Source organism: Prunus persica, chromosome G4 (assembly GCF_000346465.2).
Source record: "Prunus persica cultivar Lovell chromosome G4, Prunus_persica_NCBIv2, whole genome shotgun sequence".
Classification (NCBI taxonomy): Eukaryota; Viridiplantae; Streptophyta; class Magnoliopsida; order Rosales; family Rosaceae; genus Prunus; species Prunus persica.
The window spans coordinates 1,788,458-2,060,619 of record NC_034012.1 but is presented as its reverse complement, the minus strand read 5'-3'; the positions used below and the strand labels follow the sequence as shown (position 1 = coordinate 2,060,619).

General features: G+C 37.8%; 43 protein-coding genes, 3 long non-coding RNA genes and 1 pseudogene across 68 annotated transcripts; 28 read left to right on the top strand and 19 right to left on the bottom strand.

The window, feature by feature from the left end:
• On the bottom strand, window positions 73-2,561 carry LOC109949033 (EH domain-containing protein 2-like). 6 transcript variants are annotated; one of them, XR_002271531.1, is made up of 7 exons: window positions 2,288-2,561; window positions 1,896-1,955; window positions 1,739-1,793; window positions 1,505-1,560; window positions 1,374-1,418; window positions 1,241-1,296; window positions 73-816 (listed from the first exon to the last, which is right to left on the bottom strand). XR_002271531.1 is itself a non-coding variant. In XM_020563261.1 (6 exons), exons 1-5 carry the CDS (start codon window positions 2,360-2,362, stop codon window positions 1,377-1,379), a joined length of 288 nt encoding a protein of 95 aa, XP_020418850.1. In that variant the 5' UTR covers window positions 2,363-2,561; the 3' UTR covers window positions 73-1,296; window positions 1,374-1,376. The 6 variants fall into 6 exon arrangements, 2 of the variants coding, with proteins under 2 accessions (XP_020418850.1, XP_020418849.1); XM_020563261.1 differs by having other exon boundaries at window positions 73-1,296; XR_002271529.1 differs by having other exon boundaries at window positions 73-187; window positions 320-1,560.
• On the bottom strand, window positions 18,772-20,084 carry LOC109948897. Of its 2 annotated transcripts, none has more exons than XM_020562741.1 (3): window positions 19,709-20,084; window positions 19,359-19,517; window positions 18,772-19,103 (listed from the first exon to the last, which is right to left on the bottom strand). In XM_020562741.1, exons 1-3 carry the CDS (start codon window positions 19,836-19,838, stop codon window positions 18,829-18,831), a joined length of 564 nt encoding a protein of 187 aa, XP_020418330.1. In that variant the 5' UTR covers window positions 19,839-20,084; the 3' UTR covers window positions 18,772-18,828. The 2 variants fall into 2 exon arrangements, with proteins under 2 accessions (XP_020418330.1, XP_020418331.1); XM_020562742.1 differs by having other exon boundaries at window positions 18,772-19,042.
• Window positions 26,120-27,590, bottom strand: LOC109948915. Its single transcript, XR_002271358.1, has 2 exons — window positions 26,627-27,590; window positions 26,120-26,527 (listed from the first exon to the last, which is right to left on the bottom strand). It is a non-coding gene; the product is annotated as an uncharacterized LOC109948915 (long non-coding RNA).
• LOC18778355 (uncharacterized protein At4g19900) lies at window positions 38,067-39,936 on the top strand. Its single transcript, XM_007213983.2, has one exon. It carries the CDS (start codon window positions 38,294-38,296, stop codon window positions 39,695-39,697), a length of 1,404 nt encoding a protein of 467 aa, XP_007214045.1. The 5' UTR covers window positions 38,067-38,293; the 3' UTR covers window positions 39,698-39,936.
• On the bottom strand, window positions 41,556-45,748 carry LOC18778666 (probable polyol transporter 4). Its single transcript, XM_007211495.2, has 3 exons — window positions 44,812-45,748; window positions 42,618-43,988; window positions 41,556-42,149 (listed from the first exon to the last, which is right to left on the bottom strand). The coding sequence occupies exons 1-2, from the start codon at window positions 45,029-45,031 to the stop codon at window positions 42,625-42,627; spliced, it is 1,584 nt and encodes a 527-aa protein (XP_007211557.1). The 5' UTR covers window positions 45,032-45,748; the 3' UTR covers window positions 41,556-42,149; window positions 42,618-42,624.
• On the top strand, window positions 47,591-53,642 carry LOC18780256 (splicing factor 3B subunit 2). Its single transcript, XM_007211822.2, has 18 exons — window positions 47,591-47,892; window positions 48,725-48,844; window positions 48,948-49,070; window positions 49,156-49,218; window positions 49,325-49,432; window positions 49,929-50,006; window positions 50,607-50,699; window positions 50,825-50,911; window positions 51,277-51,378; window positions 51,468-51,587; window positions 51,695-51,757; window positions 52,023-52,159; window positions 52,383-52,464; window positions 52,550-52,608; window positions 52,702-52,747; window positions 52,972-53,063; window positions 53,148-53,217; window positions 53,322-53,642. Exons 1-18 carry the CDS (start codon window positions 47,671-47,673, stop codon window positions 53,391-53,393), a joined length of 1,737 nt encoding a protein of 578 aa, XP_007211884.2. The 5' UTR covers window positions 47,591-47,670; the 3' UTR covers window positions 53,394-53,642.
• Window positions 57,008-59,174, top strand: LOC18778897 (dof zinc finger protein DOF1.4). The gene has a single exon (XM_007213446.2). It carries the CDS (start codon window positions 57,548-57,550, stop codon window positions 58,382-58,384), a length of 837 nt encoding a protein of 278 aa, XP_007213508.1. The 5' UTR covers window positions 57,008-57,547; the 3' UTR covers window positions 58,385-59,174.
• Window positions 59,383-61,488, bottom strand: LOC18781028. The gene is made up of 3 exons (XM_007212072.2): window positions 61,151-61,488; window positions 59,978-60,177; window positions 59,383-59,852 (listed from the first exon to the last, which is right to left on the bottom strand). Exons 1-3 carry the CDS (start codon window positions 61,238-61,240, stop codon window positions 59,597-59,599), a joined length of 546 nt encoding a protein of 181 aa, XP_007212134.1. The 5' UTR covers window positions 61,241-61,488; the 3' UTR covers window positions 59,383-59,596.
• Window positions 64,240-65,591, top strand: LOC18781027. 2 transcript variants are annotated; one of them, XR_002271390.1, is made up of 5 exons: window positions 64,240-64,501; window positions 64,685-64,796; window positions 65,019-65,079; window positions 65,160-65,251; window positions 65,373-65,591. It is a non-coding gene; the product is annotated as an uncharacterized LOC18781027 (long non-coding RNA). The 2 variants fall into 2 exon arrangements; XR_002271391.1 differs by lacking the exon at window positions 64,685-64,796.
• LOC18781095 (monothiol glutaredoxin-S17) lies at window positions 66,608-68,155 on the bottom strand. The gene is made up of 2 exons (XM_007214234.2): window positions 67,888-68,155; window positions 66,608-67,230 (listed from the first exon to the last, which is right to left on the bottom strand). Exons 1-2 carry the CDS (start codon window positions 67,966-67,968, stop codon window positions 66,781-66,783), a joined length of 531 nt encoding a protein of 176 aa, XP_007214296.1. The 5' UTR covers window positions 67,969-68,155; the 3' UTR covers window positions 66,608-66,780.
• On the top strand, window positions 75,473-76,701 carry LOC18778750 (polyphenol oxidase, chloroplastic). Its single transcript, XM_020561913.1, has one exon. The coding sequence runs from the start codon at window positions 75,507-75,509 to the stop codon at window positions 76,188-76,190; it is 684 nt and encodes a 227-aa protein (XP_020417502.1). The 5' UTR covers window positions 75,473-75,506; the 3' UTR covers window positions 76,191-76,701.
• LOC18781387 (polyphenol oxidase, chloroplastic) lies at window positions 76,580-77,706 on the top strand. The gene has a single exon (XM_007211912.2). It carries the CDS (start codon window positions 76,862-76,864, stop codon window positions 77,558-77,560), a length of 699 nt encoding a protein of 232 aa, XP_007211974.1. The 5' UTR covers window positions 76,580-76,861; the 3' UTR covers window positions 77,561-77,706.
• On the top strand, window positions 80,971-83,317 carry LOC18781410 (polyphenol oxidase, chloroplastic). The gene is made up of 2 exons (XM_007214598.2): window positions 80,971-81,772; window positions 82,014-83,317. The coding sequence occupies exons 1-2, from the start codon at window positions 81,028-81,030 to the stop codon at window positions 83,057-83,059; spliced, it is 1,791 nt and encodes a 596-aa protein (XP_007214660.1). The 5' UTR covers window positions 80,971-81,027; the 3' UTR covers window positions 83,060-83,317.
• On the bottom strand, window positions 85,978-88,321 carry LOC18778192 (annotated as a pseudogene).
• On the top strand, window positions 91,533-93,812 carry LOC18781299 (polyphenol oxidase, chloroplastic). The gene has a single exon (XM_007211327.2). The coding sequence runs from the start codon at window positions 91,623-91,625 to the stop codon at window positions 93,537-93,539; it is 1,917 nt and encodes a 638-aa protein (XP_007211389.2). The 5' UTR covers window positions 91,533-91,622; the 3' UTR covers window positions 93,540-93,812.
• Window positions 96,289-99,088, top strand: LOC18778665 (polyphenol oxidase, chloroplastic). The gene has a single exon (XM_007214508.2). The coding sequence runs from the start codon at window positions 96,661-96,663 to the stop codon at window positions 98,518-98,520; it is 1,860 nt and encodes a 619-aa protein (XP_007214570.1). The 5' UTR covers window positions 96,289-96,660; the 3' UTR covers window positions 98,521-99,088.
• On the top strand, window positions 99,191-102,037 carry LOC18778195 (polyphenol oxidase, chloroplastic). Its single transcript, XM_020561543.1, has one exon. The coding sequence runs from the start codon at window positions 99,968-99,970 to the stop codon at window positions 101,693-101,695; it is 1,728 nt and encodes a 575-aa protein (XP_020417132.1). The 5' UTR covers window positions 99,191-99,967; the 3' UTR covers window positions 101,696-102,037.
• LOC18781346 (polyphenol oxidase, chloroplastic) lies at window positions 104,628-106,820 on the top strand. The gene has a single exon (XM_007211330.2). The coding sequence runs from the start codon at window positions 104,877-104,879 to the stop codon at window positions 106,644-106,646; it is 1,770 nt and encodes a 589-aa protein (XP_007211392.1). The 5' UTR covers window positions 104,628-104,876; the 3' UTR covers window positions 106,647-106,820.
• LOC18779784 (uncharacterized protein At4g04980) lies at window positions 108,317-112,295 on the bottom strand. The gene is made up of 8 exons (XM_007214555.2): window positions 112,167-112,295; window positions 111,985-112,080; window positions 111,769-111,895; window positions 110,099-111,644; window positions 109,830-109,995; window positions 109,583-109,747; window positions 109,353-109,505; window positions 108,317-109,258 (listed from the first exon to the last, which is right to left on the bottom strand). The coding sequence occupies exons 1-8, from the start codon at window positions 112,293-112,295 to the stop codon at window positions 109,058-109,060; spliced, it is 2,583 nt and encodes an 860-aa protein (XP_007214617.1). The 3' UTR covers window positions 108,317-109,057.
• LOC18779248 lies at window positions 114,573-119,204 on the bottom strand. The gene is made up of 8 exons (XM_020563040.1): window positions 118,691-119,204; window positions 118,409-118,585; window positions 118,178-118,275; window positions 117,703-117,752; window positions 117,553-117,605; window positions 117,296-117,448; window positions 115,262-117,014; window positions 114,573-115,136 (listed from the first exon to the last, which is right to left on the bottom strand). The coding sequence occupies exons 1-8, from the start codon at window positions 118,747-118,749 to the stop codon at window positions 114,960-114,962; spliced, it is 2,520 nt and encodes an 839-aa protein (XP_020418629.1). The 5' UTR covers window positions 118,750-119,204; the 3' UTR covers window positions 114,573-114,959.
• Window positions 122,748-123,661, top strand: LOC18778235 (disease resistance-like protein CSA1). Its single transcript, XM_007212436.2, has 2 exons — window positions 122,748-123,226; window positions 123,328-123,661. Exons 1-2 carry the CDS (start codon window positions 122,748-122,750, stop codon window positions 123,443-123,445), a joined length of 597 nt encoding a protein of 198 aa, XP_007212498.1. The 3' UTR covers window positions 123,446-123,661.
• LOC18778255 (alpha-galactosidase) lies at window positions 126,053-129,370 on the top strand. The gene is made up of 12 exons (XM_007211370.2): window positions 126,053-126,466; window positions 126,583-126,641; window positions 126,929-126,985; window positions 127,097-127,235; window positions 127,323-127,398; window positions 127,494-127,618; window positions 127,747-127,830; window positions 127,960-128,024; window positions 128,210-128,292; window positions 128,386-128,526; window positions 128,675-128,815; window positions 128,989-129,370. The coding sequence occupies exons 1-12, from the start codon at window positions 126,315-126,317 to the stop codon at window positions 129,076-129,078; spliced, it is 1,212 nt and encodes a 403-aa protein (XP_007211432.2). The 5' UTR covers window positions 126,053-126,314; the 3' UTR covers window positions 129,079-129,370.
• On the top strand, window positions 131,417-133,609 carry LOC18778845 (NAC transcription factor 25). The gene is made up of 3 exons (XM_007211391.2): window positions 131,417-132,183; window positions 132,267-132,571; window positions 132,655-133,609. The coding sequence occupies exons 1-3, from the start codon at window positions 131,997-131,999 to the stop codon at window positions 133,282-133,284; spliced, it is 1,122 nt and encodes a 373-aa protein (XP_007211453.1). The 5' UTR covers window positions 131,417-131,996; the 3' UTR covers window positions 133,285-133,609.
• Window positions 135,345-138,936, bottom strand: LOC18778330 (serine carboxypeptidase-like 31). Its single transcript, XM_007212018.2, has 10 exons — window positions 138,482-138,936; window positions 137,730-137,837; window positions 137,443-137,538; window positions 137,157-137,249; window positions 136,979-137,061; window positions 136,586-136,873; window positions 136,362-136,492; window positions 136,137-136,232; window positions 135,923-136,028; window positions 135,345-135,795 (listed from the first exon to the last, which is right to left on the bottom strand). The coding sequence occupies exons 1-10, from the start codon at window positions 138,771-138,773 to the stop codon at window positions 135,646-135,648; spliced, it is 1,443 nt and encodes a 480-aa protein (XP_007212080.1). The 5' UTR covers window positions 138,774-138,936; the 3' UTR covers window positions 135,345-135,645.
• LOC18780439 (caffeoylshikimate esterase) lies at window positions 144,397-145,882 on the top strand. The gene has a single exon (XM_007211469.2). It carries the CDS (start codon window positions 144,654-144,656, stop codon window positions 145,671-145,673), a length of 1,020 nt encoding a protein of 339 aa, XP_007211531.1. The 5' UTR covers window positions 144,397-144,653; the 3' UTR covers window positions 145,674-145,882.
• Window positions 146,149-154,993, bottom strand: LOC18778709 (helicase-like transcription factor CHR28). The gene is made up of 12 exons (XM_020563233.1): window positions 154,298-154,993; window positions 153,771-153,843; window positions 153,186-153,575; window positions 151,793-153,030; window positions 151,286-151,357; window positions 150,646-150,723; window positions 149,642-150,551; window positions 149,101-149,231; window positions 148,666-148,887; window positions 147,665-148,282; window positions 147,346-147,555; window positions 146,149-146,689 (listed from the first exon to the last, which is right to left on the bottom strand). Exons 1-12 carry the CDS (start codon window positions 154,430-154,432, stop codon window positions 146,585-146,587), a joined length of 4,182 nt encoding a protein of 1,393 aa, XP_020418822.1. The 5' UTR covers window positions 154,433-154,993; the 3' UTR covers window positions 146,149-146,584.
• Window positions 156,535-160,193, top strand: LOC18779292 (glucose-induced degradation protein 8 homolog). 5 transcript variants are annotated; one of them, XM_007211867.2, is made up of 7 exons: window positions 156,535-156,712; window positions 156,911-157,021; window positions 157,264-157,423; window positions 157,525-157,631; window positions 158,771-158,902; window positions 159,194-159,350; window positions 159,833-160,193. In XM_007211867.2, the coding sequence occupies exons 2-7, from the start codon at window positions 156,971-156,973 to the stop codon at window positions 159,952-159,954; spliced, it is 729 nt and encodes a 242-aa protein (XP_007211929.1). In that variant the 5' UTR covers window positions 156,535-156,712; window positions 156,911-156,970; the 3' UTR covers window positions 159,955-160,193. The 5 variants fall into 5 exon arrangements, with proteins under 5 accessions (XP_007211929.1, XP_020418270.1, XP_020418269.1 ...); XM_020562681.1 differs by having other exon boundaries at window positions 156,577-156,712; window positions 157,528-157,631; window positions 159,833-160,184; XM_020562680.1 differs by having other exon boundaries at window positions 156,577-156,712; window positions 156,824-157,021; window positions 157,528-157,631; window positions 159,833-160,184.
• On the bottom strand, window positions 160,035-161,690 carry LOC109948884. Its single transcript, XR_002271337.1, has 2 exons — window positions 161,270-161,690; window positions 160,035-161,182 (listed from the first exon to the last, which is right to left on the bottom strand). It is a non-coding gene; the product is annotated as an uncharacterized LOC109948884 (long non-coding RNA).
• Window positions 164,585-165,848, top strand: LOC18778920 (kelch-like protein 8). The gene has a single exon (XM_020561392.1). The coding sequence runs from the start codon at window positions 164,687-164,689 to the stop codon at window positions 165,815-165,817; it is 1,131 nt and encodes a 376-aa protein (XP_020416981.1). The 5' UTR covers window positions 164,585-164,686; the 3' UTR covers window positions 165,818-165,848.
• On the top strand, window positions 169,683-173,283 carry LOC18781018. Its single transcript, XM_007214296.2, has 2 exons — window positions 169,683-170,230; window positions 172,662-173,283. The coding sequence occupies exons 1-2, from the start codon at window positions 169,940-169,942 to the stop codon at window positions 172,866-172,868; spliced, it is 498 nt and encodes a 165-aa protein (XP_007214358.2). The 5' UTR covers window positions 169,683-169,939; the 3' UTR covers window positions 172,869-173,283.
• Window positions 174,476-176,229, bottom strand: LOC18780101. Its single transcript, XM_007214225.2, has one exon. The coding sequence runs from the start codon at window positions 175,784-175,786 to the stop codon at window positions 174,839-174,841; it is 948 nt and encodes a 315-aa protein (XP_007214287.1). The 5' UTR covers window positions 175,787-176,229; the 3' UTR covers window positions 174,476-174,838.
• On the top strand, window positions 179,499-185,718 carry LOC18780398 (protein STRUBBELIG-RECEPTOR FAMILY 3). The gene is made up of 16 exons (XM_007213291.2): window positions 179,499-180,026; window positions 180,253-180,382; window positions 180,460-180,531; window positions 181,014-181,079; window positions 181,183-181,254; window positions 181,359-181,430; window positions 181,511-181,582; window positions 181,717-181,782; window positions 181,913-181,978; window positions 182,649-183,013; window positions 183,094-183,494; window positions 183,754-184,025; window positions 184,258-184,387; window positions 184,557-184,693; window positions 184,817-184,973; window positions 185,241-185,718. The coding sequence occupies exons 1-16, from the start codon at window positions 179,927-179,929 to the stop codon at window positions 185,301-185,303; spliced, it is 2,241 nt and encodes a 746-aa protein (XP_007213353.2). The 5' UTR covers window positions 179,499-179,926; the 3' UTR covers window positions 185,304-185,718.
• On the top strand, window positions 187,307-195,363 carry LOC18778846 (katanin p80 WD40 repeat-containing subunit B1 homolog). 3 transcript variants are annotated; one of them, XM_020561754.1, is made up of 19 exons: window positions 187,307-187,324; window positions 187,466-187,634; window positions 188,172-188,302; window positions 188,543-188,660; window positions 188,987-189,213; window positions 189,299-189,401; window positions 189,779-189,849; window positions 190,184-190,258; window positions 190,335-190,478; window positions 190,606-190,783; window positions 191,377-191,883; window positions 192,563-192,619; window positions 192,710-193,032; window positions 193,265-193,393; window positions 193,778-193,852; window positions 193,977-194,089; window positions 194,549-194,665; window positions 194,746-194,814; window positions 194,919-195,363. In XM_020561754.1, the coding sequence occupies exons 2-19, from the start codon at window positions 187,610-187,612 to the stop codon at window positions 194,977-194,979; spliced, it is 2,523 nt and encodes an 840-aa protein (XP_020417343.1). In that variant the 5' UTR covers window positions 187,307-187,324; window positions 187,466-187,609; the 3' UTR covers window positions 194,980-195,363. The 3 variants fall into 3 exon arrangements, with proteins under 3 accessions (XP_020417343.1, XP_020417344.1, XP_007213652.1); XM_020561755.1 differs by having other exon boundaries at window positions 187,307-187,634; window positions 192,716-193,032; XM_007213590.2 differs by having other exon boundaries at window positions 187,308-187,634; window positions 193,268-193,393.
• Window positions 195,555-199,284, top strand: LOC18778731. Of its 2 annotated transcripts, none has more exons than XM_020561756.1 (5): window positions 195,555-196,402; window positions 197,004-197,053; window positions 197,260-197,337; window positions 197,603-198,224; window positions 198,539-199,284. In XM_020561756.1, exons 1-5 carry the CDS (start codon window positions 196,250-196,252, stop codon window positions 199,073-199,075), a joined length of 1,440 nt encoding a protein of 479 aa, XP_020417345.1. In that variant the 5' UTR covers window positions 195,555-196,249; the 3' UTR covers window positions 199,076-199,284. The 2 variants fall into 2 exon arrangements, with proteins under 2 accessions (XP_020417345.1, XP_007212081.1); XM_007212019.2 differs by having other exon boundaries at window positions 195,559-196,402; window positions 198,536-199,284.
• LOC18778543 lies at window positions 203,097-209,044 on the top strand. The gene is made up of 16 exons (XM_007211892.2): window positions 203,097-203,669; window positions 204,301-204,402; window positions 204,545-204,661; window positions 204,971-205,006; window positions 205,238-205,348; window positions 205,550-205,633; window positions 205,709-205,827; window positions 206,091-206,192; window positions 206,367-206,483; window positions 206,575-206,640; window positions 207,203-207,269; window positions 207,548-207,601; window positions 207,818-207,913; window positions 208,198-208,224; window positions 208,343-208,378; window positions 208,517-209,044. The coding sequence occupies exons 2-16, from the start codon at window positions 204,343-204,345 to the stop codon at window positions 208,661-208,663; spliced, it is 1,239 nt and encodes a 412-aa protein (XP_007211954.1). The 5' UTR covers window positions 203,097-203,669; window positions 204,301-204,342; the 3' UTR covers window positions 208,664-209,044.
• On the top strand, window positions 209,830-214,674 carry LOC18778947 (secretory carrier-associated membrane protein 3). Its single transcript, XM_007211697.2, has 12 exons — window positions 209,830-210,216; window positions 211,224-211,340; window positions 211,431-211,493; window positions 212,189-212,222; window positions 212,382-212,504; window positions 212,971-213,033; window positions 213,139-213,232; window positions 213,633-213,678; window positions 213,760-213,827; window positions 213,935-213,983; window positions 214,112-214,177; window positions 214,302-214,674. Exons 1-12 carry the CDS (start codon window positions 210,157-210,159, stop codon window positions 214,386-214,388), a joined length of 870 nt encoding a protein of 289 aa, XP_007211759.1. The 5' UTR covers window positions 209,830-210,156; the 3' UTR covers window positions 214,389-214,674.
• Window positions 214,953-216,010, bottom strand: LOC18780621 (glycine-rich cell wall structural protein 2). The gene has a single exon (XM_020561890.1). It carries the CDS (start codon window positions 215,761-215,763, stop codon window positions 215,266-215,268), a length of 498 nt encoding a protein of 165 aa, XP_020417479.1. The 5' UTR covers window positions 215,764-216,010; the 3' UTR covers window positions 214,953-215,265.
• On the bottom strand, window positions 218,364-221,941 carry LOC18779129 (PAP-specific phosphatase HAL2-like). 2 transcript variants are annotated; one of them, XM_007213823.2, is made up of 3 exons: window positions 221,296-221,941; window positions 219,173-219,860; window positions 218,364-218,957 (listed from the first exon to the last, which is right to left on the bottom strand). In XM_007213823.2, the coding sequence occupies exons 1-3, from the start codon at window positions 221,690-221,692 to the stop codon at window positions 218,654-218,656; spliced, it is 1,389 nt and encodes a 462-aa protein (XP_007213885.2). In that variant the 5' UTR covers window positions 221,693-221,941; the 3' UTR covers window positions 218,364-218,653. The 2 variants fall into 2 exon arrangements, with proteins under 2 accessions (XP_007213885.2, XP_020417673.1); XM_020562084.1 differs by lacking the exon at window positions 221,296-221,941 and adding an exon at window positions 220,543-221,274.
• On the bottom strand, window positions 228,112-232,751 carry LOC18778444 (internal alternative NAD(P)H-ubiquinone oxidoreductase A1, mitochondrial). Its single transcript, XM_007212317.2, has 9 exons — window positions 232,028-232,751; window positions 230,498-231,179; window positions 230,064-230,277; window positions 229,771-229,931; window positions 229,607-229,672; window positions 229,361-229,524; window positions 229,160-229,274; window positions 228,881-229,060; window positions 228,112-228,792 (listed from the first exon to the last, which is right to left on the bottom strand). Exons 2-9 carry the CDS (start codon window positions 231,092-231,094, stop codon window positions 228,637-228,639), a joined length of 1,653 nt encoding a protein of 550 aa, XP_007212379.1. The 5' UTR covers window positions 231,095-231,179; window positions 232,028-232,751; the 3' UTR covers window positions 228,112-228,636.
• Window positions 232,839-235,488, bottom strand: LOC18778495 (endonuclease 1). The gene is made up of 9 exons (XM_007211593.2): window positions 235,323-235,488; window positions 234,763-234,943; window positions 234,556-234,663; window positions 234,370-234,425; window positions 234,169-234,252; window positions 233,841-233,936; window positions 233,652-233,716; window positions 233,410-233,483; window positions 232,839-233,239 (listed from the first exon to the last, which is right to left on the bottom strand). Exons 1-9 carry the CDS (start codon window positions 235,455-235,457, stop codon window positions 233,100-233,102), a joined length of 939 nt encoding a protein of 312 aa, XP_007211655.1. The 5' UTR covers window positions 235,458-235,488; the 3' UTR covers window positions 232,839-233,099.
• On the bottom strand, window positions 232,844-238,621 carry LOC18778381 (endonuclease 4). Its single transcript, XM_007211647.2, has 17 exons — window positions 238,356-238,621; window positions 237,793-237,967; window positions 237,476-237,586; window positions 237,329-237,384; window positions 237,043-237,126; window positions 236,692-236,784; window positions 236,499-236,566; window positions 236,346-236,419; window positions 235,323-235,986; window positions 234,763-234,943; window positions 234,556-234,663; window positions 234,370-234,425; window positions 234,169-234,252; window positions 233,841-233,936; window positions 233,652-233,716; window positions 233,410-233,483; window positions 232,844-233,239 (listed from the first exon to the last, which is right to left on the bottom strand). Exons 1-9 carry the CDS (start codon window positions 238,467-238,469, stop codon window positions 235,868-235,870), a joined length of 894 nt encoding a protein of 297 aa, XP_007211709.1. The 5' UTR covers window positions 238,470-238,621; the 3' UTR covers window positions 232,844-233,239; window positions 233,410-233,483; window positions 233,652-233,716; window positions 233,841-233,936; window positions 234,169-234,252; window positions 234,370-234,425; window positions 234,556-234,663; window positions 234,763-234,943; window positions 235,323-235,867.
• Window positions 238,676-241,214, top strand: LOC18781350 (quinone oxidoreductase PIG3). Its single transcript, XM_007211522.2, has 6 exons — window positions 238,676-239,052; window positions 239,598-239,777; window positions 240,107-240,188; window positions 240,269-240,376; window positions 240,484-240,642; window positions 240,832-241,214. The coding sequence occupies exons 1-6, from the start codon at window positions 238,798-238,800 to the stop codon at window positions 241,026-241,028; spliced, it is 981 nt and encodes a 326-aa protein (XP_007211584.1). The 5' UTR covers window positions 238,676-238,797; the 3' UTR covers window positions 241,029-241,214.
• On the bottom strand, window positions 241,129-247,018 carry LOC18779390 (beta-galactosidase 8). The gene is made up of 19 exons (XM_007214559.2): window positions 246,666-247,018; window positions 246,452-246,547; window positions 246,189-246,301; window positions 246,001-246,067; window positions 245,740-245,832; window positions 245,234-245,377; window positions 244,945-245,033; window positions 244,737-244,842; window positions 244,528-244,615; window positions 244,279-244,397; window positions 243,975-244,139; window positions 243,536-243,735; window positions 243,272-243,378; window positions 243,042-243,151; window positions 242,812-242,919; window positions 242,539-242,649; window positions 242,245-242,462; window positions 241,808-242,135; window positions 241,129-241,649 (listed from the first exon to the last, which is right to left on the bottom strand). Exons 1-19 carry the CDS (start codon window positions 246,843-246,845, stop codon window positions 241,539-241,541), a joined length of 2,553 nt encoding a protein of 850 aa, XP_007214621.2. The 5' UTR covers window positions 246,846-247,018; the 3' UTR covers window positions 241,129-241,538.
• LOC18778504 (probable disease resistance protein At4g27220) lies at window positions 248,955-258,327 on the top strand. 6 transcript variants are annotated; one of them, XM_020561487.1, is made up of 7 exons: window positions 248,955-249,518; window positions 249,677-249,861; window positions 249,956-250,021; window positions 254,216-254,286; window positions 254,587-257,539; window positions 257,866-257,900; window positions 257,992-258,327. In XM_020561487.1, the coding sequence occupies exons 4-7, from the start codon at window positions 254,280-254,282 to the stop codon at window positions 258,084-258,086; spliced, it is 3,090 nt and encodes a 1,029-aa protein (XP_020417076.1). In that variant the 5' UTR covers window positions 248,955-249,518; window positions 249,677-249,861; window positions 249,956-250,021; window positions 254,216-254,279; the 3' UTR covers window positions 258,087-258,327. The 6 variants fall into 6 exon arrangements, with proteins under 6 accessions (XP_020417076.1, XP_020417079.1, XP_020417078.1 ...); XM_020561490.1 differs by adding an exon at window positions 253,950-254,055 and having other exon boundaries at window positions 248,955-249,861; window positions 249,963-250,021; XM_020561489.1 differs by adding an exon at window positions 253,950-254,055 and having other exon boundaries at window positions 248,955-249,861.
• On the top strand, window positions 260,077-262,773 carry LOC109948470. 2 transcript variants are annotated; one of them, XM_020561494.1, is made up of 5 exons: window positions 260,077-260,867; window positions 261,410-261,492; window positions 261,572-261,604; window positions 262,568-262,602; window positions 262,699-262,773. In XM_020561494.1, the coding sequence occupies exons 1-5, from the start codon at window positions 260,578-260,580 to the stop codon at window positions 262,705-262,707; spliced, it is 450 nt and encodes a 149-aa protein (XP_020417083.1). In that variant the 5' UTR covers window positions 260,077-260,577; the 3' UTR covers window positions 262,708-262,773. The 2 variants fall into 2 exon arrangements, with proteins under 2 accessions (XP_020417083.1, XP_020417082.1); XM_020561493.1 differs by lacking the exons at window positions 262,568-262,602; window positions 262,699-262,773 and having other exon boundaries at window positions 261,410-262,094.
• LOC18778729 (transmembrane protein 184C) lies at window positions 263,995-266,695 on the top strand. The gene is made up of 5 exons (XM_007211656.2): window positions 263,995-264,208; window positions 264,776-265,073; window positions 265,167-265,289; window positions 265,462-265,752; window positions 266,272-266,695. The coding sequence occupies exons 2-5, from the start codon at window positions 264,810-264,812 to the stop codon at window positions 266,479-266,481; spliced, it is 888 nt and encodes a 295-aa protein (XP_007211718.1). The 5' UTR covers window positions 263,995-264,208; window positions 264,776-264,809; the 3' UTR covers window positions 266,482-266,695.
• Window positions 267,421-271,486, top strand: LOC18779878 (probable ADP-ribosylation factor GTPase-activating protein AGD5). Of its 2 annotated transcripts, none has more exons than XM_020563158.1 (11): window positions 267,421-267,770; window positions 268,758-268,816; window positions 269,021-269,111; window positions 269,306-269,360; window positions 269,471-269,561; window positions 269,666-269,861; window positions 270,005-270,227; window positions 270,381-270,547; window positions 270,678-270,911; window positions 270,999-271,057; window positions 271,175-271,486. In XM_020563158.1, exons 1-11 carry the CDS (start codon window positions 267,720-267,722, stop codon window positions 271,332-271,334), a joined length of 1,386 nt encoding a protein of 461 aa, XP_020418747.1. In that variant the 5' UTR covers window positions 267,421-267,719; the 3' UTR covers window positions 271,335-271,486. The 2 variants fall into 2 exon arrangements, with proteins under 2 accessions (XP_020418747.1, XP_020418746.1); XM_020563157.1 differs by having other exon boundaries at window positions 270,378-270,547.

Here is a 272,162-nt window from a genome sequence, read left to right as displayed (position 1 = left end):
CCCCCTGGACCGTATCGTCCTGTTACCTCCCATTTTTTGTTTGGCTTTGTATATGGGCCTCCAAATTTTGAGAACACTCAAATTTTGACAGAAATGAGCCTCCAAAACTTGCTAGACCACTGAAAAGAAGGTCTGCATTCACAGCTATGGTATTTCCAGGTATGCTCCTTCTTGCATCAGGTCCGGACTAAGTACAAAAATTTGAGTAAGGTTTAGAATTACAAAGACTATGTGACACACAATAAGCCTCAGACTACAAAGAAACAATGATAAACTACATTAGTTTTTAGAAAGGAAGCATGGTTATAAGAAACTATACCATCACAACCACAAATCTGTCATTTGCAGGTTCTAGTCCAATATGAGCTACTGTTCAAAGTAAATGTAAGCCGTATGGTATGGTTGTCCATTAATCATTTGAAAATAAAATAAAAGAGAAAACTTAACCAACCTGGATAGCTACATTTAGCAAATGTTTAACGAATGTAGTTTTTCCGGTCAAATACTGACCCAAGAACAAGACCATCGGCTTAGCATCAAAATCGCCATCGGTCTGCAAAGGAATAAATCAGCCATTATTTAGCAAATGTTCTACCTAAACAAAACAATATGCTAAGAAGGCAGTTAGAAGGATAATAAGGTGAACTAACTAAATCATATATATCCTACTAAATACATGAAAACATATGGGAATACACTCACCAATGATGGAGATACAAAATCATTGAAATTATATGTAAGTTCCAGTGGCCTTAGTGTTTTTCCGTACAATATCTTCAAACCATCAACTATAGATGTGACGCCATCAAGTGGTAGCTGAAGAAACCAACTTGAACAAGTCAGGCAGTAAGGAAAAGAAGACATACCTTTATAAATATGTAAAAACAAGTTGATATGTAGATTAAAAGAAAATTTTGTCCAAAGAAAAAACACCTTTACCAAAGATTTGGGAGCAAAACAATGAACACATGTTACCAAATTTCAGTGTTAGATGTCTACAACAAATACAATGTCATATCCATGAATTAGAACACAGGGAAACTAACTACTTCTAACTGAATAAGCAGAGAAACTGGTTAGGGAGATGATTCAACTGAATAAAAAAGGTATTAATGAGTACAAAGTTACTATCTATATATGGCAATAAAAAGATTTTGGAAAGATGAAACTGCAGCAGTTTAAAAGTGAATCAATCAAAATAAAACATAATCTCCAATGGACAAAGGACATCTGATCTTACTTTCTTCGTTCGTTTTGAACCAAACCACTGCGTACAAGGTTCGGAGTGAATGCTTGCTGCCTCATTACCACCAAACAAACTTAGTAAAGGATCATTACAAATATATTCGCAAAAGTTAGATGGATTTTCTAACCATTTATTTTACTTCAAGTCCTTTTGTCGCTGAACTCATGATTTCCTGTTGATAGAGAATCGAGCAAATAATAAGTGAAATTCATAGTGTATGCCACATAGGCACGAAGTAGGAAAAAGGAAAATACTCACGGCTGTCAGAGCATCCAAACCTTCCATAACTGGAGGTTTAATGTTTTCCCAATCAACTGCAATTAAATAAGAATAAGGCTTAAAGACTTCTGAAAGAATAACATTCTTGGCAGCCTCAAGGAAAGGCTTTGAAATAACAATGAATGAGACCTGGTCAAATTGTATATATTGTATGCTTCTGAATTTATGAAAAACAGAAAAGGAAGTATTAATTAACAAATATCTTCCACTTGCCTTCAGTTTTGAGGATGTCTGGGGTTAGTTCATGTTCTTGTGCAAAGGAAATCAACTATCCAATTCGAACACAGATGAAGGTAAGATTCTATTACAATAAACATATCAGCACCAAAAAAAGAAAAAAAAGAAAAAGGAAAGAATATCCTAAAATCACCTTCACTGCAAAAACGAAAGCTAAGAAGCCCTGCCGCTTTTCATCAGCAATGGCCCAAACCTAAAAATAGAAAATGAGTTTTAGCTAGACTTCTTGAATATGCTGGAACGAAGATAATAACATTTTAGACTAAAAGAAGAAGAAAAATAAGCTACGAAATAAATAAATAAATAAATAAAATTAAGAACAGAGTCTAAGATACGAAATACAAGACACACAAAAACAAACACGTTACATTAGCTTCTAAAAACTACCGATCTAAGGATAAAACCAAATACTCTTTACTTGCCAAGTCGAGTATAACAGTTTAGGCTAGAAAACAAACAAAATCATAAACTAAAAGCACCGAAATGGAAAATAACTATCAGCGCCTAAAATGAAACTTAAAAAACCTGCTTGAGTTCTTGTCGAGAAAGCTGCGAAGAACTTAGTCGCTTCGTGACCTGTAATGCGACCATCTCCGTCATGATCAACCAGGTTGAACCATTGATTCCCGGTAGATCTCTTTAGGGCACAGAGCCGTTTCCACTTGAGAGCGAACTCAGAATATGAGTTGAGAGCGGTGTGTCGGTGAGGTGAAGGCTCTCTCTCTCATCTTATAATGTCACGTGTATTGCTTGTGACATGACTTGACAAGACAAGCTGAGTATGATGTCTGTTAACGCTTCCTGCCCTCCCCAAAATTATATGAGCCAAAAGATCTTGTCCACGTGTGAGATTAATTCGCACTTTACTTTATGCGCCGGTAACATTCTAAAATGCCATGGTATTTTAATCCCTTAATTCTATTGAAAAGCCAAAAAGTACGTAACATATTTTGTATGGATTATTTTATCCCGGAAATAAAGTATAAGCTAAAGAATTGGATGGCCCTCAAGTCGTATCAAGCTATACTAGTTTTTTTGAAGAAAAATTAGGGAAACTGAGTACAGTCGTACGGGCTATACCCTCTTTTTTAAGTATATATTATTTTTATTCAGTAATACGTGAATTTTATGTGTTTTACTTACATTTTTGTAAAAAATACGTGTATTAAACATGAGAAACACGTGTGTACATATATATATATATATATATAAAGACCCGCCCAAGGCCTAAGCCCACTTGTCCGAGAGGCCCGTGGCCTAAGCCCATGTGTCAAAGAGGCCCAACGGCTATACATTTTTTAAAAACAAATTAAAAAATAGTATAGCCAGATGACTACACTATATATATATATATATGTATATAAAAAGCAGACCCGCCCAAGGCAAAGCCCACGTACCAAAGAGGCCATGGCCTAAGCCCACGTGTCAAAGAGGCCCAACGGCGATACTTTTACAAAAAAAAAAATTCAAAAAATAGTATAGCCGTGCGGCGATACTATATATATATATGTACATAAAAAAAAGACCCGCCCAAGGATAAGCCCACGTACTAAAGAGGCCCATGGCCTAAGCCCACGTGTCGAAGAGGCACAACGGCTATACTTTTACAAAAAAAATTCAAAAAATCGTATAGCCGCGCGGCTATACTATTTTATACATATATATATACAAAAAGACCAGCCCAAGGACTCAGCCCACGTGTCAGAGAGGCCCATGGCCTAAGCCCGCAAGTCAAAGAGGCCCAACGGCTATACTTTTTTAACAAAAAATTCAAAAAATAGTATAGCCGCGTGGCTATACTAATTTATGTGTGTATAAATATACATATAGATATAAAGACCCGCCCAAGGCCTAAGCCCACGTGTCCGAGAGGGCCGTGGCCTAAGCCCAAGTGTCAAAGACGCCAAACGACTATACCCTTTTTAAAAACAAATAAAAAAATAGTATAGCCATGCGGCTAGACTATATATATATATATGTATATAAAAAAAAAGACCCGCCCAAGGCTAAGCCCACGTACCAAAGAGGCCCATGGCCTAAGCCCATGTGGCTATACTCGTTTTTTTTGAAGAACAAATGGGGAAAACAGAGTACAGCCGTACAGCTGTACCCTTTTTTTTTCTTTTTTCTTGTTTATATATTATTTTTATTCAGTAATACGTGAATTTTGTGTGCCTTTCTTAAATTTTTGTAAAAAATACGTGTATTAAACATGAGAATTCTGTGCGTATGCGTATAATACATTATTAAACGTGAAAGTGCTAAAATCTTTCTGCGGATAATAACTTTGAAAAAGCAAAAAAGCAAAGTGATTAAAAAAGGCTAAGATATCACTTGATTACGTATAGTAAATTAAAGAAGTAGGCCAAAGAACAAAAGTAAAGAAACAAATTTTATAATTTTAAAATATTAAAAATAAAAAAAACAAATATTATAATTTTAAAATAAAAAAAAATAAAAAGTAAATTTAGGTTTTACTCATAAAAAAACTTTCACTTTTGGAAAAAGCCAAAGCTTTTTGAAAAAAGACGGAATAACCTCTCAACTTTCAAACCAAAGACATGCAAATGTAAAGGATTTCTTAGGAAATCAAAAAATAAATAAGGGCAATTTTGTCCATTTTTGCTTCTTTTAAAAATTTTCTCTCTCCTTTGGGCTTTTCCAAAAAAGAGTATAGCCGTGCGGCTATACTATGTATATCTTTCGAAAAAAGAAGGCTGCCAGCCCCGAGGTACCACGTGTCAAAAGGGCAAAGACTATTTAAAAAAAAATAAGGATACACGAGTACAGCCACACTGCTATACCATGTGTCAAAAGGGCAAAGACTATTTTATGTATATATATATAAAAAAAAAACCAGCCCAGGGCCTAAGCCCACTTGTCAGAGGGCCCATGGCCTAAGCCCACGTGTCAAAGAGGCCCAACGGCTATACTTTTTTAACAAAAAATTCAAACAATCGTATAGCCGCGCGGCTATACTATTTTATGTGTGTATAAATATATATATATGGATATAAAGATCTGCCCAAGGCCTAAGCCCACGTGTCCGAGAGGCCCGTGGCCTAAGCTCAAGTGTCAAAGAGGCCCAACGGCTATACCCTTTTTAAAAACAAATATAAAAAATAGTATGGCCGGGCGGCTATACTATATATATATATATGTGTATGTATATAAAAAAAGACCCGCCCAAAGCTAAGCCCACGTACCAAAGAGGGCCATGGCCGAAGCCCACGTGTCCGAGGGGCCCATGGCCAAAGCCCACGTGTCAAAGAGGCCCAACGGCTATACTATTTTTTTTCATTCAAATAAATAGTATAGCCGTGTGGCTATACTATTATATATAAAAGGGTCGGCCCATGACCTAAGCCCACGTGTCATAGAGGCCTAAGCCCACGTGTCAAAGAGGTAAAGCCACACCATTTTTTAAATGCAAAAAAGGAGTATAGCCGAGCGGCTATACTATTATATATATAAAAAGGCCGGCCCATTGCCTAAGCCCAAGTGTCAAAGAGGCCTATGCCCACGTGTCAAAAAGGTCAAGCCATACTATTTTTTAAATGCAGAAAAGGAGTATAGCCGATCGGCTATACAATTTTTTTAAAAATCAAATAAATAGTATAGCCGCGCGGCTATACTATTATATATAAAATGGCCGGCCCATGGCCTAAGCCCCCGTGTCAAAGAGGCCTAAGCCCACGTGTCAAAGAGGTAAAGCCATACTATTTTTAAATGCAAAAAAGGAGTATAGCCGAATGGCGATACTATTTTTCTAAAATTCAAATAAATAGTGTAGGCGTGCGGCTCTATAATTATATATATAAAAAGGCCGGCCCATTGCCGAAGCCCACATGTCAAAAAGGTAAAGCCATACTATTTTTTAAATGTAAAAAAGGAGTATAGCGGATCGGCTATACTATTTTTTTAATTCAAATAAATAGTATAGCCATGCGGCTATACTATTATATATATATATAAGGCTATACTATTATATATATATATAAAAGGGCCGGCGCATGCCCTAAGCCCACGTGTCAAAGAGGCCTAAGCCCACGTGTAAAAGAGGTAAAGCCATACCGTTTTTTAAATGCAAAAAGGAGTATAGCCGAACGGCTATATTATTTTTCTAAAATTCAAATAAATAGTGTAGCCGTGTGGCTATACTATTATATATATATAAAAGCCGGCCCATTGCCGAAGCCCACGTGTCAAAGAGGTAAAGCCATACTTTTTTTTAAATGCAAAAAAAAGAGTATAGCCGAACGGCTATACAATTTTTTTTAAATTCAAATAAATAGTATAGCCGTGCGGCCATACTATTACATATATTAAAAGGCCGGCCCATGGCCTAAGCCCACGTGTCAAAGAGGTAAACCCGTAATATTTTTTAAATACAAAAAATGCGTATAGCCGCGCGGCGATACTATTTTTCTAAAATTCAAATAAATAGTGTAGCCGAGCGGCTATACTATTATGTATATAAAAAGGCCGGCCCATGGCCGAAGCCCACGTGCCAAAGTGGCCGAAGCCCACGTGTCAAAGTGCTAAAGCCATATTATTTTTTAAATGCAAAAAAGGAGTATAGCCGCACGGCTATACTATTTTTGTAGAATTCAAATAAATACTGTAGCCGTTCGCCTATACTATTATATATGTAAAAAAGCCGGGCCATTGCCGAAGCCCACGTGTCAAAGAGGTAAAGCCATACTTTTTTTTAAATGCAAAAAGCGAGTATACCCGAACGGCTATACTATTTGTTTTAAAATTCAAATAAATAGTATAGCCGGGCGGCTATACGATCATATATATATATATATATATAAAAAGGCCTGCCTATGGCCTAAGCCCACGTGTGAAAGACATAAAGCCATACTATTTTTTAACTGCAAAAAAGGAGTGTAGCCGACCGGCTATACTATTTTTTAAAATTCAAATAAATAGTATAGCCGTGCGGCGATACTATTATATAAAAAGGCCAGCCCATGGCCTAAGCCCACGTTTCAAAGAGGCCTAAGCCCACGTGTCAAATAGGTAAAGCCATACTATTTTTTTAATGCAAAAAAAGCGTATAGCCGCACGGCTATACTATTTTTCTAAAATTCAAATAAATAGTGTAGCAGCGCGGCTATACTATTATATATGTAAAAAAGCTGGCCGATTGCCGAAGCCCACGTGTCAAAGAGGTAAAGCCATACTTTTTTTTAAATGCAAAAAATGCGTATAGCCGAAGGGCTATACTATTTGTTTTTAAATTCAAATAAATAGTATAGCCGAGCGGCTATACCGTTATATATATATATATATATATATTTATATATATATACGAAAATAATGCATATAAGAAATTAGTCAAAATAGATAACTTAAAATAGCAACTTTTATTATACTCACAAAGGTTGCAACTGCAAACTTCAACACAACTAGACTATTTACAAGGGTGATTTCTCCAAAGGTGTTTCAGAGAGAATCTTTAAAACTGAAAAAATATGCAGCTGGTAAAACCAATTCTGTTGGTCCTCAACCAGTTCTGCTTACAACTGAGGCCGAAGCCTGAATTTAAAGACAACTTTCAACTATGGTTTACAAAAGCAACTATGGTAAAAGGCAACTATGGTTGGACAGCTGTAGAGGCACGGATGTTCAACCTGATTCAACTTTAGCAACTGTAGAGGTAACTTTGACTCCTGCAGATGCTTTCGGCTACTTTCAGTGGATTGTCAAAAAGCGGACAGTGCTTTGTCTGCTGCTTTTCGGTGATCTGACTAAAGTAAAAGCAGAGATGCTTTGTCTGCTGCTTTCACGTGGTTTGGCATCTTCTTTTGACAGAGTGGTCTGTCGGCAACTACTTTTGGCAACTTCTTTTGACGAGGCATGCTTGTCGGCAACTTGGGCAATTATGGAGAGGATTCCCCTAGATCGTAGGCATCGTAGGGATCCTGGCTGTCATCATACCAAGGTTTTGTCTTGGTAGGACTCTGCATAGGCTGGCAACTAGACGATGAGGGAGAATCATTGTCCTCATCATCATCCATCTGAGAGGCCTGGATGATCAACTGGCGTGCAATTTCCTGGAGCTCAGCTTTAGACTTTCCTTCAACTGATAAGGATGATCTGACTGAGCCTGTAGGAGATACTGGGCGAGGAACTGGCTCCCGGGGGAGGTCACTGTAAACGTACTTGGCAATTCTGTCAACTTCAAACTTGTCCCACCATTTGACTGAGAATTGGCGGGCAAATACACGGGTGTCCTTGGTGATGGCATAGGACCATTTGAGGATCCAAGGTACCTTGTATCTGGCAATGAACAGCAACTGTTTGGGAAAAAATAAATCAACTAAGGAGAACTTGGTTCTTTTTGTATAATGGCGGATTAACTCAAGAACTGATACTGGTAGAATTTCATCAACTGGACCGTATTTTTCCCACCAGTGAAGAAACCAGTAGGGGAATGGGCTTTTAAACTTATTATCAAAATTAATAAACCAGGAATGACTAAAATCTTCAGATTGGTGAAGAAAGATAGTATACCAGGCTTCAATATAATCCGAATAATTATATTGTAATTTTGACTTAAGCATTTTCAACTCATAGGGATGGCTACTGAAAGATTGTTGACTGACAATTTGATGAATATAAAGGGAATGATAAAGAATGGTTTCAGGATGATCCCGATCCTTTATCGGCTTAATTTCAACTGATTGTGTCTCAAGCAATATATCTCTATAGTACTTGAGGGACTTATAAGGACTCTGGGGCATATAATGAAATCCAGGAGGGAAATAGTGTTTGGCAATTTCTACTGGATTTGCATGAATATCATATGCAGACTCAATAACAAATAAATGGGAATTACTCTTGGGCAAATAAGGAGACGATTTTTTGTGGACAACTGATGGCCCTGCAGGGATCTCGACTGCAAAAGGGTCATAACTGGAAATTAAGGTGGATTGATAACTGGGGCGAATTTGGCCAACTGTGGATCCTAAAGAGGAAAATCTGTTTGCAACTGAGATTGGAGTGGCAACTGATAATGGGGGGTGACCCGGATATGGAACTATTTGCTTGGGCAACTCTGGCTTAGGTTGACTCATGGAGGAAGGAAGGACTCTGAACGACTGGGATGACTGAGTTGATTTGGGCGACTTGGGCAACTTGGGTTGACTGGCTACTGCTTTTTGTTTGTCTTTCTTGGGAGCCATTGTGCATCCTGCAAGATTTCTCGAGTGAGAAAATCAGGAACAGAATTCTCACTGCCTTTCAAATATTCAATTTCAAAATCAAATATACTTAATATACTTTGCCATCGTGCAAAAATCTGTTTAGATGCAATGTTTTGAACATCTTTTTCTAAAACATGTTTTGCAGACTTACAATCAACTCTGATTAAAAACTTTTGATTAAGCAAATCATCTTGAAATTTACTAATGCATAATACAATAGCTAAAATTTCTTTTTTAATAGTACTGTAATTATGCTGCGACTGAGTCCAGGTTCCAGAATGGAATCGAACAATTTGTTCTGGAGAACTAGGACTGACTTTTTGCTTAAGAATGCCACCATAACCTATGTCAGAGGCATCGGTTTCAACTATTTTGAATGAATCAACTGAAGGAATACCAAGACAGGGGAGTGTCTTGACATGGGACTTAATTTGTTTAACAACTTCAGTGTGAGTAGACGACCAGGGAGGAGGGTTACTCTGCAACCTATCAAATAGGGGCTTACACTGTTTTCTCAGATTCTGATAGAAGTCAGAGATATAATTTAGGGAACCTAAAAACCTCTGGAGTTGACTCTTATCAAGAATTTGATCGGGGAACTTATCAGCAAACTGGATAACTCGATCAATTGGGGAAATTTGCGACTGACAAATATTGAAACCAAGAAAACGAATATTGGTTTGAAACAACTTGATCTTCTTGGCAGAAACAACTAAACCATTTTGTTTGACAACTTGAAGGAACTTATTCAAATGTTTCCAATGTTGTTCTAATGACTCAGAAAAGATCAGAACATCATCAATATAAACAATCGAAAACTGGCTGTAAGGATTGAATATATCATTCATGATATTCTGGAATTCACTAGGAGCATTTTTCAAACCGAAGGGCATTACATTCCATTCATAATGACCAAAGGGAGTGACAAATGCAGTCTTATATCTATCTGACTCATCTATTTGGATTTGCCAGAAACCACTTTTCAAATCGAACTTAGAATAGACAACTGCTTTTTCTAATCGATTAATGAGATCTCTTTTATTAGGTATAGGATACCTAATCCATTCTAGGACCGCATTAAGGGGCTTATAATTGATAACTAATCTGGGAACTCCTCTTTCTAGTTCAGCATTTTTCTGGACATAAAAAGCAGGACAGGACCAAGGGGACTTACTCTTACGAATTATTTTCTTATGGAGTAACTCTTCAATTTCTTTTTTACAGAACTCCATCATTTCCTGACTCATTTGAATTGGCCTGGCTTTAGTGGGGATATTTTTCTCACTAAAGGTTTTGATGTAGGGAAGACGGACAACATGCTGCTTCCTATATCAAAAAGCTGTGGGCAACTCAGAACAAATTTCTTCTTTTAATCTTTGTTCAAATTTTTGAATTTGCAACTGTAAGGACTGACTGGCAAGTTGTTGTTCAACTCTCTTAAACTTAATTTCTTCCTTAAGGAAATTCAACTGGTTAGTTTTCTGGACAACCTGAAGGGACCTAGAGACAGACTGTTTTTGTAAGGCTTTCAGATTATGCAACTCTGGTTTAGACAGAAAACTAAACTTGACTTTCTCTCCTAGCTGGGTAGAGATAACACCATCGTATTCTACCTGGAAGGGATAAAGCAGACTTATGAAAGGTAATCCTAAGATAACCTCATCAGTGATATTTTTAACTAGGACAAACGAAGTTTTAAAACAAACTTTGTTTTGGCAAATATGGGCTTTAGGCAACTCATAATTCAACTGGAGAGATTTTCCTGAAGCGGTGCTTAGGGTTTCTCTAGACTTCTGGTAATACTTAGTAGGAATTAGACCTTCCTGAATACAGTTAAGGTCGGCTCCTGAATCAAATAAGGCAACTGTGGTAAATTCAAAATCTTTGACAACTATTGTGACTTTCGAATACCATTTTCGGAAATTGACTTGTTTGATTAGGTTGACAACTGGGGTTTCTTCGTCAGAAGCAACAGGGCTGTCTGACTGGCTATCAGGCACTAAAGGCATTTTGCCTTTTTGAAGACTTGTTAAATCTTGCCTGATCGTATGGTTTTCAACCTGCAACTGGTTACTAATCTGTTTTAACTCGGCTAATTCTTGTTTGACTAATTTGACTTCTAACTGGAGGTCTTGTAAGGTAACTTCTTTCTTTTTCTGGGTAAACTTTTCTATAGTAGTGGCTAAACTGACTGGCTGCGGTTTAGGACTACTAGGGCTTTCTTGACTGATGACTTTTCGCAATTTTTTCAAATAATCGGACTTTAACTCAGGGTTTTCTACTCGGCTTATCAGGTCGATTAATAACTCTTCTTGTTCTTCCTGTTTTGTAAGAACAAAAATAGATTTTAATCTATTACAACACTTATCAGTACATCCGAATTGGATATCAGGGGAACTAGGCTGGGAATCTGAAGCTTGTTCAGAATCATACCCAGAACTGGCAACTAAGGTTTCGGGGCTGCTAGATTCAGAGTCTCGCAACTCTAAAACTTGAATCAACTTTTCTCTTTCAGCTTCTGAGATCTGCAACTGCTTAATGGCATCTTTAACTTTACACTCAGAGGCATAATGACCAAATTTTTGACATTTAAAACATTTAACTTTGGACTTATCAGTTTTGGGTCGACTTTTCTGGGCTTTTCTGGGGGCTTTAGACCAATTTTTTCTTTTAAAACTTTTCTTTTTCTTATAAAACTCATTGTCACTTTTAACTGTAAAATGTTTTCTTTTAGAGGAAAACCGGCGTTTCCTAAGGTGACTTGGCTTAGACTTATTTCTTCTGGAGGGTGGAATACTACTGAGACCGTATTGTTCACAGAAGTTTCCTAACTCATATTTGGCTGATTTCCTATCGGACTGTATTTGTTTTCCGATTTTGTAATCAACACACATTTTCATACCGACTTGATTAATTGTGCTTATAATATTACCATAAGTTAAACTATCCCAATCAATATGACCTAATTCATTACTGAGGGTAGTTCTGATCTTATGGGCAAATAGGTTTGGCAGACCATTAACAAATTTTTCTTTCCAGAATGGCTGATTACTATCGTCTCTAAGCATTACCCTAGAGATGAAGACATCCTTGTACCATCTGAAATCGGACAACTTTGGGCATCTAAGATTACTCAACTGATCATGGATCCTAGCAGTTTGATTACTAGGGGTTCCTATGAAGTGGTCGATTATGGTGTAAAACAGAGTGTTGACACCGTCTTCTATACCTTGACCTATTCGTTCGTCAAAGATAGGGTGACCGTCATCATTTAGTTTTACAGCAAAGGTTATTCGGCTTTTAGACTCAGGACTCAGGTGTTTATCCCACCAACTTCTGAGAGTACCGGTGAAACCAGTGACTAACAGAGGGACAATTTCAGACTGTCTGAAACTGTGATTGGTGATATAACTATTGGCAACCATAGACATATGTTGTAACTTATTGAGGATCTCTTGCTCAGAGAGACCATCAATATTCCATTCATACAATTTGTCGGAAGAAACAGAGAACTGGGTCTGCAGGTTTCTTTCTTCAAATTGAATGTCAGGAGGTGTTGGTCTGGGATACCAATTTTTGGTCAGACTACTGGGGCTGACAAACTTTTCTAATTTCTTAACTTTGGGTTCAACTTGGATTTCTAAAGTTTGAAAGGCTTTTTCAATTTTAGAAATATTGCTTACTTCTGAAGACTCAGACTCAGAGGTATTTTCTACTGCAAAGGCATCTAGTGTTTTAAGACCAGATTTCTCAGTTTTTTCAACTTTGGCAGGGGTCAACTGGGCTAACATGTCTTCTATTTTCTTCATTGTAGGGGTGGTCTTAAGGGTCGGGCTGGACCTAAGATCCTGGAACTGGACAATTGGTTTTTCAATTTTCTTTTTAGACTCTACGTCTGTAGAACCTAACTTATCAATTTTAGTTTCTATTGTATCCAACTGTTTTCCTATAACGATTAGACTCTGGTTTGTATAATTATTTTGCTCAAGAATTCTTCTATTACTGTCACTACTTTCAAATGTTTTGAAAGGAGTAGCAGGAATAAGAGTATCTTTATGCTCAATAATTATGGTTTCTACTGGAGGATGGCTGGACTCAACGACAGACTTATCTGCCATTTTCCATTTTTGCTGAGTTAAGGTTTTTAACTCATCATTTGACATATAACGGCTTTCTACAAAATCAAGGTAGAAAATTTCAACTTGGGCTGACCGCATGTAATCTTTCCATTCACTAAAGATTTCTAAGCGGCGGCTACTATCAGGGAAGGCTTGGTGATAACTATCTCGTCTAGACAGGTTCTCAGGGGCTTTGAGATGTTTGTTTAGACGTGACCAATCAATTTTAAATTTTCTATTAAGTGTTCTTAACTGGTTTTCAACTATAAAGTCAGACTGGGTAGGTGACTCAGGGGATTCTGACTTTTCTTCTACTGGAACCGTGCCGTAGCAGGGTTGGGTTACCTGAGAGGATCTTCTCAGGGACTCAAGCTTTAAATCTATCATGGTTTTTTCTAACTCTAGGTCTCGTTCTAGAGTTGAGGATGAGGCAGTAAAGGAGTGCCTAGCTGGGGCATGCCTTTGTGACTGACCTGGGGTTGGTAACTGATGTAATTGGACATTAGACTTACGTAGCGGCTGGCCATCGAACCTAATCTTAACCGTGCCATCTAGGTACTGCTGGATGTAGTCTAAATTGTTTAGACTACGTTGGATTGGAGCTGGTTGGCTCTCGGTAACTAAGGTCCAATCTGTTGGAAGGGCAACTTCTGACCATTTAATGGTCTGGGGAACTTGAATATGGGCGTCTGAGGTGTGACTCTGGATCAGGACTGTCTGATCCTTTGGGCTTTTGTTTAAGGCCTGGAAGTTCATATTGGTTCCTGTGACCTTATAATAAATTCTGTAAACTAATGCTAAAGGTTGGGTTCCTGGGAGGACATTATAACCTTCAGTCTTAATATTGAGAGTTAGGGTTCTCAATATATGTGGATCACTAAGGCTTACAGTGAAGTCTGGGTAACAATCAAAATGAACTGGACCATTACACAAACTGGACTCAATGACTCCTAAGGTACTGTCACTGAACGCGGTGAACCGGGCATCGCGTAAACAGAGCAGTATGGAGGCTTTTAATCCTAACCTGGTTAGGGGCTTAACGGCAACTTGAACAAGACCAATATGCAGGAAATTGTTTCCATCAGTCTTGTGCTTTTTGATTGACTCAAGATTAAGCAACTGGCAAGTTTCGTGTTCTTTACTAAGAGCGTAAACTTGTTCAACTGTTTTGACATGGGTGGTACTATTGAAACTGGAGGGCAACCAATGTTTCTTATAGATTTTTTGACTGGGGACTTTAGGGATATTCCAGTCTCTAAAATCTAATTGTTCTTTGCAACTAGAATCATATTCAAATTGTTCTTCATTTACTATCTCAGGGAGTCGACTTATACTGGTCTTAGAACTGCTTGACTTACAGGAACTTGACCTAAGAAAACGACTCATGGCTACTCAAGTGTTTGACTCAAACGGACTGAGGAAGAAGATAAACAGGGACTTCCCGGACTTACTCCTTAGACTCTAAGAAACCTACTAACTCCACTCAATTTTCTGTCTCCTGCCCAGCACAAACGCCCTACCCTCGGGACTTACAGATCTAGCAAAAAGGACTCACGGGTCAGACCTTAGAGTGAAATCAACAGACAACTCAAAGAATAAAAAGGAAGGAAAGGAAGAAGATGAAAACCTTCTACTCAGATGCTTAAACCAGCCACTTGGGCGGGAATGAGTAGCAGACTTAGACAAAGACCGTAACTCTTACGGCTCTGATACCAAAAAGGGGGGGACACAGAGAGATAGCGAGAAAGAAGATGAATATGAAATATGCAGCAACTGGGCTAACATGTCTTCTATTTTCTTCATTGTAGGGGTGGTCTTAAGGGTCGGGCTGGACCTAAGATCCTGGAACTGGACAATTGGTTTTTCAATTTTCTTTTTAGACTCTACGTCTGTAGAACCTAACTTATCAATTTTAGTTTCTATTGTATCCAACTGTTTTCCTATAACGATTAGACTCTGGTTTGTATAATTATTTTGTATATATATATATATATATATATGAAGGCCGGCCCATTACCTAAGCCCACGTGTCAAATAGGCCTAGGCCCACGTGTTAAAGAGGTAAAGCCATACTATTTTTTGAAATGCAAAAAAAAAGAGGATAGCCGTGCGGCTATACTATTATACATATAAAAATGCCGGCCCATGGCCTAAGCCCACGTGTCAAAGAGAAAAGCCATACTATTTTTTAAATGCAAAAAAGGCGTGTAGCCGAACGGCTATACTATTTTTTTAAAATTCAAATAAATAGTGTAGCCGTGCGGCTATACGATTATGTATATAAAAAGGACGGCCCATTGCCGTGCGGCTATACTATTATATATATAAAAAGGCCGGCCCATGGCCTAATCCCACGTGTCCATTCGGCCTAAGCCCACGTGTCAAGGAGGTAAAGCCGTACTTTTTTTTAAATGCAAAAAATGAGTATCGCCGCATGGCTATACTATTTTTCTAAAATTCAAATAAATAATATAGCCGTGCGGCTATACTATTATATATATATATATATATAAAGGCCTGCCTATGGCCTAAGCCCACGTGTGAAAGAGGTAAAGCCATACTATTTTTTAACTGCAAAAAAGGAGTGTAGCCGACCGGCTATACTATTTTTTAAAATTCAAATAAATCGTATAGCCGTGCGGCTATACTATTATATAAAAAGGCCGGCCCATGGCCTAAGCCCACGTGTCAAAGAGGCCTAAGCCCACGTGTCAAAGAGCTAAAGCCATACTATTTTTTAAATGCAAAAAAGGAGTATAGCCGCACGGCTATACTATTTTTCTAAAATTCAAATAAATATTGTAGCCGTGCGGCTATACTATTATGCATATAAAAAGGCCGGCCCATTGCCGAAGCCCACGTGTCAAAGTGCTAAAGCCATACTATTTTTTAAATGCAAAAAAGGCGTATAGCCGCACGGCTATACTATTTTTTTTAAATTCAAAAAATAAGTATAGCCTGGCGGCTATACTATTATATATATAAAAAGGCCGGCCCATGGCCTAAGGCCACGTGTCCATGAGGCCTAAGCCCACGTGTCAAGGAGGTAAAGCCGTACTTTTTTTTAAATGCAAAGAAGGAGTAGAGCCGCACGGCTATACTATTTTTCTAATATTCAAAAAATGAATATAGCCTGTTATATATATAAAAAGGCCGGCCCATGGCCTAAGCCCACGTGTCAAAGAGGCCTAAGCCCACGTGTCAAAGAGCTAAAGCCATACTATTTTTTAAATGCAAAAAAAGGAGTATAGCCGCACGGCCATACTATTTTTTTAAATTCAAATAAATAGTGTAGCCGTGCGGCTATACTATTATATATTTAAAAAAGCCGGCCCATTGCCGAAGCCCACGTGTCAAAGAGGTAAAGCCATACTTTTTTTTAAATGCAAAAAACGAGTATAGCCGAACGGCTATACTATTTGTTTTTAAATTTAAATAAATAGTATTCCCGTGCGGCTATACTATTATATATATATATATATATATATATAAAGGCCTGCCTATGGCCTAAGCCCACGTGTCAAATAGGTAAAGCCATACTATTTTTTAAATGCAAAAAAGGCGTATAGCCGAACGGCTATACTATTTTTCTAAAATTCAAATAAATAGTGTAGTCGTGCGGCTATACTATTATATATATAAAAAGGCCGGCCCATTGCCGAAGCCCACGTGTCAAAGAGGTCAAGCCATACTATTTTTTAAATGCAAAAAAAAGGAGTATAGCCGACTGGCTATACTATTTTTTTTTAAAATTCAGAAAAATAGTATAGCGTATTATATATATAAAAAGCCCGGCCCATGGCCTAAGCCCACGTGTCAAAGAGGCCTAAGCCCACGTGGGCCGTGCGGCTATACTATATATATATATATATATATATATAAAAGACCAGCCCAAGGCTAAGCCCACGTACCAAAGAGGCCCATGGCCTAAGCCCACGTGTCAAAGAGGCCCAACGGCTGTACTTTTAAATTCAAAAAATAGTATAGCCGCGCGGCTATACTATTTTATACATATATATAAAAAGACCCGCCCAAGGACTCCGCCCACGTGTCAGAGAGGCCCATGGCCTAAGCCCACAGGTCAGAGGCCCAACGGCTATACTTATCAGCAACTAGCTTTTTTTCCTACACACTTTTGGTTTCGGATTTCTATGGATAGGAAGCATGCTTTTTTATACTCTGCACACAGAACATGACACTGTCTACTGTCATCTTATGCATGTAGCCCTTTAGTTTCGCTCCATTTTCCAGTAACAAGTAAAATTTAAGAGCATCATATCAAAACTGCAGAACAGGCCTTGCAATTATTAGCTAATATAACCCATCGACTCTGTTAAGCATTGTTGTTCTATTTGACAGGCATCATTTCCAACTATGAAGAAGAGAAGGAATGGCTCTGCACACGATATGAACAACTGAGTAAGCAATAAAACTCCTTTACTCCTCCTTACAGTGAAATTTTCGGATGGGTTGATGTCATGTCTGGAAAGAAAGAAAGGAGTCTGATATCTGAGTATGAGAAAGCTTGTACTGATAAAATTGCTAAACTGGAAGAGTCATTGAAAAAGAAGAAGTACCTCTCTCTCTCTCTCTCTCTCTCTCTCGCTCTTCCTTTAAAATAAAAAGAAGAAGAAGCTTGTACTGATATCTCCATGTATATGCAAACATGTCTCAACACCACATTTTCTGTTTATAAACTCAAGATGACAGAACTTTCAGCTTTCTGAGAAAGACTCTTGGCTCATTTCTGGAGAGTGACGAGGACATCCCGGCTGATAATTGAATGAACATTCAACTGTTTGAGCTCAAGTCTCCAGTTACTCTTTCCTCTAAAAGACGTTACGTTTATTAATTCTTGCAATATGATATGGTACATGTTTCCGCAATAGGTGTAAAGTTGAATTTCATACAGTACCACATTATTACATGCTGCATGTGCAAAATGTTAAAATAGTCACAAATTTTCCTCTGTACAATTTCTTATGGGGCTTATTTAATTGGGTGATTTTCTTTCGTTTCTTTATTGCTTTAACTTGCATCATTGACAATGGATTATATAAGTTTAGTTGATGACAGAAAAAGTTAGAAACCATGAATTACGCATTTGAACTCAATTCTAAATTCCTCTTCTCAATTCCTTATCTAATTTATTTATGAATTTAAAGCAACCCTGGCACATTCATACCCAGTTTCGCATGAGAGGGTGGGAAGCAGTAACATTGATTACATTCCTGGCAATTATACCCAACTACTTAAGAGAGGTCGTCGAAGCCACGATTCATATGCATAAATGACACTGCCATCTCACTTGGCTCCACCTTCCTTTTCCTATGTGTACAATTTTATTTACAATTATATATCATGTGCTGCAAATTGCAATTCATTTGCGATAAAAACAAAACCCAATGTAAACAAAAGCATGACATTGATAGCAAACGACATAAAAGACTTTTTTTTTCTTTTATTGTACATATGCAGTCAATCTCATTCAACATTGGGATACATGGCCTCATGTAGGAGTTGGATTAAATATTGCAGGAGATTTAGTCATGGAGTGAGTTGCTCTACATGTCTACGAAGATTGCAATTATTTTCAAAATTTTAAAATAAAAATTCTAAAAATTTGTTAAATTGAAATTAACATATAATCTTTACTTTAAATTTTAGAGTACCATTAACCCTCCGTTCTCTACTACTATTTAAATTGAAAGAACAAGAACTAGTATAAGGGTCACAAGGAACATAAGTGGGGAGTCGGCTCGCGGTTCGGACACATATAAGTCATGTGTTCACCATAATTCCTACAATGTATACAATACATGGTCATTGCAAATCCATCGCTTCCGCCACATCTGGAACAACGTGAGTCTCTAAAGTGGCACCCACAACAATGACAAATTACCACACACCTCTTGCCAACAATTGCGTTCTCTGGGACATGATACCTGTAATGGCATAATTGCGTAAAGTGATCACCCATCTTTAAACAATACCCACATTCATGACCTGTGTGCAATATGTTAATTCATTGTTAAATACAATAAAAGCAATAAAAATAATCATTTTTTATACATTACTTTTTTTAAACAATGAATGAACGAAGATGATAAAACTAAAAAATCTATATTGTGAGCACATTACATAGAATAACAACAAATACGTAGATGTTATGTCATAAGAGATTTTTTTTATAAAAAAATATATGTAAATATAGGCACATTTTTATATTTTTTTTCTTTGTCCCTAAAATCAAAAGCTTACTAATAAGTTTTTCAGTCTTGGAATCATCAGTCTTTGAATCGTCAGTCTCGGATTTGTCAGTCTCGGATTCGTCAGTCTCGGATTCGTCAGTATCGCGTGCGTTAGTCTCGAAATCATCAGTATCAGAATCATCAGCCTCCGATTCATCAGCCTCGCTCCCTATTTCCATGCAATTACATTGTTAAATACAAACAGAAAAAATAATTGGCTGACGGTATTTCATCGATCCCATGATGGGTTATTGGCTGACGGTATTTCATCGATCCCATGATGGGTTATTGGCTGACGGTATACAAACACCAAAACAACTGCCGGAGAAATCATATCTTTAAAAGGAAAAGCATACATACCGGTTATTGGTGTATCGCAGTTGATGGGGACCATAGCTGGAGATAAAAGGTCCTTTCCGCCGCCGTCCTTATAGAGCACCTCCGACTGGGAATCTAATTTCAGGCACTCCAAAGATGAGACGTTGTCCATGGCTGTGTAGATCTTGGTGTTCGGCTTTGCGGTTGTGAGAGAAAAAAGGACGGGCGGTTTGGGTTTAGGGTGAACTGTGAGAGAATGAAGAGGGGCGTTTCTTACTTACATGTTATATAGGCGGTTTGGCATGATTGAATAACCGAGCCTATTATGACCATATTAATGAATATTATTTTTTCCATTTCAGCGTTGATTAAATAATAAATTATCATTAAAAACTACTAGACCCCAATGCACGCATCTGTAATAAGCATGGCATTTATTTCTAGTTTTGATTTGGTTTCGGATTTTTGTTTTCTCAACTAAAGCAGGAATACTCTTCGGTGATTTTGGGTCTCAAATAAAGGAAGGTAATTAATGTGGTTTTTTCCTTTGTTTTAAGTTTCCTTTTATTTTCAAGTTTGCGCTAACAATGGTCATTCATGCCTAGTTGACAGCTTTTCTGTGTACGATTTTATTTGACTGGTCTGTTAACTATTGTATTTAAACTCCTTATTTTTCGAGCATAAGATAATATACATGTGCTACAAATTGCAATTCATTTAAACAAAACACCATGTAGACAGACAAAATCATACGATGCAATGCATGGCTGTGGAATTTGTGGCAGACGACATAAAAGCACATTCTTTTTTCTTTTTCTTTTTCTTTTATCGTGTGCATTCCCATCTCCAACCATAGAAAGATAGGGCTGCATATAAGAGTCGTATAAAAAGAAGAAGCAGCTTGTACTGATATCTCCATGTATATGCAAACATGTCTCAACACCACATTTTCTGTTTATAAACTCAGGATGCCAGAACTTTTTTTATACCTGCGCATTTCCGACATCGGCAGCAACACCTTAGAGTCCAACTTCAAGGGTTTGGTTGCTGATGGTGTTTTCTGTTGACTTGTTCTTTATTGGATTCCTTATTGGATCCACTTTGCCTCTCCACTTTAGTTACTTTAGTTTGTCTCCCTCCACTTTAGTTTGTCTCCCTCCAATTGTGGCGTAAATCAAGGAGTCAATCTCCTTATATATATTGTTGTACAATTGTAATTAAGAATTAACCTTTTTTAGAAATCAAAGAAAAGCATTCTTTCTTTTTGGTATCAGAGCTAGCATTCTCTGATTGTTTTTTTTTTTTCTCTTCTGCCGTGTTCTTGATCAATTGCAGCGAGCAATTGTGAAGTTGTTGCTGCCCCTGTTTTGTTAGTCTGTCCGTATTGTTCCAGAATCCCATCAACGCTGCAGGTTTTAGGCTATACCGACAGCAAGAGAGATGGCTGAAGAAAAGGGAGCTGGTTCTCAGATTGTTCCAGCGGCCGCTCCAATTATGGTGCAGTCAGAGAATTCAAGCTTTAATATTGGTATGGTTTTGGATGAAAAGAACTATGATTTATGGGCTCCTCTCATTCAAATCCATATTGCTGGAAGGAAGAAGATGGGATATCTTCGTGGGTCTATCAAGGCACCTAACGAAGATGATCCTAAATATGATGATTGGTTCTCTGAAGATCAAAAAATTAAGAGTTGGCTTTTGTCTTCAATAAAGCCTGAGATTATGAAACGGTACATTAGGCTGTCTACATCGAAGGAGATTTGGGACTCCCTTAAGGCAGCATACTTCGATGAGAATGACGAGGCTAGAATTTATTCGTTGAATCAGAAGGCATCACGTCTTCGTCAGAATGGCCGACCTTTGGCTACCTATTTTGGGGAGCTAACTGAGATTTTCCAAGAATTGGATCACTTTAATAAAGTATCCATGGAGTGTGAAAATGACATCAAGGTGTTTCAAAAATCCACTGAGAGACAACGAGTCTATGTGTTTCTTGGTGGTCTCGATGATGGGTTTGATCAGGTGCGTGGAGAAGTGCTACGGAAGGATCCCCCACTTGGCCTTCAGGCTTCTTATGCATATGTTCGTCGTGAAGCCGATCGGAAGGAAGCAATGAAGACGGAGGTTGACAAGAGTGAACCCGCTGCCATGGCAGCAAAGGCCCGTGGATCACCTTATAGGCCTAACCGAGAAGGGTCACAAAACCGGCCAGGACAAACTCGGACTAGCCAGCCAAGCCGAGATCGTCCTCAAGGTAAGTGCCCACACTGTGGCATGAAGGGCAGCAGTCCACGTGTCATGGTGATCAGCTCACGACATCTGGCGACGGGCAGCAACCCGTGTGCTCTGGTCATCAGTCTACTGAGCAGGTCCCTGAGGAGCAGCAAACATTGCAGGAGGAGGAAGAACATCCTTTTCCTTCTGATGTTATATCCGATCCAAGTATAAACTCATCTTATCTTAATTCTCATAACCAATCGTCTTCTACACCGGATGCAACTCCACTCCGTCGCCTTCTAGAGCGTATTAATCGAGGTATTCCCAAACCCACTTACGAGGCAGATCCTAAGTGTAAACACAAGTATTCCTTGAGTGAGCCAAATTCCGATTCAAGAGTGAGATACCCACTAAACAATTATGTGTCTACCTGTCACCTGTCAGAATCAAATAAGTCATTTGTATATCAATTATCTACTGTATCTATTCCTAACAGTGTGCAGGAGGCCTTAGCAGATTCCCGCTGGAAAGATGCAATGAACGAAGAATTAAGATCGTTGAAGAAGAATGCTACCTGGGAAATAACAGACTTGCCAGCCGGAAAGAAGTCCGTGGGATGCAAATGGGTTTATACGGTCAAATACAAAGCAGATGGAACGGTAGATCGCTTTAAGGCAAGATTGGTGGCAAAGGGGTATACACAGAAATATGGCATCGACTACACTGATACCTTCGCACCAGTGGCAAAGATTAATACAGTTCGTGTTCTACTTTCCTTAGCAGCAAATCTAGATTGGTCTTTGCAACAGTTCGATGTGAAAAATGCATTCCTCCATGGAGATCTAACTGAGGAGATTTACATGGACCTTCCACCAGGGCAGAGTGATCCGGACATACGGAAACAAAAGGTATGTAGGCTCAAGAAATCATTGTATGGATTGAAGCAGTCTCCAAGAGCCTGGTTTGGTAGATTTACCAAATCCATGAGAGCATTCGGGTATATGCAAAGTAATTGGGATCACACGTTATTCCTGAAACGCAGGAATGAAAAGGTTACAGCTCTCATCGTATATATGGATGATATGGTGGTTACTGGTAATGATCCTGTTGAGCAAGCAGCCTTGAAAAATTATTTGTCCACAGAATTTGAAATGAAAGATCTTGGTTCTTTGAAATATTTTCTTGGGATTGAGGTGTCGAGGTGCAAGTCTGGGATATTTCTATCACAAAGGAAGTATGTTCTTGACTTGTTGAAAGAAACTGGCATGACAGCGTGCAAGCCAGTGTCTACTCCGTTGGCCGAAGGGATGAAGTTGGGTATTGATCAGAACCAAGGATCGATTGATAAAGGGAGGTATCAAAGGTTAGTGGGAAGATTGATGTACTTGGCTCACACTAGGCCGGATCTTGCTCATGCCTTAAGTGTAATTAGTCAATATATGCACAATCCGGGAGAACAACACATGAGTGCAGTTATGAGAATATTGAGTTACTTGAAAGGAAGCCCTGGTAAAGGAATTTTATTTCGAAGAAATGGGCATTTCAGAATTGAGTGCTATACGGATGCTGACTGGGCCGGATCAACGGATGATAGGCGCTCGACATCCGGGTATTTTACCTTTGTTGGGGGAAATCTAGTAACATGGAGAAGTAAGAAGCAGAATGTTGTATCAAGGACAAGCGCAGAAGCCGAATTTAGAGGCATGGCACTCGGTATTTGTGAACTCTTGTGGCTTAAGTTTCTATTACAAGATGTGGGGGTCAAATGTGGTCAGCCGATGAAGTTATTTTGTGATAATAAAGCTGCTCGTGATATTGCTCATAATCCAGTGCAACATGATAGGACCAAGCATGTAGAGGTTGACAGGTTCTTTATTAAGGAGAAGCTAGATAGCAAAGTAATTGAGGTTCCTCCCATAGGAACGGACGATCAAGTAGCAGATATTCTCACTAAGGCGGTTTTGAGTAACAAGTTCTCCAGGTTTCTAGACAAGTTGGGCATGTGCAACATCCATGCACCAACTTGAGGGGGAGTGTTGACTTGTTCTTTATTGGATTCCTTATTGGATCCACTTTGCCTCTCCACTTTAGTTACTTTAGTTTGTCTCCCTCCACTTTAGTTTGTCTCCCTCCAATTGTGGCGTAAATCAAGGAGTCAATCTCCTTATATATATTGTTGTACAATTGTAATTAAGAATTAACCTTTTTTAGAAATCAAAGAAAAGCATTTTAAACAATTCACTGCCCACTGAAACAGGCCGATATATATGGGCTTTGAAACTCTGGAATTAATTCCCATTTGCTTTATATTGATTTGATACATATGGCTTCTTTTCTTAGAGTTATCATCATGCAAGATTCTTCTTAAGCCCATTCAAAGCCAAATTCACCTCGTCCAAATGCTCCATCATCTCCCCAAATTCCTGTGCCTCCTCCATCAAAGTTGACGTGGCGAGAATTTACTGCGGCCTCCAGTTCTCGACCAACTCCTTCCGAGAAAGGGCGCACCCTCCGAGAAAGCCTATATAAGAACCACCTACCCATCTCTTTTCTCTCACAAATTGACCTTAAATCCCAAGCGGCAAATTTCAATTTACCCTAAATAGCAAGCGGCATTTTTCTCTTTCGCGCACTCACAGCCTTGGACGACGGCCTTGTGTCTCCACTTATGCAAATCCACCAGCCAAAGCCAATCAGAATGTTTCTATGTTTTCGTTTAATTTAAGGGTTTGTGACAAAGATTATGTGCAATTTTGATTACATGCCTCAGATTTTGTGTATGATAAATTCCATTTTTACAATGAAAAATACTTACGTTTGGTTCTAGTAGAATTTCATCTCGTACAATATTCTACTTCTAATTGACCTTGGAATTACTTTCGAGAAAAACTATTTTTGAGTCCTAATTTAGAGGAATTACTTTGTATTTCTCAACAAAATATTCGTGTTGCACCTTTCTCTTTTATTTTTGGAAAATATTTGCAGATGGTGGCAAAGGTTTGATAATTGATCAAATTAAGCTATAATTGATTTGGATTGTTGATAGACAAATTGTTAACTGCAAACAGGTAGCAAGGTTGAAATACACACACACATATATATATATACATGTATATGTGTATGTACGTGTATATATGTACATTAATATATAATATAATATATTACATATATACATGTATGCTATTATTATAATATTAATATGTATGTGTATAAGGGTATATTATAATAATAATATACGTGTATACAGAGAGCTTCCATTGAGGGATCCCTCAAATAACTTATTTGAGGGACACTCCTTGTAGGGCCCACTCCGGATTGTATTCCACTAATCCAAACCGTCTATTTTGTAGTACACATTCAAAGATCATCTCTACAAAAAATCACTTGAATCCGATATCATTTGGCCATTCTATTGAGTTATTGAAATTTTAGTACTTTCTTGAAGCACCGTGTTCATTGATTTTGTAGGACACAATTGGATGTCGAAACGGTTTCCGATTTGTCTAATTTTTTGTAAGGATTATCTATGAATGAAGACCTAAAAAATAGATGGTTTGGATCATTGGAAAAAAAAATTGTAAGGTACCCTAAAATGCGTCCCTCAAATAAAATTATTTGAGGGATCCCTCAATAGAAGGGGACTGTATATATCTATTTGTATATATATATTATATGTATATATGTGTTTATATATATATATACGTGTATATATGTATATTATAGTATATGTGTATGTAATAATAATAATAATAATAATAGTAATATATGTTATTAGTATTACAATATAATATATGCATCTTATACATTGATAAACATAGGACTAGTTAGTCCTCCCTTTCTACATGGGCTTAGTAGTCCCCTCCTAAAGAGGTGTTTTTGGTGGGCCCCGTATTAGCAATCTCATCTAAGATTAGAATTAAATGAAACAAACATGGTACTAAATTTAGTCCAAGCCAGTCCAAGCCCAGCCTGTGTACCAAACAACTCCTTTGGGTTTAAAGGCCGAACAAACTTCAATATTTGTCAAATACTTACAATAAGGCAGTGCCATCATACGCATTATTCCATATTTTCGGTTTGTAATTGATCTATGTTTGAGTTTAAGACCCTCATTTGGCTCATGAGCTGCTAGTCCTCTACTGATAGTAGAGGAGGTTCTGGAGATGGCAATAAAAAAATGTAGCGTCCACACACATTGATCATAAACGATTAAAACTTGGAAGGAACTGTGGAATAATGTAATAGAAGTGCTGACATTTAAAAAAGAGTAAAAGAAACGTTGCAAAAAATGCTAATCACATAAAGTTATCATATTTTCATAAAGCTATTGTTAGGATTGTCTTTCATTACGAAAGAATTCCCCAGATTTCATGACCTACGGAAGGAAAAATTATGCCAAAGAGAAAACAAAAAGAGGAAGAGGAATATGGAATATGGAATGCCAAACTAAAGGTTCCTTCTTCCCTTAACCCTTTCAATGCAGAATCCACTACAAAGGATGAAAAAAAAACTACCCGGAAGGATCCAAGAAAAGTACATTTTCCTCTGGTCTTAGTTCTTGCTGATATTCAACTGATGTCTCAGAGTCCGCAGCAGAGATAAAATTCCCATCAGAGTCCGTGTAAGCAATATATGCTATTGAACCTGCAAAGCAAGCATTAGAAACATGTATTGGCAAAAATTACTTCATTATACAGAAACAACTTTAAATGGAGAACAGCATGTTCAGCATCACCAACATACACATCAACTGGGTCAGTGCTAGGATACAAACTCGTTTTCAAAGGCGTTGAATGTTGATTGTTGAAGCTATCGAATTTCTTCATTCGGGGTTTGTCAATGCGTTTCGTGCAAGGCAAATTTTTACGCTCTGCCTGGTTTGGCCATATTCCTTATGTTTCCTCTTTTCTTTTTTAGCCAAACCTTTTGTTTTCCCTTTTTTTTTGTGGCCAAACCTTTTGTTTCCCCTTTTTTTTTTGGCCAAACCTTTTGTTTCCTGTTTAGCTCCTTGTGTTTTTTTCCCGTCTTAGTGGATAAGATTTTTTTCCTTCCCTAAACAGAACGTCTCTCTTATAAAAGGATGACTGCTGGTATTAATTGTATGTTCATCTTTCTTTTTCAACAACAAATTTGTGATTGTAGCGGGTTGAACTTTTGTTCGTTTGCGACCATTACCACTACTTTTTTTTTTTTTTTTATAATAATAAATTTTATGTCGTACGTACTATTTTTTTTGTTGGTTAAATGTATCATACCTACTTATACTATCCACTTAATTTTATTTTATTTTTCTTATTTTTAGCAGACACAAAAAATTCTTATCTTTTAATTACTTAATCATAAAATATGCCCACACGTATATTCTATATGATCAACTTACTTCGAGGTTTCTGCTTGTAATTTCCCTTTTCCGTATCAAAAAAAGTTTTCTACTTGCACAGTGAAGTTCGAGCTCTACCGTGGATTCTATTTGAGGAATTTGGTGCGTCTCCTATTTTGTTTGGTATGCCAAGAAGGAAGTTGGTAGAAGTTTTATGCAACGTGTAGCATCTTGGGCATGCACTCCTCTAAATAACTGCAAGAATGCTAGACTAGTCCGATAATTAGCGTGTGCGTGTAACATCATATCATTTGGAATTAACTTTATGCACATATTGTTCTTAAGTTAAAGTTTATTTTAGACTTTTCTTTTGCACCACACTGTTTCTTCTTTGCTGCTATGAGGCGCTTTTGCTTATGATTTACATGGGGAGCCACAATTTCTCATCTAAATTATTGTTGAAGCAGGACTAGTAAATATCTCCCAGAACTGTCCCCTGTGGTATTTTTTCCAATATAATGAAACACACAATGAGATCAAACAAACATTCAGGCTCACGAATCCATATCGGAATATTGCAACTGTAAATCACTCATCAAGGTAGTCCCTCCCTTGTGCGTATTGAGCTTAATGCCACTCGTCCCCTGGAAAAAGAAAAAAATAATAAACACAGATGTAAAGTGCATAAAGCTAATTTGAGTAACTTCTTACTCTTTGTTTGGGTCCAAAAGTATAGTTGTTATTAGGTATATGATCCGCATATTTTATTTTTCCGATATAGGTCCACTGACTCTCATTTATTAATTCTCTATACCCATTTTACCCTTGAGTTAAATAAGGGAAACAAATTTAATGTTCTCCAGGTTATGCATTTTGTACATTTGATATAACGAAATAATAAAGTTAGGGGTTGATGTTCAAAGGGAAGTCACCGTCAAAGCAAATAGGGCTACTTAGATTCAGACATACATGGAGTTCGCCCCAATCACAAAGCCCATGGTCTATTAGGGAGCCATTTTCTTTTTGCTATGCAGCCATGGTATCGACTTTTTTTATATATGTTTTGGTTAATCACATCGATCTTCTTTCAAGTCATGACGCAAATTTTTACTCTCTGCGTGGTTTGGCCATATAGAGCAGTTAATGACGCCAAAAACCTAAGAAAATATAGGTAAATGGGTTTTGAGGGGTGGGTTAGGTCGAAGGGGGAGTGTTTTGACAATTTTAACCCTGCACGTGACCTCACGTGATTGGATTTGATGACCTTTGTGGATGGAATGTGACTGCAGGACCATTTTGATGGGTGCGATGTAATATAAGAGACTAATAATGTCAAAAAAAAAAACATAAAAGACCAAAGGTTATAAAATGGCAAACCTCAGGGACCATTTGTGATAAAAAGCCTTTAGAAAATGATCACTATGGATTAGCTCATTAACAGTTTCATCAGCAATGACCAAAATGCCAAATGATCCCAACGTACACTCTCATTCACACTCTTATGTTTCCAATTTCAAAGTCCCAAATATGTCCACATTTTCAGTCAAACAAAAAGGAACTATTAGCAAGTAGGAAAATATGATTATGTAACAACAAATATCATTTTTAAGGCTTTTTGGTCTTCTGGGCATCACTTACCAAGCCCCAAGCAATTAAATGCTCTCTTTCCTTTTGGCTTTTTTTCTTCATTAACAGTTTCATCAGCAATGACCAAAATGCCAAATGATCCCAACGTACACTCTCATTCACACTCTTATGTTTCCAATTTCAAAGTCCCAAATATGTCCACATTTTCAGTCAAACAAAAAGGAACTATTAGCAAGTAGGAAAATATGATTATGTAACAACAAATATCATTTTTAAGGCTTTTTGGTCTTCTGGGCATCACTTACCAAGCCCCAAGCAATTAAATGCTCTCTTTCCTTTTGGCTTTTTTTCTTCATCAACTCTTTCTCACTCCTCATTCACCCCTTTACACCAAAAAGCCAGTAAAAACAGTGAGAGTCGGTTTTCATTTCAGAGGAGATGAGGCAAGACCAAAACCAGTTACACGGCCCTTTTTTGGCGAGGCATGCTCTGCCCTCAACAACTACTCCTTGGCCCCTCTGTGTACTACCAGGTTACCATCTTTTTATCCTTTTCCTTTTCTTCCCCTGTTTTTGATTCTTCCGCTTCTGCAACTCAACTGTTTGATTGATCTTTTCTTGTTGTTTTGAAATGGGTACAGAAAATGTCATTGAAGTAGGCGGTTTCTATCAAGTGGACCAGTACAAGTTGCTTCCATCTATCACCCCTACACAGCTCGAGGGGGCTCGGGTCGTCATGGTGCACCTTCACAAATAGTCTTGTTTTCTGGTTTGGGTTTTCATTTTGTTTCACTTTTGTTGCATACGCAGGTGAGTGAGATAGATCGACACACAGTGTGTGTGGCGTGCCCAAGCATTCATACTTTGCACGCTCACATTACTGAACAAGGCTATCAATTTGGGAATCTGATTCCCGCACTTGATGCAAGGTATGTGATGACTCCACAAGTGGCTGCAAAGGTGTTTTTCGGGAGAATCCCAACCAAGGAAATTGCAGATCGGAGCAACATTTGGAGCTACGCAGCCACAAATTACCAGACAAGTGTTGTGCCCAATAGCGACATTTGGACAACGTCCAAAAAGGGCCCATGCTACTCGATGCTAAAGTTCACGAGGATGGTGCAATGGGGCTCTAGCACTGATAAGGAAGAAGTAAAGCAAAAACAGGAGAGAAGGGGATAGAGGTAATAGTGCTAGATGATGATGATGATGATGATGATGATATTGAAGAAGAAAACGAAGAAGATTTGAACCTTATGAGGAGTAGGAAGAAGAGGAAGCTCGATGATCCCGTTGTAAGGGCCAAATGGCTTGCAGAGAGGTAAGGACTCTGTTTTTGAATTAATTGGTTATATTAATTAGTGTTGATATCATATGCTAATTAGTGTTAATTAGTGACATAGCATGTATTAGTCATTCTGAACTCTTATTTTAGTGACCTTGTGTACAAGTTGCAGTATAGTATTAGTAAGGTTGAAACTTGAAAGTCTAATAAGATAGTTCCCTGATTTGTGTTGTGATGAAGGTACAAGTTAGAAAATGAGAAGGTGGAAAAGCTGTCAATTGAAGTTACAAAGCTGAAGAGAGATGCGGCGGCTGCAATCACCACTATACTAAAAAACAAGGACAGAAATGAAGCTGGCGTTGAAGACCCTTGTTGCACCCCACCACCTCCAGGTGATAATCCCACTCATCAAGACCCCGCTTGTGCGAGAGAACTTAGGTCCCGTTTGGTTCATAGGAAAGGAGGCTTGGGAATGGGAATTCAATTGCTTTCCTAGGTTTGGTAAGTCTAGGCATGGGAAATGGTTGCCTGGGACATGGGAAAGTAGGGGGAAAAGTGAAGCTCTCCTCTCAACTTGGGTTTTGTTTTCCCCTATCACGGGAAAGTTTGGGAAAATGAGCCAACATTCAATGCACAATTTTCATGACTATTTTGTCCCCATGAACGATTTAAAATTACAATGTATCATTAAATGCATTCTTTTTTTTATTTGATTTAATATGGGTATAATTGAAAATTATACAAATTTTGTTTTCCATTCCTACTGAAAACAAACATGGGAAATAAAACAAAGTGAAATCTCTGATTACTTTCCCGACAGTACTAAACGTGGGAAATGAATATTTCATTTCCCGTTTCTTGGGAAATGACATGGGAAGTGATTTCCCTTCAAATCCATTCCGTGAACCAAACGAGGCCTTAAAGAAGTCAAGGAAGAACTGGACAAACTATGGAGGTGATCAAATCAATAATCCTTTATGTTTTCTTTTTTAATTTCTCTTTTAATTTAGCAACCACAAAAAGTGATCAAACCACTTATTCTTCATTTATTTTTCATGTCCTCTATTCAAACCACTTATCCTAAGCAGCAGCAGCAGGATATGGAGGAGATCCTCACCTTGCTAAAATATGAAAACTATGAGAGAGTATTTGTTTGTGGGAATTTTCTGTGTATTCTTCTCATTGTAGGAGGTCATATTTATAATACAACGAAACCTGAATGGGCAAGTAAATAATAAATTCCTAAATCTATTTACAGTAGGAAATCAGGAATTAAAGTAAATCAATTACAATTATAATAGGAATTCTTGGTGTGTAAGGAAAGTAAGTCAATATCCACAAGTCACGCCAACACTCCCCCTCACGTTGGTGCATAGATGTCGCCAATGCCCAACTGATCCAGTGAATTGTGGAATGCTTTACTGGAAATCGCCTTTGTCAAAATATCCGCCAATTGATCCTCGGATTTCACAAAAGGAAACTGAAACACTTTAGCCTCAAGCTTCTGTTTGATGAAGTGTCGATCTACCTCAACATGTTTAGTACGATCATGCTGAACCGGATTCTGTGCAATGGCTATAGCAGCCTTGTTGTCACAAAAGAGATTCATTGTGGATGTAGGTTTATACCCGAGTTCAATAAGCAACTTTCTTAACCAAAGAAGTTCACAAATCCCTTTAGTCATGCCTCTGAACTCGGCTTCTGCACTGGATAAAGCTACTACATTTTGTTTCTTGCTCCTCCATGTCACCAAATTACCTCCCACGAATGTGAAGTAACCCGATGTGGATTTTCTATCTGTTACATTACCTGCCCAATCTGCATCTGAATAACCATCAATATTTAGATGACCATGCTTTGAGAACATAAGTCCTTTTCCAGGTGCAGACTTCAAATATCTAAGTATCCGAAGAACTGCATTCATGTGGTCTTCACTTGGAGAGTGCATAAATTGACTGACAACGCTCACCGCATAAGCAATGTCTGGTCGAGTATGTGACAAATAGATCAATCTTCCCACTAACCTTTGGTATCTTTCTTTGTTAGTTGGAACTTGATCCGGATATTCTCCAAGATGATGATTCTGAACAATAGGAGTGTCCGCAGGTTTACAATCTAGCATTCCTGTGTCTGTCAACAAGTCTAAGACATATTTCCTTTGAGAGAGAAATATGCCTTGCTGCGATCGAGCCACCTCAATTCCCAAGAAATACTTGAGTCCACCTAGATCCTTCATCTCAAACTCCGTAGCCAGATAGTCTTGTAGCTGTGATATTTCCTGTTTATCATTCCCAGTAATAATCATATCATCAACATAGATTATTAATGCTGTTACCTTCCCTTTTTGATGTTTCAAGAACAGAGTATGATCTGAGTTGCACTGTTTGAAACCATTGTTCTTCATTGCCATGGTGAACCGTCCAAACCATGCACGTGGTGACTGTTTCAATCCATACAATGCTTTTCGTAACCTGCAAACTGTTCCAGTCTGAGTAGTATTATATCCAGGAGGAATATCCATGTACACCTCCTCTGTGAGTTCACCATGTAGAAAAGCATTCTTTACATCAAACTGGTGTAGTGGCCAATCCAAATTAGCTGCAAGGGACAATAAGACTCTGACGGTGTTTAACTTTGCAACTGGTGCAAAAGTTTCTTCATAGTCTATACCATAGGTCTGTGTGTACCCTTTTGCCACAAGTCTTGCCTTGTATCGCTCGATAGATCCATCTGCATTGTGTTTTATAGTAAACACCCATCTACATCCGATAGTCTTTTTTCCTCGTGGTATAGTCTCTAATGTCCAAGTCTGATTTTTCTCAAGAGCTTTCATCTCCTCTTTTATAGCTTGGACCCACTTAGGATCTTTCAATGCTTCAGAGACCTTGGTTGGAATATGGATAGCAGACAACTGATGCACAAAAGCCTTGAGTGGTTCAGACAGCTTCTCAGTGGATACATGATTTGCAATTGGATACTTGGATGTCTTGCCAATATCCGGTGAATAACGGTTTGGTGGCTTCCCACGATTTTGCCTGAAAGGTAATTGATATCCAATAGTTTTATCATCTAAATGCACAAGTCTAGTAGGAGTAGTTACCTCAAGGATATTCTCAGGAGATTGGTCTGTTGGTACTGTTGAGTTAGAAGGGGGGTTTTCATCTTGTTGTTCTGTATTGTCTGTAGGTGTGGGACTCGGATCAGAAATATCTTCGCATGGATCAGGTGGGTCAGGCAATTGATCACTATGAATGGGCGATTGGTCACTTTTCAACAGAGAGTAATCTCGTGCTCCAGACTCGGGATGATCAATCATTTCTGTACATGGGAGAATTTCTTTGTTTGCCAAGTTGCTCCAATTCTGTTCTTCACTTCGTATCTCCCCCTGAAGCGCAGAATTGGATGATGGGTCATGAAAGAACAGCTCAGATTCCAGAAAAGTCACATCCAAAGTGACATAGGTTCGTTGGGTAGGAGGGTGATAACAGCGGTAACCTTTCTGATGAGTGGCATAACCCACAAAAACACAACGAAGCGCACAGGGATCAAGTTTGCTACGTTGATTTTTGTGGAGATGAACGAAAGCCACGCATCCAAAGATTCGGGGTGTGAGTACCAAAACAGAGGGTAGATGTCTGTGTTGCGCAAGCACCTGTAAAGGAGTTTTAAAGGTCAATACACCAGAAGGCATGCGGTTGATCAGGTGAACTGCAGTGACAATAGCATCATCCCAGTGATGGCGAGGAACATGAGCGCCAATCAGAAGTGCTCGGGCGGTTTCAAGAAGATGTCGATTCTTTCGTTCAGCAACACCATTTTGTTGCGGTGTCTGAGGACAAGTCGTCTCATGGATAATTCCATGTTGTTGGAAGTAAGTTTGAAAGTCATGATTGACAAATTCTCCACCATTGTCGGAGCGAAGAATCTGGATTTGAGCATTAAATTGAGTTTTCATCTGTTTGTGGAAGGACTGAAAACGGGAAAACACCTCGTTTTTATTCTTCAGCAAATAAAGCCATGTCATCCGTGTACAATCATCGATGAATGTGACAAACCATCGAACACCAGAAGGAGCAGTGATAGGCGAAGGTCCCCAGACATCAGAGTGAATTAATGTAAATGGAGTAGTACACTTGTTCGTACTCAACGGGTAGGGCACACGGTGACTCTTGGCCAAAATACAAGTATCACATGTGAAGTCAGAGTCTTTGAAACCTGAGAATAAATCTGGTATAAGATGCTTCATATAACTAAAAGACGGATGTCCCAATCGACGATGCCACAACCAAATTTGCTTTTGTTTGCTATCAAAGGAATGTGTCACACTGTTAGCCACGCCGGGACTGAAGTCATCGACATAATATAGCCCCCCTCTCTTAGTACCACGACCAAGAATCTCCTTAGTGTGAATATCCTGAAGCAAACAAAAACTCGGGTAAATGAGTACACAACAATTCAATTGTTCAGTAAGCTGACTAACTGACAACAATTTAGTGGATAAAGATGGAACAAGTAAAGTATTAGACAGTGTGAGAGAGGATGAGAGTGCAACAGTGCCAGCCCCTGTCACAGGATAAGTAACACCATTGGCATTTGCAATACATGTTCGTCGAGGTTGTGTAGTATTCAAAAAATCATCAGGATCAAACGTCATATGATCAGTTGCACCAGAATCAATTATCCAGCTCTTGGAATCAATCTTATCGGAAGTATGGAATCCATAACCAGTACCATTACTGGTCATATTGCATTGTCCTCGATCTGTAAGAGTAGCCCACCAATCGGGGTAGCCATGCGATGTAAAACAAGTCTCACAAGTGTGTCTCGGATCACCACAATATGCGCAATTTGGTCCATGTGTCGGGGTCGTTAGTCTAGAAGTCATAAGCTGTGCAGCGGAAGAAGCATAGGATACAGGTTGAGTAGGAATTTGGATCGGAATCTGAGCATGAGTCGGGGCCGGAGTCGGAGTCGAAATCGGAATCGGGGTCTGAATCATAGACAAATTCGAGGTTGGGGTCATCATCGAAGTAGGGGTCGTGGTCGTCTTCGGAGTCGGGGTCAGGGTCGTCGTCGTCATAGTCGGGGTCGGGGTCGGGGTCGTCAAAAGAAGATCCTGATTCTGGATCGGGGTCTGAATCATAGACAAATTCGGGGTTGGGGTCATCATCGGAGTGCGGGTCGGGGTCGTCTTCGGAGTCGGGGTCGGGGTCGTCTGGGCACTCAACTCAACGATGGTTGGTTGAGAATGAGAGAAGGAGTCGGTGGTGCTACCTCCATGAGGGTTGAAAAAATCATCAACCCTCATAGCGGCGGCGGAGTTTTGAAACTAGAGTCAGCAATTCCAAGATCGCCGCTCTGATACCATGCTAAAATATGAAAACTATGAGAGAGTATTTGTTTGTGGGAATTTTCTGTGTATTCTTCTCATTGTAGGAGGTCATATTTATAATACAACGAAACCTGAATGGGCAAGTAAATAATAAATTCCTAAATCTATTTACAGTAGGAAATCAGGAATTAAAGTAAATCAATTACAATTATAATAGGAATTCTTGGTGTGTAAGGAAAGTAAGTCAATATCCACAAGTCACGCCAACACACCTCAGTGCAACTCTCTATCTATCTATCTAAAATATATCATTAGGAACTTAACCAAGGTGTATTGGGGTTTATTTACATTGGCTTCTCTTGGTCTTAACCAAGCTATATTAGGAACGAACTTAACCAAGCTATATCAATTTAAGTTGCTGAATTTTGGTCATGCTGGTTGTTGGTTCAATTGGGGCTTTGTTTTCTGTCTTTAGCCAAACTTCGGCCAAAAGCAAGTTGGGCCCAGCGACCTTACAAAATAAACTTGGTAGTTTATTTTATCTTCTTGTAGCAATCTAAACAAACAAATTTAAATATATCTGCAAAATTTAAGAGAAAGAATGAAGTTGGAATAGCAACAGATGCCAAAGATTTGTAGTTATAGTAACCTATTACAATACATTGGAAATCAAAATACGGTAAATAAAATTAGATGCGTTTTTTTAGCAATTTGCATTAGAAATCATAATTACAATTCCACTCTCTCTTTTCGTCATTTTTGGGTGGATGAATTGAGTATGTTTGTACCTCAAAGTTCAAACGCTGCCATGCAAAATTGCAACTTGGATGAATTCAGTATGTTTCTATTCATACCAGATTCACCTTCCAACCGTAGTAGGCCTGGGGTTCAGAACTTCACCAAGAGTTAGTTGAACTTATACACAGGGCCGGCCCTGACTTTTGGGTGGTCCTAGGCTAGAAATGAAAATGTGGCCCATTTATCTTTCATTCTCCTGAATATAATAAACTAACATGGAAAAAAATTATACAATTAAGTATAATTTGGATAAATAAATACGACTCCAGTATTGACCATATAAACGTTGCCCCAATCTGAAAATAAACAAGAATGAGGATACAAATATTTTTGCACTCTTTCATATTTTCCCACTAAATAATCTACTAACAAGAATTTTTGGATAAATAAAAGATTTTCTAGTCCCTACTGACTTTCTTTCATTAATTGCTACTTTTAGCAATTAAAAACTTGAATACATGCAATTGATGTTCATATATTACATCATTTTCATTTGGACTTCTCAGAAACACTTATAATCATATTTGGGGCCTTTAAATGCCAAACTATTGAAATTATTCTCCTCTAAAATTATATTCTTCAACTTCGTACATATATATATAATTTGGGGCCCTACAAATGCGAGGCGCATGGCCATCGCCCTCCTTGCCCACCCTCAGGGGCCGGCACTGCTTGTACAGCACCCAAAATTGTTTCCGACACGTCATAAAATAATATGCCACGTGTACTATCAGGATCTCTCGTGAGGGAATCATGGGTTATCATTGTTGAGCTAAAGAGTAGCCATGGCACCATGTCTCCATAATCTGAAGATTAGAAAGTTGGTTTTCACATGGTACGTAAAAATTACAATCCATTCAATTGAACTAGAAGAAAATAAAACCCCAATTAAAATGAGTTGAGTTGTTAAAAGGGGATTTTTGGACTTTTGATTGCAACTTGGAAGCACATTTGGCTGGCTCATCCGAGCTCAATTTGGCCTGGCTCGCTGACTGCTTTATTATTTATAAGAATTTATGTTCATTTTAATAAGAGACATTAAAAATTAGAAACTAATTTTCTCACTTATGTTTTACTTACACTCTCTTGCTGAAAATTGTATGACCATGACTTAACGTCTATTATAGCTATACAACATAAAAAATTTCTTTGACCATCATTATTTATAAAATAGGATTGTAAGTAAAATGGTACCGTACGAATACAAAATTTGTTTATAATGAATTAAAATAAAAACAAAACAAAAAATTATTTTGAGTGTATGCTTTGGAGCAAATAGATATATAAGAGTTACAAGATATTCTAAAACATAGAAAATACATCTATGTTATATATCTTGGAATAGATATATAAGATATTCCAAGATATATAAGAGTTACAAGATATTATATACATCTTGGACCTAGAAACCGTCTATACCTGAGGAGTAGTAGCCCATATCAAATTTTGGCTAAACTAAACCGTTTTAAACTTACTTTAGCTACACCACAAGAGTACGCAAAAAAACAAATAATTGAGGTAAAGTAATTTTTATATTTTAATATCAATCTTAAAATACCTGAAGAATTCAAATTCATTTCACATTGGTCATAGTCAACCATTAATTAAACGGTTGTCACTTTCTTTATTATTATTTTTCACAAATCTCTTTTATTGCATGCTTTTAACAAAGCGTGTTACATTCTCAAATGTGGTAAGTATTTTGATTTTTCATTATCCTTAGCAATCTTTTTATTCAAGACCAAAGACAAAAAAATAGAAGCCTCGGATATACGCGCTAAAAGCGAGCCAACTGGCGCGGTGGAGCCAAGCCTAAGACTTTACTCTCTCTCTCCACACACAGAAAAGTGGTGGGAACTTTCACTGCCTGGTATATATTTTTGGTTCCCAATGCTCAAAACACAAACATTTCACTTCAATCTTTTGCCGCTTCCACCATTAAAATGCTCTTCAACTTTCCCTGCAACTCTCAGCTGCTTCCTCTCTCTTGTCAGTTGTATCTACCGTCACAAAACCAGAGCCAATTGAACTCTCTCAGTAAAAGCTAGCACAAACCAGACAACCAGCTAACCAACCAACCAACCAAACCATGTTTGATGATGAAAGTCCCAAACTTCCTAACCCACTCATTGTCTTTATCAACCAATTGCAATACTTAAAAAGATCGATACTTTCCGTTCTTCTTAGCTTGCCCACTTCTCTTCTTGCTCTGCTTCTCCTTCTCCTTTTGGCCTACAATGGCTTCTATGTCTTCTGTATTTACCTTCCTCTTTCCAAGCCCTCGCCGGACCCTGCCATTTTCTCCCCGGGAAATCTCGCCGGGGATTCTGTAAGTAATTGGGTTCCTGCGCATGTTTCTTCTTCTTCTTCAAGTTCAAAAATTTCTTCTTCTGTGATGTATGTGGTGAAGGAAGAAAATGCGCCTATGTTCTTAAAGACCCATTTGCCTCCTCTGCACAACCCAAGAAATTCAATGGTACCCATCCCAAAATTTTCACTCCAAAGGCCAAGGCGGATCAGAAAACACAAGCGCAAGCTCAAAAGCTTACCCCCTGAACCAAAACTCTCTCTGTTTTCAACAAGAATGAGAGACTTCTTTGCTGGTAACTCCTCTTCTTGTAAAGTCAGGTTCTTTATGACTTGGATTTCGTTCAAGACTTTTGGAAACAGGGAATTGCTGGCTGTGGAGAGCTTGTTCAAGTTCCATCCAAATGCTTGTTTGGCCATAGTCTCAAATTCGCTGGATTCAGAGAAAGGAAGTCAAATTTTGAGGCCATTCTCGGAAATGGATTTCAGGGTAATGGCAATTTCTCCAGACTTTGATTACTTATTCAAGAACACTCCAGCAGAAGCTTGGTATAGTGAGCTAAGGACAGGGAAAGTGAATCCTGGTGGAGTTTCTTTGGGTCAAAATCTCTCTAATTTGCTTAGGCTTGCTTTGTTGTATAAGTTTGGTGGTATTTATTTAGACACAGATGTTATAGTGCTAAAGAGTTTGTCAAAGTTGAGAAATGTGATTGGAGCTCAGGCAATTGATGCCCAAACTGGGAATTGGAGCAGACTGAATAATGCTGTGTTGGTATTTGATAAGAACCATCCATTGATCTTCAAGTTTATCCAAGAATTTGCTCTCACATTTGATGGGAACAAGTGGGGTCACAATGGCCCTTACTTGGTTTCAAGGGTGGTTTCAAGAGTGAGAGAAAATCCAAAAAACCCAGGTTTTAATTTCACTGTCTTAACACCCTCAGCGTTCTATCCGTTTAACTGGAGCCGAATTCGGAGTCTCTTTCGGGGTCCTAAAGATGAGCTTCATTCAAAATGGTTACTTGCAAAGCTGAGGCATATTTGTTCTCAAAGCTTTGCACTGCATTTGTGGAACAGCCAGAGTAGACGGCTGAATGTTGAGAAGGGAAGCATTATTGATCATCTAATGTCAGAATTTTCAATCTTTCCCAATTCTTCAGCTTCAAGCTCTGTCAAGATAGAATAAGGTTGATAAATTGTGCATGTGTTACTTTGTCTTGTTCATTGTTTTAGAGGTTGGTTGTTTTTGTATGTAAGATATGTTTCAACTGCCAACTCAGTTCGTTCAGATATTGTGGTGGTGAATGCCTTAGGAGGAATAAAAGAAATAATAACAGAAAAAATCGAAAATCAAAATGATTTTTTCTTGTATATTTATCGTTGGTTCTCATGATGAAGAAATTTATCTTGGCCCTTTTAATTTTCTGCACTTGTACTATCTTATGGAGATCAGAAAATGCAAAGAAGTTTATAGCATTTGAAGATTTCATTTCCTGCTCTTTTCTGAGGAGGCTTTCTGCCATACTGCATTAGGTGTAGGGAATCTTTCATGAACTTAAAATGTCAAAGCTATAGAAGTAGTTTTGGATTGTCTAATTGGTTTTAAGCAAATTATGGGGAACAAAAAGCTTATTATAATATATAACCTTTGAATCTCCATTCTGATTACATTATTGTGAAAGCGATGTATAAGCTTCCAATCAATATGGGCACCTACTTCCTGGCCTGATGATGCACGTCACTATATGCTTCCCTTTTATATTCTCTTATTAGTCCTAACATTAGATGCCAAAATTGTAACCCTTAATCCATAATTTATTATGGCCTCTGAGGGTTTCAATTTTGAAAGTAAAGACTTTTCTTGTCAGTGCTTTTGTTTGATGGGTTCAAAATCATCAAAGTAGAAGGTTGACGCAGATTGAATTGGGTTCTATCGGGTTTCGTGTGACTTGTAATGTGATCAAGTAAGGATGTTATCTGCCATGTGTGTTTGAGGAGGTTAAGCACTAGCAAATTGTGGTGATCTATCCGAATTCGAGTACGCATGTTTAGGTGAGACACATACTTCTTGCTAATTGTCCAGAGCAACAAGGGCAGAAGACATGCCGCTTATCATGCTTATCTGCCATGTGTTTTAAGATATCAGAAAGAAAAAAATAACAAGAAGAAATAAATAAATAAATTGAGTGAAAGATGGACTTAAACAAGTCATTGACTTATTGTTTTTCTTCTAAGTGTTCAAGTGATCTTAACATAAAATTTTATTCAAATATATTTCAGAACATGCTGAAGTTGCTAACATCAGATCTCAAGCATTAATGGGTTCCAATCTCTGTATCATGGAGTGTGAATCACTACATCTTCTTTGCAGATAGTTTTCTGTACTTTACAGAGTGGCCACATGGTTATAGTTACAGGCCATATTTATGATCCACCTTCGCCCTACATGCACAATTAGTTCTCTCTTTGTGTAAAGACGGTTCTTTCTTGCGGCAATGGGCTTGTTGCTCAAGTGGTTAAGAACATCTGCATTCTAGGTCATAGATTCGATTCCCCCCTCCCCCAATATCACTTTGTACCAAAAAAAAAGAAGACGATTCTTGTGAATGTCTACGTAGATTCTAATTCTTGATTGAATATGCTTGACCTAAAAGGAGGGATTATTTTGGGACCAGTTTCTACTCAAGGACAAGATTCACACTGGAAGTTGTATATGTTTAAGCATCTAAGTATAACCTTTATGGGATTGTCCTTGTCTTTATGTTGAACGTGTTGGTCTACACCACATGTGGCCTTAAATATGTTCTTTCACTTTCACTATGTTTCCGCTCATCAAATAAATGTTGATATCCTCCTAAAAGAACATATTGATTCAGGGATTACTGCTAAAATTAAGGTAGACACAATAATACTGTCAAGCTTATTCAATCAAACAGCAGGAACACTAAGCAATGCACATATTTCAATTTCTCTGAGATGCTTCTAACATCACACAGATATAAGGCTTTTAGGTAATAGAAGATAATATATTGCACATCCCGGAAGACATAAAGATCAACTATCACAAAGATATCAATGCCCTTTCGGCCAAGAGTTTGGAAATGCCAAAATCAGATACATGATGAACCACTGAGGTTGAATAACCATGATGCAGATATTCCAACGCTAATGCAACATCTAGCAGTATGTTTAGTCTTTGCAGTAGATCCAAAAAATAGTTGGGAGAATACAACAAATTCTCAAGGCACCCACGAAGCATGCCCTCCAGTATATCTCAAGGCTTTGAAATCAAAATTGGAACAACTTGTAATGATTTTGATGAGAGTTGTGTGGCAGATGTTGCTCAATGTTTCATATTCACAATCAGAAGTCTTTGGATGTTGGAAAGTGTTCCTTTGTTCACAGAACTGAAATCTCCTCCGCCTAGCAACCTACGTGATAAGGTATTGTATTTGCTGGATTTGATGTGTCATGCACATATTCTATTTCATTGAACTATATTATCTAACAACCATAACTGGATTCAAAGTACCCTTTGAAGAGTTGAACAGAAACAAGAAAAAAAACTCTCACATCAGCTGCATTCTGATAGGAAAAATTGAGTGGAACAAGGTTACAACAAGGCCTTTGACTAAACCCTGGTACAAATGGCAAATGAAAACAAATTAACAGTCCATAGATTATTCAGCAACAAATGAAAACCACCAAGAACCATAGGAACCACACATCTAGATTTAGAGCTGCTTAATAAAATGTATATAGTTGTAGAGAACCAGAAACACAATCCTTATTGTTTCAATTAACTCAACTCCATCTGATTTCTATCTTAAGAGCCTTCATGGTGAAGAACATGGAAGCTCTAAATAAGTTCAAGTACATGGGGGCCAAGAACAAGATGACAGAATCTTGACCTCTTTTGGTTCTGTTATAATATGTGCAAATGCAATCGGTACACTTCGCAGACAAATCAGTATAATAATACTCAAACAATTTGGTGAAAAATAAGTATACTAGGACAAAATATGTGTAACCCGCAACCTGCCCAATATGGCTTTGGGCTTGCAGGCTCTACTGTTGGAAGTTTGTGGTTTAGCAATCAAGCATACCTCCCACTCATGCTTTCTGCACTAGACGCTCTGCATCTCCCATTTCAACCTCACCGCTTTGCCATTCTCCTTTATCTTGGAAAAGCATTTCAATTTCTTCTAAAGACTTTCCTTTTGTTTCTGGAACACATGTATGGACAAAAGCAACAGAGAGAGCTGAAATCACTGAAAAAATAAAGAAGGTTCCTGCTACTGTTATTGCTCGAGACACGGAGAGGAAGGACATGGTAATCACACCACTACTAACCCTACTACCAACAGCCCCCAGGGCGGATGCTTGAGCTCGAAGTTTAAGAGGGAAGACTTCAGATGACAAGACCCAACAAATTGGGCCAATTCCTACTGAAAAGAAAGCTACATTTCCACAAACAGTTAATATTGCCAATCCAATTCCCAGTTTTCCATTTCCTGGAAGAGCTAGAGCAAGGCTCAGACCAAATAAACAAGTGGTCATTCCTATTGTGCTCACATAAAGCAAAGGCTTTCTGCCCACTCTATCAATGAGAAAGATGGCTACCAAGATGAACACAGTTTTGGTAAACCCAACAACAACAGTTGCAGCAAGAAGTTGAGTGTTGCCTTTGATCCCAGCATTTTTGAAAATTGTTGGACTATAATACACAGTTGCATCAATACCGGTAATCTGTTGGAAACATTGGATTCCACAACCAGTAATCAGCATTCGACGAACTGCAGGATTAGGATTCAAAATTTCGTTCCATATAGCTTTTGCTTCATACTTTTCAGCATTAGCCATCCCTGCAGCTAATTGTATTTCAGCCAATCTTTCCTCCACATCACTTTCACTCTCATTTGTCTTGGTCAGTACTATTTTTGCTTCTTCAATCCTATTCTGCATCACCAACCACCTTGGAGATTCCGGGATCACAAAAAGAGAAAATCCAAGAAAGACTGAAGGTATGATTCCCACACCAAGCATGACCCTCCAGCTCATATGGACTGGAAGTCCCGAAAAAGCATAGTTTGATATGTATCCAAGAAGGATACCTAGATTTACAAAAATCTCAGGAAAAGATGTAAGAGAGCCTCTGGCTATTGCAGGAGAAATCTCAGCAATGTAAACAGGTGCGATCATGACCCCGAACCCTATCCCCACTCCGGCAAAGAGTCTACCAATCATCAGCACTTCAAAAGAAGGAGCAAGAGCCATTATGAGAGCACCAGTCTGAAAGACAAAGGATGCAAATGCAATTGTCCACTTTCTACCAATGGCATCTGATGTTTTTCCACCTGCTAAACTACCCAATAGGGAGATTATGCTCAAAATTCCAACAAGAAGTTCTTGTTGTACGTCTGTGATTTTTAGATCCTCTTGGATGAACAAAATTGCTCCACTCATAACACCCACATCTGCATGGTGATAAATACACATTATAAACCACGCAGTTGTACAGTAGTACTAAACCCACATTACCAGCTAAGTAAAGGGACATAAATTAGAAAGGTTAAGATTGACTTCAAGAATCCTCTTAAATAAAAACCAAAATCACAATGGATTAGGCCCAGAGAAAAAGCAAAAACAATGGAACAACATATTCTCGAAAGGCGATGACTTTCATTGTCAAAGCAGATTCTTTACTTCATTGTGCTAGTTTCAATTGCTCAAAGCATTTAAAAAAGAATATTGCAAGATGACACTTTTAACTTCAGAGGTGAAATTTGTCACCCTATATTTCTGGAACTTAACCCAAAACATGATATTTCTGTTCACTTGGGTTATCTCAATATGTAAACTAAAATGACTCTTGATCTGCATCCAATTGCGTCCACTTAGATGATCCAACTGTCTTCACGGGCTTGTAACATTTTAATCCAACAAGACAACAAGTGTCTTTTAACAATTAAGTTGAAAACATTCGTAGAAAATTTTACATCTTGCAGAAAAAAGTTCACTAAAACACCAAGTTAAACGTGCACTATATTTGTGCTATATCTATTGTTTATATAAAATGCCAGACAACTGAAGAAGTTGATGGAGTCTGACACATAACTCCAGTTGATTGAGTCTTCACAAAACAAATAGATCGAAAATAAACATATTAAAATAAAGAAAATACATTGAAAACAAAAAAAGAAAAGCAAAATTGAATAAAACCAAAATAGTATATCAAGAATTAAGCAGATCAAGCTGAAAACATATAGATCATGTTGAAGATCAGGTTCAAGTACCAACCGTATCCAAGAAGCACGGAATTGAGAGAGGCGAAGATGGCGCAGGCAAAGACATATTTCCTGGTATTTCGGTTTTTCTTTGTCAATGGAATATCTTCCTCTGTGTCTACAACCTCGGACTCCATTCTCTTGTATTTGGTCTTGCTCCCAAGTGGAAATTCAGAACCAGATACTCCATTCTCAGTAGCATTCTTATTTTCCTCTCCACCCACCAACCCCATCACCTCTTCTCCTTCTCTCTCTAGATATATAGATGTGTCTGTGTGTACAATGTATATAATATATGGGACTCTCTCTCTCTATCTCTATCTCTCTCCTCCTCCTCCTCCTCTGTGCCGTTCCTGTGTGTTGTTATGAGGAGGAAGAGAAAGCGAGGACCTTTATTACGTGGGCAACTGTTGTTTTGAGCTCTTAAGCTGAGACAACTCAATTTTCCAGAGAAGAACAGAGGATTTTCTATGTGTTTTCTCACAGATCTGAAACAGAGGAGGAAGCAGAAACTGAGAAACAGAGGAGGATGTTTTGTTTGGGTAAGAACTAGAATAGAATCCAGCACATATGGTGAGTGAAAGAAAGAAAGAGGTTTTGTACGGACCGACCCGCGTTTCTTACACACATCACGGACATTTTCTCATGTTTATTTTTTTTTTTGTGCGTCTCTTTCCCTTTATTCTCAAGCAAAATAAGGATTCTGCACATTTAAGAAAGGGTTGCTTTTTTTTTTTCTTCTTTAAAATAAATAAAATTTGCATTTTAAAACAAATTTTAAATAAATTGACATTTATATAACTATTTTTCGTTCGGGAATTTATAAAACTATTTATAGACTCTATTTAATTTATTTAGATTTATAAAACTATTGTTTGATCATTTGTCGGCGAGACTTATGGAGGTGGGACAATTAAAAGTCTAAAAATTATCACAGCACATCGTCAAAGCTTTGTTAAAAAAAAGTCATAAAATCAAATTGCATGGACCAGTCAAATTTTATAAAATAAAAAATAAAAAATTTATCTTATTGAAGAGGAAGACAAACCCCTTCAAATCAAGGATAACAATGTCATGTATGGCTCATCTAATTTGGAAGGCAATCTTCTTCAATTCTATCCTTTTTAGAAATCTAACATGAGTACAAAATTTTTAAATTTCTGTTATGTACAAAAGTATGCACATGCATTAATTATTAAAATTCAAAATGACATTGTTTTAGAATGCTGTTATTTTCACCCTTGTCTTATTTTTCTACTGACTTCATCTTTCCACCCACCATGTAAATTTGAAAACACACAATGCTATCTTTCACCCTCCATAGTTCCATATCTTTATATGCATTTTATGGTAAATTAAATTAAAATAAAGTAAAAAATAATACCCAATGTCATCATAGAGATTGACTCAACTTCATATAATTAAAAGATCTCTTTTTTATTTATTTAAATGATCCAACCATGTGGACTAATATGGAAGAATCAATTTCACTTCCTTGTTGTAACCCATCAGAAACCAAAAATTGGTAGCCCAATTTCAAAATGCGATCAAGTTCTCAAGAAGGTTCCAAAAGGGTGGAGTTGCGCTGCGTCATAGGTAGGGAGAGAGATGAGCTGTAATGGGAGGAAGGCAGAAGGATTGCGGAGATGGTGATTTGGGGCTGGGGTAAGTCGGGATGGGAGGTGAGGGAGGGAGAAATACACACATCATAGAATATAATTTAGGTTTTAGCCACAAAAAAATATTTACTTTTGGAAAAAGCCAAAGTTTTTTCAAAAAAGACAAAAAAAACTCTCAACTTTCAAACTAAAGACATGCAAATGTAAAGAATTCCTTAGGAAATCCAAAAATAAATAAGGGTAATTTAGTCCATTTTGGCTTCTTATAAAAAATTTCTCTCTCCTTTGGCCTTTTTCAAAGTCTCCCGTTTGGCCTTTTCCAAAGTCTCCCAACAATGTTTTTAATCATTTGAACTATAAGTCTCTTTCTCGAATAGTATTCTAGATTATTTTTTAAAATTAAATTTATTACAATTAAATTTTAATTTTAAAAAATAATCGAGAATACTATTCGAGAAAGAGACTTATAGTTCAAATGATTAAAAACATTGCCCATTTGACATTGCTTATTTGGGGTGATAAGTGATTTTTTTAAAATTGTTTGAAAGTCCAGCCCGTTTGGTAAACTATGAGAAAATCATTTATTGTTAAAAATTATTGTGAGAGAAAGCTATAAGGGAAAACAGCTAATGAGGTGCTTTCATTTTCTGATTATCCAGGAATTAGGTTCGAAGAGGGGCTGAGTTTAATGATTATGCAGGAATCATTTTCTGATTATGCGGAAATCAGTACTAATAACACTTTTAACGAAAAGTTTACCAAACATCAAACTGCTTTCTCTCACAGCAAATCTGATCACGATTATTTTCATAGCACAACAATACCAAACTGCCCCTTAATCTTTTTAAGTCTTGTATTTGATTTCCCTGTCTTTCAATATCACTTATATTAGAACAAAAAAATACATAATTTTTTGTTGGCGAGGAAACAAAAACCATAATTATGATCCACATCCACATCCACATCATATTATGGTAGGATTGCTAGCTGGTGGGACATGGGTTGGATGTCGCTTCGTAGTTGAGCAAACATTGGGCCTAAAGTCCAAAGTCCAGCGCAATGGGCCTTGATCCGTCCCAACTTTTGCTATAGCCTCTCACGTGATGAGTCACGTGCCAGTTCGTGCACCTATAAAAACCAACCCCATTATCCACCCCCCAATTAATTCTCCCTTTTACACACACAGACGGACACTGCGCTGCGGGAGCCTCTTTCTATTTGTTTTCGTTGAGAGCTCAAGACCGATCCTAAACATGACTGCGGAGGTTCTCTCGCAGCCAAACGGCGTCGTCGCGAACGGCGACCTGAATCCAGTCTCTAACAACGCGACCGCCGCCAAGAATTCGAAGGAGAGCGAACGACGTCGGCGCAGGAGAAAGCAGAAGAAGAACAACAAAGCCTCTCAGGCGCCGGAGGCCAGCGCCGGCGACGAGAGCGACGAGGGTGATGCCAAGGAGAGCAAAGTCCCTCAACAGGTTCATTGCTTCTCTTTCTGTCTGGTTATTTTGTAAAATGTTTAGTTAATTGTTATTGGTTGCTGATTTCTAGGGTTTTGATGGTCTAATTTCGATGTCATTATGTTTCGTAGTTAGTAGATCAGTGGGATTAGGGTTTTGGGTTCAATTTCTATTGCTTAATTAGCGTAGGGTTTGGACACTGCGCTCTGTGCGCTTACTTAGAAACTGCTATGGAAATCACGAAAACAAAAAGCAATGTTAAGGGTTTAATATGCCCATCCATTAATTGCAGAATTTGGTCGAACCATATTCTTGCTCTGTCTCTCTCTCTAGTTTTCTTTATTTTGGATGTACTGTACACCTCTTGATTAAATTTCACAAAAAGAATTCTTACCTGGATTGGAATTTATCTTGATATTTAGTCCTTTGGCTGTAACTTCTTACCTTGTAATGAGTATATCGTGTGCAGCTTAGGAGTAGCCGTTTTCTATTGCATCTTCACCCTGTGTATTATCTATATTCTATATGGTGAAGAAAGTGGAATTCCAAACTTTTATTTTGTTTCTTTCTTTCTTGTTGTAGGTAGTAGTGTTAATCAATTTGCTCTTGTACACGGCGGTGGTAATTTTTGCAAAATCATTTTGAAAATTGTTGAACTACTTTTCTTCTAGTGTATTTTTTTAATCTTGAAAAACTTTTTATGTTTTTATTTAGAGATTTATTCTTCTAATTTTTCTTTCCCAGTAGCATGTGAACGACTGAATAAAGCTTTCTAATGGTGTTGAAATAATCTTCTGATTCTGTTGTATCATCTTATCATGTGTATTAATGTAAGTTCTGAACTGTGTAGATTGTTGAGAAAGTTGAAATTGAATATGTTCCAGAGAAAGCAGCGTTAAATGATGGCATGGATGAGGAATTCAGAAAAATTTTCGAAAAATTCACTTTCCAGGACTCTGCAGGTGCTGAGGTAAAAAGGGAATTTAAAATAAATAAATAAATAAAAGACGTTAGTGTGCTTAATTTATTTTGAAAGGATATCGCACAATGCATTAATCGTTTTATCCATCCAGGAGGATAAGAAGGATGAGTTGCAAGATGGAGCCCCGCAAAAGAAGGCCGACTCAGATGCGGATGAGGACGAGCAGGATAATCAACAAAAAGAGAGAGGAGGCATTTCAAACAAAAAGAAAAAGGTTGTTGATATTGTTATTGTTAACGTTATTTATTAGCAGCATTATTTTTGTTGAGGCTAAGACAATTTTTTTTGTTATCTTTCAGCTTCAACGGCGAATGAAGATTGCAGAATTGAAACAGATCTGTGCTAGGCCCGATGTTGTTGAGGTGTTGATGCTGTGTTTTATTTGTTTAAGTTACTGTTATCTGTTGTTCTTGTTGTTGTCCATTTATTAAGGTTTGAAATTAAGATTGGTTGGCTACATATTCTCAGGTGTGGGATGCAACTGCAGCTGATCCTAAGCTGCTGGTGTTTTTGAAATCATATCGTAATACTGTACCTGTGCCAAGGCATTGGTGTCAGAAAAGGAAATTTCTGCAGGTTAGTGATCCCCCTAATGTTAAAACTATTGATTAAAATGTGTATGCATGATTAATGGGTATGACTAACATGTTGGGATTAGGGAATAGAGTGCGGGAAGATCACGTCGATGAGGTTTCTCTTATATGTATACATGTGGTTCTTGCAGGGGAGCGGCTGTGACAACCTTGGAGCCTGGACTTGTAGGTGTTTGGAAAATGGCACCTTGAATGATTTATCTTTATATGTATCTGCTAGTGGGGGTGGGGATCTAGGCATAATTTAGTACTATTATTGTGGATATTTGCAGTACCTTTGCATGATGGATTTTGGGATTTCATTCACTTTAAAGGCGCTGATATATCTGCTTTGAATTTTCAGATGCCTTCCCATAATGCTTAGTCATCAGGCCCAATACGTCTCTAATTTTAAAATTTAACACTGATGGTTTGGATGTGGAAAACTATAGTGGTGATTCAAAGTGATTACTTGTATCTCATGTGGATTGATTTTGCAGGGTAAACGTGGTATCGAGAAACAACCATTTCAGCTCCCTGATTTCATTGCTGCAACGGGAATTGAGAAAATTAGACAGGTAAATTGGTCATGAGATAATTATGTTTAGAGTATTCTTCTCTGTGGCTCCAACTTGCATCTAAATTCTAATAGTGAACATGAATAGGCTGTAAATTGTCTCGATAAGGTTTAAGTTTGACTGGTTTAAGTCTGACTTGTGTTGTTCAGCTCATTTGAGCTTGGACCATAAAAGAAATGAGCGGAGTTCAAAGAAAATATTAGGTTAATTAAACAAGCCAAGCTTAACCTTTTGTACTGTGCTTGAAAATTTGTGAGGAGCTTGGATTTTTATGCGACAGCATGAGTTTGTTTCAAGCTCTACTTCTTCATTAAAGTTTGGCTCATAAATGTTAAATTTTTTAACCTTATAAGTGATTTTTATTTATTTTTGGTTCCTGAAGCTGAATTAAATTATAACTTTGAAACTTACATCTACTCTAATCTCACCAGCGATGTATTTACTTGGAATTTGTCTTGTCAGTGCTTAATTTCCTATGTAGTTATGAATGCATATGCATATTTTCTTGGGTTTGCAGAATATAATTATGGTTTTATCTGCCTTGTCATTTTGATTGTCTAACAGTGTTGCCGGTTCATCACTATTTGGTGTCTTTTGCAGGCGTACATTGAAAAAGAAGATAGTAAGAAATTGAAGCAAAAACAACGAGAACGTATGCAGCCAAAGATGGGGAAAATGGATATTGATTATCAGGTTTCCATTTATTACAATTTCCATCCAGTCTTTGTATTCATGTTTAAATGCTGTAATTGAGAGGACGTGCATTTGCAGTGATCATATGTTGTCTTACTGATGAGACTGTGGTTCCTGTTTGTTAGGTTCTCCATGACGCGTTTTTCAAGTACCAGACTAAGCCAAAGTTAACAACTCTTGGTGATCTGTACCACGAAGGGAAGGAGTTTGAGGTATTATTCCTGCATCTCCATACACAACTTAATGTTCTTTGTCAAGTGAATATTTTCTTTGGTAGCTTATTCGTGACAGCATATATGCTTTTTATTATCTATTCGTGCATTTGTATTGAATTATTCAGTTGTGTTGCTAGGTGCAGTACTCATGCCTAGCTAAATAAATGAGTAGTTCATTTTGTCTGTGCAGTTGGTTTTCCTTTCTTGACTAGAGGAGGATTTAATTACTCTGTATTGAATTCTGTAGGATTCAGGCAGTAATCTGTTGTATTCTCTATGCTTCATGACAAACTAATTATGGCACAAGTCTTTGAAGGTTTAACTTAATTTGTATTAATTTTATTTCCCTGTTTTCTGTTCAGGTGAAACTGAGGGAGATGAAGCCAGGCATGCTTTCACATGAACTAAAAGAAGCTCTTGGTATGCCAGATGGTGCTCCTCCCCCATGGCTCATCAATATGCAGGTGAATCTGCAAAGATGTGTTTGGTTTATAACTCTATAGTGTATGCAAACGTTTATTAATGTTGGGAATTGTTGAATTTTTTCTTCCAGAGATATGGTCCTCCACCATCATATCCACATCTGAAAATCCCCGGGCTGAATGCGCCTATCCCCCCTGGAGCTAGCTTTGGTTACCATGCTGGTGGCTGGGGAAAGCCTCCTGTTGATGAAGTGAGTTTTTAACTGCTTGTTATTTTTGTGTTCTGTTTTGTTTTAATTCAAACTACTTTGTATAGCTATTGGTTTTGTAACTATTTAACTTGTCTTTTGTTGTTTAGTATGGGCAACCGTTGTATGGAGATGTTTTTGGTGTTCAGCAACAAGATCAGCCTAATTATGAGGTACAGCTTGTGATTTGGATCACTATGCTTTGTCTTGAAATTTCTATTTTCACACGGCCTTTAGATGCCAAGAGTGTCAAGGTGGGCATTAGGTGTTCATAAGACGTCAACTGCTTTTACTAATGCTAACTTTCTTTACTTCGCTGCTAGGTGGACTTCATTAATATATGGAATATAATTCTGATTGGCTTAGATATTTTTACTGAATTGTCATTCGACCATAATCTCTTCTGATTATATTACAATGACATCTTCTAAAATTCAGGAAGAGCCTGTTGATAAGACAAAGCATTGGGGTGATTTGGAGGAGGAGGAAGAGGAGGAAGAAGAAGAGGAAGAGGAAGAACAACTTGAGGAAGAAGATTTACAGGATGGTATTGAATCTGTAGATAGCCTTTCAAGGTATCATGTTTCTTTGGTTTCCCTTCTTTATTTTTGTTTTAATATGCTTTGTGCAGTTGCATATATCTTCGTTGTTTCCGGATTTAGTTTCGTTAATACGCTGATTTTATTAAGCACAAAAACCAGTTTCTTCTTTTTGGTTTTTCTGCCAGTGAAGATTGCAACGAAAATAGATGTAATATCAGAGTTGTTCTTTTTACTAAAATTTTCACCTCCTCCTCAGTACTCCCACTGGTGTTGAGACACCTGATGTCATTGACCTCCGTAAGCAGCAGAGAAAGGAACCTGAAAGGCCTCTATACCAAGTAAGCTCAGTGATTGGAGACTTCTGCCTAGCATGTGTTGATTGTTATTATTATTATTCTAATTCTTCTGATTTATTTTGTATAGGTACTTGAAGAAAAAGAAGAAAAAATTGCTCCAGGGACACTGCTTGGAACAACACACACGTATGCATTATGCTTTAAATAGTCCCGGTTTATTCTTTGCTTTTCCATTTGTATTTGTTTTAAACATTCTTTTCATATGTTTTCTGTGTACAGGTATGTCGTTGGTAGTGGCACCCAAGACAAAGCAGGGGCCAAAAGGGTAAGAAACTCTCTATCTAGAGGGTGTAAAATAGGGGATTATTTGATTGGGAAATGCATGTGCTTGAGGTGCTACTTCTGTCAGAAAATGGCAAATATGTTAATTAAGCTCTATAAGAAAGCTAGTGACGTGTATTAGTACCTTGTATAATTTGTATTTGCCACCAATATTTTTATTTAATTATCTTTCTTATGTATTGATTCATTTGTCGCTTCTATCTTTAGGTTGATCTGCTTAGAGGTCAGAAAGCAGATAAAGTGGATGTCACTTTACAACCTGAAGAATTGGAACTTATGGAGAATGTTTTGCCTGCAAAGTAAGTTAAAAAAACATGAGAATGTTGATTCTTTTTTCCCATTACCTTAGCAGCAGTGAATTTGACATATTTTGTATTTCTCAGGTATGAAGAAGCAAGGGAGGAGGAGAAGCTGCGAAGTCAGCGGGAAGATTTCAGTGACATGGTTGCGGAGGTAAACCTTGAACTAGTGTAGAGATATAGGAATTCAAGAAATAAATAAGTGCTTGTATTCGGTTGCTTGTTTTGACAAATTCTAATGAGATGTTTTTGGTGCAGAATGAGAAGAAGAGGAAACGCAAGATGCAGGAAAAGGAAGGGAAAAACAAGAAGAAGGATTTCAAGTTCTAGGAGGAGAGAGCCGAGCTCATCAAGTTTTGCTGGAAGCCACCCTGATGTTGAGATATTTTACAAGATTTTGGTGCCAGTGTGTGTTGAGACTTAGTTGTACTTCTGTGATTGTATTTAGATATGATATATCTTCACCCCAGTTCACTGTATGAACTGCATAATATATAATTAACCGCCTTTTGTTCCCCTTTGGCCTTGTCTTAATTTATATATTCATGAGTAGTATCAAGGACACCTTTTGTTCTTTTACTTGCAGACCTTGTCCTGGAAAAACCTTTTGGGCATCCATGATCCTTGATGGTTGCGCGCATGCCTCAGCGTGGGCCCACATCTATACGACTAATGCTATAATATTGAGAGAGAGAGAGAGAGAGAGAGAGAGAGAGAGAGAGAGAGAGGTGACATAAAATATAGGCATGGGCCCACATCTAATTCAAGAAAGTCATTTGTGGACGGGAAGAGTACGACATATTCCAGGAACCGATCTATCTCATTAAAGGATTTTGTGGACAGGGCACAGACCTCAGACCGATCGATTAAACCAATTATTGTAGAGTTTCCGGGGGAAGTATTGAATTAAAGTCATTCATGTGTGCCGATTTCCTTATGGTTGACTTAACAATTGGGATACTGGTTTCACCGTATTTATAATCCATCTTTCATTATATGCTAATTTCAACCTATTAGTTCGCATATTGTCTCATGTACTTCCCTTTGCCTTTCGGCTCGCGCCTTACTTGCGATATATGGTCTCAAGCGGTCTCCTCGGGCTTGGTTCGAGATATGAAGTTTGATTATGACGAAGATAGACGAGTTTCCAGAAAAGCAATGCTGATCATTCCGTGTTCATAAAAAGGAGAAAAGAGGAAACTACTGTTCTCCTAGTGTACTCAGTTTAGAGAGAGAGAGAGAGAGAGAGAGAGAGAGAGAGAGAGGGTCTAGGCAGATTGTAAAGGTCGAGTGGTGACATAAAATATAGGCATGGGCCCACATCTATACGACTAATGTTATAATATTGAGAGAGAGAGAGAGAGAGAGAGAGAGAGAGAGAGAGAGAGGGCCGCCTAAAAGAGAGAGAAAAGTAAGATTCTAAAGTGGACGCAGTGAGGGGAAGATCAACTCTGTGTTTCATGCATCTTCTTCGCCACTAAGAAATGAGTTCATGTAATTGTCGTATTCAGTATGTAAGGAGTTTGCAACTCAAGTAGTAAAAATTAGTTACTTTTATACTCGAGATTTGGTATCTGATTCTCTATTCCTTTAATATTGTTTGTATAAAAGAAGAAAAAAACTTTCGCATTTGATAAATATAGATTTGGTATTTGTATGTTATTTTTCCTTGCAGTTAGTTGTGGGTTCTAGGAGGAGGATAGAATTGATATGGGGATAGCCTTGATATTATGATTAGATTTGAACTACAAGAGCATTAGGCAAAAGTGATGAGACTCAAAAGTCACGTGTGACAATTTGCTGGCGGACATGGTTGAAGGGGCTGCCAAACAAAGCCTAATTTGAGTCTAGGGTTTTTAGTCGGCTCGATTATTGATAAGATAATCCAAATTATTAAAATTGTGCATGACGAAGCCAGCCTGCATCAGAGAGCAACTTGACTAGTACACTTGAAACAATTATATTATGTTTTACTTCCATCCTTCCATTCCATGCATACGATAAACAAATAATGGACCCACCATCACCTTCCTCTACTCTACCACTATAAAAAAGATTATTAGATCTAAGCCGACTAGGCCCCATGTCCACAGTCCAGCTTCATATTCCACACCCCATTTCTTGTGTGTCACAATTGCTTCTTTGACCTACGAATTCTCTTTCTCCTCTCAATACGGAGATATCATCAGTCAGTCATACACAAGCGTGAATTAGTTTCAGAGTTAAAATCAACTCGAAAATCAAGTACAAAGTTCAATCACAAGACTTTCCCATAAAATAACGCTCAAATGCAGCATCAGGGAATTGAAATTTGAAAATGATGTTTATGATTGCTGACTAGCTAACAACAACTTGTTAATCAAAGTGACCATAATTAATGTTGCATGCACAAACCCTAAACATTTGGATCCACGTTTCCCCTTGGGACCATCATCCATTGCACACCCGGTCCAACCCCGGGACCCCTTCAAACCCATGATATCGCGACACGTGGATTAATCATCTTTGGACCCCCTTCCTGGTTGTTCCTCCCCCACAGGGAAAATATAACTTAATTAGTGACAACGACAACGATTGTAAACAATAAAACGAGCCACCAAGGCGTTGGCAATGGCATGCGTTTCACATATTTTAAGCCCTTTGTTTTGCAATTCTTCATTTGGTCAGTGAGATTGATTAAATTGTTAATATTCAATTACGAATGTGGTATGATGGCTTCGTTTCTGTGCTTAATTTGCATTAAGTTTAACTCGTTTACGACATATATATTCTGTCGTCTCCTTTTGGATTATAATAAAATATGTGTGTGGAAGGCGACTATACAACAAGAACCTCTACCTAACTACCCATTCGATGTGAAGAAGTTTCATTTCAATTCCTTTCACACTCTGTCTTTTGATCTTTCATCAACATCTAACAAAGATGGGATTTGCTTCAAATTATTTAATTAACAACACTTGGAATTCCTGCGGTGCCTTAAAATACATACATGCACGTGGCTCTCGTGCTCCTATTTGTTTGACGGCCAACTCCAACATATTCTGATGAAAACTTTTGTATTGTTCTAAATGTAATCTTGCGTGTAACAATCATGTTAAGTTTCTTTGTAACGTTCCAATTTTATTCCCGAAAAAAATGAAAAATTATCAGAGAGGGAACAAAATCCTAGAGCCACAAAATAACACAACCCCTTTGGGGGGTTGTGGCTACATTGCAGAATTGCATGGTGCATGGATGTGATATATATATGAACACATAACGCCATCCTATCTACAACATGTAATCACATGTCCATAGGGCCATCGGATCATCAAAACCCTCCGTTTGTGACCACGTGATGCTCAAGTGTTCACTTTCAGCCCTACAAAACTGGGGTCTACCCGCCACCCCTCTATATAAACAAACACTTGACTGATGGAGACGACGAGAGCTAGCTACTCCGTGGACCGTAGTGTACTTTTATTCCTTTACATGCTTATACGTTGATGGCCAAATTTTCTGAAATTATTGTTGTAAATGGTATTTGCCGAACACAATATTATGTAGAGGATCAAGTTTAATTTTGGGGAAACAAATATGATCGATGTCCATAATCCATCGCTCATCGTGTGACACATTTTGCTTCATTTCCTAATCCTTTACATTCTCTGTCCTTTAATCTCCGTTGATTTAATAAAATTCTATATCATTTTATAAAAAATGGTTCAAATCCTAGTTACGTAGTATATGTTCTTTTTACATCGCCAACATATAGAGCACTATCGATGGCGTTGAAGCAGCCACATGTCAACAACCCACCTTCACCTTCGGGGTTAAGTAATTCTCTCTCTCTCTCTCTCTCTCTCTCTCTCTCTCTCTCTCTCTCTCTCTCTCCCCTCACCCTTCTAGTCCACGTTGTTTCTCTTATTACTTAAGTACTTGAATTGTTTTCTTCTATAAAATTGTGCTGAGTAAGGAAGAGCATGGTACTATTGATTGTCACCTAAGTTGCATAATTTTTATAGGGTTGCCACCACCCACCAGTACCAAAACCCCACCTCTATCAATCACAAGCTATCCTGGACCATACAAAGCTTTTCTTAGAAATTTTCGATCATCCATCATTTCTTTTTATTCTTCTTGTTACAAAGTATCAATTCACATTCATGGATATAGTATACATGGTTATATATAAAATATATTATACATAGAGAGCTTAAAATTATTAAGATAGGGAGACTGAAAGACATGCTCACTTCTCATCAGCTTCCAAGGCATTTCATTTCACCTGATATTAAAACCATACAATCATCCCTTTCCTCTGATCAACGCGGTACCCTTTTGCTTATAAACAACATCAACCTCTTCCTCTTCCTCTTCTTCAGATTTCTTTCTCTTCTTCGCGTCCCTCGTTTCAAGGGCTAGACATACATCTTCATCTTCATCTTCACTTGCAGGATCGATCTTAATCTTTGTGGTTTCAGGTTTTGAGGGTGTTCGGGGTGATGGGTTTGAGTACCAAGCAAGTTTCTAGTGATGGGCTCGATTGGAGCCAGGCCAGCTTGTTGCAAGGTCAGACTTTTCAGCTCCCAAAATCACCTTCTGCCATGAGGAGGCAACAACAGCAACAACCTGAGCCTTTGAAGTGCCCAAGGTGTGAATCTACCAACACAAAGTTCTGCTACTACAACAACTACAACAAGCAACAGCCAAGGCACTTCTGCAGAGCTTGCAAGCGGCATTGGACCAAAGGCGGCACTCTCCGGAACGTCCCTGTTGGCGGTGGCCGCAAAAACAAACGCCTCAAGAAATCATCAAACAGTACTTCTGCCTCTGCTGCAGCCACAACAACCACCACAAACAGTGCGGCAATTGATCAAACAGATCACCAACAGCAGAAACCCATGTCTCAAGTTTTCTATCAGGCGCTGCCTCAACAGAATTTGGATAATACTATCATCTTTTCGTCCTCATCATCACCGGGTTTAAGTGCCAGTACTCTGCCTTTCCTTCATCAGAGTGGAAACTTGAGCTTTCCCTTCTCAAGCTCAATTAGCACCACTTCAAGTTCCTTTGACACAAACTTGTCTTCCATCTCAACATCTTTGCAATCCTCAAATGTTTATAACTACGCCACCGTGGCAGCCGAAGATCAATTCAAAGCCATGGAGGAGCCAACCATTACAAGCATCATGCCCAACATTTCTCAGCCTAATTGGAAAGTGCCCACTTCAAGCAACGCCATGGATGTGTACTCAAACGACTGGAACTGGGAAGACATTGAAACCCTTGTTTCTACTGATCTCAATCTGCCTTGGGACGGCTCTGATATAAAACCATAAGAGGAATTAGGTTTCTGTTTGAATTGGGTGTGTTCACAGTTCATGAGGCAGGGGAAACAGTCTCTTTCTTCTCTTAATGTCATTGTCAGTTTGTCACAGTTTCTACTTGACCAGGTGATAAATAATTTCTGCTAGTTATGAGATTTATGCAGAGAGATGTAGACTGTTTGAAGCTGTCTTTTTTTCTTCTTTTTATTTATTTATAGGTTTTTCTTCTTAAGAATTAAGATGTCCATTAATTTGTAACTCTTTCCAGGGCTCTTTCATTTCCATTAACTTGATGGAAGGTGCCATTTTTATGTATGTAAAAGTAGGTTTCCTGAGTTTGTTCGTCATTACAATATGAATGAAAATTGATAGAGTGTAAGTGAGTGCTTTGTGATAGGGAAATGGGGTCTCCTACAGCAGGGCTGACAGACAGACAGAAGAGAATGAGATGGAAGATTCTTGTGGATATCCATGTAATCTATAAGTGAGTGCTTTGTGATAGGGAAATGGGGTCTCCTACAGCAGGGCTGACAGACAGACAGAAGAGAATGAGATGGAAGATTCTTGTGGATATATATGTAATGTATATTTGGATATCTGAATTAGATTACATGGATTTGTTTGCCCATATTTTATGATCACTGGTTCAGAATCATGCTTTGCTTCAAGTCCCGACAGAAAATTGTGGTTGTAAAGTAATTTTCCAAACATTATTTTTGATGTTCTTACAGGACAGTATGCTGGAAAATGTGTGAATCTGTTTCATATTATTTGATCCTTCAAAAAGCTCTTTCTTTGATCACATTGCAAAAGGGTCCTCCTCTTCTCATCTTCTCACTCTAGTTCTAGAGACTACCATGTGCATGTTGGGGCCACAATTCTGAGACAGATGCTTCAAACGTAGGTTTATCTCAGATCAAAGGGTTAAAAAAAACAGCCATTAGTTTGAATACAAATAGAATTCTGAAGCAAATTGTCATTGATGGATGGCTCCAAAAGCACCAGTCCAGTGATAGTTAGGACAAAATAGTCCGATGCCAGACATTAATTATAGCGTAAAATCCTCATCCAATTAAACTCCATATCATACATAAATCATAAATAATCAATCATAATGCGTTCTGTTAAGTCAAGTACATACATCATAAGATGAGCACTACAGTTGCTAATCAACCAACTACATCTGACAATAGAAGATCACTCTCACTTCCCTCAACTTGGTTTTTAAAGGTTCTGCATCCTCACGCCAGTGTCTCGGCTATAGGGAGTCTCCAGTTCGTTAGCCCTGGAATAGCTAACATAATAAAGCTCGGAGAATATCCCCGTGAAGACGACAAAGGCAGCCCCAGCCCCAAAGATTCCTTTCCTCAATGTCTCACACGATAGTTTTCCGTTCGTAAACACAGTCCTATACTTGGTGTGGTACGCGTTTCTCACTGAACCCGCAAGAAGGCATGCCTCAGCAATAAGAAAAAACACCCTGAAGTTTCAATGTGATGCCAGTAAGCAGGGTTAAGATTAATCGTCCGGTTATGAGCTTGTGAAAGTCTAGAGATTATTAACCAATATAATTTCTGAGCATGACCAAATTATAAGTGCACATACCAGCAGGTGATGAAGAGCATGATTGCCCATGACCTAGAACCGCTGGGTCTCAAAGCCTTTCCACAGCACAAGCATCGACTTACCCCCATTATAAGAACTTGACTTGCCAACAGGAACAGAAACGACCCCGCACCTAAGCCAGTTGCAATGTCAGAATCATATACACAATAGCTGGAATTTGCTAGAGTTTGAATCTTGGCCTGCAAGGGAGAATAATAGATGAATTACGACCCGACCACGCATAGGAAATCTCACATGCGCTCCAGTTAGACTGAAGTTACTCAATTACTTCAACTAACAATGTTCCAATTGTAGGAGAAACCAGTTTGATGCGAACAATTTAAACTATTAGAATGTGTTTCCTCCTAGTTCGTGTTTACGCCATACTGGAACTTTAGAAGTGAACTATCCCTCACTGCAATTCTTGTAGAACGCTGAGGATGCACACATCTTATGAGATTTATCTCCTTTCTTTGGCTTTTACGAATCCCAACTTAAGATTCATAGTCAGCTTTCAAGTCTACCCTCTCTCTCTCATCTTATTCTTTGATATCTATCCATGCTATGCTGATTTAGTTTATTAGAAAATTCACATTCTAATAAACTAAATCACAGCTGTATACACTTACAAGCAATTTCTACATTTCCCTCCGTAGCCTACGGTTTGATGGATTTCTCCAGTTTGAAAATTACCCAGATTCAGACCATACCCTCTAATCAAACACTAATTAGCCATTGCAAGTCTGCACCGGAATCCATCTCCAAAGCAAAATCATTTCCTCCTCACCAACAAATTTAATATCATTTTCACAAAGCAATATTTTACACTACTTTAATCTATAGGGAGGGAGATTTGAACTCGTATGCAACTTGCGAAGGTGCGGGCATATTACCCTAGCCAACTCGCCTAACCACATTTCATATTTTGGTTAAAAATCTCTGTTTCATGTTTCCCGCAAATTTTTCACTATCCATCGACAGACAATGAATATAGCAATAAGACAACTATTTTCTATGTCTGAAGGCCAAAGTCAAAGTGTGGCTGCAATAAGCCCCTAAATCTGATAACAAAAAATATGGAAAATTTGCAACGAAGATTTAAAAAAAAAACATGAATAGTTTATAATTTCTAAATATTGAACCATATGAAATAATTCCAAGAGAGAGACTTACACTGGACCTTCGTTGCTCAGCAGCAACAGCAAGGGCAAAAGCAATCAGATCAGATACAAACACGACAACCAATAAAGCCGTTGAAGCCATGCTTCTTCGAAATCCCACAGAACCTCTCTTTTCTCTTCAAAGTCTAAAACCTCGACAAACAAAAACAAACGCAGTCAGACAGAAGAAGATAAAGGGTCTCAGATGTTTTAATCACATCACGTTATAACGTTGTTGAACTCAAGAGGCAAAACACACTCACAGAAACGCACGCGCTTCTGAAACACCCACTATTTTTTTTACTTCATGGTGAATAACATTTCCAAAAAAAAAAATATAATAAATAAAAATTAAAAAGAGCCCCAAAAGGTGAAAAAAAAAAATTGAAACAACCCGGCCGCCGCCCCAGCAAATAAAGGTAACCTAGATTCTCTCAAAGGTTCACACTATTTGGGCTGGGACAATTGTCCGTGTACTCAATTTGGTTTGTTATAGCCCAGTTGCCGATAGCACATCAAAGACTATTGTTTGGTCGTATTTCAGCTGGACTCATTTATGCAGGTGGTCAAAATACGCATGACACACCACTTTTACGGAAATATTTTTGCTAATTTGTTTTCTCTGTATCTCTTAATATTTAACACGTGTTTATTAATTATGGTTATACATATGGACATGTGTCAAGTATTGGAAATGATGGTAATGATATACCTTAGATTAAAGCACATTGTCAAAGTTTTGTTTTAAAAAGTCATAAATTCAAATTTCATGGACCATTTATATTTTATAATACATTGTCGTTGTCGAAAAATAAAAAACATGTCACATTTAAAAAAATTTCTCTTATTGAAGAGGAAGACAATCTAAATTGGACGGCAATGCACATGCAGATACGGGCTTAACAAAGTTGACTAGAGCGGATAATTTGATTTCATAAGTACATACATTATTGAATGGGAACATATTACGTATATTAGCCATTGCAATAGGTGATGGTAATCCAATAATTATGTTAGCAACTATGAGATGATGTGAAAAATGTTGTATTTTTTCTTAAATCACGAGCAAAAGAAAATCTGCAAACATAAATCTCTTGCTCATTATTAGAGCTTATACATATTCGTTACATAGTAATTAACATATAATGTTTTTAAAAAAATTTGCTTTGAATTTAGAGTCCCAGAAACTCTCCGTTCTCTACTATTTCAATTGACAAAAGTTCTCACAAACCCGAAAACAAAGCAAACCTCAGACCTTATTGAGGGGCCAAACTTTCTTTATTAACCGGATAATAGCTATGAAGGTCATTATTAAAAGAAATATCTTTCTCCTGGCGGAGTGGACTTGGGCACACTGTAGACCAGTGGTCACCAATCTTCCCACAAATACAACACACCTTGAAAGATGCATATGCTTCATCTTGGCCACAACAGCTGCCTCGAAAGAACCTATGACAAACCGAACAAACTATATCGCCACCACTGCCAACTGTTGCATTCTTTGGGACACGTTTCCTGTAAGGGCAGACTGAAGGAGGATGCTCATCCACCTTTAAACAAAACAAACATTCACCTGTGCACAAATATATAGATATTACGTCATAATTAAGAAGAGGAAAAATGAAAGCTATGATGAAACATAGAGAAGCAGCATATGCAAGTGTTGAATGAAAATGCCGGAGTGTGTTAGGGGAGGAAAGGAGTTGGGAAAAGGTGGGAGGAGGGAGGAGGCTATCTATTGGTTTTTTTTTATTTTTTTTTATTTTTTATGTGTCTCTAAAATGAAAAGCATACCAGGTGGAACAGGAGGGCCCCAGCCGAAAGGAATATAATCAAGATCAGCCTTGCTACCTGTTTGCAGTTACATTGTCAAATACCAATATCAAAAAGTGCTGATGTGAAAACCCAACAAATGAGTTGAATAATAACAAATATATCAATATAATGCCAAAATGGAGCAACAAACTCAAAAGTAATTTTCCTCCGTCGTCCTCCGCTTGGGTGTCACCGTCAGCATGAATTGGCGTATCATGGTTGAGGGGGACCATATCTGGCGAGAAAAGGTCCTTTCCGCAGACGTTGTCCATGTCTGTGTGTGGAGCTTGGTGTTTGGCTTTGCGGTTGTGAGAGAAAAAACGACTGGAGATTGGGTGCAGGATGAATTGTGAGAGAAAGAAAGAACGGCGTTTCTTGCTTACATGTTATATAGGCGGTTTGGCTTGATTGAATAACCAACCATATTATGACCATATTAATCAATATTATTTTTTCCATTCAGTCTTGATTAAATAATAAATTATCATTAAAAACTATTAGACCCCAATGCACGCATCTTTAATAAGCAGGGCATTAATTTCTAGTTTTGCTTTTCCGATTTCGTTTGGGATTTTGTTTTTCTGAATTAGAGCAGGAATATTTTGGTGATTTTGATTTTGAGTCCCAAATAAATGAAGTTAATTAATGTGGTTTTTCCTTTGTTTTCGTTTCCTTTTATTTTCAAGTTTGTGCTAATACTTCCGAAATTTGTGAGTCTTGTTTGTGAGTCTTGCATATATACTTCCAATCCAATCCAATCCCTCTGTCCTCCTTCCTCTTTTCCTTTCTTTCCATCTCCTCCTTGGACGACTCCTGCTCTGTTGCATGCGTAAGTATTTCTTATTGGGCTTATTTATTTGGGTGGTTTTGTTTCATTTCTCTATTGCTTTAACTGGCCTCAATGTTCTTCTTCTTCTAACAGACCTCGTAAGCTCTGTGAACTTTGAGATCAGCTCAGATGGATTATATAAGTTTAATTGATGACAGAAAAAGTTGGAAACCATGAATTACACATTTGAACTCATTTCTAATTGTTAGCATCTCAATTGCTTATCTAATTGATTTATGAATTTCAAATCCATGCACAGGTTTTGCCGAGGGTTGAGGAGAATATAATTACAACAGCATATTATGGACTCAGTTTAAACATTTTTGTTGAAGTGATCATCTCCAAAACATCTCCAATTGCAGCCTTAGTTTGGACCTTTTTGCCTAAACTCACACTATAGTTTCTATCTGCACTTTATAAAAACTGATATTCCAGAGAGAAGAAACTAAGTAATTAGATGTTGTAAGATTATTTGCTCATCTACTACCTAATTAGATGTTCCATCACATCAGATTTAAGACCATTCATCTTTCAAAAATATAACATTGAGATTATTAGTTTAAAAGAATTTGCCTCTGGTATTTTCATTTGTGCGAGTAATTCCTTGGCTCTTTGCTAATGCAGAACCTCGTTGCTAAACTTGGAGTTCAGAGGATCACAGGCATTGCCATTTTCAACACAAGAGAGGAACAAACATACGACCCTTTGCCAGATTTGGAGGTTAGGTTCTTTTTTTCTCTAAGAAAAAAGTAGTTAGGTTAGGTATCCATCTGCCTTGTCACCCTTTCATCCAGACAACATAATGCTGCCTGATTTTTAATGTGCTGTATTTGCCATCTAAACTGTAACACCAAATGCTTTTGGTTATCGTTCTGTTCTGACCAGCCTTATGGACTGGTGCAGATTTTTGTAAGGACCAAGCCAACCATCTACAGGCCTTGAAAGGCAGTTCTTTATAGTTTCCAAATCTTGTGATTGCATCTGATTTCTCTTCATACTATAAAAGCGTTTCTGTGTAAGTGGATTGTACTTGTAATTAATAGCATAAATTCAATTAGATAGGTATTTACCTAATCAGCAACTAGCTTATTTGTCTGCACACTTTCGGTTTCGGATTTATGGATAGGAAGCCTGCTTTTTTATACCCTGCACACAAAACATGACTTATGCATGTAGCTCCTTTAGTTTGGCTTCATTTTCCATCGATTCTGTTGAGCATTGTTGTTCTATTTGACAGGCATCATTTCCAACTATAAAGAAGTGAAGGAAAGGCTCTGCACACGATATGAAACAACTGAGTAAGCAATAAACTCTTTTACTCCTCCTTATAGTGAGATCGAATACTCCAAAATTTTCTGATGGGTTGATGTCATGTCAGGAAAGAAAGAAAGGAGTCTGATATCTGAGCATGAGAAAGCTTGTACTGATAAAATTGCTAAACTGGAAGAGTCCTTGAAAAAGAAGAAGCAGGTAGTACCCCACTCTCTCTCTCTTCCTTGAAAATAAAAAGAAGAAGCTTGTACTGATATCTCCATGTATATATATTTGTGCAAACATGTCTCAAAACCACATTTTCTGTTTATAAACTCAGGATGACAGAACTTGCAGTGAGTACTTCAGACGCGGACATCTGAGAAAGACTCTTGGCTCATTTCTGGGGAGTACTTCAGACGAGGACATCCCGCCTGATGATCGAATCAACATTCTACTGTTTGAGCTCAAGTCGAGCGGCTAGACTCTGTTTTAAAAGAAATATTACAGCCGGTCGGCTATATCGGTTTTTTCAATTTTTTAAAGAAATAGTATCGCCGCTCGGCTATACGCGGGATTTCTAATTTTTAAACTTGGTTTTCCCATTTTTTAAAGAAATAGTAACTCGTTATTTTAATTGGTCTGTAAAGGGATAGTATAGCCGGGCGGCTATACCCCTTTTTGCAATTTTTTAAGGCAATCCTAAAACCGCGCGGCCATACTAGGTTTTCCGAGTTTTTAATTTCTTTTAAAGAAATAGTATAGCCGGGCGGCTATACCGTTTTTTTTTCCCCCCCTCCCCGGTCTTTCACATCAATCAACCCAGGCATGACAACAGCCTTTCCAACTTGGATTTTCCATGATTTTCTTCTTCTTTAACAATGGAGACAATCTTCCCCTCCTTTACCTCAACTGCTCATTTACGCATCTCATAAATGAAACAAAATCAACCATGCCTGCTTCATAAATGAGACAATAATATAGAGCTGTAATGTGGTTCCAATTCGAAACTATTGTTTGCACATGCCTGCTCCACAAATGACTCTGTGAGGCGTCACGATGACCCTGTAATGTTGGTAAGCAAGCAAGCAGGCTGCAGTTTTTCTGATATTGCTGTAAAATAGAAAGTAAATTAAAGTCCATTATGACGCTCAAATTGCAATGCAGAGCAAAAACAGAGGAAGTCAAATACTCAGTAGAATTCATAAACAAACCAGCAAACCTACAACTTCTTTCTTGACGGGTTCTTCACGATCATCTAACAGAAATATGCTCATGGGTATACAAAATGCATTGGTATATACGCAGAAATTTATTCATGCAAATTGGAATGTTTTTTGTTTGGTAAAACTTGCAGTAATAGTTGAGGCACCACTATAGAATTCAAAAAAACGAATTCAGAGAGCAAAGTGACATTTAGATAATAGTTCAGGTTCACAATTTTTAGTGTATATTATATATTCATTTCAAGTCGAGAAAGTAATCCCATTAAAAATTCTTGATGGAATGTGTTATATTGAAACAGATTCATTATCCATTGATCAATTGGTTAATATCTCAAAGCCACTTGCCCTGTTGTCCACTAACAGAGTGTACTATTCAAAAAAGAAACAGAAATTAGCCAGGCAACTAAACACTTTAAGAATCAAAACATTACATTGCAAATGCCTCAATATCTTTTCTTCTATCAAAATCACATTTTGCAAAAGTTCAGTGCTTTCTCTTGTGCAACTTTTCTATTGTGTAATCTATCCAAACGCAGTTGGATCAGATGGGCAACCTTTCATTAGAGTTCCTATGTGACGAAAACCACAAGCCCTCCCTTCAAAGTAGATATGTGGTAATAGTGGCCAGTTAGAATACTTTTGTATCCCCTCCATAACTTCATTGTCCGTGAGAAGATCAAAACTTCCAAATTCGACCTCATATATCTTCAACATGTTAACAGCCATTTTGCTAAATTCACATTTGGGATCCTCAGGGGTTCCTTTCATGAAAAGCATGACTCGATTGGATTCAATCAGCTGTTGCAGCCGCCTTTTCAAGGCATCATCAAGGCCATCTTGCACTTGAATTTGCTCTTGGGAAGATTCATTTTCTTTTGTCAACTCTGGAGCAGGTTCTTCAGGCTCAACTGCAACTTTATTAGCCAAACTAGATGGATCTGCACCTTCTAATGTATCAGCCACCTTTCCATCCTGCCAAGAGACAGCAGAAACAACAAATATGACCAAGAGAACAACAAAGTTAAGCGTTCTATTGCATGTGACATCTAAACACCTCAAGTTGCAGTACAATAAAGAAAACCACCATCTAAAATTCTCTCAGATTTAGTAAATCACTTTTTGAGTGGATGGTAGTTCGAATTGATAAAGGTTTCTTTTAATATCTGATGGTCTTTTTTTATGTTTGTGTTGTTGTTTTTGTTTTTGGATTGGCTGGAGAGAGAAGAAAAGAGGATCTTGTTTTTTGTTTTTGTTTTTTTATGTTTGTATTGTTGGGGTAAAGTTCATGGGCTTTTGTTTTTTGATCTGAAATTCACTGGGTATCTAGGTCTTAAACAAACAAAAGATACCTAGTCAAACAAACAAAATGATGCCATTGAACTTCTACCACCACTCTTAACAATTTAAGTTTGGCATCACAACCTGAGCCTGTCAATAGTTAAATCTCATTAAAAATAAGATTCATACTGCCACTATTATCATGTACTTATCAATAATAATAAAACCCAAAACTCAATTTCAAACTAAGACCCCATATTTACATAACCTGATTATTTAAATAAAACACCAACACACACACACAAAACACCAGAAAATAAACCCAGTTAGAGATGAGAAGTGGACAAATACCTCGTCCATGTGCTTCGAAGCCTCACAACTCGAGGGCCAGACCACCTTCTTGGATTGCGAAACCTTCACTGATCCACCCATAGATAACGGAGTCTTTCAAATTCTAAACCCTAAACGTGCAAAAACAAAGAGAGAGAGAGAGAGAGATGGAGACAAAAAAAAAGAAAAGACAAGACTATTATATATAAAGGCAGAGGCATAATTTTGAGAAACCTTTTCCTTTTTCCCAAAGAATTTAGGGAAACTTTCAAAATACCAAGAAATATCCTTTACTAACTAAACTTCTAAAACAAGATAACTTGAATAATATTAAATAAAATAACAAAAAAGTTAAAATATATCGTAGTGGGTACTTTTTTATTTTATAAAACTTTCATTCCTTACTTCTTATTTTTTATATTTTAAAAATATATTCCTTCCAAAAACAGACTTTACATTTCAAATTAAATAAATATATATAAATCCCTTCCAAAAATAAAATATATTCACGATAGTGAATATTGATTTGTGAATTAAAGATCGACCAGAAAACAAAAAGATTTGTGAATTAAAGTTGCGCAAATTTTCGTACCAAAAAAAAAAAAGTTGGGCATATGGGTATTTTAGTCTTTTGGGCCTGATAGAGTGTCAAATGGACTCCTACAACAATGGGCCTGATTTCATGAATTGTATCTTCCAGGCTTACAAATTTTGGGGATTGAGAATTAGAGAGAGGTAAGAGATAGACGTTGTATCTTTATGTGTGGTCTCCCAATCTAACAATACGACAATATAATTTATTTGTTTTTTTTTTCCTTTTCAAATCAAATACAAATGTTGGATTTGATAAACTCTAATCAATATTTGATTTGATTAATTAATGAATTAAGGAATTGGGATCATCGGATTTAGAGATATCCCTAATTAATAAGGAGCAAAACATTTTTCTATTATAGTAGGATATGACATTTGTTGTTTACCTTTTCCTTCAAGAAAGAGTTGAGTGAGGGAACTTTCACAATTTATCATTGATGTATTGGTCCAAAATTTCGTCGTTTCAATCTCATTTACGTATGATAGCTAGCTAACGAGAATGAATGAATTCAGCAAATCCTTTTTTTTTGGTTTCCCAAGGTATCCCCATGTCACATCCCGGGATCGGCTCCGCCGTAGTACGATATTGTCCGCTTTGAGCCCCCCTCTCTGCCCTCACGGTTTTGTTTCTGGGAACTCACGAGCAACTTCCCAGTGGGTCACCCATCCTGGGATTGCTCTGGCCCCCAACTCGCTTAACTTCGGAGTTCCTACGACTCCGAAGCCAGTGAGCTCCCAAAAGGCCTCGTGCTAGATGGATGCGGGTGTGCACATATAAGGCACATCACCCCTTCTCCATTGGTCGATGTGGGATCTTACACCCCAGGCATGGCCCAGGCCTAATCCTCCGAGGTACTATCGGGCGCATATGCGGAGACCTCTCCCAATAAAGTTTTTTGCATCCACAAGGCTCGAACCCGAGACCACTTGCTTAAGTGACCAGAGCCCCTTCCACTCTGACCAACCTTCATTGGTAATTCAGCAAATCCTTTATGCGAGCCATAAGTTAAAGTAATTGGCTATATATCGTATGATAACAACTAGGTCACCAATTATGACATGATCAAACTGCATAATAACAAAAAAAGCATTCCTGGAAACCTCGATTGAAGAAATTGAATCGTTAAGGGCATGTTTGGTATTCAACTTAAATCTAACTTTTTAAACTCAAAAACAGAATTTGAGTTCAAAACAAAGAAAACCTGTTTGGTATCCTTATTTTTAAAAACTCAAACTCAAGAACAACTAAAAAAACACTCCAATTATTAAAAATAGAAAAATATCTATTTTTTTTTTCACAACCCACAAGTTCTCTAAATTTTAATATTTGAAAACAGTTTTCAAGTTGCATACTAAACACGTTTTTCAATCTTAAAAATAAATTTAAGAACTTCTTTTTTTGAAGAAAAATTAAAATTTTTGAGTTCCCTATTTGAATAGGAACGCCCCATTCTTGGCATTTTTTAAGCTAATGCTTGGCACTGTGTAGTTATATGGTTGTCTAATGCTGCAGAAGTTGCTCTGCTCCATAATTTTGTAAGCTCTGTACTTCCATAGGTTGTCGAAACATCACTTGGCCCTCATATGATATATCATATGCATGCATGACACTGCCATCACTTGGCTCCGCCTTCCTTTTCTATGTGTACGATATTATTATTATTTGACTATTATTTGACTCGTCTTCTATTACAATTATTAATATCTTTGAATGTATTTCAACTCGATCTTTATTCTTCATATTTATTACCAAACTCTTCGACATTTAACTTATTGTAAAGTGTTATAAATTACGGATGTGAAAACTCATTATAATATTTACTACTAAACTTTTCCATTTTACCTTTGTTATTCTACCAAGTCATCATTCAATTCAAACCGTGGTCATTCATGCCTAGTTGTTTAGTAAGTCTTTAAATTAAAATCAAGTATACTAACCCCATAAGAGAAAAACAAAATCATAAGATAAAAACTAGTTCAAGCATAAGAATATAATAGACCATGTGATGCAAATTGCAATTCATTTGTGACAAAAACAATACCCGATGTAGACATCAAAAGATTAGGATGCATGTTATTTATGGCAAACGATATAAAAAAAAACACTTCTTTCTCCCTTGCTTCAACTCTAGAGTACAATTAAGGCCGAATATCGACCATAAAAGAACGACTATAAGGGTCGATAGTAAAATCCGAATTCGGCTCGAATTCCAGGCACTCAAATTCCATGTGTTCACCTTTCTTCCCACATATTAAACAACCCTTGAAGAGTGCACGTCCTAGGGTTATGCCACAATTAGCACAACGTGAATCTCTAAAGAAGCAGCCACATACAAGACATGTAACAACACAACTCTCACCAACAATTGCGTTCTCTGGGACCTCATCAATGTAAGAGCATAGCTCTGTATGGTGGTCACCCACCTTTAAACAATACTTACATTCGCATGTGTGCAATTTGTAGATCCATTGTTAAATACAATGTAAACAATAAAAATAATCTTTTTTTAAGACAATAAATGAATGAAGATGATAAAACCCAAAAATCAGTATTACGAGCACATTACATAAAATAACAACAAATACATAGATATTATGTCATAAGAGAGAAAAAAAATGTAAATATAAAAGGTGCATGCACATCTTTTTTGTCCCTAAAATCCAAGCTTACCAATAAGATTAGGACAGAAGAGGCTATCGCTTACCAATAATATAGTTAGACTATTGCTTCTGTTCAAAAAAAAAAAAAAATCAAAATCAAAATCAAAAGCATACCAATTTCTTCATCCTCTGATTCATCAGTCTCTGATTCATAATTCTCTGATTCATCATTCTTTGATTCTTTATTCTCTAATTCTTCAGGCTGTGATTCTTCTTTAGGCTGTGATTCTTCAGGCTTGCTCCCTGTTTCCATGCAATTACATTGTGAAAATACAAAAGAAAAAGAAAAAGGTGATAATGCAAAGAAGTTATAAGGAATAACATCTATGATCCCATCAACAAATAACTATATTATTAAATATTGGTTATGCTTGATGCAAACACCAAAATAACTTAGCTAGGGAAAACATCTTTTTATCTTACAAACATCTTTTTCCAATCCCTCTGTCCTCCTTCCTCTTTTCCTTTCTTTCCATCTCCTCCTTGGACTCCTCCTGCTCTGTTGCATGCGTAAGTATTTCTTATTTGGGTGGTTTTGTTTCATTTCTCTATTGCTTTAACTGGCCTCAATGTTCTTCTTCTTCTAACAGACCTCGTAAGCTCTGTGAACTTTGAGATCAGCTCAGATGGATTATATAAGTTTAATTGATGACAGAAAAAGTTAGAAACCATGAATTACACATTTGAACTCATTTCTAATTGAATTCGTAATGTTAGCATCTCAATTGCTTATCTAATTGATTTCTGAATTTCAAATCCATGCACAGGTTTTGCCGAGGGTTGAGGAGAATATAATTCCAACAGCATATTATGGACTCAGTTTAAACATTTTTGTTGAAGTGATCATCTCCAAAACATCTCCAATTGCAGCATGACTTTGGACCTTTTTGCTTAAACACACACTACAGTTTCTATCTGCACTTTTTAAAAACTGATATTCCAGAAAGAAGAAACTAGAAAATAGTAAGTAATACCTAACCACTAGATGTAAGATTATTTTCTTATCCACTACCTAATTAGATGTTCCATCACATCAGATTTAAGACCATTCATCTTTCAAAAATATAACATTGAGATTATTAGTTTAAAAGAATTTGCCTCTGGTATTTTCATCTGTGCGAGTAACTCCTTGGCTCTTTGCTAATGCAGAACCTCATTGCTACTCAACTTGGAGTTCAGAGGATCACAGGCATTACCGTTTCAACACAAGAGAGAAACAAACATACGACCCTTTGCCAGATTTGGAGGTTAGGTTCTTTTTTTCTCTAAGAAAAAAGTAGTTATGTTAGGTATCCATCTGCTTTGTCACCCTTTCATCCAGACACATAATGCTGCCTGATTTTTAATGTGCTGTATTTGCCATCTAAACTATAACACCAAATGCTTTTGGTTGTCGTTCTGTTCTGACCGGCCTTATGGACTGGTGCAGATTTTTGTAAGGACCAAGCCAACCATCTACAGGCCTTGAAAGGTAGTTCGGTAGTTCTTTATAGTTTCCAAATCTTATAATTGCATCTGATTTCTCTTCATACTATAAAAGCGTAGTATAGCCGAACGCGGTACTCTAATTTCCCAACTGAGCTATGAAAGCTTTGTTGATAGGTTCATGGAACTCTGATTATTTAATCGTGGGTAAAACCCAGCCGGAGGTGGCAGAGGTGCAGAGCTCATTCATATCCTATCCTCCCCGCTGGATTGGATTGATGGCTGAAACTGAAATCTAAAACCCACTAACGGAATTTTTTGCATTATTCAATTCCATTTGAGATTTTGTTTGTTTTCGTGAGCCGCGTCTTTGTCTACTCTCAGTTCCGACGAAAACTTGAACATTGAGAGTGTCAGCGAAACTGCCATGGTTACGTTCCAAAACAGAGCAAGGGTTTTTACAGTAGCCTGGCTTTTAAGGTTTCTCTGGTTGTTTATAACACCAGTTTTGTGGTGTTACATTACCACCAAGCTTCGTCGTGTTCCCTACATTAACAAGTAAAATTTAAGAACATCATATCAAAACTGCAGAACAGGCCTTGCAATTATTAGCTAACATAACCCATCGATTCTGTGGAGCATTGTTGTTCTATTTGACAGGCATCATTTCCAACTATGAAGAAGTGAAGGAAAGGCTCCGCACACGATATGAAACAACTGAGTAAGCAACAAATCTCCTTTACTCCTCCTTATAGTGAAATCGAATACACCAAAAATTGGAAAGAAAGAAAGGAGTCTGATATCTGAGCATGAGAAAGCTTGTACTGATAAAATTGCTAAACTGGAAGAGTCCTTGAAAAAGAAGAAGCAGGCAATGTATATGTATATATTTGTGCAAACATGTCTCAAAACTACATTTTCAACTGTTTGAGCTCAACTCGAGCCGCTAGACTCTGTTTTTAATTTTTTTTTAAAGAAATATTACAGCTGGCGGCTATATCGGTTTTTTCAATTTTTTAAAGAAATAGTATCGCCGGGCGACTCTACTTGTTTTTAATATTTTTTTTAAAGAAATAGTAAAGCCGCGCTGCTTGACTTGGTTTTAATTTTCATAAAGAAATAGTATAGCCGCGCGGCGATACTCGGTTTTTCCCAATTTTTTAAACAAATGGTATAGCCGCACGGCTATACTCTGGTTTTCCCAGTCTTTTAAAGAAATAGTAAAGCCGGTCGGCTAGACTCTGTTTTTGTTTTTTAAGAAATAGTATAGCCGAAGGGCTATGCTCCATTTTCGCAATTTTTTTAAGAAATAGTTTAGCCGAGCCGCTATACTCGGGATTTCTATTTTTTAAAAGAAATAATATAGCCGACCGGCTATATTTGGTTTTTCCACTTTTTTAAAGAAATAGTATAGCCGGACGGCTGTACCACTTTTTTAAATTGTTTTTAAAAGAGATAGTATAGCCGGACGGCTATACTCCTCCTTGTTCCAATTTTTAAGGCAATAATAAAGCCGCGCGGCTATACTAGTTTTTGAACTTTTAAATTTTTTTTTTTTAATCAACCCAGGCATAACAACAGCCTTTCCAACTTGGATTTTCCATGATTTTCTTCTTCTTTAACAACAGCCTTTCTCAACTGCTCATTTACGCATTTCATAAATGAAACAAAACCAACCATTTGGTGCCAAAACAATAATACAGAGCTGTAATGTGATTTCTAAAATGTACAACGGTTCGAAACTATTGTTTGCACCAGACTATTATCATCTTCAACTCATCCCCAAACAAGTCTGTTATATTTATATGCAGCCTTTTATTTTATTTTTTCATCTTATTCTATTTTATCTAGTAGCCTGCATATAGAGATAACAGATTTGTTGGAGGACGAATTGAAGACGGTAACAACAGTCGGGTGATGACTTTGGTGCCAAGGTATGAAAAATGGCCACACCAGTTTTGTTTATGCATAGCCTGCTTATAAACTACATGTAATCAACAAAGGCTGCTTATAAAGTAACATATCAAATTACAAATATAGAGAAAACAAACACACAGAGACTGCAAAGTTTACTCTAACAGGAGCTAAGAGCCTGAGAAGTGAAACAAGAGAGGAGCATCCATTAGAAGAAGAGGCTCAGGCCATACAAGGATAGAGACACAGAGGAGTCTGTGTTTGATAATTCAATAACACCCTTGAACTAATGCTAACTAGTTTAGCAGTAGAGGGAGGTAGTGTTGCTGCAAGCTCATTCTGTTGCATTGATTTTATTATATACACAACATAAAATTTACATTTCTGATGCAGAGTACATTAGTACACATCTTCTAAGATGTACTACAAATTACAATGCAAGCTAACATAAGGTATTCCAAATAGTTTTGGCAGTTTCTCATCTCCCACTCTTAACACAGTGATAAAACACAGCCTAATTATTGCTCACATCACAATCCAAAACATCATTGCAGCAAATGATGCATGCCGCGTTTGATAGAAAAACTTTAGACCAATCAACCTACTAACACTTGATCTAGTGATACATTTTCTATCAAATTCGATCTCCCGATCGACGGGGAAAAACAAAAATTGGGCCAGCAGCTACACTTTGATAAATGGAACGTAGTCCTCGATCGTCATTATAAAAGTTGGGCTGCAAACATATATCTCCGTGAGCACAATTTTTGGGCTGCACTAATTTAGCATGTGCATAGTGTTCATAGCCGACAACCCAAAGAAGAGTGAAGATATTAGAAACTTGGGACGTGCCTAATTACAAGTCATGTGAGGTGGGCGTGATTAGTCATCACAAATTGTCAATAAGAAATTTTCGTCCTTATCAACAACTATGCGTATGTAGATTTTATTTCTGTGGCTGTGAATGTGATTAGTCATCACAAATTGTCAAATACATCAGTTCCATAAATTGTTCATACAAATTTAAAAGAAAACAAAACAAAGCCATGGCTTCTCCTCCCCCACTATCATCCAACACAATTACCACTTTTTACTCCACCGCCCCTTCAATCTGTCATATCTTTCCAAACAAAACCCAGATTTCCTTACTCAGAAATCGTATCAGAGGATCATGTAAAGCAACAATCAATAGTGACCAAAACCATGTAAAATTTGATGGGAGGAGAAATGCGCTTGTCGGTCTAGGAGGGCTCGCCTTGGCTAATCTGAGCGGCATAACAAGGCCTTTTGGTGCAGCAAATGCGGCAGAGACCTCAAAAAAAGTAGCACTGGTGCAGAGCAGTGAGCTGCCCATAGCTTTGGACTCGGTGATCAGTGTGATTGTGGAAAGGCCAAGGAAGTCGAGGAGCCAGAAGGAGAAGGAAGAGGAAGAGGAGGTTTTGGTGATTGAAGGGGTTGAGTTTGTGGCAGATAAGGCTCTGGTATTTGATGTGCATGTGAACGATGATGAGAACTCGCTGAGTCGACCCGACAAGGCCGAGTTTGCTGGGAGCTTGGTGTTTTTGCCGCAGTACAAGAAGAAGGTGAAAACCAGCCTGCATCTTGGGATAACGGACTTGTTGGAGCAAATTGGAGCTGACGATGAGAGCTTTATAAAGGTCACTTTGGTGCCAAGGTATGTCCTGCGTCCTGTCACCATTGGTGGGATCAAGATCGATTATTTTGCCTAGCCTTAGCCTGAGCCTACGACCGCATAATGAATTAAGATACTGAATCAAGTTGCTCTGTTTCAACTTGTGTAAGTTTCATCCTCTATAAGTTTGTGTAACACATACGAGTTAAGTAGCATTGTTGTTTTGATTAGTTAACCACAAAATCATGCAAAACAAACATTTTCTTCATTGCGGGAAGACGAGTTTGAATGTTAGATTGAGAGAGACCCCAAACCTTCCCAACCCCAAAAGTCACAAGATGCTAAGCAAATGCAGATAAAAGTGTGGATGGAAGCTCACGTAACACGCTCTTTTCTGCAGTGAAATTTTGGTGGAATGCTCTCAAACAACACCCCAAAAGACAAAAGGCTAGAAACTTAAGCAACAGATTATACTATTATTGGTTTTTGAAGTTGCCGCAAGAGATATCAGTTATTGGGCTTCCTCTATGGATTTGAAAAGGTGTTACACTCTGTAGTATCCAATTTCTAAAATTAATTAAATATTATCTTGGCGATTGCAAATTAAAGTCATTTTATTTGGGAATTTTGCTGGAGAGATCACATTATACAATTAGTCTTTGTTCTGTTTCTAATGCCGACACCAACTAGTCAGTCAAACATTTCGTCGAATAGTTGATAGACGAAAGCAACAATTAAGTATTAAAAACCCAGAGCCATCCATCAGCTATGGCTTCTCTTTCACTTTCACCTTCACCGCCCTTACCCGTCATTATCAATCGTAATCGTACCACCGCCTTCTCCGCTTCTTCAATCTCTCAAAACCCTTCTCGAATTTCCTTCTTGGGAAATCGTAAAGCAGCAAGCTTTCTTGTTAAAGCAGCGAAATTGGAAAGGAGAGAGCTTCTCATCGCAACTCTAGGAGGGTTCGGAGGTTTCTACTGCGGATCGAAGATGAGCCAAGCAACAGGGGATTTGGGTGAACCAGCAGCAGCATATGCGGCCGAGACTTCTTCAGACAACAAGGTTGTGGAACTCACTCAGTTCCCGATCACTCTTGACTCGGTGATCAGCGTGGTTGTGCCGCGGCCCAAGAAGTCGAGAACCAAGAAGGAGAAGGAAGAAGAAGAAGAGGTGCTGGCGATTCAGGGGATTGAGTTCTTGGCAGACGAGGCTGTGAAGTTCGACGTGCACGTGAACGACGACGAGGACTCGCTGAGTCGACCCGACGAGTCCGAGTTCGCAGGAAGCTTTGTGTATTTGCCGCATAAGAGGAAGAGGGTGACGACCAGCCTCAGGCTTGGGATCACGGACTTATTGGACGACGTGGGCGCCGACGGCGATGACAGCATCAAGGTCACTCTGGTCCCTAAGTATGTGAAACGACCTGTCACAATTCGTCACATCAAGATCGAGTTTCTGAAGTAGCTTAGGAGTGGAGAGGAGATGTGCCGTATGATCTGTTGTGATGTCGTTTTTTGTTGTTGTATTTTCTGTTGTTTAATGCTTTCTGTAATTCTGTTTGCTTTCGCTAATTAGCAGTAATTATCCTTATGGCTTTGTCTATTTTTTTCCTTACAGAAAATCAGACTGACTATATTTACTTGGGAAAATGCTAGATTTCATCCTAAACGAATATGAGATTTAATTTAAGAAACGAACGGATAGAAAATGGTGATTATTTACTTGCTTCATGTCCTAATAATAGAGCTCCCAACAAGACTTCCATGATAAGGGCCTTATATATGATATTTAGGTGAAATTTTATTTTTTAATTATTAAATCAAATTAATTAATTTATCTAACAATTAAGCTATAGAACTTCACTTAAAAGTCGTATACAAGACTCGAGCTCTCAATATTTGCTATACATCAAATATGGTGATGATTTTGGGACTCCAAACAAAAACAAAGTCATCCTTAATGGATTGAAATTACGCATCACATTTTGGGTCATCCAACTTTAACTCGCTCACAAATTCAGAATATTGGGCTAGCCCAAAATCAGTCCAACACAAGAGATTCATGCCCAATTTGCACATAGCCTCCTCATTGGTCAACGTCGGGATTGTAAATTTCAAAACAAAAATAAATTAAAATGAAAGTGGGTTCCTATGAGATAATCTATATAGAAAATGATAAAACATTTAGAATGTCAAAAAATACTCTTGATTAATGCAAATATTAAGAATTGAAATTATTAATTAAATGAGAATGATATGGTAAATTCATACTTTTTTATATTTTAAAAAAATAAAATTTAAAAAAAATTAAATAATAAATCTTATTTTTATGAAACACAACTATCTATTTTTTTTTTAATTTAAAAATAAATTTAAATTTTTTTTAAAAAATACCTCTCACAAATACAAAATGGCGTACAAAAAAGGTAATAGTAGGAATATCACTATTAATCATAAATACAAAATGGCGTACAAAAAAGGTAATGATAGGAATATCACTTTTAATCATCAGAACAGAAAAAAAGTGACATTTCCATGAAAGTTTCTGTCCTAGTCGACATACCCACGTGCATGTGTAGTCGAATTGTCTTAAATTTGGTCTACCTAAAGTGTTACTAAATTTAAATGCAATATTAATATAGTGAATAGTCTTATTCTCCGTAAGATTTTTTAGATCTTCGACTTGGTTTGTGGATGGATCCAAAGGACGTGTCTTTTCACCGACCATCAGATTACCGTATGTGATTGTCATGCCTTCACTAAAAATCTGTGTCACTGACTGCCATTACTCATCTCATCTGCCCTTCACCCTTGAGATTATCACACCTTAGAATTATTTTTATAGTAAACCTAAAAAGATATAATTATCTGATTAGATGTGGATTATACAACTTGATTAAGGTATTGAATCAAATGTAGGCTCCCATAACATTATGGGGATAATCATGCTCCCTATCAAATTACTCAGTGTCTATACTAATTTATTATTAAAAAGCTCGAGTATTATTATAACATAAATTTTATTATATATAATGTTGTATTATATTGTATTGTATTGCAATGAATGCAAAATTATCCATATACCAAGGCTCGAGGTCGTCCGACTGGAGCTGTAGGTCGGCCATTGCTGATGATATGACAAGAAATTCAGAAAGAAAACAAGAGGACCGTCCCTCTCTTCCCTCGTGTTTAATTCGTACCAAGAACAATTATGACTTTACCTAATAATTCATTGTCGTTGGTCCTACATCTGTCATGTACAGTCAACACACTGATACGCCACTTGGTCGTAGGATCACTCTTCTCTCTCTAATAATTTCACCCTAATAAATATCCACATTCAACATGGGTATTTTATATGGGAGAATACTAGCAACTTTTTTTATTTTTTTTTAAACGTTAAAATGTCTGCTTTTTAAAAAAGAGGAAATGTATGCTTTTTTCAAAAAAGAGGAAAGGTCTGCTTTTTTTAAAGCACAAAGGACTTTTTCTTCTTTCTTGTTTTTTTTTATCTAAACCCTTTGTGTTTTTTTTTTTTTTTAAAAAAGGACATTTCCTCTTTAAAGCAGATATTTTTTTTATAAAAAAAAAAATTATGTTAGAAAAAAAATTAATAAGATGGTAAGAAAGTTGTGAATTTTTTTTGGATAAATTGAATACATTTAATAATGATAAACTTGGAAAGCAGAAGTTAGCGTGTATAATATATTAATGACATTGTTTTAAATGTAAAGAGAATGACATATCTTAAGCAAAAAAGGGAGAATGTCCAAATGAGAAGGCTAGAGAGAAGGTTGCTAGCATTCCTCATTTTATATCATGTACCATATTATAAGGTTTAGGGCTGTTGTCCACTTGTATTCACACATGAACAAGATGTAACACATAATCATATTATCGTAATATTTTATAATTTTTTTCGAAAAAATACTAGGCTTATTATATTTTTATATCACATTGTATATTATCTTTCAAATAGAGGTGGACTCCATGATATTTGTGGGCTCTACATCTATTAGAGAGGTAATACACAATGTGGTAAGCCTGGTATTATCCATCTCTTCGATATAAGGAGATTTTGCCATAAATATCATGCACTGGATTTAGATCGAATAGCTTATGGCAGAGGCACTGGCAGACTCATGAATTTTTTAGCTGATGTGCAATTTTGAAAGGCTAAAAACTCTTTGTGGATTGAACATCTAAGATTTTTTTTACCTAGATTGACATTAAGTCCCTTCATGCATTCGTATCATACATGAAAAATTATTTTATGTAAAATTATTGACTAAGTATGAAAAATGGTTTTTTGGAATAATCATTTTCTCAATATAAATTTTGGTGGCTTTTATTCCTTACACATCAGATAAGAAAACTTGATTTTATGGGATTTTATTATGAAGTATATATTGACTTAATGAGCCATCATTTTTAGCATAAATCGTATTTTGCACTAAAACCGATTTTTCATATTTTGATTTTGTCGGAATTTGATTTTTTAGTATTTTTATTTGAATCAAAATGGGGGGTACTTCCTTATTTACATTGTAAACTTAAATAAATGAAAGTAAAAGGACAAAGACATTTATTTAAATATTGAAAATAAAAATAAGGTAATCTGTACACCTGGAGTGCACCATCACCAACTGAACAAATGAGCAATTTAAAGCATTTAGAATAATTTTTCTGATGAAATAAGATGATGCACTTCCTTACGCTTTAATAGGTTGGCCACTATTAATCAAAGTAAATAAGAGTCTAAGGATACGGTCATGTTTCAGTAGAAGATAATTTTTAATTTTATCTTTTCAATAAACATCGTTTTATTTAAAAAATAAAATAAAAATAGTTTATTTTACAGAGTTTGGATCCTCGGTTGGCCTTTATAACAAGAGCAAACACGTTAAGCGCTACACCGACCGAAGCAAAGCCATGGCCACTGCACCCTCTCCCACAACCATGGGCACTTACTCTTCTCTCATCTCCACCAATTCCTTCTCAACTTTCCTCCCAAACAAATCCCAACTTTCCTTATCTGGAAAAAGCAAGCACTACGTTGCACGTAGGTCATCAATCTCATGCAAAGCCACAAATAATAACAGTAGCAATAATCAAAATGAACAACAAGAAGAATCTTCTCGTTTGTTGGGAAAATTGGACAGGAGAAATATCCTCATTGGCCTCGGTGGCTTGTATGGCGCCACCACCCTCGACCCGAAACCATTCGCCTTCGCCGACCCGATAGCCCCACCCGACTTAACCAAATGCCAGCTGGCCGAAATCACCACCGGAGGTGAAACCGTCCCCTGCTGCCCTCCTGTGACGACAAAGATCAAAACCTTCAAACCAGACCTGTCGATCCCGCTGCGGACGAGGCCCGCCGCCCAGCAAGTCACGGACGAGTACTTGGCCAAGTTCAAGAAAGCCCAGGCCGCCATGAGAGCCTTACCCGATGACGACCCACGTAGCATGGTGCAACAAGCTAAAGTTCACTGTGCCTACTGTAACGGTGCATATCCACAGGTAGGGTTTCCGGACAATGACCTCCAAGTTCACTTTTCATGGCTCTTCTTTCCCTTCCACCGCATGTACTTGTACTTCTACGAGAGAATCCTCGGCAAGCTCATTGATGACCCAACTTTCGCTCTTCCATACTGGAACTGGGACTCTCCAGCAGGTAGGTTTTTAATTTATTTTTTCCTTATTATTTTACTCTTAATTAAATGGTATGTTTGTATGGTTAAATTGAGAATCTACACCTTTTATAGTCAACATAAACATTTATCTCCGAAAATAAGTAGAAAAATATCCATTTTCCACTGCATTTTTCTGAAAAATTTGTCTCAATACTTTTGTATATTTTCATATGGCTCCTTAAAATTGAGCTCCTCACTTTGACACTTGCCATGTTTCTGTAGGCTTCCCAATTCCAGACATTTATACTGACACCAGCTCCCCACTCTACGACCAGTACAGAAACTCCGACCACCAGCCGCCGGTTCTGGTGGACCTCGGCTACGGTAAGACAAACGATGACGTGGACGACCAGACAAGAATAGACGAGAATCTGGCCATCATGTACCGTCAGATGGTTTCCGGTGCCAAAACCCCCGATCTGTTTTTCGGCCACGCGTACAGGGCTGGGGACCTAAACACGAAAAAATACCCCGGCACCATCGAGAACATGCCTCACAACAACATCCATCTATGGGTCGGCGACCCAAACCAGACCCACCAAGAGGACATGGGCAACTTCTACTCCGCCGGTCGTGATCCCCTGTTTTACGCCCACCATTGCAACGTGGACCGCATGTGGACCATCTGGAAAACCCTTGGAGGCAAGCGCCAGGACATCACCGACACCGATTGGCTCGACGCCGAGTTTCTGTTCTACGACGAGAACGCTGAGCTTGTGAACTGTAAGGTTCGGGACAGCCTCGACACAGCGAAGCAGCTTCGATATAATTACGAACCTGCGAGTCTTCCGTGGCTGTTCACAAAGCCAACCGCTCGTAAAACGAAGAACAAGACGAAAGCTAAGGTGGCTGCGACGCAGCTGACGTCGAAGTTCCCAGCCACGTTCGACTCAAAGACGACGGTTGAGGTGGCGAGGCCGAAGCCGAGGAAGAGGAGCAAGAAGGAGAAGGTTGATGAGGAGGAGCTGCTGATCATTAAGGACATTGAGTTCGAGGGTAACGAGGCGGTGAAGTTTGATGTGTTTATTAACGACGACGCTGAGTCGCTGAGTCGGAGGGACAAGTCCGAGTTTGCTGGGAGCTTCGTGCACGTGCCACAAGGGAAGACGACGAAGGCGAAGACGAAGACGAACCTGAAATTGGGGATAACGGACTTGTTGGAGGACTTGGGAGCGGAGGATGACAGCAGTGTGCTGGTGACTTTGGTGCCTAGGGTTTCGAACTCGCCGATCACCATTGGTGGGTTCAAGATCGAGTATTCTTCTTGATCTCAATTAAGTATCGCGGCCCTTAATTAATCAATAAAGTGGGTTCTTGTGTTAATGTAATAATGTCTGTGCGGAATTGATGGCCTGCGTTGCCCCGCTTTTAGTTAATCTGATTTTCTATCAGTGTTTGGATTATGGAGCCATGCAATTACATAAGCTGGCCTTTCCATGTAATTAATATTCCACCGCTTACGTGGATGGAATATGGATGTTGTCTACTTGTTCATCAATAAAGCCACGTTGTCTGGATTGATGCCATTCTTAGTGATAATGAGGGGGGTTGTTTTCTCGTGGAAGGTAAGAATTTCCCCAATTACTGATGTTGATGAAGAAAACTGTGGCTCGTAGTTAATGACCTACTTAATTTTTGATTAAAAGCGATAATAATTTTACTGATAACACAAAGAAAAAGTACAGAATAATCGCAATGCCAAATATGAGTACAACATCTCCAGTGACCAAACACAACAATAAATTGGTTTGATCTGGAGAGAATTACGCATGCCAAAAAAACCTAAAAACTCCAATTTGGCAGACAAGAATTTTCTATACTTAGACCTACAATACAGATCCAACGCGCAACGACAGTAACGGCAATGAATGCCCTCACCACTTTAACCCAATGAGTACCCTCACCACATTTCTCAAAATTTGACACATGTCTACAAATTAACCATAGTTACATTTTTACTTTTTATTTTTCTAATCATTGTAGCAACCCTCGCTTGGGGTCTTTTGAGTCAAGATCTCAAATCTCATTTCAACGAGGCATGCCTCCCCACCTCTTTGTAAAACTTATAGGGCAGAAGATGAAACCTCGTGGTCACCTATATTTTACGCCCATCTGCATACAAACCCAAAAAGTCAGGAGAAGAGGGGTTGCTGCCGGCTCGGAAGGTTGGCTGACGAGGTTGGAAGGATGGGATGGCTGACCAGATTGGTTGGGTGGGTGGGTGTGGAGTTGTGGAGTTGTGGTGGCTGTTGTTGGGTTTTTATTTTTTCTTTAATAATTGGTTTTTGTTTATTTAATTTATTAAAAGGATTTTCTTTCTCATGAAAATGTCATCAGAAAAATAAAAAGTAAGAAATTAACTATGGTTATGTCTATAGACATATGTCAATTTTTAAAAAGGATGGTAAAGGCACACATTGGGTTAACATTGTGAGCAAAAATGCTACAAATTCAAAAGGAAACGGAGAGGATCCTAAAAGGATTTGGCATGAATGTTTTTGTTCCCAAAAATAATGGCATGCACAGCTCATTATCGGGATGGTTTCTTCTGAGTTTCACATACGCATGTCTTTGTTCTGCTGTTACTGGTAGACTCGTGAATTTTTTTAGCGGATGTGCAATTTTAAAAGGCTAAAAGCTTTATATAAAAAAATGACAACCTAATATGCTTATAATTTAAACAATACCAATATCATGCATAAGTCATAAAAAAAAATAGCATTACAATTAACCTACAATTGTTGCCGTCAAGATTTCATATCATGAAAACCTCAGACAAAAAGATGAAGAAGAAAGAATTGCTTAAACCCGCGAAATGATTGCCTTGTTTAAAAAATTGTTATTTAAAGCCCACAAAAAGAATTTCTTTAAGAAAGAATCTTTGTTTAAATTCCACAAAATGCAACCCTTGTTGAAAGCCATGAATTTGGTGTCTGCCTTATTTTTTTTTGCCTGAGAGGAGATGCAGCTACACCTCAACCATTGTATGTTGCCTTGTGCAATACACTGCTTTTTTTTTTTTTTCTTTTTTTTTCTTTCTACGTATGTGATTCTATTTGGCTTGTCTATGACTATTAGAGGGAGGACATTTAAAAATTCAAACTCCCTTTTTTTTTTTGGGGGGGGGGGGGGGGGGGGGGGACAAATCAACCTAATGTTTTAGAAATACCTAATTTTATCAATTTCTCTATTTTTACTTTGTGTATAAATAACCTAACATTCATTTATAGTAACAAAATATATGCAACTCAAAAAAAATTTAGACAAGAGAATGAAAGAGAAAACAAAAAAAAGAGGGTGCATATAAGAATTTAAGAGGAATTTCATAATATTTGTACAATATTACTATAACTATTTTTCCATATACAACACGACGATTCGCCATCAATTATTACAACTGCTACATGGAAATGACTACGCAAAAGCTATCATGACAATTACATGGAAATGACTAAGCAAAAGCTTGCATGACAAAACCACCTTTTTCCTTTTCGAGTCACTGCTCTGCATACCTTATGTACAAAATGTTTTATACAAAAGTTGATATAGATTCAAATTTTTATTGAGAAGTTGAATTTAATCATCAGATTTAGTGATTTTGATACAAGTATTTTTACTTTTGTGCCACATAGGATTACATTCATTTTTAAATATTTTATGATGTAATCTTTTTATTTTTATTTTTTTAAATCAATTTTTTTCAATATTACCATTTATATTTTGAATCATGTAATAGTAATTTATGTGACAATAATTAACTATTTATGATGTTTGTGATTAAATAGAAAAGAAAAAGTCAAAAGATCTACATATAAAACAAAAAATGTGTGGACTAAACCCAATGTTTTAAGAGTTTTTATTGGAGGAAACCCATTTCATTTGTCCAACAGACAACAGGCTCATTGGTCTAAGGGATTGCGATCATCCATGCGTTGAAAATTACGAATCAGCCAGCCCATTTCATTTTCAGAGATCATGACTAACTTTGTGAACAAGAATAAGCAAACGATATAAATCTCATTGTCAGCATTAATAGCATTGGTGACTTTCTCCATTTGTTTGTTTTCATAATCTTTTTCTTCTCTTCCTTTTGTTTGTTTTCATTTGGTTTTATAGTCTTTATTAACACGACTTACACACTTTTCCCATCAAAGACAGAAACAAAAAAAATGAAAAACAATACACAAGACAAAGATCGTTGCACAGACAGACCAAGAGGTCCCATGCATGTGGTTTACGGGAATAGTAGCCATACAAATTGAACTTCGTAATTGTCAAACATAAACTGAGGAACAAATAAAAAGTTCAGCTCATCTTAATTTCAAGTGGTGGTGGAGCTTCATGAAACTTTATCTCAATTTAAGCACTTACTTAGTTCGAATGTCAAGCAACAAATTCAATTCTGATGCTACCAATCGTGACAGTCTGAGCCCCAAACTTAGGCACCAAAGTCACCACGACACTCTCGTCATCCTCAGCTTCCAAATCCTCCAACAAGTCCGTTAGCCCCAACCTCAAGCAACCCTTGCTCTTGTTCCTCTTCTCCTTATGCGTATGAGGCACGCTCACAAAACTCCCCGCGAACTCGCTCTTGTCCGGCCCACTCAACACGTCATCATCATCGCCCACGTCATTCACGTACACGTCAAACTTAACAACCGCATTTTTCTCGTACTCAATCCCCTCAATCACTAATATCTCCTCTTCATCCTCCTTCTCTTTCTTGTTCCTCTTCTTCTGCCTCGGCCTGCTCACCACCGTGCTTATCTTCGACTCCAACTGTATCGGAAACTCACTACTCTTCACCAGCTTCCCCAATGACGTCGTTCCGGCAGCTTTTGCAACTCCGACAGCCTTGGCATTTCTCTGCTGCTTTGTCCTACGTGGCGTTGGCCTAGACTTGAGCCACGGAATCTCGACATCTTCATAAACATATCCAAGCTTCCTACTATCAAGACAATCCCTCACCTTAACCCTAACCAACTCCGCATTCTCATTATAAAACAAAAACCCACTATCCAACCAATCTTTGTCACTAAGATCTTTATTTTTGGATCCTAAATTTTTCCAAATGCTCCACATCCGATCCACATTGGAGTGGTGCGCAAAAAATATAGGATCCCTGGCTGCCGAATAAAAATTCCCCATGTCCTCAAAATTTGGCTGGGTGTTATCTCCCGACCATAAATGAACCGGCCCGTGCGGAACTGCCTCAACTGAACCGGCTCCGGGGTCCGCTTCAGTCCCAGCCCTATAAGGCCAGCCAAAGAACAAGAGCGGTTTCTTGGCGTTGGACACCATCTGCCTGTACATGATCTTGAGATTGGTGTTGACTCGAGCTTCTCTGTTGACTTTCTCGTCCGTGCCGTTGAAGTCGAGATCCACGAGTGTCGGCGGCTGGTGGGCGACTGCTCGGAGCTCGTCGTAGAGTGGAGAGTCCGGGTTGGCGTACAAGGCAGGCAGTTGCATGCCGGCCGGCGCGTCCCAGTTCCAGAACGGCAAAACGAACGTCGGGTCGTCGATGAGTTTGGCCAAGATTCTTTCGTAGAAATATAGGTAGTAGCGGTGGAAGGGGAAGAAAGCCAGCAGTTGTGGACTTGGAGCTCGAGGTCTGGGAAGCCGACTTGGTCGTATGCGCCATCGCAATAGGCGCAGTGGACGTTGGCTTGCTGAGTAAAGTTGCGTGGATCGTTGTCAGGGAGGGCTTTCATGAGTGCAACGGCTTTGGAGTATTTGTCAATGTAGGATTGGTCGACGGTTTGAGCCGCTGGCCTAACGCGGAGCCGGGAGGGAGGAGGGGGGAACTTGAAGTCTATGATTTTGGGGGATGTGGGCGGGCAGCAATTGGTGGGTAATGCGCCGCTTGGTAAGTCTGCGGGTCCGCATTGGGTTAGGTCTGGGGGGGATATTGGGTTTGCAAAGGCGAAGGGGTCGGTGGGTAGACTGGACAGGCCACCGTATAGCCCTCCGAGGCCAATAAGAACATTTCTTCTTCTGTCTAGGTTTCCTGGAGGCGGTTGTTGATCATCGTTGCCTGTGGCATTGCATGAGACTAGTCTAACTCTACGTGCAGAGGAATGTTTGGTTGTGTTTTTAAATGAAGGAATTTGGGGGCTTTTTTGGGAGAAGGGAAAGAGAGAAGTTGTGGGGAAGAGTGTGGTGGTGGTGGATAGAGAAGCCATTTACCACGGTTTTTAGCTCTCTCTGGTTTACCTGGGGCTTGGTTTTATAATTGAATTGGTTTACTTTTCTTTGCATACTGCACACCATACACATTGGCTGCCCGATCTGTGGTTGACGAAGAATAGTGGAAAAGGACAAGAGAGAGAGTTGGGCTGAATTCAATGGATTCTAATCTGATAAAGAAAGAAGGTGAAGGGAGGTTTTGTGTAGTTAGAAATTATTTGAGTAGGGGATGATTTGGGGATTGAACATATATTTGACAGGCTGTGCTTGTAGTAGCAAAGTTTGCTTGTTTCACAATTTCTCAATCAATACCACTCTTCCACTTGTACGTGATAATGATACACGTTTGTGTCTTTGTTCACTGGAGTCCTAAGACACGTTTGTGTCTGCGACTTGCTGTCACTGTCTATTGCAATTTGCATGAATAGGATGGTTACCAGATTTCCAACCAAAACAAAAAGCTTAATTACTGTCTCACTTCTTGAAACGAAGACTTAGTCTCATAATATCTTTTAAATTTGAAAATTTCTCACTTTACCTCCTAAATTTCTAAAAATTGTTAAAATTTTCTTACTTTACTATTTCTATCCATTTCTGTCCACAAAACTGTTAAGTGTACTGACGTGACATGAACATTTTAGTAGTTTTAACTATTAATAAACTTTAAAATCCAAACTAAATATAAAAACAAAGTTGATATATTTTACAATTTAAAAATAATTTTAAAAAAATCCCTTTCCACCTTCTTCCCATCCTAGTCACCCCACACCAGCCCTCACCTCCATCTTCTCTCTCACCCCTTTCCCATCACCACCATCCCCAAAGCACGCAGCAGACCTCCCTCCCCGTCTTACTATTTCCCTCTCTATGTCTTCCTCTCTTCCGCTCTCTCCCCTTCTCTCCCTCTCGCTATCATCGATGGGATGGTAAGTTGTTAATATCAATGAATGCCGGCAACATCAGATATGTGGTTTCAAATGGTGTATTTGACATAGTCCTCATACTCGCGATATTTGACGGGCAACAAAATGCAGCGGTGGGGTTTCACCCCATTTTTCTTTTCCTTCTTATTTCCCCTTTTCTCTTGTTGTTGGTCTTTTAATCACAACCAAGAGGATGAAAAGATTTGAGTTTTCCACATGAGAAACAAAACAGATAAAAAGGAGGATGGTTTTCTTCAAAGTTCTTAGAAGGAGCAGGAGGGGTTTGTTACGAGGGGTCGGGAGAGTAGGGCTGCATAGACTTGATTTTTGTTTTTAGTTTTCTTCAATTTCTACTTAATTTGGATTTTAAAGTTCGTTAATAGCTAAAATTACTAAATGCCTATGTCACGTCAGCATATTTAACAGTTTTGTGGATGAAAATGAAAGGAAGTGGTAAAGTGAGAAAATTTTAACAATTTTTAGAGATTCGGGGGTTAAGTGAGAAAATTTCAGTTTTAAAAGGTTACGTGAGACCAAGTGTCCATTTTAAGGGGTAAAACAGTAATTAAACCAAAAAAATACAAGACAGATTCGTATCAATTATGGTCCCAAAAGCTAAAGCTTGGTCAGGTCGAGCTTGACTGGCCTGCAAAGAAGAAAGGAAGACCCAAGCCAGAACTTTTTCTGGCCCATGGCCAGTAAGGCATATGTTATAATGGGCTTTCTTTTTAGCTTTTGACAAACGGGCTTTTAGCTAGTCTATTTTTATTTGTTTTTAATATAAGTGATAGTCTAAATTATAAATAATGGAAATTTTTCACACGCACCCAATTATGATGTTGTAAGAGTTCAAATCTGAGATTTTGGACTAAACCCGTTGCGTTATATTTTATTTTATGGATGTGATAATTTCATAATCTACTTATGTCTGACCTTGGTGGATTATAGGCTTATTCTAAAATAGATAGGCTTGAATCTATCTTGCAATTATTGCAATAAGAATATATAAATTAACTACAAGTTGGCAAAATCACATGCCAAGCCATTAATTTTCCCTGCAGAGTAGATAGTATATACTATCACGAGCTTATTTATGATAATACTAAACAATTCGAATATTTCTAAACTTGTTTATATGTTCATTAAAATAACCAAGTATATATTAAATTAACAAGGTTTCGAGAATCATGGCCGCGAGTTTTTATGGAAGGACATCTTCTACTTTTTTTCTTCTCATTTTTCAATAAATGATGGCCACTTCAACTTTTATCTATCTAAATTAGCATATATTATGTTTCACGTTTCAATTTATAAATAATTTATTAACCTTGGAGGAATCGTTTTGTGTGTCGTTCGTGTCCCACGTACAGCTAACAATCTACTATTATATTTTGCGCGATGTGAGAGTAATTTTTCCCGTATAAAATTACTGACAATGACACTGAGGACAAAGTTATTTAGTGGCAATCACAAGAAACACTTATATGATAATATTTTTATTGTGGTGTTATTATTTACTGATTGGGGACATCATTTTTCTCGCAATCAAGTTTTTCTAGACATTTTTATTGTGGTTTTATTATTTATATGATTAACAAATTTATTAACGCTAATTTAATAAGCATGTTTCCATAATGTGGTCCCCTTGCACGTGCCCTACCGAACTTTGGGTTGGCTAGTCTTTTAGAAGGTGCTAATTTACCTTCAATTGTCAAATTTTTTTAATTAGAAATGCACTCGAATTTAAGTTATAATATAAATAACTTAAAATTTAAGTTATAGTTTACTCTAAAACAAATTAAAAATAATTAAAAACAAAACAAAACAAAAAAAACTCCGCCCCTGCAACTGAGCAAAGTCCTTCACGTGCTCCTACCCAACTAGTTCATACCAGCTATTCTGCATTTGAGAACATACACTATTAAAACGTGATTCTTAAGGAGGCCCCACTTGGCTGAATCATTGACAACAACCAAAAAAAAACTAGGGTGAATTTGATATTCCTTCATTCAAACCTCGGAACGAATTTGAAATTCAAATCAGATCCCATCAGTTATTTCTTTGAATTTTACTGGAGAGCATACCACGATATGAATTCATAGACTGGAATAATTGGTATGCCATAATGAATGATTTTTTTATTCCAAGCTTTTACTACAAACAAAACAAAAATTCAAAAAATAAATTATAAATGCATAACTACAGATACTAGATATCAAATATTATGGGTGTACTGTCTTATATACATTTTTTTTTTCTTCGTGCACATGTTACACGTATACTTTCTTGGCTCTATATATATGTATCACTTCAATACAAATTAATTAAAGAACTGAATTCTCAATTATGAGTAGAAATATACTACATCATGTACTATGTGACAATATTTAAGTATCAAATCCAGAATATTCATTAATGGTTGAATTTTATTTTGTACATCTTGTAGATTGAGATTCTATTGTTGCACTGGCTAGCTTTGTGTGTTTATGAAAACATGTTTAGGTTATGTGATTATATATTTTTAAATATTAAACGATATTTTATTTTAATTTTATTTAAATTCGCAGTATATATGGATTTACAAGAGGAAATGTCAATAATCAATTTGGATAATTATAGAAATCTCACATTTATAATTATATAGCATTTCCCTCCCACTTGGTTGTATGCAAAACTCTTCATCACCTCAATTCGTTAGTTTCTCATCCTTGCAGTTTTGGAAATGCAAATTAAACATTATTTATTATATGCAAAGATAGTAGTGGGCTCCCCCACCACAACACAGTGGAATATTATAAAAACAGCACAGCTGATAACCATTCCTTTCCTACAAAGACAAAGAAACCCACCTACTATGGCTTCATCTTCCATACCACCTACTGCTACGCTTACTGGCCCTTACTCCACTAAAACGCTTTCCTCCTCCTCCTCCATCACAACCTCTCTCTCTCCCTTCTTCCCAAACAAGTCCCAAAAACCCACTAAGCAATGCTCTGTCTCTGTGGGTGGAGTCCGATGCCAAGCCAAAAATGGTGACAATGATCACCTGGACCAGGGTCTAGGAAAACTCGACAGAAGGAACATGCTCATTGGTCTAGGCGCCGGAGGGCTGTACGGGGCGGCAGGTCTTGAAAACAACCCGTTTGCTTTCGCTGCGCCCGTATCCGCCCCTGACTTTACCGAGTGCGGACCGGCGGACAAGCCAGATGGCTCTACCATTGACTGTTGCCCGCCCATCACCAAAACAATAATCGATTTCAAATTACCCGATCCGGGCCCACTCCGTACTAGGCGTCCGGCCCAGGACCTGGCAAAAGACCCAGTCTACTTGGCCAAGTACAAAAAGGCCGTCGCTCTCATGCGGGCGTTACCCGACGACGATCCTCGCAGCCTAGCCCAACAAGCCATGGTACACTGCTCCTACTGCGACGGTGGGTACCCGCAAGTCGGGTTCCCCGATCTGGAGATTCAAGTTCACTTCTGCTGGTTATTCTATCCGTTCCACCGCTGGTACCTCTACTTCTACGAGAAGATCATGGGGGAACTCATTGGCGACCCCACCTTCGCCCTCCCCTTTTGGAATTGGGACGCGCCAGCTGGCATGTACATTCCAGAGATCTTCACCGACCCCACCTCCTCCCTCTACGATCAGTACCGAAACGCAGCGCATCAGCCTCCAAAGCTCCTGGATCTCAATTACGGTGGGAGCGACGATGACGTGGATGACGCCACGCGAATCAAGGAGAATCTGACTACCATGTACCAACAGATGGTGTCCAAGGCCACGTCTCACCGCCTTTTCTATGGGGAGCCGTACAGCGCCGGTGACGACGCGAGTCCGGGAGCTGGAAACATTGAGAGTATCCCACATAACAATATCCATTTGTGGTCGGGCGACCCGAAGCAGACCAACGGAGAGAATATGGGAGCCTTTTACTCTGCGGGTCGGGATCCTCTGTTTTACTCCCACCACTCGAACGTGGATCGCATGTGGTCCATATATAAAGACTTGTTGGGCGGTACGGACATAGATAAAACTGATTGGCTGAACACCGAGTTCTTGTTCTACGACGAGAAAAAGAACCTCGTGCGTGTGAAGGTTCGGGACTCGCTCGACACCAAAAAGCTTGGGTACGTTTACGACAACAAAGTTCCGATCCCGTGGCTTAAGGCGAAGCCAAACCCTCGCAAATCGCAGAACCAGAGGAAGGCGGCGGTTTCGTCTGGCGATCTGACAACCGCGTTCCCGGCAACGCTGTCCGACAAGATCAGTGTTGAGGTGGCAAGGCCGTCGACGACGAAGCGGACGAGTGAGCAGAAGAAGGCGCAAGATGAGGTGTTGGTGATCAAAGGGATTGAGTTTGCCGGGAACGAGCCGTTGAAGTTTGACGTGTTCGTGAACGATGATGCGGACTCGGAGGCCGGGAAGGACCAGTCGGAGTTTGCAGGGAGTTTTATCCACGTACCGCATAAGCAGAAGAAGAATATAAAGACGAACCTGCGGCTGAGCATTACGAAGTTGTTGGAGGAATTGGATGCGGAAACGGACAAGAGTTTGGTGGTGACTTTGGTGCCGAAACTTGGAAAAGGGCCGATCACCATTGGTGGGTTCAGCATCGAGCTTCTTAACACCACCTGATCAGTTCAAGCTTACCTGCACTGCACCTGTTGAGTTGGTCTGATGTGATATATTGATCAGAAGTCGACTAGCTAGCTTCAAACCCTAATCGTGCATGGATGTTAGTTTTCAGTATCGTCACCTTTGTGTTTAATTATCTGTAATTATGCTGACGTAAGCCCACTGCTTACGTGGAGCATTGGTGTTTGGCTTTGCTTTTATAAGGCGTCGGTGTTTGTAATTCTCAATAAAACGTATGTTGAGTGTGTTTAAATTATTCCACCATTGCTTGTTTTTGGTTTTGTTTAAATAGCTAACTTAGAAAAGGACTCTGCTATCTCAAGCAGAGGTTAACCAAATAAATTTCTACAAGTTAATATTGTGGATCCAGCAGTACATAGTAAAATAATTTAATAGAAATTACCTTTTGCTTGACGATGCCTCATCAGGATGGGACGTCACTGCTCACTCCCTCATCAATGGAGAGGTATGTTGAGAGTCTCTTAAGTTATTTCCAATCTCTACTTATATGCTAATGTGGGTAGGACAATTTAAAGAGATAGTACATACATGCAGTACACTTTCAATTTCATTTATAAATAAATAAATAAATAAATAATCTTTTCATTCATGGAGATACTCCAGTAAAACCTTTTCGCATCTGTTAATCAATATTGTTGGCACGATAGTAATTAAACACAAGAAGACGACCCAAATCCAACACATGCTTTGCTTCAAATTGATTACAAAAACCTGCTCAAGAAAAGTCATACATAATTCATTGGGCCTTTTAATTTCTGTCGGCGACATTGTCCTTCCAATAATAGATGAGAAACAGAGTCCACTATTCTAGAATCTCCTTTTTTGTTTCTTGTTTTTTTGAAAATAATAAAAGGAAAAAACCATTTTTTATACTGATCTCGCAAAAGGTAAGTAAGAGTTGTTTAGTTCGTGGGAAAAGAAGTTTGAGGATGGAAAATTAATTGATTTTTCATGTTTAGTAATTACATGCATAAAAAATGGTTACATGTCTTTATTAATAATTTAGAATTATAATAATTATGCCTATTTTAAAAAATATATATTATAAATGAAATAATGAGAATTGAATTGGTATATATACTATATGAAGATCAAAATGTTGAGATGGAAAAAAGTTAAAACCACACATTATAACATCACATCTGCAAGCACCAGAATATAGAGCATGTGTTGCATTGCAATTCACCAGGACTAAAAAGAAAAAGGTAGATGTAGACATGGAAATGATAGGATGCATGACTCAGCAAAAGCATGGCCGAAAAAAAAAAAAAGCGACTCCTTTTTCTTTTTCTTTTTTTCCTTCTTTGATTGCGCTCCATCGAGGTCCTTCACTTCACGTGACAGTAGCCCTACTTTTACTACCAAGTAATATTCTTCATTTTTGTCCTTGTCACATTAACAATAAAAATTTGTATGAAATAAAAATAGTATTATTTTATTATTTTCGAATAATCACGATTGTAGCCCTACTTTTACTACCAAGTAATATTCTTCGCTTTTGTCCTTGTCACATCCAGTTGGTCTACATTAACAATAGAAATTTGTATGAAATAAAAATAGCATTGTTTTATTATTCTCGATTAATCACGATTTATCACATAAAAAGATGACATACTATAATCAAATGGGATAGCAAAAGTGCTCGTACTTTTACCATATCAAATATTGACTGGTCAATGATGTTATTACTTGGGCGGTATTTTAAATTCAAGCCGACCTACTGATGCTGCTCCAACCAAACTTCATTGACTTTATATTACATAACTGAATGATTGATCATTATATAATTCATCTATAAATTACATATTTAATTAGAGCACATGTTTTGACTGTTTCGCCTAATCCTGTTGATTTTTTTTTCTTTGTTTTTTTGGTTTTTTTTGTTTGGGCTATAAGGTTGGATAAAAGTATATACTACCAGATGGACTAAGACCTTATTATATCTTCTTTTTTTCTTTTTTTTGGTCTTCTTTAAAAATGTCGCAGACGGATGGTCTTGTTTTATAAGTATTAAAGTATTACTTATATTATGTGGGGAGTTATCCTGCTTTGGAATATAGTAGCTAGATGGACCCGCATGCTTTGTTTTACTGATTAATCTAAGCTGCTTTGTAAGATAATTTAAAATGATATACGTAATACACTCAAAACTAGCTTACATATGTTGCATTTGTTTGTTCTATATATTCATGGAAAATGTTAGTGTGAGTCGTACATACGTACCTGTGTGACAGATTTTCCACCATAACCAGTGCAAAATATTATTTATAAATAATGCTAGAATCATCAATGATTAATTTTTCCACAATGTCGTCACATTGTCTCACACCTAACACGTTTTTGGATCATAATAAAACTCAACAATACATTAGAAGGATAAACCTACCTAAGTAGCAACCAAAAACAAAAAAATCATAAGCGTCCAATTTAATCCTAGTCTATGCGCGCGCGTATACCTCCGCTTGTTTGTTGTCCATTTCTTTCTCATTGCTCATTGCTGAATGCCTTATACCTTATAGATAGCTATTGCAATACCGGTCAATAATTAAGTTGTATATCCAGACACCAACATGGCAACATCATAAACATATATAAAGATTGCCTCTGGGGCATGCGTGTTTTTGTTTAATTTGATGGAAAAAATAATCATTTTTGCATAATGTGGCATATTCAAATGATGATCTCTTCATTATAATCATCGTCTCCTTTTAATAACCACAATCTTGTGTCAATTTTGATGTTCTCTTCTCATTTAAGCACACGAGAATATAGAGAGTAATCATCCTACTGGGGCAAGGATTTGTGAAATCTCATATCCCCTCTTAAGGTTGATATATATTTTTTTTGATCGCCTAGGGTTAAAGCTTGAGCGGGGCGTGATGCAGGATAAATTTCTCAGATTGACTGCAACGTTATACAAGGTGGCATGCTTAAAACAAAACAACAAAACAACAAAAAAAGGCGCATTCCTACGTTGTGCTAGGCCAGCATATATGATATAATACATGTAACAATAGAGTGTGGGCCCATGATTAGGCGAGTGGCCAATGTTATTATATAACCAGGAGCATCGAAGCAGTTAGCAAAACCCAATTAAGCTATGGCTTCTCCTCTGCTTCCATCTGTAACCACCTCCATCGCTTCTTTCCGCCCAGCTTTGTTCCCTAGCAAGTCCCAAACCAATTGTTTAGTTGGAAATGGAAGGCACTGCTTTGCAGTAGGTGGATCTAGACTACTCCTACTGCCATGCAAAGCAAACCATGGTGATCACAACAACCCTAGCAGCAACAACCAAGACGAGGTCACTAGTAGTCCTGAGGGAAAATTTGACAGGAGAGATGTGCTGTTTGGTCTAGGAGCTGGAGGGCTGTACGGGGCGGCAGCGGCTGGTCTTGACTTGAACCGGTTCTCCTTGGCCGCCCCAATTCCAGCGCCGGACATAAACAGCTGCTCCCTGACCACCGAGGACCTAAAGGGACTCGACTGTTGCCCCAAAAAAAGCGATATAATCTACAATTTCCAGCTACCCGAATCGCCACCAGCAGTGCTACGCACCAGGCCTGCCGCTCATAATGCCGCATACCACCAAGCGTATGTAGCCAAATACAAACTGGCCATTGAGCGCATGAAGGGCCTTCACAAGGACGACCCACGTAACTTCTGGAACCAAGCTAATGTGCATTGCGCCTACTGTGAGGGCTCATATCACTACACCATGCCTACAAAACATGGCATTATAGACGGGATTCTAAAAGAAATACAAGTTCACTCCTCGTGGCTATTCTATCCCTTCCACCGCTGGTACTTGTATTTCTACGAGAGAATCCTTGCCGACCTTATTCAAGACCCAACTTTCGCTTTGCCCTTCTGGAACTGGGACGCTCCTGACGGCATGTACATGCCAGCCATTTTCGAGGACGACCCCGTATTAAACCCTCTCTACGATGCCAACCGAAACGCCAAGCACCGTGTGCCGGGGACGGTTTTAGACCTCAACTACCACGGCAAGGACGACAATACCAAGGACGACGACACAATAATCCGGCATAATCTCGTCACCATGAACTCGCAAATGCTGTCTATTTCAAGCACAGACTGGTGCTCATTCTTCGGTCATCCTTACCGCGCTGGATACCAACCAAACCCCGGTGCTGGCAATATTGAGAAAATCCCTCACAATACCGTCCACAATTGGACTGGTACGGACTCAAGTTTGCCACCAAACACTGGGGAGGACATGGGAGTCTTCTACTCTGCGGGTCGAGATCCCATCTTCTTCGCACACCATGCCAACGTGGACCGCATGTGGTACTTGTGGAAGAACAACTTTGGGGGACAGGACATAGAAGACACTGATTGGCTTGACAGCTCGTTTCTGTTCTACGACGAGAAGCAGCGCCTCGTTCGTGTTACGGTCCGGGATTCCCTGGACACGACCTTGCTTGGGTACGACTACGAATACGCTGATATTCCATGGATTGACCCCGCCTACAAGCCCACCCCTCGCTTTCCAGCCAACAAGACAGAACCGCAGGTTTCCTTTGCTGAGCTTTCCACCAAGTTCCCAGCCACCTTGGACTCCACCATCAGTGTTGAAGTGGCCAGGCCGGAGGAGGTCAGAAACCGGAGCGAAGTGGAGAAGGCGAAACAAGAGGAGGTGCTGGTGATCCGTGGGATTGAGTTCCCGGCGAATGTGCCCGTCAAGTTTGATGTGTATGTGAATGATGATGCCGACTCGCCCAGCGGGCCGGACAAGTCCGAGTTTGCCGGTAGCTTTGTGCACGTGCGGCACAGGCACGACCATATTATAAAGACCAATCTGACGTTAGGGATCACGAGGTTGTTGGAGGACTTGGGAGCCTCAAAGGACGGCAGTGTGGTGGTGACCTTGGTGCCAAGGAACGGGGAAGGAAAAATAACCATTGGTGGATTCTCCATCGAGCTTTCTTCTTGCGTCTGACTGATGATATCATGCTTGCAATCTTGGGAAGTGAGCGGCGCTGCATGCAATAACTTTGTTTGCTTTCGTTTCTGCTTGTGATTTAGTTTCCGTTTCGTCTATGAATTGACCATGCGTCAATCGAGACCACGTACCCCCACTCGATGCTTACGTGGGATGTTCGTCAATAAAACTTATGCATGTTCATGGGTGTGTTTAAAATGATTTCGCCTTTTAATTTCTACTTTTTCCAAGCAGAGTCTAACCAATGCATTGCCCGCATAAGTTGTCTGCCTGCTGTTGGACCACAATTTTTTGCAGCTATACAAGTTTGCATTGAGTACCAATTAATCATTCATAACTCATGAATATAATTATTTTACAAAATTAGGACTGAAATTACATTATGAAAGTATATAAAAATAGTCAGCCTCCCTCTAGAGACTAGCTAGAAATTCTGAAAATTAAACTAGAGAACGAAACAACGTTTGGTCCCCACGGAGAGACGGAGCATTCATTATTAGTAAAATTTAAAGTCAGCAACGAATCCAAAAGGAAGGTGAAAAAAAAAAAAAAAAAACTATTCGTTGAAAACGCAAGCATGAGTCGCACTTGCCTGCGTAATCAACTCATTGAAAGAAAAAAAAAACTAGTGTTACTATTAACTAGAAATGGCTGATAATGTACGAGAATCAAAGGTCAGCAAAGCTCTCATGATATCCACACACACCCTAATCATTAAGCAAGTCCACGAAAGAAAAACAACAAGAGTACTAGCAAAAGGAGCACAATAATCCGATTTAAAATAATTAATAATCCGATTTAAATTATCACAAATACCCCACACTGAATTATGGATAATACGATAGAAACCACATATGCAACGTCTCTAAGCCAAGGTGGGATCCACTCTTATATATTTTAAATAAATGATTTGTGCATATAAATTCAATATAACTTTAAATCTCCAATATATAATTACCTCATCACCTTTGATTTAGCAATATTTCTCTTCTCAAAACATAAAACTTTATATATGCACTGCAATACGAATACGTACATATATGTACATGTATGATTAAGCAGAATGCTGATCGTACATGTATGATATTTGTAAATAGTAACCATTGCATGCAAAACATGTAAAGCATCATATCTTCTCTATCTTTCGTACGTTTTTGTTTTTTACCCACTGTTTGATGTAATGGGGAGTAGGTGCATTATTATTTATTTATCTTTGGTTACCATGAATGAACAGCTCAAAACAGTAAAAGTAAATATAAAAAAATCACCGAATATACTTTAGAAAGCGTCTTTTGCGAAAGAAAAGAAATGAAAAAAGAACGTCTTTTGCAATGGTATCGGCCAATATCGAAATGTGGACCCGCCCATATCCACTATAAAAGCAGTACACTTGAGTATCATAATTGCAGTGAACACTTCATTCAAAACCAATTAAGCTTAAGCCATGGCTTTCTCTCCCTCACCTCCTCTAGCTGCAACGATCATTGGCCTTCGCTCCACCACCACCACTTCTCTCTCTTCCTTCCCCAAACAATGCCTCACGGGCAGAGTGCGATGCAAAGCAACAAACGGTGGCGATGATCACCTTGAACAGGGTCTATCTAGACTCGACAGGAGGAACATGCTGATTGGTCTAGGAGCCGGAGGTCTATACGGCGCGACTGGTCTTGAAAACAACCCGTTTGCTTTTGCCGCGCCCGTATCTGCCCCTAACTTTACCCAATGCGGTCCTGCTGACAAGCCTGACGGGTCCACCATCGACTGTTGCCCACCCACCGTCACAACCATTATCGATTTCAAACTGCCCGACAAGGGCCCACTCCGAACCAGGCTTGCAGCCCAAGATGTAGCGAAAGACCCGGTCTACTTGGCAAAATATAAAAAGGCCATCGCGCTCATGCGGGCCTTACCCGACGACGACCCGCGCAGCTTTGCCCAACAAGCCAAGGTTCATTGCTCTTATTGCGATGGTGGGTACCCGCAAGTCGAGTATTCGGATCTGGAGATTCAAGTCCACTTTTGCTGGCTGTTCTACCCGTTCCACCGATGGTACCTCTACTTCTTTGAGAAGATCATGGGGGAGCTCATCGGCGACCCCACCTTCGCCCTCCCTTTTTGGAATTGGGATGCGCCAGCTGGCATGTACATTCCTGAGATTTTCACTGACACCACTTCCTCCCTCTATGACCAGTATCGAAACGCAGCCCATCAGCCTCCGAAGCTCTTGGATCTGAATTACGGTGGGACCGACGATGACGTTGACGACACCACGCGGATCAAAGAGAATCTAACCACCATGTACCAGCAGATGGTCTCAAAGGCCACATCTCACCGGCTCTTCTACGGGGAGCCATACAGCGCCGGCGATGATGCAAATCCAGGAGCCGGAAACATCGAGAGTATCCCGCATAACAATATCCATTTATGGACGGGTGATACGACCCAGACCAATGGAGAGGATATGGGTGCCTTTTACTCTGCAGGCCGGGATCCTCTGTTTTACGCGCACCACTCCAACGTGGACCGCATGTGGTCAATTTATAAATCTAAATTGGGCGGTACCGACATAGAAAAAAAGGATTACTTGGACGCGGAGTTCTTGTTCTACGACGAGAAGAAGAATCTTGTGCGCGTGAAAGTTCGAGACTCCCTCGACACCACCAAGCTGGGGTACGTTTACGACAACAAAGTGGAGATTCCGTGGCTGACGTATAAGCCGACGGCCCGTAAATCGTCGAACAAGAGAAAGGCGACGGTTTCCTCTGCGGATCTGAAGACCAATTTCCCGGCGACGTTGACGGACACAATCAGCGTTGAGGTGGCGAGGACGTCGACGACAAAGCGGACAAGTACGCAGAAGAAGGCCCAGGATGAGGTGTTGGTGATCAGTGGGATTAAGTATGCCGGGAACGAGACGGTGAAGTTCGACGTGTATGTGAATGATGATGCTGAGTCTTTGGCCGGGAAGGACAAGTCGGAGTTTGCGGGGAGTTTCATCCATGTGCCGCATAAAGGGAAAAAGGATATAACGACGACTCTGAGGCTGAGCATTACAAAGTTGCTGGAGGAATTGGATGCGGAAACGGACAGTAGCGTGGTGGTGACTTTGGTGCCTAAAGTCGGGACAATCACCGTTGGTGGGGTCAGTACCGAGCTTATTAATACCACCTAAATGAAATGAAATTAAATCAAGTGATGATGATGATGATTTAATTAAGTATTTTCGTGCATTAAGTGTATGTTTTAGTAGGTCACTTCTCCACTGCAGAGAGAGACCCACGTAACGTAACCCTACAGTTGCTTAATTATGTGTGTGGGGGGTCGATGTTTGTTTTTCTGAATAAAACATATATATATATACATGGTCATGAGTGTGTACTTTTATGTATAATAAAGAGCAAATACATGCTACCGTACCTGGTGTTGTTTTCATTCCCTGTAGTTGTTTACACAAATAGACATTTCTGATTGTTGAGAAAGGGACAGCGAAGGAAGAGTTAGTTCTGATCTGAAAGCAGAGACGTCTAGCCAATTTGTCAGATCATTCATTTCTGATTGTTGTTTTCATTCCCCTGTAGATGTTTACACAAATTTTTGTTTGTTTGCAGTAATTGCTAGTCTGTCGGCATACAAGGGTTGTGTATTTCATTTGTGTATTTAGCTGTGCAAAATAATGGATGAACTCAACTGGACATGCATATATATATATATATATATATATATATAGAGAGAGAGAGAGAGAGAGAGAGAGAGAGAGAGAGAGAGAGTTACTCCTCTTGGGGGAGCTGAGGCTGAGCAGTGTGTAAACTTCATCATTCATCGATTGCTTCACAATTACAAGTAGGACAGTTTCTTGTGTGATATATGGAGGGAGGGTATTATATATGGTAATGGTGGTAGTAGGACAGTTTTGAAGAGATAGTACATGCAGTACACTTCCCATTTCATTTTAAAATCAACAGTCCCGATGTCTTGGACCACAGGAGTCCAAAAGATTGTGGTCACCCACCATTGGATATTAATCCAATAGTTGAAAAAAGTTTTTTAAAAGGAGTGCAAGAGTGAGTGAATCGTTGAATTTACATCCAACGGTAAGTGACCACAAATCTCTTGGACCACTGTAGTACAAGAGATCAAGACTATTAAAATCAATAGTGAAATGTTTGTTGTCACGGCTAAGAAAAAGTCAAATGGGCTAACTATGGGTGTCTCTCTATAGAGGCCCAATTAGCAACCCGGCAGCCTTTATATATAGATTTTCCAGTAAAGTTGTTCAATTAAAAAAGCAAATACTTTTTCCTTTCTTCTTCGTTAAGCCTTTTTGACTTTAGCATGATCAAAGCCTTTTGGGATTGTTTTTGGGGCAAAGACTAATAATAGTTAAATAGATTTCTATAAGTCTTTGTTTCTTCTTTCTTTAAATTTCAAGGTTCTTATCACTTCCAAATTCCAATCTTGCAAGGAAACTTACACACATCATCTTTGCAAAGTCAGTCACATAATCTTTTTAAAAAAATCATCAACAAATACTATTATTTTTGCAATGTAAAGACTACGGATGCCATTTCATTGTCCCCCCGTATGTTACAAGAAGAGACGGGAGCTTCGCCAATAAGAATGGGTTAATGTAAAATCCTTATCAATGGATCCTATATATTTAGTTTGCAAAGAAATGTCACTTTCATTAATAAGTTTGAACTGCAATAGCCTAACATTCTGACCTAATCAATTATAGCTCATCAATATCTCTGGACTAATACCAATTAATAAGCAAGTTGAAGTTTGAATGGCCAAAGCAAATACAGTGGTTATGTGTTGATTCCTCCCACCAAGAAAACAATTGCTTGCTAGTCAACCCTTCCCGTCTGAAAACTAAGTTTCTATGACAACGATTGGTAAGAAAGGTTAATTAATCTACTTTGACCAAATCAAATCAGTGTGTCTTTGTTTTAAACCTCTCAAGTTTTATCTGCAAGGCAAAGTGAGTGCCAATGGTTTTCTTAGACTTGCTGTAATAAAGGACAACAACACTCAACAAATCTTAATTAATTCGGTTTTTTTTAATCATTTTTTTACGTGGGGAGGTTTTTATTTTTTAATTTTTTAATGTGCGGAGTTTTATATTTGGACTAAAAAAATATGGAAAACATTGGGGAACCAAGAAGAGGAGAAGGTGGTGGGGAGAGAAACCGAAAAGTATAAAGTCCTCAACAACATGCTTGATGCCGCCCACATGTGATTTAAACAAAGTTATCCTCTCGTGGATTAATTCAGATTCAAAGTTGTTTAATAATGTGCATACGCCACCCATATCTATGTAATATAATATTAAACTATTCTCAATTTGATGTCCTTTTACTAGTCCCCTAATTAACCACTCTTCTTGCCACATTATCATCATCATTATCTCCTTTTTACCAAATCTTTTCTTTTAATGATCTCTAATAGTGCATGTCTCTATGTCTTTGTCTATTTTCTCACCTGACACATTACATAAGGAGAGAAACATATACATGCGTAAATTTACACGAATTTTACTTAAATCTCTTTTTTTTAAAGCACACTTTTCGTCATAATTAAAAAAAAAATTTAAGAATAGTCGAGCGATCGTATTCAAGCAGTATTTTTATATTTATATGTATGAGTTAAACAGTGATGCGATTAAGGCCTGTAGATCAAGTAGAAGTATATACGGTTTCTAATAATGATGCACAAATACAATACATCGACGGATTATTAATATCAGTAGCACTACTGATATAGCTTTCTTCTTGTTCATGAGCTAAATAAACAATCTTTTTCCTTCTGCCAGGCATTAGTTTATTTAGCCAGTTGCCCAATGGATTTGGTAGAACTAAACCTCCCCACTCACAAAATTAAAAAAATTAGAAAAACCCATAACAGAAATATAAAACAAATTTTTTTAAAACAGTTGGTATAGGAGGAATTCTTTGAACCTGGCCTCTGTCACATGGCTAAAATCTCACCGACGTTTGACAAAAACCAAGTTTGCTTTGGAAAAATATACCATATAAACTCGTTCCGTTTCACATACTTTTGTTGAGTAATTCTTGATATAAACGTTGTTTACCATACATAATTAAAGTTAAGCCCCTCGAACTACGATTAGCAGCTTAATTACCAAGGAGAGAAGATTCTGTGTAAGTTCTCAAATCTATCCCCCACGCGGTGTTAGTGATTGGCGATCATATTTTATAATTCTTTTCCGTCAACTAGATCGGGCTGTCTGCGTGGCTATTGCCTATTGGATAGAAAAGCCCAAAATCCTTTATAAAAAGCAACCCTCCTTTGGGGTTTATACCATCCAACCCAACTAAGCCAGAGAGCTAACCATGGCTTCTCTGTCACCTCCACCAGCCATTCCCACTACCTCCACAAAACCTCTCTCTCCCTTCACTCAAAACAGCTCCCAAGTTTCCCTACTCTCAAAGCCCAAGCGTTCCTTTTCACCTAGGGTTTCATGCAAAGCCAAAAACAGTGATAACCAAAATGACCAAGCACAGACTAAACTAGATAGGAGAAATGTGCTTCTTGGTCTCGGAGGTCTATATGGCGTGGCTGGTCTGGGCACAGACCCGTTCGCCTTTGCCAAGCCCGTGAACCCACCAGACTTATCTAAATGTGGGGCTGCGGACTTGCCAACCGGCGCCACCCCCACCAACTGCTGCCCACCGCCGGCCACCAAAATCATAGACTTTAAACTCCCCGCCCCCGGTAAACTTCGCATCAGGCCGGCGGCTCACGCCGTTGACCAAGCCTACATAGAGAAATACTCCAAAGCCATCGAGCTCATGAAAGCCCTCCCCGATGACGATCCACGCAGCTTCAAGCAACAAGCCAACGTGCATTGCGCTTATTGCGACGGCGCCTATGACCAAGCCGGGTTCCCGGATCTGGAGCTCCAAATCCACAACTCCTGGCTCTTCTTCCCCTTCCACCGCTACTATCTATACTTCTACGAAAAGATCTTGGGCAAGCTCATCAACGACCCCACATTCGCTTTGCCCTTTTGGAACTGGGACTCGCCAGCTGGCATGCAGCTGCCCGCGCTTTTCGCCAACCCAAAGTCCCCTCTCTACGACAAGTTCCGTGCCGCCAGCCACCAGCCGCCGACCCTCATCGATCTCGACTACAACGGCACTGACGAAAAGGTGTCGAACGAAACCCAAATCAACGCCAACCTCAAGATCATGTACAGGCAAATGGTGTCCAACGCCAAGAACCCTCAGCTCTTCTTTGGCAACCCCTACAGGGCCGGGGACGAGCCTGACCCCGGTGGCGGTTCTATCGAAGGGACCCCACACGGGCCGGTTCATCTCTGGACCGGTGACAACACCCAGCCCAATTTGGAGGACATGGGGAACTTTTATTCCGCTGCCAGGGACCCCATATTTTTCTCGCATCACTCGAATGTGGATCGGATGTGGAGCATATGGAAAACACTGGGAGGCAAAAGAACTGATATTTCTCACTCGGACTGGTTAGACTCCGGGTTCTTGTTTTACAACGAGAACGCCGAGTTAGTTCGAGTTAAAGTTCGTGACTCTCTGGAGTCTAAGAGCCTAGGGTATGTATACCAAGAGGTTGACATTCCATGGCTGCAGTCCAAGCCAACTCCGAGAAGGGCAAAGCTGGCAGTGAGCAAAATAGCCAAGAAGCTGGGAGTTGCACACGCGGCTGAGAGCTCCACCAAGATCGTGGCGGGGAGGGCTTTCCCGATAAATCTGGAGACCAAGATAAGCACGGTGGTGCCGAGGCCGAAGCAGAAGAAGAGGAACAAGAAGGAGAAGGAGGAGGAGGAGGAGATACTGGTGATCGAAGGGATTGAGTTTGACAGGGACGTGGCGGTGAAGTTTGACGTGTATGTGAATGACGTGGACGACTTGCCGAGTGGGCCCGACAAGACGGAATTTGCCGGAAGCTTTGTGAGCGTGCCGCACAGGCATAAGCACAAGAAGAAGATCAACACAATCTTGAGGTTGGGGTTGACGGACTTGTTGGAGGACATTGATGCCGAGGATGATGAGAGCGTGGTGGTGACTTTGGTGCCCAAGTACGGGGCTGTCAAGATTGGCGGTGTCAAGATTGAATTTGCTTCTTAGATTAATTGAAGCGTAAAACAAATTTCCATTCATCATCAAATATGTTTTAGTCCTTTAATTTGGTGGTTTTTTTTATTCTTCTTTCTGTTTTTGAATGATCGAATGGGCGTGTACAAATAAACTTGATGATGATGTGGCAATGAATTATGAATTCGAAATCATTTTGTTCGTGAATTTGTTTTATTTAGATTTCTCTAATTTCTATGCCTAGAGTTAGAGGAGGGGTTCTACTTGTTCAAGACGTTCACGTAATACCAAAGACTTAAGATGGATTGACCAGAATGTGTAAAAGCTAATCAAACCTGAAAATGCGTTATACTTTTGAATTTATTTTCGATTCTAGAAGTTTATAACGATCAAAGTGATAGGATGGAAATTGACTAAAGTGACCAACAGTTGGCAATTTGAGGCAAATTTGTTGCGAATCTTGCACTTAGCCAGGCTACTACTACTAGCTAGCTTGGTTGACAATTAGGCTAATAGTTTCGTACCCAAACATTATTTCCAATAATAATATTGCATCAAAATTAGAAGGCAAAGAAAACAGCCTTGTAAGTAAAGGGCTCACTAGTATAGTGTTTTAGAATATTTACTTTTTCAGGCAAGGTTTTGGGTTCGAGACTTAACATCTGTATAGTGTGTGTGAGTTTAGTATGCTGTCACTCCTTCCAATAGGAAAGGTGCTTAAAAAAAAAAACAGCCTTGTGTGGTGCACTTACACGCTTTGGAGTGGACATATCTCTCCAGCTTTCAACTACTCCCTCCTTTTTGGCAAAGTGGTCGGCTTTCCTACATACACCGTTAGTGTAGTCTTTAGAAGGAAGAAGAGATGGATAGTGAGAACATACAAGAAATAGCCACTGCATTTGAGTGCTGTTTATTTATACACAAATTTAGTCTGTGCAATATCAATCTTACCCCTTTCAAGTACAATTTAGACACTTTAAACATGCAGTACAATGCAGTACAGCTATGGAAACTGTATATATACTAAGCAAAGTAGGGGTTTTTTTTTTTCATCCTTATTTATTTGAGTTGGGTAACTTAAGCATTCGTTTGAGAGTTATTTTGAATAGGTCAATAATCACTTTTCCCCATAATCATCATTTTTAAAAGAACACTAATTAAGTGGCACATGAAAAAGATTGAAAATATATATACTTTTCAAATATATAGTTTTAATTTAGAGTTTTTAAATGTCATCTACAAAAAGGGACCCATTAACTAAGTTATATAAAAGCGAACTGGCACCCTTTCACAAAATAAGTATACCATGCATGCATAGGCAATCAAGCTGTCTCAATCACCCGCCAAACACAGGGATGTGCTATTTTTAACAATTTATTCGATAAGTCCTTACTTAATTTGGTTCTGACCATTTAATTATTTACTTGTTCAAATGTGGAAATGCATTAAAGGTCTCCAGTGGCCAGTAATGCTACTTGCTAATAGGAAAAAATATATATATATATATATGTATTTCATACTCGTGTCAGTTAGCAGTTGAATGTCACATATAAGTTATATATTGAAATAATTTAATTAGGTAAGGTAATTCCAGTCAATACCTAATACTCTGTATTTCCTGAACGACAAATCCTCTCTTCGTACCAAATATTCATGATGCATACATGATACATCAGACTAGTATTTTTCTTTCTGATCATTTCTATATATTAATTAGAGTTGATTTTCCAAGAGTACTGGTACTGCAAGGCTCAAATAGAATAACATAAATTATTTATTTACTGAATGAGCTAAGAAAATCGATGTATGAAGTGATGCATTGGGTTGGGCGTCCAAAGAAGAAAATGATGCGTGTATTGTATCGAGATTCAAACACAGAACTATAATGGTAAACACCCCCTATAAACAAGCGAACAGCCCAAAAGGGGGGACCTGATAAGAAAAAAAAAAAAAAAAAAAAAAGACAAACCCAAGGCCCAAATGGGTGGCCTGAGCAAAAACATTAATTCTTCTATATATGTATATATCACGTTGTAAGCATATACAAAATCTCCAACTCATGGAACTAAGAACTTAAAACTATATATATATATATATATATTGCATATATAAAGGTTGAACAAGCAAGAAGAGAGACAGGACAATTTACAAGAACACAACAAAGACGAAATTTTCTCATATACCGCCTGGAAGTGGTCCTAATCAAGTCCTAAATCAAAATCATAACTCATACATACAAAGCCTAAATTTACAAGGTTTTTGTTTTTGTTCTTGGACCTGATTATTTACAAGGGTGGCAACAAAAAGAAAAGCTTTTTTGTTTTTCGGGTATTGTCAAAACAGAACGCTTTTAATCATAAGGAGTATAAGGTACGTATAGGATACGATTATACAAGGATAATTTATTGGTTTCAAAGTCCAGGGAGATCAACTGGGAATTAGGCTCAGTGGTGGTGGGGATCAGACTCAATTTCATTAGCCAGTTCTTTTGTGAGCATGTCAGCACGATCATCATGTCCACCAGCAAATGTGTAGACCCTGAAAGCAAACTGGAAAGCCCTCCAAAGCATTTTAACACATATCTTTGTTTGCTTCTGATCTGTTTTTCTTCCCGTCTGCTCTGCTGCTTTTGCTTCTCTCCTATCCTGCATCAACAATCATAAGCCTCATTTCAATGTCGACAACCCCTTTTCCCAACTAGCTAATTTGTGAGTCTATATTTTTAAACCGACTAGCTACCTTTAGTGCCATTTCCATGCAGCTTGAGGAAACATCAACCATTGCTTCTTTGATCCTGATTAGGATATTGAAGTCAAAATGAATATTCTGAGACTGAAATTTCTTCGCTTCATCATCCTTAGTTCGTTCCATTGCGTCGATTTCTCCTTTCATCTGTTTGTTTCTTTTGGTTAGTTAGGGAAAGTGCAGAGAAAATTAATTAGGACAGTATAAAATGAACATTTATGGACCTTATTGAAGTAACGTTCAGTCTTGTCAAGAAGCTGACCCAATGGAGCCGCTAGTTTCCAGTTCTGTAGTTCAATTAGCATGGCATTTAACTTTGAGTGCAGAGCTGCTGCCATCCTTATTGTTTCCAACTTCCTAGTTGGGAACCCTTCAAACCTTGACAGCACCTGCAGTTTGGAAAATTAACATGTCACGATCAGAATAATGGAAAGTAACAGATTAATTAGGACACAATTATTGATTGTTTACCTGTGACTCATCAGTCAAGTGCTCAAGAATGGATTCTACTTTCTTGTGAAAATCTATCAGCTCACTCATGTCCTTTGTCTGGAAAGAACTGAGGGTAGTTCTCATTTCCATGATAGGCTTTGCATACTTCTGAGCATCTTCTTCAATTTGTTGAAAGTATGCTGATCTGAGGCACAAAAACAGGAAAGGCAGAAGAATCTTTAATTACTAAGATTATTATTGTCTATGGTTGTTAGAAATAGAGGATCTATGGAAGTTAACATACATACCTCTTTGTCATCTCTGCTAGAGCATCAGCCATTCCTTGTTTTCCACCAGAGCTGCTCCCAATTCCCCCTTTTCTCCCATTGACTGACTTGCCATCCAAGCTAGATCCTTCCACCTTGCCCTTGAGAAGGCGGTACAGACTGCCCATTTGGGATGATCTCTTCAGTTTAGTGTCTTTCTTGGGGCGCAACGATCTTGCTGCACCAAATGCAGGAGGTGGGGGTGGAGCAGCTCCATTTGGCTGTCCTCTTAGCATAGGTGGTGGGGGCGGAGGACCTCCACTTGATGATCCTGGTGGAGGCGGTGGTGGAGGAGCTCCATTTGATGATCCTGGTGGAGGAGGTGGTGGTGGAGGACCTCCACTTGATGATCCTGGTGGAGGACCTCCGGTTGATGATCCTGGGGGAGGGGGTGGTGGTGGTGGACCCATTCTTGTTGATCCTGGTGGCATTGGTGTAGGCGGTGGGGTTGGTGGAGCTACTTGCATTGATCGTGGTGCCATTGGTGGGGGTGGTGGCAGTACAGCTGCTGCTGCGTTTTGTGGTGTTAATGTTGGTAGTGGTGGTGGAGGGGGTGCTGCAACTGTTGGCTGCAGGGTGGCTAGTGATGGTGGGGGTGGTGGTGGCGGGGGCGGTGTTGCAACATTTCGCTGCAATGTGGGCGGTGATGCTGGTGCAGGGGGCGTTGGTGGCACTGGTATTTTTGTTTCTGTTACTGTATTAGGCAGTGAAAATTGTAGTCCCGTTGGCGGAGGTGGAGGTGGAGGTGGAGGTGGAGGTGGAGGTGTTGATGTTGTTGGTTGTTGCAGTATTGGGGGTGAAGATAGTGGTGGATTTAGTGACAATGTGGATGGTGAGGGTGGAGGTGGAGGTGTTGATGTTGTTGGTTGTGGTAGTATTGAGGGTGAAGACACTGGTGGATTTAGTGACAATGTGGATGGTGAGGGTGGAGGCAAAGACACTTGTGTGGTGTCTGCTTCCGAAGTTTCAGGGGCTGTGGTTGGAGTTTCAACATCATCACTTGTGTTGTCTATTTCCTTTCCATTAGTATTCTCATTCAAACTTGGATTTGGGACTTCTTTTGTGTCCTCTCGAGCGCTGCTATGTCTCCCTTCCTCATCATCAGTTGCTGCAATTGCCTTTTCAGGATTGCTCTTTAAATCTGCCTCAATTGATGGTTCCTCAACCAATTGGCCACTCTTGTCCAAACCATTGCTGGTGCCGTGGGCTCCTTGTTTTGACAAGTGAAGTGACAAGTGCTTAACATCAATCGGGTTCAGTTTCCCCACTGCTTGTACTCTGAGAGTCCAAAGAAGGGGTGATTTGGAACCAACTTTGGCCTTCTTTAGATCCTGGGGAGAACCATCAATCAGCTCTGGCAGGACAGAGGATGGAGTGACTGGAGAAGAGCAGCTGGAGACTGAGTTGCAGCTCTCTGAATCGCTCAAGAATTTTCCAAATGAGCTATTCAGAGGGCTGTAGTCCACCATATCGAACTTGGCCCTTGCCATCTTGATCAAGCAATCGAGTGTTGCCAACACCGTCTCAACTACAATCATATAGAGTGATCATCAACTTTAGGTTAAAAATTATGGCAGGAAGAAGCCGTTAGATTTTTGTTTCTGATACCAAATAGAGGCCTCAATGAGTCCTAAAGAAAATTTGTAACATACCAAGTTGATCCGAATTGACATTCTCCTTGAATGATGGCAAATCATAACTCAGTTTGTCCAACCTGTCATGATTTGTCATCCAAGACTCTCCTATAGATTTCAATGCCTTGCAGAAGGATGCAAGGACCTGTATGGATATGGAGATGTTAAATTTGTTCATAAGTACAGCTGCATTTAAGCCATATATTCTTGGTGTAATGTAATTATGGATTTTACCTGTTCTGTTGATGCTCCCTTCAGTTCTGATATTTGATTATGCAGGACAATTTCAGGGTAAAGCTTTTGGAGATCTCTCATCAACCTCATCACCAGCTGCAAGCAGGAAATTAAACACAAGATTTCAACATAATTAAAACAAGAAAAGAAAAAGGAAGGCAGCCAATGAGTCATACACATACCTCATCTGTGGCAGCAGATGCATCATAAGCTGGTAGGTCGATGATGTCCATGAAGATGATGATCTTCTTCCGGAGCTCGATCATCATAACCTGGTTGCCTGAATCTCTGAAAGACCTATTTTTAGGCATGCCTCTCCTAGAAGCGTTCTTCTGTTTCAAGGGCAGACTCTTGGGCCGGCTAGAGTCTTTCCTCCCCTGCAGCCAGAGCAACTCTTTTCATGTAAACGATTTTATAGCCTAGACCTCATTGCTCATTGACACCTTACCAAAGATTCATTTCCTATATTGCAATGCTAATTGAAATGGATGGCATGAAGTAATGAGAAAACTGGCAGAAAAAAAACAATAGAACTGAAGAGGTAGGTATGTTGTTGAAGGTTGACAAATAATCCCAGTTATGGTGTTCCTGGAAAAGCTGAATGCTGCATGCAATGCAACAAACATAATCTTGACAGAAAACAAAGGTTGCCTGCCCTGTTGCCTTAAAGATTATTAGCATGTCTAGATTTAGACAGTCTTGTTTTATTTCGAGATTTAAGCATGAGGTTTTATATAAACAGACAAGATCAATGTACCTTCATTCCAGAAGGCTTACGACGAAACAATGGACCGAAGCAGTCTCCGAGAGTCATGGCTTGAACCAACGCAAAGACTGGTGATAAAGAGTTGAACTGGACAAGGATGAGGACGATGATGACGAATGGATGATGATGATGTTGAATGATGATGCAATTGGGTGCTTACCATTACTGGTCAGCACACCCTTAAGCCTTACTTGGGTTTGAAAATCCAACTCCAAAATATAAAAATGCAGAACTTTTCAAATTTCAAACTTCAACAAGAGAAGATTTTTTTTGTTTGTTTTGGATTTGAAAAACAAAGAAAGAGGTGATGAATCAAAAGATTACGTGCAGAGGACTTGGGGTGATTAGTATGTACATGTGAATGGGACAACCATTTGTGTTGTGTTCTGCCTCGGAACTTTCTCTGGGAAGAGAGAAGCCAAGGAGAGATTGAATGCCAAAGTGGCTTTATTAAGGATCATTCCGCGTTGAGAGAATAGGCTGTAGCTGTCTTAGACCTAAGTTTCTCTTTTTCTTTTCTTGAAACGGTCTTAGAGCTAGCTTGTTAATTACGTAATTTCTTCATTTTTCGTCTGTGTTTTTTAATTAATTAATTAAATTAATTACCTGTTTAGTTTAAGCATATCATGCATTCCGTAATTGCAGGAACTGATGCTAGATTTTTGACGGCTGACAGCTAAAACAGAATGATACAGCTTTTCATCTGTGTAAGATGAGGTGGTGGTTGCATAACGTTCTACCATATAAAAAAAATTATCCATTTTTATTTCCACAACATTAAATTCAATAATTATCCATTGGAACAAACTTGGTACCCTATTAAACAGATATGTATTGTAAAAAGATCCGTATTATAAGTTAAACCACATCTAAGCACTGATTTTTCACCTAATTTAGGCTCAGTTGGACCTTAGTTTTATACATAATGTACCACCACATGTTTTTCAGGATGCAAATGGCGGGAGAGGCGAGGTTAGTAACTAAGTAATAGTAGCTGGGGGTGTGAGTGGAGGTTTTCCGGTTCAAAATAGTAATCTTTATTTTTTAAAATAAATAAAACTTTTTTGAGTGATTTACAAATAATCATAAAATTTGTTATTTACTCCAACTAATTAGACACAATTGTCCGATCACTCCAGGGTATGTAAATTTTTCTCGTCCAACTCGGTAGTATGGAAAATGTTAGACATGTAAGAATATTTATGTACTTATGTAAGATTTATTTAGGATATTGAACGCGTTGTCCCTAATCACCCTAAAAATGGGACAGGTCGAGTTTTATGTGAAGTCCAACACAACATTGATCATATATATAAATTATCCATGCCAAGCCATTATACCAAAAACTTACCCGAGAACCATGCCTTTTGGTGTTAGTCAATGTTCATATCTCATTTGTTTTGTATTCTGATTTGACTACCCCATTTGACGTTTAGACAGTTGAATCTTTGCTATCCCTTTCCTTCACCAAATTTACTGGGTCATTTTGGCCTGGTCACAAAGGAAGATCATCTACCATAAGAGAGGCTAGTTTGTTCTTGCACTATGTATAAGGCGAGCCCTTAACCTGTTACATTTTAGCTTGCACAATTCACTTCTGGTGGAACCTGCATTAAAATGGCACATATTCATTTTTCGCCATGAAGAATTCAATCCATTTTGGGGAAAGTCCATGCCCGGCCGGCACCGGCAGAGGTTACTTGCATTGAAGATTAGAGAGGCCTGGCCACAACTAGTACCTGCATATTATTGTATTAATTAAACAATACCTGTTTGTATGCCAACTCATAACAACTAGTTAGCATTAAACAAGTTTTTTTTTGGGGGGGATATATTCAAACATGCATATATTCAATTAGAAACCAAGGGGATACAAATTCCTTATCCCAGCTTATGAATGTAAAAATATTTAAACGTTGTGCATCCAGGTATGCCAATTGACACACCTCTACTTATTTTCCTGGCAACAAATGGCATCGTTTTGCACTTCAACTCATATAAGACGAATTGCCAATTCAGGGAGGCAGTAAACTGAGAGATAAATAGTAGAAGCATCATGCCAAAGGTATAGTAAAGGGATATTATAGCTATGAACAAATCTATATTGGGAGTTTCAATCAAGAATTCATAGGCTCAAACTGGTTGTAGGCCAAATCAGCCCTCATGTGTATAGACTGTACTTGTGGCTGCGGTTGCTTTGTATATCCATTTACAGATGTAGAGTTCTCTTGGTAGATTGAGGTTTGCTCTTGTCACCCTTAATGGAGCCCTTTGCTGTTTTACTCTCTAATGGAACTCTTTTGGGTGCCACCGCTGCAGTTTTCTCAGCAATTCTTTTTTGGCGTTCTATCCGCAGTTCCTCCATCTTTTTCCGAATTTCTTCTTCCTGTGTACAAGCATATTCATCAGGTTCCAACGAAGAAAAATAAATTAATAAAAAAGTATAAAGAAATTAGACAATGAAAGGTACCAAACAACTTCATGATAAGCAACTGCATGATCATCATTTACCTTCTCCAATTTGCTCTTTTGTATCATAGGCCTACGCGCAGGAGATGCTTTATTGTTTTTGAAATCAATTCTGTTGTTAAGTGGTTTCCGTACAATGTTAGACCTTGCTTCTTTTCCACCATCTTTTGTTCCAGGGGATTTATTGTTCTTCATACCATTTGAAGCAAGCTTCTTATCCACAACATCAGTTGTCTCAACGCCAGAAGATCTTCTGTTGGCCTCTGGAAATGAAATTTCTGCTCCATAGTCCATACTCCAAGAAATTGCAGTAGACTCCAAGTTTGAATCCCTTTCCAGAATCATTGAAAGGTCATCTGGCTCAGAGGTCTTAGGTGCTCCATGCTTATCTTGTGCATTATCTATAGTGCCATTTTCCTTCTTGGCAGCTATACTCAGATTGTTATCCATGTTTATTTCGGTTTTCCATGGAGATTCATACATATCATTAGATGCTGATCTAGTCTGTATAAAGAAAGAATCATCTACACCCATGTCTTTTCTCTCTAATGCGAAAATACAATCACCATCGGAAATTGTCTGCAAAATTGGTATTCTCGAGTTTTCTGTATTTTCTGAGTGATTGACAACAAACCAATCTTCGCTCCTCGAACTCTTGGTTATAGTAGATTCAGCAGCAGAAGCAGAAAATGCACACCTGATGTCAGCTCCTGACTTTTCTGATCTCTGCAAAAATAATATATCCCGATCTTCACAATCCTTTCTCTCCATAACTGAACCAAAACTTTCTTCATTTTGAAAATCTTCCAACTTCACTGTATAATCATTTCTTTCATTCCTCTCCATCACAACCAAAGGATCAACTGCAGCTCCAGCTGTTAGTTTCTTCGGAATTCTCTCCAAATCAAGCCCCAAAGTAGGCCTGCCTGCTAATGAATTTCCACCTTCAGACCTCGCTAGAAAATGTTCATCAGTATTAACTGACAAATCCTCACTACTTGATCCATTCAAAATACAGTGACTCTTGTCGACATTTGACTCATGGGATATCTCCAATACTTCTGCTTTATCAGACTTTTGTTTGAGGGAATTTTCATCATCAAACTCCTCATCTGAAAAAGATTCATCAGAAACTCCACCTTTATTCCCATCTCTCCTCTTGGGTGTGATGTAGTTAATATTTTGAATAACCACTTTTCTAGAGGATTTCTTCCTAAACTTATTTTTGGATGAATTCTCCATATCAGAATGCTTTCTCTCTTGCAGTGTGTCTGAGTCAGAATCACTCGCAGAAGTGGAGTCGCTGGACTCAATTTGTTTGCCTTCCCCTGAATGTTCAGATCTTTTTTTATTGGAGGAGTTCTTCCTCCTTCTTGAAGATGACTTCTGAACCCTATGATAGTTGGGTTCCATACGAAAGCTTGCTTCCTCCATATTGGGAGGCCACTGCAGGTTCCTTGGATAATGAGGAGGGAAAGACTGCATAGTAGGAAAGGGATATCCATGGTATGGAGGCAACTGGTTTGTATGGCCCAGCGAACTGTAAAAGTATTGAGGAATCTGGTTCGGAAATGGCATTGGCGCTTGAACTTTTTCACCAGTAGGGACACCCGCATTGGGAAGATTTAACATAACATTTTGATTAGTGACATCTGTTTCATTCGTAAGTGTAATTCCAGATGCTCCTGTGAATTGCAAATCTGGTGAAGAGGCCACCATTGCTGCTAGTTCTTCCATAAATAAACCATCTGTGTGCTTTTTCTTGTATACTTCCCTGAAGTTAATGCATGCTTCCCTACCATGTAAACAATACTTGATCTTATGAGACTCCAGCAGGCTCAACATTAAGGAAAAGCAAGATAACCTAAATTTAATTTCTCCATATCAAGTGGAAAGTAGACCATGCAAAAGCTACTAGAATAAATAACAGATATTTGTTTGTTGAACCAAAGCATTTGGGGTCTATCTGGTGGCATGTTTTGAAGTGTTAAAACAGATGAATGGAACAGAAACAATCCATAATACAAAATATAATATAAAATAAAATGATCAACCTTACTGGTTACCAGTTCATACCTTAAGCGCGAAGCTCCAAATGCATCTGAAAAAGAAATGAGATCATCTATATTGTGGATTTCAAATCCAGCAACTAGGCCTCGAGCATAAGCCATTGCTTGGTGCTTCCGAAGCAATGCTATCCTTGTTTCCAAAATACGTTGAAGGCGAACCCTATATTACAAAAAATCCTGAATGAATCAATGATAAAGATACTGAATGACACTGCAAGTGAGACTGTATTTCACCAATTGTAGCCGTCCAAAAGAAATAATTACTTGGAGTTTTCGTTTTCTGCTACATCCTCTGTTTCTTCAAGTTCGCCTCTTTTCTAGAAAGAAACAATTAAGGAGCTAAAGTAATGAGGTATAATTCTTCAAAATACCTGACTGGTTATGTTAAAACTTGTGAATCTATATGTAAAATACCTTTAAAGAATCAGTTGGCTTCCTTGTACTCCGATCGGCAGAGACAACTCCTGATCAACAAAAGTTAGTTAGAGATCAAAGTACAAAATTCAAGTGCTCCTTTGATCTAAATTAATTGAAATTTTACCCATAATGTAAGAATTTACACTGACAAATAAAGCGTGTCTTAAATTGTATTTCTGCATAATCATTTCATTCAATGGACACATTACTGCATTTTATTACAATAATGGTTTTGTTGGGTAGGCTGATACAAACAAAATGATTTCTCCCCTATCTCAACCTAATAAGCAAATAAAGAAAACAAGTCATGGCTCCTAGAGAAGGATTTTCCTTATTTTTTACCCAACATTTTATCAGCAACCAAACGGAGCAGACCTAACAAAACCAATACTTTCAACAAATAGAACAGAACCCAATACACCACCAAAAAGAACGATCTTTCACGTATAAGCCATAAGGAAAACTGAGATACCTTCCTCCAGTTGAACTGAACTCTCAATCTGCAAAATCTCCCTTTCAATACTGACAAACCTCTCCAGAACTGCTGGTGTGCTGACAAAGCGCACAAATCTGCCCCATATAAAAAGAAAAAAGCTTTAACCACAAAAGAAATTGTCTATCTAAATTAGCAAACTATCAATTACATTAGTGGGCAATTTCACAAATTAACAATACAAAAGGCCAAAAGAAGTATGAGAATTACCTTTGAAAGGTGGATTTGGTGAACCAGGGTGCATGAGGTGTGGGTGGGCGAAGAGTAATTGAATAGCCACCTCTAGAAATCTCATCTTTCACAGATTTAAGGTGAGAAACAAAGGGCTGGAACAATCCAGATGCTAGTTTCTCTGATTTGCCTCCATAGAAGATCACCAAGTCACATCTTCACTCATTTATTTATACACAAATAGAAAGACAGAGAATAAGCAAGCAGAGTGAAATTGGACATAGTGGGCAGAGAAAGACAGAAATACAAAATCCATAGTACCTGGTTCGAGTTGGAGTGAGCTGAAACAAAGCATAGTCGAGGCGAGCTCCAGAGTCCATGGCCACGGAAATGGAGAAAGCAGAGGAAACAGAGACAACAAGTGCATATAATGTCAGTATGCAAAAGCAAACACTAGAATGTCATCTTCTTGATTGAACTTGCAGGTCACATTCCACAGTTGTTCAAGTTGAAATGGAAAAGAAAGAGACAGAGAGAGGGAGACAGAGAGAGCAACAGGGTAGAGACAGCAAGAAATGATGAAGCTTTTGCACATGCGAATCATAAAGGCGGGCGGGATTATTTTAGAATCATGAACTAATTTGAGATGTTTTGTCATGTGGTACAAGCTACAGCTTTGATGTCAAAATAACATCCATTAGATCCAACTACAACCTGTCCTGAGTTTTGTCTGAAGTCAGTGAAATTGCACCTTTTCTAAAAATTTATAAAAGATTTGTTAGGGTTCTTTCAAGTAAGAATTAAGGTTAAGATTAATCTTTGCATACAAAAACATAAGATGCCCTAATATAAACACTTAAGAATTATTTGGCAGGTTTGCACCAAAAATAAAACATTGCTTGGCAGATTGATAAATCCCCAAGTGATAAAAATTTGTCCCTTTTTTTTTTTTTTTTGGGAGGCTAACTTTTAATGGAAGATAGAGAACATCCTTGTAATGGGTCTGGTTGAGCATAAGGCCCTCACTATAAAATTGTTGAACATATGTATTCATGCACGATTTATAATATGGTGGTTTTGAGCCTAAATAACATCCTTGTAAGTCCACTACTTTTTTACTTTTTTTTTTTTAATGAAAGAAAGTTTAGGGGAGGGAAAGGCTACCCCACATTCAGGATTAAGGCAAATTCCAGACGTTTTTGAATTTACAGAGAAATTTACAGATTACTCACCATACCACTTTTTCTTTTGTATATATATTCTCTCTTATTTTCCTTCGAAAAATTTCAATCCCTATTTCGAAAGACATCGTGTTGTATTCCAATCCAATAATATATAATGAAATAAAAAATACTAATATATAAAGTCAAGAAAACCATGGGAGACAGCTGGGAAAAGTGACATTTAGTTCCTGAGTTATACTATGACTAGTAGCTCAATTGATATTCGTTGTGTAAGTGCAATGGAGGGAAGGGCTTTGAATGTATTTATTTTCCTTTTCCTCATTCTTTTCTCGGAGGAGGAAACTTATTGGCAACGAGGAGGATGAGGAAGGATCAACGCCACACATCTGCCGTGTTCGGAGCACCCAAAAACTAAAACGGCTTTGAATTAGAGGAAGAAGAACAGATCAAAGTAAAGATTAAGGATGTAAGTTGGACTTAGAATGCGGCACTCACGTGCCCTCAATCCAACTTCTGAGCCCAAATAAATAGTGCTGGGATTAGCCTAGCCCAACATAGAATACAATAAATAAAAAAACAAAACCCAAACATGGTTATTTTGACAGAGTCGTTCTATGATGATGATGAGAGCGTCATATATGAGTTATCAATGTGGACTTTTATATAAGCCATATAATTCATCTGAATAATAACTTTACTTAAATTTAATGAAAAGATCATTTGACTAATATAAAAGTCCACATGAGAAGTTCATTTATGACACCCTCAGTATAAAATTTCAACTAGACATGAAATTCTATAGTGAGAGTGTTATATATGAAAAATTAATTGCTAGCCTAGTTGCAGTGGACTAATTAGTTAGGCGACTAATTGCAGGCCTAGTTGAAGTTTCATGTAAAATTAACTTCATGGCAAATATAATACATGCCAAAGGAGGGAGGGGGTATTTGCATGAATTCAATTCAATTCAATTCCATTGAGTAATTGACTGTTACACACTACATACGTATACACACATGTCATATATGGCACACACAAGGATTTTACCAAGAAATTATATGCGAAATTCCTTCAAATTAATTATTCACAATCTAATATTTGTTGCCAAAAAGATTTCAGAATAATATCACTCAGATCCCAAACACACATGCACAAATTAATTTCCTCGTAGTTTAAATTTGTTCCATTTCCCATTACCATATAGCTTGAATTCATGTTCATGATAACAGCAACCACGCATATTAGATATATATACAATCAATGTTTTTGTGGTTCTCATTGCATTCGAGAATATGAGTGGATACCCTTCAAACTTTAAACCGCACAGAAAATTTGGTTGAGATGGTGGAGCAATTTAGATATTCACATTAGGGTTTATAAGTTTGAGTTCATGTGGACAAGCTTTTTTCAAGTGGACAGGAAAGAAACTTACACTAAAATATTTTCATGCCAACGTAAGACAAAGGGGCTTCTGTACATTGATTCTATATTGTTCTGTTACCCATTTTCGATAGTGAGTACAAGACACAGAGGTCCCCCACTCCTTGAAGATTACCAAGTCAAAGAGCACGTTGTATTTTATTCCAAATTCACGTTCATTTTAATACATCCACGCTTTCATATTATTGGCAGACGTTGACACAATCAAACTAATTTAATTACGTTAATTATGATCTTTCCCCGCAACAGAGACACCAAATTCTTACATGCTAAAAAAAAATGATAACAGGTATTGGGGAAAAATCGATGCTCAAATTCCTATATCCTACCAAAAAGTGATAATAGGCATCAGGAAAAAAGGGATGTTCTTTAGGGTTAAAAACCGATGCATTTGTAAGATGATGCTAAAAAGGGATATACATGTTAACATTATTACTGTTAATCACCTTATGGATTAGTACTCTAATTCTTAACTAGGCTATAATGGTGATATTATGTTACTAGCTCCAATGCACGCATAGACAATAGTACTAAAGCTTAACGACATCTAAGACCAATTTATTAACCTAGCATAAGCCTTGTGACAGAAAAAAAAAAACAAAAAAAAACCCGGCCCTATATAACTTATGCATTTCATATGTCGTTGAAGAAGTTTTCTTGATTAGTGATTTTAAGGCGGGACGACTCGCTTATTAAATGATTTATTATGTATAAGAAAACGCAAAGAAAGTCGGTAATGAAAACCATTCCATTTCTTCTTATTCCATTACTTATAAATAAACGTGAATACGTATTATGAGATATATTGAGACTCGGACAGTTCTTCCCCTAAACACTTTTCTAGGCTCTTCATAAACCTTGGAGACTCTCAAAATGTGCACCAATACTCTTTGGTGCTGATGTATTAGTGCGGTTCGATTGCATCGATATGGCTAATAATCGTAAGTGTAAGGTAAAAAGGTGCTTCCTCCCACGTTTTCTAATTTTGTCTTATTTATTTTTTTCATTAATTTCCATTGAAGAGTAGATTTCCTTGATTACAATATTTTATTTTATTTTGTTGTTGTTGAGGACCTTTCCTATTCAAAAGGGCGATAGCATATTAAACTCACACACACAACACGGATGCTATAACTCGAATCCAGAACCTTACCTGAGGGAGTAAATACTCCAAACCACTACACTAGTGGGTCATTTGCTCCTTAATTACACATGTTTGTTTTCTGATTAGCTATTTAATTTTTCCTTCACTTCTCTTGTTTATTATCTCCAAACTTGCATTAATTTTTCATCAAAACCAAAAGTTCTATCCATCATTTGGTTTTAATTGGCAAAAGTTTCCTGGCCCTTGAAATCATGCAAAAGACCGTGGAGTGACCAAGTAAGCAGATGATGGTTTTGTACATATATAAAAATATATACGTGTTTGAAGGTTTATACAGTTCCATAAAGCCTAGATAGTCAAAATTTTCAAGGCTCCCGCGCTCTAATTTTCTGTGTCTTGCTTAAATAAATACCGCGCATTTTCTCAAGTCCAATCTGAAGCTTAGAATTCTCCCTTGAATATGGACCCCAAAATCAAATCAAACTCTTTCTCGGACCTCTTTATAAGCCATTTGTCTAGCTCTCTCACACCTACCAAAAAAAAACATAACCCTTAGAAAATACAAAACAAACACAACAGAAAAATTCTTTTTAACCAAAAAGAAAAGTACATAAAATCGTACCGAATTCGTTAGCTTCTCCAAGGAGCCATGCAGCGTTCACCAGCTTTGGTTCGCAAAATTCTTCGCCAAGGAAGCAACCACATCCAAACCGTTAATTCCAGGCCATGCGACGTGTTCATTAACCACCGTGGGATTGACACCAAGAGAACCGTGGCCGGGTTGCTCTTTTACCATTTCTCGCGGCTCAGGCTGCATCCGTTTTTGGACAGCAAGAACATGAAACCTGGGGACAAGCTGTTCGATGAAATCGATGCTGCGATTCGAAAATGCAAGGTGGGGCTTGCCGTGTTTTCGCCTCAGTATTGTGAATCTTACTTTTGTCTTCATGAGTTGGCTCTGTTAATGGAGTCCAAGAAGAGGGTGATACCAGTTTTCTGTAATGTAAAGCCGTCTCAACTTAGGGTCAGGGACAATGGAACTTGCTCTCCAGTTGAACTTCAAAGGTTCAGTTGGGCGCTTGAAGAAGCCAAGTATACCGTTGGACTTACTTTCGACTCCTCCAAAGGGTAATTCGACTCTCATTTTTGAATAACATCTTATTTTATATCTTTGTTATTGGATCGATCACTAATATTGGTTGTTTTTTTTTTTTGGGGGTTTTCTTTAGGGATTGGTCGGAGTTCCTGAGAGACGCTTCTGATGCGGTGTTGCAGAACTTGCTGGAGGTAGAAGGAGAAGGAGCATACAAGATTGACCATAAATACGATTTTCAGGATCAATGTTAATATGTTAATACACACACAAAACAATCAATTACTTGACAATCTCACAAAAGATAAAAAGTAATTACTTCAAAAACTCACATTTGTTCTTAATTACTTGGTATGTCTTACAAATTCATTGATTTTTTTTTGTATAGGAGACAAAGAATATCTTCAAAGTTTCTAACACGTTTTGTTGATTTTTGTATTTCGTTTGATTAGGATTGAATAAACTGTATACTTCATTTCCTTTTTATTGTAACCAAAGATGTAATATTGTACTTGTAACAAATTCATGCTTCCTTCAAAATAATGTGAAGTTGATTCTTTTATATCTTGTCATCTCTCTCGTGGGAGCCGCAGATCATCATTAACTTGAATTTAATTTGCACCAAATTAAAAGGACCAACAGTTGAGACTGATCTTGTGGTGGGTGGCGTTGTTTTATATAATTATTTTATTAGTGCCATTGGTGTTCCTAATCCCAACAAGTTAAGACCATCATTCATACTAAAATACTTTGATCATAATATTTTAACTTGTTTTGTTTTACACGTAAGAGGGTTGCTTGCTTTAAATATTCGTTTATCTACGGCACACACTCTTTTTCCATGCAGATGCATAATTTATCTTTTTTTTTTTTTACAATATTGGAGAGAGCTACATCATATGCTATCAATGAATGCAATATTGGTGTGAAAATCCTTCGTAAGAGGCAAGAAAAAACGGCATGAAAGCCAAATCTTATTAATATGGCTTGCTTTTAATCTTCACCAAAGCAAAATATTAATATTTTTTTAATCAAAGAGAAAAGTTGGGGAAATGCAATCTAAACTGAGATACGGAAGAAAGATTACAGAATTTATACTGTGATTGCCAAGAAGAAGGTATTAGCAGAGGAATGGCCGCCCATCCATCATGATTCATCACTATATACTTTTACTAAACCAGGAAGCAACAGAAACCGCAGCACCGCCCATAGGCAATAGTAATACTAACATAGATTGAGAGAAAGCAAGATCCATGTGCTCATCTCTGTGTGGGAATTCAGAAATTGACCTTGAATTGACCCCTACTGAAAAATTCATCCTCTTCAGCTTTAACCAAAAGAAACTTCTCAGCACTTCACTGCCGGACCAATTTTTGATTTTTAAAATGGACATGAGGTCTGCATATCTACCAAGCGGCACATGTCATATTATTTTATTTCTGTGGGAATTGCTTTTGTTCTTAAAGTAAGAGTACTCAATATATAAAGTATTGGGCTTTGGCTTTTCACATTTATTTTATTTCCTCTTTAAATTGACGGCTTTTTTTTTTGGTAACTCTTTCACTTGTTGAAGCCATTAAATTAGGGTTTATTTGTGGCTAGAAATTGAGATGAAGAAAAAGAGTAATTGGAAGAATTCAAAGAGTTCATTTCGTGATTCAGTCTTTTACTGTACACATCCGCTTTCCTCGTGTGAATGTTTTTGGACCCTTACTCTCTTTTTTTATTTAAGTTTTTTTATGAGTATATTTCACATTAAGACGAACGATAACATACTAAATTTATAGGCTTGCACCGACCAGTTCCATCTAGATAAGGCTGAAGCCCAACCAGAATTTTAGAAGAGCTGTCGATAGCTAGGTAGCCCAGCTATTCTGGGAAAACAAATACCTAGCCCATTTATTAGCCTTTACAGCCTTATCACCCCAAGACAAAAAAGAAAGTAAGGAAAAAAAAAACTGAAGATTCTCTTCTCCCTTCTGTCATCCCGTGGAGTAATTTTTGGGGTTCCCTTCTGTCATTCCATGACTGTCTTTTTTCTTTTTCTTTTCTATTCTCAACCTCCTTCTTCTACTCTTTATTTTTTCTTGTAATTTATTTCTAAGATTGTTTTATGTATAAGTGGGGAAGTATGCTATTCTTCAGAATATAACTGAAGATGTAGAAGTAAATTATACAAGTTTTTAATATATTATATACAATTTGAGAATTATCATTAAAATTGTTAAAACTTTAAAAGAAATTTACTTTTTAGAAAAATTGGCCTAAAAATTAGTCATAGACATTTTTGAATTATAAGTTTTCTCACACACACAATACGGATATCAGAACTTTAATCTCTAATATTTTTTGGAGTAGTATTTGGTCCAATCACTACACTAATAGATCCTTTGCACTAAAAATTTTATTTGTAATCTCTCTACAAAGAGTGAATGCAAAATTAAAGAGAAATACATCAATATCGTTAATAAATTACAAAGGGTCAATACAAAGCATATGTCGACCAAACACCATCAACAAAAGAAAACAGTAAACTACTCTCATCATAGGGATAAGACTACAAAGTCGCACAACCAACCCAAGCAACTTATTTCGAAGTAAAAATTAAAATATTTAATTCCCTTACTTGCCGAGCCTTCATGTCTTAGTTACTTTGTACGTGCTATGTATTGATGAGTGAGGATCTTTGTGGTGCGTTGTATAATGGTTTTCTCATTCATGTCATGCTAATGAATGTTTAGCATTTTGTGCAATACTTGGTTTTCTGTACAAAGTTTGAGAGTTTAAAATGAACCATTAATTTGTCATGTTCAATATCAATGTAGCATTTCGTCCAAAAATAAATAAATAAATATCAATGTAGCATTTAAAGGAAAGTCATATATATATATGTATATATATCCAAGAAGTTGTATCTGTCTCCCACCCACCCGCATATCATATGCAGTTGTATTGAACTGTACATGAAGCCAGAAGGGTCTTATCTGATTGCAGTATTCCATTTTCACATTTACAGTAAAACCACACTCACAGAAACAGAGCCCCTCCTCAGTCTTTAAGCTCTGTCCCAGATCTCATAAGAATATTCTTCAGATACACACCCTTTTACACTCTTTTCCCAAAATGGGTTGGAGAAACAGAAATTCTCTTCTCTTTTTTCTTGTTTTATTTTTTGTCCATGTGATAGATGCTATGAATTTCAGGAACAATACCCATCAAGCAGAATACAATCAGTTCCTTCTTGCCAATGGGGTTGCTCGAACACCTCCAATGGGGTAAGTAAGATCAATTAAGTACTATTTGGAATTGCTTTCATCGGATTACCTGGTTTCCAAGTTTTATTTGAAAGCAATTGGCTTTTTTCAATTTGGCTTACTGGTTTTGAATGCAGTTGGAACAGTTGGAATCACTTCCAATGCAATATAAATGAAAGCACTGTGAAGACTATTGGTAAAGTTTTCCTATGAAAAAATTTCTTCAATATCACAACAATGTTACATACACAATTTCATTAAAAAGCTTGTTCATTGCAATTAAAGATATTGACTTTGAAGCCGACAGTATAGGTGCACTTTCTTTATAATAGGTTTCTACCAGTAAGATTAATTATAGGAATGGCCTCAATTGAATTGGCTTCAAAGGTTTCTCACAATTTGTGCAGTTGAATTTGTATACCATTCATTTGTAAGAATGATCATATAACGTTTTGTGTTGATTTGTTTGAATTTTGAGAACAGTGGATGCTCTTGTTTCAACTGGATTGGCAGCAGTTGGATACAAATATGTGAATTTAGGTCGGCATCTTTACAGACTTTCACTTAATTATTTAGTTCTGAATATCCTGCCTTTCCTAGCCACCTATAACAAGGTCCTCACTCTCACTCTTGGTGTGGTCTAAAATGCAGATGATTGTTGGGCTGAAAAAAACAGAGACACGAGGGGTAATCTCAGAGCAAAATCATCTACTTTTCCTTCTGGAATCAAGACCCTTGCAGATTATGTTCATGCAAGAGGCTTAAAACTTGGCATATACTCTGATGCTGGGTAAATATATCTCTGAAATCTGTGTTTATATAAAATGAAGACTATCTGTTGTTCATATCATTTTATTTTCATTATTTTGTATATTAGCTATATGACCTGCAGCATGACAATGCCGGGCTCACTTGGGCATGAAGAGCAAGATGCAAGAACCTTCGCCGAGTGGGTTTGTATCTGATATTTTTATACAACATGAGGATGAGTAATTGATTTTTGTGGTTAAAGGAATGAACTTCAGCTGATAGGAGCATTTGGCTGTAGGGGGTCGATTATTTGAAGTATGATAACTGTTACAATGATGGTTCTAAGCCTCAAAAAAGATATGCTAGAATGAGTTATGCACTGCAAAAGGTTGGAAGGCCGATTCTATACTCCTTATGCGAATGGCAAGTCACTTGTACTTGATAACATCATCATCCTGTCTTAAATTTGTTTACAAGGTCTGTGTGTTTGTATCACTAGAAACTGTTTGGTATTATCAAACAAGCCTTAACACAAAAATGTGTTCTTAAAGGGGACAAGAGAATCCTGCCAAATGGGCTGGTTTGTATGGCAATACTTGGAGAACTACAGGAGACATTAACGATACCTGGGCAAGGTGCACTCTCAGTTCCTCATTTTTCTAATTCTTTCAAGATCTCAACCTGAATCCTGATTTGACAGAGAATTCTAACCTTGAAACATTGAATCATTTGCTTTTATTAACCTGTGTACATTACAATTTCAGTATCACGTCGATTGCAGATCAAAACAACATTTGGGGGAGATATGCAGGACCTGGCAAGTGGAATGGTAATTTTTTTAAAATGTTATTGACTGTCTATTTTCTGTTATTCAAGTGAAACCATGTAGTTGTGTAACTTATGTTACAATTACAAACCATATTGAACTTAAGAATTTCCAGAGCCATCTTGTTTCTTATCTTTGTTTAAATGCCTGTACACTTATTTATTTGAAATGTAATTTGATTGTAATAGATCCTGATATGTTGGAAGTGGGCAATGGAGGGATGAGTCTAGAGGAGTATAGATCTCATTTTAGCATTTGGGCAGTTATGAAAGTATGCGATCATCTCCAAACTTTCTAATTGCTTTCTTTCAGTCACCTCTTTGACTTGCATACACTGATAATACCAAAAATATTATTGTCACAGGCTCCTTTACTTATTGGATGTGACGTCCGATCTGCAAGCAAAGAGACTCTTCAGATCCTTGGAAACAAGGAGGTCATTAATGTTAATCAGGATCCAATGGGAGTTCAAGCAAGGAAATTGCGTTCAAAAGATGGCCTAGAAGTATGTTGCAGTTTCAGATGCTTGCCCTTTTCCTTCATTTCTGCAATTAGTTTATAGACTATTGATTAACCATGTTTGTTCAAATTCTATAACCTGTCACAGCTTTTCAAACTATAGTCATATGATAAGCTGTCAATTTGAAATGCAGGTGTGGGCAGGACCATTATCAAGGAAAAGAGTGGTGGTAGTGTTGTGGAACAGAGGCAGGTCAGTTGCTCCTATATCTGTGACATGGAGGGACATTGGACTCTCTCCGTATAAGCCTGTTGTCGTCAGAGATCTGTGGGCGGTATGTATGCATTTATAGAAGGATGCTTGCGCGCATGGGCTGATGCATTGTGAGCCTCACATGCATCTGGCCATCAGCCCACGCGCGCAACTTACCGTAGCACTGCTCACGTTTGATATATCTGTTTTGTGTGTTCCCTTGGTGCCTCATGCCTTAATGTCATTTGATTGCAGCACTCATTTGTTTCAAGGAACAAGCGTTTTCGGTTGACTGCAAATGTTGCTCCTCATGGTTGTAAGATGTATGCCCTAAGTCCCTACTAGAAGATAAAGATGGCTCTCTCTTTATATATCCATCTTTGGACTTGAGGCCGCCATATTTATTTTGCAAAGTACTTGCAAAGAAGAAATCTGTTAAAATAAATATTTTGACTTTAGAAGATATTTTATTTTGTCACATTGAATGAGAAGTTCAGGGGATTGCTTGTACGAATATTGTTCTACGCCGACAAAGTTTCACCAGGATAGATCATTCGCGGCGAAGTTTTTCTTTCAGGACAAATCTTTGCCGGGCTAGACTTTCCCGACTAATGTGGAAAATTTAATATCTTTTATCTTCTGGCACTTAAAAAAACTTGCTTGCTGCCATGGTTACAACTTATTACTATATTATTTGTGGATGGTAGCGTAAAAGAAGGTTGTAACTTGTGACCTCTCCTATTAGGGTGGCTTTTGCACGCATCGCATAGACACATACTATTCATTTGCAATGTGAAAGCATTTTGATACAATCAAGAATATTCTCCATTTCAAGACTCATTGGTCGTCAAACATGGAATATGACATAAAAATAAATAAATAACTCCACCTAACTCTTTTTTCTTTCTAATTAAAAGATGTTTCAAGTTGAAATTCCTTTTTTCGTTGATTTAAAATAAATAAATCTTGAGCGTCAACAGAAGTTTCAAGGCAAAAGTGGACATAAATGTAATAATAGACAATTCATCAAAATTTTGGTCCATACCATGTTAATTTTAGATATTATCTGAAAACTGAATATGTGGCATGCGCATGTTTACACAATACACAATGTTGCATCTGTGATTCATGGATCGCACATTGTAAGCCACAAATAAAAATTCATGTGGCAGCAGCAGCTGTCATATGCCCATGATTTTTCAAGGAAATAAAAATTGTGGTGTTCACGAATCACGGGCACCCCCCACCAACCCAACTTTTTGTTTCCTAATAAACAAGCAATTAGGCAAATTCAGGCTGTTGTTCTTCTTTCATTTATTTATTTTGGTCATGTAACCCTACAAATACGGCTACAAATTATATTATAGGATATTACCTACGTATGCCACAGCCTGGACACGTCTAAATTATCAAGGATTTCCACGTGTACAATCTTGATTGGTTTTTATTATTATATATAAAGTTCTGATAGGATAAATATTTAAAATAAACAAAAAATATGTTTGAAAGCACCATATGATCCTCGTCGTGAAAGCCACTTTTTGCAGCATGTCGTGTGGACTGTGGACAAATGGATGGGCCCATCAGAAGCAGACAATCCGGCAAGTGAGAAGGTTGGGCCTCAACTTAAAAATACGGTCTGAATCTATCAAATGTTTTTTGTATTTTTGTACAACGGATAATAGAGGAGGGGGAATCGAACTTATACATCTTAGGTAAATGCTCTTAACCACTTGAATCACAAATTACTTATTTATCAAATGATTTAAGGTGACTGACACCGAGACTTCGTTATTGATTTTGGATATTGTCTAAATGACTGATTTTGCTTAAATTTGACCTACTTTCAATCAATTATTAATTTCGGATATTGTGATGAAGTGCACAAGAATAAAGCATCTCAGGTCACAAAATGTGATGTAGAGAAGCAAAAAGGACATAAAGCAAGCCAGAGAATCAAAGCTAATGACCACATTTTTTATCTTCCTCTAAATTTGTGGATAGTGATGGATATATCATGATGCATGGATGGCTACTAAAAGCAAATTGAGAGGAAAAAGTAACAAGGACCGTTCATGTAATATAGTCAAAGTCCAAGCATGACATACAGGCATTCTGACGCATGGAGGACTCGTCCCCCATGTGCTAATATGTAGACATTCGAAAACAACATTCAACTGAAATTGCTAGCTAAGCTAACCTAGGCCGCCTCATGTGTTAAAACCCCAAATTTCTTAGAATGTTGTTTCCTATGGTTAAATGAATTTGACCACTAGCTACTTTGAGGTCTAAAATATGCATACAATATACATATGCAATGAGAATGCACCAATTGTCAAAAAGGCAAGTGGAGATTAACCTCACAATAGGGCATGGACTCATTCAAGATCTCATAAAGATTTTCTGTCTTTGACACCAAGATCATAAGACAAAGGTATTGCATTTGGAATATGGAAAAAGTACATGATAACTATATAACTCAGTTTTTAATTTATTTCCTACTTCTTCAATTGTATCACGCATGACAATTTAGTCATTCCGTCAATAATGACTATTAAAATGAATAAATCGTTTTATGGGTGATTTGTACATGAATGAATGGCTCTACTCCTCTAATTGAAGTTCATATTGACGAAAGAATCAAATAGCTGCACCGCACATGAGACAAATGATCCGAGTACAAGTTCAAAGACCATTACATTTAAAAATCTGAAAAAATCCGAAAAAATAAAAGAAAATGATGTCTAGCACGCACATTAACACACGTGCGGAGTCTCTCTTTCTCTCTTGTCACTCACTCACAAAATTTGTTATGTAGAGGGAGCTAGTTGGGCGTGTTTGGCTGATCAATAAGAAAAGCATGACATGAAAGGCGTACCAGGCAGTTCCAAACCTCCGATCCGACCCACAAAACCTCCCCCCATTTCTGCCCTTCCTTATCATCCATCACCCCTCCCCTTCCATATTCATGGTCCCAACCCCCACGTGTCGCCAAACCATTGCGTCATGCATCCACGTGTCGCCCGATCACCAGTGCCGCTTGGGGTCTTTTATTAGTACCTAACCGCCACTCTGCCTCATCAACCTCATCAACCTCACCACCATTTCCCCTCCCCTGTCTTTAGTCTTTAGCAGCTACCATTGCTCAAACATTTACAGCTTTAGCTCTAATTCTTCTTCATCAATCAATATTATTTTTGTCTTTCTTTTTTTCTTTTTGGTGATACGAACACCAACTTTAAACAAGTAATTAAGAGGAACTGATGGAGAGCACAGATTCATCATCGGGTTCACAAGCACACCCCCAGCTGCCACCCGGGTTCCGGTTCCACCCGACCGATGAAGAGCTGGTGGTCCATTATCTCAAGAAAAAGGCCGCCTCCGCTCCTCTACCGGTCACCATCATCGCCGAGGTGGACTTGTACAAGTTTGATCCATGGGAGCTACCAAGTACGTACGTCATCTTTAATCAATTAGATAGATTTCATTAATTATGAGCAAGTTCAATTCAATTTGATTTTGTATTTGTATAGGCAAGGCGACGTTTGGGGAGCAAGAGTGGTATTTTTTCAGTCCAAGAGACCGGAAGTACCCGAATGGGGCAAGGCCTAACAGAGCGGCAACGTCAGGTTATTGGAAGGCCACGGGCACCGATAAGCCTATTCTAACATCCATTGGAAACCAAAAGGTCGGCGTTAAAAAAGCTCTGGTTTTCTATGGTGGCAAGCCCCCAAAAGGGATCAAGTCCAATTGGATCATGCACGAGTATCGCCTAGTCAACAACAACAACAACTTTTCTAAGCCTCCTGATGCATCCAACAAAAAAGCCTCTTTAAGGGTACATTTAATATTATTTGGTTTGTCAAACAATAATTCATGTGTTAACTTGTGGGTTTTGATCTACTGTTTTTCTTCTTGTAGCTTGATGATTGGGTTTTGTGTCGGATTTATAAGAAAAACAATGCGCAGAGGCCTATGATGGACGAGGATTCTTCCAACAATTCAATGGACGGTATGTTTGCCCACCCGTCATCAATATTGCCAGCTCCGCCACCGCCACCGCCGCAGCCAAAGCACACTACAAACTACACGGCGTTGCTCGAAAACGATGATCACGAGGGTTTTTTCGAGGGTATATTATCGTCAAATGATCAACAAGGCTCTCACTCTCATCATCATCATCAGCATCATCAGCATCATCAGCATCATCATGATCAGTTTGGTGGTATATCTACTTCAAGCTCAAAAAGTAACCTGCCCGTGAAACGTCCACTTTCATCGTCGTTTTGGAACGATGCGGGATCGATGGGGACTGCTGCTGCTGCTGCTACTACAAGTTCATCGAGCAAAAGGTTTCATGCTGATCTCAACAGTGGTATTAGCGCCACTGCTGCAGGTGGGGTTGATGAAAGCAACTCCTCCTTTGTTTCTATGCTAAACCAGCTCCCACAGGGTACGGCGCCGTTTCACTCTAATGCACTTCTTGGGTCCCTCGGAGATGGGGTTTTGCGCCAACAATTTCAACACCCAAGTATGAATTGGAATTCATAGCTTGGTTTTGGATGATTCGGAATCATCTGTAGCTAGCTAGCTATAATCGCTTTGGACTGTAACTATAGCATGAACATACGGGTAAGGTTCATATATTTTTATTTTATCTTTTTGATAAATTTCTATTATTTTAAATTTTTACTTGTGATTATAGTCATAACAATAACATGGTTTATGTAGATAATTCAAAAATTATATTTATGTTGATGTTATTATTATTATTTTTTTTACCCAACTCCAAAAGACACTTGCAAGCAACTGTGAACTGAAATTATTTTATTGTGATTAAGAAAATTATGTATGGTGATGGCTTCTCCGTTTGTCATTTAGTGTATCTTAATCATAATCAACTTCTGCCCATTATCCGTCATCTCAATTATGATATAAACCCGTCATGTGAGATGTATTGTTTACATTATAAAATTTCAAGTTTGTTTTAGGATACTTTTGAAATAACTTAATCCGACTGTAGACTAATGACGTTAGCTAATGCTATGCATGCATATCATCAAGCTTGCACGAAGCTTCTGTCAGTTTCTTCCCTTCCTTTTGACTAGCCAGGGCTACAATACATAGGCTTCTCTCATTTGTTTATAATCAATCACTAACTAAATATATCATTTTATATCTTCAACAAGAAACAAAGATATGATTTTTGTTTTGTTTTTTTAACACTGTTATAATTTTGAGATTAATTATAAATCGACAGAAACTATGAAATGATATTTTAACAAAAAGAGAGACGAGTAGAGATCATTGACAGCCAAGTGGTCCAAATCTAACAAAGTTTGGGAAGCAAAACAAAAAATAATTGATCATATGAAGATATGAAATGTGGGAGAGAATCAGTGAGGGCAATATTTTCCACCAAATGACGTGTAAATTATTCCATGTCACCATCAGCTGTTGATTACAAGATGAGATTTTAGGTTTCCAATGTCAACATGGCAAACATTTGGGCATGGAATGTTTCTTTCTTGTTTGTTCTAAAATTCCAATGCACATATGTATCGCCCTGCCATTGGCTAATCACAAAAGCACTCACCTAATTGTCGCGTTCGCTTGATTAGCTGGAATGGAAGCCTGTCCTTTGCCTATTTATTTATCCTAAATCTTAATTATTTAGCAGATTAATCTGAGGGTTTAAATCTAATCTAAGGTCTAACAGTAACGGGGTTTTGTTTCTTCCATTATCTCCGCCCTCAAAAGCTCTAGTACATGGAAGTCAAGTTCATTCTACAAAAGTATCATATTTCACATTATATTTTGTAAGTTTCAACACAGTAGAATGCGATATTTGTATCACGTCCAAGTAAGGAATCGCGGCATAATGTGCAGAATAACTTTTGTTATAAGCGGGGCATCATACATCGGTTACTACCTAATTAATCAAGCTTTGTAAGTAATCACTTTACTTAATTAATTGAGAAATAGAACAAAATATATTTCAGAAACTCCACATATAATTGGTGTGTGATTTTGGAATACATACCGAAACATGAAAGTCATATTTTGAATAAGCCTTTTGTTTTCGGGGAGATTCATTTTCTTTTCCATCAATAACACAATTGATCTTATAGATACAAGCTAGCTTATTGAAACTGGCATATGTAGCACATACATATGATGTTGAGGTCGCATGAGAACCATAATCCTAAGGGTCCGTTTGGTTCGTGGATTGAACTTTCTGAGAATGAACTTCCCGTTTGATAGAAGAACGTACGCTTTCTCCTCTTTGAAATTTAACAACAAGGGCTCGTTTTTCTCCTTAATAAACTTTCCTTTGAAAGTAAATATATATTTGAATATACCGAGTAACTTTCTATTTAAGAAAGGGTTTGATTAGGGATAAAACTCTTGTTAGTCACAAAATGTGTCTAAATGCAACACAACTAATAAATTTATTAACCATCTAAAACATGTGCTTGTATCCTGTATGGCATTGGCAACGCAAGCTTTGTGCACCGACAAAAATGATTGCCTTAAGAGGATGAAATCCATGAGCTACATTCCTCGAAAAGGCACCATGCCATGATGCCATATGAGCCAATCAAACACAATTAGCAATTACAAGATCAGTTCTTTCAAGATTACCAACAACAACAGTACAAGACAAAGGTGGCCATATTCAATGCTCTTTTTCTTGGCAACGAACAAGGGCCTTATTTTACACAGAAAATTAAAGGGTTTTACTCTCTTCATCTGTAAACGAACATGTTTTATTCTCTATATATAGTTAGGCTATATATATAGTCTTCTGCTACATGTATAGCTTAGCAAATTGGTAAATCTTTTTGAGCCCTACATCTATATTAATATATATAGGATCTCCTTGATTATCAGCAGAACTGACTTAATTAATCATGTTCGAGCCGAAGGCAGAGATTCCCCAAGAAGAAAAGACGTGAATAAAGCCAGTGAGTTGCTTGGTTTGAAGCAGGGAACTGCATGCCCAGCTCCTCTAAATGTGGCAAATGTAAGACCTTTATATTCTTGAAACCAACCACTGACCTGCCATATACATATCATAATTCACAAAATTAATAGAAAATGGAAATTTAAGCTATCATTATACTAGTTTTAATTATTAACTTAAACTTCAATTTTGAAGGCTTGGTTGGTGGTAGTAACTAGTTACCTGCTTCTGGTGGTACCAAGGACTCCATGCCTTATTAATAGGCAGTCCCAGAGCACTTAAGCTGTATCTGGTGGAAAGCACAGGAACTCTTCCATCTGTGTCTCCACTGAGCCATCCACAAAAAAAAACCATAAAGGCAGGTTTTAGTTTATATTTCATTTCCATTATAATAATATCATCACTTGACATTGATGTTAAGGCAGGGAACATCTACCTGTACACCCATATTCTGAGTCCTGCTGCAATGAGTTTCTTGTATATAGGAAGAACAGATGGCTTTGAATATGCCCAATCTTCAAATATTTTGTTACTGCAAAACCAAATTAGTTGAAAATTTTCTTGAATACAGTCTTAAAATGAATAAATAATCTTGGCAAACATAAATGAAATATAACTCCTATATATGTCCAAAATAAGCCAAGGACACAGCAGTAATTACTTGCAGATGCTCCAGTTCTTGAGCCGGACACCATCACTAACATGGAGGGCCTTTTGCACTTCTGGTCTGTTATAAAATGTTTTCGTATATTCGTCGAGACATGGGTCATAGCCACCCATAATCCTTGGCATCTGATAAGCATAAGCCATGAACTTGCATGTTAATTAAACTCAAATTATATACAAAGGGTTCATAATATTAATTTTAAATCTTCTCTCACTCACCATGGTAGATGTGCGCTTCATCATGACTTGCATTGAACCATCATCTGAGCTTGCTGTATCACCAATGCAGACTGAGGTGTAGAGGCTATAGATATCTATCTCCTTATACTGTTTTAACACTTCATCCACAGCTAGAGTACAATTTTTGTTACTCCAAGTATCATTTCTGTCGAAATCACAGCTTTCGCGTATTATTTTGTGAGTTTCATCTGATACCACAGCGTGGCTCCAAGCATAATCCACCAGACCCCTCCAGTCCTCAGCATCAGATGTTTCAGGATTACCCAACTGTACATGAAATAGAAGAAAATAATTTAACCAAAAAAATATATATGTATGATGAACAGAAACAGATCAGATAGATCCTATTTGTTGTTTCCCAAAGGACCATACCAGGATACCCTTGAGATCAATATGGAGGGAAGTATCTTTGTTCTTGTCATAAATGACCTCGGCTAGCTCCGGAACATATTTTCCTGTTAACAAGAAAGAGAGGAATTTTGGGTATACAAAAGAAATTCGATTGGAGAGCACATGATAAAAAAAGGATGAGGGACTGAGGCTGACTTACCTGCATAGCTCTCCCCTGCAATGTAAAAGGTCCTTGTTCTGTATGATGGGAACTTGAGAAACCACTTATGCAGGAAATTATACGCATCATTCGCTGAATTAAGTAGAAAAACCAGATCAAAATCTTCTAACGGTATCATTAGCCTCACCACAAGATCAAAAAGAAAAAAAGAAAAAAATCTTGACCATATGTTGAAATAACATAAAGCAGTAATACTTGTTTAATCATTGGAAATAGTAATACCGTTTGTAGAGAATATAAAGCACTCAACTTTCAAGTAACTGACCTGTAAAGACATCTCCAAGATTCTCATAATCAGAAGTTGTATTGGAGTACGAGAAGCCAACCCCAACCGGAGATTCCAAGAATAACATGTTGGCCTCTGCATCATGAGAGATATCCAAATATATTACTACAAATTGGTGAATTTTTATTATCATAAATTCAAAATAAAGGGAGCACCATACAGATAGTATATCAGCAGGTGCAAGCAATTAAAGCAGCAAATGAGATGTTTAAGCATAAAGCAGAGCAAAGTTTGCATAACTGATTTGATAGTCAAGTACCCAATACCTTTATTCCATGAGTAGTTATTAAATCTAATTCCATGTCCATCAGTGTCCACTATGAATGGACCAATCTCTTGGGTAGCTCCATATCCCACAGAAGAGCACCCAGGACCTGAAACATAAAGCATCTTGTCACCTCAGCAGATAACATGAAGCAAAAGTGCCAAATGGGGATTATTAAGTATCATAGAAAATTCTTTGGATGAGTTGGAAAGGACGAAAAGATGACCTCCACTAGAATAAGTACAATAGGATAATTAACCACCATATACTCTAATAAAAGCTTTATAATTGTTTATTAACAGAAACTAAACTGTTTAAATATTGGGTGACGCACTGTCCAAAGATAAGGAAACATGAAGATATCAAGGAACCTGTGCTTGCTTCCTCTTCCACACATATATGATTATGTGTTTGGTATATAGATAAATGCAGATTTGGTCAAAAGATGGATATATATACCTATATATCAGCATGGAATATATCTAGATGGCTAAAAAGATAATTGCAAGAAGCTGATGAAAAGTTTTCCCTGCTAAGATGATTTAGAACCCAACAACTTGTAATCAAATTAATTAATTGGTTCCAGCCAAACATCACCTCCTAATGAGGTTCATAAACAACCATGATTGAGGCATTAGCAGAGGGAAGGTGGAAGTCCTGGCTTGCAATGTTTATGGACAAATACGAACCATACATTTACACGTATTTATGACCATATATGTAGTTTTATATATATTGCTCGTCAGTGCTCACCTCCATTAAGCCACAACACCAGAGGTTTTGCATCTGGGTTGGTAGCAGCCTCATAAAACCAGTAAAAGAGAGCCCTTCCATTTGTTTGGTTCACTGTGACATAGCCAGCATAGTGCTTGAAGTCTACAGCAGGCTGGCCAGGCAAGTTGGTCACAAGGTCCTGAGTCCCCAATAAGTTGATCAATTTCTCACTATTAGACCGTTTCTTTCTAGAACCCAAAACAGGCTCCACAAACTGCAGAGCAATAAGGGCCAAGACGAAGAAAGCTGTCGCTTTTGGTACAAAATTCATATTGGATGGGAAGTACAAAAACAGACACCAAACAATATTACTAGCTGGAGACAGCTACCACAAAACAAGGATGAAACATAAGCAAATCCAACATGTCTATTTATACTCAATGGGGACTAATACTCGAGCATCCACTAAACCATACGAGGATGTATGAAATTCAAAGAAAGAAAAAAAGTAGATATGGAAGAAGAGTCCTACGTGGCAATGTAATACTTTATGAAGATGACAAATGTGGCATTGGCATCTGACTCGGGTTAATTACGCAAGCTCAGCTTCTAGGCTATTCATGCATGAGCAAGTGTGATAAGTGGTACCTCCATTGTCTAGTGTGGGTTGGTGATGACTGAATGAGTACTCAGAAAAAACAAAAAATCTATGATTCAGAAACCTGATGTCTAGATTCTACTCCTAGTATCATCCCCCACATCATAAAATCTGAGCCAGTATGGGAAGATCATAAAAGTCTCTGAATGGTAATATTTCTACTCCTAGTATCATCCCCCGCATCATAAAATCTGAGCCAGTATGGGAAGATCTTAAAAGAGTCTCTGAATGGTAATATTTCTACCCCCAGTATCATCCCCCACATCATAAAATCTGAGCCAGTATGGGAAGATCTTAAAAGAGTCTCTGAATGGTAATATTTGCTTTAGTTACGTGTGGATTGAACGGTCCAACTCAAAACTAATTGACAACGAATTACTAAAGATAGCTCAAATTGTATACCTTATAATGCATGATAGGATATTATATTATCGACAATAACATTAACTCTATCGGTATTCCATCAATGTCTTATGATGTTGATTAAGTAAATTTGACTATTCCTCTTGGATTTGTATTTATCATTTAATTATTCAAAAGGGGTGTGCTAATAACTTTACATTGTGGAAGTAGACTAGTAGTCAGCTCTTCCACAGCAACTAGCATATATAATACATCCAAGAGCACAAAAGGGAAGACAAACGACCCAGTAAAAGGTCAATATATACATACTTAAATATTTTTTTAATTTGCTAAGAACCAAATTAGCGACAGCAGTTGGATTGGATAAAATTCCATATTCATAAAAGATCATCTAATATAAAGAATTAGAGCATAAATAGAAGGAACTGGTTAATATCGTTAAAGTTTCTACAGTAATAATCTACAAAGAAAAAAAAAACCAGTAGTATTAGCTACGCTTAATTAGCAGACATGTGGAAAACCAAAGTAATTAATAACTAAACCTGGGGAATCATTATCCTTAACTAAGGTACAATGTTTTGATGTCGAAGCTACTGTTACAGAGTCTAATAGCAACTAAAAAAGGGTACATGTTCATGTTCATGATTGAAAAGGGATAAACCAAGACAGAGCTCGTGGCAATCTCTTGGTGCATAATACATATCAGATAGATCATGTTCTTGCTAGTCAATGATTATATCACAAAGTGGAAAAGGCATTGTGGTATATATTCCAACTTAGTGGTGTTCTTCAAAATAAAATAGGAAAAGGCAACTACTGCTCTTCAGAATCCCATCATCACAAAGGAGACAGATGGAGTTTTGTGGCGAACCTTGTGCGTAATGACTCTTGAATCTGATGAAGCCAAAGTGGTGAAAGGAATGAAAGAAACAACCAATTAAGTTAGTGGGGTTGAACAATGACTTGGATTCCAACTTTATTATTTGAAAAATGAGATGGAAATCATCTCTTAATTATTCAATTAGCAATCTAATTCAAATTTTAATTTGTAATTTTTGAGATTCTCACCATCTGCTTCTGAGATATGTTGTTGCCTCAACTGCTAATTTGCAGGGTTCACTCAGTACGATTCGAGATGCTTCAGGCAGTTTTATCTTTACTACAAATCTAGCTAATATGACAGAAGATTAGTACTGTAAGCACAATTCTATTCTATCTAAAAGCATATTATTTCCAGTCCCACATGGGAGTCATCTTTTTTGGCACCAGAAAATATATCCCTGGCAAAGGATTTGCCACATCCCTCTAGGCTCTCTTCCTCCAACTTAATCTGTATTGGCCAATAGATGTCCACCTACTTCTTTCGGAAACTATTTTCCTCATCTCCCTTTTTGTGCGTCTCATTGCCACAAAGCAGGAGTTTAGTCAATGCAGATAAAGAGAAGTGCAAATCTGTGTTATGCTCGTGAGGATTAGACTGATCAGCATCCAACTAATTAATATCTCAAAAAAGCATGCATCAATACATGTACATATTAAGGCGCACATTCAGTGTATATGCATTCAGTGCTAAAATTCATGAGTTTTGCCAGCAATATACACAAAGAAGGGGCACCAGCTTTTCATAAATGAGAAACCCTTCATACTTTACGTGTTGCTCTTTTTTACCGACGATCATCACCAAGTCATCAAATGCATAAAGGCTCCAGCTTGCTGTGTCTTCTTTCTGTCTTTCTGACTCTGTTAGGTAAAGTAACAAGTGATATACATCAACGACCTGATCAAAGTTGAGATAAAGCGCACTAATTGCGGATAACAACCTACAGGTTTGAAATTAACTTTACAAATTAAAAAACTTGGTGTCAAATTTAACGCACTACAACCCACAAAGTGATATAGAGGATATTCTGCACTACAGAAACGTGTCCAGTATTTTACTTATAGTCTATTAAGTTGTCTAGATCTTCTGCACTAATTATTGATAATGCAAACAGGATTTCTTTCTACCTCCAATGACTATAGGAGAATGCAAACCTGTCGAGGCTACTAGTAGTAGTACTGTAGAAATGAATTATCTACACTCTAACAGACAACTAACGCAAGCCTATTCAACCAATCTCATAACATAAGTAAACGCCTGTTCGCATTGCAACTAATAGAAAAAAACAACCACTAGACTATATTCTTGCTTATAATTTCACTCTCTCCTCTATACTACTTTAATTCTAGTACCCTTTTATTGGAAGCTATAATATATAAAAAAGTATAGGAGACTATCTACATATATTTATTTTAAATTCTTTAGGTAAAGAATTCATGATAATTAAATGAGACTTCTATAAGCACAAATGCCCGATGGATCGATCAAATACACTAAAGACTAAGAAAAAGTACATTACATGTTTCAAAAAGAATAAACAAAATAACAAGTGCTTAGGCCACTCATCTACTACAACAAGGCAACCAATATAATCTGTCAATTGCCCTTGTGTTACCTGCTTGTAGAGACGGAACCATCCAATCTTATTGGTTGAAGGGAGAAAAGGCAATCTCACGTGATTTACATGTAAACATATTTAGAATCTTTCTTAACCATAAAAAACGATGTCATCGAGCACCATGGGCAGTTAAAGTCTCTACAGAGAGACCTATACCATTGTTCATCCAGAAGCTAGCTGAGTTGACTATATCTTAGAAGGGAGGAAGGGGTGCATTAGAATTTATTATAGCTAGCTTTTGACCATATGATTTATCATTAGATGAATAATGTATACTATATCTTAAACATAAACTGTGTTTAATCTATTCATCTAAACTAGTGTTGCCCACATGTGTTTCGGTTCACACTACAAAAAGCTTACACTTAATGGGGGTGTGGGAGACTTTGGTGCTCTTCTTTTTAGGGGAAAGGGCACATTACACTACAAAAAGCTTACACTTCATATCTGAGTATTATGGAGCACGAAAGGGCACAGTATCATATGGGGTATACTTTGCATAAAGTTCTTCATTGACCAGATTGTAGATTCTGATAGGCCTCCCATTCGAGCGCATGTCATTCTTGCTTACATCAAATTCTTTTTCTAGGACATATACTTGAACCTATGGAAATAGATTTACATAAAAGAAACAAGAACATTACCTTTTCTAGTTGGTTGGTATGAGAGTTATCAACTGCATGATGATACAGGGATTTGATAAGAGATGGTTCTACTTAAGAAGATTGCTTTAAACTCCATGATCATCCTGGTGCCATGCAATCAAGTGACATCCAATTTACTGAAACATTAACTGTTGATGAGATGAACAAAATATGCAGATGTTATGTACATTAATGGATTAGTTGCATGCTATGTCACTTTCCTGTTGTCTCATCCGGCTCTTACTGTTGTTTTACTCCATTTCCATAGTAGCTTAGGAAGAAAATTTTGCATACGTAAGCCCTACTCCTATTAGTGAATCCCTTCCAGTTTCTTAATCAAAATGCCATCAGGGGCCTACTAGATTGTAGCTTCTAATAATTTTACCAGACCAGAGACCAGACAATATAATGGGAGAACTTTGAAAGTTCTTTTGCAAGACCCGGTGCCACTTTCAAAAGCAAAATAGAATTGTCGAAATTCGGATTAGCCTGCCTAACATTGGCATCAATACTCAAACTACTTGGATAACCCCAGATGTTAGGTACAAATGTGTCAGAGAAAATGCTTTAAAATTATTATTTCTAAGACCTAAAAGATGCAGAATCTATGGGAGACCTATCCCACTTCATATCATCCATAACAACTTCTATGTATTCATTTTCAGCCTTACCTTTTAGCATTCTAAGAATGTTCTCGTGGTCATAATTATTTTGTATTCTTATCGTTTCCCTTTTTCCCTTTTCAATACTAGCATCATTGCCTTAGTGCCAATCACTTTGAACTGTGTGCTTTTTCTTTAACTTGCTCCAATCACTTTGAACTGTGCTTTTTCTTTAACTTCCTTTATCGTTCTTCTTCTCTTTTCTTTTGTTTCTTTTTTCTTTTTCTAGGTAAGAGGTTTTCACATACTTACAAGTTATATCCTCGCGGAATTGAGGCTGAATATTATATCCCAGTAAGTAGCCGTTTGGGGTCAATTCTCTTCCTTATTTGTTGAAGAATTTGTGCTCTCGGCGGGTGTTGGGGAGAGGGAGAGAATGATAGAGAATTAACTAGTACTGTATTTGACCAACAAAATGCTGTTGAGTGTAAATGGTTCAGGAAGTAGTAGTTTTCCGATGCTACAGAGAGAAGAAACAAACCAAAGAAGTTGGCCATCATCTTCATTTGAAAGCAAAACCTCTCCTCCTGAGTCCTATCCTATTATAGGAAAAGCATAATAATAAACTAATAGTGCTGCATGCAATGCAAGTGTTGCACAAGTAGGCACAGTGCAATCTGAGGTTCTGATCTGATCTACTTTCTTCTATTCATGGATGATGAATTTCAACCTAACAGGATGATAGAATGTAGAAAAATACCTTTCTTTTTGGTGCTTAATTCTTAGTAGGGCAAAGGATAGTTTCTTTTTCTTTTTCCAAGTTGGATCTCTTCCAACTACACTAATAAAAGCTAGTTGATAAACTTTCCCAAATGTATGTATGTATACAAATTCAATACACTAGCTAACAATTTTAGGCTACGAAAAAGAGAACTCTATCTATCTATCTATCTATCTATCTAGCCATGCGGCAGAGGCCACAACCTATTAAGAAACATCCTCATGGGAGTCAGGATTGACATGCTCCTATGATCCTATCCTAACCAAACCAACCACTAACATTTGTTTTTAGTAAGGAGTGAGGACATCATCATAGTGTCTATAGACTAAAGTGCAAATAAAAATAAAAATAAAGTGGTTTTGTTTTATTTTCTTTTAAATATTATAGTTCAAATAAAAATAACATTATTTATTATTTACAAGAAAGATTCTTCCAAAAAACAAAAAACAGAAAAAAGGAAAATAGTATAGTGATCAAAAAAGAGAGCATCTGAGTGAGTCACAGACCTGGCTGAGCCGAGTCAAACATACCTCGAATACATCAACATCAAGACAACAAAAAAGTCATCCTTCATCCATCCATCTGGTCGAGTCATCAGCTTCTTCCAATTCTAAGTGAGAGCCGCAAATCTTGAAGCACAGCAAACAAAACAACCACTTCCCAGAATGAAGGAAGAAGAAAGCCTCCTCTCCACCCAAACCCAATCGGGCCAACCCGAAACCCAAACCCAAACCCAACTTCTGCACTACTGGGGCAACACCCCAGAGCAAGAATACTACAATCTCCAAGGCATCAAAGCCTCCAAATCCTTCTACACCTCACCCAGAGGCCTCAAGCTCTTCACCCGGCAATGGCTGCCCCTCCTCTCCCCTCCACGTGGCCTCATCTTCATGGTCCACGGCTACGGCAACGACATCAGCTGGACCTTCCAAGCCACCCCAATTTTCCTCGCCCAACAGGGTTTCGCCTGCTTCGCTCTCGACCTCGAAGGCCACGGCCAATCCCACGGCCTCAGGGCCTTCGTCCCCGACGTCCATCTCGTGGTCCAAGACTGCCTCGCTTTCTTCACCCTGGTCAAGCAGCAAGAACCCCAATTTCTAAACGTCCCCTGTTTTCTCTACGGCGAGTCCATGGGCGGCGCCATTTGCCTTCTGATCCACTTCGCGGAGCCGGAAGCTTTTCAAGGTGCGATTTTGGTGGCACCCATGTGTAAAATTTCTGATAAGGTGAAACCCAGGTGGCCAATTCCTCAAATTCTGACGTTCGTGGCCAGATTCTTTCCCAGCTTGGCCATTGTGCCCACCGCGGACCTCATGTACAAGTCTGTGAAGGTGGAGGAGAAGAAGATCATAGCGAATATGAATCCGATGAGGTACAGAGGAAAGCCGAGATTGGGGACGGTAGTGGAGTTGCTCAAAGTGACTGAGTATGTGAGTCAGAGATTGGGCGATGTAAGTCTTCCGTTCATTGTGTTGCATGGAAGCGCAGATGTTGTGACTGATCCGAATGTGAGCAGAGCATTGTATGAAGAGGCCAAGAGTGAGGATAAGACGATCAAGATTTATGAAGGGATGATGCATTCCTTGCTGTTTGGGGAGACTGATCAAAATGTTGATATTGTTCGCGCTGATATTCTTTCTTGGTTGAATCATAGATGCCATGCCAGAGGAGGAGGAGCTGAATGACATCAAATTACTACCCTTTTTTTTCTTTTTTTTCTTTTCCGAAATGGTATATCATATTTTTCAATTATCACAGAGATTCAAATCAAAACTATTTTTGTGTTTTATTTTCAATTGTCACTATTGAAATTGTGTTTGATTGAAATGAAATTGTGTTTGTAGCATGTCCTGCACTGTCCTGATGATGAACATGGAGGCATTGCATTGTATTATTTGCCGACTAGCACCACCCCCCTATGGAAATTGTGGCTGACCATGTGGTCTTGCAAGTTGCATTTGAAACCCTCGCGCGTTTTGACTAGTTTGCTTAATTATGTTTGGTTAGTTGGAGAGGGAGAGAGAGAGAGATTGCTCCCACCAAAATCAGCAAACCCAGGCACGTACATCATTAGTGATTAGTGGCCATGAAACCAATTTGCTCAACACAAACCATGGATTAATCGTGGATATGAACTAACTGATCACGAGAAGAAGCAAATTTTCACAACCAAACATTTGTATTATGTATATCATAACTAAACAAAAAGAAAATATTATAAAACGAACCAGGGTAAATACCCTCTCATTTACAATTATAAAAAAAAAAGAGACGAGAATCTTCACTGGAACTTCACATCTTTAATTGCTTTAAACTTCCTACTCACATCCTATACAATATCATGGAGAAAACGAGGGCAGGGAAAGAATAGAAATTTCTAGAGAAAAAATTTGGGAAAAAAAAATGATCATGTGATTCTATACAGACTATGAACATAATCTTCTTGTTGATAGAGCCCCATGCTACTCCTTTTAGATCTATGGTCAGATAATCTTCAACTATCAATTCTGCTGCTGCCAATGCCAAAAACAAACCTATTGACAATACCTTTTGTGTTAGCAAAACAAAATCTGCTCAACCTATAAAAACTCTCTAATCACATCATAAACAGGTACTTCAGATCCTCTACTGTCAGACGAGTCTGGCGACCACCAGTTTCATCCTCTCCAAACGCAGAGGCCACCATCTCTCTCTTCTTTTGCTGCACAAATGAGGTTATCAGCCAAACAATAGAATATATATTTCATAAGATAATGCAATGCATTCATCTCCTTCTCAATGTCTGGTTTCTCTAAACATGAGCCAAAGAAATATGTACAATCCAACAAAGAAATCAGCAAATATATAAAATCCAACAACGAAAGTAACAAATATGTAAACACTGCCCTACAGAACATTATGATCCAAAATGAGCAAGTAAATATAGTCTTTTCTGTCCACCCAGCTTTACCGAGACGAGCCAATTTTTCTATACCAAGATGTAGTAACAAACAGCAGGCATCCATGTATACATCATAGATACTCAGAAAAACATACTGAACTACAGGTTGTCAGGAATACATATTCCCGAACTAAAAAGCACATGAAGATGAAAAGCCTTACTAGCCCAAGTTATTTCCTCTAATGCCAATGCCATTATGGCAGTGCACAACTCAAAGAAGCTTCAGATACATTACAAGCAACAAATGCTACCTAGTTCTTCCCCAGTCCATGACTCCATATGAAAAATGTACAAGTAGTACCTAAGGTCATTGGTCTAATACATTTGCGCTTCAGCTTATCCAATCTTGTACTGTAGTGGTTAGAAAAGCTAAACTACAAATAAAACAGAAAAAATAAAGAACGGAAGGAAAGTACCTGAAGGGCCAAAATACGATCTTCAACAGTATCTCTCACAGTCAACCGTAAAACTGTAACAGGACGTGTCTGCCCAATACGATGTGCTCTATCAATTGCTTGATCTTCTGTGGTAGGATTCCACCAAAGATCCAAAAGAAGAACATGACAAGCTGCAACCATGTTGAGACCAAGACTAGCTGCTTTCAAGGACATAATCATAACTGACACCTACAAGAAACCAGGTCAAACTTCAGAACTATCTAGTTAAAAGGAAAAAAACTAAAACTAAAAAATTTCTTTGAAACTTATATCAAGATATCCTATCATTTCCACAAACCTCCGGAAGGGTGTTGAAATCCTTGACGGCTTTGTCTCTAGCAACAACTGACATTGTTCCATCGAGTCTTCTATACTCAATGGAAGAAGTTTTAAGGCATGCTTCAAGCAAGTCCAGCATCCTTGTCCACTGTGAAAAGACTATTGCTTTTTCTCTAACTACCTTATTTGAATTCTTAGAACACGTCTCCACATCCAAGTTCTGTCTATTAGGAACATCCTCAAGTGGTTCAACCACACGAATATCAGAAGAATTTTCAGGACAGCCAGCATTTCTTTCAACTCGGTCATCTAAGCAACTATTTCCAGAAATACAAGCCTGCGGTTTACACATTGCGCACAGAACCTCAAGTGCTGCCTTAATTTTTGAAGAATTATATGAGTGATCCTCATAGAAAGACTCTACAGCATCAAAAACTTCTGAACCAATGCTATCTGGATTAGGCTGGTCAGATAGAGAACTGTTCAAAGTGGCTTTTGAAAACACTGAAGAAACATTTAGTCTAACTTTGCAATTTGTGTTGGGGCACTGGTTGTCATCGCCAGTAAGATGTTCAGAAATGCACTGGCTACAGAAGACATGACCACATTCGGAAACAACAGCATCTTCAGGTGGATCCTGAGAAAAAATAAATCAAGGTGTCAAAAAAGAAAAGCCAGACAAATTTCTTAACCTGCATAAAGTCTAACTTGACAGACAATTAATAAGACAACTTCCAAAGCGCTTAAAGCAAAGGGATATATCCAAAGAATGTCAAGGGATAAAGGCAATACAAATGCACCATAATTTGGACAGTTGGTCATGTGTGCAATTCTCACAAAAACTATATCCATAAAAGGGCTACATAAATTATGCACATTAACAAGACAACCTCGGAAGAAGATAGAAAAAATGGATGCTACGCCACATGCCATCCACCCATTTCAGTAAACATAAAATCATTATGTATATACAATGAAAATTATCAAAGGAAAAAAAAAAAGGTTCAAGTAAACACTTACATTGCAGAGGCCGCATATTGCCAAAGAAGCTTCTAAACAATTCATAAGCGAAAGTTGTTTGTCACGGGGAAGTTTCTTTGCATTCTCAACTGAAGATCTCCATAAAGAATGTGAATCATACCGTCTAACAAGAAGAGGGTGATCACAAGCTTGTCGAAGACGCAAAAGCATTAACAAAATGTTAACATAATTTTGTTTGACAGTTCCAGCAGCTGCATATTCCTGACATAGCAAGCATATGTATTTGAGAACATGACCAAAGGCAACTAAACATGTATATCACAAACTTAAAGAAACATACTCTGAAAAACTAAAAACTAAAAAAAAACTAAAAGGAGCTAAAAGTTTCCTTTCAAAGGGGGAAAAGAACACAATGAAAAAAATAAAGCAATTCCACTATCAAACCCCAAATTGGCTTTCCCAGTAAAAACATACCTCAAACTGTGCACGTGAATCAGCCTCTAGCCTGGAGTAGAAATCTCGTTCTTCCTTTGAAAACTCCACCCTTTTCAATTCTATAAATTTAGGTGGTAAAGTAATAATAGGTTCGCCATCAAGAAGTGTGCCTACAACGAACAATTGCCATCAGATAGTGATAAATCAATGTAGATTAATTGGATATTGACAGTAAAAATGCCAGCGGGAAGAAATTTACAGTTGAGAGCTCACAAATATTATAGAATGATTATAGCGATAAACATTTGTTTTTCATTTAAAAAAAAGTTCTAAAACAAAATGCCTTTTATACTTCAATTCACTTCAGATCACAGAAGTTAAAGCTTATTAAATTGTAACCATCCTAGAAAATAAGCATGAATAATAAGTGAGAGTTCACCATTGGCTAAAGTCAATGAGAATGACTAGAACACATACAACACTAATTTTCCAAAGGCACCAGCAAAACTAGTAAATTCAGAATATCAAAATAAGCACCATTAAAAGATTCAAATAGCAGAAATATTATATTTTATCACACCTTTTGTGCGGCGTAACATAATTGTCTTCAAAACAGCTTGTAGTTTTCTGTACCCTTTTGCTGGATTCTTACTAATTGGGACCTTAATTGTAGAGCAAAATGACTTGTATACAGCATAAGGATCATATTTGAGAAATCTAAAGTAGCTATAAAGGTCATCAATCGCATTCTGGATAGGAGTCCCTGATAAGCACCACCTGCGTTTTGCACGCAGACCCCAACAGGCCCTAGCTACTTGAGTTCTGTGATTCTTAATACTCTGAGCCTCATCCAGGACAACCCTAAACCATCCAACCTTAGCAAGAGGGCGTGCAACAGACTCAAGCATTGCACTCTCTACTCCCTTTTTACCCTTTGAACATTTATTAGCAGAACCTTGAGGATATTTCCTTTTCTTACTGGATGAGAAACCCACATGTGGAATATCATTCTCTTCTGGCTTCACTTTCTCCTCATCATCTTCATCAACAAGAGGCTGCTTTGGGACCTCCATGCTAACAATTGAATATGTTGTGAGGACAACATCAAACTTAGCCAGCTCACAAGGATCCTTCGTTCGGTTGCTTCCATGGTAAATTAGCACAGAGATATTAGCTTTTCCAGTTACCTTATTATGCAACTCCTCAGCCCACTGGCGGAGGACACTTGTAGGACAAACAACAAGTGTTCCAGCCGCTGGCCTTCCCTTTGCCTGTACCAAAGGTTTCATGCTCTTCTTTTGAATTCCATTTGGAATAACTTCACGGGCATCAGCATGTTGCTTCCGTCCAACAATCTCAAAAGGCATATCATCATCATTGTCCAAATCAAGAGTTTCCAGCTCGCTCTTTTTAACATCTTGACAGGCCCCATAAGAAGGAGGCCTTTCCTTAAGTATAAGTGCAATTGTCGATATTGTTTTTCCCAATCCCTGCAAAATGATGAGTATATAAACGCTTGAGAATATTTGGCACAAGTCCTTGTCAGATGAAGTTGTGTGCTAATAAAAACTAAATAGTACAGACCTGATCATCCGCAAGAATTCCTCCCGAACAGTGCAAACTAGCTGTCTCCTTTTGAACCATCCATGACAATGCAATTCTCTGTCCAAGATACGAGTTAAAACTTAAATGCCCCATTTAGTGCATTCACCGATACACAAATATACACAAAAGGCACTGGTTCCAATTTTAAAAGAGAGGGATAGTAGGCACAAGGAAGTAAGACTCCTTGAAAGAGAAAATTCCAAATTAATCACAGTTCCATATAACCAGCCAGTTATGACTTTTAAAAAATCATGAACATTAAACAGACAAGCCAAAACCCAAGTGGAAGCTGAGGAAACCCGACTTCTAATTTCAGGTAGAAGATTTTGATTCCACAACATGAACCGCTTGATAACTTGCCATTATTTTAGAAAACATGTGCAACTCGATATACATAAATAAGCTTTCTGCCTGTCTATTGGAACACAACCGGAAAACCATTTTCTACACCTTGAAACAAGGAAATAACCACTCCAAAGTACTTGCATCCGAGTTTATTTTAGTTGATAATCACAATACCACACTAGATTCCCATTGGACCCACACAATTGCCATTTTTTGGGGGTTGCAAACAATATTTATCTACAATGAAAGTTAAAAAGAGGGTACAATTCAAAACCTGATGTCGTAAAAGAGGAACTGCTAAAAGTCCATCTGGTGGAATAGCTTCCGACTTCGGCTGTGAAAGGTCCTGCAATGCATTACAAAATTTGTCCCACCAAGGTTTGAGATCTCAAGTTTTAGTAACGTCCATAAGCGCTTTTACATTTTCTTACTAAAACAAGCACCAAAGAAATATATGTCACCCAATAGAAATCTGGGTGGCATGATAGCATTTTGAAAAGAAAGACAAAAAAACCCTTGCGCCAAAATGTAACTAATAGAATTCTAACGGATGAACATATCTCGAACATACGCAGCACAGAAGTTGAAAATAATAAATCCCAGATATATCCCAATCTCAACTAGGACAAAATATAAACAATGCACCCAAGAAAGAACATCCAATATGATACCATAAAAAATATGTTTAGCATATAAAAATAATGAAATAAAAAAAACAATATTAATAAGAGCTTTTCAGTATTTCATGCAGACAGCATATTTCCAAACTAAAAGAGCTAACCTGCAATGCTACTCTCAAAATCAATTGCTCATCTCTTGCCTTGCATCTCATGCCTCCCACTTCTGTGTAATGATCACTAGGTGCCAATTGTTGTGAATTAACGAGGGTATTTCCAAGTGCTGGAAAGTGATTCAAGGGCGCATGGTAACTAGTATTGATAACCACTGGAGAGCGATTTGAGGGTGCAGGATGACTGATATTTTCAATGATGCGTACATCAAAGTCATCTTCTGCAGGAGACTTGTCAGAGAAGTTACTATGAATTGATTCAGGGCTGACTTTCGAAAGATGCATGCTCTTAGAATGAGTTACTTTACCCTCATGTTCGTCCTTAACGTAAGCCTGATTCTTGCTTGAAGTGAATGGCTGAGCAACTGGCAAATAACGTTCCAAGGCATTTGAATTCATAGATGGACCATCAATGGGGGATGTAGAACTTCCATTCATATTATCTTGAAAATGACAAGCTCCTTTATATGAAACAATCATGTCTTCTTTATGATCCACTGGGTTACCAAGATTCTGAGTTGATATACCAAAACCAGAAAGCTTTGAGTCTTTGTTAAAAAAGTGATCATCAGCATTGAAAGAAGACTGTCTACTGACAGCTTCATCCATGGCTCGATAGGGATGGCACATAACACTACTAGGTGCAACTAACTCATCGATCATTTCATCCTTCACGCCAATGGGTTCCATTTTGCTTGATATATATGTCTGAGTAGAACGCAGAGGCTCGATTGACGACTTGTTGTCAGCAGGAAAAGAGTCAGCATCGAATGAAGAATTTCCACTGATTGCTGGTAAACAATTATCATACCCAAAATTCCACTCCTTCACATCTAAAACATCAATCATTGATGGCTGGAAAGCAGATTTACCAGTTATTCCCTCCTGACCATTTAAATTCATCTTACTACTTGAACATGAACTATCAGTTGGAAACTCCCCTGATTCATCCTTCACATTAGCCATCATTTCTTCATTACTCGGAAAATAATAACTAGTAGGACTATGATGCATTAAGGTATCCGCCAAAAACGTATTATCTAAGCTCATCCCACACAAAGCTGGGTAATGGTCACTGAAAACATCAGAATTTTGACATAGAGTAGTTTCCATAGATGTGCAGGAATTATTTTCTGAAGGTCCTTGGGTTTCTCTGGTATTCTCCCCCAAATTGCCATAGGTTCTGTAACTTAGATCCATGTTCTCAATACCAAGGCATTGTGAAGCATCTGCAATCAATCATCAGAAGACATAATTAGTGCTTCCACCTCAAATTTTAAAAACAATACAAAGTGCACACGCAATTATCTATATTAAACCTTCAAACATAACAAAAATGTGATTCCTTGGTCCAGTTTATAACCCAGATGAAAGATTAACATACATTCAGAATCAACTTTCCCTGCCACGTCAGCTTTCCCCTGCAGGACATTGGGATCTCCGTGGTCCAAAATGTGGTTAGCATGCCCTTCAGCAAAACTAGATGCCGTACTACATGTGGGCTGTGAAACTGCAAAGCAAGCCTCATTGCCTGGAAACAAGGAATTCCAGTCTTTAAGACTTGTAGAGTAGGCATGCCCAGGAGAACCGGTGTGTGCTGATGGTTCCATCTCTTTGTAATCAAAACTCATTGCACGGTTCCCTGCAGATTCAAAAGAGCCGTCTGGAACCCCTGCCCCAGAATCTGAAGCTTCTAAGCTGTATGGAGTATGCCATGAGCCTGGACCCATTAAATCAGTTTCAATTGGTGGTTCTTCTTTCAACGCTTGAAATCCTAACAAAATCACCAGTTAAACAAGTAATCAAATGGTAGTCAAATGTAGATGTTTGTAATATACCTTCCAGAATACCACAACATTATAGAAGACAACAATATTCTACTACAAAAGAACGCCGAGAAAAGCATTTCATAGATGGCAGAAACAAATATACATTAAAAAAACTAAAAAGTCAGCACAAAATGATTTACCACTTTGGAGCTGAGCATCGGAAACTGCTTCAGCTTGCAATTGATTTTCCAAGGAATAATTCTGTGGACGACTCTGCAGTTGGTACTCCAAATGTCAGCTTTAAGAGAAAAAAGAAAGTGCTAACCATAAGGCTAAAAAGGAAGACGTCTGTAAGTTTCAGCTAGATGTAGCAATAAACAAAAACAAGAAAGGCATGTGGAAATTTTTCTACAACAACATTTGACATGCCAATATACTCATAAACCCCTTTGGTGCTTCCAGTTACTATACCATACTACCCCTTCTGCTAGTAATTAAAGAGAAAAAATTGATCATTCTTATCAACACCGCCATGAATTTTCACGAATAACCAGCTGAATTTAAGTGTTTCCACTAGAATTGCATTTAAGTGTTTCCAAGCTCAAACTTAAGGTTGCACAAGAACTCCAAGAAGCACATGAGATTTGCACCGCCCGCTGTGCAACGAAGTATCACAAAAATTGCAAACAAGTTAAACCCTTTTCCAAGACAGGAGTGCGGAAATTACCGGGGATTCTTCAGAGATAAGGCCTAAGAGCGTGTCTACATCCATCGACATACCCTCATCGTCGAGATCCACGCCGGCGAATCCATAGGCGGCCGGTAGCTGATTCCAATTCGAGCTGTCCTCCGCCTGCAACATACTGACACCCTAACCCTAGCCCTAGCTTCTCGACTCTTGAACCTCTTTGAAAACCCTAAGCAGACTCAGTCCGATTATGCTCCAAATTTAGAAACAAAAGCTTGGATCCGGGCAATTGCAATCGCATTCTCAGCGAAACGACCAAGAAATTCTAAGGAACTTGAGCGCGGAGAGAGAGAGGGAGGGGGCTTTGGATCGTTATCAATGTGAAGGCTTCTGAGAAAGTTCTCGCGATGCGACTTTTCTTTTATAACTTTTTCTTCTTCTTTTATTTTTTTCTCTTTTGTCGTCCTCAAAGCCGCGGATCGTGAAGAATGTGGTGGCGCAGGTTTACATTGGGTATGGGTTTTTGGGGGGTGCGTAGGTTAAGGACTCGTTCTAATTTTCTGGTTGGTGGTTTTTGGGGTTTTTGCTTTCGTTTTCCTACTCGGACTAGGAATTCCGAATTGGGTTTGGAGATTTGATTTCATTATTGCGGACCTTGGCCTTAGATTCGAGTGCCACGCAACCACTCACGCTTGCGGATTGTCATGCTCACGCGTATGATATCACCTAAGTTTTCAAAAATAGCAAATATTGCAAATGTTATTATTTAATTATGAAAATGGAATGAGAAGCCCTATTTTTTCTCATCAACCCCACAGAGGAAACTATCTACATTTTAAAATTTTATTATATTTTCTCAATATATCATAAAATAATTATATAAATTATCGAACTACATAATTGTGAATATAAGCACAATAACACAATTTAAATTCTTAATTACGAAACTAAGGATTCCTTTTAATGGAGGAATTTGAAAGAAATGATTTGAATTTGACTACAAAGCTAAATTTACATAAAAAACAATAACCATATTAGATTGAATGTATTTGAAGATATGGTACATTTGAGTCCAATACATCTCGAATACGTCCATCCAAAATGCTATTTGAAAGCTCAAAATTACCTTGCTATATATTAAGTAGACAGTATTATTCATTGTAAAGATGCTTTCATTGTTATTTATGTTACCCCTAATAAAAATAAAAAAAATGTTGTTTGAGGTTTGCATGGAAACTTCTTTGTAAATTGCACACAAACACAATGTTAATGTCGGAGTGAAATTCCATGCTATTGAATGGAAAAGCGTCTCAAGTCTCAACTGGCTGCGAAAGTTCCAACTTGCTAACAAAGAAAAGAAGGGTAGTGGCGTAATTCGCGCCTACGATATTGGCAACCGGCCAACGCAGTTACGTGTCACCTAAACTATGTCCATTTCGCGCCACTATAGTACCTGTTTTCTTCTACTTTTGGGATTTTAATAATTTTTTATTCAAGGCCTCCCTTGGACCCGTGACTGCCAATAAGTTAAGTAATTTAACAAAAGGTTCATTAAAAAAAGAAAAAAGTAATTAAACAAACAAGTAAAAGATTGAGTCGGTGAAAAAGGATGATGGTGATATCAAGTTATCAACTAATATATTTTTTTTAAAACCTTGTGCGGCTTCTTCATTTTCGAAATGTACGACTATATCTTATAAATTAAAAAGTACGACTATGAAATTAAGGATCTGTTTGACAACTTTTTTTGTTTTTATTTTAGTAAAATTGCGTATGATGTACGGAAATTAAGAATCTCATATAATAGTGGGCGCAAAAAATGTTAGATGCGAGGAAAATAGAAAGTAGATACAAACTAGGACCCAAGCATATATAATAGCAATTATTGGAGGAGGAGGATAGAGAGAGATAAAAGAGTGATTGTAATTACTACAGAGAACAAGAGACTAATGAGACACAACTATAAAGAGATTTGTTAATTTTTTATAAAATAAATTATAATTACTTGCTTACCCCTTTAGTATATATGTCATTTGTTTACTTTAATAAAAGTTAGATAGTGTGTCCGCCTATTTATTCTCGAATAAAATGCTTTAATAAAAGTTTAATCATGGGCCGGTCTGCATATCAAGCTTGAACTCAAAATCAAAGCCCGAACTACGCTCGGGTCAAAGCCCAAAGGTTCCGAGAGCACAATTCGAATACAAGCTTGAGCGCATAATCGGGTGACACGTCAAACCATCGAGAAACCAAATAAAACAAACCGGGATCCGACCCGTTTAAGGTCAGGACCCAAATTAAGAGTAACCCGAAAACACTAACCACCAAACCCAGAGGTTCTGAGCAGCGAGAAGAAAGGGATCGCCGGGATCCCAATCACTCACTCACACGCACAGACGAATACGAAGCAGTATATATATAGACGCAATCATCGCAAACCCAGCACTCTTCAAGGTACCTTTTACTTCAGTATTTTCTTGGCAAACACTTGTCTTGGAAAAAGTTTTATCGGGAAAATTATCACTCAGCTACAGTTATATTTACAGTTCTATCGCATTTATGCAGAACTAGGGTTTCCAGTTTATGATTCCCAGCTGTTTGGTCAGTATAGGGTCTCTTGTTGCAATTTGAATCGCTGTGTAAAATTTACAGGGCGATTTGAAGGAAGTATAGTTGTGGGAGTTGAATGATGGGATTCAAGGCGGTGCACTGATGTCACTGTTCTGGATTGTGGTTCATCAACTTGCAGAGATCGAAGCAATGGTAAATTGACATCTAGATTATAATTTCGTGGTTTTGACTGCTCAATTATGAGTTTTTAGAACGAGTTCACGACATTGATTTGAGGTTGAATATTTAGTTATTAGGTCTATAACTATCCCCATTGGCATGGTAGAGTGGAGCAGATTTCATTTTCAATTGGAGAAAGAAAAAGAAACTGTAGTTGAAGAGGGTATGTTGTGTGACAATGCAAATTTGTCTAATATTTCTATGTTGTGCCATAGGCTGCGTCGAAGAAAGTCATAACAAGGGAAGACTGGGAGAAGAAGCTCAAGGATGTAAAAATTAAGAAAGAAGACATGAATAAATTGGTGATGAACTTTCTTGTCACCGAGGGTTATGTTGATGCTGCTGAGAAATTCCGAAAGGAATCTGGAACTGAACGTATCCTTTTTTATATATAACTTATGGCATGTTCTTATTGTCGATGTCTTGGTGTGCTTCATTTTGTATTATATGTTGTGTTTCTCCTTATGGTTAGATAGCAGATATTGATCTTGCAACAATCACAGACCGTATGGCTGTCAAGAAGGCTGTACAGTGTGGTAATGTGGAGGATGCAATTGAGAAAGTGAATGACTTAAACCCTGAGGTAGGATGCCATTTTTAAAACTTTTGGTTATCTTCATAAAGTCCGTAGTTTTATACTATTGGTGAAAAAATTATTGCTCTTTTTTTTCCTTTGATAAAATCTTATATCATTCCTTTTCTCTGAAAATATGCCATGTCATATTAATTGTGGCACTGCAATTTGAATAATCATATTTGTGCCAAACATGATATGAAGTTTGTCAGCCTCATATGAAGCTCTTTTATAATTGAGGTTGGTTCATATGTCAAATAGTCACTTATTTGATGATAATCATGAGATTCATTATGTGGTGATTGTAAGTAGTGTGTTAATCAACCTCTAACCAGGATGAGTTTGTCGAGCAGGGTATGTTGTTGTTGTTCCTGGCTTTTTTTGTTTTTGTTTTTTGTTTTTTGTATTGAGCATTAGGGAAGTAGCTATTAAATGCATGATGTTGCTTGATTTATCTGTTAAGAGAATCATGTCCTTCAGCTTATTAAAATATCCTGTCATTTTTCTGGAAAAGAAAAACATTCACTGGGATTTGAAAATCCCGACTTTTCCTCTGGAAGTGACTTGGGAGTAGAAGAATTATTGAGGCTCTCAAACCTTTGTAGGAAAAAAAAAAAATCAGAGTGGTATTGCTACTCCCTGTCAAAATCATGGGATTTCTTGGCCAAATTTGTTAGTTTTACCTCCCACCTAGAGCCTCGATCAGTCAGTAACGACTTTTTAAACCCAAAGAGTAGCATACGAGTAAACTATAAATAAGGTGACTCACTTTCATTGTGGTCAGTCTGCCATCATGGTTAGGACTACTACACTTGTAGAGAAAAGAACTTGGACACAAAGAATATAAACCTACGCTTAAATGGATGGTTTTCTGCAACCTGTTTTTTTTTTCCTCTTTATGTAAACATGCAGGTAGTGTAGTTTGACATCCATCCACGAGGAGGGTTTCCTTTCCTTTCAATGTTTTTTTATTTTCTTGCCTTATCCATCCATGAGAAGGGTTTCCTTTTTCTTTTAGATTGACATTCAAGTAGTTTCGTTTCCTTTTTATAATTTTTATTTGAGTCTATTCCTTTAGAGATTTTTGCTTGCCAGTGAGCAGCCTGTTATCTAAAATATTTAAAGATCTGTGATAACTCTGTTTGCAGATTTTGGATACAAATCCCCAATTATTTTTCCATCTCCAACAGCAACGGTTGATAGAACTAATTCGGAATGGAAAAGTAGAAGAAGCCCTTGAGTTTGCTCAGGAAGAGCTAGCGCCAAGGGGAGAAGAAAATGTAAGATTCAGCCCATTGTAACTTTGCTTCGATTGACTATGATGAATATAATTTTATGATTTAACTTTCTGTTGGCTTCCCCCAACTCCATCCAACTGAATTGCTTGACTTTGTTGTTTATTCACTCATTGGCTGAAGTTGAACTGTTGTAAATGTTACCAAGGTGGAAGATAGTTACTGATTTTTTGAATGCTTCATTTGACCATATTCCCGTGTTAAATTTTGTATCATCACATATCTTATCCTTAGAAAGTTAGAGTTATGATTACTTATCAATAACATTATATGCAGCAAAGCTTTTTAGAAGAGTTGGAGAGGACTGTTGCACTGCTAGCCTTTGAAGATGTGTCCAATTGTCCTGTTGGAGAGCTTCTGGACATATCACAACGCCTAAAGACAGCAAGTGAGGTGAATGCGGCCATCCTTACCAGCCAGAGTCATGAAAAAGGTTAGTGTGTAGTTTGATTTATTCTGTAACTACCTTTGTTTGTGTTCCCAGTTATGATAGAACGTAACTGGATTATTTTCATTATTTATCTTGAAAAGCATTTATACTGTTAGTTTGGTTAATATTATTTTTGGTTGCCGACCCGAATTTTCTTGGAGTAAAAAGGTTTAGTTGGTAAACCGTAAACTTCACAAGAAAAAGTATGGTCAAGCTATAGTTGTATCAGCACAATATTTTTGATTGCTGAGTACATTGATTGGAAAACTACACTATTTCCCAGTAACAAAATCATATGGAAAATTCGCTTTAAAAAATCCAGATTGTTCATCAATTTAATACTATTTGAAGGGATATTCTAGGGTAAAATGCCAAATCGTTCGTGAGTATTTTTTAGAGCAAATATTGATTAGGAGATAGATCTCTGAAGAAACAATTTTTAACTTAGGTTAACAATTTTTGTATGTCCTGTTGTCCTACCACAGACCCGAAGCTACCAAGCTTGTTGAAGATGCTGATATGGGCCCAGAACCAGCTTGATGAAAAAGCTGCTTATCCTCGGATAAATGATCTTTCCACTGCCATGCTAGAAGACCCTACTGTCTAGAGGATGTCCGTCCTACCTCCTTGTGTGGAGGATTTAGGTTTCGTCTAGGCTTTCATGGAATGACAAATGATGTATGTACATTTATCGCGAAATGGCTGTATCTACATTCCTCCTTTGGATGTTGTTTCATTGCAATCTTTGTTAATTTTATTATCATTTACGTTTCTGTGGCATTCTCAACATTTGTACAAATGATTGTCTATAACATCTCTTTTACGTCTATTTCTTGAGATTGTGGAGTAAATCTTGTTGGCTGTCTTAGGTGCAGCAAAACAGGTAGTGAGCTACAATAATGTATTGCTGTGGTCTTACTTCAAATAATAAAAATTAAAAGAAAAATTGCTGTGGTCTTGTCAAAATTTCGAGAAGCTAGAATGCACATGCGCTCATCGCAGCTTTCAAGTTATAGGTAAGGAAAGCGTTCTTACGTTCCCTTACCTTCTAATGGATTGCATGCAATCTCACTGAACATTAAGAACATCATGATCATGTAATTTCCCTGAGGACTCAAGAAAATAAATATTAGACAATTTAGCCAAACAACGAAGAAGTTAACATGAGAAATGAAATAAGAAAATCATAAGTCACACTTGTAATTATAACCATTCATTTTTTAGACAATGACCCCACTCTTCACAAGCATGGCACTTTAGCTGCTAAAATTTTTGGACACCACACAAACACAAAGAAAAAAGAAAAAACAATCTGCTCCCCTCTTTCCCCTTGCAAACATCACTCCGAAACCACCCAAAGAACATAAACCCAAGCAGTATTTTTGACATCTGAATCCGAATGGGCCTGAGGTTTTGTTGCATGTTTCAATTTCAAAGCATTTGCTTCCTGGGCTGATTTCCAAGAGCCATCATCAAAATTCAGAGCATAGCTGGAAGGATCATATTGGAACCTCAACTGCTGCTTGCCAGAGTTCTTGAGAGCCTTCTTCAATGCCGCTCTCATTCTCCAGAACAGGCTCCTACACTGCTTCCTACTGTATGCATTCACCCAAACCAAGCTTCCTACCAAACCCATATTCATAAGTGGCTCGCTTACACTGCTGCTCACCGAGTCTCCTGCACCAAAAACCCAATTGGCTCTTCCCCTGTTTTCTTCGCTGTTTTAAATAAGTTGAGAGGTGGGCTGCAATGTCTCTTGCTCTGGGTTTGTTGCTGAGGCAGAGAGAGAAAGGAGAGTTAATAGCTAGCTCCTTCACGGACTGAGAAGAGAGAAGCTGAAAATACAAGATTTGAGAAAAGAAAATCTGTTATGATGCAGCAGAAGGTTGAAATGCAAAGACATAAAAAGAAGGAGAAACAACCTTTTCGAGAAAGGGTGATGGTGAAGGGAATGCAGATGCAAAACGCAATCTTTCTGGTCTCTCAAAGTAGCTGCGCAGCTTCTGCCGTAGTCTACACTGATATACTTTTTTCTTGAAATCACATTGGGATTCTAAAATTCCACCATCTAGAGAGAGTCAGAGAGAGAGAGAGAGAGAGCAGGGACAGTGGGCAGTGAGCCTAAGGTCGTATCACTATCAGAATGTGGTTGGAGCATAACGAATCATTATTTCAAGGGTATTTCCTCGGCCTTTACTTTTACCCATATTGAAGCCATAAAAAATCCTAGGACCTTAAACCCTCTACCGTCTGGCAATTAGTGGACGCCTAAAACCTCACTGTAAACTGCACTCTGTTTTTTATTTATTGAAAACTGCCTGTGTTTTTGGATTGAAGACTGCACTGTGTTTTTGGATTGAAAACTGCACTCTGTTTTTTATTTGTTTAGTGGTAGAAAATCCTTTTGTTTGGGTCACAGTATCTCTAATAACTCGTTCAAATTATTTGGATAACAAAGGGTTTAAAATTCTTATCTTGCTTATTCGAAAAGGAAAGAGACCCTAATGATCCAAATCACTTTTAAGCCACACATATCCACTCACTGCACAGAGAATTTGATTTCATGGTAATTACCCATGTGGTTTCTTTTTAAGTGGTGACTGCTTAATAATATCATTAGTGAAAAACAACACATATTATTCAAGTTTAAACCAATGTAAAATTGTTGGATATGTGCGTCACAAAGAAAGCTAAGTTTCATCATGTGCAAAGCACCCAGGGTCTACACATGAATCCAAAACGATAGAAAAAAATGGGCAATGAATCTCTACATTGATCAGTCAAATCAGAGTTTTCTTTTTCCCTCAAAAACTGGTTTGTCTCCAACAGAAGGCAATGCGAGAGCTTCTTTGCTTCTCTTTCTTTTTTGGCTTCATCTTCAAAGCCATTTTGCTTTTGCATATGCTCATTAAATTCCCTTTTGTCTCTCTCTTCACATTTGCTCGTGGCCCTTTGCCCATTCTGTGCGCCTGTGCTGCTGCACCATCTCCAACTAGGTCCCATTTCAGATGACCTGTCATTCTGCCCAACAGAGCAACCTTTGGCACCTCTCTGCGCTGCTGTGCTGCTTCTGTAGCTTTCTCTCTTTTGGATTTGGGTTTTCTAGTTTTGGATGATTCGAATATATCGGTTTTGGTTTTGCCACCTGGCTTTTTCTTCAAGTGGGGTCACCTTTTGATGCTTTGGCTCAATTGTTCTAGGCTCCTCCTAGCTAGGGTTAAGTACATGGTGGACCTCAAGACAATGGAGATTTTGTCTTGATCAAAGGTTGCATCTTTCAACTTAGGCTTAGGTATTTGGGGTTGAAAACAATGTGCCAGCCACCCCCAACTTATATCCATTTCAGAGCGCACATTTACACACATTCAACCTGTCAGCCCAAAAAATGTTATCATCTTTCTCCAATAATGCTGCACTATGTACCTGTTTCTCATGTGATTTTGCTTTCTGAATTTCTTGCTGGTGCTTCATCATGCGCTCCTCTTACAGCTTTGCTCAGCAATTCTAGCCTTCTATCTTTTGTCCTCCATACTACATTTGAAAAGTCGAAGCATTTCATAATATCGTAATGATAAGTGACTTGTTTAGAATTTAGCGTTTCGGATTTAGGGTTATGCTATCATCGAAGCCTAAACACCATCATCATCATCATCCACACCTCAACTAAAGAATCTGGAGAAGACGACATTATATATTTTTTTTCAATCTGACCATGGTCTCAGCCCAACCCATCAGGTGGAAACACATGTTACTACTGTAGCGGGCAGTATCCAATTCCCTTTGACCAAATTGCACCCTCAGCCTGCATTGATTCCTAGTTGTCACATGCCTTGGTTGCTGTTGGTTTCCCCATATGTTAAAATTGCTTTCTGCTGTCTGAAAAATCTGCATGATAAAAAGCAGAAATAAAGATATGAGATCCCAGGAGCACAAACAAGTATAGTGTTATGCACTTTTTTACATTTAAAATTGGGGCATTAATTTCTTGATAAGCAAAACCGTATCCAAGAGACGATTCTGTGTTGGCTTGGTGAGAAAGAAAAGGTGTTAGATTTCAGATTCTAATGTTATCATATAGTAGCATCTCATGTGGATTTGCCCTACTGATGCCTTTTTAAGTGCTTTTTCAGAGCGCTGTTTCATGCATGTTTGCCTAGCTCAACTCCCAATCTTCCTGTCTAAACAGTGCTTATTGTTTTTTTTTCCTTTCCTAAGTTTGATTTCTTATGAATTATTTTATATTGAATACAGGCCATGTGTTTAGTTGAGATTACGGGAGACCTTTACCATGTCAAACAGAGTGAAGCTAAAATCGTAAAATTGGGAGGCCGAAGTAGAAAATACAAGTATATAAAACATCTAAGTATTCAATAATTACATATTTAGAACTAAATATTTCTAATTTAGTTATATCTAATTTATTTTAGATGGAATGTTAACTTAACTTATACCTTGTTACAAATTCTAAACGTATATAATATAATAGATGAGACATGAAAATTTGGAGGGGCTAGGGCCACTCCAAGCTTAAAAGTGGCCCCGCCGCAAACAGTGTGTAGCTATAGCAGCACAGCACTGATTGATGGACCAATCAATCAATGCCACGTCAACACTTCTGAACTAAGTTCATCTAAGCTCAATTTAGTTCAGTCCAACACAAACTACTTCCCCAAGATAGATAGGAATCTAAATTCAAATCACTTTCGCATCTCTAAAGCAGTAGAAATTGTAGAAAACACAACTTACCAGGTAAATTTTTTTTTTACTCAATCACCAGTTCACCATTAACTCTCCCCTCAAAATTTTCCTGCATAGGTGTGAGTTTCTATAACCTTACAAATATACATATATATATATATAAGCAACCAGTGAACCAAGAAAAATATAATAATTGGTTAATTATATTAAACTAAATTAATGTCCTTGTTAATGTTGTCATCAGTCAAATAGATCTCAATCAAAACAATACTAACCATCAGATAAAGAGTGACTCAAATTCCACACTCTTCTCTAATCTTTAATTATATAACTCGATTCTCTCTTATTTTTGCATCGAATCCTCCGAAAATCTTAATTATTTTACAAAATGGACAATACAAGAGACAATAACCCGCCAAAAACATTATTATCAACTATTCAATCATGCAACACAAGAAATCCTAGAAATTCACACCAAACCTTATTTCTAGTCGATGTCCTCAAACCACACATTTGTTGTATTCTCCGCTATCTCTCTCTATATCTTCCATTTCCTTATATGTTACATTTCCCATTTGACAAAATCAAAATTAATTAGTTCAAAGCCACCCTTCACCACCAAGCTTTCCCAAGCCACTCCAATGGGTTCTCTCCCATCCCCACCAAGACCCTCAACTCCACCACCTTCCTCACCAAACAACTCTCTATCCAGTTACAGGGTTTGCGCCACATTTTGCTTCAGAGAATCAGCGCCAAACTTGAACATCTCTAACTGGATAGAGTTCTACGACCCATCAACCAACACATGGACACATGCTAGCTCGATCCCTGGCCTCACTGAGAACCATATCTTAAAGGGTTTTGCCATGGTGTCTTTAGGTGACTCGGTTTACATAATTGGTGGTAGGGTTTGCCGCAAGGAGAGAGCTCACACATCAGATGAGTGCAGTGAGCTTGTTGACGTGGATATTGAAGTCTCTTCATCTGTGTTGCGTTACAATGTTGGGTCTGACCAATGGTCAACGTGTGCACCACTTGGCATCTCGAGGTGTGACTTTGCCTGCACGATTTTCGAGAACAAGATCTATGTGGCCGGGGGTAAGTCCACGCTAGCATGCGCAAGGGGGATTCCATTAGCTGAGGTGTACGATCCCGAGCTCAACGAGTGGACCCCGCTGCCTAACATGAGCACATTGAGGTACAATTGCGTGGGCGTGACATGGCTAGGTAAAATCTACGTGGTGGGAGGTTTCGCAGAGAGGGCTGACTCGGAGCTGCCTCCAATAATGGTGCGCAGCTGTGCTGAGGTGTACGACACGCAAACAAGGATGTGGGACCTCATAGTGGGGATGTGGCAATTGGATGTGCCACCAAATCAAATTGTGGAAGTAGATGGGAGACTTTTTAGCTCTGGTGATTGCTACAAGCAATGGAAAGGTCACATTGAGTCATATGATGGGAAGCTCAACATATGGAATGAAGTTGAAGGGTCCCAAATACAAAGTCTGAATTCCCTGATATCTGCATTGGGCACGCAAGATGATCACAACTGGGCACTTAGCCAGAGGCGTTACCTAACAATGGCACCTATTGGCGTTAACTTGTACTTCCTGGCAGGGTATGGCATATACAGAGAATTGTCAAGAACAATGTCGATCGTTCATAAATTTGATATCTCAGCAACCAGTGATGCATGGACAAGCATGGAGCCGATGGAGGAGGATGGAGAGAAAGAACTCTGTGGGCATTGCTGTGTTGTTCAACTCACATGATCAGCTGTTTTTTGCTACCAGCATAGCAGCAAAAAACAAACATATTTTGGTACCTGCTTAATTAGTAGTTAATTAGTATGGTATTATGGATTAATATTATTGTTATTGTATAAGGTTTTGCTGACTGATCCGTAAGTTTCCTCGGTAGCTGTCTTAATTAGGTGGATTATGCCCAAGTTGTGAACTTTATGGAGCAGTCCTGATGATTTTGCACACCTTGTGACAAAATAAGAAAAATAATATCTGTTGCCTTTTATTATTCTTGCTGCTTTTTCTGTAATATATATTGATGATCATTTCATTTATCTTGAGTTGGGTCATTTTGTTTTGCTGCCAATCAGTAGTTCATTAGTATTTGTATGGTTGGAAACATAGACTAGTAAACCAGAAAATGGGATTTACCTAGCTAGGAGGCTAGGCCAAATCAGCCACCTTGATATCTTCGCTCTCTATCTGTCTACTGGGGAGGTGCATTGTGCTTGCTGCCAAACACCCAAAAGAATATTATAGACCAACCTATAGCCTACAGGCTTGTGGGGGGAGCTTTTCTTGTTTTCCATCATAGGGCAGGCATCCCATTCCATGATGCTCGTCCAAAATTGGAAAGAAATGAACGTGACCTAAAATCATTATTATATTTATTTTTATCACTTTCAAGTAAACTGTAAATCATTATTATGTTTTTGTTTCACTAGTTTTCTTCGGATTAAAACTTTTACACTCATCTCGAGCAACACAATAGATGAGACAGACACACGGTCTTAACCAACCGGTTGAACCCACATATGTACCCTTTACATCTTTTGTATGCCGCGACTTCATGAAGAAAATTATGTTTGCCCCCTAATTGGGCCCTATCAATGTCCCACATGCCCCAAGGGCCATGCTTGCCGGGAAAAAGCCCAGATAGGGAGCCACCAATGACCAACCCAATCTGGTCTGATCTGGTCCATCTATGGTGAGCCATATCCAGTTTGTAAGTGGGACCCAATACCCAACTTTTTCCTTTTCTGAATTCCTAAGCTGAAACTGAACTTGGGTCATTCTTATTTTTGCTTTCTTTCTTTCTAGTGTTCCAGTGTTCCAGTGTTCCAGTGTTCATAGCCTTAGGCCGTTTAACCCAATTTGTGAGCTTTCAAGTGGTCAAGGGCGTGGTTCAGCTTTAGACACCCTCAAAAGAAGAGAAAGCAAACCGAAAACTCTCAGCCGAAGAAAGCGAAAGCAAAAGATTCATCATTCACGTGACTCGTGAGCCATGAAATCAAACTCAAATGAAATCTTTTGCCACGAGCCACCCCACAGACTGACTCACTCACTCACTCACTCACTGACCTTTGATCCGTCGGTCCCTTGCGTCTTCTACACCATCTCATGACATGGTCCCCAACCCCAACCACACTGAGCCACCCTGACCCTGGTCTGCAGTGGACCCCTCACCCCCCCTGACACTCTCCATGCACTCCGAATATCTTTCCTAGTCCCCGTCAAACTTACAAAAGCGCTTTTTTGCAAAATTTCTACACTTGCACACGCCAACGCACGTGCCACGATACACCCTCTCTCTCCCTTTGCACGCGTGAGATTGTACAACTCTGACCTCACACTCACTCTATAGTACTACTGGCCTATCATGCATAGGCTGATGGTGTTTGACCCGTGTGACTTTGAGTTTGACTATCAACAAACAAAAAAAAATCGGTGAAATGGATTTATATAATAATAAATTTCAACTATTATTTGTTTTTAATTTCAGAAAAGACCAATCGGTGAAACGAAATGGACGGCCAGGATTTGGTATCTTTGGGAATTGAATCTGAGTCGTTGACATGGGGAACAATCCTCGAGGATTAAGATGTTCCACATGCTGGTTAGGACCTGGAAACCCCGACACAGGAAGCTGATATGTCGGTTTTGTCATGGGGAAACGAGAGACGAAAGCAGGGTGATTTCGACTTTGCCCCTCTTAATGCCTTTATTTTATTTTTCACTCATTTTGGACAAGTCCAGCTCATGCCACGTGGCAACAAAGAGGCGGTTTATCGGTGTGCCACGTGGAAAAGGAACAGTGGGGACCATGGGTTTGGAGGGTCTGCTCAGGGAGACATAGGCACACAGCCCGACAAATTGCATGTGCATGTGGTTAATGAAGGTTTAAGATGGGGTTTAAGCTGGGGTCTGTCTCCACAGTGTGCTCAAGTTGCCAATATGAACAACCACCATCTTCAATATTGTATCACTTCACTATTTTTTGCCTTCATATCCTGTATAAACGATACCAAGTTGACTACAATGATTTCTTACAGTGTGTGAGGAAAAAAAATAGTGAATTGATAACATGTTCGGATGCTCATAGTCAAATCAGAACGAAAATAAAAAAGATACTTTACTTTTAGTATTCACATACATGCGGATGATTTTTGATCATAATAGCGTGAATGCCACATTAAACTTCACAAAAATCAATGATTATAAATCAATCACCCATTTAAATAATAATAACTCATACATCAACGATTATAAATAAGTCACACGTCTATTTGGTATGAACCCTACCATTCTTCAAACAAGCATAGTAGAAAAGTGACCACTACATCTGATTGTTATTGCCTACCACACACATTAACGGCTAAAAATTAGTAACACGTCCGGTCGGTAGTAACCCTACCATTCTCCGAGCAAGCATATGAATGTGAGTGATATTAATATATGTTACATATAAGTTCCACAAAGAATATTGAGGGTGAAGGAAGCAGCTAATTGCCTAATGACTAGGGACGACACGTACTCATGGACATGAGTTTCTATTTCTTAATGAGATTAACTGTCGGGACCAATCCCTGTTGCCCTTTTCGAGATGAGAAATAGAGCAAATAGATGGTACTCTACTTTGTTTCATAACTTTCCCAATTCCCATGGAATCTGTTGCCCTAGCCCTCTCTCTCTCTCTCTCTCTCTCTCTCTCTCTCTCTTCTGTTCGATATAACAGCAACTATCACTTTGGATAATATACCACATTTACCATACATACCCATGTTTCAGCTACTAATTTCACTAACAGCTCCTTTGAGCTAGCATCAACCAAGCTACAGCTTCAATGGAAGAATGGTATTTTTGGTAAATTGAATAACATCCTGTGGTATTTAGAGAGAGTAAGTCAGTCCAAGCACAAGTAAGTTACTTAGGCTATAGGGCTGCCCTCCCCAGGTCCCCTTCACTGGAAAGAAACAACAAAACAAAAGAGAAAATGTTTTTGGAGCTGGCATGGCCCTTGTGGCCATCGATGTTGTATGCATGTCTTTGGATATAAAAAAAAAGGAAGGAAAAGATATTCCTTGGGCCTAAACTGTCTCTGCATCTTGTGGCTAGGAACTCAGATTTTCCCATTTTGCATGTTGTGTGTCCTCAATCTTTCTTTCCAGATAAAAGAGGTTTATAAATATACACCAAAAGGTGATAAATATTGGTCATAATTGTGAGATTGACCTTAAAGTTGGTTTGACAGAAAAGAAATAACAAAGCAAACATTTATTTTTTCAAGCCATCTTATGCAAAACTGCAGCCCAAAATTATGAGAAAAGTTTCTGCAGTAAAAACACATCAAACTTTTTGGAAAAACAGAGCATGAGTGCAATTTGTGAAGCTGAAATGTTACAAAAGTTTAATCTAAAAACATGTGGAACCTCCATAAATAAGGCTTAAGAAAAGGCCCATCTATTTATCCCATTCTTGGATACAGAAACTGAAAAGTCATCTTCAGTGGCTATTTGACAATTTGTCCTTTTTTCAAATTATTATTATTATTTTGGTCATTAATTTATTGTATATATATATTATTGTGTCAAGGGGCTATCCAAAATTTCATAGCTTTCTTTTTTTTTCACCTCCCTGTAAAGATAGCCCACATGCCCTGCCTGCTTCTCTCTCTCTTACCAGTTTAAGTACTCCAACAAGCTTTGATAATGGTGTAAAAGAAAAAGCCTTTACTGCTGCCACAAAAACCTCTCTCTGCTTCTCTTTCTGCTTCTTACATCCACACTCACACTTGGAAGAAAAGTTACGTAGAAATTAACATGGTATGAATGAATCGGACCTAGATATAGAGAGAGAGTGAGAGAGGTGAAAATGGTTGTTGTGAAAGAACATAGCTTTGAATGGCCGCCAATAGGAGCTCCACTAAACATGCAGAGAGATGAGCATCCAGGCAGCCCTCCTGCTTTTAATAGCTCTGTCAATGCGGTGTCGTTTGGGTTCGTAGCCACTGCCATTCTCATCTCCATGTTCTTAGTCATGGCTATCTTTGAGAGATTCCTCAGACCCACCTCGTCGGATTTGACACCGTCCGGTCGCCGGAGAAGCGGAGATCTTGAGGCCCAGTTGGGCTTCAATGGAAAACTCAGCCACCCTTCACCCAAAGTAAGCCACCAAAAACCAAATTCTTTTGCTTTTTGATTACATTCCAAAAAGTTTTCTGGGTCTTGTTTTGAATTGCATTTTGGTATGACTTGTTTGTCTTTCTTCAACTCAGTGAGGCTCTGTTTGATTCTGGGAAAAGTTTTAATTTTTAATATTTTTAGTTACAAGAAGCAAACTTGGAAATGGTGGTGGATTTTAGGAAAATATCTTTGACAGTTTTAGGTGGTTATTTTGGTTGTTGCGTATATTAAGGTGATGATTATCTCTCTGACAATAAGTTTTTTATAATTCTGCATTGTTGCTAATGGAATTACAAGTTTGAAGGGTTTTAGCTCATTACTCTTTTATTTTATTTTTATTTTTTCTGAAGAATGCAACATTAGATCTCTTGCACACTCCAGCTTCTATTTGAAGTCCTCAATTTCTTCCCCACCCCCTCTTTTGGTTTTCCTGTGAAATTTCCTTGAACCTCTCAAATCTAGTTTTTGTCTTTCCCTGTTTTATTAGTTTTTATGTTCCTCTTTTAAGTCATCAAATAGCTACTTATTATGTGAACAATGGATTCAGTTCCAGTTTCATTGTTAGACCTTCCCACTCCCATGTTCTTGTACTGGCCATACAGACCATCATGCTGTTCTTTCTCTTTTTACTAAATTACAGTTTTGCACATCAATTGGTGTTTCTGAGTTTATTCGATTTGAAATTTCCATGAGTTCCCAAGAACTTTGCTTTCTTGTAATTAATACAGTGGTCTGTGGGCAAGGGCCCATCTAAGTAGTTGTGTGTTGAGTGGTTGGTGCTTGGTCCCAAGCAAAGTCACTTGGGATTGTACGTACTAGGTGTTTAGACCCACCACTGTGTGTGGTGTTCATCAGAACCATCACTGGCAATCCTTTATGATAGCATGGCTTTGAGCCCCAGGCCGGAGACAGGTGGTCAACTTTTCGTTCTGAGCAAGTCTTAGTTTATTGCCTTTTTTATATATTGTATAGCTTTTAATCGTGCATCCAACTAGATTCACTAAACTAGGAAACAAATGGAATAAAGATATTTATATGTTGTTGTTGCATGCTTATGTAAGGTTTTATCATTATTGAAAATTTTCCATCTGAATCAGATTAACTTGCTTAAATCTTCAAACAAAGGGTTCCCCCTTACATGGTTGTGCTAAAAAAAAGGTTTTCTCCTGCTATAGGTGGGTAGAAAATCAAACAAATTGATAAAAATAAGGTTCTGTCGACTTTATGAGGTGTTTTGCTAGTATATAGATATCAGTGAAACATAAATCTACGAACATTATAGGCCGATTGTGTTCGGAAATTGTCTTGAATTTGTTGGGCACATGCTGTTCAGTTCTTGTACCAGGAAGTTTGAGGTTGCCAAGTGTGTGATTGTAGAAACTTATAAGCCTTGACAGTAATGTTGAAATAAAACAGGCTCAAATTAAGTACAGCAGACTAAATCCTTATTAACTATTGTTTTATCAGCATCCACTAATATTATTTTAGAAAGCAAAAGGTCAAATGCATATGCTCGTAGTTAGGATGACATTGCAACATTATCTATTTAGTTGGAAAAGTAAAGGTAGTAGAAGAGGAAGGCCATCATCAAACACAGGCATGTGATCAGGTTTCAAAAGTGCTGTTTAATGTTGGGGATTTGCTGTTTATTGATTTACATATATCATTTGTTGCCAGAGCAATGTGCACTATCCAGGTTATCCATGTCATTCAGGCATCTTGTTCACACTATATCCTTGATGCAATTTTTTAATTATTTAAATAATTGGATTGGTCACCTTAGCATGTGCAAAAAGTTATGACTCAATGAAAGCAAACATAACAGCACTGGCAGTAGAAAACTAACCTTGGTGTTTGATCTCACAATGTTTTTATGAACCATTGTCATTGGTGCTTTTATTGATCCTGTTTATTTAATTATTTTCGGGTGGATCATGACTGTCACTTGTTTGTCATTTCGAAATGTCTGTCTTCGATTAAGCCTACATCCATGAGATTGTAGATTCTTGACAAGTTTTTCTTGACAAAGCAAGGGGCTTTAATTTTTCCTCTTGTTCATATTGTTTCTTTCCTGTCCTTGACCAGTATATATACTCCTTAGCATATAACCAGAGATGGGTTGTGCATAAACTGGTTTTTAGCTCACTAGGCATTGTAAAACAGAGTCATAGCATTTTGCAACTAAAGATTTTTCATTAGTTTGGTGTGTGATGTAGCAACAACTTGAGTGGAAATTGAGTTTCTTTGCTGGAAAAGGCTTGACTAAGCAGAATTTATATATGCAATTTTCCTCGAAATTTGGATAGTGTTTTGATACATTGTCAATTCTGATTCTCTTTTCAAGCCAACTTCAAGTTATTGTACTTCTGAAGTTCTAGCTTATCAGTTTTTCATTTTGTCTATTTATGCAGATGACTGTGTATGCAAGTGGAGTTTCAGTGTTGATGCCTGGAGATGATATCCCCACCTTCATTGCACATCCAGCCCCTGTGCCTTGCCCCCCAGAACGCATTTGTTTGCCTCAACATCAACATATTTCCTTGCCCAACCCCAACCCCAACCCCAACCCCACCTCAAACTCAAACTCGAATTCGAACATGAGCTCAAACTCAAGTTGACAAGTACAACTTAAACAAGAAAAGCCTGTTTTTTCATATCAAAGTCTATTTATGAGTATGAGATGAAGCAGAAGTTAGGATGATGCAAGCAAGAATTTGTAGACCACAACTCCAATTGCCCAATTTTTCTTCAGGCAAGAGCTCCTGATTCTGTATATGTCATTTACTTGGGAAGGGGGGATTTGGCTTTTGCAGCTGAATGCAGCAGCTTGCTTCACTTTCCCTTTCCTTTCCATTATGATCAGATTTTCCAAATGAATTGGATCCTTGGAGATGGATTATAGTGCCCATTAAATGGATCAGTCATAAGTGTCTCTGTAAATTGTAAACAGTTTATGATTGGTATTGACTATTGAGTAATAGGTGACTATTCAACCAGTTCTCATATATTTATGGCAACTGAGAAAATATTATGCCTTCGTACTTAGGTTATCCTAAAAGGAAGAAAAGATTTCATGTATCGCCAACAAAAAACAATGAAATTTTTTTAACTTGTAGCATTTCTTGCAAGAGTTTATATCATTGGTGGAGATTTTTTTTTGGGCAGAGACACAAGTTGGGCAAAAAAGGTGGGCTTTGACTAAGATACTACTTTGGGCCCAATCTTTTAGTGTAGCAGTTTGCTTTCCCATGCCCAATTTTGACCCATTTCAGCTTCAAAATTCTGGGTTTCTCTCCTTTATATGAGGGTCCACGATTTGCTAGAAATCCTCATAAGCCAAAATTTCATAATCTTCCACAACAATAATGCACTTGGATGGTACTTTCCTTTGGGCTTAAATTTTAAACTTTGAAAACTCTCAGAAGAAATGGCTCCTCTGAGTCTGACTATCCAATTTCGCATATTTATATTATTGGATTAAAAAGTGAGTTGTATATCTCTCAGCATGAAAAGGACACCACAGAAAGTATAAGAAACAGTCCCAAAAAGTTGATATTGGAGAAATAGGGCACCAAATCCATGAATGAAACCAAAACCAGCAAAGCAACGGCACAATGTGAATGTTTGAAAGAACAAATAAACTTAGGATTAGGACCACCACTGTCTATTATCAAATCAAATTGTCTTACCCCAACGGCTACAAAAATAAATCAGTTTCCCTTCCTCCCTCCTAGTCCAAGTTTCAACTTCCAAATTCCTCATTTCTCATAAATCTTCATCAGTAAAGTTCTGAATAACCCATTTGATCCAAATCCCCTTGTTCTTTTTGTATTATAATTGTTATTATTGGGTTTGCTGCCCCCCCAACCAAACAGATTTGGCTAAAGTGAGAATGAGTTGCAAATGTTCATGCTTTGTCCGGTTGGTTGTGAACAAGGGGGGGTCATAGGAGGGAGGAACAAATAAAAGTTAAAGTAGAAACTACAAATTACAACGCCCCTCGAAATCATTGAAAGGAAACCCGCCTTCTATAACAAGTTAAACACTTCCTTGGATTATTCTATTGACAGACAGTGCAGCACAAATTGTAAAATATAATTGCAAATTCTGTTCTGTTTCTCACTAGTTTATGCTGTGAAGTTTTCATTAATCTTTCAGCACGGCAACATGTAGAGTTTGGCAAATATTTTTGGTGCAAGAAAAGCAGGCAATACTCTCTCAGCAGAGCAAAGGTATCATCTTTTACATAAACTAACTAGTACAAGAAAGGAAAATAAATCCAAATAAGAAGACCACAATTAATGGCAGATGACGTATCCAACTATCCATACAATTACAAACTGACACCAGTGGCATTGTTGCCTAATCAAATTTCCTGTCAGGAACTTGCTTCACATTGCAAAATCGTACCTCAATTTCCCATATTGACCTTTGACATAACCATTATTTACATAATCTAAACATCCCAGAAAATCCAAGTTGAGTTCTTAGCTTCTGAGTGAGTTCTAAGCCAAAAAATCAAAGAAAGATGAAGATGGGGCTCAGGATTCAGTGATTCAGGTCACAGTTACATTTTAATTTCCCAAATTCATAGAAAAATAAAGCATTCCAAAGAAACAAGCGGGTTGTCAATAGACTCATTGGCGGGCCACTTACCCTCCCCCATCACAGGCTCCTCAGCAACTCTTCGGGTTGAACCCGAACTCTCAACTTGACCCACCGCTGTCCGACCCGGATACCTCCCGGATCTCCTGGCAGACGGGCTCCGACCCACATTCGCTCTATTAGCCCCGCCACCATCCGTAACCCTTGTAGCCGGTGACCTGGACCTCCGCCCCGAACTCTCACCGGGGTCACGCCGGTTCGACTCGGCCCTCGACCCACGCCGGGACAGTGGCTGTTGACCGGGACCCGGCTCTCTGCTCTGAACCAATCTCACTGACCCAGCGCCATTATTACCATTTGGCCCATATTTCCGACCCGGCGATGACTCGGTTCTCCGGGTCGGAGACTTACCCACGACCCGGTCTCTCCTCTGGCCTATTGGGTCCCGGTTCTTTGGTATTCTCATCGGAGACCTGTTGACCCTTTGATGGACCTCTTCATCGTCGTCTCTGGTAATGGTGGTGGTGGACATGCTCTCACTCAAGCTGCAAATCTCCGATACCTCTGAGATCTCTCCATTGTTGTTGTAAATGGGTATTTTCTCCTCAACCTTTTCTGGGTCTTCTTGCTTGATTTTCTTCTCAAAGACTGGTTCTTGGGCTCTCTTTTCTTGATCTTGATCTTCTGGCCCGTGTTCTTGGAGCTTTGTGAAAGGCATGAGTGGTGGTGGTGGTGAAGATGGTGTTGGTTTGGGCCTTGGAGTCTCAGAAAGCACTTCTTTCACAGTCTCTTCATCTACTGGAGGTGGTGCTCTGCTGTCATGGGCATCATCAGATCTTGGTCCTTGAGTGCCCACCAAAGAATGCTGCAGCTTTTGAGGACCTAAAGCTGAGGACTTTTCAGTGGTAGTGGTGCTCATACAGCAACCCATTTGATTGTTTTCAAAAGTTTCAAACTTTCAAACAAGATTTGCTAATGAGAAGCTACTAGCTAGTTGCTGCTTGTGGGCTGTGAGTGAGGGTTGCTGCTGCTGCCGCTTGTAGGCTTTAATCAAATTGGAAGAGGCATTGTGGGGTTTGGGCTGGTCATTGTTGCCGGAATTGAGGTCACAGACCATGCTCTACGATGGTGGGTGGTGGTCATAATTTGATTGCCATAAAAAGCAGCAGAGGGAAAGGACTGGTCAGGGGTTCTTGATGAAAATACTCAAGGTTGGGAGCTTTGGGGGTCAATGAAATGTATTTATTATTGCATTGCAGGTAGGGTCTCCAACTGTTGACACAAATGCAATATGAGGTAGGACAAAAAGTAAAAGGAAATATATATTTTCAAAAAAAACAAGTAGAAGGAGATCTAGCAAAGAGTATAATAGCACATCGATATCTAATTTATTGAGTTTAGTCCAAATTTTTGTACATTATCTTAAGGTTCGTGTGATAATTGTCTCGTGATCTGTGCCTGGCTCATCATTTTTCCTTGGATTCTTAAGAAGCGCCGCATGTTATCATTCATTATTTCCATGGCAATGGCGCAATTGTTTTTGTCACAACTGTGCAGTGCATGTGCATGTGAATGCGAAGCAAAGAGACAAGTGTGATGTCTAATCAGTATGGGACTGTACACCATGGCCACAGGTAATTGAGTGTGGTACACTGGAACATGGCTCAGTGGTTATAAATATATTAACCATTAACTTATAGTGAATTGGGAACAAAAAGTTTTGTTTGTAGACATTACTCATCAAAAGAAATTGTCAGCAACAAAACACGAATCTAAATCAAAATAACAAAAAGAATAATTCTTATCAACTCAATCAATTCTCGTTAACATTTCACGACACTATCATACTGTGCATGCTAAAGTTGGATGTAGAAAGAGAAATAATAGTTGCTAATAACAGTTGGGATCCCAAATTTAATGACAGTTGGCTCATGGCAATAATAAAGAAAGTGATAAGAAAATGTTTTTTATTATATTTGTAAGTCATTGTACAATAAACCAATGTAGAATTTATGATAAAATCATCATTAGGAATTATGAAAGAATCAGATGCGATGGGACATGACCAATGGGATTAAACTGTTGAGGAAGAGAGAACAGAAGAAAGAAAGATCTGCAGTAAGCAGTGAACTGAACACATAATTGGCATATTGAGAAGTAAAAACAAAACTGTAAAAAAATGGATATAAAATTGGGGGTCAGTTCCTCCTTTAATTCGACAGAGTCACAGACAGAAACGTATGAGAAGAAGGGCAAGAAAAAGATCTTCGGGACACGTGGCTTGATGTGTATCAATCGTACCTCCTGCAGAATTCACCTGCCCAAACTAAAGACCCAGACACAGAATAGAACCAGAAGTTGCGTATCAGAAACGAAGAAAACAAGTCCTCCAAGCCTTGGATTGGATGTTCATGTTTCTTTTGCCCAAAGCCAGGTAGCCCAGGCCCCCCTCTTAATTTACTACAAATGTGTTTTTGTTTGTGGCCACGGAGATATAGTAAACAAGTGTTACACATTACAAGCCTCTGTTTGATTTTCTTGGTGGCATGTATGTCTTTGGGCCTGCCAATGGAAGTTTTCACTGTTGTTGGTAACTTTGGGCTGGTTTTGGCCTTGGGATGAGTTTGGATCAACAAGAAAACAAATATGATGGTTTTTTTTTGTTTTGGAATTTGTTTTTTAAACACCCAGTCAATCCTTTGTTTAAGGCTCACTTACCTGTCTTTGTTCATCTAATTAATCTACTTATTCAGCTGAAATTTATGTGTTCTTCTCAGGGAGGACAGCAATTAACTCTTGAGGAGAAAGAAAACGAATGCAATTGCTAGATACTAATTAAAATGCTTTACAGGCTGTTTGATAAGTTTGGTGGGTGTTGATGTAGAAGAAGTCTATGATTGGATCATCAAACGTGATCTTGACGCAGATGAACAGGCAACTAAAAATGCAGAACAAAGTTGCCAAGTAAAAGATCAGAACCCAAGTACCTTATTGGATAAATAAAGCCACCAACTATGCAAAGATTTCAATAATTAATATTGTGTGCTTCTGGTTTACATGAAATCATTCATTCACATAGATAAGGCATTAGTCAGGGCCCTAGACTCAGCTGAGGGAGCATAAAGCTGTTTCCGTGCCCACAAGTCCATACTTTTTTTTCTAAAAAATACAATTATTTTTAGTCTTTGAATATTCATAATAATCAAGTTTGCTCGCCAATCATGGCACTCATCATGCATTGGTGTGCCCTAATTATCATGTGAGAAATTGACGTATGAGTCACATGAGTGCTAGCTACATGAATTCTTTCTATATAAATGTGGTTGGGATTGTATCCACCTCAACAATCAATTATAAACGTTCTCCCCAACAAGTTAACATGTGTTTAGAGATTGTTTTCTTTTCTTACTCTTAATCTCAAATGGTATATACATGTAAGTGGCTGTCATACCCATCCTCTCACGATAAGTTTCTTGTTCCGTCAACACCTATTTGGCAATTACAAAGGAGGTGCAAGAATTTATCATGTCGTGCAAGCTTTCCTCTTTTACCTTTTTTAAACCTATTTTGCATTTTTATTTCCTATTTCGAGTTGTATTGTAACATAATCCTGCAGGGTACAACTATGACTTGTTATGTTAAACAATCTAGTGCCAAGGGGTTTTTGATTGTAAACTAAAATTGTTCTTATTCTTATTGTGAATTTTTTTAAAGGGATCATGTTGTCGCATGTGTGCAGTTCTTTATGGTTGGTTTGCATGTGTTTTTTGTTATTGTCAATTAGTAACAAGGTTTTGTGTGTACACTAAGAGCATCCACAATAGAAGAGTGTATAATAAAATGTATGGTAAATATACACATTTTGTTATTAAAATCACTTACAATGAAGAGATGTAAACGAGAGAACGATAAAGTGCATACAGGGTAGTTAGTTTTTTTAATTTTACTTCACTCTCTCGATATAGTGTACTCTTTCTAGACGAGGCATGACTAAATGTTCTAAAGTCATAACCAATTCGAGCAGATCTAAATCAAGTCTTCTCAAATATGATATAAATCCATCAACCCGACGTAGTTTTGTCGTCTTCTTTCATGAAGGTGTAGTTCAAACCATCCATGAAAAGTGCCGAACCAACAAGAAAAACACAAGGTGCAGGGGACTTCCAAATAGCTGTTAAAGGATAAGAAATATAAGTAAATTTAGGTTTTACCCATAAAAAAACTTTCACTTTTGGAAAAAGCCAAAGCTTTTTCAAAAAAGACAGAAAAACCTCTCAACTTTCAAACCAAAGACATGCAAATGTAAAGGATTCCTTAGGAAATCAAAAAAAAAATAAGGGCAATTTTGTCTATTTTGGCTTCTTTTAAAAATTTTCTCTCTCCTTTGGGCTTTTCCAAAGTCTCCCTAAGATATACTTGGGATTATTATACTCGCATCCTTGGGCCTTGTATAAAAAGTGGGGGATTAGATTATAAAAAGCAAAAAGAACTGGCGCGGAGTTCCCAGCTATCTTATAAGCGTAATATAATTTATAATTTATAATTTGAGTGGAGAGAATGTCCAAGAAACAAAAAAATCAGAAGGACCAAAAAGAAACGGTTTAATTTTTTTCAAACTTTTGAAAATTCGAAACGCATCTCTTTCAAAAAAATACAAGTATATAGAGCAGCAGGTACAGAGCACTTCCTGCTTTTCTCCAAAAGACAGTGCAACTGTTCAAGTCCGAATTTTTTTCTTCAGCTGCTACTTTCTTTTTCTATCAAAGCCCATCAAAGACTTGATTTTTTATTATTTATTTTCCATTTTCAGTCTCAGAAATCTTAGACATAATTGCCCGCGTTGTTTTTGCTAACCACAATTTTTAGCTGAACCCAGTTCATCTCGCACCTTCAAGCTTCATATAGTTCGTTATACACAGCCATGGCGTTTTGGAAGCTTTGAACTTTTTAGCTGGGTTTAGAACTCTTTGTGGTTTTTTATTGAGGTTTTTCATGTTCAAGGGTTTTGCTACTTCTTTTGGTGGGAAAATAAAATAACGACAAAAAAGTTGGTTTCTTGACGCAGCCTGGAATGGGTTGTGTGAGGTGGGAGGTACACATGCAGTTCTTCATTGGGTTGATGCTGATTCTCATTGTGCCATTTTCTGTTGCATTGACTGACCCAATTGATGGTAAGTACAGCATTCAAATTGTCTAAGCTATTTATATGCCCTGATAGTCCTCTGTTTGATTCCTGGGAAAACTTGAGGCAAGTTAGAAGCAAAAGTTGCTAGCGACTGGCTTTCGAATCTGTCAAAAAATTTCAATCCTTTACTCTTATAATCTGCTGTTTTGCTGTTTATGATTTTTGAAGTCTTGAGCTTTTTCTTATGGTTATCGTGCGCGTTTGTCTTTCAGTTGCGGCAATAAATGGCTTATACGTTGCTCTAGGCTATCCTCCTCTTCAAGGGTGGCTTCTTGTTGGAGGAGACCCATGTGGTGATCACTGGCAAGGGGTTGAATGCGTCTTCTCAAACGTAACAGGACTGTATGTTGATTTGCTCTTTTGTAAATAGCACAATCGAATCTTTAAAGCAGTATTTTCTGAGCTAGTTGGATTAACAGAAAGCTTAATGGAGCTAAACTGGGAGGACAGCTGGGTGATAGCTTGGGACTCTTCGGGTCAGTTATAGAAATGTGAGTCTCCTTTTCTATTGAAGTGTTGGTCTTGTGCTTCCAGTTATAATATAGCTAAGGTTCACATCATTCAGATTAACTTCTTAAGCTATTTTCTGAATCTGCCCCTTCATAATGGTTTGAAACCTGACTTCCATTTACCTTCTGGGTCACCATTTGTATGTTTTTTTTTAAAAAAAAAAAAGAAAAAAGAAAGAAGCTAATTTGGTGTTGCATGTCCACACATCGATTTATAAACTAAAATACTGTAAAACTTGTAATACAAACAAATTGTATTTTTCCAAAAGAAAGTGTACCTTTACAACTATTTGCTTGAAGTGATTCTGGTGTGTAAGTGAATAAATAATCGGTTTAATCCAATCATTCTGCATTTTCTGGATTTCAGCATCTGAATAGTCTACCCCCTGAGTGGAATTGCCTGCTTACGTTCTTTGAATTTATACACATAATCTTATGAAGCTTTGTTATATTTTATGGACCAGAGATTTGAGCAACAACCATATTGGAGGGAGTATTCCATCACCTTTGCCCCCGACTGTCAGGAACGTGTATGTCTGGACCCCAATCAGTTTTGACTATTGTTTAACAGTCAGTATATCCTTTTTTGCACAGCTCCTAACAAGATTATATGTTTTACTTCCCCTTCTTTAGTTCTCTATCAAATAATCTGTTCACTGGAAGCATCCCAGGTGGTTTGTCATCTTTAGCTCAGTTGTTGCAACTGTAAGATTTCATACAACCATTGCTTTTCTTGGTGTTGTATTGGTAATTACTTAGTTTGTTGTCATTTTCATTTCAATATGATTCCATTTCTATGTTCCTGTCAGGTCATTAGACAATAACCATCTCAGCGGCGAAATGCCAGATGCCTTTCAACTGCTTACTGGTTTGAACAGATTGTATGGGTTTTTAATTGATTCGGTTAGTGTTCCTTTGTTTTACAGTTCCTCGTTTCGGTCATAATGATATCATGGTGCAGGGATCTGTCTGGTAATAATTTAAGTGGTCAACTGTGCCCCTCATTGGGTAATTTGTCATCTCTTTCTACATTGTGAGTTTCCCTGACAAACTTGAGTTTTTTGGAACTAGTGGTGCCTGATAAGTTACTGTCTGCATAAGATATATCATCAGCTATTTACTATCCATGCCTAATCTTTGCTAACTGTAAATATTTCTTAAATGCAGGAACTTGCAGAACAATCGCCTGGTTGGAACCCTTAATGTGTTACAGGATCTTCCCCTACAGGATCTGTAAGTTCTGACATCCTTTATAGCTTAAATTGGTCTCCTGGCTTTTTCTTTGCATGTTTGCTTGAGAGATGATTCCATTTTAGTTCAGAAGCTCTCTTCAGCAACTCAAAATTGTTATTTTCTGATGTAGGAACATTGAAAACAATTTATTCTCAGGGCCAATACCTGCAAAGTTGCTTAGTATTCCAAATTTCAGGTAAACCCGAGGAAAACTCTCTTCTTGCTAGTTTTTTTATACACATACACGCTCACACTCACACAAATATTCATGTTGGAGTTATTGTTAGGCATAAACCTTTCCGTAACATGAATTATGCTAACATTGAAACTTGTGCCACTAATATGCTTCCTTAGTTTCTCCTAGTTAATTTCTTTTTTTACTGAGATTATGTCATTTTATAGACAAACCTATGATATTCTTTTAAATAATTTGGGCAGAAAATAAAACATAAACTTCGGGATTGAAGCATCACACCGTAAATGAAATAATGAAGTTATTCCCGTTTTATGCATTGAACTGGATTGTGCCATGTAAACGTTATGATAGTAAAAAGCTGAAAACACATTATTTAAGAGTAGAAATTGGACATCACTCCATTTACCGTCCAGGGAATTTTTTTTTATATACAAAAAGTAAGTTGCCTTTAGACCTCTAGAATACAGTTACTCAGAAAATGGTTTTATCATTGTAGAATGGTGTCACTGTATTATTTTGGCAAGATTATATCGCTATCACTTTCTGTCAGTATATTCATGTTGTTTGGGTTGTTCTTCATTCCTATGGCAATCTACCCCAGAAATTTTACTGTATGTAGTCTTGTTTAAACCTCTTTCTCCTTTTACTAATGGTGACATCTGCTGTGCAGAAAAGATGGAAATCCTTTCAATACTACCATTATTCCATCACCTCCGGCACCAGCACCTTCGTTCTTAGCCAGGGCACCTTCTTCTTATGAACAACCTTGGAAACAGGCTAATGGACCTTCTTCGCCAGTAACACTAAATTCTGCTACACCTAGGAAATTTTTGACAGCTAAGACGGTCACTGGGATTGCTGTTGGAGGAATTTTAGTACTTATTGTATTCATTTTGTGTCTTCTAGTGAGATGTTTCAAAGGAAGGAGAGAAAAGAAGAAAGCAAAGCAGCATGAGCTTAATACATATAAGATCCCTAGAGAGAGTACTAAACACAGTGAATCATCACTTCCGGAAGGTGTTCCAATGGAGAAAGGTAACTTTATTTCTATCATTTTACTCAAACATCTAAGTTCTGCTTTTACGTAAAGGTACCTTTTTGAACTTCTTTAACAGTCCCAAAAGAGGCAGTTATGAAACCACTGGATGGATATGGAGTGGACAGCAACAGAATGGTTGTAATTCCAAAGCCGCAAAAGGAAAACAAGATAGATGTGCAAAGTATTGCTGAAAGTTCAATGCATAAGAAGGATCATGTGGTTGACATGACAGACATGGATGCAGAATTTTTGCCACCACCCCCTCCCCCGTTTTTCCTTGCTAAGGGTACCACAAATCCTGTTGGGCCTACTAGAGTAACTACAAGCAGGTGTCCCATGAAGAGTCCAAACCCAAGCTCTGTAAAAGTTTTTACTGTTGCATCACTTCAGCAGTATACCAATAGCTTCTCTGAAGAAAATTTTATTGGAGCAGGCATGCTTGGCAGTGTTTACAGGGCTAAGCTTCCTGATCAAAAGGTATGATTCTTTTGTTTTTTTGTTGACTGCGGGGACTACCGTCGCACCATTTGGTCGTTTGGCTTGTTTTTCCTTCTACATTATACCTTCCGTTTGTTATTTTTGGATGTGGTGTTGTTTCTTCGTTCCGTAGTTAAGTATTTAAGGGTTTCTTTTGGGGTTGGGATGATACTGCTTGTTTCTTGCAAGCTTCGGTTCGCTTCCTCATTTCTTTTGTCTGCCCTGATATCTAATCTTCCACTTCTTGATTCCTTTGTAGGTTTTGGCAGTCAAGAAACTGGACAATACAGCTTGTAGGCAGCAGAGTGATGAGGAATTTATTGATCTAGTGTATAATATCTGTACAACTAGGCATGCTAATATTGTCGAACTAGTGGGTTACTGTGCTGAGCATGGTCAATGGCTACTTGTGTACGAGTATTGCAGAAATGGGACTCTCCATGATGCACTGCATACTGATGATGAAATCCATCAGAAACTTTCATGGAGTGTGCGCATCCGCATTGCACTTGGAGCTGCAAGAGCTCTTGAGTAAGTAGAACAATGACTCAAAAACCAAGACCTTCCTTTATGGAATTCATTAACTGGTTATTAGAAATTCTTAATGTCTCTGTTGTTTCCCCTTTATTGGTGGCTCAGGGCATCCCCTATAAGGACCCGTAATTTATTCATTTTTGACTTGTGCACTTGGGCAAAGAGGTGGCCCTCCACCCATTTCATTAATCATTTGTAACTGAGTTTCTTTCTTTCACTTGTGGTAAAGGTATTTGCACGAGGTCTGTCAGCCACCCATTGTGCACCATAATTTCAAGTCTGCCAATCTCCTCCTCGATGAAAAACTTGAAGTACACGTCTCAGACTGTGGTTTAGCTCCTCTGATAATGTCTCCCTCTGTAAGTCTCATAACTTTTAGGTTGAAACCTCGCAATTATACTTGTAAGTAATAAACTGACTTGTTGGGTGAAGCCAACTCACTGTTGGAAATAACAGAGTTTGTGCAATTTAAGCTATAAAGTTGTTTTAAGGATATAATTTGTTGCTGATTTGTTCGTGCACTCTCAGATGTCTGGGCACCTCCTCACTGCTTATGGTTCTGCTGCCCCAGAGTTTGATTCCGGAAGTTATACTCATCAAAGTGATGTCTACAGCTTTGGAGTTGTAATGCTAGAGCTCCTTACAGGGCGGAAGTCCTATGACAGGTTTGCAATAATATTTAGGCTAATATGCTTGTGTGTTTCTTGCATTTTTCACTGCTAAAAGTTCTCAACTCAAATGTATTACCTATCATGCAAGATTATGTATTCTTGTTATTAAATTTCTAGGTCGCGGCCTCGTGGGGAGCAATATTTGGTTAGATGGGCAGTTCCTAAGCTTCATGACATTGATGCATTATCAAGGATGGTTGATCCCTCTCTAAATGGAGCATTTACTATGAAGTCTCTGTCACGTTTTGCTGATATTATTTCCTCTTGCGTACAGGTGAGTTTCTGCATTCCTTTACCTCTCACAAATTATTTGTTCAAGGCTCTTGCTAGCTGATGCATAATGAATATAAAACTTAGAAATTCTACAATTGAATAAATATATGGAGAAGTTTTATGTGTTTTAAGTTCAGAATTACATCTTCATGTCTCAAAGAAAGCATGTGATTTTCATAAAACAACACTTGAATGCATAAATATTTTTGAAGGACTGTTTAGTGTTTAGCTAGAACAAGAAGTCACCTTTTATCCAATCTTTTTGCAGCGGGAGCCAGAGTTTCGACCACCAATTTCTGAAATTGTCCAGGAACTCTTACAAATGGTTTAGTCAGAGCCTCCACCTCTCCGGCAATGAACATAATGAGGAACAAATCTTAACTGGGAAACATGTCTTTCCCAACCGAGATGGTTAGGTTGCAGAAGTTGCAAGTTGGGGGTCTGACAGGGACTTTCCGGAGGAGTGTTTTCAGGGCAAAGCAACATCCTCAAGACCTCGTTTAACATAATTTAATGTGCAAATGTTCAGACAATTTTTGTGTGTGATTATTGTTTACCAATGTAATTATTTGTCTAATAGAAGTGAGACCTTTGTTTTGTGGTTATTTTTTACTCACTAGGAGAGGAGGTGCATGTGGTCTTTCTCCTTCACAATTTCACAAACATGTTAATAGTTGTGGTCGTTAGTGGTGTGTTTTGTCTTGGCTAGTGTTGTTATTTTTGTGGTCAATATATAGTTTTCTATATATTCTCAAGAATACAAATTGATAGGCAAAGAAAGATCCAAGTGGGACAGAAAGTCAAAAATTCTTTGAGATTTATGGCAAAATGGGTGCTATCCATGATGCTTGTGGGGATGTCGGATGACTCACTGTCCCATTGGCAGTCAAATATTTTTTTAACAAAAAACTATATCAGTTCAAAGACAGAGGGCTGTGCTTCACACGTTGAAGCACTCCTTGAATGCAACATATGCTGTCTCTTAATATGATTCATTACTATATGTATATCCATTTTGTTGCCAATATGAATTTGAGATTAGTTTGGTTATGCAAAATATTGGTAGAGAAAAGGACTGATTAAAGAAAAAACCAAACTTTAACTGTAATTCGTTCTGACATTATTTCTTGGACTTTTGTAAAAAACTGAGCTTTCACTTTTTTTTTTTGGTTAAACAGAAGTTTAGGGGGAGATTGGTTACACTCACCACCAGTGGTAGGCAGGGCATATCCACAATCTCGAGCCGGAAAGATTTACGTGTGGCACTTAACTGTCAGTTGCCATCAATATAGATTTATGTAGGAAATTACAGATCACGCACCAATGAGGATTACTAACAACGAAACTCGAACATTGATAGTAGGGCTACACAAAGTGCAAGTATCATACCTTTTACTTTCAGTCTTTAGACTTATGTCCAGTTGGTGGTTTAAACATTTGAAGGAGAGGCTTCTGATTCTGAAACTGCAGTTGGTATATTAATAAATAATATGCGTTTTGCAGCAAACCAGGAATTGATGGTTTCATCTGATTAGTTTGTGGTTGGTTGCTTCTAAATGAATTTATTTGGTCCGTGAAGTTTTCTGACAATCATTCTACCAAAACAAGACTTAACTTTTTTCTTTTCTTCTGGAAATGGGTCCAATCCATGGTAGTTGAAAGTTAGAAGAATGAGTGAAAATGAAAACATTAATTCTTGTCGTGAAAAGCAAATTTTGATAATCACATGCACTGTGTATTGTGTTTGTGTAATGAATTGGTTTTGGCCACAAACTTCCAAATCTCATGCCAATCATTTATTTATTTGTAAATAAAATTATAATTACAATTAACTGATAATGTAAGTAACATGTCTTTATCGAATAATTTCTATTTAACACAATTAATTAACCCTCAAGAACAAATAAAAGAAGAAGAAGAAACTGCTTTTTAAGGAATCTGTTAGTTGTCAATTAGGCAAGTCTACTATCCTAACTAATGTTGGACAAAAGTCATTTTCCCACCTCCAAATAAAATTTGATCTAATTAGTATTTTAATTATCCAGTCACTCACAGACAATAAAAAATAATTAAAATTAAATATATATTCCCAACGTGCAGTGCAGACTTAAAAAATAAATTACATGAATGAAAGCAATAAAAAAATTAGAAAATCCAAACCACCCAAATTGAACACGTAGAACACCAAACGGATCGGGGGGACCAGCGCGTCACAAAATAACCGATCAGGGGCTTAGAAGTAGTTTCACCGCTCGCACGGTTAAAAACGAAGGGTATTTTGGTCAATCAAAACAGAAGCAGCGAGCGGAGAGAAGAAGTAGAGAACTTGGGGCTCGCTCTCTGACAGTCAAGGTCCTCAGATTCTTCAAAAGCAAAGAGTTCCTTTGGTTTTCTTCATCTTATTTTTCACTGTTGAATCTGAATATCGACTTCGTCTGTTAGATTTTCCATTGGAATCCAATTCCTATATTTCTCAGTGGATTTCCATTTCAGCTGAAATTTTTGAGAAAGGAAAGAAAAGCTGCTTCAGCTCAAAGCTCTAGTTCTGATCAAGCTGAAGTTACCGATATCAAGTTGAAGTTTTCCGTTTCCAGACGTCGTTTTTGCTCCGGATTCAGCTTTTCCGACTAGCTCAGAATGGCTAAGCGCGCATATAAGCTGCGTATCCTTTTCTAAATGTTTGATTTTCTTGAGATGCTTAGCTGGAATTGAACTCTGTTTTTTACAATCTTGATCTAATTATAATGTGGTATCTTTTTAACGTGCAGTGGCTAAGCTCAACTTGAAAGTAGAGAGATTTGGATTTTTCTTTTCTCTTTTTTTTTGGTTGGAAATTGAGGAATTTCATGCTCTGCTTGGTAGCTCAGAAAATGTAGGAAAATGAGCAAATTTATAAAGATTTTACGTTTCGTGAAATGGGGCTGTCACTCTGTTAATTCAGTTATGCTTTCCCATTATGATAATAATAAGGTAAGATTTCAATAAAAGTACTCAACTTGGGTTATAAATTTTTAGTTTAGGATTTGCATTTAATCTCGCCTAGTTGTTTAATTTTGGATTTTTTTTTAAATGGCAAAACGAGGGATGGAGAGGAGCATAAGAGCAGATTTATTTGGTAACCTGTTGTGCATTGTGTTTGGCATTTTTGTGATTATGTATTTTTCTCAAAGGAATGTTTTCTTGACTTAATGGAATATAGAGGAATTTGTGGCTCATTCAGACAATATTAATTGTCTAAATATTGGGAAAAAGGCGTGTCGACTTTTTGTTACCGGCGGTGATGATCACATTGTCAATCTTTGGACAATTGGCAAACCCACTTCTTTAATGGTACTGGTCTTCCTGTTTTGATATTCAGTGTTGCACTTTCAACACAATATGGAAAGTTTGTAATTGTTTTCTACTTCTGGATTTTTCTTTGACGTGCATTGAGTTGTTGTAGGAAGTTCTCTAATTTTGATAATCGAGTACATAACATTTTATTAATTCTATGGTTTCATGGTTTCACGTTTGTTTTGGTTGTTGGAAACCATGGCTTACGCTCCTATTCGTTTTGGGGTAAATATGCAGAGTCTTGCCAGTCATACGAGTCCGGTTGAATCGGTAGCTTTTAATTCGGCAGAAGTTTTGGTACTTGCTGGAGCCTCTTCTGGTGTGACAAAAATATGGGATCTTGAGGAAACAAAGAGTAAGTTGGCTGCTTAATCTATTTATTGTTGCTGGTCAAACATGACTCTTCCTTTTAAGAACTGTTACATGCTCCGATTCTGCGAGGCAACAGATGCATGGCGGAAGTGATACCTTGTTAGACTTAACATGAGATAATGTGATATAATTTAAGGGATCATGGCACGTACTTGATAGGCTTAGCCTGCTATGAGAACCTATGAGTACATCTCTTGTGTCCAAGTCTTAACCTGTTGTTGATTGTCGCCTGCAGACTAGTAGCCTTGACAGTAAGAGTAATATTTTCAGTAAACTTCTAATGTGTTTGTTATTGTTATTGAAGTGTAGTGGTTCGCACACTTAGTGGACATAGATCCAGCTGTACTGCTGTTGAATTTCATCCATTTGGTGAGTTCTTTGCTTCTGGTTCCACGGACACTAATCTAAAGATATGGGATATTAGAAAGAAGGGATGCATCCACACGTACAAAGGTCATACTCAAGGCATCAGTACAATTAAGTTCACGCCCGATGGTCGCTGGGTAGTTTCTGGTGGGTTTGACAATGTAGTAAAGGTAACAAACTAATAAATGATCACACATTTAATGGGTGACTTCCAGCAAACTATCTTTTCCATGACCCTCCTGTTATTTTATGTAGGTATGGGATCTAACAGCTGGGAAGCTCTTGCATGATTTTAAATTCCATGAAGGACATATTCGATCCATAGGTTTTCATCCCCTTGAGTTTCTCTTGGCCACAGGTGAGTGAGAGTTGTATTGGCATGTCTTAGATATAAGTTGGCTCTGCATGTGACTGAGAAATTTCCAGAGATATAAATTGGATAGCATTTGTGTCCAACTTGTTCAAGCAACTCTTACATCTCGCTGAGGATTTTAATGAATCTTAAAATTGCATATGGAAATCAGTTTCTTGCTCTGGTATCTTTTTATCTTTTCTATTTTTGAGCCATGCTTAACACAACTATTCTATAACCTATGCAAAGGTTGCAGCCTTATTAATGATTTGTAAGCTTCTAAGCATGCAGTTTGTCCCTTAATATTTTCTGATCCGCCTCTTAATCTCAGCATTCTCATCATTGTGTTTATGTATTAGCCTAATCTACAAAATATATTCCAGGTTCAGCAGACAGAACTGTAAAATTCTGGGATTTGGAAACTTTTGAACTGATTGGATCTACCAGACCTGAGGTATTGAGTTTATGTTCTGGAACTAAAAGTTTATGGTGAATATTGAAGGTTTTTATTTTATTTCTGTTGTGTTTTCCTTTAATAAAGCCGGAATGTGGTTGCTAGAAAAAAAAATATATCTAAGGGGAATTAAATCTGTTGAAACAATTTATTTGTTTATCTTGCAGATGAAGCCTGCTATGTTGCCCTTTCTTCTTTTCTAACTTTTCTCATCACTCTCTCTCTCTCTCTCTCTCATATGGATAAATAACTCATTGTATGCTCCTTTAGTCCTTTCTTCTTGTAATTCGATTTTCATCCTGCTCCTCTGACAGAATCTTTTCTGTCTTTCCAGCCTACAGGAGTACGCACAATTGCTTTTCATCCTGATGGGAGGACCCTGTTTTCTGGATTGGATGACAGTTTGAAGGTTTTGTTTTGTTTCTTTCAGTACTCTATGGGATTGTATCTGAAACGAATCAGAAACTTAAGATCTCTATTTGTAGGTTCATTCATGGGAACCTGTAATATGTCACGATTCTGTTGATATGGGATGGTCAAGACTTGGTGACTTATGCATTCATGATGGGAAACTATTGGGCTGCTCATACTATCAAAATTCTGTTGGAGTTTGGGTAGCAGATGTATCGGTAGTCACCTGACCTTAAATCTTTTTTCCTGGTTACTCCATTTTACGTTGTTTTGAAGCTCGAAATGTTGTCATTAAGCCTGAAACCTGTGAGTTGTAATAGTACCATTACGCTCTTTCTGTCTCAGCTTATTGAGCCATATGCAGCTGGTTCTACACCTGTGCAAAATGACGGTACAGCTCAGAAACCTTATGTTAAACTTCAGGAAACCGCAGGGAAGGTAGAGAGCGGTATAAGGAGACCAGGCTTGCGGTGTATGTCTCCTGATTATGACACAAAGGACATAAAAAACATATACATTGATTGTAAGCTTTCTCCTTTCATGTTGATTTTTTAAATTGTTTTATTTAAATTTGGGTGCTATGTTTCCATCCTTATTTTTTTCATAATGCTTATGATATGGCTTGCACTTTGGACATAGATTAGTCCCCCGTGTCAGATTTTGGTTGTTTACTTTTTAGTTCTAGATTTATTCATCTTAGTTTTCCATGAGAATCCTGTTTTGGCAATTATCTTAGATGCGTGTACAAACTGAATTTATTCACATTATCGTTACCTTGATTAAATTGAAAACCTTTTATTACTCGTATTCATTGAGGATTGGCCTGGTTTTGCTTAAACCACATCGAGACCAGAGATGAGTAGTTTGTGATCCTGATCAGTTAGCTTGTGAAAACCATTTTGGTTTCTGGTCTTTGTAGATAGAGATGATCCTCTCCATTCATGATATAAAAATGTGGAGGTCGTGGGCATGAACCCACGAGGGAATCTAGATTTTCCCAATGTCAGAGAAACATATGTTTAGATTTTTCAGATTGTAACTTTTTGTGTGCATTTATGTTTCTTCTGACTACAATTTTTCCTTACTCTTATTTTCTGTTTTATGTTCACTATAAAGCTAGTGGAGGAAAGCCAGTTACCTCACAGAGAATGGTTTCTCCAAGAGTTGTACCCTCGTTGGATTCAAAGGAAGCCACTGCTGCAAAGCAGAGCCCTTCAGTAGGGTTGCATCCAAAATCTAACGAGCAAGTAGTCAATAAATCCCTGGTTGTGACTAATATTGTACCTCGGAGCAGTCCTGATGGAAAGGATACGGCTAACTCTGGAAGGGAAGCTGTTGCTTTTTCAAGGACCAGACGTGGTATGTTGCTCAAACCAGCTCATGCACGAAGAGCATCAAATAGCAAAATTGACTTCGAGGAGCTGCCACCGGATGTTGAATCTGGAAAACTTTGCAATATGATGAGTAAATTAGATAGTGCAATGGATCTTAACTGTCAAACCAAAACTGTATCAGAAGATAGGGCTAGAGAGTCGTGCGAGGAAAATCATTCTGAGATCAAGGGTGTAGAAGAGAAGTTTGAAAAAGTTATATCGCTGAAGAAGACCTCTAATCAGGAATCCAGTAAGTTTTTGCTCTTATATAGCCATCTATTTATAACTCTAAATTATATATTTTAATTGGTTCTTGTTCTTTCTTTTCTTTTCTTTTTATAAATTTGACCTATGTTATCCTTGATTTCTCTTGAATGAGAACCTGTTCATTATTCCTTTTTGCTTATCAAACCTTAATTCACCTCTGTGTTTGCTTACTCAAGCTATTGTGTCCTTAACTAAATGCTGTTCTCCTGACAGCATTTAGTTAAAGCATTGGCCAACGAAACTAGCAACACTGTGCTATTCCCTTCACGGGATCCATAATTGGTCTTATTAATCATAAATGTTTTAACTACTGAGATTTTATGCGAGTATCAGACATGTAACGATCTTCATTAGGAGTTTATGTTTATTGCTAACATCAAAGCTGTTAGTACAACTTCTGAGAAAGTTTATGAGGGCGTTTCTCTATTCTTTACTGCACTCTGCTGCAACCCATACTAGAAGAAATAGATAAATTGATAAAACAAGGAAATGTAATATAAGGAATCTTAATTGTGTTTCTGAAATTGCTTCTCTCTCCAAAATTTCTCATTTTGTATAATGTTAAGTGTATTTATATTCATTGTTTAGTTGTTCTCTGTAATAATAATCTTTATTTTTTATGTTCTCTAGTTGGTACTTACTGATTTTCTATAATGTTTCAGTAAATGGATCCCTCAATTGCAGCAAGGAGGCAAACTCTGTTAAATTTGTGAATGGAGGTTTGCCATTGCTTACCTTCTTTGTGATTCTAAATCTAAATAACATATTAGTGGATGTCACTGTATTTCTTAAGATTCCGCTTTCGGCAGTTGCAGTTGTACCAGGAAGGACTCGCACCCTGGTTGAGAGATTTGAAAGGAGAGAGAGATTTGATCGTAATGAAGATCAAGCAACTCGCATATCTAGTCCTGTAATACCTGAAGACCAAGCAACTAGCAGAATTAGTCCTGTGACACCTGAAGATAAAGTAACTAGCACATCTGGTCCTATGATACCTGAAGTTGAAGCTAGTATCTCTAATCCTGTGATACCTGAAGTTGAGGCTAGTATCTCTAGTCCTGTGATTCCTGAAGTTGAAACTAGCATCTCTAGTCCTGTGATACCTGAAAGGGAAAAAACATCCACCAGGCTGGTAAATTTTCTCTGCCTCAAGAGAATGCTTTTCTAGTCTTACATTATGAAGAAAGTTACCATCTCTATTAGATTAGGCCTTAAGAGCAAGGGGTTTATTTGACATGCCAAAAAAGAAAAAAAAAGAGGGAATCTGGACAATTTGTCCACAGCCTTTGCCAATGTACATATCACTTATTCTATCAACCTGGAATGGAACATAAACATAATTTTTATTTGTTGTTTGTAACTAGCAGAAAGAAGGACCTCAAATTTCTGGGAGGCATATCGCCTCTACAAAGAATGGGGGTCCTAGTGAAGATTTGATGCAAACTCATGAAGTTTTTCTCAGTACCCTTCGTTCCCGCCTGACAAAATTGCAGGTAAATTAACTTTCTGTGCATGTTTGTTCCATGAAGTTTTTGCACATAATCTGTTGTCATTCTTCTGAAAATTAATTTTTATGTGACTGTGCAACCTAATACAGGTAACTTCATCGGACGCCTGATATTTTGTTCTCAGATTTGTTCCAATCTAGGATTCCGTGTTAATACACGATATTTATAACATCTGAATTGCTTCACCCAATGTAATTGAAAATCTGTTCTTATGATAATAGGTTGAAAAGGAAATTTATAGGTGCCACATTACATTAATTTAATTTCTTCATTTTCTGTTTGGGCCATATATGAATTGCCCCTTGAATATTTCTTTCAAGCACTGCTCCCTTGCTGGAAGTCATGACATACACTTCTGTGCAACTGCAGGTGGTGCGGCATTTTTGGGAACGGAATGATATTAAAGGTGCTATTGGTGCTATCAGGAAGCTGCCAGATCATTCTGTGGGTATTTGTTGGATGAGTTCATGTGTGTTGCATATACTATTTCCAGTGGTTCTAACAAGTAAGCCGCTGTTGCTCTCTGTGCATATTTGGGTTTTCTAAGAATGATCTTTTAATGGTGCAGGTACAAGCGGATGTTATTAGTGTTCTCCTAGAGAAAATGGATATCCTCACTTTAGATCTCTTTTCTCGTTTGCTTCCTGTGCTTCTGGGCCTACTTGATAGCAAGATTGAAAGGTAATTGTTTAATGAGTGAGGTTGTAAACAAATTCATGATCTTAGCAATGGATGATGTGAGTAGTTGGAATTTCAGTGGAACTGGTAAAATCATAGACGTGAATTACTAGCTACTATTAATAGTAGTGCCAACACATGAACAAATACTGTCCTTTGTGTTTTCAATAAGGACAGCTCACTTTCATTCGTATGGGAGCACAGTGTTGCTAGTTTAGCAAAAGGAACTTTTTGGTAGTTCTATTCTTTTAGATGATTCCTGGGGGAACTTTTTTGTTGATGATTTATAAACGTCATTGTGAAGTCTTCTTGAGCAATAAGAGTCTCTCGCACAGCTTAATTTATATTGTGTGCTTATATTCAGGGGTAAGGGTCTTTGTCCCAAATCCCCATGCCTGTAAGTATTCGTTGGAGTTGATTGCGGTCTTACAAAAATGTTTTGTATATGCTGCAAATGTACAGGCATGCAATTGTGTCGTTGGAGATGCTATTGAAGCTAGTGGCAGTCTTTGGCCCAGTGATACACTCGACCATTTCAGCACCTCCAGCTGTTGGTGTCAACCTTCAGGCAGAGCAAAGGTAATGTGTATTAAGAAATTTGCCTCACTCTCTTTTCATATGTTGCGAAAAAAATTCAATTTGAACATTTGAGTATACAGGCTCCAATGCTGCAACCAATGCTTTATCCAGCTGCAGAAGATCCAGAAAATTCTTCCGGTCTTTGTAAGGTTAGATGCGGACTCCGATGATCTAAGCCGCAATAATTTTTTTTGAAAGATGTCCTTGCTAATGCCATAAGGATTGGGCTTGATTTAATTTGTTTTGAATGTAGGAGGGGTGGTGTGCTGGCAAGATGTGCTCAGGAATTGAATCTAGTTCTTCAACAGTCATAAGAACAGATACTGTCTGCCAAAAGTGCAAAAGGATTGCTTTGGCTTGGCTGGCTCTCACAATTTTGTTTGACAAGTCCTCATGGGTTTTGGGGTTTAGTCAATATCGGAATAGAATACTAAAGCTCAAGAATTTTGCGAGGCAAAGCTTCAAAGGAAAATCTCTCGCTTCTAAGAGCTTGAAGACAGAAGTAGTCATCCCTACCGTTGGATCATTTTCAGGCATTGCATTGCATTGCGTGAGAATCGCCTGATTTTTTTGCTCTGTATGGTGGGGAGGGTTGCTGTTTGTAACTTCGATTCATTTTGTAACCTGTAATGCTATGCATGAACACTGCAATTTCTATCCCTCAATGATATATATAAATATACTTGTTCTTCAAACTAGAACTTCTTTTTCATCTATATTCCGTAGATTATCAACAACATTCATGAAAAAAGAAACTTATAAAGAGGGATGTGAAAGGGGTTAGTTTTAAAGATAGATAGAAGAGAGACAGAGAGTGACTTATGAAAATGACACACACAATTTTGAAGTATCATAAGGAAATTTTGTCCTATGTCGCTTCGTAACATAAGTACATGTAGAAAACAGAATTATAACGATGCTGAAGGCAATGCAGTGGTAGAGAGAGAGTAGAGAGAAACCCCTTTTATATTTGACCCACATGTAATGTGCTCTATTATTTCTGGTTATTTAATCTCCCATTGTTCTTTTCATTTTCTTCACATTTTTCATAGCCTCCATTTTAAGGTACCTTGTTTTTAGTTTGTTTAAGGCTTTTCTCCGTCAACCTCAATAGAAAATAGAATCCGTCAACACCTTGTCCCACGCATACTATAATTAAAAAACCCAAAGCAAAAAAACCTTCAACACCACCTAAACCTCCCAAAACCACCCTTCTCTCTCATCCATATCCGCTTTTCCATCTGCGAAAACTACCTTTCTTTAATACCAAAAAAAGAAAAAAAAAACCTACCTTTCATGTCAAGCCTACCCAACATCTCCAAGAGCCCGTTTTCCAATACCCAAAAGGTGGTCTTTTAATTCCTGTACGGACCATTCAATTGGGTTTCTTTCATTTTTCTTTATCATCTATTCTCTTTTTTTCATTCATGATCGGAAGGGGCGGTGGGTGGCTGGGTATGTACTGTTTGTGGAGCGGCGTACGCTAACGTGAGCCGGGGCCCGGGGGTGCGTAGAACAAGGAAAGAGAAAGAAGGTGGCGGTAGTGGTGGGTGATGATCAGGGGCGTACACGTGGAGGGTGAAGATGGGGGCGGAGGTAATAGGAGGTAGCAGGTGGGGCACATGGCTGGAGCTCCTATTGGCCGGGGCCATCCTAAGACACGGAACCCGAGACTGGAACCAGGTGGCCGCGGAGCTCCGAGCCAGAACCGCTTGTCCGTACACTTTCACGCCCGAGGTTTTTATTTTTTACTTCTTAATTATATATTTTTATTGCTAGTTTTTTTGTCTCCATTTTGAAGCAGTAAAACATTTTTACATTTCTTTGTATTGTTCATTTGATTTCTTGTTTTCCCTTCTTCGTTTACGAGGTCTTTTTTTTTTTTTTTTCTGGTCAAGGTCTACGAGGTCCGTTGCTTATCCGATGATTTTTTACTTTTTTAAGGATGCCTTTCGTTCATTGGGTGGGTCCCTTCGGGGGTGAATAAAAATTAATACGAGGTTATCAAAAGGAATAAAAATGAATAAGTTGTTGGGTTGCTTGCTTGGGCCTTGATTTAATTTTTTCCTTTCTGGATGAGTCCATAAAGTAGGTTGGTCAAAGAAGTACATATGCATGGCATTTTTTTGGTAATCTCAAAAAAAAAAAAAAAAAAAAAAAAAAGTGACTAATGCTAGACATGTTAAGCTCTACTTATTGCTTGAGCTAGACTTTCCTTGTATTATTTTTGGATGCAATGCAAATGTTCTGTGGAGATATATAATCTGGTTGATATTTTGTTCATGGCATTATTTGCTCATCCAGTATGATGAACATATCATCTATGTTTTGTTCCCAGGTGTGTAAAGCCAAATATAATGACTTACGAAAGCGATACTCTGGATGCAAGTAAGTTCTATGTGTAAAGTGCACATTTTTTGGTTTTGCATAAATATTTTAAAATTTGTATGCAAGTAAGTTCTAATTTCTGTTTTCATGGATTAGCTTCGACTTTTCTTAATAATGTATCTGTGTGGTGTCTGTGATCATGCACGCATGGAAGGAGTTATATGACTGTATGTGTTCATCTTTAAATCTTGTGTTTTTCTCCTTAGGGCTTGGTTTGAAGATCTACGAAAGAAACGGATGGAAGAGTTGAGACAAGCTCTCAAAAAATCTGAGGACTCAATAGGGTTAGTCATTTCCTTTCTTTTCAAGATGTTTATGTTTAGAAAATGATCAGAAATGCTTCGCATCTTCTAGATTTGTGTTTACACCAAACTGCTCCTAGAGAACTGACATAGTTCCCTTCAAGCACTTGGGCAATTTCCCATTGCATTTATCCTTTCGTATTCTACATGCCATCAAGACCTTGACTAGAAAACTTACAGTCTACAGAGTCCTCCATGTTGTCTCTTTGCCTTTCGGTTAAAGATTTATTCGTTGTGGCTGTTACAGATCTTTGGAATCAAAGCTTGAAACTCTCAAGGCGGAGAAAGGAGAAGATGGTTACAACAATTATGGCTCCACCCAGACAGAATCACCCGTTGCTTATCAAAAATCAGTGGGACATTACCCTTCTGCTAAAGAGGCATTTAAGGACGAGCCATCTGCTGGCAGTTTCACATGTGAAGCGTTGACAAGCTGCTCACCTGAATGCCAGATACCAGTTACAGAGTCAACTGAAGAAACAGAGACTAAAAGAGAAGCTTCACACTCTTCCGAGCATGAGAAAATCTCAAGCATGGAGAAGTTGGTAGGAACTTTGTATGTAGGAGTAGGACTAGGAGGGAATCTGAGAAAGAGACGGGGTAAGAGGAAGAGGAAGGATTGTACTAGTAGGGATGTTAAGGAAGCCAGCATTGGAGAAAGTCGCCTTTTGGATTCTCCTGATGCTGTAACTGCCTTGCGGTGTATAGAAAATTCAAACAGCGAATGTCGTGAGGAATTTGCCTCTTCTGGTGCGGGTGATTGTAATAGAAGTTCGACCAAGAATGAAACTGACCATCTGTGGAACGTTTTCAATTCATTTTTGGAGCATAAAAGTGCCTCTGTCTTTCGTCATCGACTTGATAGCCAGGTATGGAGTGTGTTTGATGCTTTACAACTATATCTTGTTCAATTGGTCTACTGAACTCACCACCTTGGTGAACTGATCATTGTGCTGTGCTGGTTTCTGCTTTTCAGCACGTATACCTTGAAAAATAGCTACCTCTTAAGCATGTTGTTTATGACTTAGAGATATCCATTACTGGTTTCATCAGATAGAAATTGTGGATTCCATCCACAATGAACAGACCTTTGGCATACTGTAACATAATGTATGAAACAAGCATTTGGCATAATGTATGAAGTAAACTTTCTCTAATTATCAACCGTATTTCATGACAGAAGAGACGAAGATATAAGAAATTGATCCATAGACACATGGATTTTGACACAATAAGATCGAGGATTTCCAACCACTCTGTGATGTCTGTTAAGGAACTCTTTCGAGATCTCTTGCTGCTTGCAAACAATGCCTTGGTGTTTTACTCCAAGAACACACGCGAATACGAATCTGCTTTGCTTCTCAGAGACCTCACCACCAAAACATTGCGGCAGCATCTCAAGGATTCTAGTGGCAAGGCTACCTCTGCCAACCTCTCCTCAAATGCATTAGTGTGTAATCCTCCCGGTAAACCCCGGAGTGCTCGCCCAGCTGGTAACAGAAGGTTGTCGGTAAAGGCTACCCATGCAGGAAATGCAGCTGCTAAGACTTCAAACAGAAGTAAGAAGCCAAGTCATGCTAATGCTGATTCCTCTCCTTCAGTTGAATCTTTTGCTGTGACGAAGAAAACCTCCGGGCACCCAAGAAAAGTTGGACGTAGAAGTGTTAGTCAACAAAATGTAACTCCCGTGAAGGGAAGGAAAAGAGGTCGGACAAAGTAGATGTAGCTGTAAATTGTTCGCATCCTTTTTTTCCATTTAAAGTCCAGGTTTAGCTTCAGGTTCTAGATTCAGAAAATCGGATGTAGAGTTTGTAGGATCTTGTGTACAAAAGTTTCTGGTTCCTTTTTCCCTGGTCCTGGTTCTCAGTATGACCAACATAACAAGATGTAGTTTTGTAAAGCATCAATCAAACACCTACGATTGTATAATTTCTGAAATGATCCATCTCAGAAATGGATGTTTATCAAACATTAACATACATAATGCTTGCTTCTTAAGATTTACTTTACCATAACTAGCAACCACTCAATCTCTCTAACCCACTTATCTTGTAATAAAGTAAGCGGCTTTTATCATTTCCCATTGATGATGTTACAGCAATCCTCCTTTTTTTCCTTTTTTTTCCAAACTCGATATCATGCTTAAAGCTACTGAATATGCCATAATTATAGCTGATTAGAAATATAACCGATAAAATTGACTGAAATTTGAGCATCATCTGAAAAATGGATTAAAAGTGCGATACAATATAATGTCAATTATGGACTGTTATATTTGTTTTAATCATTAGTTGTGCTTCATAACATTTACGTTACAAGCTATACCAACTGATTCATGAAATTTATCCAGTAACTATCATTCATGAAATTTAAATTATAAAGTTAATTAAAAATTTTAATAAGATATAGATTAACGACCATTCGAGACACATAAATATAAAATTCCATTGTAACTTTTAGCAAAATGTGACATACAACAAATGACACCAAACTGGTTCCTCCAATTGCATGATATAAGAAGAACAAATACACACACACACAGCCGTGAAGGTGGCCTTTCCAACAAAAGACCATTGATGTCACCCACCATATCCATATATTTCCAACCATGCATGATGCATGATGCATGCATCGATCTTTCATTGCATGGGTCATGGGTGCCACGTGCGGGACAAAAACCCAGGTCTACTGCACAGAAATCATAAATATTGACTCGTGCGTTTTGTTTTTTGATTGGGTCCATAATACACTTCATGTCATCTGCCATAAATTTGCAGCAAAGTTAGACGTAACGTAACTAGCACAACAAACTTCCCAATCCCAACTACTCCTCCAAGCCCAACTTCCCCAGTTGTTTTTTTATATAAATATTTTATTGATATTATATATCAGATTATTAATTACGTACCAAACACAAGAATAAACCAATGCATGTGATTTCTTTAATTAATGATGACAAAAACTCCTAACTTAATTTGTTTTGGTCAGTGCAACTAATTAGATAATGTATTTATTTATTCCATATTAACTCCAAAAGATCTTCATAAATAAATAAAATAAACTCCAATTCCAATAGATGCCTTCAAAGTCAAAAACAAATAAAACTTTATTTATTTTTCTTCGTTATTGTATATATATTTTTTATTCACCGCCGAGCCACATAAACAGATACATGTGTACATATTGTATTGTCTGCCAAAATACGTGTCATCTTCACGTCTTGCTTGGTCTTCATCGAACTTGAACTTTGAGTGATGTAACACTAATTTGCCATTTAATGTCTATTTTAATGTGTTTTAATACGTAATTTAATTCCCAACCTCCACTAAATAATGTTACTAATCTTATTATTTTATTATTATGCTAATTAACTCGAAGTGTATTGTATTAATACCAATGTCATTTTCTTCTGCGCATAAATAATATTGTTTTGGAACAAGAAAATGCCTTTTGGAAAGAGATGGCTGCAACACGTATCTATCGTCACATGATAGATGTGATGATGATAAACATAAAAACGACAGAATGCTTAGACTTGGGTAAGCTTTTGGATTATTTTTAAAATAAAGCTAATAAAATCTAGTGCTTATCATATTTTTCTTACTCTTCTTCTTTTTTTTTGGATTTTTCGTATTGTCACATATAATACATAAATTTACTATTTCCCACACATAATGAACTCACAATTATAAAAATATAAAAAATATAAATTAAGAAAATTAAACGAGCATCTCTATACCTTCTAAATTTCTAATAATAATTGACTTATTCTACACATTTTAGAAAAGACAAATGTTGAGAGGATAAAAGCTTAGCTAAATAGGTATAAAAACAGTGAGCTTATTATCCACCCATTGTCAAATAATTTTAAATTAAATGCTCACTTTCTAAAACCAACCAGTGAAACTAACCCTTACGGAAAGATAAAGGCAAACGACACGTAAAAGAAAAAGATTTTGGTAAGTAAGATGTGATCTCTCACCAAATTTTGAATAAAATAAAATAAAAAAATAAATTTTTTTAGAATCTTTCATATTAAGAGAGCCGATAATATATTAAATTCACACACACTATATATATGCTAGGATTCGAACCCCAAATATTGTCTAGAGGAGCAAATACTCTAAACCACTACGCTAATAAGTCATTTACAAATTAATAGATACTTAAAAACTGTTTTTTTGGGTCAAAAATAAATTTTTTTTATTAAAATAGAATAGCAAAAATCCACATCAAACTTTTATCTTTTTCCTTCATTCATTAGACAGGAAAAGTTAGAGTCAAACGATTATTTTAGGTGTGAGAAAAAATTGATTTACACATACTTTTTTTTAACCCTTGAAAGCATTACTTAATGTTTTTATCGCCCATTTAATATTTTCGAGAAAAATATTAGTAAATTAATCATACCGTGGTTGAAAAAGGTAGGTGCTAAGTGGAAATTGATATTTTATTTATTATAATCGAAAGTATTAATAATTAATTTGCTAGGGGGAGTTGATGAATGGTGGTTCACTAACTATTCAGCATTTGGAGTTGATATATACTTTGAGAATCGCACCTCGCATTTGTCGTCAAAGATTAGTTGGAATCCGGCTTTTAAGGGAGTACGTGGAAGAATCTGATTGGCCAAAGGTTTCCGACACTCAACAATCTTCAAACTCAAGAAGCAAAGGAAAGTGACCTTTGCCATAATGGGTCCATGCTTTCATGTATTTACAATACAAAATCAGAATTGCTGAATACCGCGTGTGAATTTAGGTAATTCAAATTCTTTATGACTCTAATGAGTGGATAATGAGAAAAGGATTAGCATAATTAGGACCATAATTTCAAATGTATAATAAGGTTGAAACTAGCGTAAAGATATTAGAATTTTAATAGATACAATTTATGGCTGTTACACTTTTTATTAGGGAATGTGATTAACCGGGAAGGGCTAGACTATATTAGAAAAATACCTAATATTTCATGTGCATTAAAGATATAATATGAATATATTGCCTAACTTGGATGAAGAATGAAGACTATATATAAGAGGTCCTCATAATCCTCTAAAAATTAGTGGGATTATGAGAGATAAGTTTTAGTCATCAACATTTTATGAATAATCCTCATACATCCTTCAAGTTTGTTAGACAACAATATCCATATTATACTTTGATTGTACATAAAATGTAGGCATTTTGCTCGTCTAATCTATAGTCCTCCTTAACAAACGAGGCCTAATTTCCTCTTCCTCTTCATGGTGCAGGCCCCCTACTCTAGAAGTTGGGCTCCTCTACACTACCACTGGTAACTATAGCTGAACCCATTAATTTGTGATTAATGGATAATTAAAAGTCACCCAAAATATAAAAGGATACTTAGACAGGTGTGGAAATTGAATGTAAAGCTGCCAAAAATATTACTGAAGTATATGAACAAATTCATTAGCTTGAAAAGGAAATTATCCTTTGACCTTATCAGAAAAGAAATTAGGTGGACAAATCTGTTCCAGCACATGAAAGTTGTATTAAAAAATCTCTGGATAAATTCCATTCCATTTTAATATCAGCAGTGCTGTTATAAAATTTTCCAAAAACCATTTATTCAAAAAAAGCAAAAGAAAACAAAAATTTCAAAACCAAAAGATCAGGTGACATAGATTTTGGACATACACCAAACGGTGACATTTCACAGTTTCTCTGTGTGTGTTTTATGTTTACAATTATTTTTAAACAAAAAAACAAAGCAAAAAACAAAAAAACAGAAAATAAAACTTCAGAGTCTGGTCTGAGATTTCTCCAATATAAAATAAAGACATAAAATTAGCAAAGGACGACACGAGGATCCGAGAGTTCGCGTGTCTGATACACAGTGACACTCGTCGGCGAGAATCAGAGCCCAAAACCATACGAAGAAAAAACCCATTTTTCTCTCATCATCATTTCTTCATTTCCATGGTTTTCTGATTCTTCTGCGCATGCCCTCACTACTACATCGGCAGCTGACTCACTCCCTTGAAACCCGCCCCCTCCGTCTCCTTCGTCTTTCGACTCTCTCTTCCCCCCTCAATACTCTCTCTCTCTCTATATTGCTCAGTCTCTTTCTTTGCTCTCTCTCTCTGCTTCTGCTTTCTTCTGCTGGGTTTTACCGAATCATAGTCATTGCTTTTGGGTTCAGCTCAGACTTTAGTGACAGCCTCAGCTGGAGCTCGATCGATATACCACTTTCTTTCTTCCAGGCCTTTGATTTTGGAGGCTTCCGATCTTTCATCTAATCTCAGTTTCTTGGCGATTCACAGAGGAGGTGCTTAGTTTTCTGGTTTCATGGTGAGTTTTCGCTTGGGTTCTCTTTAGTGATTGATCAGCTTCAAGATTCTTCAATGATGTCCGCAAAAGTGCAATTTTTTTTTTTAATTTAAAGAAATTGCTGTATCTGGGTTTAAATTATTTTTGCCTTATTAAGATCTCATGGAATTCATTTCTGTATAATAGAGTTTTCCCTTGATGGTAAATTTAAAAAAATAAAACATTTTTTTTTATCTGTTTGTGTTCAGGGTGGGTAGTCTTATGTAGTATTTAATTAGTAATTTCTTTAAAGTTGGGTCGGTTCTGCAAGTGTACTTATGTATTAATAGATTTAGTATTTACTTTGAAAATCTGAAAGAAGTCTCTGTTGCCCAGATTACATATGGAAGCCCCTTGTTGTAGTACTGATCTTTGGAGTCCTTTTAAGACATTCCCACTTACTTCAATAGAAATTCAATCCCTCCCTGGCTTACCCCTTTTCGTAGACTCAAAACATCCAGAAATAAGATGCATGATTATATATAGAATCAGCCGTCAAACTTGGATTTTGGCAAATTTGTGGAATTACTTCTTAAAAAATAGTGTATTCTGGGTAGCATCTGGTTGGAATCACAACTAATATTGGTCTCTGTTTAATGTGCTTGTATTGCAGCTTGTTCTTGTTATGAAAATAAAATAGAAGATTTGGTTGTCTATGAAGTCGCCAAACTCATGGATATGGGTGTTCAAGAAAAGGAGTGCTTTCTCTGATGGAGTATGATCCACAATCTTAGTACCTTGTTTTATTTATTGTTGCATTAAGTTCAAATGATGCCAAAAGGTTTTGCTATTGAGTGATATTTTGGAGTTATTATTTTTTCAATCAAGTGTTCCTATAATGTATAATGCTGGTGCAGGGAAAATGCGGATTGAAGATGAAGCAGCTGTCGTTTATGGGAGTTGTATGTACAGTAATGCTGTTCATTGTGTATAGAACCACCAACTACCAATATCAAGCTTATCAGCAGACAGAGGTACTCCTTCTGTTAATCTGAACTTGTCACTCATCCTTTATAAGGATCAACCAAGATTGGCAGGATATTCTCTTGATGACCTTCTGGCAATCCATTTGGAATCTGTTGTCACCATCTTACACAAGAATATATCAACAATTTTACTGCATTTGATTGGCCGATTTAAATAAGTTTACACTGGGTTTAGAGAAACCCAAAGTAACATAGGAGCATTGCTATTGATTTATGTCATGATAATTCTTCAAATTACTGTTTTTGTTGTCCTGGCTTTCAGTCTACTGATTGTTCTTTTCTCCTCTCATTTATTAGATGGACGCAAAATGGAATCCCTTTGACACAGTAAAGGTAACTGCTTAGATCCTTGTAGCCATGTTGCCAAGTTAATGTTTTCTTACCTTGCTTAATCGGTGTTTCATAACACCTTTAAGTAAGTCTTCTGTAGCTGTTCTTCATTGGTTTATAAATTACTGAAGTTACCAGCCTGATTTACGATTCTTGCATGATTGGATGATCCTATGTGGATGTATGTTTCTTACCTTCATTATATTCTAAATTTCTTCTGTTACTTGCCTCTAGGATATTTTTGTGACTTCCAAAAAGTTGGACAGTTTACCTCGTGGCATAATACAAGCTAGGTCAGATTTAGAGCTAAGGCCTTTATGGTTGACAAGTGGGTCAAGGTTAAAGGTAAGATTCTGATCGTTTTGTGTTTAACATAATTTTTAAGATTCTTTCTTGCACGCCCACTTGTCTTCAGTAATAAAAAATTATAGATGATTGCTAGATTATTGGTACTGTGAGGGGTAAACCAAAGTTCATTAATTATGATAACTGTGTTGATGATGACATATATATTTTTCATGATTTGGGGTGGTTATTCTGATTCAGGTCGATGATTATAGCCATCGTAACTTGCTGGCTATTCCGGTTGGTATTAAGCAAAAGGATAGTGTTGATGCTATTGTGGAAAAGGTAAGTAATACATTTTTCTGCTGTTATGTTCAAAGTGACATCAAGTGACACTTGTCCTAATTTTATCGATTTCAGTTTCTTCCAGAAAACTTTACCATCATTCTATTCCATTATGATGGGAATGTTGATGGGTGGTGGGATCTTGAGTGGAGTAGCAATGCCATACACATAGTTGCCCAGAACCAAACAAAGTGGTAAGTTAGTAGTTGCCTTCACGATTCTCTGCAATTATCTGGCTTGAGTCCACTGACAAAATGGCCTTTTGTATATATTAAATTTTTCCAAGAGTTCAGCATCTACTTGAATGCGTTAACTATGGATGTACTGTGTGCAATGAATTCATTGTATCTAACAGTTGCATTTATCAAAGGGCGGTTCCCTACTATTGATGTTCCTTGATTTTTGTTTCGTTTCTCATTTCTCTTGTCTTTCTAACTTTTTTATGGTTTATTTTCAGGTGGTTTGCTAAACGCTTTCTACATCCAGATATTGTGTCCATTTATGATTACGTGTTTCTTTGGGATGAAGATTTGGGGGTTGAGAATTTTCATCCAGGAAGGTAATATTAATGGGTGTCTAGGACAATTTATGCAAGGCATACCCTGCTTCTGTTTGCCTCTGAATATTTTAACTTGGTCCCATAGGTAGCATATTGATTTTATTTGTGTGTTTTTATGTGGACCATAAATGTTCTTCATTGTATATAATTTAAATTTTGGATTTTCTTTCCCAGATATCTTGAAATTGTTAGACAAGCAGGACTGGAGATATCTCAGCCAGCTTTGCATCCAAATTCAACAGATATACATCATAGAATTACAATTCGTGCTAGAAAAAAGAAGTTCCATAGGTGAATAGCATGGTCTAAACCACTGTATCATAAACTCTATTTATTTTTCTGAATATTAGTTATACTCAAAGAAAATTTTCACTCTTTGCAGAAGAGTTTATGACATCAGAGGCAGTGTGAAGTGTACAGAAGCAAGTCAGACACCACCATGCACTGGGTGAGTTGTCATAATGGTACAATAGATATAGCTATTCTTTCTAAGTGTAAAGAATCTGTTGAATGCTTTTATCTATGTGATGAGTAATTATGATATCTGACCTACCTGATATGTTTTCTTGGTTTACCACTGTTTCTAAAAATATAATCTGTAAAAATGGGAGCTGACACATTTTTTATATTCTGACACTCATGTATGTTTGGACCTCGCTCCACCAGTAGGTCTCACTATGTGTAACTCAACTTATTTTGGGAGGTTGTGGATATAAGGATTTGTATTTAGGATCTCCTTCTCTGATATCATAATAAATTTTATGGTTTGCACATCCTAAAAATTGATTGTTAAGGTGTGGCTTAACAATTATTTGAGAGTCTTACACTAGCTTCTCTTATTAGAGACTGAATGGGCACACAAGTTGATGAATCGCTATAATAGCGTTCTTAAGTGATATACATCTAACATTGGTTATCTGGATATTAATGTCTTCTTTTAGGATATAGTCTATATTTTTCTCTAATGGACTGTGGAATGGTTATTTAGCCTTTTAAATTGACAAATGCAGGTTTGTGGAAGGTATGGCTCCGGTTTTTTCAAGAGCTGCCTGGCATTGTACTTGGCACCTTATACAGGTATCCTTTTTTTATCTTGGTCTGTTCAACTCCACTATAACCCCAACAAACTTTTTTGAAATATTATTTATTATTTTTGGTATTTGTTGCCATGGATTTCTTTCTTTGTGCTGGAACCTTTCTCGCTGATAAGAGGAGGATCATCCCCTTGCTATTTCAATTTTCAAAATTTTTGGAGTGCTTATCTCTTATAAAATTTGAGCACCACTACCATGCCAAATACAATTTTGAAAATATCTTTGTTAAGTTATTCACAGAGCAGCTTTATTTTTGTTCAGAATGATCTTGTACATGGATGGGGTCTGGACATGAAACTTGGATATTGTGCACAGGTAAAACCTACTTTCCTATTTCTTGGGTAAGGTTTAGAATCAATTTCCTCATTCAGTTACTCTTTTTATGAGATTTTCTGCACTGAGGGGTTTGGTTGCCCGAAATTGCTTCAGTTTCTTATCTTTGCTTGATTATTGATTATATCAAATCAACAGTTCCATGTGAGTTTACGTAACATTTAGCAGTCGCCATAAGTAAAATGCCACATTTTGCAGGGAGACCGTACGACGAAGGTGGGAGTTGTTGATAGTGAATATGTTGTTCATAAGGGCATACAAACTTTGGGAGATGGTGGTTTGTCTGCAAGAAAGGTTAGTTGCTCTCTGCCTCGTCCTTGGCTGCAAGAAAGCTTTTATGCTTTTGTTTGATGCTTGCTAGTGTTTGCAAGTGGTGGGCTATTGTTCGAACTGTATGTTTACTGGTGTTAAACCATAAATGAACAACCATCTTGATGGTGGGATTGTTTTTAGATTAGCCCTTTACAATCTCCTGCACATACTCATCTTAACAGCTCAGTTTTTTTTTTTCTCCCTTTTTCTTGGACTACAAAAATTCTCAACTCTCTCTCTCTCTCTCTCTCTCTCTCTATTTGCAGGTTTCCAGTCGTGGGAAGACAAGCAAGGTAAACTTCACTATAAGCATTAGAAATCTTTTTTATTCTTTATTTTTGTTCATAAAATATTTGACAGCTACAAGCAGTCTAAATATCATCTTGTTTACTTTCATTCTATAATATGCAGAAACGTGGTGCTTCAGGTTTTGATGTGCGAACTGAGGTGAGACTAATGAATCTGTAGCCTGCTTTCCATTATGTGTTTATAAATATTCAATTGTATAATCTGAAATGGTGAAAAGTAATAATCTCCGGTGACTCGATAGACGTATTTGTTTTACATTCAATATGGACTTTGCAGATTAGGAGGCAATCAACGCGGGAGTTTTCAATCTTCAAAGAGCGATGGAATAATGCTGTAGACGAGGACATGAACTGGACTGATCCATTTAAAAGTAGCATAAGACGCCGGAAACAGCGCAAACGAAACACCCATTTGAGCTCTTAAGTTAATCCTAACGGGGGTGGTTTAAAATGTTAGTGCAGATTCATTTACAGGCAGAGTCTCCATCTATACCAATAGTTTGTGTAGCCTTTTTTAAACACATAATTAATTCATTATTTGGATATTCATTAATTTTGTTCCCTGCAATTCAGATTTATCCCCATGTCCTGTGTATCTTGTTCCGGCTGCTTTCTCCCTTTTCATTTTCTTGGTTTATACAAGCTATTTAGCTTTTGGTGTAAGATTATAGCTGATATACTGGTCTCCCTTACATTGTTGAAAAAACCAACAGAGTGACTTTGAGGAAGCTGGCAGGGACAATATGAACAGCAAATTCTCTCCATTTTCTGGATGAATTAATTTATAGGCATTTTCTTCTCTTTTCATGAGGTCTCATCTCTGACCACATTTAATCAATTCAATATCACAGCTAGCCTAGCATGACTGCAAAAACACAAAAGCTGAGGGGTGTGAAAAGAAAAGCAGCAGCCTTCTTGGGCTCACATGAAGCTAATATTTATGAGTTGAATATTAAACACACAAGAAAAATAAATCCCTCTAGAAGCACATCAATAGCGCGTAGTGCGTAATATAATCAAATCAAGTCTTTACAGCTGGTGCTTGCTACTTTATTAAAATAAATAATAATCATTCTGAAATGAAATTTCTAGTTTTGGGTGAAGTGTTGCTAATGGGTAGAGTTTTTTTATTTTATTGCATAAAAAATAATATTTTTTTAGTGTTATGTAAATGCTGCTGTTTGCAAATGAAAACAGAGGAAAGCAGCAGACTTTATTGTAGATGAGATCATAAACAAGAAGATTAAAAAAACCTTATTCAAGATTAGTTGACCACGGATTATAGTTGTATGTGTGAGAAATTTTTATTTGTTTGTAATTTAGACTATTGCTTGTATTCAAGAATAAAAAAGAAAGATTAGCTGACGATGTTATTGGACACTGACACCAATATTATGAACAAAAAACCATAAAAAATTAACAACGAATTTTTGTTACAACCAAAGCAACAGCTAACAGGACAGCAACATGTGGATTAATTGACCAACTTTGCAACTTACGCGTTCAAATTATTTTTGAGTTTTTCTTCTTCATTTTTGGTATTATCTAAAAAATTAAAAATGAAAACCAAAAAAATGAAAATTCTTTTTTAGCCCCAGAAATATGAAAATCAAATTAAAAAGCCGCCTTCGTTGTCGAAAGCTGACAAAAGAGTAGACGAGTCCTCCGCTTTCTCCATCTAGAAAAATATTTAAAGACAGCAACCGTTTAGTAATTTTCTCTCTCTAGAAATTCCATTAATCTCCTCAGTTTCTTTTACTTTTGTGCCTGAAAATAATTTTTCTCCTTCAATTCTATTTCTTCGCCTACAAGCTTTTTCTTTTCATTTTCTGCTTGTAGTCTCAGATCTCTTAAGAGAATTTGCCTCCAAGTTCGGAGACTGGTCCTCGGCACTCAAATCTCATCTCTTTCTCTTCCATGGCTGGTCGATACGATAGTAACCCTTTTGCTGAAGAAGATGAAGTCAATCCCTTCTCTGTAAGTTTCTTTGCCAATCATTTTCCTACTGTTTCTATTGAAATGAATTCGAATTGGGTTTTTTTTATTTGGTGAATCTGATTTAGTAAGGTCGTTGACTTGCTGGGTTTTGGATGTGTTTTAGTAGATTTTAAGATCTATGGTTTTGTGTGTGTTTGGGTTTCGTTGTGAAATTAAAGTAAATCGATCGACTTTTCTGCAACTGCCCAACTTTTCTGGAGCTTTATTATTGTCTTGTTGAATTTCTATTATAGCAGTTTGCTCTAGAAATTATGATCGAAATCCATATATACAAGTAACCTTATCTAAATCCAACTCCGCAACTTCTTTTTTTCTTTCTCGATTTTGAGTTGGCGTTGGTGGTTGATTGTGTGGTTTTTATAACCAGCCAAAATCTTGTTGGATATGGTCGGAATGGGATTCCAGACACAGTTCTCAGTCCCTTGCACATATAGGGTTTAAAAACTATCTTCCTTAGACGTTGTTTTTTGCTTGTAAAAAATGATTTTGGTGTGGACTCTTAACTTAAGGTTTGACTCTAAAGGGACAAAAATGTTCAACTTTAGATACGACATTGTATTGTAAAAAAGGATGTAGATTCATGTAACCCAGTTAAGGAAAATGGATCATACTTGAATGTCTCCGTTCACAAGTAGTTGTTCTAATTTCTGATACCCCCAGAACAGATTTTTGGATTACAATCAAATCGTGGATGGAAGGGGTACCTATAAAGTTCCCAAAATTCAGAGCTTCTAAAACTATCCAATTATTGTTTAAAGTACATCTAGACAAGTAGTTGTATCTGTGTAGTACATTGACGGTAGAGAATGGAGGGTTTTATTAACAGGGAACATTGAGTTCATTACTTGGGTTCTTAAATGATGTGTTTCTCTGTTTCCTTCGGAAATGGTAATCATGGCTTTGTATGTAAAAGAAACTGAGGAAATATACTGGCTTATATCACCTACTGTTTGAGCTCTCATGCATATGTGCTACAAATTGATCAGAATCCTGGAAGTGTTGCTCCTGCCAAAAACTCAAGACTTTCACCTCTTCCTCCTGAGCGTGCTGGTTTCAATTATGGCCTTGGTGACACCGTTGATATACCTATCGATGGAAATGCAGTAAGTTTGAACTCAACTTGTTAAATAGTCAATTGAAATTGACCTATTTTTTAAATACTAATTTTAGTTTTTTCTTTCTTTTGAATCTAGGATCTGAAAAAGAGGGAAAGGGAGCTCCAAGCTAAAGAAACTGAATTGAGAAAGCGGGAGGAGGTATGACTTGAAAGAAACTATAAATTCTGAATGTGTGAAATTTTCTCTTACTGGGATATGTACTTAATTAGTACACTGTTGTTGTCAACCTGGTCATCAATACGAGGCTGAAAATCTTCTCAAATTAAAAAGTGTGAAAGTGACCTTTCTGGGTTGGATTGTACCGCTTGTACTTCCTGGAGTACAATCCTACCCCATAAAGAGAGGCAGGGGGTGAGGTCAGTGATACAATGTCATGCGCATGTGAATTGCATTTTTACATAAAAAGATGGTGCTGATTTTCATTAATGCCTTTTTCTATTTAAAAAAAACAAAAAAACAAAACGTGTGGCAATTCGTTTGCTCCAAATTTGGTGTTCCATGGTGGAATCTGGTATGGTTATAGATATGCTTGTAGGATGACATGGCTGTCCTGTTACAAGGTATAAGGGACGTGTTTGAAGGGCTGTTACCATTATGCATTTTCTTGGTGTCTGGTTAGGGAGGAGTAGGAGGGTGTTTAAGGGGACAATTTTCTGGGATGGATTTAAGGAACTGGCTTATGAGTTTTTTCTTTGAATATTTTCAGAGCAGTTCTGTTTCGTTCTTCTCTTGTTGACTTTTACTCTCTTAACATATGTTTCAATTAACTTCCTGTTATAGTTGATCATTCATCCATACAAATTTTAACTGTTTTTTAATTTATTATTGTACAGATAGTAAAACGGAAAGAAGATGCGGCAGCACGTGGTATTTTGCCTTGCCTTTTGGTTGTACTGGCTTTCCTCTTCTTCTCATTTTTGGGGGGTTAAAGTATTGTGTTCCAAATGCTGTATAAACACTTACAAGTTTGATGTCCTTTGAAAGTTTATCAACTATAGTTTTTCCATGCTCCCTTTTGTTTTGCAGCTGGAATTGTTCTTGAGGAAAAAAATTGGCCAGCTTTCTTCCCAATTATCCATCATGATATTGCAAATGAAATACCGATTCACTTACAAAGGGTGCAGTATGTTGCGTTTACAACATGGTTAGGTATGCCAACCATTTAATTTTATGGATGTTATGATTATGCGTTAACTATAATCACAATTATAATTGCAAATTTAATGTAAATGAATTGTATATGTGTGTGGCTTTTTGTTCCCTTGGGCGGAAATCGTTGTTGTTGGTGGTTGACCTTGTACTATGGTGTTGGGCCTGAAAATTTGATGAAAGCCCAAAACTTATAACAATCATAAGTATAGCAGTTGGGTTTAGTTTCTATATACCATTGCATGCTTTTGACTTCAAAAGATGACTTATTTTACCTAGTGGCTGTAGTGTCTAATCATCTGTTTCTTAGCATTACTTCATCATGCCATCATGATTTGGTTGTGAGATAGGCTGTGTGAGCTGTTCTTTTATTTTTTATTTTTTATTTTTTAAGTATCCTTAACTTTTAAACTAGAGTTCATCAGGGACTCTCTAGATATTGGTGATGAATGGTGATGTTATGCAGGAATTGTTCTTTGCCTTTTCTGGAATATAATAGCTGTTACTACAGCGTGGATTAAGGGCGAAGGTGAGTGAAAGTATACTGTGCACCTGTTCTACACATGATCAAGTATTTATTTTGGATCCTCTGTTCAAGTTTGGTGAATTTGAACTTTTTGTGATTTTTGTGTAGGGGTAAAAATCTGGTTCCTTGCTGTTATCTACTTCATAGCAGGGGCTCCTGGATCCTATGTCTTGTGGTACCGACCACTGTACCGAGTTTTCAGGTATATATTGCCCCTTTTTTCTAAAATTGGTCGTTGATATTTTTTTCTTCTTCATTTTTTAGCCTTTCTGAAGTCCTATTTTTGTGATTCCTCTTGTTTATAAGCCAAAAAGAAACCCTCTGAAGCTTGAACCCTTGTGAGACTATAATGAAGCAACAAAGAACAATTTAGTGAACATGTAGGGAAGAAATTTTATTGGATTTTAGTAATATGATAGTATGTGATGATGGTTATGAGGAATTAATCTGGTTCAGTTGCTGCAACTTCCAAGTTGTTAACCTCTGTTCTGACATTAGCGCTAATGTATCATGTAATTTGTTTCAAGAATGTGGACTGATGTTTTAGCTCCTGGATTTTTACTTGTGAAATTGATTTGTATTCTCATTCAATTTTTTTGCAGGTCCGAGAGTGCTTTGAAGTATGGATGGTTTTTCATGTTTTATTTGGTAAGTTGGGTAGTAGGCATGCAATTCATTTCAGGAACTCAGCATAACTATTGCTCATAATCTATTTTCTTCTTCCTACAGCTCCACATTGGCTTCTGCATCTTTGCTGCTGTTGCGCCTCCACTAATTTTCAAAGGAAAATCTCTCACGTATGCCCTCTTTTAAATTAGGAATGCACTTCAACATTCTTTATAAGTGAAAACCTTTTTCCCTTTGTTTGCTGCTTATGATTTCCTGTTGTGTTCCTTTGGAATAGTGGCATTCTGGCTGCAGTTGATGTTGTGGGAAACCATGCTTTGGTTGGGGTAAGAATGTTGGTCCTGAAGTCAATTTTGTTCGAACATTTTGTATGACTGCCCACCTGCACGCGTGGAGCACTTTCAGATGCTTCTTTTTCTTTTGAGGATGCTAATTATTTTTTCATTGTTTATAGATCTTCTACTTCATTGGATTTGGAATGTTCTGTCTTGAATCATTGCTTAGCATCTGGGTTATTCAGGTCTAATTCCAATATCCAATTCTCGTTGCCAGATTCTCACAAAAAGATAAGCAACGTGTTGAGTGCTGTTGTAGCACTTATTCTTTCGTCCTCTGTAACACTTTTTTTTCCTTTGCATGTGCAGCAAGTGTACATGTACTTCCGGGGAAGTGGTAAAGCGGCCGAAATGAGGCGTGAAGGAGCAAGAGGAGTTGTGAGGGCAGCGCTTTGAAGCTAAAGGCTTGTACGGAGAAGAAAAGATGGGAGACTTCTGTATTGATATAGGTTGTATATGCCCTTAGTTGCAGGATTTGCGGATACACAGATGTTTTGTTTGAGCCTTATTTTTTATTTGTTCCTTCCCCTTTACGCTTGTTTCATAGAGATTGATTGATTTAAGTGCTACCTCTGTTTCTATACTGGAGACTGATTAGGAGGCTTGGTAGAAAGAAAAAAACCATTTTCTCTTGATTTTGCTGTTTCTAAAGATCCTGTTAATTCCATCATTTTTTGCCTAATTTTTGGAAATATCTCTCTCAGGGCTATGATTGTTCCTGTAACCTGAGCCCTTATTTGCATATTGAGTGAAGGTATAACGTATAAATAGATATGAAAAGGCTGATTTTAAAATTTTGCAACAGATCAATGCTAGACTGTAATATTAATTACGAAAGCAACATATATCCTAAATGAAAGAACATCTTGTCTCTGTTAAAAGAATCAAGAATAACTATCAACTTGAATGAAATTTTGTTGAGATGCGTGGTGTGGTCCAAAGTTGATAGATTGGAGCATAGGGACATCATTACTCTTAAATAAAGCAAAATCATATCACAGACTTTAGGTTTCAAGTACCAACACAATCACAAAAAGCTTTAAATACAACCAGCAAAGCTTAGCACCAAAAAAGGAAAAACAAACAAATACTCTTAAGCCACTCGTAGTAGTAGAAACTTGCAAAAAAGAAGATTGAATAGTCTCATACGATATTATAGTATGGTCCACTACTCAGATGCTTATACATACTATATAATTATAGCAAACTATATATATTAATATTACCGGCTGCCGGCTGCAGCAGCATAACAGGAACACCACTCTATTTTCCTCTAGCAATAAGCACTACACTTCTTCTTGCAATCAATGGTGCACCCACCGCCACCGCCGCCGCCACCGTATCCCTTTCCTGATCGGCTGTAGGAGGTGAAGCACTTAGCAGGGCAAGTCAACTTCTTCTTGTAGCATGGACCCTTTTCTTTACACACCAGAGAAGTCCTCACAGTACCACCCCTGGAGTACCCTCCATTCGGACCCCCATACCCGCCTCCATATCCGCCACCCACACCGCTGCCAAAACCCTTTCCAAACCCGGGTATGTCGAAGCCGGGTCCAAAGAACCCGCCCATGCCACCACTACCATCATTACCGCCATTACCACCACTACCACCACTACCACCACCTTTGTTGTTGTTTTTGTTGTTCTGGTTGGTGGGTTTGTCATTTGAGTGCTTGAGTTCAGCTGAGAAACTGGATTCGGGTCGGGCTGAGATAACAAGTGAAGCAGAGAGGAGCAGAGTGGATAAGAAAAGACATGATATTGGGATCATTTTTTCGTTTTGCTTTTGCTTTTTTTGGGGGGAGTTAGTGGGGAGAGAGTGATGAGAATTGAGAATTGAGAAAGGAGTGTTTGTGAACTGGGAATGAATATATACAAGTTGAGTTGGGGGACATATCCTCTTCCTTCCTTGCTAGTGGTGGTACTAGCGGTAGTGGTAGTGATGAGTATGAAAAGGCACATTTAATAGAGATGTTGGAGGACAGTTTGCAAGGCCCTATATGAATGTGAGTAGGTCGGGTGCATTTATTATCCTCATCTTTTTGTTTCTTTCATTTGACATATATTATATATCCAAATTTCTTGAGAAGAACTTACATGTATTGGGTATTCTAAGTCTATCATATATTGGCATGTCGAAAAATTAAAACACATAATAATAAGTGATTGGCTCGAAACAACGTCACAATACTATCTCGGTATAAATAAGTTTTTCTCAAATTCCTTTTGTATTATATATTGTGTAATAAGTTGACACGTGAAGTTCGGTCTATGCATTAACTGATATCAACAGCTTGGCGGGAACCCACATGCAGTTAATCAATTTTTACATTTTAGAAACGAGTGTGCATAGTAGATTGTCGATATTTGATTTGATATATTTTGTCAATACTCTTAATATTTTGATGTCTTCCTCAATTTAGTAGTTAAAATTAGCTTTGATGTAGCATCTTAGCTTCGAGGTTAGTTTTGAGATGTTACTTGTTGAATACAATTACGTATCTAATTTTAGAATGAAACCTTGAAGATACTTATGGGATGTGCAGAGAGATGAGCAGAACAGAAGAGAGTTAGACTTGGCTATTCACAGGACTCACAGAAATATCATAAAACACTGAATAAATGTGGCTAACTTCCAATCTGCAATTCATTTAAAGACGACGGTGATTCTCAAGTCATAGGCACATGCAAAATATGAAGTCTCTGCATTTGGAAGGAAAAAGCAGGCATCACGACCTTTGAGCATATGCATCAATCAAGCACACCTGTAATGGATAAGAAACCTAATTTGCACAGATGATCAAGTACACGTACATATATTGTGATGGGATTGGGCAAATAAGGTGACACAAGTAATAATGATAGTGGGCACCTTGACTTGAGATCAAATGTTATATTCTACGCATAGAGCTAGCTACAAATTACAAACAATCACCTAAGTTATATAGCTAGCTAGGGCTGCTGTTTTAGTGCCACACTTACATCCCTCGTGCCTTATTTAGGATGATTATACACAGCCTAACAAGTTTTGCCCAACTTTTCATTCCTTCAGGCTTCAATGTGGTCCAATGGATGCAACTTGGTGCGGTTTTCTTTTTTTCAATACAAGAAATATTAGGTAGAAAGTGTCGCATTCAACTCATTCTTTTATTTGTTGAAAAATTATATTAAACAGTACTTAGAGCTTCCAGATTACCCACATTTTGTGCTCAATTTTGCTCTGCTTGCAAGATATGCACACAAAACTACAGTGGATGAGAGATCTTTTGAAGAGTGATACTGTTAAGTTGTTTAAATTTCTCTGTCTGAGCTGCCTTTGCCGAATGCTGGCAACCTTCTCTCTAACCTTCTTCTTTTTTTGCTTGACATGTATCATTTTCCTTACACTTAAAACAATGTCATTAATATATTATACAAGCTAACTTTTGTTTTCCAAATTTACCCTTATTAAATGTATTCAATTTATCCAAAACTTCACAACTTTCTTACCATCTTATTAATTTTTTTCTAACATAAAATTTTTTTTAAAAGAAAATATATGCTTTAAAGAGGAAATGTCTGGTTTTTTTAAATAAAAAAAATTTAACACAAAGGGGTTAGATAGGAAAAAAAAAAGTCCTTTGTGTTTTTAAAAAAACGGTCATTTTCTCTTTTTTGAAAAAAATTAGACATTTTCTTGAAAAAAATAATTGATGTTAAAATAAAATTAAAAAAATGATAAGAAAGTTATGAATTTTTTTTGAATACATTTAATAAGGGTAAAGTTGAAAAACAAAAATTAATTTATATAATATATTAATAATATTATTTTAAATATAAAAAGAATGAAATTAATAAAATAAAATAAAAAGAAAATTACTAGCATTTTTCTTGACCAAATCCTATTAGATATTGACAACCACTATGTTGTCAAAGTTGTCAACAGGAGGAGCCGAGCAATTAAGACTGGAGGGCCGACCACTTATTTTATTTGACTTTCAGACTCCATACAGACATGTCTCTCAAGTCTCAACTCCCGAAAGGAAAAGACAAGAAAGAGAAAGAAAAAAGTCGTTTGTTTTGCATCCCCCAGGCTTATGGCTAGCTAGCTAATCTATTGATTAGGACTACAAAAGGCAACCATCCTTGCTTAATTAATTCCATTTCTACAAAGTCAAAATTTCATGTCCACTGCCATTAAATAACAACACGTATGAGTTATGAGTTGTATGATAACTTCTTCTCCGTCGGAGAACTTGAAATTGCATCTTTTTCAAAAAAACAGAGTTGAACAGAAGCAGTCATTTACTTCTGCTTCCGCGTGCTGCATCCATCTGTCACAGAACAGTCTCACAGATGTGAGTGCCTTATTTAATGTTAACGTGCTAAAGATTCAACGTTATCCTTTTTGTTTTCTGTTCTGTGCTTCTTATTTTTCATCCTTTTATTTTGCTCCCTCCAGAAAGCCAATGCCCATTTTTACTTTGTCTATGGGTTTGCATGGTGTTTTAAATCCATACGTCAACTGGGTTTCAATTCCATTATTTACAGGGCTTCCAGATGGGCCTTGCCCGAACACAAATGAAAGCAGTTTCATGTAATTGCAGCCCAAGAAGCAGTTGCTAGAGAGAGAGAGAGAGAAAGAGATAGGCAACATAGCAGAGCAGAGCCTTTGTTATAAGTTACAGAGCAGATGAGTCCCAGCTAGCATCAACAGCCCTGATGATCTTGTCATGTAGGTTGGCTCCAGCGCTAGCAATTACACCTCGATCAAGACCTTCTAAGTATATGCCCTTTGAAAAGTCCAGTGGACACCCTCCAGCATCTGTAACTACACCACCAGCCTCTTGTATGATAACTACACCAGCTGCATGATCCCAAATCTTCTCCTTGTAGCCAGCCCTTGCAAACTTCATAAAAATCTCGGCATCCCCACGAGCTATAGCCGCGTACTTCACCATGCTGTATACTCGCAATGGCTGCTTCCTGCAAGTAGCCAAAACATGATAATATGATCTCTCTTACAATAAAACTTGTGCATCTAATTTACCGCACGACTTCTAGGCTTAAACTTTAACTGAACAACGGCTTTGAATCTATATTGAAATAGCTAATATGGCTCAAGTCCTATGAGATTCCAAATGAGATCAGTAGAATGTAACATATATGGAAAACAGAAGGGAACTCAAAAGATATGGTACCTGAGCCCGACACTGTGAGCTAGCCCTGCTGTGAAGGAATGACTTGAATTTGCCTTCTCAACCGGTTCACAGAAGGTTGCCAATGATGGATTATCAATGGAGGACACTCGGACAGGTCTTGCAGAGTTTGGCCACACTAAGTTCTTATTTACATGGAGCAGTGGTTGCATCCAAGCCTCCCCACTACCTCTTCTAGCATAAATCACACAACCCTTGTCCCATGATTCTGATGTTGATGGGGTCAACTTAGATATAATTCTATGATACCGGTGATGATAGTTGAGCCATTCCTTCCTCATTGGGTAATTAGGACAGCCAAGAACTCCAAGCACTACTTCTCCATCCTCTATTAATGCCAGAGCTATAGCATATTGATCACCTCGCACAAAACCCAATGTGCCATCAACAGGGTCGAGTGCCCAAAATCTCCCAGCAGGCCCTCCAATGGAGTTGCATCGATTGATGGCTTCAAGAACCTCTGTTGTCCCAAGAGCCATTTTCGGACCTTTAAGTCCATAGCGAGGCGCTTCAGCTAGGCATTCATTTACTGTTTTCACCACAGTTTCTAATACTCCACCTGCCTTAGCCTTGGAAAGATTTTGAATATCTTCTTCAGCAACAATGGACACATTACTGCTCCCAAAAGACTCTGACAGGATGCAGCTCACAGTTGCTTGGACACTCCAATCTGTTTGCATGGTACATTTCAAGAAAATTAGTCAATCCAATTCCAAATTGCATAACAAAAGAGCAGAGAGGATATCTATTAAACTAGATTCATAGCTTTATTCATTAAAAATTGACTAGACTCCAATAACATGAGGTCATTTTGGTCGCACCCTACAGCTTTTCACTCAGTTTTTTGTATCAAGTTTCTTATGTCATATATTGGAATCCATTCGAAAAATAAGCAAGTTTAAAACTCCAGTATAAAACAGGGTGCTATATTGTAAGCTACCGCTAGAGAAATGCTCAGAACTATAAACTGGTATAGTTCTTAAGATGATGGTACCAAATATTCCAGCTTTTTCTGGAACCCATCTTTTGACTGCTGAAAGCTAAACTACTCCAAATTGTAGAGATGCCTAACGTAAAAAGAAAATTAGGTAATGCTTTCCTCAATCAGAAAGCTACGTGGGAGAAGACGAACACCGATTACTAGGAGTCTGAGACAGGACAGTAGAAAGATTGTTTCTGAAGGTAGTGTAGAAAGAAAGACATAGAGCTGCTGGAATAGACTGCGAGATAAGGGCTTAAAGTGCCACTATGCTTGGTCCAAAATGTAAATGTGCCTCTCTAGAGATTCCACACTCTAAAAGGCGGAATCAATTCAAGGAATAACATAACACAGGGACTTAAGATATCATGACCTTTGCAGATTCTGAGATGAGTTTTGTGCGTTCGGTTCAGCATTTTATCATACATTCTGCAACTTAACGGGTGAAGGTGTCATAATAAAATATTAAAGAAAAAAAATACTAGAACAAATGCTTGATGCACAAAGGAGGCATCTTTCAAGCACTCTAGGAGACTAGGACTAGCAGCATCATTATACTTTATCAACATGCTCTAAAGTTGCCACTAGGAAACCAACAAACAGCAGCACAAGTTGATAAAAATGTTTTCTATAATACAATTTCAAAAGCACTTTGAACTAAAGGGAAAGTTAATATTATGCCCACAGTTCCATAATTTCCAAAAGAACCAAACTTAAGAATTCAAAGTGAATACGTCATAGGTCAATTGAATAAGAATTTATTTCTTCAAGCCTATCTTTTAGGAAACCCGGAAAGTATAGTGTACAATTACATTCCTTCCAATAATTCAACGACTGAGCAGAAGTTTTCTTCCATTTAATAATATAATAAATGCCCAAGAAAGGAAACCAAATGAAGAAACATATTCATAATCAAAGGAAGCAAAACAGAGTCTCCAAACAATTTAAAGCAACACAAAACCTTTGTGCCTACACCATACAAATCTGAATCAAACAACCAAATAAAATAACCAAAACCAACCAATATTTTTGATGACCCAATTCAGGAAAAAACAACAACAACAACAACAACAACAACAAAAGGGTTACCAAGCAAGGAACAAGAAAGAGTTAGAGATTGAATGACCTGCAACAGTGACAGGGGAATTGTCATCTTTGGATTGAACCCCATCGCTGGTCTTAGAAATCAAACTGTTTTGAACTCTCTGGCAGAGAGAGCATGCCAATTGCACGGTTCTGACAGCCACATCCAATTCTTGAGAGTAGTTCACAGGTTCTGGGGATGAAAAGCTGAGTTTTTTCTGGTCTTCCATGACAGGGAAGGACTGGGTTTGGTTGAAGCTGGATAGGCAGCAGCCAATGTGGCCTCTTGACATGGCGTTGTGGTGGGTTTTGTTGCCGCGTAAGAAGATAAAGAAGCTTCCTACGTGGTTGGGTATGAAGTTGTTGTGCTTGTCATTCCATTTTCCAAGTCCCAAATTATGCGAGACTTTTATAGCCATACTCGAAGAATGTAAAGGCATATCATCAAATCAATGAATGAAAGAGAAAGAAAAGAAAGAAGGAAAAAAATCTGACTTTGTGTGTGTTATTGAGTGAGTGTGTGAGTGTGGTTTTCCTACGATTTGGAGTATGTGGGTTTTGGTGACGTTGGAAGGCTGGCCTAAAAGGGTAAAAAAACAAGAGAAAGTGATGGCTTATGCTTCTGGGATCATAATCGGAGAAGGAAGTCACTTTAAATACAAACTTTTATTTTAATTATATCTCATTTTATCTTCATTTATTTTTCCCTTTTGGGTTTTTTTTTTCTTTATAAATTTTTTGCTCATGGTTTGAAAAAAACAAAACAACCATTTTAATGGCTATAAATGAGTTATTTTAAATATAGCCGAGTATGTATTAATTTCATATTAGCAATAAAAACTTGCTTATTGATTTAGATTCAATAACAAAATTTGTTAATATTATCAAGGATTGCATAACATAACTTGAATAAATACACTTTTAATTCTATTGCTTAACATATTTTAATTTTGATAATATGTATTTTTTTTGTTGCATTTAGTATATATTTGTTTTATGTTTTATTAAAAATTAGTCAATCAAACTATGAACTAACGTGGTTTATGTGATTTAACGATTATAGAAACAGTAAGTACAAAAAAAAACATTAAATTTTAAACTAATAACTTTAGCTAGTCCATTCATTGAAAAATTCATAGTTCCGCACAATAATATGAAATTAACACCAAAATAAAAAGGGCACAAATAAATAGAACCAGAGTATGGTCACTATGAACTCATGAAGACGTATGCGGCAGGTTGAGAAGTGTTAATAGAAGCAGAATATGGTCACCATGAACTCATGAAGACGTATGCGGCAGGTTGAGAAGTGTTAATATTAGCACTGGTTATGAGGAGTGGAATCTGATAAGATTGATCATTACATGTTTGATTAGATGACATTAATTTAAGCGGCTGGATTCTCTTTTTCATTTTCAGTCTGTTTTTGGCTGGCAAGTGGAAGTTGTGATACCAAAGAAAGAAAGACTTGATGTTTATCTTACGGGGAGAGGCCCCCATAATCATGGATTTCATGATTTCTTTCATCTAGTTTTGGAAACTTGTGCCCTAATTGATATTCTTTTTTAATGAAAGAAGATGATTAGATTTATCATGAACTTGATTGGTTTGCACACACACACTAACCCTAAACAAAACTCTCTCATGCAATAAAAAGGCAAGTGTGCCACTTTCTTTGAAAATTTTGAAAGCACTAGGCATTAGATGCCAAAATTGAATCCACAATGGGCTATCCTCGTAATCAGCGGCAGCAAAACACGTCATTATCATGTTAATCAGGTTTTTCACTGTTAAGTTATGTCGACTGGCAAATGATCCACTAGTGTAGTGGTTCTAAGTATTTACTCCCTCAAATAAGGTCCTGGATTAGAGTCCTAACATCCGTGTCGTGTGCGTGAGTTTAATATGCTATCGCCAATTTTAATAGAAAAGGTCCTCAAAAATAAAAATAAAATAAATGAAGTTATGTCGACTTATTTGCTTTGGATTCTTTTCGGCTCAAGTTTGAACTCAACACAACAACAGCTTTCAATTCAACTCAACTTACTTCAGCGTTTCAATAGCATGACGTAGTTTCCCATTTTATTTTAACTTGTAGATACAAGATCTTATCTCATCCGCACGTCATTATCGTAAACATGTACACCCTATCTTTTTTGTTCAATGTTGAATTTAAATCTACAAGCAATAACTTAACGGTTCATGTTCATATTTGAATTTTTTCACCCTTTAACTTAACCGGTCGTTTCATGTCAACCCGTTAACTTTACATATCGTGCCAAATCCGATACGAAGAAGACAAAAAAAACGACCTGTAAACTTTGCCAGGTCAAAAGACAAGTTAAGGAAATTTATTTCTCTGGGCTTTCAGGTGTGGTAGACGCCTTCATGTGTAGAGCCCTGTCAGCCCAATATTGCACTTAAAATATGGGCTTAAGCTCATACTGGAATTGCAATGTAGCTATTGTTTGGGCCTAGTCTACCCATGCTTTATAAAAATCCAAACCCAACCTATCGGGGTTTACCAACGATTTAAACGACCAGAAGAATCGTTTGGCATAATTGTGTGGAGTAGAAAGCCATTCAAACCTTCCACCAAAAAAAAAAAAGAAGAAAAAGAAAGCCATTCAAACTATGTGCTGCAAAATTTGTTAGAGGCGCCGTTCAATATTTTATATCATTTTATATTTGTAATTTTTTCTATTTTTATGTAGAAAGCGAAAAATATATAGGAGAAATGAATTTTTTTTTAAAATGAGTGGAATGAGGAAGAATATAGAAATCAAGGAGAATTCATAAAAACTTGAAAAGGAAAACCATTTCAAATAGGTTTCAGTTTTTACATTGTATACTGTTCTATTTCATTTCCTTCCTCTTCTCGTTCCTAACTCTCTTCTTCTCTTTCTTTTGTTCTTTTTCCTATATATTTCTCTTCTATCTTTAATCAACTAAAACATGAAAATCGAAAACTAAAAACGATACAATTACTAAAAAGCCCTTCATGAACGATACGACCAATGTATTCATAAATTAAGAGATCACTCAGGTGGATGGATGTTGCAATCAATCCATTTCACATCATGAAAATTGAGTTGGGTTTCCTTTATCTTTTCTCCTATCTTATCTTAGAAAAAAAGGTGAAAGCTAAAGCTCCTCTAGTGTTTGAACTGGAAATTTAAATTGGAAGGAACTTGAAATTCATTGCACAATAATGTATTTCAAGTAACAAAGATTATGATTTCAATTTGTCCCCGCGTGAGACTCTGAATTGTTAATCATTAGGTACGATAATATCATCGACTTATTATAGTTCATGCTTTGTGTGAGAAGAACTTACAAGAGATTGTCTCTCAAAATAATTGATTAGTTAATCATGCGATTGATTGATTGAGTGTATTTGTATTTGATTGAGATAACCCATTATAATCACCACCTAATTAATTTTTCATTGAAAGAAAAGGACAAGGAAGCATACAGTTGGACATGATGTTTGTGGTTGTGGTGGAATGCTGACTCCTTTCACGAACATAAACTAATAAACACGTGATCAATATGCAGCAGCAGCCAGCCACCACACCACTATTATCTATTATGTTATATTATATATCATGTGATTCTTAACCTTTAATTTTGTGGGCCCCATGCACTTTGATTATTATTACTTCACTTGCATTATTGTATGTTTATTATAATATATAATAAACACAGAAATGACTGGATTGCCCATGCACAACTTTGCAATATATTGAAGTGCAGAATGGCTAATATGGTCATTATAATGAGGAAGAAGCCGAGTGGTACTGGTATATAAGAAAGCTGTTAGCACTCAGCAAATCCAAGTTGTATTGTATCTCTACAACTTCAATAGATAAAGAGAGATGGAGGGTGCCACAGCTACTGCCGGGAGAGCAATGATGAACGGTGGAGATTTGTCCAGGAGATTATCTGGCCGTCCGATTCCAAAGAGGGGTCAGGTGAAGATGGGAATTGTGGTGGGATTAGCCAATTCTGTGGCTTCCATCTTTGGTCCTCACCGCCGCCGTCCATCAATGCACAGCCAGTCAAGGAACAACTCCTAGGGTTACTAAGACTTATTAGATTGTTATTTGTTCATCATGTAATGGATTTTAATGTTTGTACATTGTAGAATTTTCTTCAAATATATATTGAAATGAGAATTTGTTCAATCATTTCATTTGATATTGATACAATACTATTTATTTATTTGGTACCCAGATAGGTATATTGTTCAAAATTTTGACTGGTATTAAATCTTAAACCCCTAAAAAAAGAGGCCGGGAATTTGAGACTAAAATTGGAACACAACATAAAAGGCCCACTAGTGTAGTGATTTGGATCAATTGTTTCCTCAAGTAAGGTCTTGGATTCGAGTCCTAACATCTCTATAGTGTATTTGATTAGCCCTATCAATAAAAAAAGTTCTTCAAAAATTGGAACACTTCAAGCAACAATCGCTTCAAAGAATATAATTTGAATAGCTATAGCCTAGTCAAATAGTGTATAATTCTACCTCTTTGGCCTTGAATCTTGATTATGATATGTAAGTGCCTACGTACCTACGTAAGTAGAATATTACCACAAGTAACATAAACATGGGATCTGATTCGATCAGTACAGTGGTAATGCTGAATTGAACATTACCACAAGGATTTAAGCATTTTACATGAGAATTATTGTGATCAATGATTTAGATTCATATTCTAACAAAACATAACATTCATGCTCATCTTTATATTTTCATATCTGAATCTGGCGATATATTTGTGCACTAAGATATGATATAAAACAAAAAAACAAAAAAAAACAATCAACCTTATTATAAAACTAAAAGAAAAACAACCATCAATCAACTTCAATATAATAATCCCACTGCCTATATCGAATCTATGCCTAAGTAAACACAATCTGACGTAACTAAACACATGTTTGTAGAGATTCTGGGGGCGTACATGAACCAAGTCCTTTTCACTATAAGATCCAGTGTATGGTACTAATTAGGGTTATTACAACATCTCCTTCCTAGTCCTATCGTTTTCGAAACAAAGTTTCAAATAAAGATCTTCCTAATCAAACATGTTTGATTTTGTGCACCTTAAACTAATAATTAAGGATAAGCCGTGCATGAGGAGACCCGCAACTAAACAGTCACTTGGGTCCTCATAGAAAAGAGAATGACTTTTAATTTATCAGTGGGAACAAAAGGGCCATGTGATTTTTGTGGACCATAATATTACATAGTTGAATCAAAAAGCAAGAATTCATACCTTGGTCCTAGTTTGCAGCTCAACCTTTGATTAACTTAAACCATACTTTAGGTGCTAATTATCATGTTGCAATAAAACAAAACAAAGAAGAAGTTGTCGTGTTCATATTTACTAGTTTCTTTTGTTGGCCAGAGAACTCAACAGCTGGCATGGTCAAAGTATTTTTGTAATCCCACAGATTAATTCCTTTAATTGTTCAGCATATCAGGTTTTGACTGGAGATTAGTTTAAGCAGGAAAAACACTCGTGTGAAACACTGTTTTGTTATTTTTAGTCAATCACAGTATACCACATGTGATAATCTGTGATTATCCGAAGATAGCAAACCTTTTGCACACTTTTTTCTGCAAGAAAGAATTTTGTACAAATGAAAAAGATTTGCACAAAGGGGAGGGGACTGTACTTGTTCCATTTAAAATCAAACACAACACTGACAATACAATATACTGCAAATGAAGAAGGGTTCCCTCTATAATTGCAGACAGTCATTAGAATTTAGAATAAATAATAGGTTCAATTTTCAGCCTTAATCTTGTCGATAATCCAAATTATTAGAACGAATCTGTTCCTTTTAAACACAATCTGTCATAATTAAAATATATTTGTGTCCACTGTCTAGTAGTGAGTTTAGGTTAGATGAAATACAATGAACCAAGGTCCTCCTTCCCACTATCAGATTCAGTGAATGAAAATAACATAATCCATATTTAAATTAGCAGTTGAACAAAAAAAAGAAAAAGGCTTGGCGTTAGGTAGCATGGGAGCGGGCCCACTTATTTGGCTCTTGATAAAAAGAAGAGCTACAGACAAAAAGGTGCCGTGGGTGTGGGGACATCTGCTTTTTCAGTCAATACTTCGATGATGGGAATCAAATGGCCACGTGAGTTTTATGCAAACGTTTCTCAATCTTTTACTAGTAGTGAGGTGATGGTGTGAAATGGAATAAATTATATATATATATATATAAAGAAAAGAAATTCAAGTTGTGATTCTTGTTGTGAAAATGAAATGAGACTGACTTTTCGAGGTCAAGTCGTCGAGAAGATAAGATATTTGGGTTATGAATTCAAGGGAGCTTTAAGCTTTTTTAATGGAAAACCGATACAAGAAACCACTGAAGGTGAAGTATGAACGCGAACGCGACCGCTTCAGAGGTCAAAATTGTCTTTCATCAAACTCCTACAGTCAAATTCTACCAGCAAACATTATCATATCATATGATTATGCAGCATCTATATCTAGTCTACCAACCCAAAAATATATTAAATTAAAAATTAAAAAAAAAGAGCCTTCTTTGCCAGTGCCTATATAAACCACACAAGGAAGAAAACCCAAATCACAAAACATACTCACAGCTCAAAAGTTTCAAGCTTTCAAGATTCCATAGCCATTTCTTCTGTCTTGCTTTGAGAAAGACTGACCCTTTTGATCCCATAAGATAATCAGAAGCAAACAAGAGATGGAGGGTGCAAGGTGTGCTATGATCAACGGTGGGAATTTCTCTCAGAGCTTTAATTCCGGCCGTCTGATCCCAAAAAGGGGCCAGGTCAAGGTGGCTATTGTTGGGGTTCTGCTCCACTCTTTCTCTTCCATATTCTCTGCCAGTAGCCGCCGCCGTGGTGGTGATGCTCATCACTTCTCTTAGCTGCTGCTGATGTTCTGAATCCAGTTTTCGGTGAAATTAAAGATTTTGATGAGTGAGAGGAAGGGAAGGGTACAAATTTTAAGCTCTTGTCTTGGTTTTTTTGTTTTTTTTGCAACACAGGCTGTACAAATTTTGTAGTTTAAAGATTATAACCAGTGGAATATGCTTTGTTTTTACTCTTGGGTTCATTTTCTTAATTCTGTCTATCGCCAATTGCTGTTTTGCTTCTTGAGCGTGTCTGGAATTTCAGCCTATACTTTGAATATCAAAGACAATGGTTTCAGAACAGACTCCAGTTAGCAAAGATCATCTTTAAATTGAACCAAAATTTGAACCCAACTCAACAAATTGAGAGAAACGCAGAGACTAAATCCAGCTCAAGGTCTTAAGCCTCTTTAACATATGTAACCATAAATAATATGGCAAATGACAGTGTTGTGTTGTACAAATGATATCAACCTATTCTTGAGTTGTCTCTGCCAAAGACAATCGTGGTAGCCCAGTTTACTGCAACATAAAACCTGTTCCTCCAGCTGACGACTCGCGTCAGATAAGCGGAACGCCAAATGAACCAGCTCAAGAATCCGGCAAGCGATATGCCTTTTGCATCCTGCCAAAAACATGCTCAAGAGATTAAGGCAAATGCTTTGATTGTAAATCACATTTGCCTTTATGATAAAAGGTTGAAAAGCGCCTACCTTCGACTGGCGTAAATCAACCAGTGCCTTGTAGCGTCCAACTGTTGCCATGCTTCCAAGGTGCTTGTACACAAAAGGCTCTCCTAGAGGGATGTCTTTTAAGCTCAAGGCCTTGCCTGCATTCTGTGTCCCAATCTTGTTAAACAACTGGACCAGATATTTTCCCTCCCTTTCTGCCACCTATTTGAAACATCGTCAAATGCGTTAGTTTAAGAAACAAGAGAATGCATGATATAAGACAGGCTTGACAGCAATGTATAGTTTCTAGGGAACAAAAACCTGAGCTAAAGCTGGAAGAACTGGCCTCCCTGTCTGCTCAAGAAAACCAGCGCAATCTCCAAGTGCAAACACATCTTCCACGGAAGGAACCCGCAACCACCCGTCGACACCAATCCTGTATTACTCCAAAGAGCTGATTTTAGGTTCTTAATACATTGAACAGAAGGAAGAAATCAACCAAAGAAATGCGAGTGCATTTACCTTCCGCCTGCGGACTTGGGAAGATCAAGTGATTTCACAAACTCTGAAGGACCAACGCCTGTAGACCAGACCAAAAGGCCATATGGAACATCAGTGCCATCGTTGAGAACTATCTTCTCGGGATGCACTTCTTTCACAACACCTCTCATAAGGCGAACACCACACTGATGCAAAAGTTTACATTTCAAATTAATCTTGAACTGACAAGAAATAGCCTCCAGAATGTTAGAAGGCAAATCAACTTACCTTGGTTAAGTGATTTGTTGCATATCGCCTTAACCCAACATCGAAGGATGACAAAATCTCATTTGCCTTATAAAAAAAATACAGAAAAAAACAATCATTAGTTTCATAGTTCATCTCCACAGAAATCCAATGCATAGATATAGAAGACAATTACAAATGAGTACCTCAATGAGAGTGACTTTGATGTAATCCTTAACATGAGTATACCGTTCACGGACATCTTTCATAATAAAATCACTCAGCTCGCCACTGAACTCTACCCCTGTAGGGCCACCTCCAATAACAACACAATGTAGGAGGCGTTTCCTTTCTTCCTCTGGTATGCCTGCAAATTAAAATGCGTAAGATGTTTGAGAGAGGAATTCCAATTCTTGGCAATTGTCTTGCACTCATCCTTCAGAGAGCAAAACATAGTTTTCAAATATCTATAATCCTCTGAGAGACATATAACACTCACCTGGATGTTCAGAGAGCATCAGGTTCAAGAGAAGCTTCTTCCTAATCTCTTGGGCATGATTCACTTCACGGAGAAAAAATGCATGTTCCTTCACACCCTTGATACCAAATGTCAGGGGCTCAGCTCCAGCAGCTATGACGAGCTTGTCATAGGCAACTTTGAATCTGTAAGGTTCATGAGGCAAGCCACCCTTGCTAATCGTCTCACAGTAGACCTAATACAAAAGAAGAAGATTAACTCTTCTGTTGCTTTGACTTCAAAATGGTACGTTATTGCAGTACCCTACCAATATCATCTTAATGAATTTAGGTAGGAACTGATCTTGCATCACATGCTATGGCATTGCATATATTACCCTTAAACGAAAATAGTTGATAAAATTTATGTTGAACAGAAAAAGAAGGAAAATAAATTGTTAGAGAGGATTTAGTTACCTCATGTTTGTCTGTGTCAACACCAACGCAGGAAGCCATATAAAAGAAAGAATTGGGATCTGTTGCCAATGCAGATTGTATATGAGTAACAGGTTCAGCGACTGAACGGAATTCCAGGGTACCAACGCAAGTTGAAGCAAGCAAAGGAGTGAAGACCATGTGATTCCTTGGTGATATGCAAACAACATCATAGATCTTGGTGTCTAGTCCCTTAAGGAATCGACAGGCCGCCCAGCCAGTACCAAGGACAACCACTCTTGGCTTTTCACCTGGCTTGGTTGCTTCTAGTCCCGGATATTTGGGATCGTTGTACTCAGAATCAGACTCCTCAACAATCCTTTCTGCAGAAGGAAATTGATAAGTTGGGGTTGCCCTTATTCCCCTGCTCCAAAAACTATTGTGATTCACTTTTGAAATGCTGGAGAGGTACAAAAAGTTTCTATTTCTAGTGTCAGTTTCGAGTGAAGGTAAGGAACAATATTTGCGTGTGGATGCTCCCTCACACAACATTTCCTTCTCACTCGTGCGGGCGGATGCTCCTGATGGCGACCTTCTGAAGCCATTTCTAGCAGTCCTAGCAATCCTTTCTAATGCCATGCTGGGATCGAGTACCAGTCCCTGAAGCAAGACACAAAGTACCCTTTGAACCCTCTAAAGAGAACCAAATTGGTGCTTGATCAACCTGTTGAAATTGAACCAAGGAAGGCGGAGGAAGTGAGTTATGAAACTTGCTACCACTGTAGGAGAAACATTTGAAGACAGAAATATTTATAGGCAGCTGAACTGACCACTCCAAACAGGTGGAGAGGTGATGACAACAGGTAGGACAATTAGAGCTACACTCCAATCAAAGCAGGTAAGATTATTGACACATGACAACGATAGTGTCCAAGATACTAGTTGACTAGAAAACAAAAAACAGCTTAGCTTGCTACTCAGCTGATGGCAGAAACAAAGAGAAAGCTCTTGTAAATTTAGGAGCACAAAAAAAAAAAAAAAAACATAAAGAACAGCAGCTTATTACTTATGCATTGCCTGCACAAATTAACATTTAATACGTAACTGGCACATCCAACGCAGATTACTCTTCCATGTTAAAAGAAAAAGAATTCATGACCGCTCAATTCTGCCAAATATTTCTTTATCGACAATCACAACCTCCAGATTCATGAACTTTTTCGATTGAATAATTAAGGTAAACATACTGGATGGCAGCAAGCAACAAAGCTACTCGTAAACAGAACAACTCTATTTTATATGCAAACATCAGCATGAAAAGGCACCAAAAATTAGACCCAAAAGGCGAAAAATAAAAACTTTCAACTTCAAAAATCAAACTCAAATGTAATACTAACTCATCGACATTTTAATAAGCAGATCCTATAAAAAAAAAACAAAGAAACGAAAAAAAAAAGGTTTATACATGAGAAAAAAAGAACAAAACTACAGCCAAGAGGATTGAGAAACACAGCAAATACGAAATCTTTGAAAGCAGTGATCTTTATGAAGCATAAGGTTGAAGAACATTACTGTATTGGAGCGATGAATCAGTGAAAGTTTTTTGCTTTAGAACACAGAGGCCGTGCGTATGTGGTATATGATCCAAGATTGTTGGAGCAGCTTCTTAGGACAAAAGCGAAAGGGTTTCCATTTCTGTTGTTAATGAATTATCACAAAATCTAAATGGCGATCTATAAAATAAATATGAGAAGCGAACAAATGGAGGCCAGAGGGAGTTGAAAAGGCGCCGGCTTGGGGCGCAAGGAAGTTTGGTTGAGATTTCAGAGGTACATATTATAAAATAGTAAACATCAAAAGACTGGAAAAATAAATAAAGGGTCTCAATGTTGGTTCGAGGAAGGAGGCAGATACACAAAAATACAGAGAGGGGAAGAGGAAAGACTGCTACTGTGTGTAGTTTGGCATTTCGTACGACGAACTTGTTTTGGTGTCGTTTTGTTTGGTCAAGGTTTTGGACTAATGGAGGTCCTCCTTCAGTTGGTTCCTCTCCCATGAACCATCAGATCCTATAAACCCTAAACCCTAGCACTTAGTCAGTGGTAAAGACAAGAGACACGGTCAGACAAAGTTCGAGGTTGGCGTGTGAATTGTCTTGTCTTCCACGATATCGGGGTTGTCCTTTGATTGTTTCTTTCCTCTTTCCTTTTTTGTGGTGTCAAATGGCTGGCAATGGCAAGGCCCAAAACCATTACTTTTGTGGGTCAAAATTTGGGCCTATGAATATGAGCTTAATTTTGTTTTTGTTTTTGTTTTTGTTTTTGTTTTTTTTTAATTTCTCAATTAAAGAAGAAATATATAATAAAAAACCTGGCTGTCAAAGTTTGAGAACATTATTGTTATTTCATTAAAAAGTTGAGCAAACTTACAAGGGTTGGAAAAAAAAATGTTATCTTTTTTATTAGGGATCCGTAACACTACGTTACTATGTCAACACGCCAAGGGATATTACAGTTACAAAATAATTTTTACACATAATTTATAAATTAGGAATGAAGTGAAATAGCAATTTTCTAAAGCACAATTTGGTGTAACTTGTAGACTTGTAGTTGATGATGGCATTGGCTTGTATTGTACAGTTAGGTTAGGTGGGTGAACGTGATGCTTCATCACCAACTTGTGTTTCTTGAGAAGAGAAGACGAGATTGAGGATGGCAGCTAAGCGGACTCCACCTTGAGCAATCCTCTTCTCCACAACAGGTAGCCGAGGAAGGAAGTAATCATCTAAAATATTCAATCACATAATTAATTAATTAACAAGGAAATTGGATCAAAATTCCAAAATCATGCTTGTTCTTGCTGTTGGGTCTTTTACTTTGGAATTTTCAATATTCTGCCAATTTCGTATTGAAATTTGGAAGTGACAGTAAAATGTGTTTGCCAAGTATATATACCTGTTAGAGTATCACCCTTCTCGACGTCCTTGTAACCCCACTTGCAAGCTATGTTTATACTCTCTGTAGCATACCTACGTACGTAACAAGGTATTCAATACTAATATCGACAACGAAAATATCAAAGGTATGTATGCATCGTACGTATGTACACGTGTGTGTCCGTGTGTGTATGAGAGAGAGAGAGAGAGAGAGAGAGAGAGAGAGAGAGAGAGACAGAGAGAGACAGAGAGAGAGCTTACTTGTTTACACATGAAGGGTGATCATCACAATGTTGCCATGATGTAACATCATCAGACCAGATTCCCTGTTTGCGTAGTATACATAATGAATTAATATATAATTCAGCTTAAGTTATTTAATAATTCATTCATATTTCGCCAAGCATCCCTCAATCTCATATAGTCAAGTTAATAAACATTGGTCCTTACATCTGTGATGTTTCCCTGTATGTCTTGTAGGAGGAGTTCCATGTCCTTGTCATAATAGTCCTTCAGGGCTTGCAGTAGAATCTCCCTATCCCATACCTGGGGAAACAAGAAATTTAGTTTCTTAATTTTTAAACAAAACGAAAAGGTTAACACAACATACATTGTTTATTGACTGGTAATAGTCCAATCCGACATAACTCATTAAAAAAAGAAGTATTTTCTCTTCCTGTCAAACTATGTTGCTTGGCTTCTCAAGCCCTTTTTGTTTCTCTGGCAACCGTGTCTGTCTATTTAAAAGGTCTATGTAGCTACAAGTAAAAGGGCTTACATGGTGGAGATTTGATTTGTGTCTGAACCAACGCAAGTCTATTGTGTTTCCTCCCTCATCTGTCGTGAATCCAACGTGCATTGGCTGCCAAAATATACATAAGAAGATGATCAGAATATAAAAACTAAAAAAGAAATCCTTAATAAGTTCAATCCAAAGAGAGCTATAGAAGAATGTCAAATGTTGGAATTGGCCACATACCTGATGGATATCTCCCATGAAGTGTGACAAGAAAAGCAAGGCCTCAGTCATATTATCTGCAAAGAGTCCAAGGCAAACAAACCATGGTGGTGGTGTTGTTTGTTGTGCAATGCAAGAAATTAGCCATTGACAAAACCTAAAGCAATGGAATCAATCTGCACATATAATAAAATCGGGGTTCCTTACATCGACGATCAGAGGTTCCTTCTGTGTAGTGTGAAAGCTGAGAGGTGAAATTTTGGATGGCACCAGCAACACACATGTTCTTCAAGCCATGTGTATCATGACAGTCCCCTATTATCCCAAATTAAAGTTAACATGGCACAATTAATAATGTTGCAATTCTGCTAATTGATTAAAAAGTACTAAAGAGGCAGGGTATATAAAGCTTACTTGAGTAGTCAAAGTTGCAAGCATTATCAGGTGTGTCAATGAAGTGAAGTGGGCTAGTCCACCGGTATCTGTACCAATGCCTGATTTGGTCTGGCCATACGCAGAGAGCGGACAAGTCGCCATCAACGTCGTGAGGTAGTAAATTTCTAACGGCTTCTGCTGCTTCAGGCTCTAGAAGTGCCTGCAGTTTAACAATAATTAGTCAATGATCTTTATAAGGATTGAGATCCTATCGAAACTCAAAAATCTAGGACATGCAAAGGACGGTGTAGGTCCAAAGTTGAATTTTCATTAAGGTTTCAATTCATTCAAAAACCCATCTGACTTGGATTGGATGATCAAATCAAACCCAAAAATTAAAAATTAAAAAATTGAAGAGTAAAAAAATGTTGAGACGTGTAAACTACTTGGAGTGATTGCATTTACATTTTTCTAATGGACATGATTTTAAACTAGATGGAATTTTGGGCAATTCATTTCAATAGTTCCACAATCATGATGTTGCTCAAACAGAACAGGACCTACTTCCCACTCCCCAGAGTGATGGAATTTGGGTTTACCTGTGCAATCCGGCATGTCATAATATGACCCTCTTTGCTCCATCCTTGAGCTCTTGGAACTATAACGCAAACGAACGCTAGCAACAAAACAAACCCATGAAGGGAAAATCCCCCAAAGCATCTATACCTGTCCATCTTAATTTCTATCTGCTGAGAAAAAAACCAACTAATTTGTTCCTCAATATGATGACACAATACTGAAAATTTATAGGCCCAACAGAGGGACTTGGTTGCTTATATTTACAAGTCATTCAAGTTATTCAATGAGTACAAGTTTGGTATTCCAACTATTTTAATTACCCCAAACCAAACGTCAGTCCTTGATTGATTCTTTAACACAAGCCAGATGGGATGAGGTGTTGGGCATATTCTGGCATATTAGAGGCATCATCAACATATTAGGAATACATTAAGACTTCACTAATTTGATACATGAGGGAGGTCTTGCGTATGGGGAACTTGACGCTTTTAAGCAACAATGGTGGCCCCACTATAGGTGATCTTCCGAAGATGCATCCCTATCCTCTATCCTGTATCCTCTATCTTCATGCTTCAGCAATTTTTGCTTCAGAAGAGAAAACACGATTGAGGGTAGCAGCCAGGCGGACCCCACTTTGAGCTATCCTCTTCTCCACAACAGGTAGCCGAGAAAGGAAGTAATCATCTAAACAAGAAGATAAAACAAAAAACTATATGAGAATATACTAGCATCAAAACAAAATGTTCCAAGTCCATGTGATGTGATGAAGTTAGAGATAGAAAAAAAATCAGAAATGTGATTATATAAATATTTCTAGGACATGCAATTATGCAGATAGGTTGTCATCGCTGCAATAGTCTGCTAGAGGGAACCAATACAAATGCAAATAGCCTGGCGGGATATCGTTTTCATTTTAAGAAAATGATTCTTAAGTTAGACCTAGATATCAAACATTTTCACACCTTTAATTCCGTTACGTTGTCTATTGGTATATATGAAAGAGAAAACGAAAACCTTAAATGGAATAACAAATCCTTGCATACCTGTCAGTGTGCTTCCTGGTGTGGCATTTCTGTAAGCATATTTGCATGCCAAACTAATGCTTTCAGAAGCATATCTGCATGACCAAAAACAAGTTAAATCATATATACACGAGGTATTAAGCATTGGAGGAACTAAAACGAACGTGTACATACTCATTTGGACACACAGTCTGATTATTTGCACAAATCTGCCATTCTGATATATCATTGGACCAGCCATCCTGCAAATAAATAGAAAAGCAAATGAGTATCGCATTGCTGCACAGGGATGCGTACTCTTGTGAGGACAAAAGCAGACAAAAATCTTATAACAAACTCAAACAACAATAAAATATGAACTTCATACCGTAATATTACTTTCAATGGCCTTTATCATGATTGCAAGATCTTTACTATAGAATGTCTTTACAGCAGATTCAATGATCATATTATCCCAGACCTAGAACAACACCATTTTCACAGAGTCAAAAGCTTGAACACAAACAACAAATATGCCATCTTTTCCCATTCCAAAACCTCTCACATCTGACTGTTGCTTTGCACAATCATTCTTGTCAAAAAAAGAAAAAAAAGAAAAAGAAAAAGAAAAGCCAGAAAAACAGAGAAGGGGATGGACGTGGGAAATAAAGGGGAGGTAATAATATAATCATTCATTTAGGTCCACAACGATGGGGTTTACTATGGAATTAAGACATACATGGTGGAGATTTGTCTTCCTGCGATACCATCGGACTATTATTGTGTTCCCGCCTGCATCTCCAGTGAAGCCAACATGTAGGGGCTGTCAACACCAAACATGAATTTCTTAAAGAAAATGAAAGTGATAATTTCTCTTTTAAAATATGCACAAATCTAATATAGTCTAAACCATTCAGATAGTGTCTTTCATTAATTTACACCACTTCATCCGGAAAATTTGAGATGCCACTGCATGGTTTACTCTTTTTCTAAGGCGGTTAAAGTTACCAGTGTGAAAAGAAAACCTGATGGACATCCCCAATAAAATGAGCCAAGAACATAAGTGCTTCAGTTAAGTTGTCTGTCATAAAAAAATGAGGGAAATTGATATTTAGGAATAGTTATATGTAAGAATGGGCAAGCCTCAACATCCAATAAATATGGGTGCTTACACTTTGATTCAGAGATGGAGTCATGATAAGCTGAAAAGAGTTGCATTGTATAGTTGTAAATTGCTCCGGTCACACATCTATCTTTATGTCCAGCAGGGTCATGACAGTCTCCTATCAGACAAGGGCAATAACATTATCGTTCATCTTAAGAATTAAGTCAAAGAAAGAAGCTATGCAAACAGACTATGAATTAAACTGAGCAGTTGCAGATCATGAACAGATGCATGATCCAGCAGGCACAAGCTGCTGAAATAAAAGTATCAGACCTAATACTATCAAGATAGCACCACTAAATCACTGAAAAACTAGCTGCTCACTGCAATATTTGTAGTTACACAAAAAATCTGGCGTGTCAACATAATGTAAAGCACTACTCCACCGTAAATGGTATCGAATCTCATCAGGCCAGGAACAAACTTCAGCAAGATCACCCGCGGCAGACGCTGGAAGCAATTCTTTTACTGCAGCCAGAGCATCTTTACTCAGAAAGCCCTGTATCAAACAAATGTTGAAGATTCAGAACCCACCTCACCACCATCGTCAAAATTACAATATAAGCACAAAAATGAGGTGACATGGACAAAATCCCATCCTTTATCTTCATCAGCACTTCAAACACATTTTTGAACCAAAATGAAGCTAAAATGATAAGTTGCATATAAATTATGCAACTAGTCTGACGATGCGCTCTCCCAATTTTCATATCCATCATATCAATCCACTATTTTCTCTACTAGAGCCCATTTTTTATCGACTAATTAATTTTATAGATTAAATATTTACAAATACCAGCAAGCTTGCATCACTTCTAGTTATGCATTTTCATGTTGGGTTGGTAAGAATAAAATCTAATTCCTCATGACTAAATATGCCGACTCACCTCTGCTATCTTGCAAATTGCGAAGTGGCCTTCTTTGCCCCAACCCAGAATTCCTGGCACCAATAGCAGAGACCCAAGCACCCTCCAAGTCCACCATAGTCCAGGCCCAGCCATTACTGTCAATAACACTGCTAAACACTCCCAGCAGAAATTAAGCCAGAAAGCACTCAAATTTCCCCCAGGAAATCAGTAACCCAATTTTTGGCAGCTGAGAAAATGTAAGACCCCCAACAAGTCATTCGGGTTTGAATCGGAACTAAAAGACGCAAATGGACTTTGTGTTTGATCAATGCACACGACCTGTCGTTTATGGCCTCCCAGAGAAGAATTCAACGACATATCGTTTGTTTCACCGCTTGGTATAAGTTACTGTGTTCTGCTGCGAACGAGCAAGTGAAGTCGGTCTTCTTCTTCAGTGGAAAAGCTCAAAGTTGAATCTTTGATGATGAAGGCCGTAGTGATAACAACTCCAGGTGGACCAGAGGTCCTCAAGCTACAAGAGGTTGCAGACCCAGAACTCAAAGAAGATGAAGTCCTGATCAAAGTCGCGGCCACGGCGCTGAACCGAGCCGACACGTTGCAGAGGAAAGGGGCGTACCCGCCACCCCCGGGTTCCAGCCCCTACCTGGGTCTCGAATGTTCTGGAACCATCGAGGCCGTTGGGGAACACGTCTCACGCTGGCAAGTCGGTGATCGGGTAATTCGGAATTTTTTAAATTTTTTTAAAATTTTTTTATGTTGTGTTTGCTTCCTGTGAAAAGGGTGGAAAGTAGAAGGAAAATGGGGTGTTATGATCAATTCGGTGTACAAAGATGAAAAGAAAGGAATTTGGGAATTTAGTGTTGCCAGTGGAGTTGGTGGTTTATATATAATATACCATTAAAATCAAAGCTTTTATTATCCCATTCACTTTCATGAGCTGAAACTATGGGTTCACCAGGGGTTCTTGTGTAATGGGACTCTTTAGTGGCTCCAAATGAAAAATAAATCATATAAGGATCTTAAATTGGCGTAATCACAATTTGAATTTGCTTCAATAGTGCTTGGTTAGTAAAAGGCAATGGATTAATATCCCAGTTTGCTTATAAAAAACTTTCGATGGAATGGGTTAAGCCTAGTAAAAGCACTGCTTTTTACAGCAGCCCTTTGTTCCATTCTGTCAGTGAAACCGGATTTGAGACTTTGTTTCCCCACAAAGGGTTTCTGTCACATACTTGAACTGTATCAATTTGTGTTGTGCAGGTGTGTGCTCTTCTTAGTGGAGGAGGGTATGCTGAGAAGGTGGCCGTTCCAGCTGGACAAGTTTTTCCCGTCCCGCCGGGTATTTCTTTGAAGGATGCTGCTAGCTTTCCTGAGGTGGCATGCACTGTTTGGTCGACTGTTTTTATGATGAGTCGGCTATCTGCCGGTGAAACGTTTTTGGTAACTTCTGAACCTACTATAGTATTCTCCTATATGATCGTTTGAATGAAAATGCTGTAATGGTTGTAGGTCCAAAATAGCTTTGGTGGCTTTTTTTATTTTGTTGTCTAAATGTCAGCTGCTTTCATTTATTTTCATGAAGATTTGTGGAAAATGTTGTCAGATATAAATTTTCTACCATATCTATATGTTTAGGTTTTTATTATTGCACTTTGTTGTGTATACTATCACAAATTATGCTCTGGGCATAACATAATTGATGAAGTCAATTCCTTTCTTTGTCTCTGATGCTAGCTTTATATATCACTGAATGACTGCCAAAATTTCAGGTTCATGGGGGCTCCAGTGGAATTGGTACATTTGCAATTCAGATAGCCAAATACCAGGGAGTAAGGGTGTTTGTCACAGCAGGTAAGCCGCAATTATTCTTTTATGGCATAAAAATCAGTTTTTTTTTCTTCGTAATTATCGATATAGATCTTGATCACCAGGAAGTGAGGAAAAGTTAGCTGTTTGCAAGGAGCTTGGAGCTGACGTGTGCATCAATTACAAGACCGAGGACTTTGTTGCACGGGTAAAGGAAGAAACAGGTGGCAAAGGTTTGTTCTCTTGTATCAACACTCCATTGATGTTAGAAATTAGGATTAATTTTTATTTTCAGTTACTGTCGGAGAAGAAAAACGTGTTGATATATACCTAATGACAGGTGTTGATGTTATCTTGGATAGCATTGGGGCAAGCTACTTTCGGCGGAACCTTGACAGCTTAAATTTTGATGGGAGGCTTTTTGTCATTGGGATGTTGGGTGGTGCTGTTACAGAAATAGATCTCCGTGTTGTGCTTTCGAGGCGTCTCACCATCCAAGGTAGTAGAATTTATACTAGGTTTCTAGTTCCATAGGTTTGAACTTTGGAGTTGGGTGGATTTGGCCTTGCAATGATTCATAACTTAGTGACATCGTTTTCCCTCCCTTTTTGCAAAGAGTTGTTGCGCTTTGTTTGATATAAGAACGTGTTTGGTATATCCTTATGTCATGTGGTGGTTGTGTATGCAGCGGCTGGCTTGCGGTACAGAAGTCCAGAAAACAAAGCGGAAATTGCTAGGGAGGTGGAGAACAATGTGTGGCCTGCAATTGTTGCCGGCAGGGTGAAGACTGTGATCTACAAGTCTTTTCCACTATCTGAGGCAGCAGAAGCTCACCGGCTCATGGAAAGCAGCCAGCATATTGGAAAGATACTGCTTGTTGCGTGATGATATATGAATGTTAACTGTAATAAAATGTAATATTCAAGTGAATAATTCAGACCTCATTAGGTTGGTCGGGTCTAGGATGATGCTGAGTGTGCATATATTTTGTGGTATGGCGATGATGCTTATGTTGTACTCTTGTATTATGAGAATAAATTACTACACGATCATTCAGTTTTCAATTTGCCACTTCGTGCCCTTCCCAGAATTCATGCAAAATTGATTAATCTTAATCAATAATAATGTGCCCTTAATCGGCCTCCGGGTTATCAAAGTGAAAATGTTCCCAGAATTAATGCAATATTGATTCACCTTAATCAAAATGGTGGGTTTTCAAGTCAAGTAATTCATAATTTTTGTGCACTTGCCTAGTGTAATATCCATGTCAAATAACATCTTCGCAAGTACATGGCCAAAAAGATCACAAGATACGTCATCAGCAGCACTATAGTGCATCGTGCCAACCTAACTATCCATTCAAGTCTCTTGGTTTGGTGTAAACACGTGGAACTTTCAATCACTGCAAAGAGCTTCAACAGCTAAACATTTTGGCACTCCAGGACAAGGATCACCCAAGGTTGCTGTGGAGATGGGGATTGAACATCCTTCTTGGCCAAGGCAAGCCTGCAAGTCCATTGAAATTAAATCCAGCTTATCGTACAAGAAAACCTCATGTTTTTTTTAAAGGACATTCTAGTTTAAGGACCTCTAACTCCAAATTGAATCAGAACCTGGGTTACTGGTTCCACATTATAATATGAAGAAGCTGAGGTTTCTCTTACCTGCTGAACAATTGATAAGATGTCGGCATTGCAAGCTCCCAAAGCGAATGTGCCACATTTTCCAATAGGAGTTCCAAAGCTAGCGAAATTGATTGAAGTGATGTGCCATCCTCGTTCACAGGTCAGTTGAACTTCAGGATTTTGAGATATGAATTCCGAGTTTGGTTTCCAGGAATCGGCAGGCGGAGGATCAGTCTCTGATACATGTGCACATATCTCTTGGCCAGTTTTTGTCCTCAAAGAAATCTTAGAAGGGTCACCACCAAGCTCTTCATGGAGAACTAGAAGGTTCTCTCCAATATGTACCCACGTACGGGGAATATGGTACCTAAAAATTATATACAATGTGTTTGATTTTAATATCATTATATCACTTTTGGTGCATCACTATGCAGGACAACATAAATGAGCAAAACCAGCAGTGCATTCACTCTTACAGAGTTTGAGCTGGTTGACCACAGTTCTTTAGACATTTCGATGGATCGTAGGCTCCTCTGTAGTCACAATCACTGCCATTGGTGCAACCAGATGATGGTGAGAGGTAGGCAGGCCAATATCTCCCTATGCTCTGCCCATTAACCCATGCTTGTCCCTTTCCCATGCTAGCAAGATTTAATGCCAAAGGACCCTTCCCTTCAGGAGCAAGGAATGCAACCTGAGGATGAGAAGAACATCAATCGAAGAAAGCAAAATGAAAAGAAAACATTGAACCAAGCATGCAAACTGCTTACCTTGTACCATATCAAACTCTGATTAACTGGTGGAGCTGCTCCTGTAGTCCAGAGTGAACTGTTTGCAAGATTTATGTTATCCAAATCAAGGTCTTCCCCTTCAAGTCCCACCTTAAGATAAGGATATGTCAAATATGGGCTTGTGAGATCAAGATTATGCCCATAAATTGTGCTTGTGTGTATATATAAATATAGCAATCATAAATCACGCCAGTCAGCTAACTCAATTTCAATTTTGAACCAATGTCACCGCTGTGAAGAAAATGCTCTAACCTGGTAGGTCCATTCTTCAAAAGAAAGATCATTTGTGTCGTTCTTTAAGTCACGAAGAGCAACATAAAAGATTCCTGCTCCTGCAACATCGAACCACGGTCCATAGTTCTGGAAAATTACAGAAGGAGATTATATCAAGAGGCCATGAGCATGTTAAGGTGGCTGGCTCTTTTTTAATTAATATTAAAAGAAAATCCACATGACAATTAGCGCCAAACAGTATTATGTACCTGTACACCAATCATCGTACTCAACAGATCTATGGTATTATTTCCATGGTTTAGAGTAATCTTCTCATCTAGGATGAAGCTTGCATCTTCATGGTTACCGTATCCAAATCCTTCAAGATAACAATATAAAATGTTCGTTTAGATGCACAAAGGCTAAACTTCTGAATACATAGGGATTCAAGAGTTAGCTGATCAGTTTTTTACTTCTCTGCATTCAAAAGAGTACCTACCTACAAGTCTTTTGTTTACGAAAGCAAGTGCTGCATGCCCCAGGCTCTCAATATGCAGAAAAAGTTCTTTCGCTTGACCAGGTATGTTGTTTTCTTTCACATTAATACTGCCAGTATGGTGAAGCACATTCAAGAAGATGTCAGAAATTGAATAGGATTAAAAATAACTAGCATACAAGTATGCTAAGGATTTCTAAATATCCGTTTGATGAGCACAGAAATGCACTGGATTGACTGTTAAAATGATCAAAACTGGATTATTACCTTATTGTATACCATAAATAATCACTAGTATCTTTTGTTGTAGTTATCTGCTCCAGTAAGCCTGAGTTCATAAACGAATTGTTGCTCCAAATACCGACTCTTTCTTTATACCAACTCCATGAAGATGGTTCCAATATAAAATCATTTACACTGGTTGTGGCGGAAAAAGAAGAATCTCCAAGAGTTCTTTGTGAGACAACCTTCAATTGTGACACATTGTTGTGAGGAAAATATCATCAACAAACGAGCTAATAAAGACATGAGCATAGACCTTACAAAAACTATTTATTTTCTCTCTTCTTCTCTCGCCTCTTCCTTAACTACCAAAATCCTTACAGGTTCAAGAGATTCTGTAACATTTTCTTTCTGTGCTATAAGAAGTTGCTAGTCCCAATTGACCCAGTTTGAATGAAATACTAAATTACAATAGGATATGTACCTTCGCAGTATTAAATATAACATTTTTACAATCGGGAAGGATGCTCACGGACCAAGCTGGAAGGAAATAGATATTTCCATTAAAAGTGACATTTTCATCTAAGCTACTGCCATAATTAGCAAGAAAGGCCGCACACTCATTGGAACTTTTATAGTAGACATGCGCCTGATGAAGAAAGGAAAAACCAAAGTGAGGATGGAGTAAGAGATATGAGCATGAGAAAGTAATGGTGAAAACTGATCATCAAAGACAATTGATTTAAGTCCGGAAAATTTATTGAAGAATCTTGAAATATGTTGCATACCTCTAAGTTTTTACCAAGTTGCACTTGTGTTGGATTGGAGCTGATCATATTTTCTTCACATTGCTTTATCGCCTTGTGCAAGTCACGCAGGTGGCCCCATTTTGGCTGCCTAAGAAAACCTGCATAAGGTTCCTCACAAGATGAAACAACCTCAGGATATTTGAATGACAATTCTGAATTTCTGAGCCACACAACAAAAATTAATCTGTTTCACTAATTTCTCAAAATCCAAGTGTTGGATAAATTTACCATATTCATCTATGGGAGCATCATAATCATAGCTTGTTGCAACCAAAGGGCCTCCAGCTGTTCGGCCGAAGTTGGTCCCCCCAAAATACTGCAAGGAAATAACAGAGAAAAAGGACATGATGATGATGTTTATGGAAGCATATGTTGGTGAAAATGCTAACCTTTACCAATCAAGGCTAGAACTAGAAAGAGAAATCTGTGTAGCTTACCATATAATAGTTTTGAAAAGTGCCACCTGTTTCAAAAAACCGTGCAACAGCAAAAGCAAGATCCTCAACAGGTCGAAAAGGAATTGGATTGCCAAATCCAAGGAACCTACACATTACATATGATGATATTCAACATTCTGTATTTCCAAGTTGAACTCCAAAAGTGGACTTGTCTCCTACATGTTATAATAATAAGCTAGATTGTTACCATCCACTGTAATTCTCTGTCCACATCTTGGGTTTGGATGGGGAATTTGGGGTAAACCTATCACAATAAAATCCATTGCATGTGTTTATCTGCAGGTAATTTATAAAAATAATGAAACCTTTCAAATGGAAATATTGAAAGAATGGGTACAATGGAAAGGTGGGAAAAACTGTGAGAAGATAACAATTAGAAGGTACAAGGATTGGCAAACTTGAAGACCTTCCATGTAATGATGACTCTTATCAGTGTAGGCAACACCTTTTCATGGAAAATCAAGTACAATACTCACAATTGGATCCGGTGCATCGTCTTGCACACACATCACCCAAGGTACAGATGTATTAAGACTGACAGCAGTTTCTGCAGCCCATTTGACGTATAATTCTCCACCAACTCCATATGAACCTTCAATATTTCCGTATTCATTTTCAACCTGTCAGAGCACATATAAGAATGAAAATTGAGCATGCAAAACAGAACTGTAATTTCTATTAGCCTACTTTTTTGGAATGTAAGTTATGAAGCTTGAATAAATGCAAGATTACTATATCAACATGCATGATCGAAACACAACGAGTGCCCCAACTACGTTTTGGATGCATAATCTGCATAACCATCTTTTTAGTGTACGTCTTGATAAGCATCCAATGACTTAAAATAGTCGTGCACTTGGTACAATGCTTCACTTGGCAATTAAAAAATAAATGGGGTACAATTAAACCATCACATTAAGAATTAATAAGTTAGACCTGATAAGTTTCATATAGTGTATGGCCTACTGTCAAAGGAAAGCACCTGAGCAAGAATGATTGGGCCTCCTTGTGATGCGAAGAGATGCTCCTTCTTCATCATTTCAACAATTTTTGCAAGAAATTGCTTCATTTCAATCTGCATTTTGACAAGTATTTAAAGTTTTCCAATCCATAAGATTCAATGCATTAATGTGAACAAGTTTTTCAAAAGCAGTAGCAATGCAAATAAAGAGGGAAAAGTAAGAGGTCCAGTTTTATCCAAAGAGAAACCATTTCTACTGGCAAAAATAATTGTACCAAGTACCTTAAAAGGTGCATTTGTTGTCCGAAACTGAATTCCGGGAATAAAGTGTAACCAAATAGGAAATCCCCTGTCATAAGATAATGATATCTGCAGAATCAGTAAAAGCTATAACAGAGTGGAACATATAAAACTAGGAAACTGATGCTAGTGCAATGTACACCACAAGAGAGCATGAAACAGAAACAAACCCATAATTCCATTCAGCACAAGCATACGGGCCAATCCTCAAATGGACTAGAAGGCCAGCTTCTTGCACTGTCTTCACAAACCTCACCAAATCGAACCTGCCTTCAAAGTAGTACTATAAGAAATGAAAGAAAACATCAAATTAATGACAAATTCAGGGGAAAATAGATGCCAATATTCCTAAAGGACCTAACTAGCTAGCTGAGAGGCTAGTGGTTTGCTCATATTAGAATGAAGTTACATCAAAGGCCAGAGTTATTCATACCTGGCCTTTTACAGGCTCATGATAGTTCCAGAAAACATAAGTCTCTATCACGTCCAGTCCCCCTTCCTTGGATTTCTTAATAATTTCCGGCCACACCTGCATTGTACCCCAACAAGCACAATCCCACATTGTCATTATAATGCATCCTCTGATAGCCTTTTCAAAATTTCTGAAATATATTACGATCACATAAGTAACAGATTCTAGAACTCACCTCTGGAGTGCTTCGAGGATAATGGATAGAGCCCGACTGCAAAATCCGCCGCTTCCCATCAATAACCAGTGCTCTGTTGTCATATGTCACAGTAGCAGAAAGCACTTTTTCAGTGAAATAACCCTCAAAAACTAGGAGAGCAAAAAGAACAAATGCCACCAAACTCTTGGTCCCCATCATTCAATTTAACTAAACTCACTAAACCCAGAATGCAGGAAACAGCAAGGGAGCATAACCAAGCAAAATTTCCAAGAAAAATCCAAAAGACTCAACATTCCACAACCCATGTTGGTATTAGTACTTCCCATAATATATTAACATGTGGGCTACTGTGGGCATTGGTTTGTTGGCATTGAAAGTGCAAAGTATATGTATACATACATGGAGTTTTAAATGGAAAAGAATTGTACCTGAATGATTATCCAGACGAGATATCCAAAGCTTGGTTTTGGAGGGAAAGCTGAGGGCACTAGACTAGCTATAAGAAGAAAAAAACAAAGGTGTTGCTGTCAGTGGATAAGAGTACAAGGAGGTGACGCAGAGAGCAGAACTTCATTTTCAAGTTTTTTGGAAGCACATTGTGTGCAAGCGGTGAAGAATGGAGAGTTTGATCGCGGCAGACGGCCAGTTGTGCAGGCGTGCTTTTCAGTTTTCGTTATCATCCGTGACTAGACCGTTGATTTGAGCAACGTTGAAGTTTTTGGCTCTTCTCTGGGACCATAGTTTTGTCCGTTGGGCAAGAATTTGGGCCCTGCATTACCATCGTCATTGTGGGTCATCCTTTTGCAATATTCTTTTTTGTTTTTTAATCAAAGGGAAATGGGGATTGAAATTTGGGAGTCTTTCAAAATTGCAAAGAGAATGAGCTTCAATAGGAAAAACAATTAAATATACGAAGGCGGAGCCTCAAAAATAATTAAAGTACATCAATAATACCCGCATCACTATATGTGCAGATGACGTCGAAAATTTTATCATTTAAAAGATCCTTCAAATTTGACGTGAATATGACTTGAGAGAACATTATTTATGCCTCTCTTTCATGATGTCTTTTATTTGTTTTAACTCTTTGTAATATCATGCTTTAATTGAAATTTGATCATTAAACCAATTTTGATTTTAGCATCTTCGATCGATATGTTAAATTGCCACATTGACATGAAATGACAAAAATTGAAGGTTAAAATTGCTCCAATTGAGTATTCAAATCCTATATGAATTTAAAGGCCGAAAGAGATATGTCAAAAACAACATATCAAAAAGCTTGATGTCATTTTCATATTTTTTCAGTCATAAACTCTACTATCATTTACTTTTTTCAAATTTATAAACTTGATGTATCGGAAGACCCATATTGAGAATGACCCTAAACCTTTAAAGAGTCTTTTGATGTTAATCCATTTTTTAACTTTGTTTGATTTGCTGGATCATCAGAAGGGTTGATAACAAGTTTTGGAGTTCAGCAACCGCATCTTCAATTTCAGCAAGGCCTCTGACATCGACCCAGTCCTCAACCCCAGTTTCGCAGAGGTTGAAGAAGCCATGGTGGAGGAAGAACATTAGGAACATTGTGATTCCTGAAAACTATTTATTTATTTCTTTCCTAAATGATAAAAGGTAACTTGAAAGCATTCAGAGTAAGTGTAAAGATAACTCCTGCTGAGGTGAGTATGATTCTTTATCAGTGCTATTGGAAGCTGTTTAGCCTTATTCTTTTCGGTAAGCATGCACAAATAACCAAGTTTTTTTAGGATTTTTCTCAAGCCATGGTGGAGGAGGGTGAAGAGGTTGGGGAGGGGCTGGTGGCTAGGGTTGCTGAGGGGGTGGGGCTGCGTCGGGAAAGGGGGAGAGAGAAGGAGAGAACGCTTTTGCTTTTGTTTTCTATGTTTAAAAATATTATTTTATTATTATTTTACTTTAATAATTAAAGGGTGTTTTAGGGATAATAGTGGATAGAAAGATAAATTCAGAGAGACAGACTAGCGGGGTTTTCTTAGAAATTTTGAAATTTTGAATTAGAAATTGAGGTAAACAAAGAGAAATGTGGGGTTTAAATAGAAAAACTCAAAAATAATACATGTGCATTATTCAGATGATTATTAATTGTGACTGCACACACAACTACTCCACAACCACAGCTCACACCTATTTTATATTTATAACAATTAATGATATAGTGATAGGACGAACAGGCAAGGTCGTGATCGTTTATTTTCAAAGAAATAGAGAGAAGAAGGTGATAATTAATATTTAAAGACTATACTTGGCACACAAGAATTTCCGAATTACATCAAAATGTAAAAACCTTTGCAAGTCTACAACTAAGATACAAAGATTCACGCCTGGAGTAGAAAACAAATTTACACATGAAATGAAGACCATTAATTTTCTCTTCAAATTTATACGAAGTCGAAGATGGTGCAGTGCAGGTTTAGACAGTATCTCCTTACGGATCCGATGTTCACATGCAGGGTTGACTGACAGCATTGGTGGGAATCTCTGCAGCATCATTCTACGAAACCCATCACGTGGAAAGCCAAATAAATTTACAAATTTATGTTCAATCGTCATCATTATTTTTTGTTTATCCATCGCCGCGGCCGACATCTTTGTCTAAAATTTCGACCAACTGTCAATATGGTCTTACTTACAATTTGTTGGGGAAAGCAAGGCATGGCAAACTCTCTTCAGTTGAACTTAGGAACCTGAAAGTCGATGGATCTGTTCAATCATATTTTCCTTATTCTTATCCAAGAGTTTTAGATTGAGATATGTTTGGCACATTTCGATTGCATAAAAAGTGAAAGAGGTAGCCTATGTATTGTTTGGGAGCGTCGTTTGAAGGGCGTAGAGGTTCTTCTTTTTCTCCTTTAACTCTTAGCAAATTATTTTTATTTTAGATTATTTGATAAGTGGCTATAGTTTTCATGGCTGCTTTAATTTTGGTGGGTAATATTATATTATACTGTTCACACACGGGACCTTCCCTATTCGTCTTCTTCCTTCTTCAGAAAACCCAAATTCGTGGGTACTATTCATCACTCTAGAAGTCCAATTTCGAAAGCTCAAATCAGAAAACTTCCTTCATCAAAGTTGTTCATATGCTCGAGTGTCTATCACATATCAAAATGAGCATCATCAGACCGGTCTAGCTACCTCAAACCGGCTATGACATTTCTGTGTTCATCCATGAAATGTGAGTTTTTTGCAGCTCAAGTGAAATTAAAGATAGTTATAAGGACTATATTGCAAATAAAGATTTTTAGTAATATGTTTGAATGTTGGACTAGGAATCAGTTTCCCAGTTTGAGCTCAAAGGCGCAAAAGGCAAGTCAAGCTTAAACTTTGGATTCCAGGTAAAGGGACTTACTCTCAGACTTGTATTTTTTTTTTTTTTGTATGTATGACAAAGTATATACTATTGTGTGGAAAAGTTGCACTGTTTATGATTGCCATATATGCTTGATTTTATGGATGCTTGGCTTTGGATTTCTAAAGTTTGGAGGATTCTTGCCTACGGGCAGTAACCTTGATGACCTAAGGGTGAAAGGGGCATAGCGTATTGCCTAGGTTTCAATCTCCTAAACTTCTCAAGGGGTTATAGGGACCGACTAGTGCTGAATTCCATGTGGCTGTCAGTCTAGATGTACGAGGTAGAGCAAGTAAATGAACAATCTTGCTACCATTTCAGATGAGTCGGATATAATTAAGAATATGGTAGGTGGGTAGTTGGCCCATATGGATTGGTAGTCAGATAGGCAGATACAAGAGCTTCGGAAAAATGTTTGTGAAAGTGCTTGAGCGTGCCAATTGGTTTGGATCTACTATAAATGGATACGATTTGTGTTGTGTATACTCTTTCATTGTTTTCTATATCTGGCAAATCATACTATATTATTTTTAATTACTTATTTTCAAACGTGGACGGGAGGGCGCCCCCCCTCTTCCCCCCCTCCTCCTCCTCCCCTCTGCATGGCTAATGAACATTATAATGCTCACCCTTACTTTCCTTTATTCCTCTTCTCTTATCATGTAGGACATTATCTGTAGTGACCCCACTCAGCTGCCTTCTTCCCTTTGTTTCTTTTCTCTTACCATGTAGGACAATTTTTCTTCCAATGATCTTTTAGCCCACAATCAAAATAATTGTCTTTTGCCCTAAATTTTGACATTCTTGATTGCTTTTTTTGCCCTCGCGCGCTTAATTGAAAAGCCCCTCTCTCCAGTCTTTGCCATAAGACCTTCATCTTGATAGCTCTCTCCAGAATGTTGAGCTATCAGTGGTGCATCAAAATGTCTTGAACCAGTTGCTCAAAATTCAGAGTACTTTTGCAAAACATTAGTGTCATTAGGAAGTTCTTATAGGATTGAGGCAATGATGTAAACAACATCATTGCCTTATCCTTTGTGATATATACCACATCCATTCTCTTTAAGTATGCAATACACCTATTAAAGGTGCTAAAATGCTTCATCATGTTTCCTGCCTCCTTAATATGAAGATTTAGGAGCTCTTCGTTCAAGAAGAGTTTGTTTGACAGTGACTTCCCTACAAACATATGTTCGAGCTTTTCCCATATCTGTTTCGCGATGCCTTCCATCGCGTTGAACAACACCTCATTTGCGATGTAGTTCTCAATGGCCCCTAGCTAACTTGTCAAGCGAGTTCCACTCCTCGTCTGTCGTTGAGATTCTACTGTGCTATGTCATGGTTTCCAACTTATTTTCCTTGCCTGCCAAGACAACATTGAGATTCTACTGTGTTATGACATGCTTCATCTGTCTTTGCCAAAACGTGAAGTTCTCCTTGCTGGTGAACAACTTCAACTCAATCTTCATGCTAGCCGTATGTGGTTGCTTCGGCTTTATATCTTCAACCTTCTTGTTGTTTGCCATCTCCAACACACAAATGCTCTTCTAATTGTAAGAGCACTTGGGCATAAACTAACACCCATTGCTAACCATAGCTTTGATACCACTTGTTATGTGTTAAACACTTCAAGACCTTGTTATCGATGGACTATACTTCGAGCACACACACAAACCACAAAGAAGAAAAAAATGCACACACTCAAAACGAAAGCAAACAAACTCAAGAATTTATAGAAGTTCGGTGTTGTGCCTACATCTTTTTTGGTGATTGCCTCAAAAAATTTCACTAGTAATAAGAATACCTTTGGTTTACAAGAAACCTCATTTCACTCTTAAGAACCCTAGATCTTAATTTCTCACACACAATGCTTAAACCCATTTTTGATGCCATTGTGAACCCTCTCACAAACCCTAACTCCTAAAAGGCCTATTTATACTCATAGGCTTTTAATTACAAGCATACAAGGAATAGGAAACCTAAAATACCCTATTAAAATAGAAAATCCATAATAAAACAAGATGGACCTGCACAAGTCACACGGCTGCCGCTCGAGTGCGCCTTGCATCCACTTGAGCGCATGGGTCTGCTCGAGCCTACGTTCTGCCGCTCGAGCAGCAGTCGGTCTGTAAAGTTCCTACAACACCTTACTGACATGATTCTTTCATTCCTTCGCATCTTTAGGCGAGCCAACTTCAACAAGTGGGTATTGGGTAGGTGGTAAATCAAGTTTTTCTGTACTGCAATTAATGAAACAATATATGAGATTCACTTTCAGATTTTCTATTGGTATCCAAAATAACTAGACTTAGTACATCTATAAAATTCTGACCCAAAAAAAAAGGTACATCTATAAAATGAATTTGAAACAAGTTTATGCGAGAAGTTAATTGAAATCTAATCTTTGCATATATAGATTGTAATAGATCCAAATGGACCATGACAAAATTTTATGTGACATATTGACCAGTTCTACTTAGTTAGGATTTTTGGTTACTTACCTATTTGTCTAGTCTTATTATAATTGAGATTTATTTCTTATTGTAATTCACATTTATTTTCTATTGTAATTTAGATTTATTTCTTATTTTACTTAGGATTGTACTTCCTTAATACGTCCATATTGGAGAAGAATACATATCTGAATGTTTGCCCTACTTTGTTTGACATGGTATCATAGCTCAGGTTCTCTTGTGACTTGTGCTTGCATTCTTCTTGCAATTTACGTGGTCTTCTCTGTAGAGGGAGAGGGGGGGAGGGGGGAAGGGGGAGTGAAAATGATATGTTTATATTTCCCATGAAGATAATGCCTATTTCTTGGGTCTGACGACCCCTTTTCTTCAATGGGAGAGGGAAAATGAAGAGAAGTTTCCGATGACTTAGGAGGAATTCCCTTTTGTCATTGTCGATGTTGTTACTGTGTTTCGATCCGTCTCTACAACATAAACAACTCTAACCTTAAACACTACCTATTTCTTGTTGCCGCCGTCTACCTTACTACTACCGACATTGGCGTCATCCCGCCATTCATCACTATGCCGAATGTTGATGCCTTTATTTCTTCACATGCTTCTGGTTTTACTTCACCTACTGCTTCTCCTACCTCTATTGTGATGGTTCACACTGAATCGTCCACCAACCTACCCTTAGGATTCAAATTGAATGGATCCAACCATGTGATTTGAGCTTCAATGATCGAACTCTATGCTACTTCACAAGGAAAATTAGGTTACCTAATTGGTGACTCTTATGCCCCAAATTCCAAAGATCCACAATTTGGAAAGTGGAAAATTGATTATGCTACTATGAAAAGTTGGATGGTACGCACTATGAAACCTAGTTTGTTAAATATGTTTCATACTTACCTATTGCTGTGCTCATAGGGTTTTCGCATTCTGCCTTACCTACTATAATGCTTATAGGGTTTTTGTGTTCTACCTTATCTACTGCTCTGCTCATAAGATTTATGTGTTATGCTATGTGCGCTGTTTGTTATGGTTTGCTGCGAACTTTGATTTGGTTTGTCAGTTGCTTTCACTCATGATTTACGATGTCGAGTATGGGTCTATGACTAACTTGTCAAGTTGGGCATGAGAACATCTTTGCGCCAACTTGAGGGAGAGTGGTGATGAGTCCTTACGTGGTTAGGATTATAGTTCCTTACTATGTTAGGATTTTTGGTTACTTACCTATTTGTCTAGTCCTATAATTCAGAATGATTTCCTATTTTATATAGGGTTGTACTTCCTTATAAATACCCCCATATTAAAAAAGAATACATATATGAATATTTTCCCCACTTAGTTTGACAACATAAAGATTAATGAATGAAAAAACATGTTTTAGTTATAGAATGTACCAAACGTAGCCTAGACTATGCAATATTGTTAAACCTCCAAATCTCTAATGCGCAGAAACAATTAATGTTGGTGAAAGACCCAAGAGATGTCCAAACAACTCATGTGGTGGAGAATCCCAACATCTTTTATGCATGATACTATCAACATAGCGGGGGTTGAGGTCCGAAGTAAAAATTGTAGTTTCTTCTGTTTTCTTTTTTTCATGCTTTACTATTGCCTTGATAATTTTGTTTGTTTCGGTCTGTGCTTTTTAAAATATACTTGACTATTATTATTATTATTATTTCTGTATAAGGATCTCACTGGTCTCTAAACTACAGGAGACGGGAACCTGAAATTGGAATTTACATGTGAAAGAGTGACTGATCAAAACGAATAATAGCAATGGCAGGTATATATTGATTACATTTTTGTTCTCAACAGTAAATATGGATTTTTTTTTTTCCCGAAGTCTTCTCTTCTACTGAGGCAACACTGAGAAAAATAATGAAAGAGAAAAAGAAAATAAACAAAAGTTGGTTTCTATCTCAACAATTTTTTTATGCAGGAGCAAAATGAAAATGATCATATAATTCTCTCTTGCAATATTACAATATACATGTTAACTTATACCATGCATGATACTAGCTCTCATCATCTAATCCTCTCTTTAATTTTTTTCTTTCATTTGTCTCCCATTTTTTGCCCGTAGCAGAGTTTGTGGAGCTTGTTGCCTCTCTCATTGGTTGTCTGCAGAATTCAACCTGTTTAGGCACTCCCCTTGAAGAGAAATATAAATATTTTGCAAAACGCAAAGAATATCTAGAGACTTTAAAAAAAGGCATGGCCCTTTTGAAAAGCCGAAGATGTGAAGTAGAGAGCGAATCTGAGGAGAAGGTGGTGAGCAAGCCTTACAAAATCTCCGACTGGTTAGAAAGGTCAAATGACTTCATAACTGAAACTAATGAGTTGAATTTTGAGGACACAATAAGTGGGAATTGGTGTGGTTTCCCAAACTATTATCGTTCACAGTATAAAGCTGGGAAATCCATCCTCGGCAGAATTGAAAAGGTAAATTTACTGAAAGAGGAGGGCACATATTTGTTTAATGTGGAAGAAGACTTTGTGGTGGGATATATACAGAAGAACACAAAAGAACTGGTGGGCAAGACAGCAAGTGCTTTTGAGAAAATTATGAAGTGCGTTTCAGAAAAGGAGGTTGGAATCATATGTGTTTATGGGATGTCTGGTTCGGGAAAGACTGAAGTTTTAAAGGAAGTCAATAACCAAATATTGAAACAGTACAAAAGTTGTACCTCAGAAGATGGCAGAGATGGAAATATCACAGCCCAATTTGAGAAAGTTATTTGGGTGACTGTAGAGAATGTTGGACCACCTGAGGCAGCCATTGCTGCCCTGCAGAAGGGCATCCAAAAGGAATTACAACTTGACGACCACAGTGCTGGGAACAGAGCAGACAAGTTGGACAGTGCGTTGAGGCAGAGAAGATTTCTGATCGTTTTGGATGATATGCGGAAGGAGTTGTCTCTCGAGCATATTGGGATTCCATGGCAAACAAACAATGGCTCCAAGGTTATAATCGTTTCAAAATCACGTCCAGTGTGCAGGGGCATCACATTTGATAGAGAGGTCGAAATCGAACTTGTATCAGACGAAGAAGCACTCAAGTTGTTCGAGGTTGAAGCTGGCATTGGATTTTCTGCACTAAGGGAAGATACTCGAGCGGCCGCGGTAAACATGGTACGTGAGTGTGATGGTCTGCCCGTGGCGATTGCTGGTCTGGCTCAAACCTTGAAAGAAATAATGAAATTGGATCCTAGCGATGTCGATGTCGATGTCGATGCAGAATGGAATGGAGCATTTTATAAGTTGAGAAATTCTAGTGTTCTCTTGGAAAAAAAGAATAGGAAGGCATTTGCCCGCCTGTTAAATAGCTACTCTATGTTGAAGCAAGAAGCTCAGCAGTGCTTCCTGTACTGTGCATTATACCCACCTGGTCATTGCATTGAAAAGAAAGAGTTAGTGGAGCACTGGTTTTGGGAAGGTTTACTGAGTAGCAGAGAAAGAATTAAGGGGCAGCTGATAGAAGATACGACATATGCAAGAGAGATACTGGATGAGATCAAAGGAGCTTACCTTCTGGAAGCAGTTAGTGAAGGTGGAAAAGAATGCATCAAGATGCGCAACTTAGTTAGGCATATGGCAATCCATCTGACCAAAACAATCCCCGATTATGATCAGTTTCTCATCGAAGCCGGGGTGAAGCTTACCGACTGCCCGCTGATAGGGAGGAACTTGTCTAAAGTAGAGAGAGCCTCATTGATGAAAAGTCAGTTTAAAGCACTTACAAAAAAACCCAAGTTTTACAAGCTATCCACGTTACTTCTGCAGCACAACCCCATCTCTCACTTTGATGACGATTTCTTCCGTAATATGCCTAACCTCAAAGTTCTTAACCTTTCTCATACCAATATCTCTACCCTTCCAAAGTCAGCCTCTTCTTACTTGACAAAACTAAGGGCACTCCTCTTGCGCGGTTGTTGCAACTTAACATCTCTGCCTTCTTTAGCAAACTCTGAGGAACTACTTGTTCTGGACCTTTCTGATACTCCCATAACAGAATTACCTGATGGCATGAAGAAACTAACCAAGCTTATTCGCCTCGACCTGTCCTGTACCAATGTGGGAGAATTTCAAGCTGAATTAGTGCGTGAGTTAAAAAATCTGGAAGAACTCTTCTTGATAACCAATGACTCTGCAGGTTCTCTGTGGGGATCAGAGAAAGGAGCAAGTAGTTTGTGGGGATCAGAGAAAGCAGCTAGTTGTATTCAGGAGCTGGGAGCCCTTCAGCATTTAGCTATTCTTCATATCAACTTCCTAGATGCAAAAGCCTTCAACACATATGTGGATTCGAAGGATCATTCTCTATCCAAATTCAAATTCTCCGTGGGTGGTTCTTGGGATAAAACAAAGTTACCTGAAAACAGCATAGTTTTCATCAAAAGTGACTTTCTTGTGAGTGGAAAACCAGTGTCACTCCCAGAAGACACCTCTGAGCTGCATGTAATGAGCAACAAGGATCTATATTGGTTGCCTATTAGTGGTCGACGTTGTCTAGACAGCCTGAAGGTCATAGATATATCTGGCTGCGAAAGTTTGGTCTATTTATTCGAGAGGAACGTGTCACACAACCTTCCAAACCTCGAAAAAATTTCGGTTAAAAATTGTCAGAAGATGGAGGCCTTGATATCAAAAGAAGACCCTTTGCCATTCGCACCTTGTTTGAATAAATTAAAGGTCATCCATATCTCAGACTGTGAAAATTTGGGCTACTTATTCAGGATTGGAATGGATTCTTGTCAGTATACCTCTGGTCAAAAAAAGATTTACTCAACCTGCTTCCCAAACCTCCAAGAGGTATTCATTACACGACGCTGGAGGATGAAAGTGGATAAAGAGTCAAAAGAACCCAATCCTGCTGTTCATCCAAGACCAACGGACCTTGTGTTGGTTGATCCACTTGAATTGAAGAAATATTATGATTTTGAAAAGAAGGATAATCCTCAGGAACACATTTGGTACTTTCCTGATCTAAAGATGCAGATCATAACTTCTCTTCCTGAAGAACTGCTACCTCGGCCACGGTTAGTATGCCACGAACTATTAAACCTTGTTCATCATACATGTTCGAATTCGTGTCTTTTTCTGCCATGCAAACAACAGTTTGCAGGCAATGAGGATTAATCTGTCCTCAAGTATGCTATATGCCTAACCAGAGGGTTGGATAACATGGCATTTTACTTTGTCTTTGAAGGCATTTGTCTTTCAAAGTGGCAATAGGTTTATTTTAGAAGAGTTTGAAGCAATTTGGTAAAACAAAATGCAAACTGAGTTTGTTCCCCTTATATTAATTGGAAGTTATTAACTCCCAACTTTTATTTTCATGAAAATATCATACGGGCTCATTCAGTAGCAGCAATCAGATTAAAAGGAGTCGGAGCACTGGTATGTCCTCCTTCAGCAATTAATTTTTCACATAATTCTTATGAGGATTAGTTCTTCATTGTTTGATAACGTTCGGTTTTTGCTATTGCAGACTCTATAGAGAAGCTAGCAGGCAGTACAGATCGTACGCTTTTATTAAGCAATCTTCTAAACTCTATTTTATTTCTTTCTCGTGTTCATGATTGATTCAACTCCACCAGATTGACATGTTAGCTTCGGTTTATTTTGTTCCTTGTTAGCCAGACTATACAATTGCGAGGAAAACGTGTAGTGATTAGACCTGCCAATGGATCAGATTTTGATCCTAATTCGATCCAAATCCGGTGTAATTAATAGGAGATGAATTGTACTTCTCAATCCGATAATCCGATTACAACTCGAATCTGGTAATCCAATTATAAATAAATATGGATATGGATTATAGTTTATTTGATCCGATAATAATCTGATCCGACTTAGTATGAAGTATAATTTAGTTTTTATATGCTTTATATTAATATTTTATATGTGTAAATGAGTAATTTTAGTTTGATATACTCTAAAAGAACACTTAAAACAAATTTTTATGAGTAAAAGAAACCCTAGCCGCTCTCACTCTCTAAGTTCCAAAGGAAAAACTCAATAGAAAGGGAGGAGGAAGAAGCGTCATTTTCCCTCCTCCCTTATCATCTTTTCCTTCATTTTTCTTTTGGGTGAGTGAATAAGTTCACTTTGGCCTTTTGAATAAGAAGCCCCTTGTGGTGATTTCTTTTGAGCCATGCTCAGTTTGAAATTCCCCATCACATCTTTTGGGCTAATTTCTCTTCTTCTCTAAATTCAATTCTACCTCGCATTTGAAGGAGTTTGATGCAATCTACCTGATTGGTTTTTGCCATGTTTTTTCGATTGGCATTGTTGTTCACTATTATGCGTAGTTGGATCACTGGAAACCTTGTTCCCAATATTCATAAGAGGTTTTGTATCTGCTTAAGGTTAGATGCGGTGGTGTGGTGGACGGCGGCGCTTCTTTAGGTGGTGGAGGTAGGGTTCATTTAGGCTTATGTGTTATTTTAGGGTTTGTGGGCTTTGTCTGAGGTTTAACTTAATTGTAGTGGTGTGGGCTAGTAGTTGTTGGCGTGTCTGCTTTTTTAGCATGTTAGTTTTGTTGCCCTCTTGGGCTTGGTGATTTGGATGTCTTGTTGATATCTAACTGTATGTACGAAAGTTTTCTAATGAAGTTGTTATTTTATCATAACTAGCCCCTTGACACATGCTCACGCATGTGCCAATTGGTTTTCTTTTTCTTTTTTATTTTTATTTTTAGAATTAAGAAAAAATAACAGAGTAGTTATGTTCCATAAAAGTAGGACCTATTATCTTATTTTGTTTTTAATTTTAATTTTTTTAATATTAAAAAATATGAATTTACCATATTATCCTCATTTAATTAATCATTTCAATTCTTAATGTTTGAATTAACAAAGGGCATTTTCTGGTATTTTGAATGTTTCACCATTCTCTGCCTTTTGCTTTATATATATAGATAATAAATTAATTTTTATGATAAATATCAAAATTTGATATAAAAAAGTAGCTAAACCAATTCCACTAGCAAGAATAAAAGTACCAAGTACCTTAAAAGGTGCATTTGTTGTGCGAAACTGAATTCTGGGAATAAAGTGCATTTGTTGTGCGAAACTGAATTCTGGGAATAAAGTGAGACCAAATGGGAAATCCCGTCATAAGATAATGATATCTGCAGAATCAATGAAAGCTATAACTGAGTGGAACATACAAAACTAGGAAACTGATGCTTCTTGCACTGTCTTCTCAAACCTCACCAAATTGAACCTGCCTTCAAAGTAGTACTATGAAAAAGGAAAGAAAATATCAAATTAATGACAAGTTTAGGTGAACATAGATGCCAAAATTCCTAAAGGACCTAACTAGCTAGCTGAGAGGCTAGTGGTTTGCTCATATTAGAATAAATTTACATCAAAAGCTAGATTTATTCATACCTGGCCTTTTACAGGCTCGTGGTAGTTCCAGAAAACATAAGTCTCTATCACGTCCAGTCCCCCTTAGATTTCTTAATCATTTCCGGCCACACCCGCATTGTACCCCCAACAAGCACAATCCCACATTGTCATTATAATGCATCCTCTGATAGCCTTTTCAAAGAGAGAGAAAGAGATAGACAGACAGAGGCAGTGGTTGGGCTGCATTATCTATCCAAATTCAAATTCTGGGTGCGGGGTTCTTGTGATGAAACAGAGTTACCCAAAAACAGCATAGTTTTCAGCAAAACTGACTTCCCTGTGAAAGGAAACCCAGTCATACTCCCAGTCCCAGAGGAGACCTCTGAGCTGCATGTAATGAGCAACAAGGGTCTACTTTGGTTGCCGAGTTATCGTCTAGATAGCCTGAAGAAGGTCATCAAAATTTCTGGCTGCGAAAGTTCAGTCTATTTATTCCAGAGTGGCGCCGAGTACAATCTTCCAAACCTCCACACAATTTTAGTTGAAAACTGTCAGAGGATGCAGGCGTTGATAGAGTCCAAAGGGCACAGTGACAATGTAGCCGACTTTAAGGTTCAACCTCGTTCGGAGAAGCTAAAGGTCATCCGTATCTCTGACTGTGAAAATTTGGTCTACTTATTCAAGACCAAGATGCTGCCATATACTTATTCAAGACCAAGATGCTGCCATACTTCCCAAAACTCGAAGAGATCTCCATCAGCCGGCGAAGCCAGAGCAAGCAAGTGGAAGAAGAGTCAAACTCAGAAGAGCCCGTCTCTGATGCTTCTCTTGCTATTCATGATCCAAGGTTAGAAAAACAGGAGTTGGATGAGTTGGTGTGGGTTGATCCACTTGAATTGAACACGACAAAGTACAAGGGAGAAAAGACGGTTACTCCTGATGGGCAAATCATTTGGAGCTTTCTAAAACTAAATATGGAGATCAAGTATTGTCTGCAACCCAAGCCAAGGTTAGTGTGCCTGTGCTGTGCCACAAAACGATTAAACCTTGTATTTTGCTTTAAATTTTATAAAAATATCATTTGTCATTTTGACAGTGACTTTATATGCTTATCACAGCATGTATAGTTTTTAGATTATAAGATAGATGGTTGTTTTACAATTCCACTTACACTCATTGGAATAACTAAACTTTGAGTTTTCTATTTTTCATGAAAATATCATTTGGGGGGCTCATTCAGTGTCCCCAAAACGATGAAAAGGAATAGCAGCTTTTGGTACGTCCTTTGTTCCACAAACAACTCTTTTACAAAATTCTCATGAGGACTATTTTCTTCTTCTCCTTTTCTACCTCTTCCCAAGGCTGAAGTGCTTATTGGCTTTCATGGCATTTACTTTTTCTGTTTACCCTTGAACTCACAAGGGGAGAGTTTTTTTGTTTATACCTTTTCTGACAAGTATATTTTGTGATGTATAGCACTGCTCTAAATGATTATATGCGCATTTTAAATGTTGTCACTGACCATTAGCATTCTGTTTTTGGTGTTTGCAGGGTCAAGAAGAACAATTCTAGTACCTTAGCAAAGCTACATTTACATGTTTCTGTCTACAATCCAAGCATTGTTTCCATCCATGGTGGCATTACTCTTCTGTATATCTTAAATATCATTCAGTTAAACCACTTCACTCTAAACTCATTAACTAACTGTTGCAGGTCCTTTCTCAAGAACCGTATCTAGTACAAATCGTAAGCTTTCCATAATTCCCAATATACTCTCTAATTCCCCAGCAGTTAAATCATGTTCTATCATGTTGTTAATTTCCTGCAGTGTTGATCAGTTGCCTCCTACCTCATTTTGAATTAATGGAATTTATTCTTCTGCACCTTATAAAGTTCACTAGCAGTGGCACTTGTATAAAATCAGATCTTATTCACTAGCAGTCGCACGTTAGTGCAAGTGCAAAATATACATGGAGGAGATAACGCACGCAGAGCTCAAGCTTTTTGGAAGCATATTTGTTAAAGTGGTGAAAAATGAAGCAGTTTGCTTCCTCGGTTGAGTGCTTTCCACTTTCCGCTATGCTTGGATTCGACCGTTAATTATTTTGTGCAAAGTTGAAGTTTGGGGCCTTCATTTGGAATAAAAGCTAGAAGTATTTTTACTTGAATCAATTGAGCCTTAACCAAACTAGTTTGTAAAGTTACTTGGGCTTCACGTTCTTAGAGAATACTATGAGTTTTTTAAATAAAAAAATAAAGGAAAAAACAATTACAAGGAAAAACCACAAGGGCAACTCTTTATTCTATGAGTTGTTGCAAATTACAATTGTCGAATAAGAAACGAAAAAACATGAGAAACTAGTAATTATAAGAGATTTGAAAGATAAGAACAGTGTCACGTGTGATAATCCTTCTAATACTACTTAATATAATGATAATGTTATCTTTATTACATTTTTGTTACCACTTCTATAAACATGAGCCTCATTATGCATGCACATTTCACCTCTATTAAAGAGACGATCAATAATGTCATTTCGAATAACAGCATTTATAAAATAATCCCAAAATCCACATCATTGGCTTATCTGAGTTTTGAAGCAATTTGGTAAAACAAAATGCAAATCTGAGTTTGTTCCCCTTATATTATTTGGAAGTTATTAACTCTGAACTTTTATTTTCATGAAAATATCATACGGGATCATTCAGTAGCAGCAATCAGAATAAAAGGAGTCGGAGCAGTGGTATGTCCTTCCTCTGGCACTCAATTTTTCACATAATTGTTATGAGGATTATTTCTTCTTCTCCGTTTGATAACGTTCTATTTTCGGTGTTTGCAGACTCTATAGAGACGCTAGCAGCAGGAACAGGCGGTACACTTTTATTAAGCGATGTCTGAACTCTGTTTTCTTTCTTTCTCAGGATTCATGACTGATCAACTCCACGAGATTGAACTGGAATTTCTTACATGTTAACTTTGGTGTATTTTGTTCCTTGTTAGCCAGACTTTCAAAATGATAGGAAAAAATGTAGTGATATCAGTTTGTATACTTTTCATATTTGCTGGAGGGTCCTATGTGTGAGAGTACGAAGAAATATTTCCATATTGAAAATGGCTAAACAGCTTCACTTCACCCAATAATGCACTTCTTATAATGTAGGACATTTCTTCAAATTCTCACAGCATACACTACCCAATTCATATTATATGAAGGATGAGATCATTTGCATTTGAAATGATCGTTGCAGGGCCACTTTTAGCTGTTGATTTTGTAATTAATCCCCTTCCTTCCGTTTTTTGATACAGATAATAAGGAGCTTTTGGAACCAACTACTCAACCTTCAGCTGCTGACAATAGTACTAATAGCATTCTACAGAATGTCGGCAACACGGTCCACGGGTTACTAGTTACCCCTAACTTACATAGGGTTCTATTGGTGCACAAATTTACTGCAACCATCTGGTCCAGACAGAGCGGAAGTCAAAATGCTGCAGAGGCAATTCCTCAGGTAACCAAATAATTAGTGTTACTTTTTTTCTTTTCTATAGAGAGTTTGTTCTTTATATAGTGTTTCTGATGATGCAGTTCATTAGATGTGCAGGTCCAGGATCAAGAGGAAAATGCTATTGAGCCCAGCATTGGCATCCCAGTGCACGACTAAACCTACTCTCTTTCTTCTACCTTCCTTTGAGTTCCAAAATAAACTACTTTATCTACCTACCCTTTCACTTAATATTATTTGTCGTTGTAATAATACAGGGCTCAAGACAGTCCTTGCTCGACCACTTGATCCATATTTATATTTGTAATGTAACTTCTTTTTTTCATTATCCTTTCTTTTGTGACAAGCATGGCAATAAAATCTCCTCAGAAAGAGCTATATATATGTATATGCTCTGGCTGGACCATGACATAGTTGTTTACAATTGATGGACCATGTTGCCCAAAATCTCCAATTATTTTCAACTTTTGCGGTTTGATGATGGTGATTTATGTTAGCAAATGGAAATTGTCACATTCTTAACAAGGTTTTTATTTTTATTTTCTAAAACTGCTAATCTGGTTTTCCATCAAACTTTCTCTAAAGGGTAAAAACGGGTTTTAAGGTGTTAAAAATAACCCAGAACCAGAAAATAACAGCAGCAGCCAGCAGGGCCAGGCCCTGTCTGCGAGTAAATGAATGCCAAAATTGAGAGGGGTTGGTGGGCTTGTGGTAAATGAGGACTGATATGTACGAGCACTCACTCAAAGACCCTCAAGACAAGACTGAAACAATTTGATTCTTCACTCAAATTCAATCACAAAAGGGTATCTTGGATTTATTGGACCGCTCGATTGCTCCGATTCGGTGAGTTTCTTCTCTGTATCCAACACGTTTTTCATTTTAGAAAACAGACGTTGCTTTGATTAAGTTTTGATTGATTGCCTTACATTTGTACTTACTGGTAGCTGAAATTCATCTTTCCTCTGCGTCTGATCAATTTTGGGTTTTCTGGTTTACTCGTAATAATCCTGAATAGTGGAACAAATTGTGATGTCTTGATTTCAATATCTGATCTTTATTGCAATTTCCTCAAAAACCAATTGCAAAGGTGAAAACTTTGGAGTGAAAGTTTTGACAACATCAGGCAATATCCTAAATTTAAGAACTTTGAAACATCTTACAAAGTTAGGTTCACCTTTTAAAAAGACCACATTGCAAGAAGATATCAAATAAGCGTGTGACCTTTTAGTGCTCACAGAATGCAATATGAAAATTGCAGATGCCCTTTAGAGTTGTTGCTTCTGTAAATGTTTACTTGGTGATGGCATATGCTTGAATAATGAATCAGTTGGGATATGGATGGCTGTTTAGTACCCTCCATATTGAACTTAACATGTAGAATCTGAAGATCATGTAATATTCTTTCGGCAGATTCCAACCTTGGGCTCCATCTCACTGCTGAATAATGGATTTAAGTACAATGGATCGGGGCCAATTGACGCTGCTAGGATCTGCAGCTTGTGTGATGCTTACAATGCATTTCTCAGTCCAGTTACTGTCACAACATCTCTTTTACTGGAAGAACCCAAAGGAGCAGAAGGCTATAATAATTATTATTCTTATGGCTCCAATATATGCAGTTGACTCATTTGTGGGCTTATTGGATATTCAGGGAAGCAAAACTTTTTTCATGTTTTTGGACTCTATTAAGGAGTGTTATGAGGCTCTGGTGAGTACCTCCAATTTCTTTATGGCAGTTGTCCTTTTCAAGTGTCTCTTATGGCTTGCCAGAATCTCTAACTTCTCATGTTCCTACTTCCAGGTGATTGCTAAGTTCTTGGCTCTAATGTATAGTTACCTGAAGATATCCATAAGCAAGAATATAGTGCCAGATGAAATCAAAGGAAGAGAAATTCACCACTCGTTTCCTATGACTCTTTTTCAGGTGCGGGATAGTTTTATGCTCTTTCAGTTTCCAATGCAATGGACATGTTGGCTCTGAATACTGACACTGATTTTGGAATATAAGCTTATCTTTCTAGTTGAAAAGCATAATTTATTGAATATGTTGAATCTATCATATATTAACAGATACAATGTGGCTTAACAAACTGCAGCCTCACACCGTTCGGCTAAACCACCATACCCTGAAGCTACTCAAATATTGGACTTGGCAATTTGTCATCATACGCCCAGTTTGTTCTGTCTTGATGATAACACTCCAAGCACTTGGACTCTACCCCAGTTGGTTGAGCTGGACATTCACTATCATTCTAAATGTTTCAGTTTCATTAGCGTTATACTCTCTAGTGGTGTTTTACCATGTGTTTGCAAAGGAATTGGCACCACATTCCCCCCTTGCAAAGTTCCTGTGCATCAAGGGAATAGTCTTCTTCTGCTTTTGGCAGGTACAATTTCTCGACCTCTTCAGTTCTTTTGCATGCCTGATTTATATATGCAGCCTTAAAGAAAATGCAGTCAAGGATATATAACATAAGCAAATCCACAAAAACACCAAGGACAAGGATATGAAACCCCTCTATAGAATCTCCTAGTTATTGGTATTATCTGAGTTGCTGGTTGTTGTCTTCTGAACTCGAAAATAATTTAACTTGTTTTGAACTGCTCACCTCATTTGACCGAATTACAATTTAAGAGCGATTTGCTGCAACTTAGGGAGTGTTTGGTATAATATTCTCTGTTTTTAGACTTGGAAGCAAAGACATTTAAGAAAGTGGGAGTTGGTTTGTAACTGAACCACCATTGACTTAATCAGCTGGTTCTATTGGAAACTGGTTTCTGGTCAAAAATTTGATCACTAGCAAGAGTACCAAGAGATTCCTTTTGCTGTTTTCTTTTCGTATTTATTTATTTTGAAGTGCCATTTATTACTTGTTAACAAATAAGACTTCTTGAACCATTTGCAGGGAGTGGTGATTGACGTATTAGCTGCTGTAGGCGTCATTCGATCTCATCATTTCTGGTTAGATGTGGAGCACATTGAGGAAGCTATTCAGAATGTCTTGATATGTCTGGAGATGGTGGTGTTTTCTGTTCTCCAGCAATATGCATACCATGTTGCACCTTACAGCGGAGACGTAGAATCAAAGATGAAATTAAACAAGAAGAGGGAGTGATTTGAATAGTTTTCATATAAACTATATACAAGAGCGTGATTTCTTTTTTAAGTTTTAGTAAAATGTATCACCTCTCAACAATAATATTACGTGTGTTTGGACCAACTTTGAACTACTTTGAACTATCTTCCTTAAAAGATGAGGTGTTCAATTGGGTCATGTATTTCATACAAATTTTTTTTTTCAGGATAATTTATTCTATTTCCTCTGTTTAGTTGGTTAGTTAGTAATGACAATAATGTTCGTAATTGATGATATGAAAAAAAACATGTTAATGTTGTTGGTTCAACCAAACCAGCATTACCAAAATCACAGCAGATTAGCAAAAATCTAAGCTATGGGATGACCAATGGATTGGATTAAAAAAAACACGTAAACAGGGGGTGGGGGGGGGATTGGGGGAGAGAGAGAGAGAGAGAGAGTGAGGGTCCAATGATCAATGACCAAACCAAATTAATATCCCAATCATCAATCATCAATTATCAACCAGAGCTAGCAAGCCAGAGAGGAGATCCTACAATACAAGGCAGTAATTTTAGCATCTCATGCCTTTCTTGCTTATGAAAACCATAACCTTGCTCATTGCATGTCCCAAAAAATACTTTGGTTGGGGATTAAGTAAAACATATTTAGCATGTTAATATATGTATATGTATATATGTATGTGCGTATTATGGTAGCCTAAAGGAGATGTCACATGTACAAGATTCCATTTCCTGAATGATTACAAAAAGTTGGGGGCATTTTCAAGGTAGAATTCACACTCAAGCGGCAGATTGTAATTGTATTTTTATCTGAAGCGAGCGGCAGATAGAGATTGGACAATTAATTGAACACTTTTTTTTTGGGTCGGGACTAAATGGACTAAATATATGTTTGGTTGTTTGGTTGTTTGGTTGTTTGGTTGTTTGGTCAGGTAAACCAAACAGTAGACTGGAGATGACACCAAAAAGAGAAAAAACAGAGGACGGCGCCGTCAAAGGCCAACACGCGTGACGGGCCCTTAGAAGAAAATAAAAAAGGAGCCAAAAAACCAGAATACGAAACCTTGGCTTGCCCATCGACATACGTGACGCGTGTGCCATGCCAGCCTCCAAAGTCTAAACACAACAACAAAGCAGAGAGCGAAGAAAGATACCCACTTCTCATTTTCAGAATCACAACACAAAGACCGACCCTTTTTTCTTTTTGAAAGAGAGAGAAAGAGAAAGAGCTGTTTGGTTTGGATTGCCAGAAACATGAACCAGAAGGCAAACGTTTCTAAAGAGCTTAATGCCAGACACAGAAAGGTCTCTCTCCTTCTCTTCATTTTACTTATACAATCTCAAAGTTCTATTCTTTTCTCTGTTACATGGTTGAAAGATTTGGTTTTTTTCTTTTCTTTTCTTGTTTCGTGGGGATGAAATTTTTGGCTTTGTTGTTGGTTGAGTTTGAAGCTGAGCATGATTAAGTGTTTTGGGCTGATGGGTTGGCCTCAAACTCAAACATATGTCAGTTATTAACTAGCTCGCAAACTTATGGTTTCATGACAATCTTTTTGGGGTTTGCTTGTACCTGGAACACTGTAATTGGATTCCATGTGCTTTAGTGATTCATGACCGTTATCAATGTTTCTTTGAGCTAACTGGGTTTTTTTTCAAGATGCTAATTGGGTCTTCAGCAAGACGGTTCGTTACATCTTGTTCTACTTTAGCAGTGTTCGAAAATTCCGCCTAGGCGGCCGCCTAGAGCCTGGGCCCGCCTAGGAGGCCTGGGCGGGTCTTTTTTTTCAATTTTTTTATTTATTTATATTTTTTGATTCTGGTGCACCTTATAAACAGAATTGGTTATCTGACACTGCCTATGTTGTTCGTCTTATGTTGCATTCAGTTATTTCACTGAAATAATTGAAAATTCAGCCGTAATCAGTTCATGATCATATAGTATCTACAAGTATAATTGAACTGTTGATGGTGCAAGAGTGGTTTAGTGAAGGTCCACAATGAGTTGTCACTTGGTCGGGAGATAGTGATAACAATAGTTTATTTCTGCATGTAGCACACAAACACAGCTGTCCATTACATTAGATGTTTCTTTTTTTTTTAAATTGTTTTTAATCAAAGTATTTAAGTTTCTAAGCATGTTTAGAACGCTTTTTTTGCTTAAAGCTGATTAGCTGAGCCAGACTGGGTGTTAATTTTCTCCTTGTAAATATTTGTGTTTTCTAACTAGCATTTGAACCAGTTTCACAATTACCTCTGATTTTTTTTGGTCTCATCTGGTTTCCTTGTATGTAGATATTGGAGGGTCTTCTTAAACAACCAGGGAACAGAGAATGTGCAGACTGCAAAACCAAGTGCGTATCTTGGAACGATGTAGATAGTAATTTTTATTTTGCTAAAACAGAAACAACAGAATAGTTTTTATTCAATAGCAAGGATTAAGGGGAAGATACAAAGTAATGAAAACTTTTTAGATTTTAATGCTGTACTTTGGTGGAGGTTAATTTTATCGTTGTCATCTTATATGGATGGTTAACTTGTAATGGTGTTTTGCGCAGAGCTCCACGATGGGCTAGTGTGAATCTTGGGATCTTCATATGCATGCAATGTTCGGGGATCCACAGGAGTCTTGGGGTACATATATCAAAGGTGGCAAATCTTTTTGCCTATTTATTTTGCAGCCAATTTCGTGTTTTTTGTATACATCGAAGTGCTATTTATATTTTGTTCTTTAACTCTTGGCCATAGGCACATGAACCCGTGCAATTAGAGGTTCATTCTTTTTTCCCCTTGCTATTCTGTATAAGTTTTGCATTGTTTCAAGGATTTTGATGTTGATGCAGGTGAGATCTGCCACATTGGACACATGGCTTCCAGAGCAGGTTGCATTTATCCAATGTAAGTACAATGTCATATGACTGGTTTCGTTTCATTCTGCTGGGAGTCAAGTATAAAACCATGATACGATAAGAGTACTGAAATTTATTTTGGTTCATTGTTGCTGCTAGCTATGGGAAACGAGAAATCAAATAGTTTTTGGGAAGCAGAGTTGCCTCCTAATTATGACAGAGTTGGAATTGAAAATTTCATTCGTGCAAAGTAGGTTTGTTTATTATTGGTTACGATTATTGGTATTTGTATGATGCAGTACTAGTAGTTCATATTTTGGGCTTAGGTGTTTGGGTGCTTATGTTATCCATTAGGTATGAACACAAGAAGTGGGTTCCTAGGGATGGAAAAGCAAAATCACCTCCAAGGGTGAGTGAAGAGAAGAATTCCGTTTATAGAGCGAGACCTGAAACTAGTAGTCAGCATGGCCATGTGAAAGAGACGGAACGATTTTTTGAAAAGCAGAAAGGTGCTCATCCACCCAGTGCAAGTAACAGGGCACCTCAGCAGGTAAATGTTGTATTGTTTGTTTTCCCTCTCAAATCAATGGACAACTGATGCATATCATGCTGCCTCTTGTTTTGGTATGTCTTGGTTCCTTTTTTCTTCCGTATCTCTGTGTATGCAAGTAAGCTTATGATCTTGATGGACAGGTCAGTCATGATCCAAAACAACACCAACTTGAGCAAAAATCAAAACCAGAAGCAGCCTTGAAAGCTGAACCTGCAGCAAGTCAACCACCTAGTGCTGCTACGGTTTCCCTACCAGTTAAAGTGGATTATGCTACTCATCTGTTCAATTTGCTCTCTGTGGAAGAATCTAGAGGAAATGACTATGTGACATCTGCCAATAAGAATACATTGACTGGTCTCCATGGTATGTTTGTTTTATTTAATATCATTAGAACAACTGTTGCTTCATCATATTGCTTTCCCACCCAGGACAAAAAAAATTCAAGTCAATAACATCTTATAAATTTGGGTTTAGCATTACCATTGATTGACCTTGAACCTCCTTAACGTGCAGCAGATGAAACAAAATTGACTGAAGAGAAAAGTAAAAAATCAGAATCATCTGAAAGCAAGATTCAGCCAAAATATGGTTATGGTATTGAGGATTTATTTATAGATTCAACCCCAGTCACTCAACCCTTTTCAATGAAACCCCAGAATGACGTTATGAACTTACTTGAGAAGGTATAAGTTTCAAAATCTGTTTAGCATGCCATAAGTAGCTGTTGATGTAATGCTGGTAGAACACGATCTATGAATACTTAAGATATAGGTTTATGTTTCTCTCACAAATTTAATATTGGATTTTGGTCAGTCCAGTACGGCTTCTCCATTCTCCATGCATCAACAGCAACTTGCAGTTCTATCTCAACAACAGTCGTCACTCATGGCAGTTGCAGCGAAATCTAGCACACCCCATTCAATTCCTGCAAACCTACAACCTGGATCCCATGCTATCCACTTGCCAACTCAAAATGGGCAAAGCATTGGCCGCCAAGTTCCTGGAAACCTGATGCCTGCTCATCCTCCTCCACAACATTATACTCAGGTTGTGCTTATGAAAAAGCTTACAACTAGATTTTTCCATTTCATGTTCCATCTCTTATATTTTTTGTCATTTTATTTTTCTGTACAGATTGGAAACGGCAGTCCTACACACCCGGTAGGGAATGCAGTTCCTTTCCCAACATCAAGGTACACATTATAGATCAATGGATTCCAAATCATACAAATTGAGTGTTGATAGACCTGGTTGAGAAATATTCCAATTGCGTGAGAATTTTTTATTTTTATTTTTCTGAAAATATGCAGCATGTATGCGACAAGGCCAGTAACTTCAGTGAATGGTGTCACAAACCTTAGAGCTACCGGATTTTCAACAGCGTCACCGATATCTTCCATCCCTCCCACTAAGTCAGGAAGGGATTTTGATTTCTCATCATTAACTCAAGGATTGTTTACTAAACGATGAGCAATTGCTCATTTTAACCGCAGCAATACCTAGTTGGTTCCTTCCTGAGATGGTGACTTCAATTGTATCAGCACCTGTGTATTTCTGAAGTTTAATGCATCATTGAAAGAGATTAATAATACTTCAAAGCAAGGCAAAAAATTTCCTTTTAAGTATGCATACCATACCAGATATCTTTACAAAATTGTTTAAGTTTGAAAGATAATAAAAGCGGAGAAAGGAAAAAATGAAGCCTCCTTCCTCCTGCCTTGGGAAAATGTTACTTAAAAACCACAGCAGCATTTCTGAGAGCCGGATATGTCTGGACATATTCTATTGGGAAGCTATCAGCATTGGCGTAGCGGAGGTTGGTACTTGGATCATGGTAAGCTGCCTCATATCCTGTAATATCACATATTCTCTTGCAGGGATGCATTGACATCTGCAATGCAACCATCATGCCATGCCACGTTCAAAAAAATGAAGTACTAAACTAAAATGAATATGTTTTTTTTTCTACACAAACTAAGCAATCTCTAAAGGACACCCTTTTTTTAAAGAAATATCTCTCAAGGACACTAAATTCAAAATACCAAAGAGGAATAAAAGTGAAAACTAGGAATTATTTATGTAAAGTGTAGCTTACAATTGGGTTCATGGGGTGGGTAATTCTGGTAATTCTCGGCCTGAATGATCTGCTTGAGGTGTTTCCAGTGTCTCCCCCTCAAAATTCGCCGCAATAGGTCTATCCCGTTGAAATTGGGTTGGAAAATAACAAAAGGTGCCAAAAAAGTCTGGCAAAATTTTGTCGGGAAAGAACATAATTCGCCGGGAAAGTTCTTTATCTTC

Coding starts and splice junctions, on each gene's coding strand:
- LOC109949033 (XM_020563260.1), bottom strand. CDS start 2,362: ATGACGGAGATGGTCGCATTACAGGTCACGAAGCGACTAAGTTCTTCG. Junction 1,956..2,287: donor CTCGACAAGAACTCAAGCAG/GTTTTTTAAGTT, acceptor TTCTATTTTTAG/GTTTGGGCCATTGCTGATGA. Junction 1,794..1,895: donor CTTTCGTTTTTGCAGTGAAG/GTGATTTTAGGA, acceptor CGAATTGGATAG/TTGATTTCCTTTGCACAAGA.
- LOC109948897 (XM_020562741.1), bottom strand. CDS start 19,838: ATGGACAACGTCTCATCTTTGGAGTGCCTGAAATTAGATTCCCAGTCG. Junction 19,518..19,708: donor CTGCGATACACCAATAACCG/GTATGTATGCTT, acceptor GCATGGAAATAG/GGAGCGAGGCTGATGAATCG. Junction 19,104..19,358: donor CAAGACTGAAAAACTTATTA/GTAAGCTTTTGA, acceptor TATTGCACACAG/GTCATGAATGTGGGTATTGT.
- LOC18778355 (XM_007213983.2), top strand. CDS start 38,294: ATGTTTGATGATGAAAGTCCCAAACTTCCTAACCCACTCATTGTCTTT.
- LOC18778666 (XM_007211495.2), bottom strand. CDS start 45,031: ATGGGGTTGGTGGGTGGAGAGGAAAATAAGAATGCTACTGAGAATGGA. Junction 43,989..44,811: donor TTCCGTGCTTCTTGGATACG/GTTGGTACTTGA, acceptor ATCACCATGCAG/ATGTGGGTGTTATGAGTGGA.
- LOC18780256 (XM_007211822.2), top strand. CDS start 47,671: ATGACTGCGGAGGTTCTCTCGCAGCCAAACGGCGTCGTCGCGAACGGC. Junction 51,588..51,694: donor GAAAGCCTCCTGTTGATGAA/GTGAGTTTTTAA, acceptor TTTGTTGTTTAG/TATGGGCAACCGTTGTATGG. Junction 52,748..52,971: donor ACAAAGCAGGGGCCAAAAGG/GTAAGAAACTCT, acceptor TTCTATCTTTAG/GTTGATCTGCTTAGAGGTCA.
- LOC18778897 (XM_007213446.2), top strand. CDS start 57,548: ATGGGTTTGAGTACCAAGCAAGTTTCTAGTGATGGGCTCGATTGGAGC.
- LOC18781028 (XM_007212072.2), bottom strand. CDS start 61,240: ATGGCTTCAACGGCTTTATTGGTTGTCGTGTTTGTATCTGATCTGATT. Junction 60,178..61,150: donor CTGAGCAACGAAGGTCCAGT/GTAAGTCTCTCT, acceptor TCTCCCTTGCAG/GCCAAGATTCAAACTCTAGC. Junction 59,853..59,977: donor ATGCTCTTCATCACCTGCTG/GTATGTGCACTT, acceptor TTGAAACTTCAG/GGTGTTTTTTCTTATTGCTG.
- LOC18781095 (XM_007214234.2), bottom strand. CDS start 67,968: ATGGGTGGATCAGTGAAGGTTTCGCAATCCAAGAAGGTGGTCTGGCCC. Junction 67,231..67,887: donor CTTCGAAGCACATGGACGAG/GTATTTGTCCAC, acceptor GTCTCTTGGCAG/GATGGAAAGGTGGCTGATAC.
- LOC18778750 (XM_020561913.1), top strand. CDS start 75,507: ATGGCTTCTCCTCCCCCACTATCATCCAACACAATTACCACTTTTTAC.
- LOC18781387 (XM_007211912.2), top strand. CDS start 76,862: ATGGCTTCTCTTTCACTTTCACCTTCACCGCCCTTACCCGTCATTATC.
- LOC18781410 (XM_007214598.2), top strand. CDS start 81,028: ATGGCCACTGCACCCTCTCCCACAACCATGGGCACTTACTCTTCTCTC. Junction 81,773..82,013: donor GAACTGGGACTCTCCAGCAG/GTAGGTTTTTAA, acceptor ATGTTTCTGTAG/GCTTCCCAATTCCAGACATT.
- LOC18781299 (XM_007211327.2), top strand. CDS start 91,623: ATGCAAATTAAACATTATTTATTATATGCAAAGATAGTAGTGGGCTCC.
- LOC18778665 (XM_007214508.2), top strand. CDS start 96,661: ATGGCTTCTCCTCTGCTTCCATCTGTAACCACCTCCATCGCTTCTTTC.
- LOC18778195 (XM_020561543.1), top strand. CDS start 99,968: ATGGCTTTCTCTCCCTCACCTCCTCTAGCTGCAACGATCATTGGCCTT.
- LOC18781346 (XM_007211330.2), top strand. CDS start 104,877: ATGGCTTCTCTGTCACCTCCACCAGCCATTCCCACTACCTCCACAAAA.
- LOC18779784 (XM_007214555.2), bottom strand. CDS start 112,295: ATGCCTAAAAATAGGTCTTTCAGAGATTCAGGCAACCAGGTTATGATG. Junction 109,748..109,829: donor ACTTGACTGATGAGTCACAG/GTAAACAATCAA, acceptor TCCAAACTGCAG/GTGCTGTCAAGGTTTGAAGG. Junction 109,506..109,582: donor CTGAACGTTACTTCAATAAG/GTCCATAAATGT, acceptor AGAAACAAACAG/ATGAAAGGAGAAATCGACGC.
- LOC18779248 (XM_020563040.1), bottom strand. CDS start 118,749: ATGGACTCTGGAGCTCGCCTCGACTATGCTTTGTTTCAGCTCACTCCA. Junction 118,586..118,690: donor CTCACTCCAACTCGAACCAG/GTACTATGGATT, acceptor AAATGAGTGAAG/ATGTGACTTGGTGATCTTCT. Junction 117,015..117,295: donor TTTGGAGCTTCGCGCTTAAG/GTATGAACTGGT, acceptor TTTACATGGTAG/GGAAGCATGCATTAACTTCA.
- LOC18778235 (XM_007212436.2), top strand. CDS start 122,748: ATGCAGCGTTCACCAGCTTTGGTTCGCAAAATTCTTCGCCAAGGAAGC. Junction 123,227..123,327: donor ACTTTCGACTCCTCCAAAGG/GTAATTCGACTC, acceptor GGTTTTCTTTAG/GGATTGGTCGGAGTTCCTGA.
- LOC18778255 (XM_007211370.2), top strand. CDS start 126,315: ATGGGTTGGAGAAACAGAAATTCTCTTCTCTTTTTTCTTGTTTTATTT. Junction 126,467..126,582: donor GCTCGAACACCTCCAATGGG/GTAAGTAAGATC, acceptor TTTTGAATGCAG/TTGGAACAGTTGGAATCACT. Junction 127,619..127,746: donor CTATACTCCTTATGCGAATG/GCAAGTCACTTG, acceptor GTGTTCTTAAAG/GGGACAAGAGAATCCTGCCA.
- LOC18778845 (XM_007211391.2), top strand. CDS start 131,997: ATGGAGAGCACAGATTCATCATCGGGTTCACAAGCACACCCCCAGCTG. Junction 132,184..132,266: donor TGATCCATGGGAGCTACCAA/GTACGTACGTCA, acceptor GTATTTGTATAG/GCAAGGCGACGTTTGGGGAG. Junction 132,572..132,654: donor ACAAAAAAGCCTCTTTAAGG/GTACATTTAATA, acceptor TTCTTCTTGTAG/CTTGATGATTGGGTTTTGTG.
- LOC18778330 (XM_007212018.2), bottom strand. CDS start 138,773: ATGAATTTTGTACCAAAAGCGACAGCTTTCTTCGTCTTGGCCCTTATT. Junction 137,838..138,481: donor GGTGTTGTGGCTTAATGGAG/GTGAGCACTGAC, acceptor TTTATGTTTCAG/GTCCTGGGTGCTCTTCTGTG. Junction 136,874..136,978: donor TTGATCTCAAGGGTATCCTG/GTATGGTCCTTT, acceptor TTTCATGTACAG/TTGGGTAATCCTGAAACATC.
- LOC18780439 (XM_007211469.2), top strand. CDS start 144,654: ATGAAGGAAGAAGAAAGCCTCCTCTCCACCCAAACCCAATCGGGCCAA.
- LOC18778709 (XM_020563233.1), bottom strand. CDS start 154,432: ATGTTGCAGGCGGAGGACAGCTCGAATTGGAATCAGCTACCGGCCGCC. Junction 149,232..149,641: donor TATGTTACGCCGCACAAAAG/GTGTGATAAAAT, acceptor TGTTCGTTGTAG/GCACACTTCTTGATGGCGAA. Junction 148,283..148,665: donor CAATATGCGGCCTCTGCAAT/GTAAGTGTTTAC, acceptor ATTTTTTCTCAG/GATCCACCTGAAGATGCTGT.
- LOC18779292 (XM_007211867.2), top strand. CDS start 156,971: ATGTCACTGTTCTGGATTGTGGTTCATCAACTTGCAGAGATCGAAGCA. Junction 157,632..158,770: donor TGAATGACTTAAACCCTGAG/GTAGGATGCCAT, acceptor CTCTGTTTGCAG/ATTTTGGATACAAATCCCCA. Junction 158,903..159,193: donor CGCCAAGGGGAGAAGAAAAT/GTAAGATTCAGC, acceptor CATTATATGCAG/CAAAGCTTTTTAGAAGAGTT.
- LOC18778920 (XM_020561392.1), top strand. CDS start 164,687: ATGGGTTCTCTCCCATCCCCACCAAGACCCTCAACTCCACCACCTTCC.
- LOC18781018 (XM_007214296.2), top strand. CDS start 169,940: ATGGTTGTTGTGAAAGAACATAGCTTTGAATGGCCGCCAATAGGAGCT. Junction 170,231..172,661: donor TCAGCCACCCTTCACCCAAA/GTAAGCCACCAA, acceptor CTATTTATGCAG/ATGACTGTGTATGCAAGTGG.
- LOC18780101 (XM_007214225.2), bottom strand. CDS start 175,786: ATGGGTTGCTGTATGAGCACCACTACCACTGAAAAGTCCTCAGCTTTA.
- LOC18780398 (XM_007213291.2), top strand. CDS start 179,927: ATGGGTTGTGTGAGGTGGGAGGTACACATGCAGTTCTTCATTGGGTTG. Junction 180,027..180,252: donor ATTGACTGACCCAATTGATG/GTAAGTACAGCA, acceptor TTTGTCTTTCAG/TTGCGGCAATAAATGGCTTA. Junction 181,080..181,182: donor CCCCCGACTGTCAGGAACGT/GTATGTCTGGAC, acceptor CCCCTTCTTTAG/TTCTCTATCAAATAATCTGT.
- LOC18778846 (XM_020561754.1), top strand. CDS start 187,610: ATGGCTAAGCGCGCATATAAGCTGC. Junction 189,402..189,778: donor TGAGTTTCTCTTGGCCACAG/GTGAGTGAGAGT, acceptor AATATATTCCAG/GTTCAGCAGACAGAACTGTA. Junction 194,090..194,548: donor CTTGATAGCAAGATTGAAAG/GTAATTGTTTAA, acceptor GCAAATGTACAG/GCATGCAATTGTGTCGTTGG.
- LOC18778731 (XM_007212019.2), top strand. CDS start 196,250: ATGGGGGCGGAGGTAATAGGAGGTAGCAGGTGGGGCACATGGCTGGAG. Junction 196,403..197,003: donor CGTACACTTTCACGCCCGAG/GTTTTTATTTTT, acceptor TTTTGTTCCCAG/GTGTGTAAAGCCAAATATAA. Junction 197,054..197,259: donor AAGCGATACTCTGGATGCAA/GTAAGTTCTATG, acceptor TTTTCTCCTTAG/GGCTTGGTTTGAAGATCTAC.
- LOC18778543 (XM_007211892.2), top strand. CDS start 204,343: ATGAAGTCGCCAAACTCATGGATATGGGTGTTCAAGAAAAGGAGTGCT. Junction 206,484..206,574: donor AGAAAAAAGAAGTTCCATAG/GTGAATAGCATG, acceptor CACTCTTTGCAG/AAGAGTTTATGACATCAGAG. Junction 207,270..207,547: donor GTACTTGGCACCTTATACAG/GTATCCTTTTTT, acceptor ATTTTTGTTCAG/AATGATCTTGTACATGGATG.
- LOC18778947 (XM_007211697.2), top strand. CDS start 210,157: ATGGCTGGTCGATACGATAGTAACCCTTTTGCTGAAGAAGATGAAGTC. Junction 213,679..213,759: donor GGTTTTTCATGTTTTATTTG/GTAAGTTGGGTA, acceptor TTCTTCCTACAG/CTCCACATTGGCTTCTGCAT. Junction 213,984..214,111: donor GAAACCATGCTTTGGTTGGG/GTAAGAATGTTG, acceptor CATTGTTTATAG/ATCTTCTACTTCATTGGATT.
- LOC18780621 (XM_020561890.1), bottom strand. CDS start 215,763: ATGATCCCAATATCATGTCTTTTCTTATCCACTCTGCTCCTCTCTGCT.
- LOC18779129 (XM_007213823.2), bottom strand. CDS start 221,692: ATGCCTTTACATTCTTCGAGTATGGCTATAAAAGTCTCGCATAATTTG. Junction 219,861..221,295: donor TTCCCCTGTCACTGTTGCAG/GTCATTCAATCT, acceptor CCATGCAAACAG/ATTGGAGTGTCCAAGCAACT. Junction 218,958..219,172: donor GCTCACAGTGTCGGGCTCAG/GTACCATATCTT, acceptor GGCTACTTGCAG/GAAGCAGCCATTGCGAGTAT.
- LOC18778444 (XM_007212317.2), bottom strand. CDS start 231,094: ATGGCATTAGAAAGGATTGCTAGGACTGCTAGAAATGGCTTCAGAAGG. Junction 229,673..229,770: donor TCAAAGTCACTCTCATTGAG/GTACTCATTTGT, acceptor TTTTTTTATAAG/GCAAATGAGATTTTGTCATC. Junction 229,525..229,606: donor CAACAAATCACTTAACCAAG/GTAAGTTGATTT, acceptor CTTTTGCATCAG/TGTGGTGTTCGCCTTATGAG.
- LOC18778495 (XM_007211593.2), bottom strand. CDS start 235,457: ATGGACAGGTATAGATGCTTTGGGGGATTTTCCCTTCATGGGTTTGTT. Junction 234,664..234,762: donor TTGCAACTTTGACTACTCAA/GTAAGCTTTATA, acceptor TTGGGATAATAG/GGGACTGTCATGATACACAT. Junction 233,937..234,168: donor ACAAATCAAATCTCCACCAT/GTAAGCCCTTTT, acceptor TTGTTTCCCCAG/GTATGGGATAGGGAGATTCT.
- LOC18778381 (XM_007211647.2), bottom strand. CDS start 238,469: ATGGCTGGGCCTGGACTATGGTGGACTTGGAGGGTGCTTGGGTCTCTG. Junction 236,420..236,498: donor CAGACTGTGTGTCCAAATGA/GTATGTACACGT, acceptor TTGGTCATGCAG/ATATGCTTCTGAAAGCATTA. Junction 235,987..236,345: donor ACCAGGAAGCACACTGACAG/GTATGCAAGGAT, acceptor CTTCTTGTTTAG/ATGATTACTTCCTTTCTCGG.
- LOC18781350 (XM_007211522.2), top strand. CDS start 238,798: ATGATGAAGGCCGTAGTGATAACAACTCCAGGTGGACCAGAGGTCCTC. Junction 240,189..240,268: donor AAGGGTGTTTGTCACAGCAG/GTAAGCCGCAAT, acceptor CTTGATCACCAG/GAAGTGAGGAAAAGTTAGCT. Junction 240,377..240,483: donor GGAAGAAACAGGTGGCAAAG/GTTTGTTCTCTT, acceptor ACCTAATGACAG/GTGTTGATGTTATCTTGGAT.
- LOC18779390 (XM_007214559.2), bottom strand. CDS start 246,845: ATGATGGGGACCAAGAGTTTGGTGGCATTTGTTCTTTTTGCTCTCCTA. Junction 245,833..246,000: donor CAACAAATGCACCTTTTAAG/GTACTTGGTACA, acceptor GTCAAAATGCAG/ATTGAAATGAAGCAATTTCT. Junction 242,136..242,244: donor GGTCAACCAGCTCAAACTCT/GTAAGAGTGAAT, acceptor TATAATTTTTAG/GTACCATATTCCCCGTACGT.
- LOC18778504 (XM_020561487.1), top strand. Junction 257,540..257,865: donor GAACTGCTACCTCGGCCACG/GTTAGTATGCCA, acceptor GGGCTCATTCAG/TAGCAGCAATCAGATTAAAA. Junction 257,901..257,991: donor TAAAAGGAGTCGGAGCACTG/GTATGTCCTCCT, acceptor TTGCTATTGCAG/ACTCTATAGAGAAGCTAGCA.
- LOC109948470 (XM_020561493.1), top strand. CDS start 260,578: ATGCTGCCATACTTCCCAAAACTCGAAGAGATCTCCATCAGCCGGCGA. Junction 260,868..261,409: donor TGTCTGCAACCCAAGCCAAG/GTTAGTGTGCCT, acceptor TGGTGTTTGCAG/GGTCAAGAAGAACAATTCTA.
- LOC18778729 (XM_007211656.2), top strand. CDS start 264,810: ATGGATTTAAGTACAATGGATCGGGGCCAATTGACGCTGCTAGGATCT. Junction 265,074..265,166: donor AGGAGTGTTATGAGGCTCTG/GTGAGTACCTCC, acceptor TCCTACTTCCAG/GTGATTGCTAAGTTCTTGGC. Junction 265,753..266,271: donor TCTTCTTCTGCTTTTGGCAG/GTACAATTTCTC, acceptor AACCATTTGCAG/GGAGTGGTGATTGACGTATT.
- LOC18779878 (XM_020563157.1), top strand. CDS start 267,720: ATGAACCAGAAGGCAAACGTTTCTAAAGAGCTTAATGCCAGACACAGA. Junction 269,862..270,004: donor GTAACAGGGCACCTCAGCAG/GTAAATGTTGTA, acceptor CTTGATGGACAG/GTCAGTCATGATCCAAAACA. Junction 270,228..270,377: donor TACATTGACTGGTCTCCATG/GTATGTTTGTTT, acceptor CTTAACGTGCAG/CAGATGAAACAAAATTGACT.